The sequence below is a fragment of the Pinus tabuliformis genome, chromosome 6 (genome assembly GCF_031772625.1).
Source record: "Pinus tabuliformis cultivar Carrire ecotype Pingquan chromosome 6, CPIR1, whole genome shotgun sequence".
In the NCBI taxonomy this organism is placed as follows: Eukaryota; Viridiplantae; Streptophyta; class Pinopsida; order Pinales; family Pinaceae; genus Pinus; species Pinus tabuliformis.
This window is the reverse complement of record NC_142292.1, coordinates 1,642,246,746-1,642,535,103: the sequence shown is the minus strand read 5'-3', so window position 1 is coordinate 1,642,535,103 and position 288,358 is coordinate 1,642,246,746. Positions and strand designations below refer to the sequence as shown.

Here is a 288,358-nt window from a genome sequence, read left to right as displayed (position 1 = left end):
CTTCTGAATACATGGGGCAACCATCAGTATGCCTAATGTAGTACTCCTGTATCACAAAAGAGAAGAATGGAAATAAATACCCCAACTCTTCTTTAACCTAATTTAGATTCAATATTAATCCCATTAGGGATGTGATCTGAAACCACCTATACCTGGTTTAACAAAATCAAATTAGGAAATAAACATTTGAAAAAAAACAAAGATCCTATGAAAAATCAAGTCCCTTGTAGTTGCTGGAGCTACACCTGAAAAGTTTGTGGGCCTTGAGAGTCTATAGTGGCATGAAAGACAACATACTCCATATCTGTCAAGCTGCAAACAATATCAAAGAGAAGCTTAGGTCTGTCTTTACACTGAACAATCACCACAGAATACCCCCTCTCCAAACAGTTGTCAACAGTCACAAGAGGCTTGGCGTTGTCGTTGTCCTTGAGAGAAAGAGATGCCCTGTCTCCAGTTCCATCGAGTTTATCATAGTCACGGTCAGCAAACATCAATTGATAAAGCCGCCTTTCTGTGTGAGTGAATCCCATTGACACCACCGTTTTAGCTTCTCTGTGTTAATTCAATTGTCGTATGTTCAGCGGCTGCATCTAGACCTACTGGTTTTCCAAACAAAGGCACTACGCAATGGTTTGTTGCCAACCTCTGCAATACAATGCATGGATGATTCAGAGGGATCCAGAGCGGCGTGGAGGGATCCAGGGGTGGCACGTCTTGAGGGATCCAAGGGAGGCAAGTCCTGGCGCCCGCATGGAGAACACCACTGGAGAAACCCTACCTCTGGAATGGCGATTGACACCCCGCGCTCTTCATTACCTGGACCGCCTTAGTGACTGTTTTGATCGACGGTTCCAGTGTTTGTAATCGTCTAACATCTAATCGTACGGCATCAAAGGAGGACACGTAGGCAAAAATGGGGATGGATTTCAGAGGGAAACGCCTTACGGCGTAATAAATAATATTGTTAGAGTTATTTTTAGTAAATGTTTTACTAGTGATGAAAGAATAAGGATTGAGCGGGAGAATATTAGAATCAACAAGTGAGGACGAAGGGGATTTTAGGCGGGATGGCAATGCAAAAAATTTCATAGTCCAATGGTGGAGGAAGACTGGTTAGAGAGGAAATTGTTCGGGGAGGTATCAACAACAGTAGGAGGATTGACTAGCTGAGGGGTTGAGGATTGAGAACAACTAGAAATATTGACTGAAAGGATGGCCTGCGCAGAGGCCTTCTTCGATCAGTTTTACTCTCATTGCTTTTCTTAGGTTAGGTTTTTGATCAGTTTTCGATCAATATGGTGAAGGTCATGGCATGAAACAATCACAATTTGGTTTTGCCAATTAGAATATGAGAAGCTTAGATTGTAATTGGTTGGGAATCACTTATATTGACCTATTGCAAAAGCTTGATTGAGGCGTACACATGAAATATTTGGGGCGAGGTTACCAAATGGCGAGTGACATGGTCTGCAGTTTCCTTTTCTCCCTTTGATTATTATCTATGGGAGTCAAAGTAGGTGGTGTTGAGTCGATCTCTATATATCTAGGTTTGCATTATATTTTTTCTAGGAAATCATATCAATTTTTGAACATTCCTGCAATAGCTAAAATAACATTTTCACTGTAAAATTATTTACCCTATGTTATACAGTCAACCACTTACAATAGATGAAACAACCAAAATACAGATTTCATTGCTCAAAATATTAGGCATGCATGGAAACTTTGACATGTTCAGAGAAAGTCCCAAACAACAGCTTCACCGGAAAACCTTACAACCATGAATTTGACATATTTTCTTGCATCCCCAAATAATAGTTTGATGGTGAAAGCTTACAACCGCGAATAGATCTACCTTTCTTCCTATATCCTTCCTTCAAACATAAGATGTAAATACACTTTGTGAAATTTTCATCAATCTTTGGTATTTTCATTTGTAGCTTTGGCTCCAACATTCCCTGAATCAATCTTATCATAATCTGCTTAGGTATCTTCAGTGGTTGCAGCCATTGCAACAACTTTGGCTACGGCTTCTCTAGGAGGGGGATGATCACACTTGCAAGTTGCATCATACTTGCAAGTTATAGATTTCATATAGAACAGGCATGTAGCTCACCCTTGCATCTTGGGAAGCCTGCAAGAGTCAAATTCACAGGTTGCTGAGAACGAGCCATGTCAAGTTCTCCTGGGGGAGGATGGTCAAATTTACAATTTACACCATACTTTCAAATTTTCAATTTGATTTCTTCTACCCACGTCCTTCCTCAATGAGTACTGCCTAAGTTCGCATGCACATATTGAACTCGAACCAACTCAATCATCAGGTTTAGCTCGACTCGGTTTGGGATATGCGTAGTGAGCAATATGTTGTATCAAATCAAAACTTTACAGAATATAATTTGATTTGGGTTACCACTACTTTGTTTCTATCTTGTGTGATTATTATGGTTTTTTTCTCTGATGGATCTGTTGTAATAGTTAATACTTCCAAATATGTCTTACAATTAAGTTTCTGCAGTTTCTGGATGAGCTCCTAATATAAAAATGATAGCCTAAAAAATACATCTCTATGGCCCTAAACCATGGTCCATGCCCTACATATGGATTTTGGAACTTACGCATAGATTAAGGACTCAACTTTCTGGATTAGGAATGCTAGGAACAGTGTTTGTGGACTAATCCATGGAATTGACTGTCAACTATATTTTAGAGGTACAATAAATTCAATGTGTATATATATAAAATAAACTATAAACCTGAAAGATGGAAGGCTAATCTGCTAGGGTTTTCACATCAGCTTCTGTGTTTTTTTCATGCCCAGTGCTGGGGATTTTACATATACTATAACATATATTGACCCGTTGGTGTTTGTAAACTATAAAAACTCCACAATTCAATAATTGCATCACTTTCAAATAATCATCCAAGGTGATGATAACACTCTTATCAAATGCACATTTCACAAAGCACAGGTATCACCATATCAGTCAGTGGTTGCAACCATTGCAACAGCTTTGGCTACAGCTTCTCAAGGAGGGGGATGATCATACTTGCAATTTCTAGATTTCATATAGAATGGGCATGTAGCCTCACCCTCGTGTCTTGGGAAGCCTACAAGAGTCAACTTCACAGGTTGATAAGCACGAGCCATGTCAAGTTCTCCTGGGGGAGGATGGTCAAATTTACAATTTACACCATACTTGCAAATTTGCAATTTGATTTCTTCCACCCACGTCCTTCCTCAATGAGTACTACCTAAGTTCGCATGCGCATATTGAACTTGAACCAAATCAATCATCAGGTTTAGCCCGACTTGGTCTGGGATATGCGTAGTGAGAAATCTATTGTATCAAATCAAAAATTTATAGAATATAATCTGATTTGGGTTACCGCTACTTTGTTTCTATCTTGTGTGATTATTATGGTTTTTCTCTGATGAATAATTTGGTGGAGACTCTATGTGTCCAATTTCACAGGAATGAATGAGAGACACCAGATGGATGTGTGGCAGTGAATAAAAACAATTGTGTTGATGTTGTAAGTGATCAATAATAATATGTTCCGCAGTTTCTTTTGCGTGTGAAAGTCTAGAGAATGACCAAGAAGTCTTTCTCCATTCATCATCCAGTGTGTAATAATAAGGAGAACCTTTTCAATCAAATCTATTATCATAATTACTTTGCGTTCATTCTCATCAATTGATTATTGAAATGAAATGAAACATGAAAAATTTAAACCAATGCACTGGAATGATCTGTTGTAATAGTTAATACTTCCAAATATGTTTTACAACTAAGTTTCTATAGTTTCCTTTGATTTTGCTAATATTCTAGTTTAGTTTCTGGATGAGCTCCTAATATAAAAAAGATAGCCTAAAAAATACATCTCTATGGCCCTAAACCATGGTCCGTGCCCTACATATGGATTTTGGAACTTACGCACAGATTAAGGACTCAACTTTCTGGATTAGGAATGTTAGGAACGGTGTTTGTGGACTAATCCATGGAATTGACTGTCAACTATATTTTAGAGGTACAATAAATGCAGTGTGTGTATATCTATATATATATATATCTAAAATAAACTAGAAACCTGAAAGATGGAAGGCTAATTTGCTATGGTTTTCACATTAGATTCTGTGTTTTTGTCATGCCCATTGCTGGGGATTTTAGATATACTATAACATATATTTACCAATTGGTGTTTGTAATTGTTCGTAAACTATAAAAACTCCACAATTCAATAATTGCATCACTTTCAAATAATCATCCAAGGTGATGATAACACACTTATCAAATGCACATTTCATAAAGCACAAGTATCACTGTATCAATCATAGTGATAACAACTTTTATCTAAAACGGGGTAACTCCCATGGAGGGCTGCAAACATTCCTAGTTTGAAGACTATCTTGTCAAATTTCGGTAATTGGTTGCACAACTAAAAGGACGAGGAGACACCAAATCAGTGAGTGCATTTTCCTGATTCTATCCAAGCTGAAGGGTCCATATCAGGTATTTGATTCTAATTTTTATTCTACAATCGATGCACTTAGTGATAATTTTAAAATTCTTTATTTTGAGTTATTTTGGGTCATGTTAAACTCCTTTGGTGAGATGTTCAACTCACAAACCCAAATCACAAACCTCTCTATCCAAGTGACAAAATTTGGAAGGGACAACTTGTAAACATTGAGTCAAGGCCTCTTCATTAGACTTCTCATTGAAGTGCTGGATGTGATATCAGTTTGAGGTAGGCTACAAGCTTTTGAAAAATATCTTTATTCTTAATGAACCTACATTTCTTAGTCTGAATAGCTTTGATGTCTTCAAACTCCTGTTGTTGTTGAAGATCCCGAAAAAAGAGTTTGGTTCATTTATCGTTGTCCGTGAGTCCTATGGAGTTTGGCCCTAATTTGTACACCTTTGGCTTTTGTACCCTTGGCATTTGTCATGACATGCCTTGATCATGGTTCTTGTTTTGCATTTCATGATAAAATGGGTTTGCTTTTAAAGCCAACTTAACTAAGGGTAGGTATTATTATTATTGTTATTAAAAATACATTTATTATTATTGTAAAGAGTGATATTATTCAAATTATTACACATGTTAAGAGAATTATTAGTTTTCTTATTATTATTATTATTGTTAGGGGTATTAATAGAGAAATTATTATTAAAGAGGGGTTTATTATTAATTAAATTATAATTAGTAAGAGAGTTATAATTGGAGAGGATATTATTAAAGTTAGATAAATGAAGGGGGTGGAAAATAGTTGGGCACTTAGGGGAACACTTTTAGGATTAGAAAGCGAGGAGATATTATTATAATCAATAATATTGTTAGGGTTAATTTTAGTAAATTTTTTGTTAGTGATGGAAGAATAGGGGTCCAGTGGGGGGAATATTAGAATCTCCACATGAGGACAAGGGGGATTTTAGGCGGGGTGAGGAATGAGAAAAATTTGATAGTCCAATGGTGTAGGAATACAGGTTAGAGGGGAAATCATTTGCCGAGGTATCAACAACAGTAGGAGTAGGGTTGATCGGGAGAGGGGTTGAGGATTGAGAACAACAAGAAGGATTGACTGAAAGGATGATGTGCACAAAGGGTTTCTTCAATCAGTGTTACGTACACTGCATTTCTTCTATCAACACCACGGTTGGACAATGCAGTAACTATAAAAGGATATATAAATAATGTGACTAAAAAATTGATTTATTTATGGATGGAAAAATCTAACCTCGCTGTGAAAACTGTATTTATTCTGAAATCTAGACGGGGTCCTTGTTTTACCCTTTAATCATCGACAAGGTCAGTATTGTTCATTGTTTTCGTTGAAGTTGTGTTACCAAGACAGTTGCCTATTTTATATTCGACTATACCCTCGGGTTGCCTATAGTTCTTGAGAAAGGCCAAATCATGTCATTGTCGCTTGGAAGGTACAGCGAACAAATTTCACGTTTATGTTGTCAATTGTTTTAGGATTTTAGAGTTAATTTTGCAGTTTTTTGGGCTGGTTTCGGTGTTGTGCCTGCCAAGAAAAGGATTCTTTTATGGAAAGTTGTGTTTTTCTATGAATTAAACTTTGCAACTCACTAGATTTACTTGCAGCCCAAAGGAATTGAACCTTCTTGTTTGACCGATATCTTGGAAAGGAAAATCGTGGGTGTTCTTGATTTGCTCGCAAACATCTCTTTGAATAAATAGAAATTACATTAAATGTTGTTATATATAAACCTCGTGACCTTGTTTTGCTCACACCTGCTTGAGATATAGACCCCCAAAATTGATTTGGTATGCTTTTATGGGTCGTACTTTATTTCTCTATATGCATTTTGAAAATTTATTTACATAATTTGAATTTTAGCTGCCCCCAAATACTACCTAAACTAGCTTTCTTTACTCAATAGTCCTTTTTGTGATTAGGAATAATTGGAAATCCCATTCTTTTCCCTCAATCGTTTATATATATATATATATATATATATATATATATGGAATTGAGAATTATAGTCAAACATGTATTGTCATTGATGTCATCGGAAGATCAATATGGTGAAGGTTGTAGCATGAAGTAGTCACCATTTGGTTTTGTCAATTAGAATATGAGAAGTTGATATTGTAATTGGCTAGGAATCATTTATATCAACTTGTTGCACACCACCCTCAATAAAGTGACAACAAGTTTGGAGAGCCCTCGATTCAGGGGTATACATGAAAGATTTGGGATGAGCTTAACAAATGGTGAGTGACACAGTCTGTAGTTTCCTTTTCTCCCTTTTCAAATTATCTATCAGAGTCGAAGTAGGTGGTGTTGAGTCAATCTCTATATCTCTAGGTTTTCATTATATTTTTGCTACAAAATCATGGTCAATTTCAGAACATTCCTGTGATAGCTACAATAACATTTTCACTGTAAAATTATTTACCTTGTGTCATACAGTCAACCACTTACAACAGATGAAACAACCAAAATATGCATTGACTACATGAATATGTTGTTCACAAACACCTATCTAGGTTCAAGTGTGATATTGACATAGGGGTTCCTAAGGTTGAGGATCCATCAAATGCACACAATTGACTAAGTTCTGAAATATAGAAATAGGAGATATGAAACTTCTAGCTTCAAAAATTGGGAAGTGCATCTCAGACACGGGTCTTTATAGATTTGTGCTCGATGTAGAGGCAATAGAGCATGACACACCTCCAACTTATTAACCCTATTGACCACTACGTGTCAACGACCCATAGCAGTACACCCCCTTTTTTGCGACACAGGGATAGTGCTTGATCAACGTGTCCATGTCGTTCGACTATCATCATCAGCCTGATCATGTTATATTGTAAACCCTTTCTGCATGTGCAAATTGTAAATAATCTCAGCAGATTCGTGTCGTGTATGTAATTGCCTAGGTAAACCTAATTTTTTGATGAAGATCTACATTTCGGAAGGTTTTTGTCTCACCGATCCATGGTTGGCAGAGATTTCCTTCAGCTTACCCCAAAGACAGAATGGATTTTGTCACCAGAATGTTAGGGGAGTCCTAGTGTGCTAGATCGAGTCTATGTAAAAGTGATTTGGGAATAATCCTAACTATTTGGTTAGGTTATCTTATTACAAATTGCTTGATCTGCTAGATTATATTTGTGTCGCAGAACTGGGTAGTCTGTGAGGGTCTTGTTCAAATGGGTTTTCCCCCTTGAGATGTAAAAATGTAAAAATCATGATGTAAAATGTCTTGAGGGTTAGAAAAATAATTTATTCCCTCATTGGTCCTAGGTCCTAGGTAAATTTAAATTTTCCAAAAGTAAAATTCGTGGTTCCTTTAAAAAATTAAATCTTAACTGGTCCAGGGACTAAGGTTAGTTGATTATTTTGATAAATTTTATATCTTAGGTCACTGGGGTTAAAGTCAAAGTTTTGAGGAAATAAATGAAAAATTTTAATTTTTGAATATATATATATTTTTTTCTGAGTAAAGACTAATTCTATTAAAGTAAGAGGAGTATCGTACAATCAGGCTTGCATGCAAGCGAAGCAGAAAAGCAAGGGAGCCCAAGAAGATAGGCTCCACCTTGCTCCATGGCTAAGAACGAGGAGAGGGCTAAAGAGAACATGGAATAACAAAGAACTGGAATTGAGCAAAGAGAACTACCCTGAGGGGGCTGTTACTATTACCCGACTTTTTTTCCCTTTTTTCTTGCGAACTTTGACCCATTCAGAGGAGTTTGGCTGAGCTGAAACAAGTTGGAGACTATTCTGCCCAGGCAGTGGAATATCCTTCTCAGAGTCTGAGGACGAAGTGAGATGAGAACGTTTTTGGGATATCTGAGAAACGGAAGGGTTTACTGGATCGTCCAAGGGAGCTTCTAGCAGAGTCTCAACATTCTTCCCATTTGCAGCAATTTCCTCCTCATCTGAACTGGATGACTCTGAATCGTCCACTGGGGGAGGAGGCGCACAGTGGTTCCAACTTTTAGACTTGGGCTTGCGCTTCAGATTCTTCTTTTTGTCGAGATACTGGGGAAAGGAACTTTGGAGGTGTCCTGTCTGTGACAATGGCGACAACAGAAGGCTGTATTCTCACAATCCAAGGTTTGAGTCCAATGGAAATCTCCATACTTGAGATTAATCTGATTCGGCAATTCTCTGCGGATATATATTTCTGCACAGATTCTACCATAGGTATAGATCCCATTTTCCTTCCGAGAAGAATCTACAGCCAGGTAGCGTCCTAAAGTTTCTGCAATGGCTATGAAGACCGAGATGTGCCATAGATGTGCTAGAAGACTCGGGAGCCTGACCCAAATGGGGATCTTGGTGATAACAGTTGTAGAAGGGTCGAAGTCTGGAAACCAAGGAGTAAGAAAAAGCCCAGCCGAGCCCCAGAACCAAGGGCCTCCCGTTAAGGCCTTCTGGTAATCTTCATTTAGGTCAAAAACCACAATGAAGAATCCTTTTGAACATAAGTATATCTGGCTTTTTTTAGTCCAGTTGGTATGAATCCATTGGTATAGATTTGATGTGCGAGGCCATAGCCCATTAAATCTACATACAAGTGCGGATTCTGCAAAAAGTTGATATCGATTATCAATTCCCAGATGGGAGAGATTGATGGAAGGAATGTCCTTTGATTTGTCTACCAGAAAAGGCTTTGGAGCCTCAAATGGATGGCCTGCTATTGAAGAGGGCTGTGTATGTGTAGCATCTTTGCGGACAGCCTCTTTATAAGAGAAAGAAGGGGCGGAGGAGGTCTGCCTGAAGGAACCCCCTCTCAAACGAAAAGTAGCTACAATAGAGGCATCCCTCTGAATGTTGTAATAAGAGAGAGGAAGGGTATTCAGAAGTTGCTTACCCTGGTATATTAGTCTGAGGCAAGATGAGGGGATCCCTAGCCGACCTTCAAGATTTTGCAAGAGGTCCCGCACAAGATCCGTTGCGCGTGCCCATTGCATTGTTGTCTTGCCCGAGAGGTTGACCTGGATCTGGAAAACATGTAACTCTTCATGCAGATCTGGTTCAGATCTGGCCCCTGCTACTCGGCTCCAACGGGTCCAGGAAATCTTAGACCCATGGCGAGGATAGGGAGGGTTATTCACCAGCGATTTAGGTTCTGGTTCTCCTGCGGACTCCTTTCTGTTGTCCACAAAACTCTGAGGGTAAATGTCAATGCTGCAATCATTGGTGGTGAAATTGCCAAAAAACCTGACAATAGAACCCCGGACGCAGACCAAGGCTCCCTCCGGAATAGGTCTCAAATGCATCCCAAAATCCGCATTCATATTAGTTTTCTTTTCACAATAAAAGGACGGATCCGAGTTTATCTCTTCAGCCACTACGAGGATCTTCTCCTGTTGCAGGCATGCAGGGAGACGCGTTAGATCCTGGTTCACATATATTTTCCGAGGTGATTCCCCTGTTCTGGCCTCTGAGTCGGTGCCAGATTTCGCTCCTGCTTCCTCAGTTTTATTCAATACCTGCTTCCATATTGCAGCCTCTACGGCCTTAACCTGTACAAAATCGGCATTTGACAATGGCGGCCGCGCCTGTGCGTCTTCAGGGATTTTCGTCAACGAGGTAGGGTTTGCTGCAGTGGCGGCCATTCTTCTCAACTCCCTCTAGTCCAGGTTAATCTAATTTTTGAATATATTAAAATGCATTTAATTGAAAATTTTGAAATTTCCTCAATGTTTAAAATTTTGATGGATGAGATTAAAAGAAATTTTGATCCTCATCAACGGTCGAGATCACTTTGACAATGATCACTCGAACTAGCCATTAGAAGATTTATCTTTAAATAGGAGGTCATTTTATCAGTCAGATTCATCCGATATTTTGATTGTGTACTAAGCGAAAAGCTCTCTCTTGTAATCTTTTATGAGCAATAAAGAAAGACTTTGGGGTTAAATTTCTGCTAGTGTTACTCTTCATGGAAATGTTGTAAGATGTATTATTTTCGTGTGTAATTTATTTTTTGCCATTAATAGCTTCTGAAGAGCGACTTGAGTACAGGTACCTTGCTCAATCGCTGGGGTTTGAATGATAATTTAAGTTTTGAATATAATAGTAGGTATCTCTATTAGATCTGAATTTTATTATTGTTTTCTTGCTCTATGTTGACGGCTGAATTGAGTTTTGCAAGAAAATCCTTGATTATTAGATCATCGGGTGTTCGGGGAAGTTCTCGGCTGAACCAACCATCTCCCGATCCGTGTTTCCTGAAGAGCCCAGTTTGAATTTGATCCCGGGCTCATCATAAGATATTTTTATGGGTGATGCATGAAGGATTTTGAGCTTAGTACCTCCTCTAAAATTCAAAAAAATTTATTTTTTTTGTGCTAAATCGCTAGATCTAGCTATTGAGAGCCTCAAATTATCAGATCTGGGAGTGGAGTTGGACTCACACTCCCTAGATCTGATAGATCTGCCATTTATGTACACAGATCTGTAATTAATTTTGGTTTTCTGACTTTGGTTTTTAGGGTTTTAGTGTTTTTTGGGTCATTGTGTTGTGTTGCAGCTGCAGATCTGACACTGAAAGTTGTGCAGAGTCCAGATCTAGGCCCTAGAGGGTAAGATCTGGATCTCTGAGAGGTCCGTCAGCATCATTTTTTGCAAAGGTTTAAATTTAGTTTTCAGATTTGGAAATTTCGTGAGGGTTTCAGGATCAAATCTGAAGCAAGATGATTTTTGGAAAATTCTTAAAGGAGTTCTGGTAAATTTTAAAGGGTTTTTCGACCATCAGTTTGCTGATTGGTTTCTGGGATTTATTGCTTGGTTTTTTTTTGGGATTCATTGTGCATTTCATTTTTTTTTTAAGGCCCCAACCCTGCTACTTGATTTCTCTTCAAATCCACGTTGCTGGCCGCCATTCCAAACCCTCATCGCTGCTCCCCTCTACCATCGCTTCATTTGCAGCTCCATCCTTCCATCATCCCTATCCAGATCCCTACAGCAAACCCCTCTCATAGCCCTCATCCACCTGCAAGTGCTCACACCAAGCCCCTGCGTTTCCTCTCATTGCTGCATCAAACTGTCATAGCCCATCTGAAGCTTGCAACTTGCACGTTACTCCTCTCCACTCCACACAAACCTGCAGGCAAATCCTTACACAACTCCCTCACGTTTTGCTCCATTCCATACTCTACCGCTGCCATAGTTAACCCTGCAAAATAAAAATATATATAAAAAAAGAGATACGCTGCCAGCACGCATCTGCATTTCTCCTCATCCGTCCAGCTGCTCCCTTTCACTGTGTTTTTGGCAACCTCCACACTACTCCTAAAACTTGCAATCCCTGCAGCTTTCCTCCCTCACCCCTCGTCCTGCTCATTGAAGCGTGCTCTGATTTGCGTTGCCTTCTCCATTTTTTCACTGCCAAGAAACCCTCAACGTCGCCATCCTCGTTGCTCATATGCGTACCTGCACAACACTAAAAAATTCGATTTTATTTTTATTTTGTATGTATATACATTACGTTAGATTTTTTTCATTTCTTTTTGTATATCCGTGGTTTAGGTTTAGTTGTTTTGGATTTTATGTAATCAGAACTTTAGTTAAATTTCATTAAGATTTTAATAAAAAGATTGGATTTGGTTTTATTTTATTTTTTTTGGATTCAATTTTGTTTTTTTTTTTTTTTTTTTTTTTTTATTTGAGTTTATTTCACTTCTTTTTTTTCTTTCTTTTTTTTAATGATTTTGAAATTAAAAAATCCTAGAAAATAAAAATAAAAAATCCAAAATTTTGAAAATTTTGATATTTTGACATTTGATTTTTTTTTTTAGATTTAAAATTCTCAAAGTTAAAAATAAAAAAGGAAGAAGTTAAAAATCTAAAAAAAACATAAAAATAAAAAATAAAAATTCTAAACATTAAAAAATAAAAAATAAAAATCCTAAAAAATTTTAAATTTTCAAAATATAAAAATGAAAAAACTTATAAAATTCTAAACATTTAAAAAATTATAAAAATTATAAAAATTTAAATTTGTGATTAAGGATTTAAAATAAATTAGGGGGGTTTTTCACTTAAACGTTAAAAATTTTTGTTGTGGCTTATGGCCCATTAAAAATTTTGATTTTTTACCCGTTGATTTGTTTTACTTCATTAATGTTTATTGCCTAGTTTTAAATTCCTTGGTGTTTCTGATGTTAAATGCTAAATCTTAAATTCTCACGATTCTTCTATAGTCTAGTGCGATAAATCATATTGGCTTTTGGAAAATATTGATTAATTCTTGGTCATTAACGATAATCATTTTAGATTTGGAATTATTTGCATGCCGCAGTGTTATTGTCACTTTTTGCCACATATTGAAAATCGTTCTGGATAGCTTGTTTTATTGATGGTTAATTCAAATATCGAAAGAACTAGTCTATAATTGTTTCTATCTCGTGGTCGTGTCTTGTTTACGTTGTCGTTTCATCTGTCAATCTGATTTAATCATTTAGATTCATCAAGTTGTCCATCTTTAAAATCTCCTAGAGGCCGTGATCCACAGGCTTTCTCATCCATTCACCTTAGGGACTACCCCCCTTGACTTGCCTAGGAGAGAGTCTAAATGGAGTGAGAAAGGATTAAGAGTGACAACCCTTACTCTAAGCATTGTTGTGTTGCCTAGACACTTTGCGTGACAACATTTTGGCGCCGGCTCTGGGGATAGAGTTTTTCTGTCCTTGGTCCTCACGACATTCATCTTTCATCATTTCAATCATCTCATATTTTCCACCATTCATTAGCCTATCAAGCGGCACAACATTTCCTGGCGTCATTTGATCTTTTCCTCGCCCTATCTTTCGTCATATCGTTAATCGTTCCATCTGCACTTTTAGCACCAACACATTTCGGTTTGTTTCTTGTTTGGGTGCCAACTCCACTTCTTCCATTTCTTATTTCTCAGAAAAGAAGCCTTCCCTTATTTCTAGCTCTTTGTTGCCTTTTGGATCCTAGAGTTAGATTCATGTTCAAGTGGCGACTCCACTTCTTTCATTTCTTACAAGAATTTCTACTAGAAGCTCGCTTCTTGAGGATTTCTTGATTTTTCTTGAACAGGGGTCTCCCTCTCTACCATCCATTTGGTCCCTCATTATTCCTTCAGGCAATTCATCATGGATGATTTGTTTACCCCATGTCATTTTACTGATCTTCTCCATGATATTCCAGAAGTGGCCATTCATAAATTGTCTTTGTTCTCGGGTGGTGATTCAGACACCGTTAGAAAGAATTTATGCAGGTTTACTCGTATAATGCTCATATATTGTAATTCTCCCTAGTATGATCATGAAGATGTCAAAATGCGTCTATTTTCCTTTTCTTTAGAGGGTGATGCTTTGAATTTGTTTAATAATTTTCCTGAAGATTCTTTCGCTTCTTTACGCGATATCGTCAATGCTTTTAAAGATAGATATGGTTATCAAGATAGCTCGCCTTGTGCCCCTAAAATTATGCAACAGAATGAAAGTGTTCTGGTGAAGGATCCAATTGTCGATGAAAGATTTCAAGACAATTCTCCATATCAGAATGTGCCATCCACCTATACCGTTGCAGATCAAATCCATGCTAGTGGAAAAGCAGGAACAAGTTATCAAATTAGTGTCGACAATGAAAGGGAAAATGAGAAGCAAATTATAGAAGAACTAATGCAGCTGGTAATAAATATGGAGATTAATCAAGAAAAAATTGTAACTGACTACATCAAGGATATGAGAACTTTATACACCCACCTGAAAAAGCGAGATAAGGAGATGGAAACCATGAAAGCTAATCATGACAAGGAAATTAATTATATGCAAAACAAGTTATTAACTATGGATGAAGAAATGATAATCATGACATTCAATTATAATAATCAGTTGGCTACCATGCAAGCAAATGATAAGAAAGAGATAAAATCTATGCAACATTGCTTGATGACCATAAAGGCAAAGAATGACAAAGTAATAAAAGATATGGAAGCTAGTCAGATATGTCTTCAGAATAAGTTATTGAGCATGGAAGAAGACCATGCCAAGGAAGTTAGTGCTATGAAGGTTGAACACTCTAGCTAGATGGATGCCATAAGAATACAGGTACAAAAATTTCGGCATCAGTCAGAGGATGAAAGAAAAAAAGAGACGTTGATAGATCAGAAGCCTCCTTATCTACTGCAACAAGCTCCATCTTATTATGAGGAGGTCATTTGCTCCATTGAAAAGTGGCTAATTGAAGGTGACCCGGATAAAATTGAAAACAATAAAAACGAGATGCAAAATGAAGAAAGACATGTCACACATATCTTACATACTTCATCTGAGAGTTTTGCAGCAGAATGTTCCACGTCATCAGTGATACAGCCTGCCACAAAGAAAAAACGCAAGAGAAAGAGAATGAGAAAGCAATTTTATGCATCAGATGGTCGTAAGCAACTTGATTTTCAGATAGGAAAAAGTCCTACTATATGCAGAATTGGACATGGCACATCCAAGAAACAATCGACAGATTTGCCTGAAAGCAAGCAAATGCTCAGTATGCACTATATTGAATGCATCTGATGCCATGGGCATATTTGTATTGTATTTATAACCTTATGCCCTATTATTTCAGTGTTTCATTTTGTAGTTAGATTTGGTTTTTCATGTTGTTAGACTAGTTAATAAATGAAGAGATTATATCTTTCCTGTGCTTAACATTATATGATGATTTTTAGATGGACGCTACTTATGTTTTTTTGTGTGTTGCTTGGATGCAGATTTTGGATTCTCACATTCCTCTAGTGTAGCAACGTGTCCCCAAGTAGAGCCAGACGTTGACCACTACGTGTCAACAACCCATAGCAGTACACCCCGTTTTTTGCGACACAGGGATAGTGCTTCATCAACGTGTCTATGCCGTTCGACTATAATCATCAGCCTGATCATGTTATATTGTAAACCTTTTCTGCATGTGTAAATTGTAAATAATCTTAGCAGATCCGTGTGGTGTATGTAATTGCCTAGGTAAACCTAATTTTTTGATGACGATCTACATTTTGGAAGGTTTTTTGTCTCATCGATCCATGGTCGGCAGAGTTTTCCTACAGCCTTGCCCCAAAGCCGGAATGGATTTTGTCACCAGAATGTTAGGGGAGTCCTAGTGTGCTAGATCGAGTCTATGTAAAGTGATTTTGGAATAATCCTAACTATTTGGCTAAGTTATTTTATTACAAATTGCTTGATCTGCTAGATTATATTTGTGTCACAGAACTAGGTAGTTTGTGAGGGTCTTGTTCAAATGGGTTTTCCCCCTTGAGATGTAAAAATGTAAAAATCATGATGTAAAATGTCTTGAGGGTTAGAAAAATAATTTATCCCCTCATAGGTCCTAGGTCCTAGGTAAATTTAAATTTTCCAGAGGTAAAACTCGTGGGTCCTTTAAAAAATTAAATCTTAACTGGTCCAGGGACTAAGGTTAGTTGATTATTTTGCTAAATTTTATATCTTAGGTCCCTGGGGTTAAGTCAAAGTCAAAGTTTTGAGGAAATAAATGCAAAACTTTAATCTTTGAATATATTAAAATGCATTTAATTGAAAATTTTGAAATTTCCTCAATATTTAAAATTTCGACGAATAAGATTAAAAGAAATTTTGATCCTCATCAATGGTCGAGATCACTTTGACAATGATCACTTGAACTATCCATTGGAAGATTTATCTTTAAATAGGAGGCCATTTTGTCAGTGAGATTCATCCGATCTTTTGATCATGTACTAAGCGAAAAGCTCTCTCTTGTAATCTTTTATGAGCAATAAAGAAAGACTTTGGGGTTAAATTTCTGCTAGTGTTACTCTTCATGGAAATGCTATAAGATGTATTATTTTTGTGCGTAATTTCTTTTTTTCCATTAATAATAGCTTTTGAAAGGCGACTTGAGTACAGGTATCTTGCTTAGTCGCTGGGGTTTGAACGATTATTTAAGTTTTGAATATAATAGCAGGTATCTCTATTAGATCTGAATTTTATTATTGTTTTCTCGCTCTATGTTGATGTCTGAATTGAGTTTTGCAGGAAAATCCTTGTTTATTAGATCACCGGGCATTCGGGGAAGTTCTTGACTGAACCAACCAACTCCCAATCTGTGTTTTCTGAAGAGCCTAGTTTGAATTTGATCCTGAGCTCATCATAAGATATTTTTATGGGTGATGCATGAAGGGTTTTGAGCTTAGTACCTCCTCTAAAATTAAAAAAAAAATAATTTTTCTATGCTAAATTGTTAGATCTGGCTATTGAGAGCCTTAGATCATCAGATCTGGGAGCGGAGTTGGACTCACACTCCCTAGATTTGATAGATCTTCCATTTATGTACATAGATCTGTAATTAATTTTGGTTTTCTGACTTTGGTTTTCATGGTTTTAGTGTTTTTTGGGTCATTGTGTTGTGTTGCAGCTACAGATCTGAAGCTGAAAGCTGTGCAGAGTCCAGATCTAGGCCTTGGAGGGTAAGATCTGGATCTCTAAGAGGTCCATCAACATCATTTTTTGCAAAGGTTTAAATTTAGTTTTCAGATCTGGAAATTTCGTGAGGGTTTCAGGATCAAATCTGAAGCAAGGTGATTTCTAGAAAATTCTTAAAGGAGTTCTGGTAAATTTTAAAGGGTTTTTCGGCCACCAATTTGCCGATTGGTTTTTGGGATTTGTTGCTTGTTTTTTTTTGGTTTCACTGTGCATTTCGAAAAAAATAATTAAGGCCCTAGCCCTGCTACCTGCTTTCCCTTCAAATCCGCGCAGCTGGCCGCCATTCCAAACCCTCATCGCTTCTCCCCTCTACCATCGCTTCATTTGCAGCTCCATCCTTCATAATCCCTGTAGCAAACCCCTCTCATAGCCCTCATCCACCTGCAAGTGCTCACACCAAGCCCCTGCATTTTCTCTCATTGCTGCATCAAACTATCATAGCCCATTCGAAGCTTGCAACTTGCACGAACTACTCCTCTCCATTCCACGCAAACCTGCAAGCAAATCCTTACACAGCTCCCTCACATTCTGCTCCCTTTCGTCCTTTGCCGCTGCCATAGCTAACCCTGCAAAATAAAAATATTTAAAAAAGAGGGATACGCTACTAGCCCGCATCTGCATTTCTCCTCATCCGTCGAGTTGCGCCCTTTCACTGCATTTTTGGCAACCTCCATGCTACCCCTAAAACCTGCAATCCCTATGACTTTCCTCCCTCACCCCTCATCCTGCTCATCGAAGCCTGCTCTGATCTGTGTTGCCTTCTCCATCGTTTCGCTGCCAAGAAACCCTCGACGTCGCCATCCTCCTTGCTCATCCGCGTCCCTGCACAACAACAAAACATTCGATTTTATTTTATTTTATTTTGTATGTATATACATTATGTTAGATTTTTTTTTTCATTTCTTTTTGTATATCTGTGGTTTAGGTTTAGTTGTTTTGGATTTTATGTAATCAGAACTTTAGTTAAATTTCATTAAGATTTTAATAAAAATATTGGATTTGGTTTTATTTTATTTTTTTTGGATTCAATTTTTTTTTTTTTTTTTTTTTTTTTATTTATTTCACCTTCTTTTATTTCTTTATTTATGATTTTGAAATTAAAAAATCCTAGAAAATAAAAATAAAAAGTCCAAAATTTTGAAAAAGTTGATATTTTGACATTTGATTTTTTTTTTTTTGTTAATTTAAAATTCTCAAAGTTAAAAATAAAAAAGGAAGAAGTTAAAAATCTAAAAAAACATAAAAATAAAAAATAAAAATTCTAAACATTAAAAAATAAAAAATAAAAATCCTAAAAAAATTTAAAATTTTCAAAATATAAAAACGAAAAACTTTTAAAATTCTAAAGATTTTAAAAATTCTAAAAATTCTAAAAATTTAAATTTGTTATCAAGGATTTAAAATAAATTAGGGGGTTTTTCACTTAAACGTTAAAAATTTTAATGTGGCCTATGGCCCATTAAAAATTTTGATTTTTGACCCATTGATTTGTTTTACTTCATTAATGTTTATTGCCTAGTTTTAAATTCCTTGGTGTTTCTGATGTTAAATGCTAAATCTTAAATTCTCACGATTCTTCTATAGTCTAGTGCAATAATTCATATTGGCTTTTGAAAAATATTGATTAATTCTTGGTCATTAACGATAATCGTTTTAGATCTGGAATTCTTTGCATGCCGTAGTGTTATTGTCACTTTTTGTCACATATTGAAAATCGTTCTGGATAGCTTGTTTTATTGATGGTTAATTCAAATATCGAAGGCACTGGTCTATAATTGTCTCTATCTCATGGTCGTGTCTTGTTTATGTTGGCGATTTATATGTCAATCTGATTTAATCATTTAGATTCATCAAGTTGTCCATCTTTAAAATATCCTAGAGTCGGTGATCCACAGGCTTTCTCATCCATTCAACTTAGAGACTACCCCCCTTGACTTGCCTAGGAGAGAGTCTAAATGGAGTGAATAAGGATTAAGAGTGACAACCCTCACTCTGAGCGTTGTCATGCTGCCTAGACACTTTGCGCGACAACAGACCCATTTATGGGTTTGTTGGGTTTGTTAATCATGAAGAGCTAGGGATGGATTTTGGAGCCAAATCGCAAGAATAGAAATTACAGTAAGACCATGAAGCAAGATTCATATGCACTATGTAGTGGGTATCTAACACCCAAAAAAAGTGGCAACATTGGTATTTGGGGGTTTAGATGTATTTCTTTCAAGAAATTTAGGATATAATGATTGTAATCTCTATGTATAAGGGGACAAGCCTGCCTCTATGTAACAAAGACAGAGATATAATGTGCTCAAAGGAGCCTTAGTATGCATGTGGCATTAATCATTGGCTGGAAACCATGGTTTGGACCCATGTGCTGCATTAAAGGTTAGAGGAGGAGCTCATAAATAAAGAGATTGTGTTTATGATGCCACAGGTCGTGTATTCAGGTTCATTTATATCCTAAAATTAGGTGTTAAATCTCTCTTGATTCCTCCAATTATTATGTTGTGTGGTAGAATGTATGTCTTAGTTGTATTGATACATAGGGTGCAAATTGACATGGTCCTAGCTCAAGCATTTCTTCAAGCAATTGGTTGGTCTCTACATCTCCTAGGAAGAAGCCAGGAAAGCTGACGCATAGGGCAGAAGCAGGAACTGTTGGGAACAGCTGGAATTGTCGGGAATTGCCAGAACTACCAGGAAAGCTGATGCAGAGAGCAGAAGCCGAAACTTCCGGGAAAGTTGACGCAAAGGACAGAAGCCGGAACTGCCAGGAACAACTGGAACTGACGAAATTACTGGGAAAGCTGACGTAGAGGGTAGAAGAGGCTAACATAGTCCCTAGAGGCTGACGCTGGGGTTTTTCATGGGGCAGATTGGAGCTGAGGAGCTACCGGAGTGTTTATCCGGGGTTTCAACCAGAGCATCTATCTTCGAAGGAGAGGTACTACTACCGAGATTTTTCTCTGTTGGGTGAGCCAAATTTGGCACCTAGATTGTATTCTGAAACTACTTAATAAATCAAACCCTCAAATAGTTGCACCGGTTTCCCCGCATTGGGTTTTTTCGGGGACATTAGTCCAACAATAACAACGTCATTTGTGTGCTTGTTTCTGTTTCCTTCAGTTGATGATCTGTAATGTGTTGAGCATGTACTTGTGTTTATTTTCAGTATTTACATGGTAAATAACTTGTTAATTAATCAGAACAAGTAGGAAGGAATAAATCAGAAAGTACATGGAGGGTTTCTAATTGTTAGACTTAGAAACTTCAACACTTTCTTCCCTCTTATCTCCAAACTTCTCCTCGAAGGCATTAGTAAGAGCTTGTAATGAATTGGAGGAATGATCAAGTCTTTCAGTGAACTAATCTAAAGCATCCTCTTCTAAAGAGAGCACAAAAAGCTTCATCCTCACATCCTCATGAGCAGCATTAGCACCACCCCATTTGTTATGAAATGCCTAAAGCGATTAAGATGATCTTTAAATATTACCGCATTATTGCCTTGGAAAGAAGGCAATTTATCCATACTTGTATTAGGAAGGTCATGTGGGTAACCCTGAATGTTAGTGAAATTGGAAGGAAGATACAAGTCATCCATGATGTCTTGTTGAATGGGATCTAAAAAAAGAGAATGGATATCAAAGAGAGATTCTTGTCCAAGATTATCAATATGTTCACGGGAAGAGAGTCTTGTTTAATCAAACTCTAAAAACCTTTTTCAGGATCTGGAGTGGGATTAATCAGGGTATTTGAATTTCTTCTAGTGCAAACCATTGTAGGAAATGAATAAAGTGGATTCACCACTTGGACAAAAATCTAACTCAGACACCTGAGATGAAAGATTAAGGATAGAAGATAAAAGATGATAATTGTCATAAAGCCAAGGTCCAATAAATTGGTCCTCGACAACTGCACCAAAAAATGTTGTCGCACAGAATGTCCAAGCACTGCAACAACAACTCGGATCAGGGATTGTCACACTAATCCCCAATCACTCTATTTGAGTTGTCTCCCAATAGCAAACTAAGCGAGGTAGACCCTATGGAAATGGAAAGATGAAATATTAGTTGGGAACCGACCAATTTGGGAGACACTGTTATGCTCTTGACTTGCGAGAAGATGCCAGAATACCAAATATGCAAAGAAATACAACCCAGAACACAAAACAAAATGAGAAATAACAACATGTATTTTATTATTCATAGATGAAAGCAATGTTCACTTGCCTCTTCGAGGAAGCAACCTCCAATAAAGCAGGGCTCGATTACAAAATGAGACACGACGCTCCTCAATGGGGAGTCTCTATCCTTTATATAGGATTCATACATGCAATACCATGGATCAGTACCATGGTTCTATTAATACCATCTATCTAATACCATGGCCCATTTGCAACTAACTGTGGTCCGTTTCTTTAAATGCGGGTCAACCACTTACAATTATTAATATGGGCTTTATTGACTCTTTAACTAACTATAACTATGACTCAACCCTATTACATAAATAAGGGGTTAGGTTTGGACCCTAACATGCCCTCCCCCATAAAAACAACCTTGTCCTTAAGGCTGACGCTACAGAAACTGCTGAAGAATAGTGGTTGGTTCCCAGGTTGCATCTTCTGGAGAGGTGTCTTTCCACTTGACGAGGACTTCCTTGATCGTGCGGCCGCGTAGGTACAGTTCTCGCGTGTCAAGAACCTATTCAGGTTGGAGCTAGATTGAACCTTCTTCATCCAATTCCGGTAGACTGGTTTGAATTCTGCAATTGTTCCCTACCACTTTCTTGAGGCATGAGACATGGAAGACGAGATGGATTTTTGCAGTGGGTGGCAAGGCTAGCTTGTAGGCTACTTCTCCAATGCGCTGAAGTATTTGATACGGTCCGTAGAATTTTGGAGATAATTTCTTACGACCCTTGTCTTTGAGTGATGTTTTCTTGTATGGTTGCAGCGTCAAGTATATCTAATGCCCTTCTTGAAATGTGCACTATGAACAATGTCGGTTTGCCTGTTGCTTCATGTGATTCTGAGCTTGATGGAGATTATCTTTGAGGTGGGCGAGCATGGTTTCACAGTTCTGTAGGAGTTGATCCAGTGCTTGTACCTTAGAACATCTAGGGATATAAGAAGTAGGTGAAGGGGGGAGTTGACAATAAATTGCTTCATATGGAGTCATCTTGGTGGCAACATGATAGTTAGTATTATACCACCATTCGGCTAGAGGTAACCACTGTACCCATAGATGTTGCTTTTCTTAAGTGAAACACTTGAGGTAGGTATCTAGACATTTGTTGACTGCTTCAGTTTTTCCATCAGTTTGGGGATGATAGGAAGTATTGAGTTGGAGTTGGGTGCCTTGTAGCTTGAAAATTTCCTGCCAAAAGTTACTGGTAAAGATCGAGTCACGATCAAACCCAATGGAAGTGGGCATGCCATGCAATTTGAAGATCTGGTCCATGAAAGATTGAGCCACAAAAGTGGGTGTAAAAGGGTGGGCTAGGGCACAAAAATGAGAATACTTAGAAAGTCTATCCACAACCACCATGATGGCTGACTTGTTGCCTGACTTCGGAAGACTAGTAATGAAATCCATAGAAACATCTATCCAGTTTGAGGCAGGTATGGGAAATGGTTGTAAAGTGCTTGGGGACTTGACTGTTTCTCCTCTGTGGTGCTAACACACATCACATTCAGCTACAAAAGTAAGAATGTCCTTTTTCATTCCTGTCCAAAAGAAGGAATGACGAGTGCGAGCATAAGTCTTCTGAAAGCCTGAATGGCCTGCAGTGGGAGATGAGTGAAACTATGCCAAAATGCGCCTTTTGAGGGTGGATTTCGGTGATATCACTACTTTGTCCTTGTGGCGAAGAATCTCATCCTTCCAAGAGTAGCCGAATTTGGATCTACTTGCAATTTATGAATGAGTTGGGAGAGAGAAGGATGTGAAAACCATTACTTGCGAGCTTCTTCAATCCACTCTGGAATGGGAAGAGAGATTGCTAGCAGGGTGTTTTCCTCCTCAAACTGGCGTTATAAAGCATCCACTACAACATTTTCGCACCCTTTCTTGTAAATTATCTCATAATCATATCCCAACATTTTGGCTATCCATTTATTTTGCTGTGTTGAGGATAGGCGTTGCTCCAAAAAATATTTAAGGCTTTGATGGTCTATGCGGATTTGGAAATGCCGCCCCAATAAGTATGGTCGCCAGGTATCCACTACATGTAAGATGGCCATCATCTCCTTCTCATAGGTAGATTGTCCCAGATGTTTCCCACTTATTTGTTGGCTAGTGAAGGCCAAGGGTCGAACTTCCTACATTAAGATAGCCATAATACTTGTACCTGAAGCATCACATTCAATCACAAAAGATTTGGTGAAGTCAGGTAGTGCCAATACAGGAGTGGAACACATGGCATGTTTGAGAACTATAGATGCTTGTTTTGCTTCATCATTCCAAAGGAATGAATTTTTGTTGAGAAGGTGAGTGAGGGATCTAGAAATGCAACCATAATTGCGGAAAAATTTGCGATAGTAGCCAGTCAGACCCAAGAATCCTCTCAAACTCTTCAAGGTCTTTGGTTGGGGTCAATCCTGCATTGCCTGGATCTTTTTGGGATCCACCCTGACACCTTCACGTCCCACAATGTGGCCCAAATACTTGACTTCTTTCATGCCAAAAGAACACTTGGAAAATTTGAAAAATAATTTATGCTTCCTGAGCAATTGCAAGAGCAGATCTACATGTTGAAGATGTTTCTCCCACGTGAGGCTGTAGATGAGAATGTCATCAAAGAAAACAAGGAAAAATTTTCTGAGATATTGTTTGAGTAGGTGATTCATGAGGCTCTAAAAAGTGGATGGGGCATTACAGAGACCAAATGGCATGACCAGGAATTCATAATGGCCTTCATGAGTTCGGAAAGCAGTCTTCGAAATGTCTACTTCTTTCATGCGAATTTGGTGATAGCCCAAGCAGAGGTCTAGCTTAGTAAAGAATTGAGCTCCATTCAGTTCATCCAACAAATCATCAACAACCGGGATGGGGAATTTATCTTTGATTTTCAGCTTGTTGAGGGCCCTAAAGTGTGGACACATACACCATTCCCCATCTTTCTTGAGCATCATGACCACAGTCAATGAATAAGGACTAATTCTAGGACGAATGACACTGGCTTCCATGAGTTCCTTGATGATTTTTTCAATTTCATTCTTTTGGGCAAAAGGGTATCTATATGTGTGCACATTTGGTGGTTGTGCCCCTGGGACCAAAGTAATGCTATGATCATGTTCCACTCTCGATCAGGTGGAAGCTCATGAGGTTTGTCAAAGACCTGCAGATGGCTATTTAAGACCTATTGCATCTCAGGATGAATATGAAGAGTAGGGGGCTCGAAGGCCTGAATGGCATTAAGTTGGGTGATAACTCCATGGTGGACCTTTTTTAACAACTTTTCTATTCGATGCGAGCTGAGATAGAAGGAGTACCTGCTTGGAGTCCGCGAAGGGTATGCGTGTGGTCATTCTGCTTAAAGCTCATATATAACTCCTAGAAATCCATTGTGATTGAGCCGAGTGTGTGGAGCCATTCAGCACCCAAGACAATGTCACACCCACCCATGTTGATGGCAAACATGTGGGTCTTTAGGTCGTAATCTCCCATCTAAAGTTTGAAATTTTCACAGCAGCCGTCACATTTCATTGTCTCCCATCAACAATCTGTACCTGGAAATTAGAGACTACTCTGACAAAACAATGCACATCTTTTGCGACTCTCTAATGGATAAAGTTATGCGTGTTGCCACTATCAATCAAGACTACTATAGGGCGATGTTTAATAAAACCTCTGATTTTGAGAGTTTGGGGAGAAGAAATGCTTGCCAAAGCATGGAGCAAGATAACTGGCTCTTCTGGTGTAGTTGGGAGCTCATTGTCTTGTTGGTTGTGCTCATCTTCCTCCTTTGGTCCCTCAAAGGATGGGGCTTCCTCAGATGAACTGTGATCAGTAGCATCAATTTGAAAGAATTTGGGTTCCTTGCATTTATGCCCCAGGGAGTATTTGTCATCACAGTAATAACACAATCCTTGCTTTCTTCTTTTTGCCATTTCTGCTGGTGACACCTTTTGAACCTTAAGAGTTTAGGTAGTGCCCGAAGCTTGGGTGGGGCATCCCTTGGCTATGAAATTTGGACAAGGCAACTGGGTTGCTAACGCACGTTCCACTTCGCGAGCCGTTGTGCAAGCTTCCGGCCATGTGGGTGGGTGGTGCATCCAAACATGAGCTTGGATGGTGTCTTTGAGACCACTGATAAAACATTCCAAGTATAATTCATCTTCCAGACCTCCTGTGCGGAAGGCTAATGCCTCAAAAGCTATAATATAGTTGTGTAATGTGCTTGTCTTTCTGAGCTTAGTAAGACGACCCAAAAAATTGGATTCACGTTCAAAGCGGTCACAAAGGGATTTTGAGAACGCCTGCCAAGTAATTGGCCTTGCATAGAATTTTTGATGCCACTGCCACCATTGCCATCTTTCTTGGTCCAAGTAAAGGCCTCCCACACGTAGCTTAGTCTCATCATCTCTGATGTGATTCAGCGTGAAATATTGGTCCATTTGTGATAGCCATATTGCTGGATTAGAGCCATCAAATTTGTACATGTCCAGCTTGGGTGGTCGAGGGTGGGAATGTTGGTGGTTTCCATGGAAGTGAAGAGAATGGCTAGATTCTCCTTCATGGTCTTCATTAAAAGCATATGCCTCCGATTGTACCACCAACTTGCCCTTTTTGAATGTGTCGTTCAATGTCTAGATCTACCTTGATAATTCCTCCAACCTTTTTTCAAGGGATTCCATCTTCTCATTGGCCATAGCTTGAGCTTTGGTTTCTACCATACACAAATGCGGTTCACTTGTCATCACTGTGAAAAAATTTGGGACCGCCCGAAAATTGAAGCTGACAAGTGAATGGTACCACCTCGCTCAGCTCGTCGTCCTGATTCTTATGGGCTAAGTCTCTTATAAGCATCCCGGGAGGGCCTCAGACTCTTTTTTACTCCGAAAGGAGTTTTACTCCCCGCTTATCAATACTGCAGTAACCAATTCCCAGAAAATTTAATCCTGCCCAATGTCCTATGAGAATCACCCCAAGGTATAGGAGCCACAAGCTTCCCTGCACAAATGGTCAGATCTGTCTGTGAAACCCTCAACTACAGAGTATGAGTAGGAATGTGACAGCGACTGAATCCCCGCTACTAGATCTGAATGGTATTCTAGTGGATCTGATTGTTGCGATGGCGCAGAACCCAACCTGCTAGATCTGATCTGGCAAAGAAGATGATGGATGATCTTCAGAGATACAAGGGAACTATGGTCTCAAGGAGTGTCAGATGCTACAGATCACAATATACATAAGGGTCCAACAGTAGTACTCGGCCCAATCTTTCAGGGCACTAACTAAGGAGGATCAACCATACCCTTAGTTGTACTACCTGAATACCCTATCACACGCAAGAGTAGTCTCCCCGAGTGTTGTTCTCAGTGTACTGTAGCAGCAAGACGACTGACAGTTTATCTACGACGAGGTTTCAAGTGAGCTTAGGGGGCTTCTAATATTCCCAGAGGGTACGTGGAAGACAGTGTGTGGGTGGTTCTGTCTAATGCGCTACTACTCGAAGGGGTACCCACAGGGGTTACAAGGGATTCCAACAAGCGTGACCACCTCTTGTATTTTCTGCGTGCATGCCTCCCCAAATCCACAGGTTTATGCGCTCAATGACAGATCCCATGGTTTAAAGACGCCGAAACACATCTCTAGCCAAAACAAAAAATCTGCTACAAATGGAGATACCACTGGCCCTAGAAAGTGCTTTGATACCACTTGTTATGCTCTTGACCTGCAAGAAGATGCCAAAATACCAAAAATGCAAAGAAATACAACCCAGAACAGAGAACAAAATGAGAAATAAAAACATGTATTTTATTATTCAGAGATGAAAGCAATGTTCACTTGCCTCTTCGAGGGTGCAACCTCCAATAGAACAGGGCTTGATTACAAAATAAGACACGATGCTCCTCAATGGGGAGTCTCTATCTTTTATATAGGATTCATACATGCAATACCATGGGTCAATACCATGGTTCTATTGATACCATCTATCTAATACCATGGCCCATTTGCAACTAACTATGGTCCCTTTCTTTAAATGCAGGTCAACCACTTACAATTATTAATATGGGCTTTATTGACTCTTTAACTAACTATAACTATGACTCGACCCTATTACATAAATAAGGGGGTTAAGGTTGGACCCTAACAGACACAACTAAGCAACCAATACTTGTTTTAAATTGCACAAGGTTTTAAGGATTCAAATTGATTTGAGGGAAATGATACCAGTGCCTTGTGGAGTCAACTATCTTGCGAAGGAAATAAAGTCCAAGTAAAGGATGGGAAACTGTTGCTGAATGATTCGATTGTCTTATATGCAGATGCAAAACTTAAAGCTATGTGAAATGCAGGGACTTGGTTAATTTTAGTTAAATGAGGGCCTAAAATATGAATTATTCTGAGTTATGTTGTGAGTGTTGTTTAACTTAAGGCTCAGAAAAATGATGATCATAATGTGAAAACAAGTACTTATACCAACAATGTAAAATGTAAAATCTACACAAGTAATTACTGAAATGTACAATAAGACTGAAATATAAAATACTGGAAATAAAACATTTTTAATCCATTTGTATGAGGTACACAATCAAAGATCATTAGATGCATAAGTAAAACTAGATTAGTCCTACTTGCATGAGCATGTAAAAACAAATGTATTTCAGAAATTAAAGTAAGTATTTAAACTCAGATTAGATCAATGAAATAACAGTAGAATAATCTACTCCTAAATAAAATGTTAATGTCAACAATATATTCTAGATCAACAACCCTATAACCATGCAAAATTCAGATTTCTTCTATATATAACAGCAAAAACTTCACATGACAAACTAATAACTAACAATTCAGAAAATTTCTGAGTTTAACTATTCCTGATCTACTGATGCATTTGATCTAAAAACTCAGAAATAAATTACTGAACAACAGTGAAACAATGTTCATAAATTAGCATGCAAAAAGTTACTGAAGATAACTTCTATTTCTGCAATGTACAACAGTAAAAGATGTAAATTAAATTTGCTGCTAAACTCCAGCTAATTTCAAATCTATGCCAGTATTAGCCTTGCTTTCAATCAGATAAATGAAATGAGGAAAGGTTAGAGGGTGTGCACCAGTCAGCCCTTAGGGGCTTGAAGCTACTTGGAGATATGTTGCTTGAATCACTGAAAATCCTCCAATTCCAAATGCGAAATTCAAATATATATATATATATATATATATATAGATAGATAGATAGATAGAATTTTTTTTGTTAAAAAATTGTTAAATTTTTTAGGAAAATTTAAGAAACTAGATAAAAATTTGGGTGAAGAAAGGGAAGCTTGAGCGGAGGCCGAGAATGAAGAGAGAGAGGCTGAGAGGAGGGGAGAGGGGAAGTCGTAAGGATGAAAGGGAAGGCCGAGAAGGAGGGGCTACGAGGAGGAGGTGAGGGCCGAGAGTGAAAGGGAGGAGGGACAAGGGTGAGGAAGAGTGGAGGCCGTGAAGGGATGGAGGAGGTTGTAAAGCAAGTCGAGGAGGCAGGCCCTAAGGAGGTGAAGGAGGCCAAGAAAGGAGAGGGGAGGTTGAAAATGAAGGGAGGCTGAGAAAGATGAAGGAGATCGCCAGCACAGGGCCTCCAGACTCTAAAAAAAATTTGCCCACAATCCTCTTGAAATTTCTCTTTAACCTGCAAACAAAATGGGGATGCCCTCCGGCACCTAGATACGTCTCCAGAATCCACAAAAATTGCCTGCAATCTTCAAGTCTATTCCTACACAAACAAAATATAGAAAACCCCAAAACATGTATATAGATCATAATGAATTAGAAATTTGATATTTACAAATCTACCACAATATTCTACAGATTTCACAGATCTGCAAATCAAAGCCCTCTATTAGGCATATTTAAATAAATTTTGCACAAATTTAGAAATAAATTTGAAATTTTAGAGAAGCACAAGCCCAAGAAAAACCATGCAAATAAAATATGACTTCAAAAATTAAATATAATAGGCTTTTTAGATTCTGTATTGAGAGTCAATTGGTCCAACTGAGGACTTTCCCAAACTCCCAAATCTTGAATGATAACTTATGCACACTTAGATCTGCTTGTTAGATTAATAGAGATTCAAAATTGATCATAAAATCATCAAGAAATAGAGATACCTACTACTTCTATCAAATCAAAATGATATTTTAAAAACCCATAAATCTGTGGAAGATACCTGTACACAGATCAATATTCAAAAGGATATTATCCAACAAATACAAATAAAAGCAGTAGAGTATTAAGAACAGTATTACCACATAAATCTGACAACGGAAAATCATGGTCTGAAACCCCAAAGTCTTTGTGTTTTATTAACTAGAAAAAAATTACAAGAGCTTTTTTAGGGCAAGTACACGATTGAAAAATCAGATCCAAATAATGGAGAGAGACCTCTCATTTATAGAAAAATTCTCCAATGGCTAGTTGGTTTGATCCCCCTCAAAGAAATAAAAACCAAATATCAACCGTTTATGAAGATCAAATGACCTTTTAATCATCACCGTTGAAATAAAGTTACATTTTGAGGAAATTCGAATTTCACTTTTAACTAACTCAAAAATGATTATTTTTAGTTAATTGCTGCAAATAGTTAACTTTGACTTAACTACAATGGCCCAAGGGTCCAAAATATCTTAAAATTTCCAAAGATATTTTAAAACCCACGAATTTGAAATGTTGAAGAATTTAATTTTTCCTAATACCTAAATTAATTAAATTTCTGGTTTTAGCATTTTAATTTATTTTAGCCAGAAAATTTAATTAATTGAGTCATGAGGGGATTATTAAATTTCCCAACCCTCTAATATTTTACCATTAAAGCTAAAATATTATTTACATGAAATATTACATTTCTAACCCATGAAGGGGGAACACTCGTTCATTATAGACCCTCAATAATTACCCATTTCTGCGACACAAAATATGATTTAGTAGACTAAGTGACTTGTAATAAAATAATCTAACCAAATAGTTAGAACTATTCCCAAACCACTTTTACAAAGACAAGATAAATAACACTAGGACTCATTTAAAATCTTGAAGACAAAATCCACCCTAGCTTTGGGGTAAGGCTGGAGGGAAAAACTTTGTCGATCATCTGTGTTTAAAAAAACACATGAATTGATGAGACTAAAAACCTCCTAGGATAGAAATCATCATCAGAAAAATAAATTTACCTAGGTTGTTACATACATTTGTTTTACTAGGATCATTTACATTACAAAATGCAGAATGGGTTTACAAAACTCCAATGTACATATAGTTTCTGTGGATCATCTGAGTGCTCGAACATGATGGAAATCCATGCGCGAAAAAATGTATAGCTATGGGGTAGTTGACATGGAGTGGTCAACACGAGTATTTTATTTTCCACAATTTTTTTGTGGTGAAAATTACACTTGTGATTTTATTCATTGTTTGTCGTAGAAAATAAACTACTTAATTAAATTTACAACTAGGAGAACAATTTATAGTTGCTGCAATAGGATTCCAGTTTTAGGATTAATATTTGGTAGGTGGTCCCAAGGCCTGAACACAGGTCAATTGTAGGTTCTAGATGGATCTACAAGATCAAGTATGCTGCAGATGGAAGTGTGGAAAAGTACAAGGCTAGGTTTGTGGAAAAGGGTCATGCACATAAAGAAGGGATAGATTATGAGGAGAGCTTTGCTTAAGTTTCCATATACACTTCTATTTAGTCAGTTATATCCCTAGCAGTTCAGATGGGATGGCATATTCACCAGATGGACGTGAAGGCAACATTCTTGAATAGAGTGATAGAGGAAGAAGTGTACATAGAACAGCCAAATGGGTTCAAGTCTCATCAAAGACGCATTCATGTGTGTAGACTGAAGAAAGCTCTATACGGACTCAAGCAGGCTCTGAGGGCATGGTATGGTTGGATTGACAGTTACTTGCAACAAATGGGATTCGTCGAGAGTCACGCAGATCCTAACCTTTACTATTTGGTGGTAGAGGGTGAGACACTCATCCTAGTATTGTATGTGGATGATCTCTTCTTGACAGGATCATCAGCGCTCATAGAGGGCTACAAGAGAAACTTGGCAACAGAGTTTGATATGAAGGATTTTGGGTTGATGCACTATTTCCTAGGTTTGGAAGTGTGGCAGAATGACAGGGAGATCTTCTTTGGGCAGGGAATATATGCTACAGATATTCTGAAGAGGTTCAAAATGCAGGATTGTAGACCCATGTCTATGCCCATGATCACCAACTGGAAGAAGGTAGATGCATCAGATGACAAGGATGTCAACCCCTCCTTGTATAGACAACTTATCGGTTTTCTCATGTATTTGGTCAACACTAGGCCAAATATTTGTTTCGCAATCAATACCCTCAGTTAGTTTATGGTTGAATAGAATAGTGTACATTGGGCAGCAGCGAAGCATATTTTGAGGTATATATGTGGTATAGTCGAGTATGGGTTGATATATACTCGAGGGGATGATGTTAGAATATATGTGGCTTCACAGGTGCAGATTGGGAAGGTAGTTCAGTGGACAGGAAAAGTATCTCTGGGTAGTGCTCCAGTGTTGGATCAGAGATGGTTTCTTGGTGTAGTAGGAAGCAGAACTCAGTAGCATTGAGCTTTGTAGAAGTAGAGTATATGGTAGCAAGCACTGCCACGTGTGAAGCTATATGGCTATGGAAGTTGTTAGTAAGCTTGTTCAAGCAGAGGATGGAGGTGACCAATGTCTACTATGATAATCAGAGTTGCATTAAGCTCTCTGAGAATCCAGTGTTTCATGACTGGTTAAAACACATAAATATTCAATGTCATTTCATCAGAGTTTGTGTACAGTGTGGGATGGTCCAGCTACAATATGTTCCCACAAAAGAGTAGGTTGTAGATATACTCACAAAAGCTCTAGGGAGAGCTAAGTTTGTCTATTTTAGAGAACATATGGGTATAGTGGAGAACACATTTCAGTGGCAGAGATAGATTATTTTAGATGCTTCTTATCATATGGCAGTAAGCACTGCCACGTGTGAAGCTATATGGCTTTGGAAGTTGCTAGTAAGCTTGTTCAGGCAAAGGATGGAGGTGACCAATGTCTACTATGATAATCAAAGTTGCATTAAGCTCTCTGAGAATCCAGTGTTTCATGATAGGTTGAAACACATAAATATTCGTGTTGTTGGGAAAAGTATCCAATACGGAATGACCCTATCCCACTCTAAGGGTGATAGTACCTCAGCAACAATCAAAGCAAAGCTATTCGAGATTACTTCTTTATGAGATGTAAGAGAGAGGAGAAAGAGATCCACTAACCGTTGTCTTCCGCTAATGATTGATCCAATCTTCCCTCTTTGCTGCTTGCTCCCAGCTCCTTGCTCTTTCACTGGCCCAGCTACACCAAGATCCTGCAAAATGGCAAGAAAGGGAAACTACAAGAAGCATACATTCATAATTGATTCAAGGATTAGAATAAATCAAGTATACAAGCATAACAATACACCATTGAGATACATGCATATAGAAGAACCTCAAATGATTTATTAATGGAAGAAGTAAAGTTCTGAGAGTGTTACAACCATAAGAGGCCCAATCCAGCAACACCTCCCAGCAGAAAGAAATCTCCTCTTCACCTCCTTCAAGCAAATCACCCAATAGTTCTATACTCAAACCAACAACACTTCCTTACAATCACAAGATTCCAGCCTCCCTAGACCTCATGAGAGAGCTCTATATATAGGAGTTTTGGAGAAAGGATGAGTCAGCTTGAGACTGGCATGAAGCTGACTAGTGTCCTCTCCCACTTCAGTTATTCTTCAGTTCTTGAGTCCACTTGGAGGTTCTTGCTTCCACTTGGAGATCTAGACCCTCTTACTCATCAATAGGCGAATTCCCTGATCCAAGTGTCATTTTGGAAGCTTCCTGGGCATTGACACCTTGAAGAATGACTGTGCCACTTGGCCAATCTCGCCCAGCGTAGGTAGCCTTCATTGGAGTTGACATTCAACGCAGGTACCAAGTGGAGCAGTTGACATTCAGCGCAGATGCTCAGTGGAGCAGTTGACATGATCCAGAAATAGCTTGTTTTTGAGTGTTTTCAGGTGGAGAACTGATTTCAAGTGCTGTGGTTTGCTGACCTTGTTCCTCTAGGGTAGGAATAACATGTTTAGGGACTTTGGATCCCTTATATTATCGACATTTCATGCTTCATGCCGTAAGGCACAAAAATGTCTATAACAGTTGCCCCCTAAAGTATGAGGTCGTTTATCGGGTGAAATGCTTTATCAGGAGGATCCGAAGTTCATTCAATCGCTGAGAGGTGACCTGTAATAAAATACAATACAATACATTATTTTTCATTCTGCTTTCATGACCTAGCTGAGGCGGGCATTCCCATGCTCAGCTTTATAAATTCATTTTGGTACATAGAACAGACGATCATCTGATGATAGACTGATAATTCTCTGCTGAAATTATCATCCTTTGAGTAGGATGATCATCTGCTGCAATGATGTACATGTCAAATGTCTTTATGTTTCCTGAATATATATATCGCAGCCCGGATGGATGAAACTAGATCCGGGGTCTTCAAACTCGTTCGATCTTCACTCTAGGTACAAGTCGATCCATGTGAGAATTGCGCTGAAGTCGAACATGGAAAGACATCACTTGATTACCAGTCAATGATGTAAACCGTTAACAAGCGCGAGAGGAATCACCGATAATGATAATGACCCTGAAGGTACTGCAGTACAATTCACGTGGTGTGAATATAGGACTTGGCGTCGAACACCACGCAAAATCTTCTGGTCGAAGGTCATTGATGTATACCTGTCGCCGGAAGTGAGAAACTTACCATTGAGGCATGCAAGCTTCAAAGTACTGAGGGGGTGTTCCTAGATCAACTTCTTGGATAATGAGCTGAAGTCGACAAGAAGCGATCCGTCAAAGGAGGGCCTTAATGAATCCCACATCAATGACACGGAACAGAGCTAATGATTTTAGTGGAGGTGAAAACAATCTGTGAAATATGATTCAGGGTGGCGATCATGGGTGGATGAAGGATAATGTATGGCAGTGGATGGGACACGGTTGACTCTTTCTGAATGACATCTCTTGAACATATAACGACACTGATGCGATGGATCGGTAGCATTACCCCAAATGTGGATGGTTTGGCGAGGACCATGGTGATGAGACCGGTGAATGAAACAACCCAACCCGATGTGATACGGAGGAAAAGTGTCATGTTCAAGAGCGACTTGCTACCATTAAAGCTTTGAGGTTCTCCCAATTTTTCCCCAGTCATTTCTGACCAGTACCTCTTTATTTTTGTCAAGCTTGAGGAGGATAACATATGCTTGTTCTATAACCTGCCCTTCGGGCAAGCCCATTGCTATGTTTTAGCGAGCCTAGCAATAGGGAAACTCGTTCTCGTCTAAAGACAAGTTTGTCGCTATTTAATCATTTTAACGAGTCTAACGACAAGGAAAACTCGGTCCTTTTCATTTTTAGAGAGTCTGAAAAGGTATAGAAAGTTAACTCCAAAATTCCTTTTTCGTCATCTAATCCCTTAAGTCCGAAAAAGTATAAAACAATACAGAAGGGATAAGTTTTCGATAACTTTAACGAGCCGAATAAAACAAGCGCTCGACCTTTTTGTGTAATAATCCCTCAGGTCCAAAAAGATTAAAATCTAGAGGAGGGATAGCTCTTCTGGTCCTTTTAACGAGCTGGAAGGCCAAAGCTCGGCAAACTTTTCATATTTTACGAGTCAGTTGAAAAGAGCTCAAAGAAGACTCGTCTTTTGAGGAACGAGTGATAAACAGGGATAGCAGCAGATTCCAGGTACAGGTTGGAATTTTCCAATCACGGCAGTGTCACAAGGATGGCTAGGTGAAATCACTCTTCGCAGCTGTTCCTCAAAATGGGTAAACAATCATATGGGGGTGAACGATCGGCCAAATGGAATGGAGGTGGCAGGTGCAAACATGACCAAGGCTTTTTATGGCTAATAAATTTACGATCACAATGGTTATTTACCGAAATAGGTTCATTTTTTAATGAGCTTAAACTCTGGAGGAAACTCTTGCTCACGCTTTTCTATTTTTTAACGAGCATAAATTCCACGGTAAAACTGCTCGATCTTATGTTTATTTTTTAACGAGCATGAACTATGTATAAAACTGCTCGGATCTCGCTTTTCTATTTTTTAACGAGCATAAATTCCGCGTTAAAATTGCTCGATATACCAGTCATAAGATAAGAATGTCTCCTGTGAGATCTCTATTTTTTATAGAGCTTCATCTTCACTAAGCTTTGCTCCCTCTCATCCTTTCTTTATGCAAGTTCGGACACGGCTAATCCAAAAAACAGATAAATAACCGCTCTTTGCCTGCACTCCAAAAGGTTTGCATGCCCCCAGGTATAAAGTACAATTTCAAGGCTGCCCCTACTTATCCGATAAAACATTTGTTTTAAAGGGTGAGGCTTGCCTCTTCCTGGTTACCCAAAGATTGTTTTGTTAACACCATCAAACGAAAACATTTCCTCGGCACTGTCTACCGAAGTAGACAATGGTGAATGACTGTTGTCAAACAACTAACCTTGACAAAAGAATCCTATTCTAGAACAACCCCTCTTCCATCCACGGACGGGGTACGGACTAGCCATATTCTTTCGCGGAAATTCTACCTTATACCCAGGGTTTCTTCTGCCCGAAGCAGACCAGGATGCATGCCCCCTGGGTTCCAGTCCCATCTTTCCGAATCACTCGCACTCATCGGGAAGGAGGACTCGGGGTGGAGACATTTCTTGAGTGAATAGACCATTGAGGGTTGGCATTTGACTATTTGCGATGCGTGATCCCGGAAATGAAAGTTGGTCTACGAGCTTGACCATCCTTCCTTCGTGTGGAAAACACATTACTCTAAAGAGTGAGGAGACTATAGCTCCCATGCAATATATATAGTCTCATCCAAGGAGTAGGTTATAATCCAAGGGTCCTTGAACGACCATCACGTTCATTTGAACGGTCTTCCCTTTCAATGTAGCAGGCACATTGGGGAGGATCCCTAATGGTCGACTGGTTCCTTTATCAAAACCCGAGAGATTTCTTATCTCAGGCAAAAGCGTCGAGGAACCCAGTGCTTTCCAAGCAATAGAGGAAAGGATACTCACAGATGCCCCTTCATCAATGATAGTTCCGGCCATCACCATTCTATAAATTTGGACTATGATTCTGAATGGCATACTGGTTGGAAACCGGGGTCTGCCTAGTTGGTTCCAATCAAAGGACACAACCAGGTCGCTTGGTGGTGGGACCGAATACACGGCCGGATATGACCCTGACGATGTTCCTTCCTGCGATAAAGGAATGGGCGCATTGCCCTGATGCTCATCAGAATCTGTGTTGATGAAAAGAATCTGGATGGTGTCATCCTTATTCTCTTCAGTGAGGGTGTCATTTGAAGATGAATCTTCAGTGACGGTGTCATTTGAGGATGAAACCTCTGAAGGAAGAACCGGTTCAACTGCCGTATCGACCTTTAGACTTTCGTCTGGTCTGGATTCAGTAGGTTCATTTTCAATGACTGACGCTTCAGCCGACCACTTGAGCGGGCCAGCTGTATTTTCAACCAACGAAGGACTTGGCACAAGTTTTTTGTATCCAGGAGGAAGTCTCAACGGTGAAACCGGGCGATCTTCCAAAACTCTCTTCGCTTCGTCTAAGAAGGGACAACGGTGGATGGCGTGATCGCCTTCACACAGTCTGCAGGGGGATCTTGCTCCCCCTCTTTGTCTTGAACCTTCACTTTCGCTGGTTGACGGTAAGCATTCAACATGGCTATCAGAGGTTGATGCTCCCGAATTGTGCAACCGAGGGGACCAGTCCCTTAGTATCCGGGGAATACAGGGACAATCTCTATGGAAGTGGTCTCCTCTACATATGACACATGGCGATTTAGGCCCGGTTTGTGCTGTGTGTGGATTTTTGTCAGATGTCTTTTGCTTGCCCCCAATCGCCTTAGGCTCCTTCTTCTTCTTCTCTCTCTTCTTCTTCTCCTTCTTCTCCATGGGAGCTTGGCTTTTGTCGGCTCTACCTTGCGAAGACGAAGGATTGGAGGAAGAGTTATAGGAAGTTGAAGGCTGGTGGGTAGCTCTAGACTGATCTAACTGTTGACTCGACTGTTCAGGAACCATGGTGTTCTGAACTACATTGGTTGAGAATAGCCAAATAGGCAGGCCAATTGTCAGTCCTGGAAGCGACAATGTGGCCATGTGGGGCGCACCAACTTCTCCCCAAGAGGAGAAAGGACTAGGATTTCCATCATGTGGAATTCCTTGGTTGGGGCGTTCCATGTTCTCAACCTACAGATCAACGCAGGAATAGTAGGTGATTATGTTCCGTTTAAAATAAATTTTATAACGACGCTTTAGACACAACTTGCTTTTTCACTTTTTAAGAGTCGAGAAAAAGCTAAAGATGACTCTAGTCTCCTTCGATGTTTTAACGAGCCCGAAGTGACAAATGCTCGGATGGACTTTTTCAGTTATAGAGTTTGGAAAAGGCCAAAAGAAACTGCTCTGGAGTTCTAGGCAGAGGGTGTGCCAAGCTTTTCGCAAAACCACAGAATACGTTTTACGGTACGAGTGGTCGATCTTCGTGAATGTTGTGTTCACTGAATTGCGATCAGTAGGGCGGCCGACACGGTTTCCTATGGATAAAGGCTTTGATCCTATAGGGGTCTCCCAATATATACGCGACGGTACGTGGGAGCACAAGTCCGTATTGATACTTATCGTTTCACCGTGGAGGAATCACCCAACCACTCAACGCTAAGATATCACGTTTAACGATGCCGGAACACGTCTCTAGCTTAGACCTCTATGTGTTTGCGTTATGTTTCAATGTGTTGTTATGTAAATTCAATTTATTTTAAGGTTGATCTTGTTTAGCAGTTTGCCTTTATGGATCACCACGAGATGTATAGTAACACTCCTAAATGCAGTCTAAGATGATAAGCAAGCTTTTCAATCTTTCAACTTTGAAAATCTTAACTACTGAGGGAAAAGAAAGACATCATCTTTTCACACAGATCATAGAGCACACACTAATGCACTTTTCCCTAAATCAACATGCAAACTGTCATAATGCACATGCACAATGCAAGTATTTCTTTTCTCTTTCTTAATGTTGGTGCGATACAAAAAGAAAGCTGTTGTATAACTTTGAATTCAATTTCAAGTGAAAGCAAACAAGCTTGTCCAAAATCAAAAGACACCTTAAGATTTACTTGTTTCGACACTAGAAATATATAAATTCAAACCATATGACGAAAGCAAAAGCTCAATCAGCTATGAACAGTAAACAAACTAACTCTTAAGATCAAAACGACACTTTATCACAGGTCTAGATCTAAGAGGCCACAGCTAGACTAGTTCACTTTCGTTATGGGAAACTGCAAATGATACAAGAAATACGCAAAGAAAAAACACAGTTTCTTTATACAACCGAGGTGGAATAGTGGCAAGGAAAGTTGGTTTCAGATAGGTACAATGACTGGTAACAGGCTGCAAAAACAAGAGTGAAAACAGGGCAATAAATAGGAGGGAACCCCAGTAGCACTAGGCAAAACTGGTTCAACGCAGGTAGTACACTGGCAGTTTGACCTTCAGCACAGGTAGCCTCTTCGGGAACTGCGCTGAAATGCAGACTGCCTTCACAGTGCCTGCACTGAAGATTCAAACTTTCGTTTTTCTCAGTTTCCGGGTCACAGATTGCTCAAAAATTCACAGTTTTTGGCCAAATCAGAAGCTATCAGTCAAGTACACACTAAGGGATGAAAAGAAGGATGAAAAGCTATCACTAAGAGCTATTTAGAGTCCTTGTGAATCAGCTCTTCAAATCATAAACATGCCCAGAAACTGAGCTAGAGTAGCTGCCCTCTACTTTGCATTTGAAAGACCCAAATGCAGTTCGATTCGGTACTCCCTGTGTTTATGAAATGAATAGAAAAAACACAAACAACCAACAAGATACGATCCCCAGCGGAGTCGCCAATTTGTTGTTGGGAAAAGTATCCAATACGGAATGACCCTATCCCACTCTAAGGGTGATAGTACCTCAGCAACAATCAAAGCAAAGCTATTCGAGATTACTTCTTTATGAGATGTAAGAGAGAGGACAAAGAGATCCACTAACCGTTGTCTTCCGCTAATGATTGATCCAATCTTCCCTCTTTGCTGCTTGCTCCCAGCTCCTTGCTCTTTCACTGGCCCAGCTACACCAAGATCCTGCAAAATGGCAAGAAAGGGAAACTACAAGAAGCATACATTCATAATTGATTCAAGGATTAGAATAAATCAAGTATACAAGCATAACAATACACCATTGAGATACATGCATATAGAAGAACCTCAAATGCTTTATTAATGGAAGAAGTAAAGTTCTGAGATTGTTACAACCATAAGAGGCCCAATCCAGCAACACCTCCCAGCAGAAAGAAATCTCCTCTTCACCTCCTTCAAGCAAATCACCCAATAGTTCTATACTCAAACCAACAACACTTCCTTACATTCACAAGATTCCAGCCTCCCTAGACCTCATGAGAGAGCTCTATATATAGGAGTTTTGGAGAAAGGATGAGTCAGCTTGAGACTGGCATGAAGCTGACTAGTGTCCTCTCCCACTTCAGTTATTCTTCAGTTCTTGAGTCCACTTGGAGGTTCTTGCTTCCACTTGGAGATCTAGACCCTCTTACTCATCAATAGGCGAATTCCCTGATCCAAGTGTCATTTTGGAAGCTTCCTGGGCATTGACACCTTGAAGAATGACTGTGCCACTTGGCCAATCTCGCCCAGCGCAGGTAGCCTTCATTGGAGTTGACATTCAGCATAGGTACCGAGTGGAGAAGTTGACATTCAGCGCAGATGCTCAGTGGAGCAGTTGACATGATCCAGAAATAGCTTGTTTTTGAGTGTTTTCAGGTGGAGAACTGATTTCAAGTGCTGTGGTTTGCTGACCTTGTTCCTCTAGGGGTAGGAACAACATGTTTAGGGACTTTGGATCCCTTAGATTATCGACATTTCATGCTTCATGCTGTAAGGCACAAAAATGTCTATAACAATTCGGTGTCATTTCATCAGAGTTTTTGTACAATGTGGGACGATCCAGCTATAATATGTTCCCACAGAAGAGCAGGTTACAGATATACTCACAAAAGCTTTAAGGAGAGCTAAGTTCGTCTATTTTAGAGAACATATAGGTCTAGTGGAGAACACATTTCAGTGGTAGAGATAGATTATTTCAGATGCTTCTCAGTTACAGTTGTTGCAATTGTAGTAACAACAGATGAGAGGGAGTTCAGTGCAAATGCAGTGTTAGCAGCAGTTCAGCAAGGTCAACAGCAGAAAAAATGTAGCATATATCAGAGTTGCGCGGTAGTTGGTGGGAAACAATGGGCAGATGTCAACAAAATGACAGGAGATGATACAGAGATAGGGTGTTGTGACAAGGTGTGCAACACTAAAACACATTCCTCACTAAGAAGGAGTGTTAGTTTTTGTAGCATCGGATGTGTTCTAGTCACGAAATTTGGTGGAGAGGCTAGAATACATGATACGTCTAAAACCAAAAAATCATTTTTGGAAATTCCACTTAGAAGTGTCTCAATTAGATTATTAATTGAGTTTTAAATATTTCCAAAGTCTAAACTTAGGGAATATGGTTAATTAATCAGTATTAGTTGAGATAAGGTGATAATCATCTAGAAACTCACATGGATCTACAACAAGATGATCCTAGCCATTGATTAATTTTTAATCTTGGTCGTTGGTGCTCCAACAGTGGATTATAAGAGAAAGTCGATGGGCACTTGGAGAACATACACCAGTGCAGATATTCAGTTTCCCAGGCAATTAGATTTTCTCAGTAGCAGAGTCTCAACAGAGAAGCTAGAGCCAATGGGTGAGTAGCAGGTGACAGAGGAGGTCAGTAACGTTTCGGGAGGAAGCATTCCAATTTTTGGGAGAAGCAGTTAGAGGAAGTTTGAAATTCCCAAAGGGATTGTGCAAACACTACGCAGAGGTTGACACGGAAGGATTTGCGTGAAGCTAGGAAGGCAATTTTGGTGGCAAAAATTAGTTGTGGGTTGAGAAAAAATTCTCACGATAATTTTGTCAGTATTTTCCTCAGGTTAGATTCCCATTTGAGCATCTAAATTATTGTACTCAAAATTGTTGTTGAAGAATAATAATAAAACCCTCATCTGCTGCACCGATTTTCCCAAGTTGGGTTTTTCAGGGGATAATTGTCCAAAAATAACTGCGTCAAAATTATTGTGTGTGCTAGAATTTATCGGTTTCCAGTATTTTATTTTCCGCAATATTTTTATGGTGAAAATTACAATTTTGATTTTATTCATTGTTTGTCGTAGCAAATTAACTGCATAATTAAATTTACAGCTAGGAGAATAATTTCAAGTTGCTGCAATAGGATTCTAGTTTTACGAATTCTCACATCTCAGACTCATTCGTTGCAAACTTGTCCTTCATCTTCAAATTTCCATAGGGACTACCCCTCATAGCTTGTTGTTGTGAGGCAGTTAGAATGGAGAGGTTAGGGATCAAAGTGACAACCCTCGACCTGAGTAGTTGTCACAGTGCCTGTACAATCTGAGCGACAACAATACCATCTAGAAATAGGTTGTTAGTATGTACTTGTAAGATCATATTATGTACATATGAAGAGTTCTTTGCTGTCAAAACTTTGTGTACTTGCATATCTGAGTTCAGATTATGTTCCCATAATGATTTAATAGTTTCTAGTGCTTGTTAGTAGTGAAGATATTTTGTTTAGTGATATGGAAAACATATAGAAGTTAAGTGAGAAGATTTATGGCTATAATACAATTATTGAAATTAAGAAATTTTCAGATCTATTATATGTTGGGAAGCATGCCCTAAAGGATGGAAAGATTGTTTTTTTGAAGTACAATTGTTCAGTGTTTATTTTCTTGGGTTGCCTTGTGTATTTGGTTGGACAAAAGTGAAATATATACCACTGTAATTTACATTTCAGATTCAGCCCTAAGGTTGAGGTGCAATTTCTGAATTTGTATAGAGATGCATTTTTCCAAATTTCCACACTGACAAGGATCTTTATTTGTAACCTGAAAGTTTAGAAACATCTTTTAATGCTCGTGAGAACAATAATCATAGTGTGTGCTTTTGCTTCCTATGTTTCACCCCTAAAATCCCTATCCAAGAAGCTAATTAATGTAATACAGATTCAGGATTTTGAACCAAAGAAAGATTCAAGAAGCTTCTAAAAAAACTGACATACATACCACAAGGGCTAGATTTACAACAGCTGACATTGCCCAATTCCAGAAAAATGGTGTAGTCCCAAAACGTGCACTCACAGTTGGCACCCCTAGCACCTTGTGAGTGCTTCCAACCTCTGGTAAGTTCTTTCCATAACAAGAGGATCCATCATAAATGAAATATGGAGTTTAGAGTAGCACTTTGGGAATTACAGGGCGGTATTGATCTCTACCCCTACTTGTGAGTTGAAACTGAGTTTTCATTTTTACCTCAATACAGAAACAGATGATACAATTACTGTAGTAAGGGACTACATTAATATTTCCATCTATTATGAAAACAAATATGGATTACCATAACTGCTAAAAGATACCATAAGGAAAATATCTGATAGCAAAATAAGTACCACTAATTAACAACCATGATTACAGAGTACAAAGTGGAACAAAAATACTAATTATACAGAGTATAATGATTCAAAAAACTAATCATCAATTATGTCTCATACTTCCTTCTCATAGATAAAATATGCATATTGGTTACTGTAATTATCCCCCCCCCACACTTCATCCACCTCATCAAAGTCTAATTATATTTACATTAGCAGTCAGTTATGAATGTCTAAGCTATTGGAAAATGTCACTAGTTTCGGTTTTCATAATTGTGATTGTACTCATGTCATTATGTATATCGTATGTTACAAGAAAAAGAAGAAATAAAAATATTATTTTTCAAGCATGGGTTTCATGCTCTATTTGATTGGTCAACTAGGTCAAGCATGCATTTCATGCTTCTAGGGTTTGTCAAGTCAAGAGAATATTTGTAAAGAGTCAAAAGAGTCCTTATCATTTGTAGAAGACCCTTATGGGAAACTTGTAACATGTAAAATATATTATTTTGAGTCTAGAAAGTCATTTGTAGCCTCCAAGACCAAGTTGGCCTTGCCAGTGAAAAGTCGGCCTAGAAGAGGCTATTCGACCTCATGAGAAACATATATATAGAAGGAACTTCGACCTCATTAGCACACACTTTTGCAGTTCGATCTCAAGCAAGAAGGAGAGAAGAAGAGAAAAATTCAAAGAAGGAAGTCAAAAACAAGGAAGAAACAAGAAATTGAGTTTTGCGACCTATTTCTCTGTCACACATGTGAAATTAGTGTTTCTAGAGAGCTTTGTGCTTTAACATCATACTGCTCAGAGAAAGGCTAACAAATTGCATCTCCCAAAGTACGAAGAATGACAAAATTTGTTTGCTTGTGTCCATGATGACAATGCAAAGTTTATTGATAAGGAGATCCATAATCTCAAAGTGTAAAAAATAAGAATCCCTAATTCTAATCTCTTAAAACCCAAAAAATAATGGTCTCTGGCTACCCACTGCCTACATCTCTAGATATTGTCTTTGAAGTTCCTAAAGTGGAACCTGAGAGATCTGTTTTGACAGTTATAAAGGGGTAACATTTAACACCATTCAAAGGAAGCATTGAATAGCCATTAAAGAATGCATTGAAGAAAATTCAGAAGTTGTGTGAACTATTACAAATACATTGAGGGAGAAAATGCATAAGTTTCATTAAGAAGTCATACATCAAATGCGCTAGAGGTATAGTGCAGTGTGTTGGAGAAATACATCATGCGTGCAAAGGAAAAATATTACAAGTTGTGTTGAAAAGGCTATTACAAAGAGACAATAATACAAACAAATGCGTTGAAAGGATGCAATGATTAAAATGCGTTCAAGGGATATATACAATGCAACGTGATGAAAATATAATATAACCATATGTGTTGCAGATATACACAAACAAATGTGTTGGAACTATACAAGCCATGTGTTGAGATGGATATGCAAACAAATGCTACATTATATTACAACTGTGTTGAAAGGAATGATGTAAACAAACCTACATTTAAAAAATGTTACAAGAAGTGCCTTGTAGGGATACAATGTTACAGGAAGTGCCTTGTATGGATACAATGTTAAAAAATGTTACAAGAAGTGCATTGGGAGGAGAAATGTTATTGAAATGGTTGAAGAGTGATAGAAACATTGCATTGAATTGATAATACAATTGTTGCATTGGATTGACAATACAATTGCTTGGTTGAGTTGAGAATAATACAATTAATGCAAGCATTGTGTTGGAGAATTTAATACACATGTTGCAATGCAATAAGGTTTTATATCAAAGCATGCAAATAAAATTTACATTTTAATGTTGTTGTGTGTAGGCCTATAAGGAGAGTTGTTGGGCTTTCACCAATGGAAAAACATTGGACAACTTCGCCCCTAATATGGATAAGTTGCTTCAAGAGTGGTTGGTAAAACTGGTTATGTTGTCTCCTAGGTATTGCCTTCTCTTACCCTTTAGTGAGTATCTCCCCAATTTATGGATTAATTTTGTAGGTTCTTACACTTGCTAAAATGGAATGGGGTGAAACATTTGATCCATCATTCCTTGGATATGCAGGTGAGGTATAAGAGGTGCGCAATGTTGATTGATGTCATTTTGATCAATAGAGCACACAGTTCCAGAGTGGTGAAACTGGTTAATGTTGTAATTTTGTTATGGAAAGAACAGTTATATTCTTGGGTTGTGCATCATTACGGGTGTTGTGCTAAGAAAATATTTTAAAAGTAGTTATGACTACATTTAATCAGGTAGTTTGTAATTTCTTAAGATCACTGGTGACATGTGTGATAAATTAGGTTTCCATAATATTATGAGGTATGCTAATGATTACATGCTGGATGAGATGGAATGCTCTATGCACGACGCCTATATCCACTGTGATAAGGACATTGAAATCTGACGTAGGAATCTGAGCTTTTATATAATTTTTCTTTATTGTCTTGATTAAATTATTATATTTTTAAATATTAATTTCTTCCTTTGTCTACAATTCCATTATTTAGCCGATATGTTTGCTTTCTTGATAGATAATTGCTAGTGGTGATGTTGTTGAAGCAAATTAACAATGCATAGAGAACTTGATATCGATATAGGTTCTACGGGAATCTCTTTTGATCAAACCAAGTTGAGTTCGTAGTCCTTGACTTTGAATGGTACTTTTGTAATTTTTTAGTTTTTTGATTCACAATATCAATTTTGTTCAGTATTTGTCTGCCTCTATTTTGTTAGTGGAATACATATTTTGTTGGGAATGATGTTTTGTTGACAAGTTACCGGTGGTGGTTCTGTTAAAGTAACGTTATCGCTATCCTTGGGGAACTTGGAAACCACTTTAGATTCTAGGGAATCACTTGCTGTTATAAAGTTTGAAGAATATTTTTTGATCATTTCAAAGGTGTGTGCATAACTACTTATTCTGCAAAGTATTGGAATGTAGGTTCTTGCTGTGAGTGTTGCAAAAGATGCTAGAGAGCTTTGTGCTTTAACATCATACTACTCAGAGAAAGGCTGACAAAATGCATCTCCCAAAGTACGAAGAATGACAAAATTTGTTTTCTTATGTCCAAGATGTGTTAGGTAAACTTAACTCAGGATAGAGTCAAAATTGACTAGGTTAAACAGTGTTGGTTTTGGAGCACATGGTATTGTGCACCCTTAGTATTTTGCCCATGTTATTATATGTAATGGAGCTTATAAAAAGCTGGAAGGACTTCATTGTAATGTAAGACCTGGAGGTGAGCGGTGAAGGCTCATTTGGTCAGATTGTCCAGGGTTTTGGCCAATGCTAATGAGATCTTATTAGGTTGGGTTTTTCCCCAGATTTGGGGTTTTCCCAAATAAACATTTGTGTTTATGTGTTTATGGTTGCTGCTGGTTATTTCATATATTTATTCCTCTCAGTAGTTATTTATGTTATGTAGTAAATTTCTTAACAACTGGTATCAGAGCTGACTAAAGACCAAGGTTAAAGTAAGGTAGGTGCCAAAGTTGTCGGCCATGTCTTCTCTTAGCAGAGAACTCGTGTTTCTCATTCTGCTGTTTCAAGATGAGGAAAAATTCAAGGAAACAGTCAAGAGAATCAAAATGGTAAGGACAAGAGTGAAGATTATGCAGAGATGCTGACAAAATGGAGAGAGGCGGTGATGCCCTGATGAAAGATGCTTCCATCAAGCCATTTGATAGAAGTTTTTGAGGAAATCAAATTGAGAGAGGATGGGTCAGAATAGCAGCAACAAAAAAAAAAAAAAAAACTAATGAAGTCAAAATTATTGCATGTAAATGGGCATATTACTGTAAGACCTAGTAAGGCATATGTACCCCTCAGTGATCACTGGTAAAGTCTGGGTTAGACCTAGGTGATAGGGGGGATGTTGGGTTAACAATACCCTGGGTAAAAACTTTGAGAGAGGTAAGGGCTAGAGTGAGCGGGATTGTCTCACTTAGCAGGTTTGGCTAGAGTTAGTCAAGGAACCCCAAGTCAAGTTGAAGGGGGGAATTGTTAGGTAAACTTGACTCAGGATAGAGTCAAAGTTGACCAGGTTAAACAGTGATGGTTTTGGAGCACATGGTATTGTGCACCCATAGTATTTTGCCCATGGTATTATATGTAATGGAGATTATAAAAAGCTAGAAGGACTTCATTGTAATGCAAGACCTGGAGGTGAGCAGTGAAGGCTCATTTGGTCGGATTGGCCAGGGTTTGGCCAATGCTAATGAGATCTTATTAGGTTGGGTTTTTCCCCAGATTTGGGGTTTTCCCAGATAAACATTTGTGTTTATGTGTTTATGGTTGTTGTTGGTTATTTCTTATATTTATTCCTCTCAGTAATTATTTATGTTATGCAGTAAATTTCTTAACAAGATGACAATGCAAAGTTTATTGATAAGGAGAGCCATAACCTAAAAGTGTAAGAAACCAAAATCCCTAATTCTAATTACTCTTGAAACCCAGAAAATAATGGTCTCTGGCTACCCACTACCTACATCTCCAGATATTGCCTTTAAATTTCCTAAAGGGGAACCTGAGAGAGCTGTTTTGATAGTTATTAAGGGCTAACATTTAACACCATTCAAAGGAAGCATTGAATAGTCATTAAAGGATGCATTGAAGAAAATTCAGAAGCTGTTTGAACTATTACAAATACGTTGAGGGAGAAAATGATTAATTTGAATTAAGAAGTCATACATCAAATGCGCTAGAGGTATAGTGCAGTGTGTTAGAGAAATACATCATGCGTCAAAGGAAAAATGTTACAAGCTGTGTTGAAAAGGCTATTACAAAGAGACAATAATAAAAACAAATGTGTTGAAAGGATGAAGTGATTAAAATGATTTCAAGGGATATATACAATGCACTGCGATGAAAATATAATATAACCATGTGTTGCAAATATACACAAACAAATGTGTTGGAACTATACAAGCCATGCATTGAGATGGATATGCAAACAAATGCTACATTATATTACAATTGTGTTGAAAGGAATGATGTAAACAAACCTGCGTTTAAAAAATGTTATAAGAAGTTCATCTAGGGATACAATGTTACAAGAAGTTCCTTTAGGGATACAATGTTACAAGAAGTGCCTTGTAGGGATACAATGTTACAAGAAGTGCCTTGTATGGATACAATGTTAAAAAATGTTACAAGAAGTGCATTGGGAGGAGAAATGTTATTGCAATGGTTGAAGAGTGATAGAAACATTGCATTGAATTGATAATACAATTGTTGCATTGGATTGACAATACAATTGCTTGGTTGAGTTGAGAATAATACAATTAATGCAAGAATTGCATTGGAGAATTTAATACACATGTTGCAATGCTATAAGGTTTTATATCAAAGCATATAAATAAAACTTACATTTTAATGTTGTTGTGTAGGCCTGTAAGGAGAGTTGTTTGGCTTTCGCCAATGGCAAAACATTGGACAACTTTGCCCCTAATTTGATATGGAGAAGTTGCTACAAGAGTGGTTAGTAAAATTGGTTATGTTGTCTCCTAGGTATTTCATTCTCTTACCCTTCAATGAGCATCTCTCCAATTTCTGGATTGATTTTGTAGGTCCTTACAGTTGCTAATATGGAATGGGGTGAAACATTTGATCCATCATTACTTGGATATGCAGGTGAGGTTGAAGAGGAGCGCAATGTTGATTGATGTAATTTTGATCAGTAGAGCACACTGTTCTAGAGCAGTAAAACTGGTTAATGTTGTAATTTTGTTATGGAAAGAACAATTATATTCTTGGGTTGCGCATCATTACGGGTGTTGTTCTAAAAAGAGATTTTAAAAATAGTGATGACTATGTTCAATAAGGTAGTTTGGAATTGTGTAAGATCATTGGTCACATGTATGAAAAATTAAGTTTCCATAATATTATGGGGTGTGCTAATGATTACATGCTCGATGAGTTGGAATGCTCTATGCACGACACCTTTATCCACTATGATAAGGAAAATGGAATCTAACGTAGGAATCTGAGCTTTTATAGAATTTTTCTTTATTTGCTTGATTAAATTACTATCTTCTTAAATATAGATTTATTCCTTTACCTACAATTCCATTATTTAGCCAATATGATTTCTTTCTTGATAGATAATTGTTGGTGGTAGTGTTGTTGAAGAAAATTAACAATGCATAGAGAACATGGTAACTGTATAGGTTCTACGAGAATCTCTTTTGATCACACCAAGTTGAGTGCGTAGTCCTTGAATCTGAATGGTACTTTTGCAATTTTTTAGTTTTTTGATTCTCAATCTCAATTTTGTTCAATATCTGTTTGTCTCTATTTTGTTTGTGGAATACAAATTTTTGTTGGGAATGATGCTTTCTTGATAGTTTACTCGTGGTGGTTCATTTTAAGTAACTTTATCGCTATCCTTGGGGAATTTGGCAACCACTTTAGATAATACAGAATCACTTGCTATTATAGCGTTTGAACAATATTTTTTTATCATTTCAAAGGTGTGTGCATAACTACTTATTCTACAGAGTATTGGAATGTAGGTTCTTGCTGTGAATGTTGCAAAAGATGCTAGAGAGCTCTGTGATTTAACATCATACTTCTTAGACAAAGGCTAACAAAATGCATCTCCCAAAGTACAAAGAATGACAAAATTTGTTTGCTTGTGTCTAAGATGACAATGAAAAGTTTATTGATAGGGGGAGCCATAACGTCTGTTATGAAACCAACTCACAAAAAGATAGAAAAGATAGCTGAATGCCTTAGAATTCAGCCTCTTCGAGGTGGCAACCTCCTTTACATTACACAAATGAACAATTCTTGGATGATACAAATGACAAGACCTCCTTTCTATATATAGGAGTCTAAGGGGTCATAATATAATGAGAGCCGACATAACAATAATGATGTAAGGGCACAATAATAACAATAGTGGGCTTCTATGGGGCATAATAATAAAAATATGGGGACTACATGGGTACAACAATATTATAAGGGGGTTGTACTAATAACAATAAGGGGTTACACTAGTACTATAGGGGCCTAACATGCTCCTCTCCTTCAAAAAGTGTTGTCCTCAACGCTTGAGTAGTTCTTGATGCTTCTGTATAAAATTCTTGTCCTCCCATGTGGAATATTTAGTGGGTAAGTTCTTCCACTTGACGAGATACTCTAAAATTGATCTATTTCCTAGCTGTCGGGTTCTTATTTCTGTGACTGCTCCAGGTTCCAATATGATTTTCCTTCCTCTTCAAGTTCTGGCAATATTGTTTGAATTGGCATATTCTGCAACTTTTGAATGAGTAGCCACACTTCTTTTTCCTTCTTCCATTCATCCCTTGCTTCGTTTATCCAATCTGGTTGGATAATAGAAGTAGCACAAAAAAATGCTTCCACATCCTCATTCTTTCTTGAGAGTGTATCTGCAACAAAAATTTTCTTCCCTTTTCTGTATATGATGTCAAAGTCATAACCCAACATATTTGTGACCCATTTTTTATGTTCTTCTAAAGATAATATTTGTTCTTAAAAGTGTTTAAGACTATCATGATCCTTTTTTACCTTGAAGTGTCTTCCCATTGGGTAAGGTCGTCATTTCTTAAGTGCATGTAGTATTGCCAACATTTCCTTCTCATAAATAGCTTGCTTGAGATGTAGCTATAAAAATAACCAAACACCTACATCAAAACTTTTTTCACTGCGATGTTGATCTACCTGTTGTTTCATTCGATTCTGCACCAAAGTGGCATTATCCTTTAAAAGTTGGAGAACTTCTTGTTGATGCTCGATTTGATCTTTCACTGCTTGAACCTTTTTCTTCTTGATATGTCCTTCTATCTTGAGAGTTTGAGGAGTGATAATTTCTTTCAATGCTTTACAAGATATGGTTGGATTCATTTCTTGATGCTTGATGTGATCTTTCACTTCTTGAACATTTTTCTTCTGGATATGTCCTTCTATATTGATAATTTGAGGAGTGGTAATTCCAGCCAATGCATTACAAGATATGGTTGGATTCATTTCTGCTTTTTCAATATGATCTTTCACTTCTTGAATCTTTTTCTTCTTGATATGTCCTTCTATCTTGAGAGTTTGAGGAGTGGTAATTCTTGTCAATGCTTTACAAGATATGGTCGGATTCATTTATTCTTTCTCTGGGGTTTGTTCCTAGTGTATATCCTCTTCTTTTGATGTTTCTTGATCCTTTTCTTCCTCCTCTTCATACTCTATGTTAAATAATTTCTTCTTAGCACACTTATGACCTTTAGTGGATTTGCTCTCACAATTGTAACAAAGCCCCTTTTCTCTTTTCTCTTCCAATTGTTGTGGTGTAAACCTTGTAGGTTGTGGAAGGCTAAGAGAAGAAACACTTTCATAATTATAGTCATGAATGGTGGGATTCCTTGTTTCCATAATTTCGCTTTCAATTTTTCTTGCCAACTCGAATGCCTCCTCCAATGAATCAGGTTTCCAAAAACGAAGCTCATGTTGAATGTTATCCTTTAAAGTCCCTATGAAGACATCAATCATTTCCTTCTCTAGAATATAATTTACCCTTTTATTCAATTTTTGAAAGTCCTCATTGTTCTCTTCCATTGAACCCTTCTGTTTGAGATTTATCAATTGGCTAAAGAAGGAGTTTCTCTTTGTATCCTCATAATGTGCTATCATTTCCTCCGTGAAAATTGACCACGTAACAAGTGGTTTACGAGAACAAATCCCTTTATACAATAAAAATTGATCTGGTTCTAAATATGAAGATGAAATACGTACCTTTTGTAATAGTTGCACCTCATGTAGATCGAAACATTTCTCCATCTGTAGTATCCAATTTACCAGATCCTTGCCATCAAACTTCCTCATCTCTCTTTTTCTTGATTTTAGGAGCTCGATCGGGAAATGACTGTAAATCTGTACTTTCGGATCTTTAAGTTCTGAAATTGTGACCTGAAGCAGCCCTCTGTGTCCTCTTTCCAATTCCACCAATCTAATCGAATTTAGATTCTCCAAGAAAGAGTTATGCACAATCTCCCAACATGACCTGATTATATACCTTTTCAGAAGAGCGAACTTGTATGAAGTGCCACGTGTCACTATTTTTACCTTAGGATTTGAAAATTATACACAGGAAACTACAATCCATCCTCTTTCTGCAAGTTCTTATGAAATTTCAATTTGATGCCCAGAGAGATAGTTATGATGATTTTCCCAAGGTCACCTGTTTGGAATGAAATTCAGGAGTCTGCAAAAAGACCAACTTCCTTAGATCATATCTCCACAAATGTTGCGCGAAAAGCTCTGAAATTCAGACCTAAGGTTCAATGTGATTTCGCCTCAAATGGGTTTTTTTCTCTTCTGAAACGTCGCAGAAAAAAAATTATAGAGAAAATTTCACGATGACCTATTTGGAGCAGAGAAACCCTAGAATCCAAAGCTCTGATACCAAATGTTATGAAACCAACTCACAAAAATATAGAAAAGATAGTTGAATGCCTTAGAATTCAGCCTCTTTGAGGGGGCAACCTCCTTTACATTACACAAATGAACAATTCTTGGATGATACAAATGACAAGACCTCCTTTCTATATATAAGAGTCTAAGGGGTCATAATATAATCAGAGCCGACATAACAATAATAATGTAAGGGCACAATAATAACAATAGTGGGCTTCTATGGGGCACAATAATAACAATATGGGGACTACATGGGTACAACAATATAATAAGGGGGTTGTACTAATAACAATAAGGGGTTACACTAGTACTATAGGGGCCTAACAACGTCAAAGTGTAAAAAACCAAAATCCTTAATCCTAATTACTCTTAAAACCCAGAAAAATGTTTAGTTTTAGAAGAAAGAAAGGCAAATGAAACCTTTTAGGCTGCAATAAAAGTTTTCCCTGTGAAGCTGTCAAATTGGAGAATGAGAATTTGAGCAATGGAAATAATCCAGGTCTCTTTGTAAAAATGCGAAGGGACTTAAAATTAATTATGTTAAGCCACCTTTGGTTTGTTGAAGGGTGAATGCCTACGCCAAATGTCAAACTTAATATAATGGTTGAAGGAGGTAAGAGTTCAAGAGTGGTTGGTAAAACTGGTTATGTTGTCTCATAGGTATTGCATCCTCTTACCCTTCAGTGAGTATCCCTCCAGAATTTCTTACACTTGCTAATATGGAATGGGGTGAAACATTTGATCCATCATTCCTTGGATACGCAGGTGAGGTTGAAGAGGAGCGCATTGTTGATTGATGTCATTTTGATCAATAGAGCACATAGTTCCAGAGCAGTAAAACTGGTTAATGTTGTAATTTTCTTATGGAAAGAACAATTATCTTCTTGGGTTGTGCATCATTACTGGTGTTGTGCAAAAAAGAGATTTTAAAAATAGTGATGACTATATTCAATCAGGTAGTTTGGAATTGCTTAAGATCGCTAGTCACATGTGTGGTAAATTAGGTTTCCATAATATTATGAGGTGTGCTAATGATTACATGCTGGACGAGATGGAATGCTCTATGCACGGTGCCTTTATCCACTGTGATAAGGACAATGGAATTTAACATAGGAATCTAAGCTTTTATAGAGTTTTTCTTTATTGGCTTGATTAAATTATTATCTTCTTAAATATTGATTTCTTCCTTTATCTACAATTCCATTATTTAGCCGATATGCTTGCTTTCTTGATAGATAATTTCTAGTGGTGGTGTTGTTGAAGAAACTTATTAGTGCATAGAGAACTTGGTAACCACATAGGTTCTAGGGGAATCTCTTTTGATCACACCGAGTCGAGTGCGTAGTCCTTGACTCTGAATGATACTTTTGCAATTATTTAGTTTTTTGATTCACAATCTCAATTTTGTTCAATATCTGTTTGCCTCTATTTTGTTTATGGAATGCATATTTTTGTTGGGAATGATGTTTTCTTGATAGGTTGCCGGTGGCAGTTCTTTTAAAGTAACTTTATCGCTATACTTGGGGAACATGGAAACCACTTTAGATTCTAGGGAATCACTTGCTATTATAGAGTTTAAAGAATCTTTTTTTTGATCATTTCAAAGGTGTGTGCATAACTACTTATTCTGCAAAGTAATGGAATGTAGGTTCTCGCTGAGAATGTTGCAAAAGATGCCATAGAGCTTTGTGCTTTAACATCATACTGCTCAGAGAATCATATAATATTGGTGTTGGATTTGACTTAATCCAAATAAAGAAGTATTTTTAATGATTATATTTTCCAAAAACCACATAGTAAATAAATATATATAATAGAGGAATATATGTTTTTCTTACTAGTATTATGTATTTTGAGTATTGATTGGTCTATATTGGTCAATTTTAGTGGACTACTTTTCCTAGAACTCACTCAGAGTTAACTCATAGGATATAGATGCAAGTGTCCAATCTATAAAGCATCATTTATAAAGTTGTAATGCAATTTCAAATGTGGAAATACAACCATCATATTTGTCATGATGTTATTTTTCTTTATTTACCAAATCCATTATAATCTATTTTTTGTAATTTTTTATTGAGACTTAAAAAACATTTTAAAAGATCAAAAACCAATCTTTGTTACCAGCATTATACTATCTATAATTGTAAATCATATATAATTTTTTTTATTAATTCTTATTTTAAATAATCATTTACTTTTATTCCTTAAGGGGTTTACTTTCCAACATCAAATACTAGTTTATGCCGATAGGCATCTCTGTTGAATGGGTTCACTACGCAGTTTCGTCTAAACTTTTCTTACATTGTCCGCATCTGTTGAGTGAATTAGAGCGACATCTGTTACGTTCTTTTGCTCCTAAATTTACATGTCTCTTTAGTTACAACAGAAGGCATTTCACTTATGAGTGGAATGGTGGCCATGAGCATGATGACGGCAGAATTCGTCGGTTTGTTATTTTTGTGTTTCAATGTGAGATACTATATGTTATTTTTGTGTTTCAATGTGAGACACTATATGTGCAGCCTCAATGTTGCAGCAAGACTACAGTTCGGCCTACTCAAAATTAGTGAAGGCTAAAAATCGCTATTGGAAATATCTCGTACAAGTACAAATTCCCCACTTGCATCTCGTACTTGCACGTGCAAGGGACTGGTTTTCTGAAGCAACAGGTTCTTTTTCTTCAAAACAATAGCGACAAAAGAGTGTGCCCATTTCGCATGCATTGCACTTACACTGCAATGGTTCTGAAATAGAAGAGTCCCATAGCCGCAATAAAGAATAATAGACTTTTGAGGTCTGGGGAGGAAGAAGATGACAAAAATAGATGAGTAATTTGTGAAATGATGTAGATAACTGTTAGCTTTTTGTGAAATGATGTTGATAACTGTTGGCTTTTGGAGTTGAAGGCAGTTCATCAAGATCATCAAGAGGTATGTTGGTACAACAACCATCAAAATCAACGGTGCAACAATTCCCCTTAACATCAGGCTTAAATGTTGGTTGTATTTTCTTGGCTTCCAGTAATTGATTTGTGCCTTTTGATGTCATCACTCCCACTTACTCCACTGCCTGGCTGCTTGCTTGGATCCTTTTCTGCAGTAGCTGCACATCACATGAAGGAAATAAACTCAGACACTATGTCAACTGATCTATTCCATACACAACAATAACTTTAATGCATGATTTGAAGAAGTGAAGCTGAGAAATGTATGCCTTTCAACAATGAATGGGCAATTTAACTTTATCCTTGATAATTTGATTTTGTACCTTCATGCGGTCGTTACTAACTTACCAGTGAAGGGAGGCTGCAAAATACACTTGATGCTCAGATGTGAATTAACCAATGCATTGACACCTAAAATTTTGCATACGTACAATTGCTTACCCAATGCATTGACACCTAAAATTTTGCATACGTACAATTGCTTACTTGTCCGGTGATCGTTTCATACAAAAGAATTCCAACACTCCAATCAACAACTTTCTCATAGCCTTTGGCTTGAATAATTTCAGGTACCATATATTCTGTAGTCCCACACATAGGCTTGAATAATATCAGGTACCATATATTCTGTAGTCCCACACTTACTATTGGATTGTTCCGACTCATCTACTTCCTTTTCTGAAGCAAAGTCAATCACCTTAACCTATAATGTTGCCGAGTGGGGATTAACAATTGTGGTATTCTGAAATTGGAATAAGAATATCCAGTAAGAAGATTGCATGACTTTGAATAACAATGATTTAACAAAGGCATTTCAAAAAATTACTTCAGGTATCTTTTACGTTGTATAACGGTTATAGATCACTTGTGCCATTGACATAGTTTCTTTTCTTTTTTCCTGGTTTATTCCACTAATATTCATCAGAACTTGCAGCGACACTCATCCTGAATGCAATTGGATAACTTTCTCTCACGTTCATAAAACGTTGTTTTTCAAAAGTATTTGACAATAAATAAAATAAATTCCCAAATGTGAAGGGAAAAACATAGAATCAATAATTTTGATGTACAATAATTTAAATTCTGGTAATAATTTTCAATAGTTGGTTTGCAGGGAGGCCCATTGCGAAAGGTATGTTCAAAGTTATTTGCACAATTGATAGTGAGGCTATTTGTACAATTGATAGTGAGGTTATATATATATTTTTAACCATGTTGTGAATTTGTGAGTGTCAGTCTTAATCTATGGGAGACTCAGGAGTACATCGAGGGAATCTTAACATGAGTACATCGGGGGAATCTGTTCTCAAGCCATCACCACAGCAGGTCATGTACTCAATGAGATTTGAACCATGGTCTCTTAAGCTTCGCTCAAATAAACTTATCGTTAAACCATACATCACTTACAATGAAGTTATATACAAATATATGGATATTGTCTTAAACATTTAAGGATTGGGAAGGTCAGATTTTGTTTCCTTATTATAGATATTTTTCTTCTTGACAGGAGATGAATATGCAGATAAAAAAAGTAGTTGTTTATTTTAGTTTCACTAATAAATCTATTTTTTTTTTAGGACCATGAAGTATAATCATGGATTTTCCAAAAAAAAATTATGCGAGAAATCTTTATTTCATTATTTATATTTTAATATAAAATTAAATTTATATCAAATATATCATTCAGAAATTCTTTTAATATTTCTACTCATAAATTGTCTGTTCACAATGGCATAAATGGCATATTATATCGTAGATCTGGGAGAAATAATAAAGGCAATCTCGAGAAATATGTTCTTCGTAACGTAATACTTTTTAATAATTTAATTCAGTTTTTATTGTTAAATGTTTCGTGCACAATGTGACTTTCATAATTAGGCAATATTTTTAATCTATTAAGGTTTATTTAATTATATATAAAAAATAGAAATTTTTAAAAGATATGTTGTGTTTGAAAATATGATTTTACTAAAGGAAAAAGAAAAATTACTGATTTTATTTATACATATTTATTTTTAATTTCATTTCATGATGATGATGGTGGTTAACATTAAGTGAGACCAAATTTTGGTAAGAAACGAATTATTTAATTTGATTTAAGATTTTATCCTTATACTCAAAAAGGGTGTAGAGAAGCCTTCCGAGCTCACTATAATTTTGACATCTTAAAAGGCTAAGAAGGTGAGTGTTGCAACATAGATTTTGAAACTGAGATCTAATGTGGTTGTACGCAGTGCACTCTAAGAGGAAGTGATTTTCATCCTCGATGTTCGTATTCTCACAGAGATGGCAGAACCTTTCCATCTATGGTGTTTTAGGAACTGCCCAACAACCCGTTTCAATATGGAGCTCATGAGAGTTCGTTCTAATCTTGGCTATATTAATTTTCTTCTTTGAGCTAGTTAAAACAGAGAGATACTTTTGACCTTCTAGGGTGGGGTTGATGACCTCCTTATAAAATCTTAATTTTCTTTTAGCTGCAATCTTTCTCACACGAATTTTTTTCTTTGAACTAGAAGTAACAATATTTTAATGTTATTAATGTTTTGCAATGCAACATTCTCATCGATCTCCCAATGGTTTAACTAGGCCCTGGTGTCTTTATACTAGCCTCGCTTGAGCCTTAGGTGGTTTTTGCTGGAATTTAAAGCTAGTTTAGGAAGTCTATGGTCTCCTATGTTATTGAGTTTGTGCTTGTACAATTGAAGCCTAGTCATAGCTAGGCTCTCGATAGGGGAAAGACCCACTTCTATAAGGAGAATATGATAAGGTGCGATGCTTTTAATTTTGAGGTTATACGTTATAAAACGCTTCTGGATTTGCTCAATCTTTCACCAAGATTCTCTAGAGATGCTACAACCCCAAACCTCACATCCATATAAGATAACCAGAGTGACTAAAGTTTCAAAGAGGAACTTCTTTCTATCCCACATTATGAGGTTTGCCATTTTACAATTATTTTCAAGGCCAAAATAAGCTTTCCACCCCCCATTAATCCTTTTCTCAATGCTATAGTTCAAGTTGAGCTTGTGATAAATATCAATTCCTAGGTACTTGTAGGAAGACACTTCCGCCAAGTTACTATTTTCATACATAAAATTAGCGTAAGTGTCCTTCTTGGATTTGATAATCATAACTTTTGTTTTGTCAGTATTAACAATCATACCCATGGTAGAGCAGAAATCCTTAAGAAGTCTAAGTTTCTTATCAAGATCAGATGGGCACCTTGTGAGAAGAACGATATCGTCAGCGTAGGGAAGAAGGATAATGACTCTCCCAGCTAAGATCGTGCCAACACATCCTTCTTCCTCTAAACAACCTTATAGCTTGTCGACGTAAATGCCAAATATGGTAGGGGAGAGGGGGCAACCTTGTTTAACTCCGATATTGCACTTAATATCTTTCGACCACCGCTCATTGCTCTTTAACTTGGCAATTACATTCTTGTATAACCTTATAGCGGCAACTCTCAACTCAAAAGGAACCTTTAGCTCTTCTAATCTATTCCATAGGTTGTTTCTAGGAACCGTATCGAAAGCCTTTCTAAAGTCCACAAAGCAACATAAGAGATTAGATTTATCATTGGGGCATTCCTCCACAATGCTCCTAAGCGTAATGAGGTGGTCTGTTGTTGAATGGTACCTTCTAAAACCCGCTTGGTCTTTAGCATGCTTACCTTCACTTTCAAGCCATATGCTCAACTTCTTTTCCAAAATAATACCATATAGCTTGGCTAGGAGAGGGCTGATCATAATTGTCCAATAATTAGAGGGGTTATTTGTATCCCCACTTTTAAAAATAGGGATAATGAGGCTTTGAGTCCATGGTTTAAGGAACCCTTGCTTGACCGCTTGATTGAAAAGTTTGTGGATGTGGGGGATGAGGACACGAACTCCAATGTGGGGGATGAACATGTTTGTAGAAATTTTTTATTTATATATAAATATTTATTTTTAAGTTTTGAATTTATTTAAAAAGTAGCAATATCAAATCTATCCAGGCTTGTCCCAAGTAAAATCATCAACATGACAATTTTAATATTTCATTCAATTTATTATTCATAATTTTTTTTTACGTTTCTACTTATTAAATGTTTGTTCACAATGACATAAAATCATTTTTCCAGTTTTTGGAGATTATAATATTTCATATCATAATTAATGTTTCAAGAACATGATTATGGAACCCAAACTATAACTTTCTCAATTTGACAATCTTTACAAAATTACAGAAAAACTAAATTTAAATGATGTGGCAAAACTTATTTCCTCAATAATTATAATTAAAGCACAATTTTTCAATTTAACTATCCTATGACATTTCTTTGCACCTTTTGGGATAATTGGTAATCTACATTTACAAAACATAATGTAGTAAATGATAACATGTAATCAAAATAGTTATACAAAATTCTTTTAAAACTCCAAAAATTATATACATTCCTATATACTGGCTACAATAGAAATGGATAAAATCCCAAATTTCTACATTTGCAAAACATAACACAGTAAATGATCACAAGAAACCAAAATTATTGTACAAAATTCATTTGAAATTTCAAAAATTATATACATTCCTATATACTAACTACGGTAGAAATAGATAAAATCTCAATTTTCTACATTTGCAAAACATAGCGCATGAAATTTTCACACACAATCAAAATTGTTGTGCAAAATTCATTTGAAACTCTAAAAAATTATATACATTTAAAAAATGATCATACCTAAATCACATACTTAAAACAATTAAATCCCAAAATGATATCTAAAATTATATACATTCCTATATACTGACTACCGTAAAAACTGATAAAATAAAACAATGGATTACACCATCTCTAAGAACGCATTCACTAAAATTAGATATCACCCAGCGGAAACCAGCTTGAGTTGGCAATGCGGCTTTATCATTCACACTTGTCCATGTACAAGTGGATCAAGGGATTTAGGAATCGAGGGAAAACATTAGATTTAAAGGATTGAGCGAAAACACAAAAGAAGGGAGATGTTTTATTTGATTTCCGAGTGGTATTCATTTTCATTTAATCACTCCCCGAATCTATATACAATGTTTTTGCCAAATGATAAAAATTATCATCTTAAGAATCACTAGCGACTCCACTAAATCCACCGCTGACTCCACCACTAGAGCCTCCACCCACTGCTGGCTCCAGCACGTTCCCACGCCTCAAATCCACGACCTTCCCTTGGTCTCGCCCCACCTGCAACTCTACCTCCAAATTCTCCGCCCCCACATGTACAATCGCCAAATTCTCCAATCGCTCCACCCCTACCAAAATTTCCTTCAATGACTAGATCAACACGTCCACCACCTTCAATGTCACCACCTAGATTACCCCACCTCCCAAGCCTCTTGGGGATCCCCCACCTAACCCTCTATCACAAGTGAATCCTCCTCCTCCTCAGCCTCCCCAGCTTAGGTTACATGGATTATCGACCGCAGGCGTGGAAGCATCCACCAGATATAATTATATTACTGCCCACAAATCCTTCGCTCCCTTGGCTCAGAGGGGAGGGACTTGATGCGAGTTGGTCGTATTATTCATAATGTCAGAGACTATCTGAGGATTTCCCTTTGACATAGAAGTACAGACCTGAACGGTTACAAAAGCGGCAACAGGAATATCAATAGAAACAGGAAAATGAAAAAAAAAATCATCTATTTATTGTCTGGAATATCACCACAAAAGCCGGTGGAAACAGAATCCTCTTATCATCACACTAACAGACATCAGTGACCTTGCTCAAATTCTTGTCTTCACTCTAGTGCCCATGCCTAGAAAAAACATCTAGTCATTTTGTCACCGTTTGGAATTACTACTTACAAGTTAGCTCAAAAATGAAAAAACTAAGTGGCAGAAGTATAGGTTATTCATGAACAATGCAAAGTATTTTTGTTAAAAATTCAAATTTGAAATTGAAATGGGAGGGACTGTGTATTTGTTTAAAATTCAAATTTGAAATTGAAATGGGAGAGACTGCGTGTTGAGAGGTGATCCACTCAGAAGATCTTCTGAGTCTTTTACAGTGACGGCGATATCCTCTATGTATGTCTATGTCATGGTCATCTGCAGAAGCATGGCAGCGAGATTCTCCATGGATGCTTATATTAATGGTCATTCGGCACAACGGATGCCTCATGGATGTATACCATCATGTTTATGTGATGGCAATTTTTCATAAGCATGGCAACAGGATGCTCCATGGATGTTTATATTGATGGTTATTTGGCAGAACCATGGATGTTTATATTGATGGTCATTTCGCAGAACCGTGGTTATTGAATGCCCCTTGAATCTTAATGACTCTGCAGCCAGGTGGATAATGTTCGTCATTGATGGTGCTCGCCATCTTCCCAGTACCCACTGCATATGGATACAGACTATGTAAAGTGAAAAGACACGGCCAGGGGAGGTTATCGATTGCGATTTTTCTTACTTTTGTGGGGACGACCGTTTATGCTTCTATAAACGGAGATGGAGAGGGCCCGTTAGCCACATTGAAAACACCAAAGAACTTGCAATCGATATAAGGTCAACGCTCCAACACATCATATATAGTTATTATATTTCCCAAAATGTTGAACCATTCATGGAAATTTAATTAAAAATTGAAAATCCATATTTATAGTAGTAAAAATATCACTAATCGCATTCTCACATAGTGATCCAACACTAATGAATTCTCATTTCACGTGTTCTCTTTAGATACTAATCACTATGATACATCATATTCGTCTCTGGTTGTATCATTCCTCAATTAGGATGGAATCAAGGATGCTTTTAGCCTAAATTCGAGGAGTTGAAGTAGAACACTAGGGTAACATCATAGGCAGGGATGTTCCTCTTATCCATATAGTTCCTATACATTAAAAAGAATCTCCTGCTTTTCCTTTTATGGATTATTATGTGTCTTTTTGTGTATGCATGATTAGTTAGCTGGTGTAAATTAGCATTTAATTATTTTCTTTTATTCATGGACTCATATGGATTATAAATGTTATTGGCAAAGTTTTATAAGCTTGAGTATTTCTACAGTTCTCATGTCTCTTTATTTCTAGGATACTCCTTAGTTCATTTTACTTTTTCAACACAATTTTCTTATTAACTTTTTGTTTTTAGGTTATTTTAAGATTCCTTTTACCATAGTGGATTTTAATGCAAGGCTTTTTTATGTAGGAGCATTTTTAGACTTGATCAATCCTAGTCAACTAAAAACAAGCTTTTATTTGAGTTTGTAATGTAGTAAAATAAGTGCGGCTACTCCCAAGTATTTTGAGTTGTTGACATTCCTATTATGTTAGTTGCTATACATCTAGCTCATAGTTGTTGCTATTTCTATATTTATTTTTTATCCAAGCGACAATTACTTTTTAGTTGTTGACACTCCCATGATCACATGTTAATACACTTGTTGCATGGAGTTGGTGACACACCTAAACTGACAGTTGGTACTATAGTTTTTGCTACTAGATGAGCTACAGGAATGGGATGTAAGTTACCAACTATCGGGTGTCCATGTAACTGCAGAAAATTGAATCTATTTAGTTCTAGAATGTGAAGAGGTCGACAACATGGGAAATGACTTGTTTCAGTTTGCATGTGAGGAGGCCCGTAATGGGAGGAATAAATTACGAGAACAAGGACATAAACGAATCTTGGATTTGGTTTTGGTTACAACACATTTTGGAGAGAGTGAAAATAATTATTTTAGAAGTTAAAGAGGATGTTTTGGTTGATGTGTGGTATCACTGTGTGACAACATCAGAATTGTGAGTACTTTGAGGACTCCACTCTAAGATGTGAATATATTTTTATGTAATAGTACATTTTGAAAGAATAAAAAAGATTTGAACTTTGTTTTGAGTTCTCATGAGCAGGTTTAAATTACTCTCTGTTTATATTCTATGATTTTTCTATTTGAATTAATTTAATACAATAGCCAAAACCAAATGGTTGGGGTTGTGTGCTCTACATTAGCAATTCTGGTTATTTAGTTCATGTATGGATGCTACATATCCCTAGATTGCGTTAAGTGGTATCAAAGAAGGTTTTGTTATGGGATTTTCACTATGATTTGTTTTGAGTAATAGGGTACCTAAAAACCTTGTTCGGTGGTTGCTCGATAAGAGTGCCAAAGTTATGATTTAGGGCACATAACCTAGGTTGAGGCATGTGGATATTTGTGAGACACTTACAACTTGTAATGATGTTGTAGTAGTGTTTTTGTAGAAATGGTGTACAAAAATACACCTCCTTAGAAATTCCTTGCAAAGGAATATATATAGAGTTAGTGATGTTAGTGAACAGACTGAGATTAAAACAAAGCATTGCAAATAGTGAAAACAATGCACATACAAACACAAACTCTAAAAAAGAGATAAATACAAAAATAATGCTTAATGAAGCAAACAATTCAACAAAATAATGGAAAAAGGCTCCCTTTATTGACTCCTAGTGGTAGAAGATGAATACAATAGATGAATACTAGACACTTGAAGAAAATTATTTAAGCTATGGTGCTCAAAAATCCTCAGCAAGGACCTTCCTTTCATCAATTTCTTTGCAAGCTTCCCCTCTCTCTCAAAGAAGTATGACGAATCTCTCAATGGTGGACTCTTCCTTCACTAGGATGATGGATTGCTTATAAGCAATTTGGCCAACATACTAATTCTCTTACTTCTTATGATTCAATAATGAATTGTAGGGTTTCTTTAATAGCAATTTGGCCAACATAACATTGTCTCATGTTTTGGTTCTCCCATGGCTAGTTTATATAGAATTTTTGAATCCATCTTCCCTCTCTCGGTTCATGAATGATAATGAATTATGAGTAGGACAACATGATTCCATTGAGGTTTGCATATCTTCAGGGTATCTCAAATTCGACTGTCCTTGATTGATATCTTGTCAGAGAATTGTCTTCCAAGTGTGCGAACTGATCTCGAATTTGTTGAGTCAACCATTTTCTCGGTCGTGTGACTTTCAAACGAAATACCGCATGGTGCATGACTATAGAAGAAATAGTTGTGCAAACTTCAATTTTTTAATTCCATATAATTTGGACCTTAGGAGAAATTTAATTTTTTAAACTCCATAATGTCTTCGACTGGAAAATATTCACTTGTGCATTCTGTTGGATGACTTTAGATGCGTTCTGGATTATAAAAACATGTGTATGATTTTCTGGTGTTAACTTTTACCCCCTGATGTATGAGGTTAGGAGAAAGTGTATAGTTGAAATACATCACATTTTTATGTTTTGACTAAGAATCTGATCAACTTATTGAGAGAGAGAATAACTTGTTACGAAGATGAGTAGGGAAACCCCTTGATTGAGCATAAAGGATAACCATGCTCTGAAGAAAATCTAAAAAGTAAAAAGTTTTTATACGAGGCAAGAATGTCCTATGATCATTATGACGACTAGTGGCAAATTATTACAATCAGACAGGAATAGTTCTTTCTAGTCAACACAATGGTTGTTGACATGCTGATTGATGATGATGATAATTGTTGATGCCCTCAAGGGAATTTCTTGAAAAATAGACTGAATCTAGTGCCCCCATGCATAAGAAAGGTGAAGCACTTCTTGAGTGAGGTGTTGAGGTATGCATGGGTCTTTAACTTTGGTTACCTACCCCGCATTACGATGTAAGCATTGTTGAATGGGGTGCTTAGTGATACGTGGGTCTTTGACTAAATGAAATAACTGTAACAGTCATTAAGTACAATACCACCTTCACATGAAAACTTGTATTGGTGTCGAATGTTAGGGGGACTGATGACATCAATAGGAAATAGTGATTCCCCTTGTTCCACCTGAGTATATCCTGTAAAGGGGGGAGTATCCAAGGTACTGCCTCAATCCTGGAATATGAGTGTTGAAGTCGACAAGAAAGAAGATTCAACCGCCCAAAATATTGATTTAGGGAATCAATATAAGGTGAAAACATATTAATGTGGGTCAGACAAGGCATGATAATGAAAGCTGATGATATGAATGGATATGGACAACTAGCCCGAGGTCAGAGCTATAATGCAAGTGATGGAAGTAAATTTTTTTTTTTTTTTTGACATGGATGGCCCTGAAGTCAGTAGGACTTCTAGGGTAGGTGTAAGTATGTTCTGACTGTGTGAAGAGGGTAAATGAATGCGGATGATGTGTGAGATCTGACCAAGGGTGACTAGAAACCATCGTCGGGTAAAAAGACATGAAAATATGGGTGGGAACCTTTTTCCTAAAAAATATTTTTACACTTGCCAAAAGAATATGAAGATGGTTTGGACGTACAGACACAGAGACAAATGCCCCATAAAAATTATGACCTACATAACGATGGGGGTATAGTTCTTTTACTAAGGGTAGGGACCCCATTGGTTGGTCTCCGTGTTGGGTTGATGAGGCGGATGAAGTGACACAAATGGTTTACTATAATATGGGTGAATGGTAGGCCAAATGTAGAATGTGGTGGTGCACTCGTCTTGATCTGTCGCAACATATAAGGGATGGCCCGAAAATTAGGTTGGTAAGCAATGAGTGAAGAAGAATGAGGATGATATTCAAGGCATGCAATCTGGGGTGGTTCCCGTGCCTGGGTAGATGGTCATGGATGCCAATAGTATGTGGGGGTCTATGACATGAGGTGATCCATGAGTGGGAAGGCTCTATCGACTGACATGGATGTTTACCATATGCAAGGGAAGGTGATGGGAAACGTGGTCAAGATGGACACTATGGTGAATTTTAGAGAAATGATGTCATGATATGCAAAGCTTTATGAGAATCATATCACGATGAGTGATGAATGATACCTTCTCTATTACTAGCCGTTGGGGTGTTGAGCATGGTAGGAAGTCATTGATGTACCTACAATTGTAGTAACCAATACCCCAAGTGAAAACATATTTTTTGATCATATAAATAATAATAATGCAACTAAATAATATGAATTGAAAAAACAAGATAAGGGGCATGTGAAGTGGTACTCTGAGCATGTGGCAGGTCCAAAAATGAGTTTTGGGTTGAAATGGAATAGAGGGTACCATGATGAAGATGATGTGTTTCTAATCCTTGTCTCTAACGGTTTTGAAAATGGAGATCCTGAGCTCCCGTACTGGGCTCCAAAAGATGTCAAAGAAGGCGATATATAGGGAAAGTGGGCCATATGGCACTTCGTTTTCAATTACTATTTTAGGATGCCAGAGCTGATCCAAGAGTTTTTTTCTTATTGTTTTGGTCAGCCTGTGAAACTAGGTAGTGCACGGGGATAAACAAGTTGGAACACTAAACCCAAACTTCATCAATTTGGTAGACTAGGTTAGGTAGGTCGTATAGGGGTGCCCTGTAGGACCTTTTTAGGGTGAAAATTATAGACCACATGGGCAACTGAGTTTTAGTCACATGGTCCCCACTTGTTTCCTAGGGATTCACATAGAGATGTTGCATAAAAAGGATTGACAACAACATTATTGGTGCGATTGATCGACCAGAAGCCGCGAAACCATTGTTTTGGGGATGTCATGGCTCGGCTACATTGTTCATGCGTCTATATCAATAATATATACGCGAAAAATGTGTCTGCTCAGCGAGCAAATCAGAGGGCCCAGTTATGGCGTGGAAGATGCACTTACTACGTGTTTATTCAAGAAACAGATGCGTGGTGTGCGCACCTGTTATGTCCATAAATGTGTGGTGCATAAAAAATAGTTTTTTTCTAATAGCCCAGGAGGTTGAATTTGATATCCTTGATGGAAAGATGGGTATGCTTTGGCGAGAGTGGGGTTGGGAGCCCTTGCAAATAGAAATCGCAGGGGACAATGTGGCTAGCAGGACACTAGCTGGGTGGGGGTTACTGAAGTTCCCTCAAAACCCCCTTTTGAGGTCGCATGATGGGTTATTGAGGTTTTTTATCTGATTGTGGGATGTAGATCTACAGATCTTCGTCATTAGAGGGATAGATCTACTGATCAGTGCGAAAGTAGACATATATTTTGTGATAGGATTGATACCTCATGGAGAGGTTTTGTCGTATCCCCTACCATCTGGGCAGGTAGGTATTCGAAGATGGCCAGAGGCCTAGTAGGGGCCCAACTCTATTGACGATGGGTGTATCAGAGTGAATTCTATCCTATATCTCACCGAGCGAGAAGTGCTCACGATGATCATGTGTTTGGCAGGTTCGGCAGCCCCACATCGGGTATCAGGGCCCCAGATCACATAAGTTATTGCACAAGATACAATTGGGGAATTTTTTTGACTAGGCCGATTTTATGTACAGGGGGATGGCCTCCCAGTTGACAGAAGTACGGAAGGGAGGGGATAAGAGATTTTTTTATGCCAATATTTTATGTATCATCTTGAATGAGATGGTTATGATGCTACAACCTTTTATAGTATTGCCCCCAAGACATGTTAGGGACCCCAAGATGAGACGATGGGCGCCCACGATGCCATGGGCAAAATAAGGTGCAACGGGGCATTACTGTAACACCGAGGTGGACGGTTGGTTTTGGTGCAACCCTCAGATGATTCTTGAGTACCCATATCGTGGAGTAAACTTTACGAGTGATCCAAACTTGGGGCTCTCTCCTGGTGACTTTTGGAGGCCAACAAGTATGTGATTTATGCATTTCAATTTTTTGACATGTATGTTTTATGATGCTGATATCATGTCTTTTGTACTTGCATATGTGGGGTCGCATGGATGAATGTCGGCCTACTTAGTATGCAATAATCCACGATGAATGGGAGTGGCTGGTGATCCTACTGTACCGCAGCAATGACAGGATGTTTGGGAGGAGAAGGGACCTGATAGGTTGGGGCAATGTTGAAGACTTGATATCGGTGGCCCCTATGGGGAGTGGTCCATTTCTTCTACAATCAGGGAGATAGAGATTGCAAGAGAATACCGAGGCAACATAGGCTTAATCAGCAGCTTTGGCGGTGCATCTCATATATTATGAGGATGCATGGGGAAAAGTTAAGGCCATGACCAAGGGGATGCTCGAGGATGGATGTGAAGGGCTAGGAGAGGTGGTGGTGGAGACAAATATTGCGCATGATCGGGCATTTCGACTGGTTCATCGGCACGTTGTAATGGAGGTGGCCACCACCGGTGCTATTTTGGCACCTTGTAACACCCCCATTGTAAGTAAATAACTAGTCGTGTAATGGTTACCATTATAGTTACTATATTAGGATGAAAAAACTTATTATAGTTGAATGCTTAAGTTTTATTAATAAAGTTGTTGATTTTATTCTGGGAATTACATTGGCTGACACCAGAGTAGAGGATGAAACTTGCCAAAATCTAAGAGGAATCAGATTCATCCTAATTTTTCCTAAAATAAAATAGGATATATATATGGATATATATGATATCTCGGTGGGAGATAAAGACTGGGAATAAAAACGATACAAGGAGAAAGGAAGGATTTTGCTTTTAGGAAAAAGAGTGAAAAATCCTAGGCTAAGGGGAAACAGAATCCCTGAAGGTAGGATGCTACCAAGGAAAAATATGTGAACATGATAATGTTAAATAAACATTATCAAGGATTAGTAGTGGTTATTGAGGCTTGACAAGTTATCATAGCTCAGGGGGAATCAGAGGTTATTCAAGGCTAGGAGGTCTGGTGTGGTCAGCCATTGTTTTCCCTGTCTAAGAGTACTAGTCAAAAATTCTGACCCCTATTAAGAAATTCGATGGTTTTATATTAATGAAGTATAATGGAATTATGGCATAGATTATAATAAGTGTAAATTCAATTATGTTCTCATCCTTAAGTGCGTAACTTGTATTTACAACTATGTTAAAGAATAGTACTAAAGTCAATAAGCTGCTTGTATTAGATGATTGTTATTATAAATTAAGAAAATGTGATGTATCTCATTGAGTTATTAATTATTTACAACATTATATAGTATATGTAGCGATTCTAGCATACTGTTGCAGGAGGGAAAGTAGTCAAAAGAATTAAACAGGAAATTGATGCATGTAAGATTAAGTAGTTTGCTACAAGCATGTAGCCGACGATTATCTCACACTTTATGTTCCTTTTAAAAAAATAATAAGACTTGGTTACCATGCAACAAAGTGAGCGTGCATAGTAGCACTAATAAATAAAAAATTAACACCATGCCGAGCAATACAGTTAGAATACATGCATGACAATAAATAGAGTATATGCATAGTAGCACGGATGGGTTAAACAAGAAAAACCACCTGTCGAATAAGCACAAGTAGGACACATGCACAACTGTAAGGATCTAATGAAAAAATAGAAAATCAACTGTCACAAGGGCAATCAAATATATATATATATATATATATATATATATATATATATATATAGACGTGACCTTGTTAATAAATAAATGACAAACATTGTGCTAAATCATAGGATTGAGTATGAAAAATCATTTATTTCTAGGTGAGGCAGAACATATATTAACAATACAAACAAATGAGTAAGCAATATTATCATTCTATAATAACTATGGAGTAGCGGTATCGAATTCCTGGAAGTAGCAACGATTCTAAGTGCATGCAAGGTCAAGCCTAAATAGGAAGCCATGTTAACCATTTTGGATGCATGTATCGACACTAATTATGATAAGCTTCTATGTTGTAATGATAGAATATAATCACCCGAAAACATAATAATCCAAAACAGTGGATAAGTGCACTCATTCTCATAGGAAGTCTCATAAAATATTAAGGACCCATGCTTGTGGGGAACCAGAAAGGATTAGGGTGGTACATTTCAACAACCAGAACTGAGCATGCCAACACTGCAATGGCCTTGAGGAAGTATTGACTAGAACGACACTAAGGAGAGGGGAAGCCTAGCGCACCCAGTATGCATAGAGGGTGAACTAGTAGCAGAGAGTAATACTGATATGAGATGCAGAGTTGAAATAAAGGAGGCAACTCTGTCATACAAAATACTTAACTGGAAAATCAAATAAAAGTAAATCCAAGATATGTACTGAAAAACACATGCCTAAAAATATGAATGTAAATGTAAATCTTGTTGTCATTGTTCTCCATAATAAAGTACATATATAAAAATGAGGAAAGCATGTCAATCTTGGAGAAAATAAGTAACCATACGAAACTGCATTTTAACTAAAAAAACTTGCTACCATTTAATGAATATTAAAAAGTTAAATCCATAGTACATCAGTAGGATTTCACTGTTTTGTTCCTGACAAACTTAAAAACAGAGAGCATGGCCAACCCTCCCAGGGAAACTTCTAAATCAACATTCATATAAACCGAGTTTCTGATCAATAAATTAGTCTTATATTAAAACTACAGGCTATTTAAAGCCTTAACATAAGAAATAACTAATACATTGAAATAGTTATGTAAATCTATGCCCAACAAGGGTCAGTAGAAGCCAAAATGCCACAGGTCAGTGACCTAGAATTCTCAAGCAAGCCAAATGTATATCTCAATGTTGCCAGGAATCCGAAACAAACAATCATCCATACTCAATGAATTGAGAGTGAGTGGGGAGGAGCTGCAAGCGAAAAACCCCAAGGAAAATAATGGGAGAGCCCAAGAAGCCACCAACCTGTAAGAAGATGACAACGATAAATAAGGCGTGTCTAGTTCCACTGTAAAGGTGCAAAAAAACCTAGTAGCCAGTGAGCTTACCTGAGCCATCATTGAAAAATAACCATTCAGCAAAGTAAAATGCATGTAACTTGGCGAAACCCTGACGAAAGGGAGAGGGAACTAAAGGTTTACCTATTGATCCATCAAAACCCAGAGAAACATTCCATTTCCTGCAAAGAAGACCAATAACATGAGATGGGGAATAGGTCAGGAAAACAAAAACCCAATTCAGAACTGTATAAACACACATAGAATCCAGTGAGGAAACTTACCTAAGACCCAGGGAGCACTCTCGTGCCAAGGAAAAATGGCAGCCATGGAACTCTAGAGTTTTCTCTGCATCGAAACCACCCAAATTTGTTATTGACAAGTAAATAAAATAGTTCATAAAAACAAAATCAAAGACAGAGGGTTGTCGAATGGAGGGGAGATAGGTACTAGAGTTCATAGGGAACTGGAGCCAAGTTGAAACTAATACCACCAGAGTTGGAAACCTTTCATCAAAGGGCTGACTGGTGGGCACAAATCGATGAAAATTCCGACTTTGCTCATAAGAAGTAGTTGTAACACTACGAAAGTGAAGAGATAACCTTACACCTTCCTCTGTTCCACTCACCAAAAATACCAAATGGTAAACATAGCAGAGGAGGGAAATCAAAATGTGGCTAGGGTTAGGCTAGAGAATTCTAAACCATCGATTATCCAGGAAGGGATCTCCACCCTTAATCCCATCTCAAAACTCTAACTCTCAAGACGTGTAACCATCCAATGAATACATGAATCCAGTTGCGGCGTATTAAAAGGCTTCACACCTATCGAGATAGAAGGTACCCGCTGATCCAAAATTGAAAAAGGTATTACAGACTATGTGTGAAGTTGCCTATGTTACTTAGTGCAATGGATCGAAAAGATTGTGAATAACACAAACACTTAAACAATTATAAAACACAATAAAAACACATCAACACAACCAAAATTGATAAAGGAGTTCACCAGACTTCCTGGCTACGTCTCCTGGTCCTAGCTTCCAGTGCTGACCTCTTTATTATGTCTTCAAATGATTGTTATAGGTGTGAGCTCAAAAACAGAGTCTCAAACACAAAAATGGATCTCACCACTATGTTCCGCTCGAATCTTCGAGTCGAAAATGAGCATACACTCGACCAGACTAGTCACTCTAACCTCCAGACCCCCTGGAACGGTTCACAATACCTTCCCTTTGTCAACTTTTCTGTGTTATGGTGTTTATATAACACGTACAGTTACAAATTATGCTAATCAAAGAATAATATGTTACATTAAAAATAGCGTATTAACCAAAGGATGGGCGGGCACGGGGTGGACCCCAACTGTCCAGCCTTTCCCCGACGTTGATCTCGAGAACAAACCATCTGACGGCTGACACATCCCACTCATCAACTTATCCGAACAACCTGCATCGTTGATTTGTCCTGTGGGATCTGACGGTTGTCGCGCAATTTTGCGCTCCAACTAGCATGTTTGCTAATTCTCCGAAGGCACGCGAAAAAGTGGTTTTCGAGAGGCTACATGTCGAGCACTGAGTGGAATCGTGTGCTCCCAGTTTAAAACCGCTTCTTTCCTTGAGGGAATGTGATAAACCATTTATCATTGTTCTATCGGAACTCAAAGAGTTTAGCTCCTTTTTCATAATTTTATCGCGTCCGTTTTCCAAGATAACATGCTTGCATGTTTCGATGCGATATGTGTCGATCTCCTTTGATCGGACAATCTCCGCACTTGTTCGCTGATCCCCATCACCTGTGGTTTGAACCAATCACCGACTACCACATCATCTTCTGCACTTACATCATCAAGAACCTGTGACTCTTTCCCGGGTTGCCACCTGTCCTGCTGACGTAGGCATTGACTTTTGACCTGAATCTTTAATTGGCTCTATTTTCCTTATCTGAACTTGGATTTGCATGTTGTTTGCACCATTGGCTTTGTATTCATGAGCACTTCAACATTATTCCATTTTCACCTATATTTGAAGACTTTTGATCTAGAGGCTATGCTAAATCCATTTTGGATCACCCCTCCCCACTAGAAGCTTTTGGTCCACCAAAAGCTGGTTTTAGCTATCGAGTAAGTGAGGATAAATTTCCTTCACTTTTCCAATCTCTATCCATCGTGGTTTGCTTGGATTTGTACCTTTGAGTCCAACTCACAGGTACTCAACATTCCCTCATCGTGAAGTTCTTATCCTCCGGTCAAGAATTGTGTCCTTCTGTAACTCATTGAGATACTCGGGCAACAGATCCTCAATGGAAGGTAGCTAACCTTGCTCTTCGGGATCTTCAATCAATGAAGGTTCATACAACCCCAAGTTTTCAACATTAACGTCTTCATAGATTTGCATATAAGCTAGTAGATCTAGGTGGAAAGTATTTTCACCAATTTTAAGAAGTATTTTGAAAGGACCATATGTAATTGGTTTTAACATTTTACCTTCCCCTTGCAGTCTTTCTTTGCTAATGTACAACTAGACTTGATCACCAACTTGAAAACTATGCTCAACTCGATGCTTGTCATGTCGCGCCTTATACTTTTCTTGGCTTCTTTCTAGATGTTCCTATACTGCCTGGTGAATTTCCTGGATTTGTTTAATGAACTTGGTTGCTTTGTTCACATCAATGTGTCCATCAACTGCTATGTCTTTACCAAAGACCAAATCCAAGGGATCCTTTGGAATAAAACCAAAACAAGTCTCAAAAGGAGATCTCTGAGTAGAAGAATGTTTTGCATGGTTGTAAGCATGATGCACATAACACAAATGTTGATCCCAAATTTTCGGATGATTGCTGCAATATCCTCAAAGCAACTGTATCATTGTCCTATTGACCACCTCTGTTTGACCATCTGTTTCTGGATGAAATGTTGTGCTCTTATTTAACCTTGTGTCCATTAACTCCCATAGACTTGACCAAAATTTCCCAACAAATCAACAATCTCGATCAGATACAATAGAAGTGGGTAACCCAAAATGAACCCATACATTTTGAAAGAACAACTTTGCAGTTTGTTTAGCTGTGACCTGTTTATTACATGGTATCAAAATTCACATCTTACTGAACCTATCCACAACTACATACAAATAATCATGACCCTTTCTAGACTTTGGCAATCCCCCAACAAAATCCATGGAAACACTTTCCCAAGGAAGAGAAGGAATTGGGAGTGGAGTATACAAGCCTAATTTTCTATTACTTGGCTTGCTTGTAGCACACATCGCACATCCTTTGATATATCTAGAAATTGTCTCATGCATTCATGGCCAATAACAGAACCTTTGTAATTGTGCAACCGTTTTACTTACACCAAAATGACCTGATATGAGAGAAGTATGTGCTTCTCGAATTATGTTAACTCTTTCAGTTTTTGGAATGCATAACTTTCCCAAATGATATAAGAGTTTTCCTTTATATAATAATCCAATTCTTCTACCTTCTTGCCATGACTTAAAGTTGCGTATACATCCTTAAAATCTGTGTCTTGAGCATATTGTTCAATGTAACTTTCATGAATTACTTATTTATGCTTAAGTGTAGTGGATGCATTTATAATTGGTCTTGATAACATGTCTGCAACCTTATTATGTATGCCCTTCTTATATCTGATAACAAGATGAAATTGTTGTAGAAAACCCATCCACCTGTAATGTCTTGATTGTTGCAATTTAGTTTGTGAGTGTAAATATTGAAGTGGTTGATGATCTGTGTGTATGATTGTTTCTTTACCCATTATGTAATGTTTCCACTTTTTAACACTCTAAACTAATGCATACAATTCTTTATCATATGTAGGATAGTTAACTACTGCTGATGTAAATGTCTCAAAATGAAAGCATATAGGATTTATGTGCTGCATCAACATTGCCCCCATGGAATATTCACTTGCATCTGTCTCAATCTCAAATGGATGCTGAAGATATGGCAATTCTAGTACTGGCGTTGTACTAATCCTTTCTTTCAATGTGTCGAAGGCTTTCTATTGTTTGCCTCCCCACTAAAACACCTATTTCACAATTGTTGAAGCATGTAAAGGAGCTGCAATCAATGAAAAGTTAGCAATGAACTTTCTCCAATATTGTGTTGCCCCTAAGAAACTTCTAACTTCTGTAGCAGATTTGGGTTTAAGCCAGTTTACAATGACTTCAACCTTAGAGGGATCTATCTTCAATTCACCACCCCCTACAATATTACCCAAGTAATTTAAAGATGTTCTGCCAAATTCACATTTTGACAGTTTCACATAGAGATTTCCCCTTTTTAAAACATCTAAAATCTTCTTTACATGCTTTACATGTTCATCCCATGTCTTACTAAAAACAAGAATATCATCTAAATAGACTATTACAAAATCATCAATAAATGGTCTAAATACATCATTCATGACACACATAAACATAGCAGGAGCGTTAGTTAAGCCAAAAGGCATAACCAACCATTCATAAAGTCCTTGCTTTGTCTTGAAAGCAATTTTCCATACATTTTGTTCTGCAACTCTGATCTGATGGTAGCCGCTTCGCAATTCTAATTTAGAAAAGTAAATTGCATCTTTTAATTGGTCTAATAAATCATCAATACGAGGAAGAGGATAATAATTCTTTATTGTGATTTTATTTAGTGCTCTAAAATCAATGCACATTCTCCATGAACCATCTTTCTTTCACACCAACACAATAGGTGATCTGCACAGTGATGTGCTTGGTCTAATAAACCCTTTATCGAGCAACTCCTGTACCTTCTTCTTTATCTCTGCATTCTCTAGAGCTGATAACCTGTACATTCCAATGTTAGGTAGTGGAGCATCTTGCTGCAAATAAATATCATGTGCTATTTTTCACTTGGGTGGAAGCCCTTTAGGCTCTTGAAACAGAATATCATAATTGGAAACAACTTTAACTAGATCTGCTTTATGTTTAGGATTAGAGCCTTGGAATGCATCGGATTTATCAAGATCCTTTGCTTTTACAATCATTAGTAAAAATTTCTTACTTGAATTTACAATTCTTTTCATCTGTCCTAAATTTATGAGAGCAAATTTATATTTGAGTTTATGAGCCCTTACAATATATTCAATTCCATCCTTAGTGAGTTGATACTTATTTTCAACTCGATAGAAGATAGCTTTTCGATCGTACAAGTATGGACTTCCTAATACAATGCCACATATGTCCAATGGGACTATATCTAACTCAACCTCATCTACAAATGTTGACCAAATAGCAAACCAAAGATTACATTGTCTCGTAACTTGTAGCTTTGTTTTATCACACACCCAATCTAATGGATATGGCTTTTTATGAGGTTTTGTTTCTAGACCCAACTTCTTTACAATTGCTTCAGAAATTAAATTAACTTGTCACCCACTATCAAATAAAGTATCAATTTTGGTGTGCTTGGAAATGACTCTAATATGAAATAGCTCATTTATTTTCCTCTCATAACTTTCATTATCAACAGAATGCGAAGAATTACTTGTAGATGCTTCAGAATCTTTACCTTTTATACCTGTAGCTGTAACCATTGTTTCGTCACCTAAGTCTGATCCCAAGTCCTTTTGAATAGTAGCAACATTCTTTCTCTCTTTACCCCCGAACTTCTTAGGCTTCAATTTTGGATGCAAATACTAGCAGTGTGCCTCATCGTGTCCTTCCTTCTTACAATGAGTGCATGAAGGTTTATTCTTCTTCACAGTGTTTGCTTTCCTCTCCTTCCATTTCAGTTTCTTCTTTCCTTTATTCTTGTTCTCAATAGATTTGGATGATTTCCCAACATCTGGGTTTACATTTTTACCTCTAGCCTCTAAATGAGTTCCTTGAACTAATACATCATCTAAGCTAGTGGGCTTAAACATAAGTATAGTATGATTTAAATAACTATGAAGACCACCTATATGTTTTAACAATGTCTCTGGTGAGTCCAATGATATGCCTAATGTTAAAGCTCTCTTATGAAATTCCTGTGCATAACTCTCAACACTTTGACCCTTCAATTGACGTAGTGTTTGCCAACTCATCATTACTTGCTGCATATAAGCCAAAGGATAAAATTGCTTTTTAATGGCAGAAAGAAATTCATTTCGAGTTGAAATCATTTTACCATGCTTTTGAAGATCTACTTGTGTCTTGGCTTCCCACCACACAAGTGTGGTTCCTCCAAGTCAAAGGCTAGCCAACTAGATCTTCTTCCTTTCTGAATCAACTTTCTGCACCCTACAATATACATCAATTTTCCTTATCCAATTATCAAGCTTTCCAGCATTAAGTTCTCCATCATAAATTGGCAAATCAAATTTTACATCTAATTTGATCAAAGAGGTTTTATTTTTCTTCTTCTTAGAAGAACTAGATTTATGAGAAGAAGACGCTGATGATGACGGTGATGGTGATGGAGGAGATGGAGGAGGCTTTTCTCCTTTTCCTTTATCTTCTTTCTCTAGAGGGCCAAAAAGAAAAGGTTCCTCTGCTCCAGGGAAAATTTTAAGAACCCCCCCAAATTTACATGTATAATAAATGGACGAATCTCCATGGTATATAGGAAAAATGGAAGGTGATTTTATCAATAATATATATATATATATATATATATATATATATATATATATATATATATATATATTTTTTTGGCGAATATCTCACCAGGCATGGCGAATATTTTACTCAATTATAAAATCTTGTGTTTATTGAATACACAAACAAAATCATTGCATTTCTTTAAAATATCTTTCGAAATCAAAATTACCGAAATTACATATCAATAACCTAGTGGGTGTAGGATAAAATTCACCCGTGCCATTCACAGAAAGCATGAGAAAAAACCTAATACTATATATAAAACCAAGAAAAATTCAAATTCATCACTTTTAGGGACCTCGTAACCACCCTACCAATACACAAGTATGTTCCTATTTGCAATTAGAAAAATTACCCAAATTACAATCTATTTACTCCAGCATATGTTGGAAAGTTATAGAAGGATGACTAGTGCAATCAATCCATTCCTTTTAGCCCTAGATTTGTTTCAGTTTAAAACAGAAGTATACAAATATACTTGTCCAATGTCTATGATTTAACCATTCACCTTAAGATGTTTTTACAATATAATTTCCTAAGTCTATTTAATATCTTCATTATCATAAAAACCAACCTATGTCCATCTTAACTCCACATCTACCACTCTTATGGGGATGAAATCTATTTATCCCTCTGAGCACTTGGTAGACCCAGAATTAGGATGGATCTAAGATGATAGAATTTCCCCTTTAAATAGTCTATGCTCACATGAATACCATGGTATTACCATGGGTCAATACCATGGGTTATCATAAACCTGGAGCTTAAAAATTACTATTAGTAATTTATAAAAATTAATAAAATTAATAGTTGATTTTTATTTTAACTAAGCTAAAATGTTTAACATACATTAAATTACAACATCCATTTTTACTCTTGATCGGATCAAATATTTTTTCACTCTATGCTAGTTTTCATATCACGATATTTGATACCTCTCGGGGGTTAGTAGATCCAGAGTAAATATGGATCTATGTTGGTTTAATTCCCCCATTTAAATAGGCTACATTCTAGGTGAATACCATGGGTCAATACCATGTGCCATTTTTATATTTATTAATACTAATATTAGGGTTAATAATGTTTTTTTGCATGGTGTTAATAACAATCTAGTCCACGGTATTTGTCCCATAGTATTTTGCCCATAAGTTTCACCTAAATATAAGGCATTTTTTGAGTGTTCATAAATATAAGGTGACTTATGGAGTAAATATAAAAAAATGTTTTATTTGTTTACCATACCTCTCATTTATTTATATTTTTATTAATTTACCATACCTCTTTTACAAATATGGTATTTGGCCCATAGGATTCACTTAAATAAAACCTCTTTCTTGAGCCTTCATAAATAGAACGGGGTTAATATGGACTAGATATAAAAAGAGGTTTTATTTATTTACCATGTGTCTAGTTTATTTATATTTTTATTTATTTACCATACCTTTTAAGTATAAAAAGACGTTTTATTTATTTACCATACCTCCACTTTACTTATATTTTTATTTGTTTACACCCTTGCATGTATATAAGGTGACTTATGGAGTAAATATAAAAAATGTTTTATTTATTTACCATACCTCTCATTTATTTATATTTTTATTAATTTACCATACCTCTTTTATAAATATGGTATTTGGGCCTTTGGCCCATAGAATTCGCTTAAATAAAACCTATTCTTGAAAATGGGCGAATGGAAGGTTGTTACTCCTAATTTCAAGGGCTAAATTTACCTTTTTTACCCTCTCCCTTAAAATAAGGTGGCCTATTTGAGGTGATTTGTAAAAATGTACTATGATACAAAATATTCGCCGACTAAAAATTTAAAACCCCTTAATTTCGCCAAAAGGCGAACATTCGCCCCTAAAATTTTCTATGCTCTGCTCCTTTGTCTGGTTTAGGTGATGAAGTACCTTCACCTTTACCCTTTTTAAATTCATTATACATTTCTTCCACCATGGCACGTATCATCATGAAATTATCCAAGAACTGGGATTCTGACCCAAGTGGAGCTTCATCTGTCATCCTTCTTCATGAAAGGACCCTTCCAATCTCTAGATTCGCCTCAACAAGTTCACCTTCACCTCATCCGAGCTTCAACCTAGTCAGCATTCAAATCTCCACAAAAACTTGTCAAATCTTAAAAACCATCAACTCTGATACCACTTGATCCAAAATTGAAAAAGTTATTACATATTATGTGTGAAGTTGTCTATGTTACTTAGTGCATGGATCGAAAAGATTACGAATAACACAGACACTTAAACAATTATAAAACACAATAAAAACACATAAACACAACCAAAATTGATAAAGGAGTTCACCAGACTTCCTGGCTATGTCTCTTGGTCCTAGCTTCCAGTGTTGACATCTTTATTATGTCTTCGAATGGTTGTTATAGGTGTGAGCTCAAAACCAGAGTCTCAAACACAAAAATGGATCTCACCATTATGTTCTGCTTGAATCTTTGAGTCTAAAATGAGCATACACTCGACTGAACTGGTCACTCTGACCTCCAGACCCCCTGGAATGGTTCACAATACCTTCCCTTTGTAAAATTTTCTATGTTATGGTGTTTATATAACACGTACAGTTACAAATTATGCTAATCAAAGAATAATACGTTACATTAAAAATAGCATACTAACCAAAGGACGGCGGACGCGGGTTGGACCCTGACCGTCGGGTCTTTCCCCAGCATTGATCTTGAGAACAAACCATCTGACGGCTGTCGCATCTCGCTCATCAACTGATTCGGACAACCTGCACCATTGATATGTCCTGTGGGATCCAACCACTGTCGCATGGTTTTGCGCTCCAACTAGCACGTTTGCTAATTCTCCGAAGGCACACGAAAAAGAGTTTTTCAGGAGGCCACGTGTCGAGCGCTGAGTGGAATCGCGTGCTCCTGGTCTAAAACCACTTCTTGCCTTGAGGGAACGTGATAAACCATTTACTGCCCTTTTGTCGGAACTCAAAGAGTTTAGCACCCTTTTCATAATTTTATCGCGTCAGTTTTCCAAGATAGCATACTTATATGTTTCGACGTGATATGCATCGATCTCCTTTGATCGGAAAATCTCCGCACTTGTTCGCTGATCCCCATCGCCTATGGTCTGAACCAGTCACCGACTACCACATCATCTTCTGCGCTTACATCATCAAGAACATGTGACTCTTTCTCGGGTTGCCACCTGTCCCGCTGACGTAGGCATTGACTTTTGACTTGAATATTTAATTGGCTCTATTTTCCTTATCCGAACTTGGATTTGTATGTTGTTTGCACCACTGGCTTCGTATTCACAAGCACTTCAAAATTATTCCATTTTCACTTGTATTTGAAGACTTTTGATCTGGAGGCTATCCTGAATCCATTTTCTATCACCAACGTACTGTCTGGGCCAGCATTTGGAGACGATGGGAGGGAGAAAAAATTCCCTAAGAAAAATTAATAACCGCGTTCCATTATAATTGGTAAGGGCGAATAGGTGGAAGGGTGAAAACAAAGGGTATGAGTTAGAATAAAGATCCATGACTTTACCCATGCTGCATATATACATATATAAAAAAAGAGACTCCCTACAACCAAATCAAGGGCTCTAACCTTGCGCATCACATATAACATGTCAACATGGTTATTACACATTGCCATTAACCAAGGAAAACTCTAGTGTATGCTATCAAGACTTGAAAAATAGTGATAAAACACATATGTGAATGGGAAGAAACAATTTTTTTTTTTGGTATGATTTAGGTTCGTTACACACCTGATGCAGAGATTTGACCTCAGGAGAGGGCGGGAGGGCCCAGTCCCTAGATGTAGATTGTTTGATGTATGTACCAAGGCAAACACCTATTATGAGGATGATCTTTTGTTTTTTAGGACTTATATTACCTAGCCATGAGCCAGTGGATGTACATTATTTTTTGTACTCATATATATTTTTTGATATGTATAAATGAGATGAGATTTTTTGGAAGCTCTCATGATGTGTCCTATGCTTCTATATAGTTTATGTATCTATGCATTTTTCTAGATGGATATTATACTTATGGTTTATGTATCTTGATGGTTATATATATGTGATGCATGCCAGTCTAGGACTTGATTAGCTATGTGATTAGCTGTGTGATTTTGATCCCTTGGTATATGTGTGAATGTGATATGATCAAAACTTCGATCTAACCTTTGTGCATGTAGGTGTTGCTAAAAAAGGCGTGGATCACAAACTTGAAAGGTTTTGTTTAACTATGATACAATGAGTTGGGAATCAAGGAATACATGCATATGACGTATACCTAAGTGGGAGGCATCAACCAAGAGACCTATGACGATGTCGTATTCAGCGTGATTGTTGGTGGCTAACCTAATAAAAAGTCCATTGAAGAGACAGGGTGTCTGATTAGGAGAGTATATGGTCGAGGCTGCTGCAACAATGTTTTCCAACCATCGAGAAGAACCATCAGTGAACTCATGATGATAGACTGATAGATGATCCATCTGTGACACCTGATGAGAAAGTGATTTTAGAGTGGGTCCATGATAAGGTGATAATCATAAAAATAAGCCATGGTGTATACATGTACATTCTAGGGCTACTTGAGCATTCTTATGGTGAAATTTTTTGTGGTAAAGTCCATTGATGAGATGTTTTAGGCGAGTCCTGTCGGGCTTTGATAAGATGTATGTCCCCTTTAAGAGGCAATGTTTGACAATGTATGGACCCTTCCATAACGTATCTAACTTCCCGGGCCCTACAACCTCTTGGGTGACATCATAGAATAGAAATAACTTGCCTTCGATGAATGTCTGAGGGGTGATCTTGCGATCAAATGAGGCTTTCACCCTCTTTTTGTGTGCTTCATTATGCTGGAGAGATTCTCATCGACAAGATCTAGTTGCACCAACCTTTGCTCCAAATATTTGGCGTCGGTGAGAAGTTTGATGGCTGAGTGCAAGGTTGGGATCTCACACTAAATGGGGAGTACAACTTCAACCCCATATAATAATTGAAAGGCATTTGAGCCCTGTAGATGCTTTGACTGCTTTGTGGTACACCAACAAGGCTAAAAACACCATGTAGTGCCAATTTATTTTGTGATTGTTTACCATATGCTGCAACATTGTTTTGAGACCTTTGTTCACATATTCTACCTAACCATTGGATTAAGGGTAGTATGGGGTAGTGAACTTGTGAGAAAAACCAAGGTGTTGGGATAACTCCTAAAATATTTCATTCTCGAAATGTTTACCATGGTCAGAAACCAACTCCTTGGGAACACCAAACCGTGTTATGACATGTTTAAATAAAAATCGTACAATGGTTTCCATGGTGTTATTTTATGTGGGCATTTCTTTTTCCCATTTGGTGAAATAACCGATGGAAACTACAATGTACGTATGGTTATCGGATGATGGGGGTTATAGGTCATGAATTCTATGCCCCATTTGCAGAAGGGGTTGACCACGATGACGAGATGTATGGAAGAAGTTGGCACCGCTCACATATTTTGACTTCCTGTATGCAATCATGGAAAAGGGTGGGCCATAAATAATCGACACAGAGGATTTTATGAGCGATGGCCATGCTTGAGAGGTGGTCACCGCAAGCCCCACTGTGGAAATCATTTAAGTCCTTCTCGAATTTTTCGTGAGTGAGGCACTGATGAAGGATAGTATTGATGCCCCGTCGATAGAGGAAATCCTCCAGAAGAAGGTAACGAGGGGCCTAGTAGCGTATGCACCTCTGATCGTCATGAGTAAGCTAGGGTTTGAACTTTTGTGTTCGTAAAAAGAGGAAAATATCACCGTACCAGGGGTCATCCATTAATAATAAAAATATATTTTCATTGGGAAGAGAATCATTAATGGGATATCCTTGGGTCTCTGTTGGGAGATCAGTGATGAACTCGGCAAGGATGAGCACCTTTTTTCTTTTAGGAGAATTAAACTATAGATCAAATTCTTGTATTATAACAATCCATCAAGCATATTTGTGGTTCATCATATGGCGAGTGAGAAAATATCGCATGGGGTTGATAGTTTCTATTACGGTAGTGGCCTAAAGGATGATATAATGCTGAAGCTTCTATATTGAATGTACTAAGGCTAAGGCAATTTTTTCTTCTAGTTCATACTTCAATGCAGGCCTAGATAGGTTCTTGTTGACGTAATAAATTATGTGTTCCTTATTATCTGGTCCGTCTTGGACTAATACCCTAGTGATGGATACATCGAATGCTAATAGATATAGGGTATAGTCCTTATTGTGGTCGGGCGGGCTAGCAAAGGATCTTGAGATAATGCATATTTTAAAGCTTCAAATGATTTTTGAGTTTGATCATCCCATTGGAAGGGAAATCTTGACAAAGGAGGCATACAATGCCTTGCACAAAAGTAGCATAATTGAGGACAAAGTGTCATACGAAATTGGCCTTACTCTGCATGTTTTGTAATTGTTTTAGCATTCTTGGAGGTGGTACTTCCTTAATGGACTGGACTTTGAGAGGGTCAACTCTAATACCTTGCTGGGAAACTATAAATCCCAATAGTCTTCAAGCATTGACACATAACACACACTTGAAAGGGTTCAAGCATAGGTTATATTGTTGACATCTCTAAAAAACCATGCGGAGATCCTCCAAATGGTTAGCATGCTTCTTGGATCGTACTGTAAGGTCATCCAAATAAGCGAGGATAAGATGAGCCAAATCGTGGAAGATGTAATTCATGGCTCACTGGAAGGTGGTGCCAACATTTTAAGGACCACAAGGCATAACTTGGTATGTGAATATACCTCAAGAGGTTGTGAACACTATTTTGTATTGATCTGTATGGTGAATATATATCTGGTTATACCTAAGAACCCATCCGTGAAGGATAGGGCCTCATGATTGGCGCAAGCATCAATGACTTGGTCGATGAGTTGTGTAGGGTATTTGTCCATGGGAAAATCTTTGTTTAGATTTAAGAAATCAGTACAAATGTGGAATGTACCCTATTTTTTCATGATGGGTACAGGGTTAGAAACCCAAAACGTGTAAGTGATAAGATATATGAATCTAGCTTTGTGGAGTTTATAAATTTCCTGTTTGATATATTTTGCCTTAGAGGGATGTAAATGATGTTGTTTCTGTCTAATAAGATGGGTGCCAGGCCATGTGTTAATATGGTGTTTGAAAATGGTGGGAATGATGCCTAGCATTTCAAAGTAATCCTAGGCAAAAATATCCCTATACTCTTGCAACAAGGATGTGTATGCAGTTACTTCTGCGGGAGAGCATGCTGCCCCCAAGGATATCTCTTCAACTTTGCTAGGTTTGCTTGAAATATTTACCTTGATGGTAGGAGAAATATTTGACATGTTCCCTTCCTCAAATGCATCAGGTGTCAGGATTAGATTTTTGAAGCCATCTACCTTTCTTGGTGGTAGGAAATCTTTTGTCTCTATGGCACAGATATCGTGGATTGGTGCGTTAGTAGGCATGAATGCTTTTCTGCATAGAAAAAACTAACAATGGTGCATGGCGTCCCATGGACATTCAGGTTCCATCATGGCCTCTAGGATATCTTCATCTGAGTGAAAAATATTATATAGCATTGATTTAGGTTGTGTCAGGCCTTGAGGTTGGGGTTCAGACCTAGTTGTGCTGGTCGATGAGAAAGAACTTGATTCGGTGGTTGATGTCATAGAACCAAACAAGGTTGACAATGTGTAGATGGTATTGGTTTGCATCGTCGATGGTATTACCACTAGTGTGGTAGGTTTTGCGGTCTCGACACTGAAAAATGATGAGCAGACAACACGAATAAGGGTTCCTATGAATGAGGAAATGAATTGTATGTGGTGTTGTATGTCATCAACATTAGGTGGTGGTAGAATTTCTGTAATGGTGGGTTGATAACGAGTGGAAGGAATTTCTTACAACCTTTTTGGTGTACAAGGAGAAAAAGTATCTTCCACAATAGGAGGTTGATGTTGAATCCTAAGATGTCAAAATGTTTGTAACATATGACACGTCTCAGCACTATGAGAGGTACCGGTGCAAATACTACACATAGGACTAGTACTAACTGAATAGATAGTGTGGGTGTCGGCATTGCTCATAGTATGAGATGATAATTCATGGTTGATGTCATTAGATGGAGCATCATGACATCTTAGTATTGGCATGATGTGACTTCCTAGTGTGGGTTTTTCTCAATGATACTCTCACTGCACAAAAACATGGAAGGTACTGACAGTTCCTCGTATGATGTGATTGAGAGAAGATGCGACAATAAAAACATGTGATTTTATCTTGGTTGGAGATATGAATTTGAGGAATTTATTCCACTAAGAAAAATGTGTCATTAAACTTACCCAATTCCCGACATTGATTTACCAAGTGGTTGGGTCTATCACACAGGGCACATGCGAGGGGAGATATTTTTGTCGAGGTGGTCTTTGTTCATTTGGTATTTTTTCCTGATCTAGACTGATGATGGTGGGAGGAGATGTGTTGATGGGGGTCTAGTTGAACTTTTGGCGGCATTTTTTCTTCAAACACACATAAAATGGACTTGGATGTTTCATTCCCTTGTGTTGTGGTGTGATATGATGGTTCAGTATCTAATCCGACTAAATTGGAATTCTCAAAAATGAATCACTGCATGAATCCTATCATAGATTGGAATCGAGAAATATGGGTGCAGTGTTGCACGTGATGATTTCCTGCACAAATTTAGCAAGTGTCACATATGTTCCTAGGATTGGTGCTTTGGGCAATGCGGGTAAAAAATTACAGTCAGTTGAATTCCCTTAATTCAAGACATTAGTTGATCAAATGATCTGGTTCATCGAATAAAGTGCATGTGGAGGTATGTTGGGGTGTCACTGATTTGGTTTACCTCTGATTATGGAGAGAGTTTGAGGGACCAGAAGAGGGATAAGAGAAAGAATCTTCTTCCCTCACGACATAAAAAATGGTCTTAGACCCATCCTCCATTGGTAGTAATGCGGTATTGGTTTAGGTGAGTGCGGCTAACGCATCTCGATATCAGGGGATTTTGGGGCAATGATGAGTGTAATGCCCGTATTATGTGAATATGGCACATGCATGGTTGTTGCATAATTCCTTATAACGTGCAGGTGTTCTATTTTCTCTAGCAAGGAGAGGAGGGTTCACTGGCATTTTTGGGGCATGCAGAAGAGATTTGAGCTCGTCTAACTCATGGCGCATGTTGGCAAGGTGCCCAACTATTTCACACAAAGCACAGGGTGGAGGAACCCTAGAGGAGGGAGTGTTTGAAGCTTCCACATTCTTTCCTTTTTTCTTATCCCTTTTTATGGCACCATCTAGTGTTGGTGTAGGCGCTGCTTGTTGTGGTTTGTTATCCTAAGGAGGAATAGGACTGATGCATGTTGCAGTGATACCTAAGCTTGCTAACATGGCCTGAGGGGATAGATACCAAACCAGTATTTCTAGAGCCATATTGGGCAACAAGAGTGTTACAATGACTTGGTGCGAGACAAAACTAGGTGGGGGGAATAAGAAGGGTGTTTGGGTGATGACATATGGTAAGAAAGTAGGATTGGTAACAACATTGTTGTTGGTATCCGAAATTGGTTCTTGATCTTGAGGGGTGTTTGATGAACTCATCATGCACACTGGTGCTCCTGTGTCTGGGAAAATAACCTCTATCGGAGATGGGTCTCCTGGAAATGTCTCTAGGAGTGCGGATGGCTTAAATTGGCCTGGGATGAATTTAGTGTAAGTGGTGATCCATTCAGGAGAAGATGCGATGAAAGGTAGCACACCATCTGGTGCAGGTAATGTCTTCTTCTCATAATATGTGAGTTAATCTATTGTAATGATTCTTACATCATGGGGGAACATCATTACCGTGAATATAAAAGAGGCTACTGCTAACATTTCATACATGTAACTTCGGCCCAATAGGATATTATAATCCAACTTTGCATGCAATACTTTGATATCTATTAGCATTATTTTTCTGACCAGTTGTACTGGAATGTCTTGGTATAGGCCTATGGGAACCGAAGTGCACCCATCGCACACTCTAAGAGTGATGTCAGAAGGTTTGAGTTTGAGGGACCCAGTTTCTACCAAAATTATTTGGAAATTATACATGTGGATGCCCCTTCGTCGAGTATGCAACGATGGATGGTGATATTCTAGACTTAGACTGGAATTTGAACAGTGATGGCTAATGGTAGTCATGGGGTAGCTTTATCAAAATCAAATACCATTAATTGAGAATCGACTGGGTCGAATGTGCTTAAAGCGGAAAGTAGGGCTTTTTCTTGGGTTGGGCATGTTTGTAGGACTTCTAATGATGACATAGTTGAGGGAGATTGTGCTAAGTCATTGACTATGTTGTAGCTATGAGCAACTTTTGAGTTATGTCTTGCTCACCATAAAGGTACTTTAACATATTCGACATGGGTTCTATATGGAGTCAAGGAATGGTCAACGGTTCTATAGGTGTTGCTATGGTTGAGGTGTATGGGTTTGTTTCTATGGGAGCTTCATAATTTATATTTCATGTTTGCAGGAGAAATTGTCTTCTCCTGCCATGAAAATGTCGCAATTAGAATTATTATGGGGGTTCCCTCTAGAGGGATTTGGTTGGGATGGTTGTTGTTGAGTGTTAACCACTCCCTGATGGGGGAAAGATCCTGCATTACTGTAGTCTGTTTCCCTTCCTACCCGTTATTGTCTTGTATCATTTTCAACATAGGGAGTTGAGGACAATGATGGGTATAATGACCATACTCCTCAGAGATGGCACAAGAAGGATTATTCCGTAGACTTGTGCTCATGTTTTTCCTCGAGTGGTTGCTATTGGCTGGTTTTGAGTTCGATAGGGGTTTCCACCTACCAATTCCTACGGGGGTTGCTGTTGATTTATACCCCCCTTTCCAAGCTCTCCCTTTGGATTTCTCTTTTTTTTTTCTTAGCAGCGTCAGTTGGGTTAGCTAAGTTCAAGTGTTCCTCCGATTGTTGCTATTGAGTGAGAGAAGGTTGTACTAGATTAACCCTTGTGTTATTTTGCACTGGTGGGTTATTCTGTTGTTGTGTGGGGAAAGGAGAATATTGATTTCCTTGTCTGTGAATGATATATGGATACTGGGAAGACGACATTGTGTCTGTATTCCTAGAGGAGTATTGGTTCCCCTATGGGGGAATGTATGGGCCTCCATGTAGGGGCTGATATTGGTTAACCTTACTAACTGTATTCTGTATTGGCGTGGGTTGACTAGGGTAGTATCATGTATGTTGTAATGGTCATGTGTTCTGCAGAGCATCAAATGCTTGGCCACTGAAAAAGTATCTAGGGTACTAGTAGGTGTTTCTGGGTTTGTTTTGGGTTATGGACCCTATCAATCCATCAACAACATTGGATGTGCCTAGGGTCTCTTTATAAGTCTACAAGCATGGGGTGTCTATAAGAACATGGTAGATATATCCATACTAGGTGTATATAAGCTCTGTTGAGCTTTACTGATGGCCTCTTCATCGCTATGTAGGTATTAATTTGCCACGTCTTCTGAAATTTCTGATGTGAGGGATCTCAAAAATAAGGTGAGGAGGACTTTGTCTTCAAATTATGCTTTACACAAGCTAAAATGTTTCCTCCATTCATGGATATGGTATGATATGTGTGTAGTAGGTGTTTGTTTGAAGTGGGTGAGGAGTTCCAGGCCCGAGTCATGACGAATCGATAGCTGGAAGAATGTGAGGAATGTTGTAGCTAGGGAGCTAAAGTTTCCATGTGACGCAAAAGGTTGGTCAATATACCATTTTGTTGCTGGCCCAATAAGGGTGCATTGAAACAATCATAATCGAATAATGTTGTCTGTGATACTATTAGATGAACACCACAGGTGAAAAATCATGACATGGTTTCCTGGGTCTTCTCCTTGGTTCCTTTTAAATTTCGGAATGTCAAAAGGGAGCTTTGTTGGTACCACTGAAAAATTCTAGTCATGTGTAATATATTCATTAGTTATCTTACTCAAATCCGGAAGGTTTAAAGAAGCTAAGAACGATATTTGCAAGTTGTCCATCATCTCGAAACAATTTTGGACAGTTATATGTAAAGGGGTCCTATGAGGGGAAGTGTGAGGAGAACTACCTTGATGGGCGTCTTGTGGACTTTCAAGAGGAGTGGTATGTGGGCTCCCCAAAGGGATAGTGTGTAGGGACCCTTGTGGGGTCATGAAAGGTGTGCTTTGATAGGGAAGGGTCCAAAGAAAAATTTCACCGATAAGGGAAGATCCTATAATGGTGGCTGCGTGACGTCCTCTATGCCTAAATGTGGGGAGGCCTGGAACACCTCTCGGTAATGGGGGGGGTTTAAAAAATTTCTATATCGACGGGGAGCCGTGGCGTTCCCTATGGTGTCGATTAGAGTGTGTGCTACTTTACGTGATTGAGGGAAGGAGATGATTCTTAAAGAAAATAAATCACATACATAAAACAAAACAAAAATAAAATGATTAGTTTCTCTTTAAATTTACCCTATGTGATCAATCAAACAAAAAATGGATTTTGTTTGTTTTTGCGTATGAGAAAAGATTCTATGAAGACCTATTCACCCTTGCCACTCTCAAAGTTACTAGGCGTTGTGAAGATACCTTTTGATGGGTATTGGGGAAACGCCCTGAAAGAACTGGTGACGCCTTCTAGCAACTGAAGAATCTACCAAGGTAATGGATGAGGCTTTGGTGCTGCACACACCTCCACTTATAGGGATGGATGCCCTAGTTTTTGGCCACTAAAGTACCTTCGTCCCATGTGAGAATTCTAGTATTTAACTTCTTGGTAGTTAGTTACCAATACTGAGCACTATATGAGTTGGGTAGCCCCAAAGAGTATCGCACGCACTGGACCTAAGTTGAACCCCATCTGAATTGGGTCTCTACCATACTTGGGTATTCTTTTCCGTTGGATGACTGAAGGATTTTAAGCTCCCTAAAAATTCAACTACTATGTCTGAAAGATGTCACATGACCACGATGGATTATGGGATGCCTACCACCAATGGTACTAACCTAAACTATAAATTCTTTGGCGGACCCTGTGGGGAATTTAATTGGTTCAACTTATGGTTTCTTTTAAGGGTCTTACTTTTATTTAGGGTGTGAGATGTAAGCTAAAGTACACTAAGTATCAAAAGCTCCGGAAATTGGATGCCTTCTTATACAAAATTTATAGAAGCTTAGTTTGTGATGTGTAACTGTGTGCAAGTGATTAAGTGAGCATGTAAAGTGTGAGAAGATGTATATATTCGGTGATCCATTTCAATATCCTCCTAATTACACTAGATTTAAATTTTTCCTTACATGAAAAAGAAATGATATGTGGATGATGGGCCGCTTACTCTTTCTCCTATTACACTATGTGAATTTCAAAATAGGGAGATGGAAATTCAATTGCTTTAACAAATTTTTCATATGAAAACCAAGGTTCGTCTGAGAGACACAAGGGAAGAAAATATTACTCACTTTTTGTAATAACACTTACTCCTAGTCCCAAAAAATGAAAGAAATGAATTCTTGGTTAGTAACAATATTTGTGGATGATGGGCCACTTACTCCTTTACTAATTAAGCTATGTGATTTTCAAAAACTAGCAAAATAGATTGAAAAATATGTGTGGACTAGAGAACTTAAGTGATCTAAACTGACTGGAAAAAAATTGCACAGGTGAAGGAAATTCACTAAAGGTTTCCAATCACCTGAAAATGAGAAATTACAAGATATTTTTCGTTGTCTAGAAACCAAGTGGGTTTCACTATGCACAGATGCAGTGAAACGTCTTTCAAAGGAAAATCTGTGGAGTGTGGGTCGATCTGAGAAGACTCTTCACAATCGACAAGAAACCATAAATTAGTAGGTTTCTCAGCCAACTGAAGGTCCACAAGGACCTGCAAAAATTCCAGAGAGGTGTTGAACACCTTGTCAGTTGATTATGTAGAGAGAGAGTCTTGCAAACACAACCTTTAGATTTAAGAAAAATCAACAATATGGTCGCCATTTCTGTAGTAGATTTTTTGTAGAAATGGTGTACCAAAAGACACCTCCTTAGCTGGTCAAAGTGGATATTGGTGGCCACCCTCCTATTCCACCTAGACCTCCAGTTGGTTTCATCAGTTTCCTTTTGTATAGAAGCATTTACTATTTTTAGCAGTTTTTTCAGTCCTAAACATTTGGAGCAGTTTTGACCCCCTAAACGACATTTTTTTGAGGTCAGCAACAATTTTTTTATGGAAAATCCTATAGTACTCAAAGATGTCTTTCCAATGAGTTATCGTACACACCAAAAAGAGATAATATGACCAAGTTACGACCATGGGATGTTGGCTACCCAACTAACCCCAACGGGGCCCACAAACTCTTGGCATTCCATCTTCTGGGGTTAGGGTTTTGGTTGTTTAGGGTTTTCCCTTGTTGTTCAATAATAAAAAGGCCCTTGAGCCTCATTGTAGCATAGTTTAGATGCATGTAGCTGCCACATCACTTCTAAGAGATAAGATACCATCACCCAAACTAGTTTGTTTCCATTTATGTATGTAATCATATTTCAATTCTTTGATATTAATAAAATGAATTTCATTTATGCTATATCTTTGACAGTTTATGTGTATATCTGTATTTTGTTGCATTCCTGCACAAATCCATATCAGTGGCATCAGAGAAGTCTACTCTTTCTCTGTTTTTCTTTGCATGTCCCTAATGAGGTCAGGTATAAGAAATTAGGGTTCGAACTAATTGAATATTTGCAAGTCCAGACTCGCACCACACCTCAAACTATCAAGATAGAAGGACATATCAAGAAGAAAAATGTTCAAGAAATGAAAGATCACATCGATCAACAAGAAATGAATCTGACCATATCTTGTAAAGCATTGGAAGAAATTACCGCTCCTCAAACTCTCAATATAGAACGACATATCAAGAAGAAAAAGGTTCAAGCAATGAAAGATCACATCAACCTTCAACAACAAGTTCTCCAACTTTTAAAGGATAATGCCACTTTGGTGCAGAATCGAATGAAACAACAGGTAGGTCAACATCGCAGTGAAAAAAGTTTTGTTGTAGGTGATTGGGTATTTTTACAGCTACATCTCAAGCAAGCTATTTATGAGAAGGAAATATTGGCAATACTACATGCACTTAAGAAATGGTGACCCTACCCAATGGGGAGACACTTCAAGGTAAAATTGGATCATGATAGTCTTAAATACTTTTTAGAACAAATATTATCTTTAGAAGAACAAAAAAAATGGGTCACAAATATGTTGGGTTATGACTTTGACATCATCTACAGAAAAGGGAAGAAATTTTTTGTTGCGGTTCCACCCTCAAGAAAGGATGAGGATGTGGAAGAATTGTTTTGTGCTATTTCTATTATCCAAACAAATTGGATAAACGAAGCAAGGGATGAAGGGAAGAAGGAAAAAGAAGTGTGGCCACTCATTCAAAAGCTGCAGAATATCCTAATTCAATCAATATTTCCAAAACTTGAAGAGGAAGGAAAAAGCATAAAGTTGCAGAATATCCCAATTCAAACAATATTGCCAAAACTTGAAGAGGAAGGAAAAATCATATTGGAACCTGGAGCAGTCACAACAACAAGAACCTGATAGCTGTGAAATCGATCAATTTCAGAGTATCTCATCAAGTGGAAGAACTTACCCACTGAAGATTCCACATATACAGAAGCATCAAGAACTACTCAAGTGTTGAGGATTGTTGGACACCTAATCCTCTATGGGTTAGTGTGGAAGCCGAATAGACAAAAAGAAGTCCAAGAGACCTTGGGATGTGAAACCCAACGGTCAAACCATGTACTATAAATGTATATCTCTTGTTAATAAAAATTGATTCTCATTTTTTATCTTTCATATTTTTTGTTGCCATGTGTGTGTTTAACATGGTATCAGTGCAGGCGATTGCTAGTCCTGCTCCAATTTGAGCCACTAATTTTTGTGGTCATTTTCTCTGAGTTTGTTTCTAAACCTCAACGTTATCTAGACTCTCTGAAATCTGTAACTGTTAGAACGCAAGTCCTAAATTGGGCTCTCTGCCCCACTAAATCTTGGTATATACGTTATTTCTCTGTGAATTAATTGAAGTTCAAGCTTTATATGCGAAGTTGTAGCGTTACTCCTGCATTAAATTCCGTTTTTATATGAGGGTCATATTTATATATGTGTTGAGATTATTGTGAGCACTAGTTCAACGTAAAGTTTGAGAAAGCCAGCGAGAAATGAATGGTCATGGATGTTACTGTCAGTGACTCTATCTAATCGTGACAGCTATTAATCATTCACCTATCGCTGCACCTTATTATAGCTTGCCTTCTATAGTGTCCTTCATGCAAAAAAACAACGTTACATTTACCTGAGATTTGTTTCAGAAAAAAATGCACCGATTGGAATAAAATGATGAGTAATTTCCTCTCTATGTGCCAACCTTTAAGCTACTCCTTCATATTCCTGATTTCTATTGAATGATATCCTGATTTCGCTATGAGATTCGAGCGCTGGAGCGACTAACTCTCTGGTCGTGTAAGGATATTGTCTGTATTAGAAGTTTTCTGATTCGGCCTCTGTCAGAAATGCATTTTCTCATTTTTGGGCATTCTCTACAATTGTCAGCGCTCTTTGTTTGCAACATCCACTGTTCGTCTATCCATTTCATTAATTATAACCTCTATCCCTATTTTCTGTGCATTTGATAACAAGCCACTCTTGATATGTACGCTGGTTATATCTCAAATTATTCCTTCTCCGTGTTGATTCCTATAGACTGTTGACTACTCCAACTGCACGTTACCCACCTGTAATGTTCCTTCTCTACATTGAATGGTGCAAGCAATCCCTTCTCTGTGTTTGTTAAAACATTTCCATGCAAGCTAGTTCGTATGTGTTGGAATGTATGTACACTGGTCAAATATTTGTAAGACATAACTGTGGTTTCAATGATGCGTGTGCTCTTGCAAGAGAATATGTATATCATATGTATAGTGCGTCGATGAATTACCTGTGAACTAGTGATGAGTCTTTGTGTTCAAGACTCCTCCTAGCATATATATTATATTCGGTGTCGAATATCATGAACTATGCACTCGGTCAAAACTCCTGTAATGAGAGTTCTATTACATACAGCTGCTGGTAATGGTATGTATATGTGGTATATGCATTGAACTTATATACATTCCACGTTAACTTACTCTTGAAGGCCGATATATGCATTAAGGTGGGCGTGCATGCACTGAAGTTTTTTCAAAGGTCATATCATATATGATGGTAGAGATTATGGTTGGTGTGTTTTAGTGTTCCAAGCAATATCCTTGTAGAGTTTGGATTTTCCCTCATGATTCGACTCGAGCAGTGATGTAATGGATAGAAGATGACTTTATTGGACGGAGGGAGGGAGCAACATAGGGAGGCAGAGGGAAAAAGAGAAGACGACTTCCATTTTGGTAACCCTCTGATTTCCTTATTTGCTTACTCTAGACCTGGTCTCTCCATCTTCTATGAGAAAATTACAAATAAATGACATACATATTGATGCAAAATGGGTCGTTGATAAGTTTTGTGTGTCTCACAGAGATCTTGTATTTACTATTGGACTTGCTCACTTTTTTTACGCTAGAATTACAAGTCTCTACCTTGCAAAGCTAATGTTATCTTTGTTTGCTGAAACATTACAGAAATCCAAGCATCTATTCATCGTTATTACGGGTGGAGCCAACGTTATGTAGAAAAGACATCTGTTGATAAAGGCAAATGAATTGGTTAGTCCATGTTGTATCTGACTACAACCAGAGTCTCTATTGAAAATTGAAAACTCAGATGGTAGACATATAAAATTGAAAGTGCCCATTTGTATGGGACATATTTACGTTAGATTGCAGTCTCAACAAAGCAAGTGTCTTGAATAAAACCTAGTTTCTCAAAGATCTGAATGCAAAGGCGCTTCCTACTGCCAAGAAGAACCTGGACATCAATCTTTACCGCCTGATTCCATTTATCTAAATTCCTCACAGGCTAGAGGAACAGTCTAATCGAGGTGACTGATTTGTTGGTTCTTTTACTGGTCAAAATTATGTTTCTATGGTCAATGAAACCGTGACTTAATTAATTGCTGCATTGATACACTATTTAACTAACATGGTATCTGAGTTTGAACAAAATTATGCCATTCAAAGAGTGAAGTCAGCATATAAAAGGATTTTCCAGTAGGAACACATACTGGTACTTTGGCATTTTTGTTTGCAGCAGGTGTTGAGATATAAAAGTTTTCAATAAATTTGCATTGTCTAGTTTGTTGGCTCCTTGCAAATTTTTGGAAAGAAAGAATTATAGTGTTGAATGAATACTTAAGCTGCTTCTTGGTATGCTTCAAGACATTGCAGAAGGCTCAAAGTTTGTATACTTGCAGTATTTCCAATTAACATAATTTTGTGGCGCTTGTGTGTCATGCAAAATACAAGCAACCTGTAGATTTGGAGGTCGAAGAGATACAAACACAATATATCTATATATATATATATATGCATTGATTCCTTGTTACTTCAGCTGCTGCATAAGACTTTGGTGGGCTGTATAAAGGCAATGATTGTTTTGACAAATAAAAGTAGTCTTTTGTGGAGAAAAGTTTAGTCGGTTGTATTGTTAGAACATAGTGCTGGTCATTTTTATGTAATGGATTGTAATTGGTGCTTGTTGGTTGCACACTGATCATTTGCTGCACATTTATAAAGGATATTGTTGTGTACTATGAGTGATATTACTTTTCTGCATTGAGTAGTAGTTGTGTTTAGTTTTTTAAGGTGTAATTCTGACATTGAAGAAAAAAAATGTCCAGAATCAATAAAGTATTAGAGTTCCTCAAAACTCTGATATTTTCTACCACTCATGATACACTAAAAATCAGCAAAGTTTCTCTCACAGACATTCATGTCTCTCTACAAAATGCACAAGAGAAAATTGATTTTTTGCAGCTCGAATCTCAGCTACAACAAGAAGAATTAAAACAGAGGACTCATTTTGAACATGTTTCTGTTCAGAACATTGAGACCGCAACCCATCAGAAGCAAGTCAATAATGTTGCACTTGGTTTAGATCCAGTGCCCTATAAAGCAGCAGTTGTACATGCAGAGACTCAGTCTGCACTTCCCAAGCTCATCATAAGACCTTGGGAACAGCTTGTCCACAACAAGCATAGAATTGGTCTCGAATATGAGAAGGACTTGTCCTTTCATATTCCAGACTACTCAAAGCCCATTCAGTTTTAGACTGCTGGATTCATTCATGACAGTTCACCTATTCCTCATGACAGTTCACCTTTAGCTGTTCCAGATTCTACTCCTCTTCCACAGCAACAACAACAAATTGTGAAATGCCAACACTGTGACCGAGTTGGCCATTTGAAAGATCACTGTTTTGATCTTCATCCATGTAAGCACTGTCATAAAACCACCCATTCTTCACACAAATGCTTTAGAAACAAACATCCTGCAAGAACAAAGATTCATCTTGGATGGATCGCTTCTTGGCAATGGGCATCAACAAGCAAGAAGATATTCCAATCACATGTCAGAACTTATTCCAGAGTACTGAACAATCTTGCAGTTGAGTTTTCTCCATCATCTCACCTTGTATCTGACAGGGGGGGAAATGATGGTCATCTACAAGCTTCAAATTCACATCAAGCGAGCCTGAGCCACAACCTGCCACACTAGTTTCAAAGTTGTAGCCAGAGACAAAGATGCCCCTGAGAATGCCTTCAGTTGGTAATCTGAGACACTTACTTTAACATAAGACCTCAGCTTCTTGCCAGTTTCGGAAGTATTCCAGGAACGAAATTGAGGACACTTCCTCTAGCAGAAGACTTCAACTTCTCGCCAGTTTTGGAAGAGTTCCAGGAATTGCGTTAAGCATTCTAGAGTTGTTGGTCATCCTTAAACCATCACAGGTTGAGACTTCCCTTTTCAGGTTGAAGTTCTCCCTTTTATGCGGGGTGAGACCTCCCTTTCATGGTTGAAGGTTTCCCTATTCAAAACAATAGGAGCACCTCCTCTAGCAGAAGACCTCAGCTTCTTGCCAGTTTTGGAAGAGTTCCGGGAACTGCACTAAGTGTTCCAGTGTTGGTGGTCATCCTTAAACCACCACCCTTTATACCAACATTTCAGAGGGCACATTCAGCCTAGTGCTGCCATGCATTTTTGCACATTTTGTATTACAGCTCTCTTCTTGGACTCATACATAACCCTTTGGATTAAGGGGGGAGAATGTTGGACACCTAATCCTCTATGGGTTAGTGTGGAAGCCGAATAGACAAAAAGAAGTCCAAGAGACCTTGGGATGTAAAACCCAATGGTCAAACCATGTACTATAAATGTATATATCTTGTTAATAAAAATTGATTCTCATGTTTTATCTTTCATATTTGTTGCTGCCATGTGTGTGTTTAACAAGGACAACTCTTTTTGAAGGAGAGGGGCATGTTAGGCCCTTATACTAATAGTGTAACCCCTTACTGTTATTAGTACAACCCCCTTATTATATTTTTGTACCCATGTAGTCCCCATATTGTTATTATTGTGCCCCATAGAAGCACACTATTGTTATTATTGTGCCCTTACATTATTATTGTTATGTCGGCTCTGATTATATTATGACCCCTTAGACTCCTATATATAGAAAGGAGGTCTTGTCATTTGTATCATCCAAGAATTGTTCATTTTTGTAATGTAAAGGAGGTTTCCCCCTCGAAGAGGCTTATTTCTAAGGCGTTCATCTATCTTTTCTATCTTTTTGTGAGCTGATTTCATAACAGACAGGTGGGAAACCTACAATGAATAAAGGGATGAGAGGGAATCCTCACTATTTTTAGCCGCACCAACTTGGAATTCTTTTCAAGACACCATCAAGGAAAAATATTACCCTATGGAGAGCTATGAAGATAAATACATAAAGTGGACGACACTACGACAAGGAAGGGACCAATATGTGTTAGAGTTCACAAATGTCTTCCAAACCCTTCACATGAAGTCGGGTATCAAGGATTCTGAGGGGAATTTGGTACTCAAGTATACAAGTACATCTAGGACAAGATGGAGTTCCTAGACATCTCCTCACTTGGCACCGCCTATCATTACATTGTCAATATTGAGCATAAATTTAAACAAAAGAAGCAAGAATTTTGATCTGTGAATCCGAAGCAAGGGAAAGGCAACCCCAAACCACAGAACAAAGGAAAAATCTAAGGTGGGGTGAACCAAAACAACCTTTCGAAGCTGCAAGAAAAGAACAACACCACAAAGATAAAGAAGGACACATGGAAATGGTGTGAGTTCCATAAGAGCCCCACACAATAGACAAGTGAGCACCGAGCCAAGTAGCCTCTGGTGGTTGAGATGAAGGCTTCCGAATCAGATGCATGTTGCGACTCTAAGTCAGAGACTAACAAGGGTAATGGAAAAGGGAAGTAGATTATCAATCATAAGCCTAGTTCCACCATTTCCACCACCAAGATCCAGATGGATGAGGTCGAACATGAAGAGGAGGGGGAGAAACTCTTCCAGTGACAAATGTGGGTGAAAGGTTCTCCGCTAAAGTTCATTGTCAACAGTGGGAGCCAAAAGAACCTCATTTCAATAGAGTTCGTGAAGCAGTTGGGCCTACCGACCACAACACACCCACAATCATACACCATCAGGTGGCTTCACCAAGGGTGAGATATCTCTATTAGCCAACAATATGCCCTTCCCTATAACATTAAACCCTTCACAAATGAGGTATTGTGTGATTTTACTCCTCTTGAAGTTTGTGATGTATTATTAGGCCAACCGTACTTGTGGAAGCAATGTGTTGTTTATGAGTCTAGGCCTCTCACTGTTATTATTACTTTGGGTAATAAGTGGTACATGATACCGGAGGTAGCACCACCTATCGTGATTTCTTTAATCACTGCGAAGCAATGCACTAAGACCATTTCCCAAACCGAGAAATTTGTTTTCCTTATGATTCGACATTAGGGCAAGAAAAAGATTGTGGACACGACCTCTAGACAGGGCTCCTCCGCATGGAAGCATGAGATGGACAAGGTTGTGGAGGAGTATAGGGTCATCTTCACCTCACCCACAAGGGTACCTCTACAGTGTCAGGTCAAGCACTCCATCGATCTGACCCCGGGCACATCACTACCCAATGGACCAATCTATCGACACTCTATTTTTGAGAACGATGAAATCAAGAGGTAGATTCAGGAGTTGTTGTAGAAACAACACATCATACCAAGTTCATCACCCTGTGGGAGCCCGATCGTGTTGGTAAAAAATAATGACAAGACCTAGAGACTCTGTATTGACTATTGAATGTTGAACAAGATCACTATCTGGAATAAGTATCCAATCCGGTGGAATTATTACCTTCTATACCAAATCAAGGGGGCTAAATATTTCATCAATATTGACTTGAATTCTGGTTATCACCATGTGTCGATCGAACCCTCTGATGTGTGGAAGGTTGCCTTCAAATCCAAGGAGGCCTTTGCGAATGGTTGATCATGCCTTTTAGGTTGACGAATGTCCCCACAATCTTCATGATGTTGATGGATGACATCTTGGGACCCTTAACCAACTCATTCATGGTGGTGTATTTTAATGACATTCTCATCTTTAGCCAGAGCTGGGAAGAGCACCTCCACCATATTTGAAAGGTCCTCCAAACCCTATGACAACATAAGCTATGTGCCAATTCACTTTTGGTATGGCCTATGTTCAATATCTAGAGTACTGTATCATTCATGAGTAGGGTGTGCATGTGGACCCAACCAAGATACATGTCATTCAGGATTGGCAATCCCCAACCACTCTAATAGAGCTCCAAAACTTTCTAGGTCTTGCAAACTTCTACCGTAGGCTCGTGTTGGGGTTCTTTCATATCACTTGGCCTTTAAGTCAAGTCACCAAGGGAGGAACAAAAGAAAATTTCCTTTGGTTTGAATCCCAATAGAAGGCGTTTACCGAGTAGAAGCACCGCCTCTACTTTGCACCAATGTTAACATTACCAGACCTACAACAACCATTTGAGATTGAGACAAATGCCTCTGACTATGCTATTGGTGCAATTTTTATTCAATAGGGGAATCCAATGACATATCATAGTGAGACACTTTCAGACACAGTCCGAAATTATCCCACCTATGACAAATAGATGTACTCCATTACGCATTCTTATCAATAATGGAAGAATTACATTATGGGGAAGGAAACGATCATCCACATAGATCAACGATCCCTGTAGTTCATACAAACATAGGGGAAGTTGTAGAATGATCGCCATCAGAAATGGTTTACATACTTGCAATAGTTCCATTTTAACTTTAAGTATAAGAAGGGTAACACCAACCATGTTGCCTAATGCCTCAGCCGACCGCCAGTCATGGTGCTAACCACTGTTCTCGACTCTTGTGGGAACAAGACTGCGGGGTGGCCAAATATTTACAAGAGTGATCCATAATTCGACAACATATACCAGACACTCCTGGAAGGCAAGGAAGTTCCAAATTTTCACTTCCAGGATGCACTGTTATACCACCCAGGACACCTTCGTGTTCTGTCAAGCAAGTGTGCCAAGATGATATTGGAGGCACACTACAATCGGTTCGCTAGAAATTTTGGGTAGAGAAAATAGTGGCATTATTGCAAAAGTATTTTTATTGACCAAACCTTCGACAGGATGTTGGGAGGTATATCAGGTCCTTCATTGCCTGTTGTTAGGTTGTGTTATATTCTTTCCACGACTAGCCCACATAGTTAATCGGGGGGTTAGATGAGGGGCGGAGCCCCCCCTTCGTTGCGCCGATTGCGTAGAGGGGGCATCACAGGGGGTTTGAGGGGTGCATGTAACCCCTCTCTATGGGGTCCGAGGAAATGCCCCATAAAATTTTGTTTTTTGGACCCTGTATTAGGTTGGGTGGACCTACCTATTGTTTTGTGCATGATTTTTGCACATGGTTTTGGACGCGATGGTTTTCGGTCCATGGTATTGGTTGCTTCGACATGTATAAATATGTATTGTAACATTGAAAGGAACATAATGAAAAATCAAGCTGGTAGTCCCGGTTTTGGGATCCAGGGGAAAATATCTGTGTATATGTGTTTTATGTGTTATGCTCTCGCATTATTTATTTTTTGTGTTTTAGAATTCGTATGCAGGTAATTTCTATACAGGGTTAAAACCTACATTTGGTATCAGAGTTGTTTTGGCTTCAAGGGGACGCCTTTATTACTGAGGGGTTTCGCTCAGGCCTGTGGTAGACCTTGTTCAGTGGGAGATCTGCAAGATCGCTTCTGGTGGTAAAAGAAGATGGCGAGTAGTGGAAAGATAGAGATCGAGAAATTTAATGGTCAGAGTTTCGAGTTGTGGAAACTTAAGATGGAGGACCTATTGGTGGATAAAGATCAGTGGATCGCGGTAGATCCAGGTACTAAACCAACGATTGTGTCCGATAAAGAATGGAAGAAGTTGGATTGGAAGGCAAAGAGCACAATACGATTGTGTGTCTCAAATTCAGTATTGTTGAATATATCAGGGGAAGCTACAGTGAAGGTTTTGTGGGAAAAGTTAGGGACTTTGTACCAATCTAAGTCTCTGGTGAATAAACTGTTCCTACGGAAAAAGCTGTATAACTTGAGGATGAAAGATGGAGACTCGGTGACAAAGCATCTGAACACATTTAATACTGTGGTAAGTCAGTTATTATCTATTGATATTAAAATTTCAGATAAAGATAAGTGCATCAGTTTGTTGTGTTCTCTACCAGATTCATGGGATAGTCTTGTTATTGCAATAGGTAGCAATGAAACTGCCTTGCAATTTGATGAAATAGTCTCATCCTTGCTGATGGAGGAGATGAGATGGAAAAATATGGAGAGCCAGAATGGAGATGCCTTGTCTATACGAGGATAGTCTGTTATGAAACCAGCTCACAAAAAAGATAGAAAAGATAGATGAACACCTTAGCATTCAGCCTCTTCAAGGGGGCAACCTCCTTTACATTACACAAATGAGAAATTCTTGGATGATACAAATGATAAGACCTCCTTTCTATATATAGGAGTCTAAGGGGTCATAATATAATTAGAGCCGACATAACAATAATAATGTAAGGGCACAATAATAACAATAGTGGTCTTCTATGGGGCACAATAATAACAATATGGGGACTACATGGGTACAACAATATAATAATGGGGTTGTACTAATAACAATAAGGGGTTAGACTAGTAGTATAGGGGCCTAACATGCCTTTCTCCTTCAAAAAGTGTTGTCCTCAACGCTTGAGTAGTTCTTGATGCTTCTATATAAAATTCGTGTCCTCCCATGTGGAACCTTTAGCGGGTAAGTTCTTCCACTTGATGAGATACTATGAAATTGATCAATTTCGTAGCTATCGGGTTCTTGTTTCTATGACTGCTTTAGGTTCCAATATGATTTTTCCTTCCTCTTTAAGTTTTGGCAATATTGTTTGAATTGGGATATTCTGCAACTTTTGAATGAATGGCCACACTTCTTTTTCCTTCTTCCATTTATCCCTTTCTTTGTTTATCCAATCTGGTTGGATAATAGAAATAGCACAAAACAATGCTTCCACATCCTCATCCTTTCTTGAGAGTGCATATGCAACAACATTTTTCTTCCCTTTTTTGTAGATGATTTCAAAGTCATAACCCAACATATTTGTGACCCATTTTTTCTATTCTTCTAAAGATAATCTTTGTTCTAAAAAGTATTTAAGACTCTCATGATCCATTTTTACCTTGAAGTGTCTTCCCATTAGGTAAGGTCGCCATTTCTTAAGTGCATGTAGTATTTCCAACATTTCCTCATAAATACCTTTCTTGAGATGTAGCCGTAAAAATACCCAATCACCTACATCAAAACTTCTTTCACTACGATGTTGATTTTCCTACTGTTTCATTCGATTCTACACCAAAGTGGCATTATCCTTTAAAAGTTGGAGAACTTGTTGTTGATGCTCGATGTGATATTTCACTTCTTGAATATTTTTCTTCTTGATATTTCCTTCTATCTTGAGAGTTTGAGGAGTGGTAATTTCTTCCAATGCATACAAGATATTGTCGGATTCATTTCTTGATGCTCGATGTGATCTTTCACTTCTTGAACATTTTTCTTCTTGATATGTCCTTCTATCTTGACAATTTGAGGAGTGGTAATTCCGGCCAATGAATTACAAGATATGGTTGGATTCATTTCTTATTTCTCGATGTGATCTTTCACTTCTTGAACCTTTTTCTTTTTTATATGTCCTTCGATCTTGAGAGTTTGAGGAGTGGCAATTCTTGCCAATGCTTTACAAGATATGGTCGGATTCATTTCTTCTTTCTCTGGGGTTGGTTCCTGGTGTATATCCTCTTCTTTTGATGTTTCTTGATCCTTTTCTTCCTCCTCTTCACAATCAATGTAAAATAATTTCTTCTCAACACACTTATGACCTTTAATGTATTTGTTATCACAATTGTAACAAAGTCCTTTTGCTCCTTTTTCTTCCAATTGTTGTGGTGTCACCCTTGTAGGTTGTGGAAGACTAGGAGAAACAACACTTCCATGTTTATAGCTATGAGGGGTAGAATTCCTTGTTTCCATAATTTTTCTTTCCACTTTTCTTGCCAACCTGAATGCCTTCTCCAATGAATTAGGTTCCCAAAGACGAACCTCATGTTGAATGTTATCCTTTAAAGTCCCTATGGAGACATCAATCCTCTGCTTCTTTGGAATATCATTTTCCCTTATATTCAATTTTTGAAAGTCCTCAATGTGCTCTTCCATTGACCACTTTTGTTTGAGATTTATCAATTGGCTAAAGAAGGTGTTTCTCTTTGTATCCTCATAATGTGCTATCATTTCCTCCGTGAAAATTGACCACGTGACAAGTGGTTTACGAGAACAAAGCCCTTTATACCATAAAAATTGATTCGATTCTAAATAATTAGATGCAATACATACCTTTGGTAACAATGGTACACCATGTAGATCAAAATATTTCTCCATCTGTAGTATCCAATTTACCGGATCCTTGCCATCAAACTTCCTCATCTCGCTTTTTCTTGATTTTAGGAGCTCGATCTTGAAATGACTGTAACTCTGTAATTTTGGATCTTCCTATTCTGAAATTGTGACCTGCAATAGACCTCTATGTGCTCTTTCCAATGCCACCAGTCTGATCGAAATTGGATTCTCCAAAAAAGAGTTATGCACAATCTCCCAAGATGACCTGATTATATACCTTTTCAGAACATTGAAATTGTATGAAGTGCCACGTGTTGCTGTTTTGATCTTCGGATCTAAAAAATACACACAAAAAACTACAGTCAGTGCTCTTTCTGTAACGTCTTATGAAATTTTAATATGATGCTACGAGAGAAAGTTATGACGATTTTCCCAAGGTCACCTGTTTAAGATGTAATTCAAGAGTCTGCAAAAACCCTAACTTCCTCATATCATATATCCCAAAATATAGCGAGAAAAGCTCTAAAATTCAAACCCAAGGTTCGGACCAATTTCCTCTCAAATGGATTTTGTTTTAGATTCTGAAACTTCGTAGTGAAAACATTATAGCAAAAATTCCATGATGACCTGTTTTAGATGAAATTCTAGATCTTGCAAAAACTATAACTTCCTCAGATCACATCTCCGAAAATATAACTCGACAAGCTCTGAAATTCGGACCCGAGGTTCAGTGAGATTTATAGCCAAAATTCCATGATGACCTATTTGGAGCAGCGAAACCTTAGAATCCAAAGCTCTGATACCAAATGTTATGAAACCAGCTCACAAAAAGATAGAAAATATAGATCAATGCCTTAGAAATAAGCCTCTTCGAGGGGGCAACCTCCTTTACATTACACAAATGAACAATTCTTGGATGATACAAATGACAAGACCTCCTTTCTATATATAGGAGTCTAAGGGGTCATAAATAACAATAGTGTGCTTCTATCGGGCACAATAATAACAATATGGGGACTACATGGGCACACCAATATAATAAGGGGGTTGTACTAATAACAATAAGGGGTTACACTAGTAGTATAGGGGCCTAACATGGTCCCAGAACATAAACAAAAATAACTCATCGAGTGGGAGATCTAAATCTCCAGGAAAAGTTGTAAAGGTGATTTGCTGGAAATACGAAAAGGAAGGGAACTACAAAAGGGACTGTAAATCTAAAGTTCCTGATAAAGGAAAGGGATCTGATGATGCTCCTTATGCAGAGGAAAATACCACCTCAGATGAAGGTGGGGATGTGTACTTGGCTTCTTCAAGTACACATGTAGATCATGAGGCATGGTTGATTGACTCAAGTGCATCCTTTCACTTCACTCCCCCTAGAGAGTGGTTGTATGAGTATGAGAAATATGATGGTGGTGATGTCTTCTTAGGGGATGATGGGTCGCGGAAAAGTAAAGTTGAAGTTGCAAGGTGGAAGGGTTAGAACACTTCCGAGTGTTCTACATATTCCTGCGTTGGCCAGAAATCGGATTTCTGTAAGCAAGCTGGATGATGCAGTTGTAAAACCAGTGTTCGAGAAGGATACCTACAAGATGGTTCAGGGAGCACTGGTATTAATGTGGGAAGTTCGGATTGGAACTCTGTACAAGCTGCAAGGTAGCACTATTGTTGATGGTTGCAACAGCTCTGTGGTTCTTGAAAGTGGAGCAGAAAATCTAATGGTCTCTAGAGAGAAGACCATGCTGTGGCATCAAAGGCTTGGACATATTGGATAGAAGGGCCTTTGAATACTTCATGGTAAAGGTATGGTAGAAGGTATGAGTAATAGCTCTCTAGATTTTGATTTCTGTGAAAATTGTGTATATGGGAAGCAGAATCGGGTGAGTTTCCCTTCTGGTGGTAAGAGGGTGAAACAAATATTAAAACTTGTGCACTGTGATGTGTTTGGACCTGTGAAGGTTCCATCATTGGGTAAGTTTGTGTACTATGTATCATTTATAGATGACTTCTCAAGGAATACATGGATATATTTCCTTAAGAATAAATCTGAAGTCTTTGACAGGTTTAAAGAATTTAAGGCTCTAGTGGAAAACCAGACAGAGAAGAAGATAAAGGTGTTGAGGACAAATAACGATGGAGAGTTTTGAAGTAAGGAATTTGAATAATTTTGTAAGAAGTGTGGTATAACATGATAGAAGACTACTCCATACACACCTAAGCAAAATGGAGTTGCAGAAAGAATGAACAAGGCATCGATGGAAAGGGTAAGAAGCATGCTCAGTGGTGCTAGGTTAGAACAGTAATTTTGGGCAGAGGCGGTGGAGATAGCATGTTACCTCGTCAACAGATCACCTTCATCAACGTTGGAGGATAAGACTCCACAAGAGGTATGGGCTGGTAAGAAACCCTCTCCTTCACATCTGAGGGTATTTGGATGTGATGCATATGTACATATTCCAAAGGAGAAATGAACCAAATCGGATAGTAAATCTTAAAAGTGCATCTTTATTGGGTATAAGGATGGTTTAAAGGGTTATAATATTTGGAACCCAGTAACAAGGAAGGTTGTGTACAATCGAGATGTGGTGTTCAGAGAGGTAAAAGATGTTATTAAAAATGAAGTCCAACCAAAGGAACCTGAGAAGATAGAGTTTGAGCTCAAGGAGGGAGAATCAAAATCTACAACAGAGGAGGAATCAAAAGATGAAGGGCCACAAACTCCGGGTGTGAGAAGATTAGTTCGAGAAAGAAGGTAGCAAGAAAGGTATAGTCCATCTGCTTTTTGTTCAAATTTTGCTTTATCTATTGCTCATGATGATCCCAAAACTATGAAGGAAGTAGTAGATTCAGAGGATGGAAAACTATAGAAAGAGGCCATGGTTGATGAAATGGCATTTTTGCACAAAAATGAGGCTTCGGATCTAGTGGAGCTTCCATATGGAAGGAAACCCATTGGGATAAAATGGGTGTTTAAGAAGAAGACAAATGCAGAAGGAAAGGTGGAGAAATATGAAGCTCGGTTGGTAGCAAAAGGTTATTCCCAGGTGCCGGGAATTGATTTTGGTGATATTTTTTCTCCTGTTGCCAAGGTAACTTCTATTAGATTACTTTTATATGTTGTTGTTGCTTTTGATTTTAAGGTAGAAGAGATGGATGTGAAGACAACATTTCTTCACGGGGATCTGGAAGAGGAAATCTACATGAAGCTACCTGAAGGCTTTGTAGTGAATGGTAAGAAAGAACTGGTTGCAAGTTAAAGAAGTCTCTGTATGGGTTAAAACAGTCACCAAGGATGTGGTATCAAAAATTTGATACATTTATATGGGGACTTGGCTTCACCAAAAGCAAAGCAGATCACTATGTGCATTTTAAATTAATTGGTGACCATGTTATTTAACTGGTCTTGTATGTGGATGATATGTTGCTGGTTGGAAATGACAAAGAAATTATCCAGGATTTGAAGACCCAATTGTCCTCGAAATTCAACATGAAAGATCTTGGTGCAGCAAACTATATTTTGGGCATGGAAATTAAAAGAGATCGAGCAAAGAGAAAGCTCTAGTTAAACTAGAGGAAGAACGTCGAGACAATACTGAAGAGGTTTATTATGCAGGATAGTAAATCGGTGAAGGTTCCTATTCCTGTAGGTGTGAAGTTATCTGCTAAATAGTGTCCCAAGACACAAGAAGAGGAAGAGGACATGCCCCGTGTTCCTTATGCAAGTGCAGTCGGTAGCCTGATGTATGCAATGGTATGTACTAAACCAGACATTGCACATGCAGTGGGAGTATTGAGCAGGCTTATGTCAAAACCAGGGAAGGGGCACTAAACAGCAGTGAAGCGAGTTTTCAGGTATTTCCGTGGCACTAGTGATTATGGTTTGTACTACCAAGGAAGACCAAGATTGGACAGAGTGTTGTATATTTTTGGCTTTGTTGATGCAGACTGGGCTGGAGATCTAGATCAAAGAAGATCTACAAGTGGGTATGTGTTTAACCTATTTGGAGGTGCAGTCAGTTGGATGAGTAAGAAACAATCTGTAGTGGCACTATCAACTACAAAGGCAGAATACATGGCAGCCACTCATGCAAGCAAGGAAGCAGTTTGGTTGCAGAGATTGTGTTCAAGTATGGGATTAGTACAGGGAGCTATAAGGATAGATTGTGACAGCCAAAGTGCAATTTTCTTGGCAAAGGACCCTGCATATCATTCAAAGACAAAGCACATTGATGTTCAGTATCACTTTGTGAGGGATATGATAGAAGAAAAAAAGGTGTTGTTGGTAAAGGTGGACACTTTGAAGAATATTGCAGATGCATTGAAAAAATCTATGAGCTCTGAGAAGTTCTCTTGGTGTGGAGAAACAATGGGCGTTGCAGGGCTGGATAAATGACTAAGCTCTCTTGTGGCCCCTGTGAAAAGAAAACAACAAGTGGGAGAATGTTGGGTTGTGTTATATTCTTTCCACGACTAGCCCACGTAGTTAATTGAGGGGTTAGAGGGGGGACGGAGCCCCCTCTTCGTTGCAGCAATTGTGTAGCGGGGGGGTCACAGGGGGTTTGAGGGGTGTAGGTAACCGCCCTCTATGCGGTCTGGGGCAGCGCCCCAGAAAATTTTGTTTTTTGGACCCTATATTAGGTTGGGAGGACCTACCTATAGTTTTGTGCATGATTTTCGCACATGGTTTTGGACGCGATGGTTTTCGGTCAATGGTTTTGGATGCGATGGTTTTTGGTCCATGGTATTGGATGCTTCGGCATGTATAAATATGTATTGTATCATTGAAAGGAACAAAATGAAAAATCAAGCTGGTAGTCCCGATTTTGGGATCCAGGGGAAAATATCTATGTATATGTGTTTTATGTGTTATGGTCTTGCAGTGTTTATTTTCTGTGTTTTAGAATTAGTATGCAGGTAATTTCTGTACAGGGTTAAAACCTACACCTATGCCATTTCCAAACCAACCATCAAGAAGCAAGGCCTATATACTCCTTTGCCTACTCCTAGTTTGCCTTGGGAATCCATCTCCAAAGGTTACATGTCAGGCCTTCCTTCCTAAGCATGGAAATGACTATGTTTTCATGTTCATTGAAAGATTAACTAAGATGGCCATTCTAGCAACCTGCAAGAAGAGTATCATAGTAGAAGGCACTCCTAAGCTCTTATTCAAATGAGTTCGGGTACACTTTGGGATTCCACGGTCCACTATCTCAGATCGGGAAAGAAGATTCCTAAGTAAATTTGGTCAAGTTTGTGATCGATGTTTGATACCAAGCTCACTAAGTCCACATCTTTCCACCCCCAAACTGATGGTCAAACAGAGGTTGTCAACATGAAGATTGTATAGATTTTGTTCATGTACAACTCAAAGAATCCATGCACATGAGATGAAAACCTCCCTTATGTACAAAATAGATACAATAGAGCACTCCATAGCTCAACTAGCCATGACCCCTTTCAGGTGGGATTGGGATTCTAACCACTATGTCCCATTGATGTGGCCATACCATTTACAGCTACTCAAGAATATTTGGCTCATGTCTAGTGTAAAGCTAACATGGCTAACAACTTCATTGAGCACATTCAACACATTCGCTAGCAGGTCCATGACATGTTGAATAGAGCCAATGCTAAGTACGAGCAACGACATGATAGACATGGGGTTCCAGACAAGTTCTAAGTGGGAATCAAAGTTTAGCTACATCTTTTCTCACTCAGATATGGGCCATACTGCATCACCAAGGTTGTAGGGGAAAATTCCTTTGATATTAGCATTCCATCGTTCCTTTCCCTACAACCAATATTTAATGTGGACCGCCTTTGGCCATAGTTTCCACCATTGTTGGACACATTCGACATTGCAGAACAACTCACACCAATAGAGTTAAATTTAGACGAAATGGAACAAGACATAAAGGATCGAATCATGGACACATAGATCAAGAAAAATCACCAACAAAGGATCCAACTATATCAAGTTTCCAAATCGGACCAACTCCTTCATTAGGGCAAGTGGTTCACCAAGGACAAGGTTCAACAAAAATTCCTGACCTCATGAAGGCTTTACACACAATGGGGATAATTTATTGCTAAGGAGGGAGGACTTATCTAGGTGGATATTGGTGGCCACCTACCTATTCCACCTAGACCTCCAGTCATTTTCATGAGTTTCCTTGTTTAGAGAAGCATTTACTATTTTTAGCAATTTTTTGGGTCCTGAACTTCCGAAGTAGTTTTGACCCCCTAAATGACATTTTTTTGAGGTTCGAAACAGGCTTGTAGCCATGGGCAGGGGCAAGTGGAAAATCCTATATTACTTGGAGAGATATTTCTAACTAGGTAACGTAGGCACCAAAAAGAGATAATATAACCAAGATATGACCCCAAGAAGTTGGCTACCCAACTAAACCCAACGGGGCCCACAAACTCTTGGTGTTCCATCTTGAGGTTAGGGTTTTGGTTGTTTAGGGTTTTCCCTTATTTTTCAATAATAAAAAGGCCCTTCAGCCTCATACTAACATAGTTCAGAGGCATGTAGTCACCACATCTCTTCTCATAGATAATCTACCATCGCCCAAGATAGTTTATCTCCATTTCTTATGTAAGCATATTTCAGTTCTTTGATATTGATGAAATGAAGTTTTATTTCTATTGCATCTCTATGCTTATGTGTATATCTATATTTTGTTGCATTCCTACATAAATCTGGATCATTAGGAGTTGGTTGTTCTCTACAAAACAATGCATATTGATTCGGTGTTGTTAGTGAAGAAACTGAGATAAACAAAGCATTGCAAATAGTGAAAACAATGCACATACAAACATAAACTAAAACAAAGAGATAAATACACAAATAATGCTTAATGAAGAAAAAAAGTCAACAAAATAATGGAAAAAGGCTCCCTTTATTGACTACTAGTGGTAGAATATGAATACAATAGATGAATACTAAACACTTGAAGATAATTCTTTGAGCTATGGTGCTAAAAAATCCTCAGCAAGGAGGTTCCTTTCCTCAATCTCTTTGCAAGCTTCTCCTCTCTCTCAAAGAAGTATGAAGACTCTCTCAATGGTGGACTCTTCCTTCACTAGGATGATGGATTGCTTAGAAGAAATATGGCCAACATACTAATGCTCTTACTTCTTCTACTTCAACAATGAAATGTAGGGTTTCTCTGATAGCAATTTGGCTAGCACATTGTCTCATGTAATGGTTCTCCCATGGCCTGTTTATATAGAATTTTTGATCCATCTTCCCTCTCTTGTTTCATGAATGATAATGACTTATGAGTAGGACAAGATGATTCCATTGAGGGTTGCATATCTTCAGGTTGACTCAAGTTTGATTGTCCTTGAATGAGATCCTGTCAGGGAATCATCTTCCAAGTGTGGGAAGTGGTCCCAAATTTTCTAAGTCGGCCATTTTCTTGACTTCACAAATTTCGAACAAAATACCACGCAGTGTGCAACTATCAAAGAAACAACCACATAAAATTTAATATTTTAATTCCATATATTTTGGACCCTTTGAGAATTTAATTTTTTTGAACACGGTAATGTCTTCAACTGGAAAATATTCACTTGTGCATTCTACTGGATGATTTTAGGCATCTTATAGATTGTACAAACATGTGTACACTTTTTTGATGTTAACAAGTTCCATCGAGGAGAAGAGGAGTAGGTAGAGCAGGTGAAGGGAATTGAGAACTGGAAGAGTTAAGATGAATAATAGAAGATTTGGACCATAGAATAAATGGAAATGTAGAAGTAGATTAGGAGCCCAAAGAAGAAATACATGAAGAACAAGTTAGTAAGGAGAGAGACCCAACAACAAGGTTGATTTCATACTTGATCAATAAAGGTTATGTAAGAGTTGAAGTTTCCTATTATGATGGATGTTGGGTTGTGTTATATTCTTTCCACAACTAGATCCCCTAGTTAAAGTGGGGGGTTAGAAGGGGGACGGTTAGCCCCCCTCTACGAGGTCCGCGGTAGTGGCTCAGGGAATTTGTTTTTGGACCCTATATTAGGTGGGGCGAACTTACCTATGGTTTTGTGCATGGTTTTCGAACATGGTTTTGGGTGCAATGGTTTTCGGTCCATGGTATTGGATGCTTTGGCATGCATGTATATGTATTGCAACATTGAAAAGAACATAATGAAAAATCAATCTGGTAGTCCTGGTTTTTGGATCCAGGGGAAAATCTCTGTGTATATTTGTTTTATGTGTTATGCTCTTGCTATTTTTTATTTTCTATGTTTTAGAATTCGTATGCAGGTAATTTCTGTACGGGGTTAAAACCTACATTTGGTATTAGAGTTGTTTTGGCTTCAATAGGATGCCTTTGTTGCTGAGGGGTTTCACTCGGGCCTATGGTAGACCCTGTTCAGTGGGAGATCTACGGGATTGATTCTTGTGGTGAAAGAAGATGGCGAGCAGTGGAAACATAGAGATCAAGAAATTTAATGGTCAGAGTTTTGAGTTATGGAAACTCATGATGGAGGATCTGTTGGTGGATAAAGATCAGTGAATCGTGGTAGATATTGGTACTAAACCAACGGGAGTGTCTGATCAAGAATGGAAGAAATTGGATCAGAAGGTAAAGAGCACAATACGATTATGTGTCTCAGATTCAGTATTGCTAAATGTATTAGGGGAAGCTACGACGAAGGCTTTGTGGGACAAGTTAGTGACTTTGTACCAATCTAAGTCTCTGTTGAATAAACTGTTCCTGTAGAAAAAGGGCATATAACCTGAGGATGGAAGATGGAGACTCGGTGACAGAGCATCTGAACACATTTAATAATGTGGTAAGCCAATTATTATCTATGGACATTAAAATTTTAGATGAAGATAAATGCATTAGTTTGTTTTGTTCTCTACCAGATTCGTGGGATAATCTAGTTATTGCAATAGGTAGCAATGCAACTGCCTTGCAGTTTGATGAAATAGTCTCATCCTTGCTGACGGAGTAGATGAGACAGAAAAATATGGAGAGCAGAATGGTGATTCCATGTCTATACGAGGACGGTCCCAGAACAAAACAAAAAATAAGTCATCTAGTGGGAGATTTAAATCTAGAGGGAATCTATATCTCCAGGAAAACCTGTAAAGGTGTGTTGGAAATTCGGAAAGGAAGGGCACTACAAAAGGGACTGTAAATATAAAGCTCTTGAAAAAGGAAAGGGATCTGATGATGCTCCTTCTGCAGAAGCAAAAACCACCTTAGATGAAGGTGGGGATGTGTACTTGGCTTCTTCAAGTACACATGTAGATCATGAGGCACGGTTGATTGACTCAGGTGCATTCTTTCACTTCACTCCCCATAGAGAGTGGTTTTGCGAGTATGAGAAATACAATGGTGGTGATGTCTTCTTAGGGGATGATAAGAAGGATAGAATCATTGGTCGTGGAAAATTAAAGTTACAGTTGCAAGGTGGAAGGATTAGAACACTTCCGGGTGTTCTGCGGATTCTTGCACTAGAAAAAAATCTGATTTCTGTAAGCAAGATGGATGATGCAAGTGTAAAAACAGTGTTCGAGAAATATAACTGTAAGATGGTTCAGGAAGCACTGGTATTGATGCAAGGATTTTGGATTCGAACTCTGTACAAGATGCAAGGTAGCACTGTTATTAATGGGTGCAACACTTCTGTGGTTCCTGAAAGTGGAGCTGAAAATCTAGTGGTATCTGGAGAAAAGACCATGGTATGGCATCAAAGGCTTGGAAGTATTGGAGAGACGGGCCTTCAAATACTTCATGGTAAAGGTATGGTAGAAGGTATGACTAATATCTCCCTGGATTTTGATTTCTATCAAAATTGTGTATATGGGAAGCAGAATCGGGTGAGTTTCCCCTCTGGTGGTAAGAGGGCAAAACAAATATTAGAGCTTGTGCAGAGTGATGTGTTTGGACCTGTGAAGGTTCCATCACTGGGTAAGTCTGTGTACTATGTATCATTTATATATGACTTCTCAAGGAACACATGGATATATTTCCTCAAGAAGAAATATGAAGTCTTTGGCAAGTTTAAAGAATTTAAGGCTCTGGTGGAAAACCAGACAAAGAAGAAGATAAAGGTGTTGAGGACAGATAACGGTGGAGAGTTTTGCAAGAATGAATTTGAAGAATTCTGTAAGAAGTGTGGTATAGCATGGCAAAAGACTACTCCATACACACCTGAGATAAATAGAGTTGCAGAAAGAATGAACAAGACGTTGATGGAAAGGGCAAGAAGCATGCTCAGTGATTCCGGGTTAGGAAAGGAATTCTGGGCAGAGGCAATGGAGACAACGTATTACCTTGTCAACTGATCACCTTCATCGACATTGGAGGATAAGACTCCACAAGAGGTATCGACTGGTAAGAAACCCTCTCTTTCACATCTAAGGGTATTTGGATGTGATGCATAAGTACATGTTCCAAAGGAGAAAAGAACCAAGCTGGATAGTAAATCTAAAAAGTGCATCTTTATTGGGTATAAGGATGGTTTAAAGGGTTATAAGCTTTGGAACCCAGTAACAAGGAATGTTGTGTACAGCCAAGATGTGGTGTTCAAAGAGGTGAAAGATATTATTAAACATGAAGTCCAACCAAAGGAACTTGAGAAGGTAGAGTTTGAGCTAAAGGAGGAAGAATCAGACTCTACAGCAGAAGAGGAATCAGAAGATGAAGAGCCACAAACTTCGGGTGTGAGAAGAACAGTTCAAGAAATAAGGAAACCAGAAAGGTATAGTCCATCTACTTTATCTTCAAATTTTTCTTTATTTATTACTGATGATGATCCCAGAACTGTGAAAGAAGCAGTAGATTCAGAGGATGGAAAACTTTGGAAAGATGCCATGGTTGATGAAATGGAATCTTTGCAGAAAAATGAGGCTTGGGATCTGGTGGAGTTGTCGGCTGGAAGGAAAACCATTGGAAGCAAATGGGTGTTCAATAAGAAGACAAATGCAGAAGGAAAGTTGGAGAAATACAAATATCGGTTGGTAGCAAAAGGTTATTCCCAGGTACCGGGAATTGATTTTGGTGATATTTGTTTTCCTGTTGCCAAGGTAGCTTCTGTTAGATTACTGTTATTTGTTGTTTCTACTTTTGATTTTGAGGTAGAACAGATGGATGTGAAGACAACATTTCTTCACGGGGATCTAGAAGAGGAGATCTACATGAAGCAACCTGAAGGATTTGTGGTGAAGGGTAAGAAAGAACTGGTATGCAAGTTAAAAAAGTATCTGTATGGGATAAAACAGTCACCAAGGATGTGCTATCAGAAATTTGATACATTTATACAAGGACTTGGCTTCACCAGAAGCAAAGCAGATCACTGTGTATATTTTAAATTAATTGGTGACCATGTTATTTATCTGGTCTTGTATGTGGATGATATGTTGCTGGTTGGAAATGACAAAGCAATTATCTAGGATTTGAAGACCAATTGTCTTCTAGATTCGACATGAAAGACCTTGGTGCTGCAAACTATATTTTGGGCATGGAAATTAAAAGAGATCACACAAAGATGAAGCTCCAGTTAAACCAGAGGAAGTATGTCGAGACAATATTGCAGAGGTTTAATATGCAGTATAGTAAACCGTTGAAGGTTCCTATTCTTGTAGGTGTAAAGTTATCTGCTGAACAGTGTCCCAAGATACAAGAAAAGGAAGAGGACATGTCTCATGTTCCATATGCAAGTGTAGTCGGTAGCCTGATAAATGCGATGGTCTGTACTAGACCAGACATTGCACATGCAGTGGGAGTATTGAGTAGGTTTATGTCAAAACCAGGGAAGGAGCATTGGACAACAGTGAAGCGAGTTTTCAGGTATATGTGTGGCACTAGTGATTATGGTTTGTGCTACCAAGGAATACCAGGATTGGACAAAGTTTTGGATATTCGTGACTTTGTTAATGCATACTGGGATGGAGATCTGGATCAGAGAAGATCTACAAGTGGGTATGTGTTTAACCTATTTGGAGGTGCAGTCAATTGGATGAGTAAGAAACAATCTATAGTGGCACTATCAACTACAGAGGAAAAATACATGGCAACCACTCATGTAAGCAAGGAAGTAGTTTGGTTGCAGAGATTGTGTTCAAGTATGGGGTTAGTACAAGGAGTTATAAGGATAGACTGTGACAGCCAAAGTGAATTTTTCTTGGCAAAGAACCCTGCTTACCATTCAAAGACAAATCACATTGATGTTCAATATCACTCTGTGAGGGATATAATAGAAGACAAAAGGGTGTTGCTAGTAAAGGTGGACACTTTGAAGAATACTACAGATGCATTGAAAAAATTTGTGAGCTCTGAGAAGTTATCTTGGTGTAGAGAAACAATGGGCGTTGCAGGGATGGATAATTGACTATGCTCCCCCCTGTGGAAAGAAAACAACAAGTGGGAGAATGTTGGGTTGTGTTATATTCTTTCCATGACTAGCTCCCCTAGTTAAACTGAGGGGATGGGGGGGGTGGCAGAGCACCCCCTTCGTTGCGCAGCGGGGGAGTGAAAAGCCCCCCTATACAGGGGGTTTGAAGGGGGTGGTTAACCCCCCTCTATGCGGTCTGGAGTAGCGTCCCGGGGAAATTTTTTTGGACCCCATATTAGGTGGGGCGAACCTACCTATGGTTTTGTGCATGGTTTTCGCACATGGTTTTGGGCGTGATGGTTTTTGGTCAATGGTATTCGATGCTTCGACATGCATATTTATGTATTGTAACATTGAAAGGAACATAATGAAAAATCAATCTGATAGTCCCGACTTTATGCTCTCGCTATTGTTTATTTTCTGTGTTTTAGAATTCGTATGCAAGTAATTTTTGTATGGGGTTAAAACCTATTTTTGGTGTTAACAAATTCCATCGAGGAGAAGAGGAGTAGGTAGAGTAGGAGTTGGACCATAGAAGAAATGGAAATGTAGAAGTAGATTAGGAGCCCAAAGAAGAAATAGATGAAGAACAAGTTAGTAAGGAGAGATACCCAACAACAAGGTTGATTTCATACTTGATCAATAAAGGTTGTATAAGAGTTGAAGTTTCTTATTATGATGGAAACCTTAGAGTCGATCTTCTTATCTATTGGATTGGAGAACTTGAAAGATACTTTGAGTATGAAAATGTTCAAGATCCAAATCGGGTGAGATTTTCCATGACCAAGTTAAAGGGCCATGCTGCACTATGGTGGGATATGCTATAGAAGGAAAAAGTAAATAATCAACTAGAAAAGATCAAGATGTGGAAGAAGATGGTCCTGAAGATCAATGAGAAATTTCTACATGTTGATTACAAGCCGAAGTTGTATAGACAAGTCTTGAATCTAAGACAAGAGGAAACCTATGTCTCTGAGTACACTAAATATTTTTTCAGAGCATCACTGTGATCTGGTATAAAATAACCATAATTCCAAAGAGTCATAAGGTATGTGAATTGACTGAAATACTTGATTCAATATGAAATGAGTATGCATTATTTTCAAACTATTGATGAATCCTCTTACATTTCCTTGAAGGTAGAGGAAAAATTGAATAGGAAAAACATAAAAAGGTAGAGGTAATATAGGGATTGCTAGAGACACTGAAAGGGAAGAAGAGTATACTAGTGGTCAAGGTGGTAGAGGTGGAAATAGTGCTGGGAGAGGTAGAATATTTCTCGGAAGATAAAGAGGAAAGTATAGAATTACTATTTATCATTGTGGAGTTGAAGGACATAAGAAATTAGAGTACCCAGAAGGAGAAAATTTAGGGAGAAGAGGTGAACCTAGAACAAAAGTTACACAAGTCAATGAAGCTTTTGTTGTTGGAAAAAATGTGTCTATACTTCACCAAGAATAGGGAGAAAATTTGATGTTTTACAAAGTGTTGTTCAAGCCTAAGAAAAAGATAGTGGAAGAACCAAACAAAGAAGAAAAGTTTTCAAAACTAAATGTAAGGTCCAAGGGAAGTGTTGTAAATTGGTTATTGATGGTGGAAGTACTAAAAAATTAGTATCCACTGAAGTCATGGTAAAGCTGAAAATCAAACGTTTATTCCATCTGAATCCTTACAAAGTCTCATGGTTACAAAAAGGACAACAGGTGGCTGTGACTAAATAATTCTTGTTAATAATTCAAATTGGATGCCTTCAAGTGCACGTATTGCGTGAAGTGGTTGAGACCGACATGCCACATACTTCTTGGAAGACCATGGTTGTTTGACATAAAGTTTTACCATGATGATCGGGAAACACATATGATTTCAAGAAGGATGGAAAATTATACAACCTCACACCAATGATAAAAGAAATATTAGAAAGTTGTTGATGTACAAGCATGAGTAACAACAAGATAATATTGTGTTCAACCAAGGATTTTGTACATGAACAAAGGAGGGGAATTTTTTTCAGTAGTGATTCCAAAGGATGTACAGGAGGAAGTGGAATTAGAAACCATACCTGCAAAAATCAAATCCTTGTTAGGTGAATTCAAGGAGATAGTTCATGATGAATTTTTAAAAAGACTACCTCCCATGAGAAGTACTTCTCATCATATTGACTTGATTCCTGGATCAAGCTTACCAAACAAGGCACCTTATAGGATGACTCCAATTGAGAGTGGGGAAGTAAATAAGAAGGTACATGAGCTGCTTGATAGAGGAATGATAAGAGAAAGTTTTACTCCATGTGCGGTACCAACAATATTGACTCCAAAGAAGACAGGTGAGTGGAGAATGTTCCATTAATATGATAACCATAAAGTAATAATTTCCCTGCATATTTCACAAATATTGCAGGTGAGTGGAGAATATTATAGACTGTTTGAATGGGGCTGCATATTTCACAAAGATAGACTTTAAGAGCGGTTATCACAAAATCTAGATAAGGGAAGGTGATGAGTGGATGGATTGTTTGAATAGTTGGTTATGCCATTTGGGATAACTAATTCCCCTATCACATTCATGAGGCTCATGAATGAGGTATTGAAACAGTTCATGGGAAAAAAAATTGTAGTATACTTGGATGACATTTTAATTTTCAACAAAAACAAAGAGGATCACTTTCAACATGTAAGGAAAGTGTTGTAGTGGTTGAAGGAAGAGAAGTTGTTGATCAAATTGAAGAAATGTACATTCATGTAGGATAAGTTAGTATACTTGGAATTTTTTATTCCCAAGGAAGGTTTAAAGATGGATTCTGACAAGGTGAAGGTTATCTTGGATTGGCCAATGCGTCATTCTACTTTTGAGGTGAGGAGCTTCCAAGGATTGGAAAAATTGTACTAGAAATTCATTGGGAATTTCAGCCAAATTCGTGTGCCTCTTACTGAATGCATGAAAAAGGGGAATTTTTAATGGACATTAATAGAAAGGAAATAATTTGAAAATCTAAAAATGAAGGTGATAGAGAAACTTGTTTTGGCACTTCCAACCTTTGATAAAATATTCCTCGTTGATTGTGATGCCAGTGGGACAACAATTGGGTAGTTTTAAGTCAATAAGGAAGACCAATAACATTGTTAAGTGAGAAGTTTAATGATGGTAAGAAGAAGTATTTTGTATATGATTAGGAATTTTACCCTATTGTGTAGGTTTTGAAGAAGTGGAAACACTATTTTCTTCCCAAGGATTTTTTTTTTGTTTACTGATCAAAATGCACTACAATATATCAATAGTTAAGTTAAATCAAAGGCATTCTAAATGGGTTGCATTCTTGAAAAGTTACACATTTATTCTAAAGCATAGATATGGAAAGTCAAAGTTGTAGGTGCTTTGAGTAAGAGTGTTCTGCAACTCAACACTTTATCAGTAGAAGTGGTGGGCTTGGAAAGAATGAAGGATTTTTATGTAGAAGAGGTTAATTTTGGAGAAGATTAGACATCTTGTAAAGCACCTAGGAGTGTGGAAAAATCATGTTTCTAGATTACCACATACAAGAAGGATTTTTATTTAAAAATCAACAACTATCCATTCTTCAATGGTCAACGAGGCTAAATATTATTAAGGAGAAATACAATGGTGGATTAGGTGGACATTTTTTCATGTATAAGACTACCACATTGGTAAAGGAGAGTTATTTTTAGCCTAGCATCAACAAGGATGTAAGTAAGTTTTCTGAGTGTTGTAGAGTTTGCTAACTAGCAAAGGGTATAAGTTAGACTAAGGGGTTGTATGCTCCATTTCCAGTGTCAAAAAGGCATTGAGAAGATGTGAGCATGTAATTTGTCTTGGGGTTTCCAAGGACACAAAGGAAGCATGATTAAGTGAAGGTTGCTATAGATCGGTTTTAAAAGTGGCACATTTCATAGCATGCAAAAGAAAAAGTGATGCTAATAAAGTGGTTGTTATATTCTTCAAAGAAGTAGTGAGACTTCATGGTTTACCATGAACTATTACTTCAGATAAAGATACAAGGTTCATGGGTCACTTTTAGAGGACACTATGGATGATAATGGGATCTAAACTATTATATAGTTTAGCCTATCATCTATAGATAGTTGGACAGGCTGAAGTAGTGAACCAGAGTCTTGGAAATCTGTTGAGAAGCTTCATTGAAGAAAATCCCAACCAGTGGGATATAGTCTTGGCATGGGAAGAGTTTGCATATAATGAATTAGTGAATAGAGCCACTGGCAGGATTCCATTTCAGATCGCTTATGGCTAGTCACTTAAAGGTGTTGTGGACTTGATACAATTTCCAGATTTGGAGGAAAGGAAGAGTGTTGATGCAGATGACATTGCACACAACATGCACAAAATGCATGAACAAGTGAAGAAAAGATTGCAACAAAGTAATGACTGGTATACAGAGAAAGAAAATTTGAAAAGAAGAGAAAAAACTTTTACTGAAGGAGAATTGATAATGGCACATCTATGGAAAAAAATATTTCCCAAGGGTTCCTATAACAAGTTGAAATATAAGAAAATAGAAAATGGGCCCATGCAAAATTCTTCGAAAATTTTCTAAAAATGCCTACAAGTTGGAGAGATGGATATATTTATGATATTCAATGTGATTGATCTATATGAGTTACATGAACGAGAAAATAGTGAAGAGATAAGTACACCTGAAGAGTGGAAGGAACAATTATTAGTTGAACATATTGAATCAGAAGAAATTTTGGTCGCAAGGGTTGGAAAGAAGAATCGTCGAAGGGAGTATCATTTGGGAAAATGGAAAAATGGGGGATCTAAAGATGCATCGTGCGTGATTAAACAAGATCTAGTATGCCTAGGAGGGAATTCAATCTCTAAAGGAAGTATCACATGAGCTGGCAGCTCATATTTTCTTACCAATAATGTCTAATATAGGAGCATCCTCGGCATATTCTTGATCTGATCCGCACCGAACTATGCCTCTTGATCTGATCCGCACAATATTCTTGAAAGGTATCCGAGAGGAATACATGGATGATCTTAACTTGATGGGCAAAGGTGACATTTCTGCCTTACCCTTTGAAGAAATCGCTGAGTTGTGCGAAAAGTATTCAAGGAGTAAAGCTAAAATGGGAAAAAGAACCCTGTCATCCAAAGTCACAAAATCTGCCTCTCCAAGTGTCACAAGGGCTGAAATAGGGAATCTGTTAGAAGAGTTTAAAACAGATCTGTTAAGCACCCTAGCGAACCAAATTGACACTTTAAAAGCTAAGAAGAAACAAGAAGATGAAGATCAGATAATGGCTATCTTCTGCCCAAAATGCCGGAAGAAACATGCATTAAAAGATTGCCCACTAGAAAACATCCAAGTTTGTGCTTTCTGTACTGAACATCATGATATGTTTAACTGTCCTAAAGTTAAGGTTTTGCAGAACTGTAATATGGCAGCCAATGCAGAGATGGAAAACGTGTATTACATGGGCACAAAGAGACCATGGCAGCCAAGGCCAGCACCTCAAGGTATGTTTCCAAATTAAAATTTACAGTTTCCTATAAATGATCAAATGTATGCACAAAACTCATGGAATGTACCCATGCCATGGCAGCACCAAAACCAACCACAACAACAATGGAGACCATCTCAACAATACTCTCAATCTTATCATACATATCCTCAATCATACCCACCATATTCACAACCATATCAACAATACCAACAGCCGTATTCATCACATTCTCAACCATATCAGCAGTATCCTCAGCAAGTTGTTTATCAGCCTCAACCTACTCAACAAGCACTGCCTGCTCCTCCACCAATAAATCCACCACAACTGCAATTTCCAGCTAACTCACAACCTCCCAGACCCACTCAAATTCCTGCTCAAACTGTCCCAAATCCAAATAATAGAGCAGAGAGGCCAGCCTACAATGTAGAAGAGGGAACCTCATATTCCACACTACCCTTGCAAAATATCAACTTGAGGTCTGGTAGGGTACTCCACAAAGATTCTCCAATAACAAATAAGCAAGAAGGAAACACACAAAATGAAAATGAAATGACAAATCAAAGAAAACCAAACGATGATACCAAAGACAAGCAGATGCAACCACTGCATCCACCTTTTCCAGACCGATTGGTCCAAATAAAACCTCCACTGTCTATACCACAGTTTGATGTCTTAGATGAACTCAAGAATGTCTACATAAAAATTCCACTGCTGCAAGCTATAAAATACATTCCCATCTATACTAAAGCCATCAAAGACATATGCCTCAAGAAGCCTACTAGAAAAAGGATTGATCCTCAAACCATTCATGTTATAGGACATTTAGCAGGCCTTATGACCAATACCATCTCCATGGAAAAGTATGTTGATCCTGGCATTCCCAAAGTGACCACCATCATTAACAACATACAAATTCCAAACACTTTGATAGATCTTGGGGCCGCAATCAATGTCATGACTCTTGAAACCATGAGAACACTCCAACTCATAAATTTGAAACATACAACGATTGTTCTAGAACTAGCTGATAAGTCTAAAGTGATTCCTGAAGGGATTTTGGAGGACATAATTGTCTCACTGGACTCTTGGGAGTATCCAGTGGATTTCTTGGTTCTTCAACCCAAATCCAATTTAGGAGGGCACCCTATCATCCTTGGTAGACCATGGTTAGCGTCTGCTGATGCATTTATAGGATGTCGATCAGGCAACATGATCATTTCAAGAGGGACCGAAAGAAAACAACTCACTCTTTATCCATCGGCACAATCACCAGCAGTAACACACAATTTGTGGCTTGATGATAAATTCAATGATAAAGAAGAAGTACAATCTGTTTTTAGCATTGACCAAATCTATGATTTCCAAGAACAAGACAATAATGATTTGGTAGAATTATTCCTTTCTCAACCTGATATGTCCGAAAATTTGAGAAATGACCAATATCATGCTGCAGATGTACTTTTGGCCCAAAACTTTCAGGAAACATGCACCATTCAATCTTGCAAACTACATTTCACGACATTTTTCTAGTTCAATCCATCACCAACACATAAAGTCAGATCATAGAGATTAGTCCAGGGAAAACTCTGAACATAGGCAATCACCTAGACTCATCTCAGCAAGAGAAATTGATTCGACTCTTGAGAAAATACCAGAAAGCCTTTGCTTGGGACTACACCGATATGCATGGGATTCACCCCGACACATGCACTCACCATATTTATACAGATAGCACCATTAAACCAGTGAGGCAACCACAGAGAAGAATGAACCCCATGCTCCAAGATATTGTCAGAGAAGAATTGCAAAAACTTTTGAAAGTTAATTTCATATATCCTATTTCTGACAGTCAGTGGGTATCCCCATTGGTTATAGTGCCCAAGAAAAATGGTAAGTGGCGCATTTGTGTTGATTACAGACAGCTGAACAAAGCAACGCTCAAAGATTATTTCCCACTACCATTTATTGACCAAGTGTTAGACACCCTAGCTGGGAAATCATCATTTTCTTTTCTTGATGGTTTCAGTGGCTACAACCAGATCAGGATAGCCTCAGAAGACCAGGACAAAACCACATTCGCCTGTCCTTGGGGCACTTATGCTTACAATGTTTTTCCATTTGGACTTTGCAACGCTCCAGCTACATTTCAAAGAGTTGTGTTAGCTATTTTCGCTGATTTAGTTCATGATTGTGTTGAATTTTACATGGATGATTTTTCAGTGTATGGCAATTCATTTGAACATGCATTGAAAAACCTTGAGAGAGTTTTGAAAAGATGTATTGAAGCTAATCTGTCCCTCAGAAATGAAAAGTGCTTTATGATGTTAAATGAAGGGATAGTATTAGGCCACTATATTTCTTTTCAAGGCATCAAAGTTGACCCAGCAAAGATCTAGATCATTGTTGATTTGCCAATTCCACAGAATCAAAGAGAGGTAAGAAGTTTCCTTGGGTATGAAAGCTATTACAGAAGGTTTATTGAACATTTTAGTAAAATAGCTTTACCTTTGTTTAAACTTCTAACCAAAGATGTACTTTTCAAATGGAATGAGAACTGCCAACAAGCATTCGAACTACTCAAAAAGAAGTTATCAACCGCACCAGTCTTGAGAGGGCCTAATTGGAGCCTACCATTTCATATCTTTACAGATGCATCTGACACTGCAGTGGGTGCCTCATTAGGCAAAAAAGAGGAATCTTTTAATTATGCCATTTATTTCATTAGCAAAAATCTAACACCTGCAGAGTTAAACTACACAGTCACAGAAAAGGAAACACTTGCCATCATATATGCTGTCAATAAATTCCGACATTATATAACTGGTTATGAGGTATTTGTACATACTGATCATTCTGCCATTAAATATTTAATGAATAAACCAATAACTAGTGGCAGAGTTACCATATGGTTATTATTGTTACAGGAATTTAACATCACAGTGTTAGATAGACCAGGCAAAGAGAACCAGGTGGCAGACTTTCTTTCTAGACTACAAAATCCAGGTGAGGTTGTTCCGGTTGAAGATTCTTTTCGAGATGAAAATTTATTTGCAATGTCCATAGTAAATCCTAGGTATGCTGATTTGGCCAATTATTTGTCTACAGGAAGGACACCTCCACACTTTATTGCAAAGGAAAAGAAGAGACTAGTCAAACAAAGTGCTAGATATTCATGGCTTAATGGCGATTTATTTTACACTGGTTATGATATGATCATTAGAAGATGTGTAAGAAATGATGAGGTAATTGATATTTTAAAATCTTGCCATGATGAACCGTGTGGTGGGCATTTTGCAGCTAAGCAGACAACATTCAAAGTTCTTACTCTTGGATACTACTCGCCATCCATTTTCAAGGATGCCAAGAAGTATGTGAAGAGTTGTGACAGCTGCCAAAGAATGGGCAGGCCAACAGCTACAGATGAGATGCCCCTTCAGCCCCAAGTTCACCTAGAGCCATTTCACAAATGGGCTCTAGACTTTATAGGACCCATTAACCCAACCTCCAATGGTAAGAAGTACATCTTAGTATGTACTGATTATGTCACAAAGTGGGCTGAAGCAAAAGCACTGGTTAGAGCCACCGAAAACACAGTGGTAAATTTCCTTTTTGAAGAGATTTTTGTAAGGTATGGAGTACCAAGGGAAATAGTGACTGATCAAGGTACTCAATTTACCTCAAAGCTAGTGAAGGACATCACAGACAAATACCAAATCAAGCATAGGAAAAGTACCCCTTACCATCCACAAGCCAATGGGCAGGTGGAATCCACAAACAAAACCTTGGAAGGGATCATTACTAAAACTGTGGCAATGAACAGGAAGAATTGGGAAGAGAAGCTCAAAGATGCACTCTGGGCTTACAGAATTACGTGGAAGGATACTACAGGATTTACACCATATCAGTTGGTGTACGACAAAGAGGTAATGCTTCCTATTGAGTTTCAAATACATACTTTTAAACTGGCTGCAGATTTGCAAATTGACTTGGACCAAGCACAACAAGAAAGAATTCAGCAGTTAAACCAGCTAGATGAAATGAGGCAGCAAGCAGAGGAAACCACAATCCTCATGCAAAAACAAAGGAAGCAGTGGCATGATGCACATATCAAGAAGAAGCAGTTCAAGGAAGGTGACTGGGATTTACTTTTTGACTCTAAATTCAGAGATCATAAAGCCAAGTTTACCACCCATTGGATGGGCCCATACCAAATTATTCAAGCTTACGACAATGGTTCAGTCAAGCTCAAAACTATTGATGGAGAAGGTCATTCCTTTACTGTCAATGGTCATCGCCTGAAACTATACACTAAGCCCATCAGCAAGCAAGATTTTCTCCAAACAATATCTCAGCAAAGAGAGGTTGAGATACTGCAGCCCTCAGTTGCAGTATCCCTGCCTTAGTTCATTTCCTTTCAATTTAGAAATTCAAAAAGAAAATTAAAAAAAAAAAAAAACACACACACAAAACAAAAACTAAAAAAAAATATAAAAATAAAAAAATTAATAACAATGGGTTAGATGTGAAAACCAGCCTCTGGCACACTCTAACCCCGAATTCCTACTTGAAAACCAATTCGTTGGCGGGTAAGAATTCTCTTTCTTTTGTTCACTGTTTGATTTATCAACTGAATCATGACTTGAGGACAAGTCAAAACTTTAGTCGGGGAGAGAAGCATCAGCATTTTGTTCTCTTATCTCTCCATTGTAAATTCTTAAAGATTTCTTATCTCATCTCCTCACTGTACATCTTCAAAGCAATTTGTTCCAGCATTCCAGATTTCAATAAATAAGTTGTTTTGTCATTGTTTTATCTCAGAGGGACCTGGTTATAAATATTATGTAGGGGGACCTGTTCTGTCCAGAAGACCATGCTACCAACACCAGCAGTAATGGGACCTGTTTAAGACACATAGAAGGGACCTGTTAAGAGATTGATACTTCAGGGCTACTTCAACAAAGTTTCATCAAGTTTCTACAAGGATTCACAGGTTGCTGGGCACCAAGACTCCATCAAAAACCCAAGCTCAAGGAACCTGTATACATATAAGGAGCTGCATGAACATCTTCAAGATTTCAGAGGGACCTGTTGCATTCGAATCTATTCAGGGGACCTGTGATGAACAGCAAAGAATAGTCAGCAATGCCAATGCCAATGCCAATCCTACTCAGCATGCCAATGCAACAATAACCAACAAAAGTGTAATATGTTCCTTATTCCTAACATTTAATTTCTTAGATTAATTTTTAATGTTAATTTTAATGACTGTGACTGTTATGATCGATTTCAAGGGCACTACATTTTCCATCATCCCTTATCTCACTGTTAATTCTTATCATCTGTCATACCCCAACCTATTTCATACTTCTAAATCCATTACCCCTTTTCATATCAACCTTGTTATGCCAACCGCACCCTACAGTCATACCAACATCTTCCATTTGGCCGAGTACCAATAGAAACAGGACACGTGGTGGATTGTGTTTTAAAAAAAAAGGGAAGGAAACAAATGTTAAAGCGGGCCTATTCATTGTATTCCACACGGCCGAATTATGATTCCACCACCCGACGTGGTCAAATGATTCAGAGGACTCCCTGAAATCATACCCCAGTATTGCATATACGCTTCCAGCGCTCCTATGATGACATCTATACAAGCGGTACAACCATTCCTCTGTTCCAAAGGATGAATACACTATGAAATAAGTATAGTGGTTATTTCACCATCATTCTCAGTTATTTCACGCTAGCATTTAACTCCCGTGACTTCCACAGTAAGGATTGAAAGCAGTGAGCGCCACAACGAGGGAAATATAACCATTTGGTTTCGACAAGGATTGAAGGCAGTGAGCGCCACAAGAGGGAGATATAACCATTCGGTTTCGACTCCCACCAAAGTCACAAGACAGTCCACCGACCGAGCATCATACTGGATATTAAGGGAGCAACACACCAGGTAACAAATTGAAATTTCTTTGTTGAAATTGCTAGAGCACGACCCTCTGCCAAAATGACCAATAGAGTCGAGCCGAGCATGTTTGACAGTTCTCAATATCATGAAGATTGCATTTCGATTCTTAGAGAGATACAGTGGTTGCCCTTTTTAGAGAAGTTTCATGGAAGTAATGAAGAGGTTACCAAACAATTCGCCTTCACATTCAATGGAGAGAAAGCCCTGATAGGTAACTTCTCATTCAGGGTTTCAGAGGACACCATAGCCCAGTCAATAGGGATTAGCCCAGAAGGGGAGAAGTACTTTAAAACAAAGCAATTTAAAGAGAAATCGTGGACTCAATTTATGTATAGATCCAGAGTCTCATCAGTTAACTGGAAGAAAGGTGTTCCAAGGAGTTGGTTGATGCATCCCTGGGATGAGATGGTCTATATTCTCCAAAAATTCATAACCTACGAAGGCCATTATAGTATTGTCTATCTATACCATATTAAGTTACTACTACACTTGAAAAGACAATGTGTTATCAGCCTACCATATTTTCTATTACAAAGCTTAACCAAGATGTCGAAGACCATACAAAAGCAGAAGGGAAATGAGGACAAGAGCCTATATCATTTTGGCTTAATTAAAATTCTTATTGAGCATGAATTGCAGAGAAGAGGGAAACCGTGGAAGGAGTTCTTAGCTGCTAATCAAATTAAAGATGAGGAAGACAAAGAAGAACTGCAGGAGAACTCAAGTTTCATGAAGGATATCGATGAAGAGATCCCAGTATCCAAAGCCAGCAAGGTACCTCCACCTATGAGCAGCATAAGGACTAGGAAAATGAGAAAAGAAGATGCTCAGAAGGCAGAGCAAGATAAAATTTTCACCACTTATTCAAGAAGAACAAGGAGAGCACCGAAAGCCCAGTTGCAAGAAGACCAGCTTGAATCCAATGCACCTATACCAATGGATATTGAAAGTAGTGACCACTCACCACCAGGACCAGGAGCGGATATAGAGGTTGAAAGCCATAACAGGCAAGAAAAAGGTTCACCACCTCCCATTAAGAAACAGAAGAAACTGGAGAAACAAATTGAGAAATTGAAGGAAGAACTCATGGAGGCTAATATGTTAGAAAAGGTTATCAAGAAAGAAAATGAGATGCTCCGAGTGCAGAGTAAAGAGACTCAGCAGAAGAATGAAAAGTTAAGGGAGCGAATCAGTGAACTGGAGACTGAGCAAACGGATATTTGTAAATGGGCCACCAAGTGGTACAACCAGAAGAAGACCCTCAAAGAAAAATACAAAATATTAAAGCAGGAGCTCCATGGTCAGAAAGATGCCCAGGTGAAAAAGAATGTGGATACATTGCTAAAGGCAACAGAGATCCAGGCAGGGACAGAGTTCAAGGGAAGCACTTCGGGGTTAGCATGAGGACATGCTAATTCATTAAGTCGGGGAGAGATGTTGGTACCATCCTATGACCTCTTGTTTCCTCCTAAAACATATCATTTGCCTACTTCTTTCCATCATATATCTCTTAGATCCCTTGGAAATTGATTAGTTAATAGTCCTATAGTTATTAAAATGCATTGAAATTGATTTAGGAGTTTTATGTTAAAGAATTAGGGATTTTTGGTAAAATGGCTACAGGAAGTTCCAACATCCTGTAATTGGTTCATTGTTTGACATGTGGCATGACAGCTGGGCTAGAACGAAGGGTAGGGATGAAAAGTAGAATGTCCAAGAATGGACGAATACCTATCCTACAACAGAATCGACCTTCCTACATGCGCGGTCAACAGTGGTCAAAATATAGCATGTTGGTGACAAAGGCAGCAACAGCAAAGCATTCTAAATTGATTTAGTTTTGTTCCTTTTTGAAATCAGTTTAGGATAGAAACATTTTAAAAATCTCGACATGATAAAAGCGGCAACAACCATATCATGAATGTACATTCGTTTTCGAAATGTAAGGGTTGTAAACACATATGTAAATACAATCCTATGTAATCAATGTATTGGTAATCGTTGTATCGTTTGAAACAGAGTTTGAACTTAATATCACAGAACACAGTTGCAGTTACGATCTTTGTCTTGTTGCGTTGATTTTGTAATCGGTTGAACATAGTCCAGTATACCTCTGGAACGCAGACGGGCCCTGCGTTAAACTGGTATACTGTTATTTCCTTTTCATTTGCAACGTAGGGTATTACATGACATGCACAGTAATTAGAATTGGTTGTTGATTTCAATCGAATGCGTATGGTTTATGTTTATGAGATCGCTTGAACAGTTCATCACTGGGATCGTGAATCGTATCCTGTAAGGGATTCGATCCTCTGTTGTCCTCTAAAGCAATGTTATGAACTCTGCTTTCATTTCAAAGTATGTTTATAATTTCCAGATGTCTTTAGCTTGCATGAATATTAGTGAATGCTGAGTATTTGTTAAACAGGGGTTTTGTGTATGGTGTCTCTGTAAGGAGATTGAAATCTGGGTTTGAAGTGATACACAGTGTTTTAATTTGATAAATGAATTGAGTGACAGCGTGGTAATTAGGTAGATTAACTGAGTGACCTAGGTGTTTGGGTGATAGGTAACATACCTCAGTCTTCCTTAAAGAAGTCCTGTGACCTACCATCATAACCACTTAGCTAATAATCCTTTATGTCTATATACTTTAGACGCATGCCTCTAAGTCTACGCATCCTGGTCGATAATAAATATAGCCTAGTCTAGCACCCTAGATAGGATACTACAATATATTTATGATCTTTCACTAAAAGAGCTACATAACTATAAAATAAGAGCAAAGTGATAATATATAGAATGTTTAATCAATGTATGAATCAACATTTAAAGATGGATAACTGTAAGGACTATAAGTCTTTATGTTGTATGGTAGAATGTGAAGACACTATGAGGATGTATGGTAGAATTTGAAGACACTATGAGGATATGAAGAGTGAGGTTGTTATATTAACATCTATTTAATTGTATGAGAAAATGAAAGATACATGACCATGGCCCATAAACCCTAGTAAGTATAAAGAAAAGGTAAAATAGCTTTGGTATTTATTTATTATTTCAAAAGCGGCTCTTCAATGTCTACATTACCTTGTCTCAAGGTTGGTAACAACAATGGGAGGAAAAGTGATTTGAAGAGGCATAGACAAAGGTGTGTGGGAGAGCATGAGATGCTAAAGAGATGTTGCTAAGGGTCACAAATAAAACATTAATTGAAAAAGGAAGTAGCACATTAGGCTTTTTTTAAGTGAAGATGAAGAATTATAGAGAGTTTGTTGCAAACTAGGTGTGGAGATATTGAGAAGAGGAAAGCTATTCAAGGTGAAATTATTTTAAAGTGAATATAATTATAGATTTGTCAATTGAGTTGTTTTATGTCCGGTTGTGAATCACTGATTTGCAAGAGAATAATTGATTTGTGAGAAGTGTAACATGTTGAGAAGGTAACTCAATGTTGTGTCGTTTTGAACAAGAGTGGCTAACTACATTGAGGGCACTTCGTTGAGTACATGAAAAGGTAGTGGAATGTATTCTTTGTAATAAGAAATGGAAATAATGAAAATGGAAGGTGAAAAGTGGTAACAATTTCAAGAATAAATAGAAGAGCATGGAAGTAGATAAATGACTATTGATTAGTGTGAGACAAATGGTTATACGAAACCAAGATTCACTAGACAAGCGAGAATAGATTTATGGTTTTTTTTATGAGTTTTATAATTATATGCATCTATCTATCATATTCATCAAATGAACTTCATGGATGTTGTAGTATCTCTAAGTATTAATAAATATAAATATATGCTCTTATGTAATTCATAAAATGAACTTAGTTTATATAGTAGTGTATTTTAATGTTGATAGATATATGGTTATATATTAGGAAATTATATTATGTATATGATTTTATATATTTATGTGTCAAATAAACTAACACAATCATACAATTTAAATGATGGATAAATATCAATAAATTCTATAAAAAATAAAAACAAAAATACTATTATTTTATTATTAATAATTAATTATTTTATTTATATAAATATATAAAATAATATACCATTTTTATTTATAATATATATGATGTAACTGACTATGGATAGCCAGAATCATCGTCTTGGGAGCTTGTAAGTATGTTTTAGACTATAACGCATAAGTGTGAAGATTTGTAAGTCAAGAATGTACAAAATTTAGATACATATATTGTAAAACCACGTTTCCATTCTAATCAATGTGAAAGAAGCTTCAAAATTAGGGAACATGAATTAGAATAAAGAATAGTGCAATGGAGCATTGAGCACATGATCTGGTATGGAGGAGATAGCCCATGTTGGAAATTTATAGATTTGGGTCATGGAGGAGATAGCCCATGTTAGAGATTTATAGATTTTGATGAAAGCATTACACACGCAAGAATGAAATTAATAGGATCTATCAATTGGAAGATGACTCAATAACTTCGGTAACGACTCGTTTTGAACTTTGCCTGAAGCTTCAAATGTGTTTGGATTCACATGTTTAAGTAAACTAATGTGTTGTATTAATCTTTAAGTGAATTTAAGGTTAGATGGTGGGGATTAAAATGGAAGATGTGACTTGAACATATCCCCACAATTCAATATGGAGGCTCCAATCCAATTCCAATAAATACCAACATATCTATGTAATCATGAGTGGATCACAACTTGAGCTATGTATGCATATGGTTATAACGTGAATAAGCGAAGAATGTGTAGTCATGATTAATAAGATATCTATGTAATCATGAGTGGATCACAACTTGAGCTATGTATGCATATGGTTATAAGGTGAATAAGCGAAGAATATATAGTCATGATTAATAAGAAGTGAATGGAAAAATGGGGATTATTTCTAATAAAGTTTTTTTACTTTCATTTTTATGAAAATAATTATTTCTTATTAAAAAAATAATTTCACTAATTAATCATATTCAAATTATTTATTATAAGATTATATTTTGAAGAAAAATACTTGCATCGATATGTTGATTCTATAAAATAGCATAAGAGTTATGTATAAATTTTTTTGTGTGCAATTCTAATTGACACATACTTTTTTCTGATGTGAAATAACATAATTTATATTATTTAAAAAAAATAAAGTAATTGAATTATATATATATATATATAACATTTTAAGTAGTCTCGCTATTCTATATTTTAGCCATTTTTTAGGTATATTTTTTTGTTCATTTGAAATTTAGCAAAGATTTGTTGGAATTGTATGTTTAAATTGTGTATTATACACATTCAAGTGCTGAAGGAGATTTTTAAGAAGTTGAATTTATTTATACATTTAAAAATGCATAGTGTGTGTGTTTTGTGTGTGTGTGTATATATATATATATATATATATATAATGTTGAGAGAGATCAAAGCTCTCCAATTTCAATTTCTGCACTCTAAAAGAGATTTTCACTTGAAGATATATAATCCCTCCAGTGCTTTCTAAATCCGTAGTTAAGATCGATCTATACTAGTATAGAGAACAATTCTATACATTTTAATGAAATATTTACAATACATAATGTTTATTTTCCTTTTATATTAGTTTTTCATTAATAAGATATTACCTTAGTAGGGGTGTGTATTTTGGAATAACGTTTTCACAATTTTACTTTAATTAACAATAATTATCAAGTGGATGCTAGAGATTTAATCTCTAAGGAATATTCTAAAATATTCATGGTAGTAAGTAGTTATGCCCCTTTTGCCCTTTTAATTAAATTGATTAATTAAAAGAAATGTCATATGAACAAGTGGTAGCACATAGGATTATAAGAAAGCCTATTTACACAATAAGAATCCCCATGGTAAAGTGGGGTAAATCTTCATGGTTAAAATTATGTTCCATGTTTTTTGGAATATGGCTTTGTTGTAGCGGCTACAACCACCCTCCAAAATTTTGCCTTAGCCCATTTTGGAGTCTCCCTATGATGCTTTCACAACACCTTGTCTTGCTTCGTCAAGTACACAAGCTTCAGTTTTTTTTCATGCACAAAGGCAACCTGTCGAGCACAGCTCGATGCATTCCCCTCATAGGTTGATCACCCAGACTTGGTCCAGCTGTAGGTTGGGTAGCTCCCCCAAGAAATTGCGCAATTCTGGAAGGTAACCAACCTTCCCTCTAGAAATTGCGCAATCTTGACTGGCAGCTTGCTGCGCTTAAGAATTGCGCAATTCTGCTAGTCAACACTCCAGGGAGGAATTGTGCAATTCTCCCCAGCGGGGATGCTCAACCCAGAATTTGAGCAAATCTAGGCAGCAGTCAGTTGCTCTACCCAGAAATTACGCAAATCTCCTGGGAAGTCCGCCCAACTCCCAACCAGAAATGCGCATTTCCTTCAAGCAGTCGAACAACCTCTTCCATATGCAGCTGAGTTGATTGGTTCCCTCTAGGACCAAGCAAAACAGACTTGCATGCATGGGCTGCTTCTCCTAAGGTGGCATGCAAAGGCATCCCTTGTTTCAAGGATCTATGTTTAGCAAGTGGAGGTTACATGCAAGGATCATTTCAGAAACCTCCCACCAAGTGTCACTTTCCCTAGATTTGTGGCATGCATTTCACAACCTCGATGTTATCGAAACTCATCAACCGGACGCTACAGAGCTCATTCCTCATATCAACCTTACAGCTTTGACACCCCACACCACATCTAGGACCAGTCAACACATTCATCTCAACTGTTTTGGGGTAGTCCCACTTCCCATGCCTTGTGTTGCATTTATGTCTCTTTTTGTGTTTTTGCTTGTATGAGTACTATTTAATTGATTTCTTTAAATGCTTGATGTCATTTACATGTCTACTAGCTTGTCCTAACATTGTTTTAGCTTTTGTTGACATCTCACTGCTGTCGCATGCATGAGACTGTATTAAACGAACGGTCGTCGATTCAGTGACTCGCCTCACCCACATGCATATTGTTCAGTTTACTGAATCTTTCATTCATTTTTTCATGCACTGTCAATCACTTCTACTTTCACTAAGTGTCGCCATGCATCCACTGTCATATTTGCTTTCAATTGCCCGTCAGCGAGGCAGACCAACCTTGGTCCAGACTCTGCCTTCACTGAGACAACATTGAGCAATCTGGGGAAGGAAGGCTCTGTCTTCCTCTCCAGAAGTGTGCATTTCTACCTAGTAGTTGTTCCCCAGGCTTGCTTTGCACAATCTTGAGGGACAGTGACTGTTGACCAAGAAAATTGTGCAATGCAGTCACTGAGGCTGCAGCCATTGCCAGCTGAGATTTCACATTGCACAATTCCAACAGTCAAAAACCAGAATAAATTGTGCATTATGCAGTTCTAGCTTCCAGTCAGTCTCCCAACAGCCCAGACTGTGCCTCGTGCAGTCTTGGTAGTCAGTCTTCTGACCTCCTGGCTGAAATTGTGCAAACTTCATGATTAGCTACACATGTATGTTGCAAGTCAGTTCTTAAGATCAGTTTGGTTTTCAACTGACATATTTATTGCCATGAGTGTTTCCATGTCTCCAAGTATTGCAGGTGCTCATTTGCCTCTTAGTAGTGCAGGTACAATGGTTTCGAAGAGGGCAAAGTCGAAGACACCATTCTGAGCATGCATGGAGATGTAGTCGATCAAATGTCTATGAGCTTGCCTACTCATGAAGATATCAAGTTGTTCGTAGACATGAAAATCAAGATATCACAACAAGAAATATCATGAACAATAGCTGAAGGCAACATACTGAATGCATCGAATGCAGTGTATGCAACAAATGCAATGAATGCAACAAATGTAACGAATGCAATGAATGCAAGAGGAAGGTTGTTGACAACATAGAGGCAGAACAAAGTTGCAGGATCAAAAAGATCCACTGTTAATGAAAGAAATTTTGGAGACTCAGGCTATGAGGTGACAGCGTGACATGAAGATCACACGAAGACAGAGAATGGAACAAAGAACTAGTTGCATGTGTCAAAGCAGCAACTCAGGAAGAACATGAAGTTGCACAAATAGACGAATTAGTTGCAACAGGAACATGAACAGCAGTGGGTGAAACATGCACTCACGGATGAAACTGCACCCGTACAAGTTAAAGATCCATCCCGGCAGCTGACACAGAGCAGGCATGGTGAGCAGTGTCGTTGATCGCATGCAAGAGATTCAGCAACATGCAGGTCATTGTGTGCACACATGCAATTCAACCCATTCAACACACTCACCAAGGCGAAGACAAGAAGTAAGTCCAACTGGAGCTGAACATGTACATCGGCAAGTTGATGCGCATGACCACCAGCACGCAATTGAAGATTAACACAGACATTATGCATCAGTGTGTTGTCGGTTCAGCCGTACCCAAGAATACCATGCACATGTTAGCAGACGATATGAATGAAGGAGCCGAACCAATGCACTGGTTACAACGGAGGTAAGAGTTCGCTTTAGCAATATGTCACCATGAGGTGCATGCACACCATCACGGACGACCAAGCTTGGCATCATCTCACCACCTGCACCATCACAAGCATGTCAAAGAGTTGGTCTCATCACAGTGGACTGAGTGTCAATGGTGTCTTGCATGGATTTCTCAAGCCATGATGTCTCACATGAGTACATGTGCATTGTAATCTTGAGTAATGTTAAGTGTAAGTCAAGTGTCAATAGTTGGATGTAACAATGATAGAGTAGGTGAAGAGTCATGAGGGTAGTTGAACTGTCACAAAGGGGAATGTCAAGGGTCACCCCACCCTTTGCTATAAATAGTCCCTCATAACTCATTATATAGGCTTTTAGTCAACCAAGCTTCTGATAAGACTATGTTGGAGAAAGATTGGACAGTATTGTAATGTGCCTTGACTTCTCCACTGCAGGGAGCTAGTTCATCTATTTGGAGGAATAGGCGGATGTGGTTGTAACATTCCATTGTTGCGGCTAGCAAGTTTACATGGATGTATTTTATGATTGGGACTTACACTTCTTTATATAATAAGATCCAACACATTTTCATGCATATGTTGTTATTGTAATTTGACTTTTCTGATTGCTTAGAAATGTATGTTGTTTAACTTATGTAGTTGTGTATGAACTGCTTTATATGCAATTATATGAATCTTGTTGCAGATGTGTTGTTGGTTTAATCATCACTTTGGATTGTCGGCTTACCTGCTTTCCAACTTGTGATACATCTTCACTCGTGTGTTCCCTTCCTAGCTGAGTACTGTTACAGGTTGCCAAGGGGCACACTCATCTCAACCCCCCATGTGTTAGAACATCCCATACACCTTCCTTGACTCACTGCAGTAGTCACACCCTTGCTACCAACAGAGTTATCTTACTTGCCTCTATGTGACATCGCAGTCAAGGCATTGCTTTACGACCCACTACTAGGACTCCTACACCAAACGTTCTGAGGTCTAATTGGGACTTCTTACTGAGAAGATCCCCTTGACATGTTGGCGGGTCCAACACCATCAACATTTATGGCACTAGAAGGAGGGCCAGATGACAAGTTGTGTCCTCTCATCCAGTTTTGTATCTCTTCACACCTTTCATGGATTCTTGCACTCTTCTCCCTCCGTGATGTTTTTCGAATCGTGAAGATGTCTCCATCATAGGGAGTTTTTGATCTCTTGTCTGCTTACACATATGATGGTGAAGGCAAAGTGTCCTGGCTTGAGTACTCACATGACTTTCTTTCCATTCTTCAAGAGGAAGATGGGTGTTCTGATGAACAGGCCAGCTTGTTGCCTGCATACACACTTCGCGAACTCCACGTCGTTGGCTACTCAGCCTACTGGCTGACAACGTGCACTCACTTGAGAACTTCTGTGATCTTAATGAAGACACTTTCTATTATTTTGATTCAAACTATCTTGACCGAAGAATGTTACAGCAACAAAAGGCTTCGCATGAATTGGTTATTGATTTTTGGCAATGCTTCCATGACTTGCAATTTCAAGCTCCGAGGAGCCAAATGAAATTTTCTTATCTTTGGGACCAGTTCGAGTATTGCCTTAAGAAATCTGCTTGTCCCAAGAAGAAGCGTGAGATCAAGCCTTGCTCAACATTCTTCATTGATGGAGCTGTGAAATCTCATGTGGATGTGGTCACTGTCTCGACTGATTATCTGCCTTCCTCTCATTAAACAGCTCCACCACTGCCGAGTGATGTTAAGGATCATTCTCACACACTTGTTCAACTTTCACATCCTCCCAACATTACTTCACTTGATTTTTGCACAGATTTGGTTGTGAGTCCTTCAAGTTCTCATATGCATTATGTTCTACGACCTCCGTCTTTGCACTCGGGTGTTCCTCTAGATGATATTGTCTTGTGCTCATCTGTTCCGGACTCTTCACTTGTTATGAACGAGGAACAACCCATTGACGGAGTTGGTGTTGCACAACCAACATGCGTTGTCATTCATGAAGAGTATGAGTGGGAGCTTCAGCATCAAGACTCGGTGAAGGATGACACCCTTCTGTTTGAGCCCCCTCTGTTCTTTCCTAGCTTCTTTGGTGAACCTGCCATCCATGATTTCACATGTGTGTCTTCATCCATGGATGCACCCATTGCTGATCACTAGCAGGACTCACCGAATGTTGGTCCATCATTCTCCAATGGAGAGGATAAGATATTCCTTGAAAATCCACTTGATCTTTCATTTGTCTTTTATGGAAACACAGAGGATGAGTTCGTTTGCTTTTCATCTACCCCTTTGTTTGATTCATCTGATCATGAGGATGTCGACGAAATCATTGATCTTTCTGATCATGGAGGTCATGATCTATTTGTTTCCATATTGATCACTATCATGACACTACCACAGTTGATCTTTCGAAGCCACCGTTTATGATGATCTATCTAATGATTAAGTTGAAACACCCAAGACTGTCGAGGCACTTCAGCCCAAGCTGATGGTTATGCCAGGCCCTCGCTCTCTTGGGGTTAGTCTCACTTCCAATCATGAAATTATTCAATCACCTAAGGCTCCTCATCACTCATCTCTATGCATTGAAGATCCATCTCACACATAGATCATATTTCCTCCACTCGAACTGCACGATCCCATCGCTTATGCATTGGAGGAATCTTACATTGCAAGCACACATGTACGACGCAAGCTATCTTTGTTTCTTTTATTTGCTTGCATGTCACAGTCAAGAGTGTGCTTCTACTTCAAAGTTGCATGGAGTGTCACACAACACCATGATAAGTCCATGAAATGCTTGTCATGCACTTGCACTCATTTATGTCCTATGGGCACTGTCAAACACGAAGTGTGGTTGTCTTCATTTTTATATCTTTCTTGCTTGCTGGTTATCACAACTGGGTTGCTCGCGGACCAAGCCTTCACCAACATGGTTCAACCAATGCACCGGTGGCTACATTGCAAATATCACTTCACATGATCATGCCCATGCACCGTTAGTGTAGGAGCAGGAGTAGTGTTTGATTTCAGTCGATTCTCTTGCATGATTGTTTGCTTATTCGCTTTGTTTTCTTGTTTTTCCGCTTTCTTTTTTGCTTACTTGGTATGATTTCACTTTTGCTTCTGATTTTGCTTTGCTTTGATGTTTTTTAGTTCACTTGTTTCGTTCGTAGGTTAGTTTTTCATGAAACCATGTATGACTCTTGAAACGAGATGGGTGAAGTATAGGAGGGCTTGTACAACTATCGCTACTTGGTTATCTGTCATCATTCCTCTATATGAAGAGCTTGTTACTTTTAGTCTGTGATACGTTGAAGGAAAATACATACTATTCGAAGTGAACCTTGGTGAAAACACAACACTTGCGTGCTAATTAGTGTCACCTTCTCTAGTCAGTTGTTTTTGGGTTAACCCTCGTCAGCTCAGTCAAGTAGAGTAAGGTGAGGGGAAAAACATTAATAGACACGTCAGAGATACAATAAACTACTTCTTTGCTGGAACAACCTCTTTTGTTCTCAATAAGTCAAGATCCCTCTTCCACCTCTGAAATGAATAAGTGCTATGCACGGTTGAAAAAATGAAAAATGAAAAAAAGAAAAGTCAAAAAAAATTTAAAATGAAAAATGAATAAGGTGAAAGAAGAGAAAGGCTTCTTGTGCAGGGAGGAGATGCAAGTAACTCCACTGGATACTGATTAGGCTCACTGGCAGCGGAGCCATGCTTGTGTTCTTATGTGACTCCACTGGGGTACTATCCAGGTCTGCTGGCAGTGGAGCAGCACCAAAGATGAATCTAAGACTCTGACGACTATACTGCTTGTGCACCTATATACCCATCAACCCTAATCAAAACAATTGTGTTGCCTTGGCTTGGAATATGTATCAATCGACCAAGGGCTTGGCAGATGCTACATCTTACAACCAAGCTAGTGTGAAACCAAGATGAGCTGAGAACTGAACAATACTTTCAGTGGTGTTAGACTTTCTTTTCATGAACAAGGTCCATTCATGGAGCTGGAGTTCTACCAGTGTGTCACCAAGGGTTGTAGCGACTACAACCACCCTCCAAAATTCTGCCTTAGCCTGTTTTGGAGCCTCCCTACCAACCTTTCGCAGCACCTTGTCTTGCTTCGTCAAGTACACTAGCTTGAGTGTTTTTCATGCATAAAGGTAGTGTGTTCAGCATAATTTGATGCATTCCCCTCACAAGCTGATCACCTATACTTGGTCCAATTTCAGGCTGGGAAGCTCCCCCAAGAAATTGCGCAATTCTGGAGGGAAACCATCCTTCCCTCCAGAAATTGCGCAATCCTGATTGGCAACCTACTGGGCTCTAGAATTGCGCAATTCTTCCAGTCAACACTGCCAACAGGAATTGTGCAATTTTCCTAAGCAGGGCTTCTCACCCCATAATTTGCACAAATCTCCTGGTAGTCAGCCCAGATCCCAGTTAGAAATGTGAATTTCCTTCAAGCACTTGAACAACCTCTTGCATGTGCAACTGAGTTGATTGGTTCCCTCTAATACCAAGCAAAAAAAACTTGCATGCATGGACTACTTCACCCACGGAAGCATGCAAAGGAATCCCTTCTTTAAGGGATCTATGTTTAGCAAGTGGAGGTTATATGCAAATATCATTTCAGAAACCTCCCACCAAGTGTCGCTTTCCCTAGATTTGTGGCATATAAGTCACAACCTCAATGTTATCGAAACTCATCAATTGGACACTACAGAGCTCATTCCTCACATCAACCTTACAACTTTGACATACCACATCACATCTAGGAGCAGTCAGCAGATTCAACTCAGCTGTTTTGGCGTAAGCCTGCTTCCCATGCCTTGTGTTGAATTTCTTTCGCTTTTTTTGTTTTCTCTTATATGAGTGCTATTTGTTTGATTTATTTGAATGCTTGTTGTAGTTTACATATATACTAGCTTGTCCTAGCATTGTTACAGTTTTTGTTGACATCTCATTGTTGTCACACGAATGAAACTATATTGCACGAACGGTCGCTGATTCGGCGACTCACCTCAGCCACATACATTTTGTTCCATTTACTGAATCTTTCATTCATGTTTGCATGCATTGTCAATCACTTCTACTTTCACTAAGTGTCGCCATGCATCCACAATCATATTTTCTTTCACTTGCCCGTCGACGAGTCAGACCAACCTTGGTCTAGACACTGCCTTCACTGAGACAATGTTGTGCAATATAGGGAAGGAAGGATCTTCCTTCCTCTCCAGAAATGTGCATTTCTTCCTAGAATCTATTCCCCAGTCCTGATTTGCGCAATCCTCAGGGACAGTGACTGCTGGCCAAGAAAATTGTGCAATCCAGTCACTGAGCCTGCAGCCATTACCAGCTGAGATTGCGCATTGTGCAATTCTAGTAGTCAACATCCAGAATGGACTGTGCATTGCACAATTCTAGTAGTCATCTAGTCTCCCAATAGCCTAGAATATGCCTCGTGCGGTCTTGGCAGTCAATCTCTCAACCTCCTGGCCGAAATTGCGCAACCTTCATGATCAGTCACACAGGTATGTTGCAAGTCAATTCTCAAGATCAGTTTGGTTTTCGACTGAAAAATTTCTTGCCATGAGTGTTTCCATGTCTCCAAGTATTGCAAGTGTTTATCTGCCTCTTAGCAGTGCAGGTACAATGGTTCGCAAGAGGGCAGAGTTGAAGACACCATTCAGAGCACGCCTGGAAATGTAGTTGATCAAATTTCTATGAGCTTGCATACTCACACAGATATCAAGTTGTTCGTAGACAAGAACATCAAGATATCACAACAAGCAGCATCATGAACATTAGCTGAAGGCAACATACCGAATGAAACGAATGTAGCAAACACAATGAATGCAACAAATGAAATGAATGCAAGAGGAAGGTTGTTGAGAACACAGAGGCTTAACAATGTTTCAATATCAAGAAGATCCACCGATAATGAAAGAAGCTTTGGAGACTCAGGCTATGAGGTGACGGTGCAACATGAAGCTCATGCAAAGACAGAGAATGGAACAAAGAAGGAGTTGCATGTGTTGAAGTAGCAACTCATGAAGAACATGAAGTTACACAGACAGATGAATGAGTTCCAGTAGGAGCAAGAACAACAATGGGCGTAACATGCACTCACGGATGAAACAACGCCCGTACATGTTAAAGATCCATCCTAGCAAATGTGATGTTGGTTTAATCATCACTTTGGATTTTTGGCTGACCTGATTTCCAGCTTGTGATGCATCTTTGCTCGTGCGGTCCCTTCCCAGCTGAGTACTGTTACAAGTTTCCAAGGGGCACACTCATCTCAACCCCCATGTGTTAGAACCTCCCATACACCTTCCTTGACTCACTGCAGCAGTCACACCCTTGCTACCAACAGAGTTATCTTACTTGCCTTTGTGTGACATCGCTGTCAAGGCATTGCTTTACGATCCACTCCTGGGACTCCTACACCAAACAGTCTGAGGTCTAATTGTAACTTCTTACCGGGGAGATCCCCTTGACATGTTGGCGGGTCCAACACCGTCAACATGCTTCTAGAATTTTAATTTAATTATCAATAATTATTAGGTGGATGTAAGGATTTGACCTCCATTAAATATTTTAGAATATTCAAAGTAGCATACATGAATTAATGGTTGACATTTATCTCCATGTTAGTTATGTCTCGTTTTTCATTTTAATTAAATTAATTAATTAATTAAAAAAATGTAATATGAACAAGTGTCATATGATGTGAGCTATGGTTTTTTGGGCTTGTTGTATCGATAAGCCATGGTATTGTAAAAAATCCTATTTATAGATTAGAATATCCATGGTAAAGTGGAGGCAAATTTCCATTGTTAAGAACCTTATTCTCTGTCTTTTTAAAATGTATATATGTTTAAATTATTTTTGTTATTTAATAATAATAATAATTTAAAATAAAGTTATAGTTTGGTTAGGATTTTTTTTTTAATTATATCAACATGAGATGTATCGTGTATTAAATGATTTGGTGTTGATTATGGATTGATGCCTATATGGACCATCTAATTTATATGCTTGGGCTAGTTTAAAATAAAGTTATAATTTAATTAGTTTTTATGATTTTTTTAATTTAAAAAATGTGAGATGTAGCATGAAGTAAAAGTTTTGATGCTAATTAGCCCCTCCCATAATCAATTGGATTTTGACTACCCATTAGATGACCTTTGACCAATATTCTATCTCTCTATATAAACATTATTAAAAAAATTAATTTGTCATGGTGTTATTGGTTCACATTTCGAAGGTCTTATTTTCATATTCTTGACATGTGCATTGGAGCATAATGAAAGATTCTATGTCATTCCCGAGATTTGTGCAACTACCATCACTATAATTATTCTCAATAGTTCTTTCCACCCAATTTGCTAAACCGTCAACAACTCTAGAGGTCTAGTTCTACTAGGTAACAAATTAACAAACTCATGTGACCATAAGAAAATACCATCACATATAATACTTCGTTTATTATTGTACATACAAGAATTTACAAGTGAGACTCCATATTTAATTTCACTTCATTATCTTCATCCTTTTTCAAAATTTAACATAATTTGTAGTTTCTATGTTTCTTTTTTTTGTAATTGCAGTTGGTTTTCCTTGTTAGAAGTTGTCGAACTGAAAATGTTGATTCTCAAATCATATTAATATCTCCATGAGATAATGAGATTATCTTTACTTCACTTATTTGTTATTCAAATAGTGAAATTTAAATATTTTGGTTGTTATGAATGAGTACTATTTAAATTTAAATATGAATTCTTTTGTTATTGAAACAATGAAATATAAATAAGTTGGTGCTTTCAATATTAATATGTCTATATCAAGAGGGTAAGAAAAAGTATTAGCATTTTATAGACTCAATTTGTTGGGCTCATAATATCTCTTATCTACGACACCAAAGCCATTCATTTTATGAGATTAAAGCACCAGATATCTCGATCAATGACTTTCTCCTCATACTTCTCTACATGTATCATACCTCTCAATATGTACAAGTTAGGATTTCAACTATGGATCAAAAATAAAAAGTTGATACCCATAGAACTGATTCGAACTATTGGAAATGTTTTGGAACGAATGAAATTTATCTCCATCTTTGCAAGTTGAGTGAGTTATTCCAAATATGAATTATACCTCAAACATGGTTTTTTGAGGTAAATGTTGTAAGTTTTTTTTGGTATATATATATAAAGGATCGAGTATCTATATATTTATATTAAAAAAACAAAATATGACAACATCTATATATAAATGATCGAGTATATATATATATATATATATATAAAAACAAAATCTGAAGAGGGATAACATCCTTACATTCAAGCACTAATCTGGAATTTATTCAGGATAAAGAATGAAAGGTATTACAGACTCATGTGCATGGATGTGCCTATGTTACTTATGCAACGGATTGATAATATTGCTAGAATACATAAACACTGAGGCAATTAGAGAAAACATAATAGTCAAACATGTAAACAAAACAAGTTTAATAAGGAGTTCACCCAATGCTCCTGGGCTACGTCTCTTGGTCCAGCCTTTCAGTGGTCGCCTCTCTATTATGTTTCAAGAAGAGTTTTTACAACAGTGAGCTCGATTCGATTCCCACTAACAGAATGAAGTCAGTAGGAATGGAGTGCACAGACTCTCCTTACTGAACTCGACCTCTGAGGGTCACAATAGTATGACAGGCCTATGCCGAGGAGTTTTCTTGAACCTCTCAAGCCTTCAATGGAGTACACAAACTCTCTGACACTCTCTGGCTCTGTCTGGCTTGATGCTGCCTTCAGGTCAGCTCGGCTTCTAGTCTTCATTCTCTGCTATTGGCTTTCTACATCTCTTCGTTATCTGGCTCTCTTTTCTGCTTTTGTCAGTTCATGGCTTTAAAGCCAGTCTGCTCTTTGACTGCTCGTTTCTGCTTCCTGGCATTCTGGTTTCCTTTCCTCTATCTGTTTGAATTCCTCTACTCTACGTCATCATCACTGGGTAACGCCTTGTAGGGAGGTGGCCACCTATTTTCTAACAAACTGGGTGACAGATTCCCTGAATCATACTAGAATGGCTGTTAAATTTGTTTGCTTCAAGATCGCCTACGAACACGAATAGTTTGCCAACTCATCATCCACGTCGGACGTCAAATCCCTGTCATCTTGCTTTTTGACCCGTCAAATCCGATCATTCATCAGGACGTATCTTCGTTGTCGATATGGACCCCCCAGATCCTACGGTCGTCCTTCATATAGGGCGAACAAGTCGCACAACATTTACTCGTCCGATGCAGGTGGTTTTCTCTCTCTTTGGCCAGACGCGTGTCGCTCGATGTGTGGCATTTAGTGGGACTCAGTCAAAACTGTTTACCACCTCGAAGACTTTCGATATCCTGCTGGTTTTGGGGAATCTGTGCTACAGAACCGAAACAGTTACTTTTCTGAGTTTTATAGCATTTTCAGGTCCGCGCATTTCGGGGCTTTCTTTCACTGAGGAGGATGCCCTACGATACGCGATTAGCACTAATCGCGTATCAGAATCCACCTCCGTTTCTCAATCTGGCCTCCGGTTTTGCTAGTTTCGTGCCATGGCGCTTTACCATGGGCCAACGGTCTATGTGCTTGACTGAGGATCCTCATTGCTCTGCTCTGGCCACAACTGAAATTGTTATGAGGATTCCTTCTGATAGCTTTGATCTTTTCTAGGACTTGAATCTTTTAGCAAAATTGAAATAGTCATGAAAACTTAGAGAGTTTTAGGATCCAATTCGGATCAAGCACATATCAAACATCTGTAGAATTTCCCAAGTAAACTAAGAGTTTACTTCTAGGAAGAGTAAGAATACTCTAGTTTACATAGTATATTTTTTAGCTATAAATCTTACAAAAAGTTCCCAACAATCTAATGCATTTACAAAAATTCATATTAAACTAAGGAAGGAGATAAATTTGAGCTTGTTGCAAAAAAATAAGCGGGAATTTCCATAGTCAGCCAACACTAGGACTGCCTTCATCAGGGCCAATTTCCATAGTTAGCTAACACTAGGACCGCCTTCATCAGGGTCATGAGGATGACAAAATCTTTTCACTCTGAGGGAAGAATACCCACAATGTGCTCATCACTCGAGATGCCTCCAATGCAGACACAAAGAGCTCTAAAGCTGCCACCCTCTCTGAGAGAAGAAGAAATTATTCCCTAATGTCACCTAGAGAGTCCTTTATTCACATGATGAGTGAGAATTTTTCGTTTCTAGGGAAAATTGAAACAAGTTTTGATATCACTTCACTCTAACATGTTAATCAAGGCTAACAAATCTTAAGTTGCATTTACCATTCTTTCTGTGACCTATGCAATTTCCAAGAAGTCTTGGGAGTTCACCATCTAGCAGAAAGCAATGGAATTGATGTAGAAAAATTCTGAGAGTGATCCATTGCTGTCACTAAGATCTCTCATATGATTCTCTCTACAAAAACTAAAGACACAAGTTGATAAAACCATCTATTGTTGGGCCTTGCACAAGTCAACCTGCAATGAATGGCTTCCTTCTTCATTTCGAAGTTACTCTCTCTATCTTTGAACATTTAAGACAGGTTGGAGTGAGGGAAATAAATAATTTGTCAGGCCAGGGTAACTCCAGGATGAGCGGGAGAAAAGAACTGATGATCTTATTCATTAGCTAACTCAAGTTTATATACAAAAATAAAACAGATCAGTTCATCTTCTAGATGACTGTCCAGTTCACCCATCCGTTTCGGATTAGGTGTCAACATTCCCCCCCTTAATCTGAAGGGATGTTGGTGAGTCCAAGCATCGTTCTGAATCTTTCAAGCTTTTCTCTTCCAAGCGCCTTGGTGAAGATGTCTGCAATTTGCTCGTTTGTGGAACAATGACGGAGATGGATTGTTTTGGCCTCAACATGATGTCGGATCAGATGATATTTAGTATTGATGTGCTTAGTACGATCATGGAACTTTGGGTTCTTGGCCAACTTTATTTCAGATGTGTTATCAATCATGAGTGGAGTTGTTTGTATTTGTTTTACTTGCAAATATTCAAGAATTTTCCTGAGCCACACAATTTCTTTCGTTGCTTCAGCTACTGCCACATATTCTGCTTCTGTTGTGGAATCTGCTGGTACTGATTGTTTGCGTGATCTCCAGGAGACAGCTCCTGATCCAAGACTCATAGCATATCCTGAAGTAGATACCCCAGTTTCTTTGTCTCCATCGAAGTCTGAATCAGAGTATCCAATCAAGTTGAAGTCGTCCACCTGTGTATACTTGATTCCAAGGTCTTGAGTTCCCTTCAAGTACCTTAGAACAATTTTTGCAGCAGACCAATGTCCCTCACAAGGCTTTTGCATGAACCTGGAGAGGATTCCAACAGCAAATGAAATGTCTGGTCTGGTAGTAGTGAGGTGGATGAGACTTCCTACAAGCTGTCTATACTTTGTTGCATCCTCAAATTCCTTTCCTTCAATAGATGTGAGCTTCAAGTTTTGTTCCATTGGAGTACAAACGGGATTGCACTCTGTCATGCCAAATCTGTTTAAAAAATCTCCAATGTATTTCTTTTGAGAAAGAAATATTGACTTTGGATGTTGGGTTACTTCAATGCCAAGATAGTAATGAACATCGCACAAATCAGTCATTTCAAAAACATTTCCTAATTCTTTCTTTATGGATGCAATATAGCTTTCATTGTTCCCTGTCATTAAAAGATCATCTACATATACCACAAGATATACAACTGTTTTGCCAACATTCTTGACAAATAAAGTTGCATCATCAAGATCAAAATGTTTGAAGTTGAGTTTCAGAAGATGCTCAGTTAGTTTTTCATACCAGGCTCGTGGTGCTTGTTTGAGGCCATACAAGGACTTCACAAGTTTGCATACTTTGTGTTCATGTCCTTTCACAGCAAATCCTTCAGGCTGGGACATAAAAACATTCTCTTTTAGATCTCCATTCAAGAATGCAGTTTTTACATCCATTTGATGGACTTTCCAACCGTTCTGAGCAGCTAGTGCAAAGAGTGTCCGGATGGTGGCCCATTTTGCTGTGGGAGCAAAAGTTTCCTCATAATCGACCCCTTCCTTCTGTGCAAAACCTTTTGCCACAAGCCTAGCTTTGTGCTTGTCAAGTGAGCCATCAACTTTGTACTTGTTCTTGTAGACCCACTTGCAGCCAATTGGTTTGGTTCCAAATGGAGGATCAACCAGCTTCCAAGTGCCATTCTTTATGAGGGCATCATACTCCTTCTGCATCGCTTCTTTCCATTCATCATGAGAAGCAGCTTCTTTGAAGGAAGTTGGTTCAAAATCTGTAGACAAGTTCAATTCAAAATCATAAGTAACATCCATATCAACAGGTGAATTAGAGTTATCTACATCACCTCCATCTTGTCGGTTTGTATTTCTGGTTCCTGTTTTTCCAATTTCATCAGGATGAACACTTTCAAGTGTCTTTGTCAGCCACTTTGGGGGACCTTTCTGAGATGGTCCAGGCTGCTCTGTTGATTGAGTTGGGTCTGAATCAAGATTAAGTCTCCCAATTCTATCAATTACATCACTTAAAGCATCATCCGTTGTTGGAGTGTCATGCATGGGAGATTGTTCTTCAGAAGGAGATTCCACATGTTGATCTAATATAGGAATCCCCCCTTCAAGATGTGGAATCTGATTATCAAACTCTTGGAATGATTTTGGTTTTGTGAATCTATCCAAGCGATCAAGTTGCCGCTCAACAACACTGTCAGATTTGGATGATTCAAGAAAAATGACATCTCTAGATAAAACAAACTTTTTATTTACTTCATCATAGAGGCGGTATGCTTTAGATGTGTTTGAATACCCCAGGAAGATACACTTACGACTTCTAGCACCAAGTTTGTTTCTATGTACCTTTGGTATTAAAGCATAACAGGTGGAACCAAATATCCTGAGATGTTTTACCGAAGGAACATGTCCATACCACAATTCATAAGGAGTCTTGTTTCTTATAGCATTAGATGGACATCTATTCTTTATATATGCAGCACATAGAACAGCATCAGCCCAAAACATTGACTTTACATTTTTGAAGAAAAGCATGGATCGTACCATATTCAAAATTGTTCTGTTCATTCTTTCAGCTACACCATTCTATTAAGGATTATAAGGCACAGTTGTTTGATGTTTAATCCCATGTTGGCGAAGATAGTGTTCAAATTCATTTGATGTATATTCTTTTCCATTATCAGTGCGAATAGACCCAATATGAGATTGTGCATCATTTTCAATCCACTTATGAAAATTCTTGAATGTTTGAAAAGCATCAGATTTGTTCTTCAATAAATAAACCCAACACATTCTGGTGTAATCATCAATAAATGTCATAATATATTTATTTCCATTTGCAGAAGGAACAGGCATTGGACCACATAAATCTGAATGAATAAGTTCAAGCTTCCTATGTGCTCTTGAATGTGAATCATGAAAAGACTGTTTGCTATGCTTTCCTAGAATGCAAGCATCACATTGTTTATGTTTTCTAGGAATTGTAGGCAAACCAGCAACACCATTTTTCTTCAACAAGCGGAGACTATCATAGTTTAAATGTCCAAATCTAGCATGCCATAATAAACTTGACGGAAGTGCACCTTCTTCATGATGAGAAATATATGAGAAATGTTGTGCATGAGCAGAAGTTCCTTGCAGTTTAAGAAGTCTTTCTTCTTCTATACCCCTCATGACAAGTGAATGGTCATATGCCTTTCTTACCTCAAGCTTTCCATCAAACATATGAATGGAGTGACCTTGCTGGTGGATGTGGACCAGTGACAGCAAGTTTCTCTTGAGCTATGGGAGATATAGAACATGATCCAGAAGAAAGTCTGGAAGACCAGGCAGTTTAAGCCTGATTGTGCCAAGCCCTGATGGCTTGATTTTTGACTGATCTGCAAAGTATACTGCTCCATCAACATTGTCAGTGAAATCTTCAAAAAATTCTTTCCTATGAGTCATATGACAGGTTGCTCCTGAATCAAGCAACCAGTCATTTTTCGAAGAAGCAAGTGAAGAATTAAACAAGTCTTCATTTACTCCAATGTTACATTGTGCCTCAATATAGTGAGCGGATTCAGGTGCTTTACCTTTGTCTGTGTCATCAGTTTTACCTTTCGGCTGATTTCTTCTCTGCTCAATCTTGTCCCATGGTAACTTGCATGTAGAAGCATCATGTGATCCATTTCGTTTGCAGCGAATGCAATGCAGATATTCCTTTTCTGCTTGAGAATGTCTGCCCCCCCTACCTCTGAAGTATCTTCCTCTTCCTCTTTGTCCACCTCTTCCTCTTGTAGAATCTTGAGCAGGATGCTTTTCTTTATGAGCAAGGCAAACAGTCTCTTCAGAAGATTCAGGGACTGTTTTCTTTCCAAAGGCTTTCTCTCTTTCAGCAAACTTTTTCACAAGAGACTCAAAGGTTATGTCTTTAAGATTTCCATTTGCTTGTAAAGACTCAAGATAATTAGAGTAGGTAGGATAGAGTGCTTTGAGAAAGGCAATAAGAGAGATATCCAGCTCAACCTTAGTGGATTTAATATCATGCATTATAGACTTTATTTCAGATGCAAGAGCAAGGGGATCATTATTTTTCAGTTCAAGAGTGAAGAGTTTAATCATGAGCTTAACAACTTCAAGTGCAGAATGTGAATCATAAAGTTCTTTCAGCTTTTGTAAAGCTTCAAAGGCAGTGGAATAGGATGAAATATGACGACTTACTTCTTAATTTACAGATGCTGCGATCAATGCATAGGCTTTGCTGTTCTTGTTTTCCCAAATGACAAGTTCTTCATCTGATGTAGGCTGCACAGGGTCTTTGTCTTCTTCTCCGACACACACTCCCTTCCACAACTCATTGTAGATGAGGGTGTGTTTTACCATCCGGGACCATTCAGAATAGTTCTCCTTGCCAGTGAGAACTATTCCTACCATAGAAATGATTGAATGCATTCTGTAAAAATATTTCTTCTTGAAAAAAGAAAACTTCCTTACAGCCTTATGCACTATATTTTTTACAAATCCCTCTAATGTGTGACAGAAGGTATCAGAATTTCATTGAAATATTATATCACTTTATGCTTCAATACAGCATTATAAAAAACTGTGCAACTGCCTACACTTTATGCTTCAATACAGCATTATAAAAAACTGTGCAACTGCTTACAGCATTATAAAAAAACTGTGCAACTGCCTATTTAAATGCGCTGCCTATTTAAATCCTCTGATACTATGTCCTTCCTGTTTGTCAATGGCAGATCAAAGGTCGGCTGACTACAACATCAACATTGCAATGAACAGACCAGAGAACTGTGCAACAGAATCTACTGAAAAATTGAATGTCTTTAGAAGACTGAACAAAATCCCGACATTGAAGCTAATTTTAAGAAAATTCGCCAAGGAAATTTTGCAGTTGGGCAAAGATGATCCGCGGAAAATTATGCATGCAATCAAAGTAGGGCTTGCATTATCAGTTTCATGCGTATTCGTGAAACTTCACATTCCATCTCCGAGCAATCGTTGCATAAGTCAATAGTCTTTACACTTCCCTCACCAAATCGACAAACAATCAATAATATTCAAAAGCTCTTTGAGATAACCGCTTGCCCAAGAGTAATACAGTGGAATTTAATAGAATTGAAAGAGAGCGTGAATGAATGGAGCGTAAATGAATGAATGGAGCGTGAATGAGCTTGATACACACCATATATTCAAACGCTCAGGCAGCATAAAACTGCGTAATACACACCGTATATTCAAACGCTCAGGCAGCATAAAACCAGCGTTAAAGTGTTTGTTTCTAACTCGTCGATTACGCCCATTCGTAGTTCCTTTGCCAACTCCATACAATGCTTCCGCCACAGATACAGAATAAGGGAGCACGAAAGAAGGAAAACGAGTTCTCTCTGATAGTCGGAGATACAAACGATGATACCAATGAAGTCTCAGCATTCATGCAAAGGACAGAGAACGTCAGGACAGAAGGAGAACGCTCAGGGAAATCAAAACTGATGCGCAGATAATGTCAGGGCAGAGAATGTCAGGACAGAGGCGCTCAGGACAGAGGGCGCAGTCTTCAGCAGTGGCAGCGCTATATGCGCAGAGAGACTAACGTTTATGCAGACAAAGGTGTTATAGCCAGGCAGACGTTTCAGGCAGAGGAGTTACAAGGAATCCCATCTGGGACCTGCGCTCTGATACCATGTCAGGCCAGGGTAACTCCAGGATGAGCGGGAGAAAAGAACTGATGATCTTATTCATTAGCTAACTCAAGTTTATATACAAAAATAAAACGGATCAGTTCATCTTCTAGATGGCTGTCCAGTTCACCCATCCGTTTGGAAAAATTCTGAGAGTGATCCATTGCTGTCACTAAGAGCTCTCATATGATTCTCTCTACAAAAAATAAAGACACAAGTCGATAAAACCATCTATTGTTGGGCCTTGCACGAGTCAACCTGCAATGAATGGCTTCCTTCTTCATTTCGAAGTTACTCTCTCTATCTTTGAACATTTAAGACGGGTTGGAGTGAGGGAAATAAATAATTATCCAGCGAAATCACTTCAACCTCCCAACTACGCCATTGAAGATTAATTATTGTTTAACAGTGCATTATTAAGACATGACTAAGTTGGTAATACTAGTGTTCACATAGAAACCATCTATCCCTGATCATTAAACATTTTCTTTGTTGGTAATAGGGGAATTGAATCCTATAAGGTTGATCCCGATGATCCATTCTCTCAGTCAGAAATAATTCTCGCATCATATCAACTTCAGAAAAATAAATACTTCGTCTTTTCATGCTAATGGATTAGGGTATAATAATTCCTTTGATTCATATTTATCACTCTTTGAGCTAGATCAAGGAGCCCTTTTCCCTTTTCGTAGTCTAACAATTATGTTTTTTGCCTTGAAAGTTATGGAAATTTTGGTCATATTTCAAAAAAATCAGGGATTTTGTAAATCCAAGTAAAAGATGTCAAACTTCATAATTTTAGGTGCCCTAGAGGTTTTTGGTGGTGCTGAAATCCATTTCCACCATCAAAACCATGATCCAAACACTGCATTTACAAGTTTTTTTGAATTTTTTTCCCAAATTCCAGCCACTTTTAGTCATCCGACAATTCCTCAGCCTCTATAGACAACTCCTTTTCCCTTTCCATAATGCCAAAAACTATGATTGATTGTCAGTGGTTCTCCCTTGTTCCTGTGCCAACTATGACACCATTTTTCCACTGGGATAAAAATGATCCATCCTGCTCCAACCTCCCCTAAATTTATATTTAATATTAAAGATTTATATATTAAAAATAAAAAATATTATCTAATATATTTAAAGTTCAAATTTATTCATATTAATTTTTATTTTATTAATAACTATTTAATGTCAAGTATTTAATTTAATTGATAATCTATAATATATATTTTTTTCAAATTCATGGGTAATATATGCATATAGATTCATGAAAACCATTCCAAGAAAATTAATCTAATTAACTTTTCTCTTTTCCAAGAATCTTATAATATATCCAAAGACATTTCACTTCAAAATCTAATACAATGATGCATGCAACATAATTTTTTTCAAGAATTAACATAGAAATTTATTTCAAGAACTCCAATATAATGGATCTTATTATTGTGCACATATTCGTATTATTAGTCTATAGGAATCATGCTAATATCTCCAAAGAAATTAATAATTTAATTTTCTCTCATAATTTCCTAGCAATCTTTTCTTTAATGAAATAATTTATTTTCTTTCTCTTTTCATAATAAAATTTTATGTACATTAATTTCATGAAAAATATCATGATTTCTTTAATCTTTTTGTTTGCAGGTTTCACATGTGTTTTTTTCCAAGAAAACAACATCCCTAACTGATCTTTTACCATGTAATTTTTCTTTCAGTAACGTAATATGATTTCATTATCTTTTACCATGAAATTTTATTTCAAGAAAGTAATATGATTCCTTTATTGTTTACCACAGAGAGTTCACATGCTTTCTTTATGAAAAGTAGTATCTTCTTAAATCTTTTTGCATGCAGGATTCATGTGCATTCTCTTTTCAAAAGAAACAACATCTTTGCAATATATTTTTTTAATAAAACAACTTGGTTTCTTTATTTTTAATATGTAAAGTTCTAATGCATGTTTTTAGAAAAATATTTCACAGAAACCATGCAGAACCTTCCATTGAATAATTAATTCCTCTACACAAAAATCCTTGCAACTTTCAAAAGTCTAGAGCAATATTTCCAATTAACGAAATAACCTATCATTCCTTGCACAAAACACATGCAATTTCTTTCCAAAGAAATTAATGGTTACTTATATTTTATGCATAATAACCATGAAGTCCCATGTGCATACCTCATGTTCAAGAATACCTTTCGTTGGAGCCACAACATTCCTCACCAAAACTATGTTGATCAATGCCTCCAACCTTCACATGATGAAAAATCCAGTGGATGAATATGAAAGTCATTTTTTCTAGTTTATGAATGAATTTAAAGAACCTGTAAACTTTCTTTATCTCTAAGAGTTATTATTTTCTTTATTTGATTCAAATTAGTTACCAACTAAAACATAATGGTTTGTGCTTTTCAACCATTTCGTTAAACATAGAAAAAATAATCTTTTCCATTGTGAATGCCAATGTAAATGTATTTTATAGCGATATTACATACTCCCCCGTTGAAGTAAACATCATCCTCGGTGTTTATCATTAACTTTTACCCATGAGATAATTATCTAAAAAATTAAGAGAGAAACCTTTCCCTTCAAAATGAAGGATGTTATTTCTAGGCAATATCAATAAGCCAAAAAAAAATAATAATGTTTATCAATAGCCATAAGAATTTAAAACTGAAAAAATAAACAATTTCTACTTTCCATAACTTAGCCATTATTAAACTATTTTAGAGATAAAAACAAAATCTCTATACCAACTTACCATTACTTACCAATTAATCTTGAACATCACGGTTACCTTACGCAATATTTTCAATTGCAGGTGGTTTCACAGTCTCCATGGAAAGGACCATGTAATTTTTTTATCAACCATTTCAACATAGTCACATTAGTCACACATTTTAAATGAAATAAAATATTCTTAACTATCAATCATTCCTGCAATGTGTTAGGTCCCTATAATACTAGTGATTCCACCATTAATATTGTCGTTGTATCCCTTATTATTATTTTTGTGCCCCTATTGTCCCCATATTGTTATTATTGTGCCTCATAGAATCCCTTTATTTTTATTTTTGTGCCTTTATATTATTATTGTTAGATCGGCTTGGTTATATTATGACCCCTTAGAATCCTATATATAGAAAAGAGGTTTTGTCATTTGAATCATCCAATAATTGTTCATTTGTGTAATGTAAAGGAGGTTTCCCCTTCAAAGAGGCTGAATTCTAAGGTGTTGATCTATCTTTTCTATCTTTCTGTGAGCTCATTTCATAACATTTGGTATCAGATATTTGGATTCTAGGGTTTTGCTGCTCCAAATAGGTCATTGTGGAATTTTCGCTATAACTTTTTTTCGGCGACGTTTCAGAAGCTAAAAAAACCCATTTGAGACTAAATCACACTGAACCTCGGGTCTGAATTTCAGATTTTTTTCTCGCTATATTTTTGGAGATATGATTTTGTCTTGCTATATTTTTGGAGATATGATCTGAGGAAGTTAGGGTTTTTGCAAGCTCCAGAATTTCATCTAAAACTGGTCATCATGGAATTTTCGCTATAACTCTTTCGCTACAAAGTTTCAGAAGCTAAAAAAAAAAAAAAAACCCATTTGAGAAGAAATTGGTCTGAACCTTGGCTCCAAATTTCAGATCCTGTCTCGCTATATGTTCAGAGATATAATCTAAGGAAGTTAGGGTTTTTGCAAACCCTCGAATTACATTCCAAACAAGTCACCTTGGGAAAATCATCATAAATCTCGCTCAGAGCATTAGATTGAATTTTCGTAAGAAGTACAGAAATAGGACCGAATGTGGTTTGTTTGGGTATCATTTTTAGAATCTAAGGTTGAAACAGTGACCCACGACACATTATACGAGTTCGCTCTACTGAACTAGTATATACTCAGGTCATCGTGGGAGATTTAGTATAACTCTTCATTGGAAAATCCAATATTGATCAGACTTATAGGGTTAGAAAGATTACTTAGAGGGTTACTGCCAGAAGAAATTTCAGACCTGTGAGATCCAAAATTATAGAGATACATCAGATTCAATATCGAGCTCCTACAAAGTGAAAAAAGGTGTGTAGTTTTTTTTAAATTTTTGCATAAGCTTGGTTTGAAAAATTAGTTTGAAGGAATTCAAAGGGCATAGTGAAGCATTATTATTGGTAATTGATGCCTCGAAGAAAGAAAATGGAAACACATAGTAAGAAACCTGAAATCTCTAGCATGACTCATGAAGAACAGGAAGAAATGCAACATGGTATATCAAAATTACGAGACCAAGTGCGAAAAATTTCACTCGCATAAAAAAGTAACAGAAAATAAGATGGTTGGTTTAAAAACAGACGTAAAAGCTAAGATGGACGATTTAAAGAAAGGTGTGGAAGCTAAGATGGATGGTTTAAAGAAAGGCGTAGAAGCTAAGATGAATGACATGGAAGCTAAGATGTATGGCATGGAAACTAAGATGGATGGTGTGGAAGCTAAGATGGATGATTTAAAGAAAGGCGTGGAAGGTTTGAGGACAAATTTGAAGACAGTTCTACAAGAAATACTTACTAGTGGCGAAAGGGTAGTAAAGGAAACTCATGATGAGAACAAAATGAATATTGGATCAAAGAACCACCATGTTCCAAAGATCGATATGAGGAATTTTGATGGCAAGGATCCCGGAACATGGATACTACAAATGGAGCAATTTTTCAATCTCCATAATGTGTAAAACACACAAAAGGTAAGCATTGCAACTTTATATTTGGAACAAAATAATTTTGTATGGTATCAATGGCTTTGCTCTCGTAAGAAAATTTCCCCTTGGGCTATTTTTACAGATGAAATAATAGCACAATATGAGGATACAAAAAGCAACACTTTTTTTAGCCAATTGATAAATCTCAAACAAAAGGGTTCAATGATGGAGCACATTGAGGACTTCCAAAAATTGAATATAAGGGTAAAAGATATTCCAGAGGAGCATAGGGTTGATGTTTTCATAGGGACTTTAAAAGATAACATCCAACATGAGGTTCGCCTTTGGGAACCAAATTCATTGGAGAAATCATTTAGGTTGGCAAGAAAAATGGAAAGAAAAATTATGGCAGCAAGGAAGCCTATCACCCACAATTATAAAGATGGAAGTGTTGTTGCCCCTAGCCATCCACAACCTACAAGGTTGACACCACAAAAATTGGAAGAAAAAAGAGAAAAAGGGCTTTGTTACAGTTGTGATAGCAAATACACTAAAGGTCATATATGTGTCAAGAATAAATTATTTTACATAGATTGTGAAGAGAAGGAAGAAAAGGAACAAGAAACATCTAAAGAAGAGGATACACACCATGAGAAAACCCTAGAAAAAGAAGAAATGAATCCAACCATAACTTGTAATGCATTGGCTAGAATTACCACTCCTCAAACTATCAAGATAGAAGGGCATATCAAGAAGAAAAAGGTAATAGTGTCGATTGATTCGGGAAGTACCCATAATTTTATTCATTGTAAGATGGCGAAGGAATTGAATTGCCTCCTATATATAGCACAAGAGTGTCAAGTGATGGTTGCAGGTGGAGGAACCATAAATTGCTCAAGAAAGTACCATAATATCAAGCTATCCATGGGAGAATATGTATTGAATAGCCCAATGCTTTTCATTCCAATGGGTGGTGTTGATGTTGTACTAGGTCCAATGGCTACAATCCTTGGGTACAATAGCTTTCAGTTTTCAAGAACGTTTCATGAAATTCTCTTCAGAAGGAAAGGAAGTTGAAATAAGGGGTATCGTAGGGAAACTGGAAAAGATAATAAGCTCTAACAGAATAACAAAGCTTCTAAAGAAAGAACAATGAGTCATAATTGCACAATTATGTTCACTAGAGGTTCCCACATCAAAATCATCCATTTCTCTAGATATCCAAAAAGCCTTGTACAATCATTTCAAGGTATTTGAGACTCCCAAAATCCTCCCACCTATTCGTGATCATAATCATGCTATTAATTTGATTCTAAGAAGTGTTCCTCCAAACATCAGGCCTTATATATATCCCTATGTCCAAAAGATTGAAATTAAATGTATGGTTGCAGAAATGCTAGAGGCTAGTATAATTCAACCTAGTCAAAGTTCTTTCTTTGCTCCAGTAGTATTGGTTCACAATAAGGATGGATCATGGCACATGTGTCCAGATTATAGGGAGCTCAACAAGCTCACTATTAAAGATAAATTTCTCATTCCTATCATTGATGAATTATTGAATGAATTGCATGGATCAATTTACTTCACCAAGTTGGATCTTCGTTCAGGGTATCATCAAATCAGAATGAAGATTGAAGACATTCCAAAAACAACATTTAGAACTCATGAGGGTCATTATGAATTTTTGTTCATGCCTTTTGGCCTTACTAATGCACCTTCTACATTTCAAGGTTTGATAAATTCCATTTTCAAACCCTTCCTTAGAAAATTTGTGTTAGTATTTTTTGATGATATACTAATCTACAACAAGTCTTGGAAGGATCATGTCCAACATGTTGACATGGTGCCCAAACTATTGGAGGAGAAACAATTATATGAAAAATATCCAAATTTTTCTTTGGAGTACAAGAGGTGGAATATCTGGATCATATTGTATCTCATGAAGATGTTAAGGTAGACCCTAGAAAAATTAAAACCATTAAGGAATGGAAAATCCCCACATCCATAAAACATCTACGAGGATTTCTCGGGTTGACAGGGTATTGTCGCAAGTTTGTTAAGAATTATGGGAGAATAGCAGCACCTCTAACAACATTATTAAAGAAAGATGCATTTTCATGGACTCCAAAAGAAACAAAGGCCTTTGAACATCTTAAAGAGGCAATGTGCCAAGCACCAGTCTTAGCTACATCGAACTTCACAATAAGATTTATTGTGGAATGTGATGCCTTAGGAAATGGAATTGGTGTTGTTTTAATGCAAGAAGAAATACCCATTGCTTTTGAAAGTCGTCCAATCAAAGGAAAGTATTTACACAAAGTTATTTATGAAAAGGAAATGTTGGAAATACTACATGCACTTAAGAAATGGCGACCCTACTTAATGGGAAGACACTTCAAGGTAAAAACAGATCATGACAATCTTAATACTTTTTAGAACAAAGATTATCTTATGAAGAGCAGCAAAAACGGGTCACAAAGATGTTGGGTTATGACTTTGAAATCATCTACAAAAAAAGGAAGCAAAATGTTGTGGCACATGCACTCTCAAGAAAGGATGAGGATGTGGAAGCATTTCTTTGCACCATTTCTATTATCCAACCAGATTGGATAAATGAAGCAAGGGATGAATGGAAGAATGATGAGGAATTGTGGGCACTCATTCAAAAGATACAACAAGATCCTAGTACATCTGATACATTTAGCCGGAAAAATGACTCGTTATGGTACAAGGATCGGTTATACCTATATAAGAATTCCCAACTCAAACAAAAGGTTCTTAGGGAATTGCACACCTCTCCCTTAGGAGGGCACTCAGGATTTCTAAAAATCTACCACATGGTTAAGAAGGATTTTTTTTTGGGATGGCCTTAAATCGGATATTCAAAAGTTGGTGGCAGAATGTTTTGTTTTCCAACAAAATAAATTTGAAACAATTAAGACCCCAGTACTATTACAACCTTTATCCATTCCAAGCCAACATTGGGAGGAGGTTTCAATGGATTTTATCATAGGTTTACCCAAGTCCTAAGGAAAGAGTATTATCATGGTTGTAGTTGATAGACTTACCAAGTATGTACACTTTTGTGCATTATCTCATCCATTTAAAGTGAGTACAGTTTCTACTACATTTATGGAAATAATTCAAAAGCTACATGGAAACCCAAAGATTATTGTAAGTGACAGAGATCCCATTTTCACTGGAAATTTTTGGACAGAATTATTTTCTTATATTGGTACTCAGTTATCTCATAGCTCATCTTATCATCCTCAATCTGGTGGGCAAACTGAGATAGTAAACAAATGTTTGGAAGGATATCTTCGTTGCTTTGTATCTGATAAATAGACGCAATGGGTCAAATGGTTGCCTTTGGCTGAATGGTGGTGTAACACTTCCTTCCATACTGCAACAAAAATGACTCCATTTATGGCACTTTATAGATACCATCCACCATCCATCACATCATATTTAAGAGAAAATTCTAAGGTTCAAGCAGTGGAAGATCACATCAAGCATTGGCAACAAGTTCTCTAACTCTTAAAGGATAACCTCACCTTGGTGCAGAATAGAATGAAACAACAGGCAGATCAACATCGCAGCAAAAGAAGTTTTGGTGTAGGTGATTGGGTATTTCGATGGCTAAAACCATATAAACAAATGTCCCTCAAGCAAGCTAAGAAGGATAATAAATTATCACCAAAGTATTATGGTCCATACAAGGGGTTGAAAAAGATAGGTACTATGGCATACAAATTGGAGCTTCCTACAGCTTCCCGAGTGCACCTAGTTTTCCATGTTTCATGCTTAAAGAAGGTTATAGGTGACAAGGTTCCAGTTCAAACAATATTACCAAAACTTGATGAGGAAGGAAAAATAATATTGGAACCTGAAGCAGTCAAATAAACAAGAACTCGATAGCTACAAAATCGATCAATTTCAGAGTATCTCATCAAGTGGAAGAACTTACCCATTGAATATTCCACATGGGAGGATGAGAATTTTATACAGAAGCATCCAAAACTACTCAATCGTTGAGGACACCACTTTTTTTAAGGAGAGGGGCATGTTAGGTCCCTATAATACTAGTGATTCCCCCATTACTATTGTCGTTGTATCCCTTATTATTATTGTTGTGCCCCTATTGTCCCCATATTGTTATTATTGTGCCCCATAGAATCCCTCTATTGTTATTTTTGTGCCTTTATATTATTATTGTTAGGTCGGCTTGGTTATATTGTGACCCCTTAGAATCCTATATATAGAAAGGATATTTTTTCATTTGAATTAATCAAGAATTGTTCATTTGTGTAATGTAAAGGAGATTGCCCCTTCAAAGAGGCTGAATTCTAAGGCATTGATCTATGTTTTCTATCTTTTTGTGAGCTTAATTCATAATACAATGTCAAGTGATATTTTAACCATAGTACTTCAACAAGTACTCAAAGATCACCAACCCTCTAATCATCAAAATGATAAATCACTGCACCATGTGCACACTGTCTTAGCTCTTGCTAATGACATCCACACAATACTTCTAAAAGTACTCAGGGAGTACCTAGATCTCTGATAATCAAAATGATCAATAGCTACATTGAGTGCTTACTATCTTCGCCCTTGATAAGACATTCAAAATATTGGAAATACAATAAAGGAACTACACTTTCAGTAATTCCTTATTGAGCACTAGGCTCCTTTCCTATTAATATGTACATAAGTTTTTTACGCAATCATATAGAAAATTTTTTTTTTAACATGTCACTTGTCTAATTAGTTAATTTGTTCTGCTATGAGAACAAAAGTTGCAAAATAATGCTCCTTCCAACCAAGGGAACTGGTTTCCACAACGAGATCGAGCCATTTTCACATCTAGATAGTTCTATAATAGAGACCATACCGGGTCTAGTCTAGATTTCTGTGGCCAACCATCTCAAGAATTCCAATGACCACACAGTGTCTAATACAAGATTCCTCAAGGCAATGTCCTACCTATTCCTTCGATAACGTCCCGTCTATAAGGAATTTCGGAACTCCTCTAATATGCTCCAAATCAAAAGAGTTTCATTAGTATTTTTCCCCTCTCACCATCTTGGCCAACTCTTTTCCCTTAATGAGACCATCGATCTCTAGGGAGAGGAAATACAGGCAAGCAAGTGCCATCAACCCCTCTGGGAAGGAAACCATGATCAACCCAAGGCCTCATGGCCTTTCACAACTATCCATAGTTGTCTGGCATGTGAAATTCTCTTTTAGCACTCTTTCCCATAGTAATTGAAATAATAAATCATATGCACATTATCACTAAAACATTTATGTATGTCACACATTCACACTTGACCCTTAGCATGAAAATGGAACATAAGTGTCAAATGATTTTTTTTTTATTGAAGAACATACACATATGGTGGGGAGTAAACAATGTCATTAGAGATAGAAGCCTACATTTGAGTTTCATCATAATAGGTGTCACAACTTTTGGAAATAGATCCAAACATTAAAAAGAATACATCACATGCATTATTATCAAATTCCCACCATGGTCACAGTCATCATTCACCTCTTTGAATATTGTAGATGCAACACTGCCCTTTAGGTCCAAAACACCACTTAAATCACATAACTGAATGGCATGAAACGAGAAATAAAAGTAATGAGGTATGAAATACACATGGAGAAGAATGAAATAGATGTTCCAATAGTAGAAACAAACAAGTTTAGGGTTTAAGATCTTAAACTTTCATCTTAACAACTCTATTAAATAAAATTTAATGAAATTAGATTAAAACCCATCAATCTAATGTCTTTTAAAATATATTTTTATGTTGATTGTAAATTTGATATACTTAACAAATTTACTAACAAACATAAAATCCACTAACATAGAATAAACTTTACAATTAATGTCACAATTTGCTCCATACTCAATCAAATGACAAGATCTACAATTTAAATAAATTCATAAATATATGCCGCCTGATTCTCGTGAAAGAAATGATCATAATTGTTATATTTTCAGTTTATTTAAGCTTGATCAAGGTCACCCCAATCATTTGATCTGCATAAAATCTTAGTATTGGAGCATATTCTGTGTTGAAATCTCTTTTAGCTTTTCATTCTATATAAAAAAAGGAGACTAAACTTATCGAATCACCAAGTTTACTAGGTATTAGTATGTTTAGTTTGTAAGCTGAAATAAAAGACATATGCTACAACTGTCACCCCTCAACCTTAATGACATTGATTCCACAAACCCAATGTTCGTTACTGCTTCATCAGAAAGTGGTATTGTAGACAAACAATCAAAGCTCATTCAAAAGCCTATATGGCATTAATATATCTCACTTACTTTTGTGCCAAAATTCATCACATTTTAATGCTTACATTTAATACAAGGATATTACCATCATGCAATAGAGTTAATGCCCATAAGCGTCCATAGTCAAATGAAATTAACATACACTCTAGACATCCTGTACAGTTTGGTGAATAAAATATTCAATTTATTTTTTCCAGCTTTTGTTATTCGTTTGAACAAAATTCAGCATCGTCCACTACCAATTTTTTTTATATTCAAAGGAACTCGTGGATAAGATATCTAGCTAGAGAATTACATGTAATATCTGGTCATATACAAGCATATAGTTGAGTTAATTTACGTGCAGAGGGGTTAGAAGGAATAATGGCGAGATGAGATTTGGGAGTATCTATATTATCCTCTTTGGTGACAATCCTCTTGCAAGAAGGGAGCATAGTTAGAATGATAGCAAGAAGTTGCATATAAAATGAGGACTCGACCTTTAACGGTCTAAGTGTTACACTAAAAAATGTCACCTTGACTACTTACAGTTAGTATGGCTCAAATTAACAGTCATGCTACCCTCTTAGGCAAGTCTCATGCCTCTGTTATCCATATCAAACTCAAAGAAGAGAGAAAGTCTTGTAAAAACTATGTTTATCTCTGGGGTCGCAGGTTCTCTCTAGCCTTACTTGCGGGGACGCTGACCTTGTTCACAAAATATGCGTCCATGGACGCTCTGTATGTTAAGGGACAGGTGCGTCCCTCTGTAAAAGGCAAAATGCGCGAGTTTTATCTTGAAAAAGTTACTTGTGGTTACTTCTAGAACATTCTAGAGGTCGGTTTGATGAAATGGATGCGCCTCCAGTTGGTTCATGTATCTCTATTAAGGGGGAACTAATCCCATCAATAAGGGAGCTATCCCACCCAAAGAGGGGGATGATCCCATTGATAGTGGACCTGAATAACCTCTTTACAGCACTATAAATAAAGGCATTGAGCCAGAAGGAGAAGAGGTTGGAGCTATACATTTTCTTTGGGTAAATGCTGCAGGATTTAGGTCTTCCATTAGAGCCTTTGTGAGGAGAGATTGTCTTCACTTGATTCTACTTGGGAGAGGGTGAGCTTTGTCAAAGTAGAGGAAAACCCTTGATGGACCCTGGGAGGAACTTGCACAACACCAAGGCCAGGTTGTAAGAGTTTCTTTGTTCGTTATTAATACAAACTGGTTTATTTTTCTCAATAGCTTGTGTTAATGAGTTATTTCATGTGTTCCTTGGTCTGCATGTTGAATATATGTTTTATTATATGAAATGCAAGTGCTTGGTAATTGTTTGATTGTTTGTGGTTGCAGGAATTGACTTGAAGGAGGAGCTCATCCGGATCGTCAAGAACGGACTTCAACAACAGCGTTTTGGAATAAGGTAAGCCTAAACACTTGTAGTTTTCATGTTGTAAAAGGTGTATTTAGAGAAAGATCACTCCATTTTGTCTTGTTTGTCATTAGAATGTCTTAGACTTCTAGGAAGGTCAGTCGTGTCCGCACCCTTGACAGATTCCGTGTGACAAATTGGCGACTCCGCTGGGGAATCCATTAATGAGAGAGTTTTTTCCTTTATATGAACTTTGCTTTGAGAAAATCATTTTTATTTTCTGGTTTTTGACTGTGAGAATTAGTATTTGGGTGGCTTAGCTTTAGATTTAGTTAGATTTGGTTTTTCTTCATTTTTCCAGAAGGACGCACCCTCTTAGTACTGCACAGTGCGTCTTTGGACGCGCTGTTTCCGTCTGCACAGAGCGGGGCCGCACCTGTGACAACGGGTTGCCTGCGTCTTCCTGTAAAACTTAAGAAAATTCCATTTTTGCTTTAAATTGCTTTTAGATTTTGTTTTTCCTTAGTGTTTTCTGCCCAGATCCTTTAGTACCCTGTCAAGAATTTTCACCTGAACTAGTTTTGTGAGCTTTGAGTGTTTTAGTGGTTTTCAACGAAGTTTAGACCTAGGGTTTGATTTTTGGAAAGGCTTTGTAGTGACTTTGATAGTAGAAAGTTGTCCAGCCTTAGATCTCTCTGGTTAGTCAACCTTCTTAGAAGTCGGGCCTGTCGTAAAGTCTCCTTTTGTGAGCAACTTGCCATTTGAGTTGTTTTGGGTCAAATTTCGAATTACTTGTTTATAAAGTATTGATTTCCATTTTACAAAAAGAACAAAAAGATTAGAGTTTTGTTTTGGCTAGTTTTTGATTCTGCAATAAGCTAGTCCTTGATTTGATTGTGATCAAGTAAAACACCTTAGAAATAATCATTGTTAGTTTTGGCCTCGTTAAGATTGCTTAGAGTAAATTTGCCTTTAGTTTGCTTATGAGTGCATTTTCATAGATTTTAAGAGTTGTTAAGATTGATTTTTGGTTATATTAGATTTACTTGCTTTATTAAAAGAAAAATACAAAAACATCTTCTTAAAAAGTCTTGTTTCAAGTAGCTTTTTGTTTTCGAAAGAAGAAAAGAGTTTTTTCGTGCATGTAAAGAGAGGTTATGTTTTTATGCTTGGAAAAGAAAAACGAATTGTTTCTTTGATTGTCTTCAATTAAGAAGTTGCTTTTATAAAGATTGCATTCTCTCAACTTTTTAGTTAAGCAATTCATCGAAAAAGTAAAGTAGTGGATAAATCATTCTAGGTGCATTTTGTAGTGGTTTCGAGTCGAGTCAACACACCACTGGTTTCACTTCCATCACCTTTTGACTTAAGAAACAACCTTAAAAGTAACGCTTAAATTAAAATCAATCTAGTAATCTTTATTTTTCTAGGGCTCTGAAGCACCAACATAGCTTAGGCTAGGGTCTTGGAGTAGGTGAGTACTTAACTCTCCAAGACTACAAAACCAAACAGATAGTCTATCTTGAGTAGAACAAATCCAATTGTTTCAGTTACATTCTGGGAAAGCTCCTCTTAAAGGAGAAGCACGAGCTCGTGTCCGAACCAGTGAGGGGATCATTCCTCCCTCGTTGGGAACGACGCCAGGCAGTACGTATTACAAACGGTAAACCTCGGATTAACCATTGTCGAGGAGCCAGGGGTCACTTATCGGTAAACCTTGGATTGTTGTCAAGGAGCCGGTAAGGGGATTGGAGCTTGCTACTCTGCCCTTGCGTGCTGTCGGAGTTTAGACTGTTCCCCCAGGTGTAATTGTTGTGATTGGTAACCTTAGTGGCCATAATATCTAGGATTCTACCCAAGGTGACGGTGGAGGGAAGGTCCCACTGTACCTGGAGCAGACGTCGGTTATACTCACTTGGATTTTCTGGGGGGTTCGCTTCACTTCGAGACGGTTAAAGTGGAGGAACTTGGTCCAGTCTATTCATTAAGCAGGTTGCCGGGGTAACTGTTCCACCCACCATTTCTGTACTGAATCCTGCGAGGTTGGGCCTAATCACCAACTAGCGCTTTTGGTCCGGAAGACTACTGTTTGTGTGTGGTTTGACGCTCTAGATTATTTAGGCGTGTGCTTCAAATTTGTTTGCTTCTTTAGAAGACTTTAGGTGGTTTGATTTGAAATTTTTTACTTTGTTTTCGTGTGTTGTAGTTAAAATCTTTAATTGTGGCGGAATTACCGAGACAGTCCCGTAGACTTCGGGGCAAGTCTCCTGAGATTGTTACCGGAATAGATTTGTTAAGAAAACTCCGTAAATCGCGGGGTGAATCTCCTGAAGACATTCCGGGTCATTTAGAAGGGTTAAAGGTCCTTGTAACTCCTCCTAGTGGCAGTAGAGTAGGATCACCTGAAGAAGGAGAATCTTCCTTGGTAGTCCATCCAGATTACCAAAGTTTAGAAACAGGTTACAATCCCGAAGCTGTTACAGTTTCCGAGCTTGCTGGTAGTTTTTCATCTGCCAGTGAAACAGGCGAAGAACCTGAAATTTCAGAACCTGTTACTCCAACTCCTAGTGTTCCTGATTCACCAAGAATAGAAAGAATTATCACCGAAAATCTTCCTGTTGGATTAATTGCTATAGAAGAACTTGTTCCAGAGGAAGAAATAGGCGTTTCTGATTCTGAAGATCTAATTACCCTTGATCTAAGGGAGCGTGAATCCATCTTTTACAGTCCTCCTAGAAGTGAATCTTGGTACCTTGCATTAACCAATTTTTTAGACAACTCAGTAGGTTTTTCTACACCTCGTACTCCGGTTCCACCTAGAGGAATTCATTCTCCTGTAAATATGTCTGGTCAGTCATCTGTGTTTTCACAAAGTCCTGAATCATTTTTACATGGCGGTCCTTCTGTTCCTACTGGGTATCAATCACTTTCTGGTACCTTTGCGGGAGCATCTCCTCAACCCATTGATCATGGGTTATTAGTTGGAAACAGTGGTAATGTACCATTGAGTATAGGTGACGTTTATATGATGTCAGGTTCAACTCCCATTAACCAACCTCAAGGTGGCCAATTACCGCCTGGGGGGCAACCTTCGTTAATGCCTGGGGGGCAACCTCAAGGTACTTCATTCGTGACTGGGGGGCAACCTCAAGGGTATCAACCCCAGCCTCAATATGTACCCCAAAGTCAACCTCAGTATCAATATCAACCTCAAGGATGGCAACCTCAAGGATGGCAACCCCAAGGGTATCAACCCCAAGGGTATCAACCTCAAGGATACCAACCTCAAGGTCAAGGTCAACCCCAGTATTCGTATTTACCTCAAGGTTATCAACCTACGGGTCAATACCCTGGTCAAGGTTATCAACCACCTCAAGGGCAATCATATGGGACTGCACCTTACAGTTATCAACCCTATCCTCAATACGGCTATGGATCTCAGTATCCTCAACCTGTTACGAGTCAATACCCTGGAATGTTAACATGGGATCCGTCACAGGGTCAACAGATGTCGCAACCAAGTATACAGTCGGTACCTCAAGCAGGACAACCTGCAGTTCCTGGTCCACCCCAGCAACCGCAACCTGTCCAGTCAAGTGTTCAGACCCCTGTAACTTCTGTAGTTACTCAGCCGCCAATTGCACCTGGTACTCCACCTCACACGGCTGCAGCAACTACCGCTTCATCTACCATGCTTACTTCTGGAGTATCGGCAGCTCCGGTTTCTACTGTCCCTGTAACCACTCCTCAGACATCTGTACCGTTGTCTGGACCCACGGTTCAAACCACAGTCCAGATGCCTGCAGGCCAACCTGGTACAAGTACGGTTGTTACTACTCAACCTCAATTTGTTCAACCTCCGTACCAGGGACAGTATCAACCTGGGCAAGCTGCCCAACAACCGGTTTACCAGTATCAACCGTATCCTGGGTACACTTATCAACCACCTCAGCAACCCCAGTACGGTCCGGTTAATCCTGGTTTTCCAGGAGGATATAATATCCCAAATGCGACTCCTGTTCCTAGTTATCCTGGATATCCTCCTCCTGGGGCTGGTATTGTGACTCAGAGTTTTAGAGATCCTAACCGGCAGTTACCGTTTATTGCGACTTTAGATTTACCCGACTTGACGCGCCTAACGAACGATCCAATTCAATATCTTCAGTTCTGGCCGCCAATGCCAAATAAGTTGCCCAGCGATATACCCAAGTTCGAAGGTAAGTCTGGAGAGGATCCGTCTAATCACGTGATGACTTACCACCTCTGGTGTGCATCAAATTCCATCTCAGATGATTCCATCCGCTTACGTCTTTTCCAGCGTACACTCATTGGTCTCGCAGCCAAGTGGTACATTGAGTTACCACGGGCCTCTTTTTACAACTTTAGCCAGTTAGCTACCTCATTCTTAACTCATTTTCAGTTACCAGTCAGATACGATAATGGTACAGAATTATTAACTTCGCTAAAACAATCGACATCCACGTACATTTCTGATCACATCCATGAGTGGAGACGTCGAAGGAGATTAGTGAAAGTTTTTATCCCGGACCAAATCTTAGCTGAATGGTTTGTCAAATCATTATTACCAAGAATTACTGAAGATGTAGCTAAGGCCGGAGTAGTTACTGAGGAGCAAGTCATTGCTCAGGCACAATACCTTGACTTAGTTTACACTCAGTCGGGTACGTTACACGAGAAAATTCCGGATCTTCCAAAGTCAAACCAAATCGCTGCTGCTCCTTCGGGATCTCATGCCGCTGATGGTATGATCGGTATCGTGACTACGAAGAGTAAGAAGAAGTCTTCCAAGACCTCCAATACTCCAATTATCACTTTGCCTGATTCTCCGACAGGAGAGTCTTCTCCTCCTGAACTTACCGCCGACATTCACGCTGTAGAGTCATCTACGGCCAAATCAAAAAACGGTGGAAAGAAGAAAGGAAAGAAGAAGGCTAAAGCAGACAAGGCTCCAAAGGAGAAAACGGAAAAGTCGGAAACCAATGACGAAAAGCGCAAACCTCGATATCCTTGTCTTATTTGTGAAGAAGATCATTTTACGAGAGACTGCCCTCATCGGGCCGAGGTAGTGAAAATAGTCAAAGGTTCTCCCACTCCTGCTGTGTTAAAAAATCCATTTCCAGAGCAGGAGAATAAGATGATAGGTTCTTCTTCGAATGCCAGTGAAGAACCCATTTTGATGATGTCTCATGTCAGGATTGCGACTCGATCGCAAGATTATGGTAGTAAGGCTCCTGTTGATGGTAAGGAAGCAGAATCTTCTCACTCTAACCCATCAACCTCAGCTCCTGGTTCCGATCCACTACAGATCGAAAAACCTAACCCAGACTTAGTGATTAAGCCGCCCGCCAAGGGTGTACTTCGAAGGTCTGCTTTCAATCCACATGCGAGAGCAGCCCAGAATTACAACATTGTTGAAGACTTAGCTGTTTCACCTTCAGCAATGTCGGCACTCGAAGTGCTGCAATCATGTCCAGCGCAACGAAAATTGCTTTTGTCGGCTATTGGAGCTGTCGATGTTCAGGACCCGAACCTAATGATCTTTGATCTAGAAAGTAGTACACCGCGTCTCCCCCATCAAATGGCTTTCCAAATTCCAGTGATAGTCAAAAACAGGCCTATTCATCGGACTGTGATTGATGAGGGAGCTTCTACGTGTATTATGTCGATTCAATGTTGGAGATCGCTTGGTTCTCCTTCGTTGAACCAATCCCCCACCATCCTTAAGGCCTTTGATGGCCGTGGGTTCCGTCCGTTTGGTATTCTACAAGAATTGCCTATAGGGGTCGAAGGTAAAACCGTTAGTCTGGATGTGGAAGTGGTTGATGCCCCTCTAGACTACAACCTTCTTTTGGGTCGAAGTTGGTCATATGCTATGACAGCGGTCGTTTCATCGGTCTTCAGAGTCATTAAGTTTCCACATAACGGTAAGATCGTGACTATTGATCAGCTGACATACTTTTCATCCGACCCAACCTCTTTAGAAACTATCCAGCATGTTGGTAAAACGACAATCCCTTATAGGGACATTGGTGTAGGTTTAGTTAAGGATTCCGGTTTACTGGGAACTTTTCCTCTCCCTCCACTCAATGCAGACCCTTCGTTTGCAACAATTCATATGATCACGTCAGAAAACATTATTTATGATGATCCTTGGTATGTTCCCTCTGACTCTGAGCTAGACTCACTCGGTGATGTTATGCCGTTGAGTCCGTATGAGATTGCTTATGAAGCTCTTATGTCTTTTACCGACTTTCATTCAACCGAAACCGACCAAATGAATGTGGTCAGTGAAGAGTCACTTTTCACCTCACCCTTAGAACGGATAACGTTTCCCGAAGAAGTGTCATCTGACGAACAACTTCGCGAAATCCTAAGTGTAGATGATCTACCATGGGAAGATCTCCATCACAGATCTTCGTTTTTACCTAAGGATGATGCATTTGAAAATGATTTTTCATCTATCTTTACCGCTGAATATGTCAAAGACGCTCAGGATCCAACGAAACATTCTGATTCAGAGCTGAATTTAGGGAATATTTCTCGTACTATTCCCATTGATATTTCAGTGAAGCCCGGAATCGAGGAGAACATTCATATAGGTGCCGCATGTACTGAAGAAGAAATCCAAACTTACAAGGCCCTATTCCAAGAATTCCGCGACGTGTTTGCCTGGTCTTACGAGGAAATGCCGGGAATTGATCCTGCCATTGTTGTTCATGAAATCAAAACCTACCCGGATGCTAAACCCATTCGGCAACGGTTGCGTCAGATTCACCCTCGAAAAGCGGCTGCGATTAAAGCAGAAGTCGAAAAGCTGTTGAAAGCAGGTTTCATTTATCCGATCCCGTTAACGGATTGGGTATCGAATATTGTTCCCGTCAATAAAAAACAAGGAACAATAAGAATCTGTATCGACTATAGGGATATCAATCGAGCTTGTCCAAAAGACAACTATCCTACGCCTTATATCGATCAAATTATTGATGATTGTGCCGGAAGTGAGATGTTTTCCTTCATGGATGGTTTCTCAGGCTATAATCAAATCAATATTCTACCTGCCGATCAACCAAAAACGGCATTCATTTGTCCATGGGGGACATTTGCTTATTGCAAATTACCTTTTGGGCTTAAGAATGCCGGCGCTACTTTTCAACGGGCAATGTCTTATGCATTTCATGACATCAAGCACATTGTGCAACCCTATCTCGATGATTTGCCTGCTCATTCTTTACAACGAGCTGATCACCTTGTCCACCTACGAGCAATCTTTATGAGGTGTAGGCATTATCGAATTCGGTTGAATCCCCACAAGTGTGTTTTCTGTATAGAAACAGGTCGATTGCTGGGATTTGTTGTTTCAAAAGCCGGCATTCGCGTCGATCCCTCGAAAGTCGAGGCTATCATCAAATTGCCTCCTCCTTCGAGTTTGCGCCAACTCCAAAGTTTGCAAGGGAAAGCGAACTTTTTACGCCGATTCATCCCAAACTACGCCGAGGTCACTAAAGGTTTTACACGGTTGTTGAAACAGAACGCACAATTCTTTTGGGACGAGATTGCCCAACAATCTTTTGATGCACTAAAACACGCGTTGACCCATGCACCGTTATTGCATCCTCCCAACTACAACCAGGACTACTTCTTATACCTCGCAGCTTCGCATTCCACCATTGGAATGGTGTTAGTTCAAGAAGATGAATTCAAAGCAGAGCATGTGATATATTATCTTAGTAGAACCTTAAATCCCACTGAGTTAAAATATTCGCATGTGGAGAAATTGGCCCTGGCAGCCGTTCAAGCTGTCCAGCGTTTTCGTCACTACATTCTTCTCCGCAAGACTACAGTTATTTCGGATTGCAACCCTATGATTTATATTTTGACAAAACAACTGCTAGGGGGCAAGTACTCTAAATGGATTGTTATCCTGCAAGAGTTCGACTTGGAGTTCGAGAAGTCCAAGTCTAAGAAATCTTTAGTTTTTGCGGAATTGATGTGTGATTTCCCGAGTGCTGACACAGAGACTGTGGCAGAGGAGTCCATTGCGGACGAATCTTTGTTTCTTATTAGCACTTTAGATCCGTGGTATGGGGATATAATCATCTATCTCCAAACCCAAACCTTTCGGCCTGAAGCTTCCAAGGAAGACCGTCGAAAAATTCGGTTTCGATCCCAGCAATACAGAATTATTGGAGATACACTTTATCGCCGGGGGCAGACTTAGTTTTTCGACGTTGTTTAACTCACGAAGAGGCTGAGAGAGTTTTGAATGATTGTCACTCTGGAGCATGTGGCGGTCATATGTCTGGGTATGCCACAGCTCAGAAGGTGTTGCGCGCTGGCTATTTCTGGCCGTCTATGTTTAAAGATTGTATCCTTGCTGTCAGAACATGCCACAACTGTCAAGTGTTTGATCGAAAGATGCGCGCTCCACCTGCTCCTCTCCACCCTATAATTGCCGCTGGTCCATTCGCCAAATGGGGCATTGACTTTATTACTTGTAACCCTCACTCGGCCGGGGGGCATGCGTATATCATCCTCGCGGTTGATTATTTTACAAAATGGGCCGAGGCGATGCCTACATTCGACGCAAGCGGCAAGACAGCTGCAGTTTTCGTATTCAATCATATCATAACTAGGTTTGGTGTCCCACAAGCAATCATTACTGACCATGGGAGCCATTTTCGAAACGTCATGATGACTGAGCTTACAAGCCAGCTTGGTTTGCGCCACGATAGCTCTACTCCTTATTATCCGCAAGCCAACGGTTTGGTTGAGTCAATCAACAAAGTTCTAGTCATCATGATTCGACGGATCATTGGTATCCATCGAACGAATTGGCATAACATGTTATTTTCGGCGCTATGGGCATATCGAACTTCAGTGAAAAATTCAACAGGTTTCACCCCTTTCCAGCTAGTTTATGGCTTAGAAGCTGTGTTACCTATTGAATGCGAAATCCCATCACTTCAAATGGCTGTCGAATTACTTCCAGCTACTTCCGAAGAGGAGAAACGGTTATTATACTTGGCTAAATTAGATGAGACTCGACGTGACGCTACTTTAGCTATCGAGACTCACGCGAAACGAATGAAAGCTCAGTACGATAAAAATGTAACCCCTCGAAGTTTTTCGGAAGGAGACCTAGTACTATTATATGATCAAGCTAACGATAAGCTAGGTGCCGGAAAATTCGTTCCCATGTGGCATGGGCCCTACATTGTAAAGCGAAAGCTAGCAAAAGGGGCTTATGAGTTAGTTGATTTTGATGGGGACTCTTTGGGTAAACCCAGAAATGGACTTTACCTAAAGAGGTATTATGCTTAAAATGATGGGTATGGAGAAATTTTTAGATAGGTTAGATTTTCTTTCTAGCTAGCAAGTGTGTTAGTTTAGTCAGTGTGCTTAGCTTAGCAAGTGTGGTTTTTCGTCATTATTCTGGCTTATCTTGGTTTTACTCTTGATATTGTAGATGTCGACGCCTCTCCAAACATACATTGGATTTGCTGATGGTGCTTGTCGTAATACACGGAATATCTCTTCCGCAGCTTGGGTTATCTATTCGCCCTCTGACGAGTTAGTTTCTATGCATGGGGTAAGCCTCGGTCAAACAACGAATAACATTGCAGAATACAGTGCAGTGGTTGAATTATTATCCGAATCTATTTCATTTGGAATTCGACGTTTGATAGTGAGGTTAGATTCTGAACTTGTTGTATTACAGCTTAATAGAGTTTATGCCATTAGAAATCCTGTGTTATTAAGGTTGTTTTTGAGAGTGCGTCTCTTGGAACGTGAATTTGATTACATTGAATATCAACATATTCCAAGGTCTTTGAATACATTAGCAGATGCAATTGCTTCTCGAATGTTGGACAGACATTTACGATAATCATGCAAGTAAATTTAAAAACATTTCATCACATATGTTAAACAAGATAAGCCGGTAATAGTGATATATATAGATAGAAGTGTGTCAAAAAATATATACATCGTCTTCGATCATAGGTTTAAAACACCTTATGATCGGCAAAATGATAGTACAAAAGTCAAAAATGTCACATGTGACTACAAAAGTGACTAGTCAATCACTGGTGGTGCTCTCTGTACGACACCACTGCGCGGGCTACCTTACGCAAAAATCTCCTAAACGGTCCAGGGACCGCGACTACGAAGCGCTGAAGCCTGATAGGAATGTCGTCCATAGTAGTCTCAGGTATATCTGCCGTGAGACGCTCTAGATCATGCTCCAACTCAGCTAGTACTTCTGCTGTCGCATCCTGTGGGGCCGGTACCGGTGCAGCTGGATGTAGTCTATCATAAGGCCGGAGGTTGGCTGGACGCTGTGGACCAACATCTGCATTTTGAAAAAGTTTACTATTAGTTTTGAGACGATATATATAAAAAATACAAAAAATACATAACTAGAAAACTTGTGAAAATAAAAAGTACCTCTGTCGTCCCATTGTTCTCCCTGTGGAAGAACCATGTCCGGATCACCTCTGAAATCCATTCCGGCATACGGAAAGTCCTGTATCACAAAAAGCTGGCCCTCTAACCAGTCAAAATAACTATCTGAGAATCGAACTACTGTCGCGCCCTCGTCAGGATGCCGGGCCATCACCGCAACCCATCGTATCAGCTTTGGCTGCTGGGGACCCAAGATATCAACAGTGAGTTGCTGAGGGATCAGCATTGGAATTCTCTCCAAGGCAAAGCTCACGACTATAGGCCCATATCCAAAAGTCTTTAGTCGTCCGTTCTTTGCCTTGGTCAGTTGGCTCTTCATATGAGCCGACACAGCTTCACACCAGTTGAAAATGGTGCCTTGGTAACAGTCAATTGCCATCCGCATTTGGGATCCGGAAGCAATGTGTAAAGCGGCCGCGCCGCAAATTCTGGTAACCGTGAACGCTATGACTTTGAGTTCCGGCAGAGTGATGTGTTTTATCTCTATGCCTTTTGAATGGTGAGCCCCAGGTGTGCACCAATTCTCGCGGAGACTATCAAGGGATTGGCCACCCGGCCTAGTCCCCGCAAGACTGAGTTGCTCACCTCTGTTTGGCAAGCCAGTGAGAAAGTATACATCCGAGGGCTCTATCTCGAGCTGGTGCCCTCCTATGTAAAAGCATTGTTCTTGTACGTTCCATCGCTCAACCAGCCATTCCAAGAATCTTACCTGGCCCCTCATGCCCGGTATGGTCCAATATTTGTATAATCCGCATGCTCTTAGGGCATCCAGGGAAGGTTGATGATTTATTGCAGCTTCATCTTCCTCTACATGCTCTCTTTCTCTCCAATCTAACATGATTAATGCCCTGCATATCAAAAATAGCAATTAGAAATTGATTTGGGAATTTTTGTGGTTTTTTGAGAGAGTTGGGGTTTTGAAATGCGCGTTTCTCGGAGGACGCACCCCGGCTTTGTAGCACAGGGCGCCCGGACGCAGCTGGCCTGAAGGCGGGCTGCGTCTTCCGACCGTTTTCCCGTATGAGAAAAAGTCGGGGGACGCAGGTCACCCGAAGGGCACCTGCGTCCGCCGAGAGGCGCATTCCAAAACCAAAACCCCCCCAAAAAATGAAACTAAAACCTAAAAATTGATTCTAAACGGATAGAAATGCAGAGTAGGATGTGTAAAATACCTGGATGAGACGGCGTTCGATTCCGACGGTCAGATTTTCCGCAGCAACCACGGGAAGTTTCTTGTCAAAAGCTCCTTTTTCAACCTCAACAGTGAAACGGTAAAAATGACATGGTAAAAGGTCTTTTTATAGGTTTTTTGGATGAATTAGTTCATTTTTTACCATGAAAAGATGTTTTTGAATGTATTTTTGCCTATTTTAAACAGGTATGAGTAATGTGTTACTTTTGTGCAGGACAAAGGGATTTCGAGGGAAATTGTAATTTTTCACAAACAAAAATATCAGAGTCATCTTTTAAGCCCTTTTCTGACTCCTAAAACATGAAAAGATCGCCGAGTGTTTCTTTTTCACTCGTTAAAACAGAATTAAAAGACGGTCCCCTTTTAGCTCTTTTCTGACCGCAAAATCAGGAAAAGATTGCCGGGTTTTTGTCGTTTCGAACTCGATAAGGAAATAAAACGACGTGTCCTTGATCGCTTTTTACTTTTCAGGTTAACGACACTATTATGAAAGTACTCCTTGGTCGCAAGATCAAGCGGTTCCCCCAGGTATTATTTTATACTTTTTCGGGCTTGAGGGACACAAATATACGAAAAAGTTCAACGTGGAGTCTCCTTTAGTTTTTTCAGACTCTCTAAAATTGAAAAACGCCGAGTTTCTCCTATACTGGGCTCGTTAAACTTTTACAGTAGAGGACCTGTTCAATTACAAATAGGAACGAACCACTCCTTCCTAGGGTTCGAATTTAAACTAGGTTGGACTCGTCCGAAGGATGAGCTTATAATCAAGCATATGTTATCCTCCTCAAGCTTGTTAAAAATAAAGAGGTACTTGCCAGAAATGGTGGGGGAAAAAAGAGAAGAATGAACCTATTTGTCACCTTTTGTCTCAGAAGAAACTTTATTACCGCTCTTGAACACGACACTTTTCATTCACCTGGGTTGGGAAATCTTTTACCTCACAGTTGACCAAATCACTTTGAAAGTCTTTAACCGGGTTCCAGGGGTTAACTTTGAGTTATACGTCACCAAGCCATCTGTTGTGTCGTTATGTGTTCAAGAGGTCTGCAAGCAAAAACTTTCATCTGCAAAATACTTGTCATCCATTTGACCATCCCTGAGTCAGTCCTTACAGCAACATTTCTTCAACTTGAACAATGATTTCGTGTTGCGGGCTTGCCTGCAACGGGTCGCTTTCTATCGACATCGACACATTATCTAGAAAGATGACTTAGGAATCGACAGTACCTTGAAGTCTGCATGCATCAATGGCAGGTTTCTCGCCTTTGACGTCAGTTTACATCATTGACTTTCGATCAGAGGATTCCGTGAAGTGTTCGACATCAAAACATCTATTCACATTTCACGGGTTGTGCTTGGTACTTTGAGAACCATTGACATTACTGGTGGTTTCTCTCACGCTTGTTAACAGTTTACATCATTGACTGGTAATCAAGTGGTTTCTACCATGTTCGACATCGAATCATTTAATCACATGGCTAGAATCGTACCAATTCGGGAAGTAGAAGTGAAGACCCTGGATCTAGTTTCTACCATCCAGGCTGCGAGGAGTTTTGTATTCATTATCTATGTAGACTAATCATAAACAGATGGCTGCGTCCATACTGTGTCTACAAAAGTCTATAAAAATGATGTACTGCAAGATCATTCCTGTATCAGAATAGTTAGTCCATTAGTTAAAGTTTTGAATCTGAGTATGGGAATGCCTACCTCAGTAATGATATAATCTTATCCATGTATTTTGTGTTGAAAATTGCAGGTTCCAACCAGGCCATCCACAAGGCAATCCTTGAAATGATAAAGCGCTTCACCCTTCCTAGAATTACAAAACCCTATTCTATTCCAGGCTTCGCACTTTAGGGGGCAATCTGTTACACTAAAAAATGTCACCTTGACTACTTACAGTTAGTATGGCTCAAATCAACAGTCATGCTACCCTCTTAGGCAAGTCTCATGCCTCTGTTATCCATCTCAAACTCAAAGAAGAGAGAAAGTCTTGTAAAAACTATGTTTATCTCTGGGGTCGCAGGTTCTCTCTAGCCTTACCTGCGGGGACGCTGACCTTGTTCACAAAATATGCGTCCATGAACGCTCTGTATGTTAAGGGACAGGTGCGTCCCTCTGTAAAAGGCAAAATGCGCGAGTTTTATCTTGAAAAAGTTACTTGTGGTTACTTCTAGAACATTCTAGAGGTCGGTTTGATGAAATGGATGCGCCTCCAGTTGGTTCATGTATCTCTATTAAGGGGGAACTAATCCCATCAATAAGGGAGCTATCCCACCCAAAGAGGGGGATGATCCCATTGATAGTGGACCTGAATAACCTCTTTATAGCACTATAAATAAAGGCATTGAGCCAGAAGGAGAAGAGGTTGGAGCTATACATTTTCTTTGGGTAAATGCTGTAGGATTTAGGTCTTCCATTAGAGCCCTTTTGAGGAGAGATTGTCTTCACTTGATTCTACTTGGGAGAGGGTGAGCTTTGTCAAAGTAGAGGAAAACCCTTGATGGACCCTGGGAGGAACTTGCACAACACCAAGGCCAGGTTGTAAGAGTTTCTTTGTTTCGTTATTAATACAAACTGGTTTATTTTTCTCAATAGCTTGTGTTAATGAGTTATTTCATGTGTTCCTTGGTCTGCATGTTGAATATATGTTTTATTATATGAAATGCAAGTGCTTGGTAATTGTTTGATTGTTTGTGGTTGCAGGAATTGACTTGAAGGAGGAGCTCATCCGGATCGTCAAGAACGGACTTCAACAACAGCGTTTTGGAATAAGGTAAGCCTAAACACTTGTAGTTTTCATGTTGTAAAAGGTGTATTTAGAGAAAGATCACTCCATTTTGTCTTGTTTGTCATTAGAATGTCTTAGACTTCTAGGAAGGTCAGTCGTGTCCGCACCCTTGACAGATTCCGTGTGACACTAAGCTCATATAGCTCTTTCTTCAACTTCGTGTTCACCTCTGTGAGGGTATCGCAACATCAATAGATCAACTCAAACAAATCAGATAAAAAAAATGATCACTATTGATTGCAAATGCAACATAAAGTGTTTAACTTAACCTAACCTCTCCCTTCTATTCTAGAACCATACTTTTGCTTGGAGAAGGCTCATGTTCAATCTCGGGCCAAGTCTAGCTTTTGTTTAGGAATTCCTTGTTGGAATCATTATGAATGACCTCTTGATCAATGTTCTCCTACATCCACACCTAATGCTCAAACAACAACACCTCGCAGGCAACTAAGAAACTGTCTCTCAAACTCTCCATGACCATTACCCTCAATAATGGATCGATGATCAGCATAATGGGAACTTATTAAATATCGTTTCATGGACAAGACAAAATTGAAATAGTAGGAGATAGTGAGGTGAGCGGATGGAGTAGTCCAGTTTGAATACATGCAAAATTGAAATGGTAAGCGTTGGCGAGGAAAATTTTTGGAAGAGATCACTTTGAATCTATTTGAATTAAATGGAAGTGACCAATCTTCCAATTCTATTTCGAATCTTTGTGGATTGATACCACTCAAACACCCGTAACAAGTTTATTAATTAAAAAATTACTAAACGACACAGTAACATAAAAGAGAACAATGCATGTGAGATCTCATCCATCCCTCTTGCTATCCAGAAAAGAATAATTTATGGCGTGAAATATTAACCACAAATTTTATTAAAAAAAATCCTCAACCTTTGTTTCAAAATAGACAAGATTATCAACAAAATTATAATGCGTAGTCTAAAAGTCCACAAATTAGCCCAAAAAACGAAGGAAATTTCGACAAAATTATGACAAAATCTGGCAGATTTTTTTGAAAACTTGGGTTACATTTGTCAAAATTTAGGATTTTGGGTACCCCAAGGGTTCTTGATGGTGTTGAATCCATTTTCAACATAAAAAATTGATTCAAATACTCTAGCATTGTGATTTTTTGAATTTTTTTTTACCGGTTTCTGGCAAGAAAACTGTCGTCTAAGAAAATTTGTGGCATCAATAGATAACATTATTACAAGTTAATAAGTCCACAATTATATGCATCTCACTAAAAATTTAACAATCTGCCAAATATTTGAAACCTATTCATCATATTATAACTAGCATAGATCCATATTATCTCCAAATCTATCAAGCACCAAGAGAGATCAAATCTCTCGACGTGCAAACCACTTTTTCGAGTGCAAAACTTGAGGAAAGATTTGCACCTCGAGATATTTTATGCCTCTCGACGCTTGATAGATCTAGAGTTAAGATGGATCTAGGCTGGTTTCAATTGTGTGTGGCCAAGGAAAATCTATCAAAGATATGATTATTTTTATCAATAATATGTAAATACATATAATATTAATTTAATCATTTTAAATATTCTAAACATGTCTAATATTAATCTGGTCATTTTAATTTTAAATTTTCTTAGTTACCTAAGTTTGTTGAGATGATAAATATTGTTAATAACTTTAATGGTGAAATACAAATTCTAAATGCAAAGTAACGATGTAATAGTGTTTAATGATAGAAAATGTGAATAATACAAATTTAGCCAATTACAAATAGTCTTCATTGTGATCAATCTCAAACTATTTTCTTCTACTATTCTTATTGTCACCGTTGTTAGTTTTATCATTTCTTCATATTGATTATATGAAAAGGACAGTTGAAATCGTAAACCATTTAAATCTTTAGCTTGAACTATTGTAGTAAACATCATACCTTATCTCTCTCTCTCCAATATTAATAAGTTGAATTACTATAACACAAAAATCAATATACATTACCAATAATTTTGTGTGCTTACACTAAAATCAATACACGTTGTTAACCCAATAACTTTAAAATTAATGTACTATCATACCTCCAATTACATGAAATCAGAAATCAACATTTACACTGAAATCAATGCATCTAATGCAAGCAATCAAATAAGATTAGAAAACAACTTCTACACTGAAATCAAGGCATCTAATGCAAGAAATCAAATAGAATTAGAAATCAACATCTATACTCAAATCAATGAATCTAATGCAAGTAATAAAATAGGATTAGAAACAAAACATATACACGGTAATCAATTCATTTAGTGCAAGCAATCAAATAGGATTAGAAATCACCATCTACACTGAAATCAATGCATTTAGCGTAAGAAATCAAATAGGATTAGAAATCACGATCTAATTATCATTATCGGTAATTGATGCCCCGAAAAAAGAAAATGGAAACACCTAGCATGCAACCTGAAATCTCTAGCATGACTCCTGAAGAAGAGGAAGAAATGCAACATGATATATCAAAATTACGAGACCATGTACAACAAATTTCACTCGCATAAAGAGTAACTAAAAATAAGATGGATGGTTTAAAGAAAGACGTAGAAACTAAGATGGATGGTTTAAAGAAAGGCGTGGAAGCTAAGATGGATGGTTTAAAGAAAGACGTAGAAGCTAAGATGGACGGTGTGGGAGCTAAGATGGATTATTTAAAGAAAGAAATGGAAGATTTGAAAATAGATTTGACAAAGTTTCTACAAGAAATGCTTACTAATGGCAAAAGGGTAGTAAACGAAACTCATGATGAGAAGAAAATAAATGTTAATCATGATTTCATAGACTCTAATGTTGGATCAAAGAACCACCATGTTCCAAAGATCGATATGAGGAAGTTTGATGGCAAGGATCTCGAAACATGGATACTACAGATGGAGCAATTTTTCAATCTCCATAATGTGCAAAACACACAAAAGGTATGCATTGCAACTTTATATTTGGAACCAAATCAGTTTGTATGGTATCGATGGCTTTCATATCATAAACAAATTATCACTTGGGCTATTTTTACGGATGAAATGATTGCACATTATGAGGATATAAAAAGAAACACTTTTTTTAGCCAATTGATAAATCTCAAACAAAAGGGTTCAATGATGGAGCACATTGAGGACTTCCAAAAATTGAATATAAGGGTAAAAGATATTCCAGAGGAGCATAGGATTGATGTTTTCATAGGAACTTTAAAAGATAACATCCAACATGAGGTTTGACTTTGGGAACCAGATTCATTGGAGAAGGTATTCAGGTTGGCAAGAAAAATGGAAAGAAAAATTATGGCAACAAGAAAGCCTACCACTCACAATCATAAAGACCCCCTAGCCATCCAAAACCTACAAGGTTGACACCACAATAATTGGAAGAAAAAAGAGCAAAAGGGCTGTGTTACAGTTGTGATAGCAAATACACTAAAGGTCATAAGTGTGCCAAGAAGAAATTATTTTACATAGATTACGAAGAGGAGGAAGAAAAGGAACAAGAAACATCAAAATAAGAGGATATACACCAGGAACAAACCCTAGAAAAAAGAAGAAATGAATCTGACCATATCTTGTAATGCATTGGTTGGAAGTACCACTCCTCAAACTATCAAGATAGAAGGGCATATCAAGAAGAAAAAGGTAATAGTGTTGATTGATTCAGGAAGTACCCATAATTTTATTCATTGTAAGATAGCCAAGGAATTGAATTGCTTCCTATATCCAGCACCAAAGTGTCAAGTGATGGTTGCAAGTGGAGGAACCATAAATTGCTCAAGAAAGTGCCATAATATGAAGCTATCCATGGGAGGATATGCATTGAATAGCCCAATGCTTCCTATTCCAATGGGTGGTGCTGATGTTGTACTAGGAGTCCAATGGCTACAATCCTTGGGTACAATAGAATTTAATTTTCAAGAACTTTTCATGAAATTCTCTTCAGAAGCAAAGGAAGTTGAATTAAGGGGTATTATAGGGAAACCGGGAAAGATAATCAGCTCTAGCGGAATGAGAAATCTTCTAAAGAAAGAATAATGAGTCATAATTACACAATTATGTTCACTAGAGGTTCCCACATCGAAATCATCCATTTCTCCAGATCTCCAAAAAGTCTTGGACAATCATTCCAAGGTATTTGAGACACCCAAAGGCCTTCCACCTATTCATGATCATGATCATGATATTAATTTGATTACAAGAAGTGTTCCTCAAACATCAGGCCTTACAGATATCCATATGTCCAAAAGAGTGAAAATGAATGTATGGTTGCAGAAATTCTAGAGGCTAGTCTAATTCAACCTAGTCAAAGTTCTTTCTCTGCTCCAGTAGTATTGGTTCACAAGAAGGATGGATCATGGCGCATGTGTCTAGATTATAGGGAGCTCAACAAGCTCACTATTAAAGATAAATTTATTATTCCTGTCATTGATGAATTATTGGATAAATTTTAGGGATCAATTTACTTCACCAAATTGGATCTTCGTTCAGGATATCATCAAATCAAAATGAAGATTGAAGACATTCCAAAAACAACATTTAGAACAAATGAGGGTCATTATGATTTTTTGGTCATGCCTTTTGGCCTTACTAATGCACCTTCTACATTTCAAGGTTTGATGAATTCCATTTTCAAACCCTTCCTTAAAAAATTTATGTTAGTATTTTTTGATTATATACTAATATACAACAAGTCTTGGAAGGATCATGTCCAACGTGTTGACATGATGCTCAAACTATTGGAGGAGAAACAATTATATGAAAAAATATCCAAATGTTTCTTTGGAGTACAAGAGGTGCAATATCTGGGTCATATTGTATCTCATAAAGGTGTTAAGGTAGACCCTAGCAAAATTAAAACCATTAAGGAATGGAAAATCCCCACATCCATAAAACATCTATGAGGATTTCTCGGGTTGACAGGGTATTATCACAAGTTTGTTAAGAATTATGGGAGAATAGCAACACCTCTAACAACATTATTGAAGAAAGATGTATTTTCATGGACTCTAAAAGCAACAAATGCCTTTGAACATCTTAAAGAGGTAATGTGCCAAGCATCAGTCTTAGCTACACTGGGCTTCACAAAAACCTTTATTGTGGAATGTGATGCCTCAGGAAATGGAATTGGTGTTGTTTTAATGCAAGAAGAAAGACCCATTGCTTTCAAAAGTCTTCCAATTAAAGGAAAGTATTTACACAAAGTTATTTATGAGAAGGAAATGTTGGCAATACTACATACACTTAAGAAATGGCGACCCTACCTAATGGGAAGACACTTCAAGGTAAAAACAGAGCATGATAGTCTTAAATAATTTTTAGAAAAAAGATTATTTTTAGAAGAGTAGTAAAAATGGGTCTCAAAGATGTTGTGTTATGAATTTGAAATCATCTACAAAAAAGGGAAACAAAATGTTGTGGCAGATGCACTCTCAAGAAAGGACGAGGATGTAGAAGCATTTCTTTGCGCCATTTTTATTATCCAACCAGATTGGATAAACGAAGCAAGGGATGAATGAAAGAATGAAAAGGAAGTGTGGGCACTCATTCAAAAGATACAACAAGATCCCAGTGCATCTGATACATTTAGCTAGAAAAATGATTCGTTATAGTACAAGGATCGGTTATACCTATGTAAGAATTTCCAACTCAAACAAAATATTCTTAGGGAATTGCACACCTCTCCCTTAGGAGGGCACTGATGATTTCTAAAAACCTACCACAGGGTTAAGAATGATTTATTTTTGGATGGCCTTAAATTGGATATTCAAAAGTTTGTGGCGGAATGTTTGGTTTTCCAACAAAATAAAGTTGAAACAATTAAGACCTCAGGACTATTACTACCTTTATCCATTCCAAGCCAACATTGGGGGGAGGTTTCAATGGATTTTATCACAAGTTTACCCAAGTCCAAAGGAAAGACTGTTATCATGGTGGTAGTTGATAGACTTACCAAGTATGCACACTTTTGTGTATTATCTCATCAATTTAAAGCGAGTACAGTTTCTACTGCATTTATGGAAACAATTCAAAAGCTACACGGAAACCCAAAGATTATTGTAAATGACAGAGATCCCATTTTCACTGGAAATTTTTGGACAAAAGTATTTTCATGTCTTAGTACTCAGTTAGCTCATAGCTCATCTTATCATCCTCAATCTGATGGGAAAACTGAGATAATAAACAAATGTTTGGAAGGATATCTTCATTACTTTGTATTTGATAAACAGACACAATGGGTCAAATGGTTGCCTCTAGTTGAACGGTGGTATAACACTTCCTTCCATACTACAACAAAAATGACTCCATTTATGGCACTTTATGGATATCATCCACCATCCATCACATCATATTTAAGAGAAAATTCTAAGGTTCAAGCAACAGAAAATCACATTGAGCATCAGCAACAAGTTCTCCAACTCTTAAAGGATAACCTCACCTTGGCGCAGAATAGAATGAAACAGGAGGCATATCAACATCGCAGCAAAAGAAGTTTTGATGTAGGTGATTGGGTATTCCTACGGCTATAACCATATAAACAAATGTCCCTCAAGCAAGCTAAGAAAGATAATAAATTATCACCAAAGTATTATGGTCCATACAAGTTGTTGCAAAACATAGGTACTATGGCATACAAATTGGAGCTTCTTGTAGCTTCCCGAGTGCACCCAATTTTCCATGTTTCATGCTTAAAGAAGGTTATGGGTGACAAGCTTCCAGTTCAAACAATATTGCCAGAACTTGATGAGGAAGGAAAAATCATATTGGAACTTGAAGCAGTCAAAGAAACAAGAACTCGACAGCTACGAAATCGATCAATTTTAGAGTATCTCATCAAGTGGAAGAACTTACCCATTGAATATTCCACATGGGAGGATGAGAATTTTATACAGAAGCATCCAGAACTACTCAATCGTTGAGGACAACACTTTTTTGAAGGAGAGGGTCATGTTAGGAACCTATAATACTAGTGATTCCCCCATTACTATTGTCATTGTATCCCTTATTATTATTGTTGTTGTGCCCCTATTGTCCCCATATTGTTATTATTGTGCCCCATAGAATCCCTCTATTATTATTTTTGTGCCTTTATATTATTATTGTTAGGTCGGCTTGGTTATATTTTGACCCCTTAGAATCCCATATATAGAAAGGAGGTTTTGTCATTTGAATAATCCCAGAATTGTTCATTTGTGTAATTCAAAGGAGGTTGCCCCCTCGAAGAGGCGGAATTCTAAGGCATTGATCTATCTTTTCTATCTTTTTGTGAGCTGGTTTCATAACACAATGTCAAGTGATATTTTAACCATAGTACTTCAACAAGTACTCAAAGATCACCAACCCTCTAATCATCAAAATTATAAATCACTGCACCATGTGCACACTGTCTTAGCTCTCGCTAATGACATCCACACGGTACTTCTAAAAGTACTCAGAAATCACCTGGCTCTCTGGTCATCAAAATGATCAATAGCTACATCGATTGGATACTATCTTCACCCTTGATAATACATTCAAAGATTGGTAATACAATAAAGGAACTACACTTCCATTAATTCCTTACTGGGCACTAGGCTCCTTTCCTGTTAATATGTACATAATTTTTTTACGCAATGAAATAGAAAATTACTTTTTTTAACATCTCACTTGTCTAATTAGTTAACTTGTTCTGCTATAAGAACCAAAGTTTCAAAATAATGCTCCTTCCAACCAAGGGAACTAGTTTCCACAATGAGATCGAGCCATTTTCACATCTAGATAGTTCTATAACAAAGACCATACTAGGTATAGTTTGGATTTCTATGGCCAACCATCTCAGGAATTCCAATGACCACACAATGTCTAATACAATATTCCTCAAGGCAACGTCCTACCTATTCCTTCGATAATGTCCCATCTATGAGGAATTTTGGGACTCCTCTAACAGGCTCCAAATCAAAAGAGTTTCATTAGGATTTTTTCCCTCTCACCATATTTATCAATCTCTTTGTCCCTCCCTCCCTCTCTCAATCTCTCTCTTCTTCCCTCTCTTAACCTTCCATCAATATATCTATCTCCCTTTGTCTCTCTATATCACCGCCAAATCATACACCCTCTTTCCCTAATCTATTTATATATCCCTCCCTCTTCCTCTCCCTCTCCCTTGCTTCTCTCTCTTTCCTCCTGTTGTTCTCTCTCCCTCTCTCTCCATATTCCTTATCACTCCCCCTTTGTCTCTCCACCTTTCTCTCTTTATTTCTTTCTTCTTACCTCCTTCTCTCTCCCCCTCCAACTTCATCTCTCTTTCCCTCCCTCTCTCCACTCTCTCACATCCTCTCTCTTCCTTCCTCTCTCTCATTTTCTCTCCCAGCTCTCTCTATCTCTCTCTTTACCCTCCAAATATGTTACTGTATCCTTCCCTCTCTCCTTCTCTCACCACTTCTCTCCATCTCTCCTTCTTTGTCTATTTATCTCACCCCAAAACATACACACTCTCTCTCCATATCTCCCTTGTCACTCCATCTCTCTCTCCACTTCTCACTCTATGTCTTTCTTCTTCCATCTTTATCTCCCCTTAAAACTCCATCTCTCTGTCGCCCCCTCTCCCCTCCTCTATCACTCTATCTCTCCTCCTCTCTATCAAATCCTCTCTCTCTTCCTCCCTCTCTCTCCCTTTTCAAATTCCCTGTCTTGCCACATCTCTCTCTCTCTCTCTCTCTATGTTATTATAACCCTCCTCCTATCCTTTTCTCTCCTTCTCTCCCCCCTTATCTCCATCTCTCCTCCTTTGTTTCTTTATCTCACCTCTTAACATACACACTCTCTCTCCATATATCCCTTGTCACTCCTTCTCTCTCTCCACTTCTTTCTCTCTATGTCTTTCTTCTCCCCTCCCTCTCTCTCTCTCTATCTTCCCCTTCTCTCCCTCTCGCCTGCTTCACTCTCTTTCCTCCTGTTGTACTCTCTCCCTCTCTCTCCATCTTCCTTATCACTCCCTCTCTCTCTCTCCACCATTCTCTCTCTATGTCTTTCTTATTACCTCCCTCTCTCCACTCTCTCACATCCTCTCTCTTCCTTCCTCTCTCTCTCTCTCTCTCTTTTCACCCTCCAACTCTGTTACTATATCCCTCCCTCACTCCTTCTCTCCCCCCCTCACTCCATCTCTCCTTCGTTGTCTCTTTATCTCATCCCCAAACATACAAACACTCTCTCCATCTATCCCTTGTCACTCCCCCCCTCTCTCTCCACTTCTCACTCCCTATGTCTTTCTTCTTCCCTCTCTCCCCCCTACAACTCCATCTCTCTATCCCCTCCTCTCCCCTCCTCTCTCACTCCTTCTCTCCTCCTCTCTATCAAGTCCTCTCTCATCCTTACTCTCTCTCCCTTTCTATCCTACATCCCTCTCTCTTCCCCTATCACTCTCCTCCTCTCTCTCATGTCCTCTCTCACATCCCTATTCTCTCTCTCCCTCTCTCTCTCTCTCTCTACAACTATCTTACTATATCCCTCCCTCTCTTCTTTTATCTCCTTTTCTCCCCCCTTCTCTCCATCTCTCCTTTTTCTCTTTATCTCACCCCTAAACATACACACTCTCTCTCAATATCACCCTTGTTACCCCCTTTCTCTCTCCACTTCTTACTCTTTATGTCTTTCTTCTTCCTCCCTCTCTCCTCCTCTCTCTCTCTACCCTCCAATCCTCTCACTATCTCCCTCCCTCTCTGCTTCTCTCTCCCCTCTCCATCTTTGTCTCCCTCTCCCTCTCTTATCCTTCTCTATCTCTCTCACTCCTCTCCATCTCTCTTTCTTCATTCCTCCTCTCCCCTCTCCTTCCGTTTATCTCTATCTTTCCCTTGTCACTCCCCTATCTCTCCACCTTTATCACTCTATATCTTTGTTCTTCCCTCCTATATATATCTAGATTTAATATATATCATGATATATTAATATATATTATAATATAACAAATTTAATATTGTATTAATCCAAAAGTATTAAATTTAATAATATTAATCTTTTAATACAAATATTATGGTTAATAATGTTTTTGCATGGCATTAATAATAATTTGGCCCATGGCATATAATTAGATGTTGATTTCTAATCATATTTAAAATATTTTTATTTATTTACCATACCTCTTTACACATCTTCAATAAATACGGTATTTGACCCATGATATTAAAATGGTATTTCGCCCATAAACTTCACTTAAATAAGACTTATTTTTTGAGTTTATACAAAGACATACATACTCTACCCCCCTCTCGTTTTGAACCTATGACCTCTTAGAACCTATGACCTCTTAGAAGGAATCACATGCTCTTAACCATTAGGCCCACTCAAGTTGTATAATGTAACTATATTATAATAATTGTATTATAATATATTTAATAAAAATTATATTTATCACCATCATCAAATTTTTAGTAATAAATTTGTGTTCTTCTCTGTAAAAAAATTTAATAATAATACAATTTTATTATATATCTTTACTAATAATTATATTATGACATTTTTAACATTATATATTTGTAATTTTATTGTGGCAAGAGGTTTTCTCCAACTAGTACGAGAGAGATGTTGTAAGGTTTAACATTTTTACTGGGTCAAAATAAAAATATTAAAATGATCAAATTCTATAACCCATAGTTTTTTCACATAGTATTTTTAGCCAATGGTCTTTTCCCATTGTATTCTTCTCTAATGTGGCCTATTTAAAAACTAATAATTAAACTAGCGTAATTCTATCTTAACTCTAGATCCACCAAAGGCCAAGAGACTAAAAAGACATGTAATATCGATATAATAATATATTTATAAATATATTAAATTCAAATTTTAAATATATTTTACTATACTAACCCTTTTTAGTAATTAGAGGACCATTATATAATATCTAAACTTTATAAATTTTGCACTAAAGTAATGTACTCTACATTAAATGTATGAATGTTGCATTGAATGTATGAGGTTTACCGTACAATTATCTTTATTTCAAATTTCTATTAATAACCATTTTTTCCTTTTAAATTAAACAAATATCTTTATTTCAAATTTATATTAGTAACAATTTTTCCCCTTCCGAATTAAACAATATTTCATTTAATGTTCAACCGTTATCAAATTTAAATTATAATAATTCAATTTTACATTAAAATTTTGAATGTTTAATCTAAACCAAATAGAATTAGGATTAACTCCAAACTCATCCGAATCCTCACATTTTCAAGAACATAATTCAAGTTTTTTTATTTAATTACTAAATATAATCAATTTCAAATTAAAATAATCTAATCTACATCAGAATTATAAACTTATTTCACTGATATATTTCTCTTAGGCAACATAAAATTAACAAACAAGGTAAAGTTAACGTTATAAATATGGCATCGATATCGAATAAAAATAAAATAAAATATAAACTTATTTCACCCATATATTTTCTTTCAAGCAAAGGTAACATGGAAAAGATGAACACTACTACAATGATACATTTCAATTTTTGATATTACAAGATTAAATTAATCTTTGAAAATATAAATAGAAGAGAAAATATTGGTCATGTTACATATTATTTTCACAATATTATATGTGGGGCTGGAAGTTAGCGTGGGGAAATGGCTGAATAATAAGTAACTTGCCCAATATTTATTTATCCTCAACATTCACCTTTAACCTCATGTAACATCCAAAAGGCTTCAACTATATTAACCTCATGTAACATCCAAAAGGCTTCAACTATATTAGAAACCTTTAACATTCATAACAAGATTATTTGGAAACAAAGAAATCATATATAATATATTATAAAAAATTCGTTTGTATCAGTCTTGGAAATGTCTATATTTATAACACTTTTAAACTTGTTTTCTTTAATAATTTGAAACAAACTAAAATGCAACTAAACTATGGTAAATCATTGATATCTTATTTGGGTTTGATTCTAAAATGAAATAATGAAAATATAATCGTAGTATCACTTGATTTTGGATTGTTTTTGGATCTAAAAATATATTGGTTCTTTAAAATAATTTTCACCTACTGTCAACATTATGTCATTTTCGAGAGTAAGTTTTGGTTTTCTTCAAGTTTATAAAAAAGAAGAGAGCCACTGTCGCAGCGAGAGTCCCTTCGTGTAGGCTTCAAAAGTTGAGACAAATAAATGTTCAAAGTGCCTCCGACCCCAGCAAGCGCATAAGATATCTCATAAGTAATTGGGTATGGGTATATATTGTTCCACCTTGTGCGATTATAAGGCTATCGGGCAGGTACCCTCAGAACAAGCTTGGTATTTTGAGGGAGAGCCACTGTCGCAGCGATAGTCCCCGCTGGGGTTGAGAATCTGGGGCCGCTTGTTTTGGGAACTTGGGCCGCTTGTTTTGCGTTGTTTACCCAATGACTTTGGCAGCAATGCTTGGGCTCTGCGGCTTGGTATTTTGAGGGAGAGCCACTGTCGCAGCGATAGTCCCCGCCGGGGTTGAGAATCTGGGGCCGCTTGTTTTGGGAATTGGGGCCGCTTGTTTTGGGTTGTTTACCCAATGACTTTGGCAGCAATGCTTGGGCTCTGCGTTGTTAATTTAAAGTAACATTTGGGAAAGAATTGGGACGGGTGGTTTAGAGAGTAGCTCCAAATCCCTAGGACCGCCATGCGCGAGATCATAAACGGATAAACCACGCCTATAGAAAATTTGTAAGCAGCTTGGTGAAAAGCTACCAAACCACAGTGAGAACGCGGCTGCGCATTAAGCATTTGAGCCCTGAGTTTTGCCAGCTCAAATCCAAAATCTAAGAGAACTTGCAACATATTCTAAATAAGCACAAACACACAAAAGAATCCTAACAGGTTATACATTGAAGTATTTACTCTCTAAAAAAAACTAAATTCTGAATCAAAATTATAATGAATTGAACTTATTCAAAACTCAGCCTTTAGAAAATCTATTGTAAGTTGGATACCAGTCTGCAAATCATCCAAGCTTATTTGATAGAGAAGGAGAAATCTGGCCAAAATTCTGACTTGTGTTGTGTGTGCGCCCATCTCTTCTAACAAAGATTTTTTTAAGATTCAGGATTTTTTTTGCAAGGGACCTTTTGGGTTTCCTAGTATGGAAATTCAAATATTTCAGGAAGCTCTTCCCGGATTTTAACATAAAGAATCACTTGGCACCCATCGCGACCATTCCAACATGCAGATTCCATGGACCCACGTGCACCTAGCTACCATGGACCCACCTGCATGTATTACAAGCGTTGATATAACAATCAGAATCAAGAAGCCGGGCAAGTTGAGGAAGGGGCGGGCATTCGAATCATTACGCTCACGGGGCAGAACAACAGAGCCACCATGAATTTGTCTAACAATGGAGCCATCATGAATTTGCCGGGATCGCGTCAGAATACTGTTGATCGATTTTAACATAAAGAATCCCACTGGACCTTCAAGAGAAAATTTGCAGAACAAAACATAAAATTTTCTAGCAATTGAACGATAGCAGGATAGACATTCTTTCCTAACGCCTGTTTTATTTTTATTAGTTTTCCTGCAGTCATACCTCAAAAGGTTTCTTAATATTGCAATATTGAGAACGTTTTATTCATGTAGTTGGTCTGGGACTTTGTCCAGAAATTAATGTTCAATATGTTTGTGCAGATATGAGCCAACATTGGCACAGGAAATGCTAGCCCTGATTATTCGCATAGTGGCAAAGCGTGGATTTTGTGGATTATCTCCAAGAGAAAAATTAAAGAAGGAACTGATTCGCAAGTTATCGATTGGGGATGCTACTCGCAGTCAGTTAATTAGAGCTTTACCTCCTTGCCCCTCAGACCATAAACACCTTCAAAACACATTGGATACTATAGCGATATATTCTCATCCATCTGGCATGCAACAGGTTTGTATAAATTATCAACGAATATTAAGTCGAAGAATGTGATATTGCGTGATGATGTCGTGGGTTGCATATTTCTCATTGCTTTGACAAAACTTGTCCTGAAGATGAACCACACTGGTTGGTTCGAAACGCGTCGACAAAAGATTGATTATGTGATTTTGCCGAAGATTACTAAACATTGACAAAATCTGTTACCATATATTTTCTCACTTTTAATTATGTGTATTAATGCATTTTGGCAGAGGCTTATGAAGTGTGGTGTACCTAATGAGAAATTGGAGCAATTGATTGGTGACCTATATTAAACATAATAGGTCAAAGCTACAATCAGTTGTATCTGCCCTTTTACCTGGCGTTGACGAAGTAAATGGAGTAACATCTTCATCTAGAATTAAAATTCAATTTCGTGAAAGCATTAAATGGGTACAATTGTTAATGTTTGAGGAGCCTCAGGCAGTTCTTGATGAACTCAGGAAGCAGGCAGCTGGTACTCAAGGTGTCTGTGGGGCAGTTTGGGGAAACAATGACATTGCATATAGGTGCCGGACATGTGAGCAAGATCCTACCTGTGCTATTTGTGTTCCTTGTTTCAGAGCTGGCAACCATGTCAATCACGATTACTCCATGATTCACACAGGTGGTGGTTGTTGTGATTGTGGAGACGAAACAGCATGGAAATCAGAAGGTTTTTGCTCTAGACATAGAGGTCCAGGGCAGGTGCAGCCCCTACCACCAAAATATGCAAAGTTTGCAGAGCCTGTATTGGGGGCCCTTCTAATTGAATGGAAAGAGCGTCTACTAGCTGCAGAAAAAGTGGCCGAAGGCAAGCCAAAGAAATTGGATGAACAAAACGCAGAGGAAAAGGTTGCTTACAAGAGAACTTCTGTAATCGTGGAAATGCTGCTTAGATTTTGTGAATGCAGTGAGAGTTTACTGAATTTTATTGCAACATTGATGTGTTCTTAGATTTTGTGAATGCAGTGAGAGTTTACTGAATTTTATTGCAACATTGATGTATTCTTCCCAGTATGGTTCGCTGGATACTCTTCTAAGGACTGAAAAGTTTCTGTATAAGAAAGTAGTGTCAGAGCTCCATGAGTTGCATAAGGAAGTAGTGTCAGAGCTCCATGAGTTGCTTTTCAAGTTATTGGGAGATCCAAATTTTAAGTATGAATTTGCAAAGGCTTTTATTAGGCATTATCCGATTCTTATGTCTGCAGTCACACGAGAGGGTGCTGATGGGGATAATGCCAATACAAGGTCTAGTGATTATCCCATATTAAGCAACTTTTCTGTGCATATTTTCACAGTGCCAACTCTAACACGAAGACTTGTAATTGAAGTAAATCTTTTGGACATGTTACTTGGAAATCTGAAACAGCTTTTTGTCTCTTGTGCTGGAGAAGATGGCCGGCTTCTGGTAATGTGTTGTCTACTTATTTCATGTTATTTTCACTTGCTTCATAGTTTAGTGTAACTTTTTGCTGCGATGTTAATGATATATCCTCAGGCATAAAATTGTGAGAACAATACCTTCCTGCCATTTTAAAATGTAATCATGGTAGGAGCTATGTGATGTTTGAGAGCATGGGATGTACTTTTATTTTAAATATCAGGGTTAGATCTTTTAAATTCTTACAATTTTTATTTGAGAAGCAGAGGTAAAGAATTTAGTGCTGATATTTTTGCAATTCTCCTTGTTTTCAGCAAGGCCAGCCCAATAATTTTCTTCTATTTTCATTAGCCATAGGTTAGGAGATTGGAACCTACTGTGTTCAATCAAAATCATTTCGAGTAGCTACAATGCATTACATAATGCTTGATGGTAGTGCATTCATTTTTAAACAAAACATCAGTGAATAATACACGTTTTCTTTAAATTGACACTTTCAATGCATGTGCCATGCTCGATCCACATGTAATACATGCGTGGTGCTCCATGTTCGGTGTTAAAAAATAATTAATCGAACAACTTTATATTATTTAATTTATTTAAACATTAAATAAATTTTTGGCCCATCCCGTGACCACTTGTCTAGCCTACTATAACATCTGTCATGCATGTTCTACAAGGATGGTTTCAAATTATTTTAAGATCATCCACCAATTATGATATTAAGTTGCAGAAGCATAAGAAGCGATTGACCCGGTTCCAACAAAATATTAAAGCTAAATAAGAAGTAGTTCTTTAAAGCTAAATAAGAAGTAGTTCTTTAAGCACCAACCTCGCGAAGTATAGGTTTGTTGAGTAAAGCTTCCTGAATATTTATAGGAAAATTCAAAGCCTATGGGTTATAACTATACATCTGTACAGGTTGGTCCGGCTAAAAACATAGAGAAACAAGAGAAGAGAAGCTCTGGGTCTGGTCAATTCCTATCCCGGTACTTGACCATCCCGGTACTGGACCCAGGGCCGACAATGTAAATTCTAAAATTGCCCTCCCTGGTTCCTCTGCCATTTCTGATAAACCGATGGAAAAAGATGATGAAAATGTACAGCTGAGAGATAACAGCCAGGAACCTGATCATGCACAACAGCAAAAGTCGTCAGATACAGGACAAGGCCAGGACGAGGATTTCATGGCTCAACCAGCCAGCGATGCAGAGTATTTTTCGTCTCTAATCCCCTAAATTTTGCCTGCAAAATTGAATTCTGAAGCATTTAGTAAAGGTATACTTGCATTTCATTTCATAATTCAACTGTATGAATGAAAGCATAATTATTATTGCTTTTTTTTGGAACAAGCCTATGACATTGTGGTTCCAGAGGCAGGGCAGACCATAGCCATTCCCTCCCAACATTGTGGTTCCAAGAATCTCATGCCAATTCATATGGAGAATCTCACTTTCATTAGAAGCTATGTGCAGCGTTTTTAACGGAGGTATGAGCATAAATTTTTTGAGATAGTTATGAGCAGAACTAAGACTGCAATCGAAGGAGATGCAATACCTTGCTAATGACTTATTAGCAGTGTTGAAAACATTATCGATAACTCCAAAGGCAGACCAGGGAACACGAGCCAGGTGAAGTGTCATTGTCCCTATGATTTTGGCAATTAGCTGTAACCATACCAGGTATGTATGTTAGTTCCTTGCTTAACCTACAAATTTAAAAAACCCTCCTGCTTCTATGCTATCTTCCCCACTTGAACATCTCAAAAAAACTAAAATATCGAATTTGATTTAATAATGGAAAGCTGTAGGTGCAAATGAAAGGAGTCTCCATTTCTGCCACTCCTACCATTGCCATTGCTGCCACTCCTGCCATTGCATGAATTTATCCAATCCGCTGAAGATTACAAGTACATCTTCAAAACCTCGATGCAGGTTAGTTCATGCCTCCGGAGTCTAGTTAACGAAGGCAGCTCGAGATGAAGGGAACAGGCACCATTATAGGACCTCAAACACTACAAAGAATGCAGAAATGAAATGTTTTCATTGTAGCCTACCCAAATAAGATAATAATCACAGCAAGCCGTGGACACTTACCACATTTGTAAGTGACACTTGTGGTCCATGTAAATATGTTGGCATGTCCCAATAACTGCCATAAATAAAACGTGTTGACGTCTTGCAATACCAGGAAAACATTGGTTAAATGGATCAGTATGGCTTATTAGTATGAAATCAATCGATATCTCGGCAATAAGACGTACGTCTTGCAATACCAGGAAAACATTGGTTAAATGGATCAGTGTGGCTTATTAGTATGAAATCAATCGATATCTCGGCAATAAGACGTCCAAAACAAAATTTTAGATAAAACAAAAAAAAACACGAAATGTTTTTTTTAAACATTGGTTAAATGTAACGGTACGCCTGAATTAATATGAAATATATCGATGATCGATCGCTATAGTCCCTGCTATGCCAGAGGCAGGGACTAATAAAAGGGTGAAGGAGCTGAGCGTTAGAATCTTCCAAAAAAAATATTAATAAAATATATTAGAATGAACATTTTAAAAAATGAATTTATAATTTTGGAAGGATTGCATTATTGGAAATAAAATTCAAATTTATAATCAAAATTATAAAATAATTAAAAACTACATAAACTCTTAAATTTAAAGAGCGAAATATGAAAATTGCATAAAAAGTTTATATTATATTTGAAATGATATGGAATTTAGAAAACCAAAGGCATTACCAAATCTCAACCTAATACCAAATCTCAAGCAATTGAAAAAAAAAAATATTCTAAATATCTTCCACCATTTCACGATTATTTAGTTAATATAAACAAAAGAATAATAATCACACTTGTACGATACTCTTAACCTTCAAAATTTGACTAAAAAAGTAGTACTACACACAATGAGTCGTGGACCAATTTAGTAAATAGTAGTTTAGATATATCTTTACATGGAGTGAAAATAGGTGTATAAAGAAGCTACATTTTTGGCTCAATATTATGGAGGGTATAAGAGATTTAATGAAACTTATAACAAAGATGATAAGGAGTTGAAAAATAAAATCATGAAAATGTGCATTTAAAAACTAAGTTGCAACCCTTGTGGTTGACAAATTACCTTGCCCAAAAAAAATTATTTGCAAGTGATTGTTTTCATGTATGATTTATACTTCTTTGAAGCTATCCCTAAGCTTATTGGTATGTTTCATTCTTGATAAATTGTGTTAGATTATGATAAAAATCATTAAAACAAAATGTAAATGTAAAACAAATTAATTGATGTAAATAATTTTGTAGTTATTATTATATTGGATGTAGTTTACAAACCAAAAAATGGTTACGAAAAGCATTGTAATAGTACCTATTTGATATGTCTTTTTGAAGATATGACGGGCCTAAGTAACAAAGCTAGATTGTAATATTTCTCCCATGATAAAAATCAATTCTCTTTTCCCGTGGATGATTTTATGATAAATGTTCAAGTTTTTGTTTTCCATTTTTCTAGCGAATGATTTCATATAGATATTTTGAATAACAAGTGGTATTAGAGGTATGTAGTTTAAAGGGATGTGAGATCACTTTGGATAGAGGGGAACCATTCTAGATGTTTTTATGTAGAAAAATATGGTGCAAGCTTGACAGTTGGAAATGAGGAGAGAGTTGGTGGTACAATTAAAAGGAGTCAAGTGAATCTCGTCCATGATTGAAGGAAAAATACAGAGCTTTCATGCATTCATAGTGAGGAGTGCTAGATCATAATCACATAGAAAATTATAGCCTCCATTATTTTCAGGAAGTAAATGAAGAAAAATTTGCGTGTGCAACGCACAATGCAGTGAATGAAGTTGCGCACAATCATGCAAACAACACCATCCATTGAAGTTGTGAACAATCATGCAAACAACCCCATCCATCGTTCAATTTTTGGGGGAAGTAATAAAATAGGGGAATCTACATGTGTAGTGTTGATGTTCCAAATCCAACACATAGAGGTTGAGCCATCCAATTTTGTGGGGCCATCGCATGAAGGTGGCTACAACAACAAGAAATTGTAGTTGTGAGTAGAGGAGGAATGTTGTGCGCTAGAATCCAAGTCCGATTAGGGAGTCTCACGTGGAAAACCCTAGCCACCAGTTTTAGGCCAAGTGGAGAGAAAATATTGCTACCAAAGTACACTATTATTTTATAAATAAAAAATCTTCAATGTTCATTCTAAAAAATGTTGACTTCAAAAAAATAGCTTTGTGGATATTTATGAACATATCTTTTTTGGTATTATATCAAGTAAAAATAGTTTTTTTTGGTGGGGGGTTGAAGAATGAAATTTTGGAAGAACAAAGGTTTTCTGTAAAATGGAGTGGGATTTCCAATGTAGATTTTGAAATTGGTTTTGAAATCAGAGTTTTGAAGAAAAGGGTTGTATACACATTGAGAATTACTTTTTGAAAGAAGATTCCATGCAAAGAATAATGGAAAATACAAATTTTGAAGTGAAAAATGTAGAGGGAAGAAGAATTTGAAACTTTGAAAAATAAAAACATAGGATGTACTAGTACAACATAGTTTGAATAAGGCATTAGATGGAAGGAATAAGAAGTCTATGATAATGAACGATGTTGAATAAAACATCACCGGTGAGACACAATTGAATTGCACTAAGGGACTGCGTTGGAAGATCTATACATGAAAAAATCTTTGATGAACTATATTTTCTTAAATAGGTAGTTATATAGCTTGAAGATGAAAGAAGGTACAAAAATTGCATATCACTAGAATGTATTTAACATTTTTATTTTACAATTAGATAGTATAGATGTCAATCTTGATAGTGAAGATAATTTAGTCACACTATTGAGTTCGATGCCTAGATCAAGGGACAATTTTGTAACATCCATTAACTTAAGCACAATAGAAACTCTTAAATTTGATGTTGTGGTTGGAGCTCTATTGTCTGAAGAAATAAGGAGGAAATAAAGCATTGAAACCTCGACAATAGAATAAATGGTGGTAAGAGGTTGCTGCAAGGAGAAATGTGATAAATCAAGAGGAACATATAAGTAAAAATCAAAAGGAAGAAAGAGTAAATTGAGATGTTGGTTCTACAACAAATGAGGGAATCTCAGAAAAGACTACTCAAAAATATGAAAGTCCAAAGAAAATTCAAAACAGGGGGAAAATCAAATTGAATTAGGCTTAGGTATGGTCAATGAATTATTTTCAATTTTTAATGTTCCTAAATATTATAAATATTGGCTATGAGGTTATGGTGAAACTCATCATATGTATCCACATAAAAGTAGGTTTTCAACATATGAAGTTATTAATGGTGATTTGTCCTTATGGGTATTATAATACCTTGTAACCTTGTTGGGATTGGGAGATTTAAAATCAAGATGTTTGATAATATTATGAGAAAACTAAGAGATGTGGACATGTACCTAAATTAAATAAAAAATTAATTTATTTGGGAGTGTTGGATTCTGGTCGTAACAAGTAGACAAGTCAAGGTGGATCATTAAAAGTGTGCAAGGGCACTTTAATGGCCATGATGACGACTAATATGGGTAACCTTTACAAGCTAGATGGAAGTACTCAGATTAGTGAATAAACTGTGGCATCTAAGGCAACAACAAAATCCACTCATTTATAGTATTAGAAACTGGGTCATATGAGTGAGAAGGGACTACATGTATCAATAAACCTAAAGTTGGTTCCAAACTTGAAATCTCTAAATTTAAGTTTCTGCAAACATTGTATATTTGGAAAATAGTGAAGAATTTTATTTAAAGAAAACAACCATAGTAATCAACTTGCTCTTGATTACGTTCATTCATATGTTTGGGATCCATCTTCTACTACTTATTTTGGAGGACCTTCATGTTTTGTTTCATTTATAAATTATTTCTCTAGAAAGGCTTGGGTATATATATTAAAAGAAAAAATATGATGTATTTAAAACCTTTAAACAATTTAGAACTATGGATGAATAGATAACTTATGGGACAATAAATTGCTTAAGAATAGATGATGAAGGTGAGTTCACTTCTTTAGAGTTTGAAAAACATTGCAAGTAGGCTAGGATTGTGAAACACAAAACCATGGTTAATACTACTAATCAAAATGGTGTGACATAACACATGAACATGAATCTTCTAAAAAGAGAAAGGAGCATGCTACGGAATATAGTTTTGTAGCAAGAGTTGTGGGAAGAAGCAGTTAATACTACTCATTATCCAATGAATCAATCACTATATGTTGTAATAAACTAAAAGATCCATGACAAGATATGGATAGGTCATCCCTATGTTTATTCTATTTTTTTTTTTTGGATGTGATGTGTCCATTATGCCTCCTAAGAATCAATGTTATAGAGTACATGCTAAATCAAATAAATACATCTTTGTTGGTTATGGTGATGTTTCTAAAGGATATAGGATATGGGATTCTACTTTCCAGAAAATTGTCATCAATAAAGATGTGAATTTTAATGAATCTTTTTTTTATTAAATTAGATCATGCAAAAGATGTTGTGAAGCAAAAACGGGTACATGAACAAACACCAAATCAATCAATTTATTTTGAGAATGGACCATTTACAGATACATGGAATTAAAAATAATATTTTGAAGATAAAGAAGTCATAGATGTTGAAGACTATTAGGAAAGTCTTGAAATTCCAAAACCTATACTAAGGAGATCTACACATGAGAGAAAATCTCTAAAAGGGTATATGGACTTCACTTCATACATTTAATTTTTTATTGATGTTGGAGAACATTATTGTTATTAGGAAGAATTAAATGATATCATGATGAAAGAGGAAATGGTTTCCTTGAAGAAAAACAATACATGACACATGGTAAAACTTCTGAAATATAGGAAGGTTTTTGGATGTAGATGGGTCTTCAAATTGAAAGAGCAATTAATTGTAATATTCAAAGATATAATACCAGACTGGTCACAAAAGGTTATTTTCAAATGGAGGGTAAATATTTCCATTAATGTTTTTCTACAAGATGTTAAACTTGTATTTTTTTGCATTGTGTTGGAACTAGTTGCTTTGCTTGACTTGGAGTAAGAGAAATTATATGCTAAAACAACATTTTTACATGGATATTTGGATGAATATATTTATATAAAACATGCAAAATGGTTTGTGCAACATAAAAATGGAATATTAGTTTGCAAGCTTAAGATATCATTGTATGGTCTGAAATAGTCACTTAGGCAGTGCTACAAGACGTTCAATTCCCTCATGATGAGCCAAAATAATACTAGAAATGAGTATGATAATTGTATCTACACATGGAAAATTTTAGGGGCTAATACTCGCGGGTGGGCTAATTTTCCATGTTTTTTCCAAAAAAAATTCGCCAATTTCCATTATCTCTAAAAATGACTCGCCCTCATTTTATCATATAAAATTATTTTACCTTAAAAATTGACAAAATTTTATATAGACTAATATAAAGTGATTAGAAATATAAAAAAACATTATAAAAATATTGCCAAAAATTTTACAATTTGAATATTAGGGACTAGAAAGATTCGCCAAGGTTTCTAAGCTTTAAGATAAACTTCCAACCTTAAAATTTCCTTGTGTGTACATCAAGCTTGAATTTTATATTCATTATCTTAGTATTGTATGTTGACGATATGCTCATTACAAGTAAAAGCATGGAATACTTCAATGGGTTGAAGGCTTTGATTTCTAGGATGGTTGATATGAAGGATATAAGAGCTGTAAAATAAATACTAGGCATTGAAATACCAAAATATAGGAAAAATGATCAGATTATTTTTTCAAAGTAGAAAAAAATACTTGAGAAGTTTAGGATGAACAATTTGAAACCAGTTAATATCCATTTCACTTCCCATTTTAATCCTTTTTAGGTTTATTTCCTAGTAATGAATAAGAAAAGTGTTATATGTCTCATGTACCATATGTAAATGAAAGAAGTATGATGAATGTGATGATTTATATTAAACCAGATATTTCACATGTAGTGGGAGATGTCAACATGTTTACATAAAATCAAGGAAAGAAGCAATGGGACGTAGTTGAATGGATGCTTTAGTACCTTCGATGCACCAATGGCTATTGTATCACTTTTATTGGTTATAATGATTATGCTTATGGCTATGTTTTTTTCATATTTTTGTAGGTGATTTAGACAAGAGAAGGTATGCTTTAGGATATGTCTTTACTTTTGTAGGGTGATCCATTAGATGGATGTTGAAGATTTAGGAAATAATTTATTTATCCAACATAGAGGTATAGTACATTGTTGTCTCACATTCTTGCAAAGAATAAATTTGTTTGCAAGTTATTCTAAGTGAACTTGCGAGAATGCACAACAATGTAAATGTATTTTGTGAGAATCAAAGTGCTCTGCATTTGGCTAAAAATATTTTTTATCATAGCAAGACCAAACATATTAATATAAAGTACCATTTCTATAAGAAAGTTTATCATTAGAGATGAAGTAGATCTTATAAAGGCCCACACTCGAGAAAATTGTGCAGACACTTTTATAAAACTATATTTGATAGAGAAGATGCAATAGTGTTTGGCTTCTCTATGCTCGTAGAAAAGATGATAAGACATTGGCAAGGTATTAGGAAAGTTGTTGTCAAGTTGGATATTATTAGGTTATGACAACAATCATTAAAATAAAATGAAGTATAAAATGAATAAAACATGCAAATATTGTTGTGTTTATTTTAATGAAGATAGTTTATGAACCAAAAGATGGTTACCAAAACTATTGTGATTGTACCTACTTCATATGTGGATTTTTAGAGGGTCATGGATGTTTCCTTCACAAATCGACAGGGTTTTACCATGTAAATTCTATGAACTAGTGTATAATATTTGTGTGCCATTTTTGTTGTGAATGATTTCATAAAAAAATATGAATAACAAATTGAAATAAAGTGGAATTTCATCATTGGATTCCAATAAGGGTGGTTAGGGTATGTATATTTTGAAAACACAGACAACATGGAACATAAATGATGAAAGAGGTGTGCTATGAAAATATTTATAAACAATGGTTTCTTTAGGAATAAATTTACTTCAAAAAGTAAGATATGGTGTAAAAAATATTGGCATAGTGAGGAAAAATAGTCATTCACAAACCACATAAATGAGCAAACACATAAATACATGAGCAAACACATGTTCATTTGCCATAAAAAAACAAGTGTGAATATCATCGATTTGCATACAGAGGGGTATCTTATAGTCATTCAAAATCTCAAAGGATATAATTTAGCTAAGTAAGATAAGAACCAATGTTTTATTCCTTGTTCATTCAGTTGGAGAGACATTATTGGCATAGCTTTTTCAAATGTATTTTGATAAGATGTTAAATTTCATGTATGAAGATTACATAATTTGAATTATCAATATGTACAATTGAAAGCATAATTTCCATCAATTTTTAAATTTATGAGATTATATATGAATAGTAAAATTCACTAAAATTCTTATCTAATTACTAAAGCTTATAATTTATTTAAACATGAATAGTTAAATTTTACTAATTTATTATAAAATATATGCACCCCTTAAATATCTTATATTATTATAAATACCTAAATGATAGATTACTTATTTGAAACAAAAATTTACAAATATGAGAGACTTTTGCTACTATGTTCCGAACAAGTTTGACAACTAAAACCTTTTAGATGTTAGAAATACTGAGAGGGGAGGTGAATTAATATTTCATGCCTAATCAAATTTTACTTTATTTATGCTTTCATTTTTAAAATTTATTTGATCCATTATTTCATTAGAAGCACAATGTGTTGTACGTCTAGGCATATTTAGTAAACCATGAGTAGCATTAAACACAAAGCATATAAACCATGAGAATGCACATCATCAACACATGAACACATAGGGACATTGGAATTTTAGGTGGGAAACCCAATTCGGAAAAACCACAGTTGTTGTCATCTCTCTCATCTTCTTACTATAAAGAAAATATTTCTTTACATCTTGCATCAGCGCAAACGCTTACTAGTTCATAGGCTCCTACTTGCTAGAGGGTACCACCTCCTATTGTTTCTCTAGCTATGACTAGATGGAAGTTACTAGTCCCTCATCAAGTTTACGACCACCACTAGAGGGAAACTATTGCTCCCCCACTAAAGGCTCCAACCCTCAGTGCCTTTTTGGACCGTATTTCAAAATATTTCACATTTGATCCATCTGACTCAACCACACATCCTACAAGCCACATTTCATCCTATTTTTAAACTAGACCCACAACCAAAAATATCATCATTTTGAATACCAAAACTTCTGTACAATAAATCATTAATAAAACAACAAATATGCTCAATAAGTTATCAAACCCTGGCTCATCAACAATTTCAAATAGCAAGTCAAACTCTTTGATCATACTAATCTATCATGAGCATTCAAGACATCCTTGACAATGAGTAGCAAAATGGTATTGTTCTTAATATGCATATTATGAAAGATCGGTTACCCGATTCCTACTGCAACAAACTGATAATATTTCTCCTACTTGTTAAATTATTTGAACAAGTTATTTATAGTTTTCTATGCAAATACTGAAACACGTACACTGCATCCTACACAAATAAAAAATGTGGAAACTAAATACAACACAAGAGAGAAATAATAATCATAGACATCTACAAAGTTATTTTTGGACAAATGTCCCCAGAAAAACCAAGTTTGGGAAAATTGGTGGAACAACTGAGGGTTTTATTATTAAGTAGTAGTAATTCTGAGTACAATTCGTTAGATGCCCAATTAGATATCCCATATAGAGAGAAACTAGAAAAAATGAATCGTGAGACGATCTCACCCTGTCAATGGAAGAATCGACACTGGTTTTCACTAGAGATGCCCCTCTCACCTACCTCTGTGCAGTTATGTGTCAATCTCACGTATTTCTTGCATTATTGCAACTAGGGACTGTGCTACACCTCCTTCTAACCTTCTACTGGCTCGAAACTTCATCTCTCATCCTCCCAATCACACACCTCAACTCCCGGCTTCTAAAAATCGATTTCCTTAACAAGAATTTGATCTCCCTCTAGGCTCTGCACTGCCACTACATCAGATCTTCATGGGTCAGCGTCAACTTCTCTCTTGACTTCATTCTACACTCTTTGCCTTGTACTCTCCGACCCAGAAAAATTCCCTTCGGATACTAGCCCTTCCCCTTGCTGTAAAATATCACTTTGAAGTCTCTCTGGAAACTGTTGCGCTACTCTCTCTCTCTCTCTCTCTCTCTCTCTCTCTCTCTCTCTCTCTCTCTCTATTGTTGTGCCCATGAAGCCTCCTCTTATAATCCTCTCGTTGATCAATAAACGACCCATATTAGATTCTAATTAATGGTGAGGATCATATTGACTTGATCTCTGCCTTCTTCTAGAATTTTCACCCATAGTTTAGATTAATACTCATTAATTATTTTAATTTCATAAGTTTATACTTAGGGACCCATAAAAAATAATTAATTATTTTAATAAAATTGTCTCCGGGTGGAATTTCCCAAAACAATTTCTGGGTATTGGAGAATGCATGTGTTTAAGCTCCATGAGAAATTTGAGACTTGGAGCACATTCAATGCTACAAGAAATCAACACTCCCTCTTAGCAAGGAATGTGCTCTAGTAATGCAACCTTTGAAAGCATCACCCTGTTCTATAACATCTCCCTCTACGCTACTGATGTCTGACATCATTTCCCATCAACTACTGCATAAATGTTACATCTGTACTATTACTAACCCTACCACTGTCAACACTTCATATGTACTCTAACTCCCTCTAAAATTCTACATCTGTATTATTGGTGTCACTTCCACTGCCAATACTGCATCTGCACTGCAACCTTCTCCAACTATTGTTGCTACTGCCTCAGCAAAGGAAAAGCATCCAAAATTATTGAACATGTGTTCAGTATGACGCATATCATTGTTGGATTTCTGACTAATTCTAGTCTCTACACTCACCCTGTGAAGCCTTTGTGTTGTTGCTCATCTCTGCTTTGTGTCATCAACACTACTTCCAACTTTGCTTTGTGCTACTTAGTCTCTAGAGCTTCTAGCTACTGCAATTGTCACTCTGGCACTAGTCCATCCTTCTACTACTGATTTGGGCTCTTGTAGCATGGTATTGATCCGAGAGGTGGACTCCTCAAGGATCATGCTCATCTACAAATCTTTAGAACTACAACTCTAGACCACACTAGCTCCCTCCTGGAGACTCCTCGGCTGTCATGGTGAACTCCTCCTCCTTGATCTTCATGGTTGCAGCCTTTAGATCATGCTTCTCCTCCGTGTCCTTCTTATTGAGAGGACACTCTATAGTGTAGTGACTGAATTCACCACACCTAAAGCATTTAATATTTGATACATCCTTCTTCCACCTTCATTTCTCCTACTGCCCCTTGGATGCAAGGGTTGCATTCTCATCCTCCTCCTTGGGCATCAACCCACTGCTACTACTCCCATCAATTTTACACTTGACCAAGTCTCTCCTCAGCTCTTCCTTCATAAGAGCTGCCCACATTCCATCTGAGTTTGATAAAGTCACCCTGCCCAAGATTCTCTAGGAAAAACTTTCCACTCCTCTAAAACTAAATTGAAGGCCAGTCATACCATCTCTGAAGCTTGAGGTGTAGACCCCACAGCTGTCAACTCATCTCAAGTCTCCTGAAACTTAGCAAGGAACGTATCAATGCGATCTCCCTTCTGCATCCTCATAGATCTCATCTTCTGCTCTGAGTGCATATTTTGTTGCTTGGAAGATACCTGATATCACATTTGTTATAGACATTTTTGTGCCTCACAGCATGGAGCATGAAATGTCAATAATTACAGGGATCCTCAGTCCCTAAACATGTTGTTCTTACCCCTAGAAGAACAAGGTCAGCAAACCACAGCACTTCCCATCAGTTCCCCACCTGAAAACACTCAAAAACAGGCTATTTTTGGATCATGTCAACTGCTCCACTGAGCAACTGCGCTGAATGTCAACTGCTCCTCCTTGTACCTGCGCTGAAAGTCAACTCCAATGAAGGCTACCTGCGCTGGGCAAGATTGGCCAAGTGGCACAGTCATTCTGCAAGGTGTCAATTGCCCAGGAAGCTTCCAAACTGACACTTGGTTCAAGGGATTCGCCCTGTGATGAGTAAGAGGTACTTGATCTCCATGGGTAAGCAAGGATCTCCAAGTGGACTCAAGAACTGAAGTTTAACTAAAGTGGGAGAGGACACTAGTCAGCTTTATGCCAGCCTCAAGCTGACTCATCCTTTCTCCAAATCTCCTATATATAGAGCTCTTCTATGAGGTCTAAGGAGGCTGGAATTTTGTGCAAAGCAAGGAAGTGCTGTTGGTTTACAGTTAGAGCTATTGGGTGATTGCTTTTATAGAGGAGAAGAGGAGATTTCTTGCTGCTGGGGAGGTGCTGCTGGATTGGAGCCATTTATGGTTGTAACCTTCTCAGAACCTTTTTCTTTTATCAATAAAGCTTTGATGTTCTCCTATATACTTGTATTGCAATGATGTATTGTTTTTATCTGTATATTTGATCCATTCTAATCCATGCATCAGTTATGAGTACATGTTTCTTGTAGTTTCCCTCTCTTGTTTTTGCAGGATCTTTGTGTAGCTGGGCCGACAAAGGGAGCAAGGAGCTGGGAACAAGAGGCAAAGAGAGAAGACAGGATCGACAAAAGCGAAAGCCATCGGTTGGTCAATCTTTTCTTCCTTCTCTGTACTTTCATAAAGGAAAACTATCAAAGCTTTACTTTCAGTTGTTGCTAAGGAACTATCAGCCTTAGAGTCGGGATAGGGTCATTCCGAGTCGGATACTTTTCCCCACAACAAACTGGCGACTCCGCTGGGGAGCCTAGTATCTTGTTGGTGTTTGTAGTATCTTTGCTATTCATTTCCTGAAGAAAAGAGTACCAAATCGAAAAGCTTTTGACTATATCAAAAGCGAAGTAGAGGGGCTGCTACTCTTGCTCATTTTCTGAGCAGATTCATGATTTGAAGAGCTGATCTACAAAAGACTCTTGTGCTCTTTGTGATAGCTTTTCATCCTCTTGATCATCCCTTAGCTTGTACTTGACCTATAGCTTTTTATTTCAGCAAAAACAGTGAATTTTTGAGCTTTTTATGACCAGGAAATCCTTGTAAACGCAACTCTCGTGTCTCAGTGCAGGCTGTCCAAAGGCAGTCTGCATTTCAGCGCAGGTACTCCCTTCGGGAACTGCGCTGAGAGTCAGTTTGACATACCAGAGCCTGCGCTGAACCAGTTAGGCTATGTCTTCCTGAGGTTTCCCACTGAGTCTTGGCCCTGTTTTCACTGTTATTTTGCTGCTGATTGCTTGTCATTTGTACTTGCTGTAAACCAACTTTCCTTGACATTATTCCGCCTCAGTTGTGTGATGAAACTGTGATTGTTCTTTCAGTATTTCTTGTTTCAGTTACAGTTTCCCATTGTGAAAAGCAAACCAGTATAGCTGTGGCCTCTTAGATCCTGAACTGTAAAAGTGTCTTTGTGATCTTAAGAGCTAGTTTTATTACTGTTCATGGCTGTTTGAGTTTGTTTGTTTTTCATTTTGTGGTTTGAATCTATACATTTCCAGTGTCTAAACAAGACGATCTTAAGGTGTCTTTTGATTTTGGACAAGCTTGTTTACTTTCGCTTGAAATTAGATTCAAAGTTATACAACAGTTTCCTTTTTGTCTTACATCAACATTAAGGAAAAAGAAAAGAAATATTTGCATTGTGCATGTGCATTATTGACAGTTTGCATGAAGATTTAGGAAAGAGTGCATTTAGTGTGTGTTCTGTGATCTGTGAGAAAAGTTGATGTCTTTCTTTTCCCTCAGTAGATTAAGGTTTTCAAAGTTGAAAGATTGAAAAGTTTTGCTTCTCATCTTAGATTGCATTTAGGAAGTTGTATATATACATCTTGTGGTGATCCTTAAAGGCAAACTGCTAAGCAAGATCAACATTAAAATAAATCCAATTTACATAACAACGCTTTGTAACATAACGCAAACATCTAGAGGTCTAGGTAGAGACGTGTTCCGGCGTCGTTAAACATAGTGACTGTCGATCTCTACGAAGGTGGGTGATTCCTCCTGAGAGTCGGTGGCACTAATACGGACTTGTGCTCCCACGTACCGTCGCGTATATATTGGGAGACCCCTATAGGCAATCATCCTTTATCCATAGGAAGCCGTGTCGACCGCCCTACTGATCGCGATGCAGTGAACACAGCATTCACGAAGATCGACCACCCGTACCGTAAAACGTATTCTGTGGTTTCGCGAAAAGTTTGGCACACCCTCTGCCTAGAACTCCAGAGTAGTTTCTTTTGGCCTTTTTCAAACTCTATAACTGAAAAAGTCCAACCGAGCATTTGTCACTTCGGGCTCGTTAATACATCGAAGGCGACTAGAGTCATCTTTAGCTTTTTCTCGACTCTTAAAACATGAAAAAGCAAGTTTGTGTCTAAAAGCGTCGTTAATAAAATTTATTTTAAGCGGAACAAAATCACCTGTTATTCCCACGTTGATCTTTCAGTTGAAAAGTATGGAGCCCACCAACCAAGGAGGCAACCTTGGCGGAAGTCCAAATCCCTTCTCCTCTTGGGGAGATGTTGGTGCGCCTCATATGGAGACATTGTCACTTCCAGGATTGACAATTGGCCTACCTGTATGGCTCTTTTCAACTAATGTAATCCAGATCGCCACTAATCCTGAGCAGTCGAATCAACAGTCAGAACAGTCTAGAACTACCCACCAGCCTTCCACTTCTTACAATACTTCCTCTGATCCTTCATCTTCGTGAGGTAGAGCTGGCAAAAGTCAGCCTCCCAAGGAGAAGAAGGAAAAGAAGAAGAAAGAAAAGAAGCAGAAGGAGCCTATGGCGAAGGCGACTGGGGGCAAGCAGGAGACAGCTGACAAAAACCCACACACTGCACCGACCGGGCCTAAATCGCCATGTGTCATTTGCAAAGGGACCCACTTCCATCGTGATTTTCCTTGTATTCCCCGGATACTAAGGGACTGGTCCCCAAGGTTGCACAATCCGGTAGCATCAACCTCTGATAGTCATGTTGATTGCAGTCCGTTAACTAGCGAGAGTGAAGGACGAAGAGGGAGACCAAGATCACCCTGTGTATTGTGTGAAGGCAAGCATGCCATCCACAAATGTCCATTCTTAGATGAGGCAAAGAGAGTTTTGGAAGATCGTCCGGTTTCACCGTTACGACTTCCTCCTGGATACCAAAAACTCGCGCCTAATCCCTTGATAGTTGAAAATCCAGCTGACCCGCCCAAGTGGTCAGCTGAAGTGTCGGTCATTGAGAATGAACCTACTGAATCCAGACCAGATGAGAGTCTAAAGGTCGATACGGCAGTTGACCCGGTTCTACCTTCAGAAGTTTCATCTTCAAATGACACCGTCGCCGAAGAGTCATCTTCATGCGACACTCTCACTGAAGAGAATAAGGATGACACCATCCAGGTTCTTTTCATTAGCACCGACTCTGATGAGCGTCAGGGCAATGTGCCCATTCCTTTATCGTAGGAAGGAACATCATCAGAGTCATACCCGGCCATATATTCGGTCCCACCACCAAGCAACCTGGTTGTATCCTTTGATTGGAATCAACTAGGCAGACCCCGGTTACCAGCCAGTATACCATTCAGAATCATTGTCCAGATCTATAGAATGATTATGGCTGGTACTATCATTGATGAGGGGGCGTCTGTGAGTATCCTTTCCTCTGTTGCTTGGAAAGCACTGGGTTCCCCGGTGCTTTTACCTGAGTTAAGAAATCTCTCAGGTTTTGATAAAGGAACCAGTCGACCATTAGGAATCCTCCCCAATGTGCCTGTTACATTGAAAGGGAAGACCGTCAATTTGAACGTGATGGTCGTCCAGGGACCCTTGGATTATAACCTACTCCTTGGACGTGACTATATTTATTGCATGGGAGCGATAGTCTCCTCACTCTTTAGAGTAATGTGTTTTCCACACGAAGGAAGGGTGGTCAAGCTCGTAGACCAACTTTCGTTTCCAGGATCTCGCATCGCAAATAGTCAAATACCATTCCTAAATGGTCTGTTCACTCAGGATTCGCCTCCACCCCCAGTCCTCCTTCCCAATGAGTGCGAGTGATTCGGAAAGAAAGACTGGAACCCAGGGGGCATGCACCCTGGTCTGCTTCGGGCAGAAGAAACCCTGGGTATAAAGTAGAATTTCCGCAGAAGAATAGACTAGTCCGTACCCCGTCCGGCGGTGGAAGAGGGGTTGTTCTAGAATAATATTCTTTTGTCAAAGTTATGCGAGTGAGATAATCAGCTTCTCGCTCCCCTTGTCTAGATAATTAGGATATCGAGGAAGGGGACCATTTGCGGTAGCAAGTAGTAACCATCTTTGAAGACAAGCCTCACATATTAAAACATATGTTTTGAAGGATAAGTAGGGGCAGCCTCCAAAGAAAAAGATTCTATTGCTGCAACAGGTGGTCGCCATCTTTAGTAACCTGATGATAGACATCGCCGAAGAAAGAGATTGATTTGCGGCAGCAAATAGAACCCTCTTCGGATAATAAGAAAGAGGCAAGCCTCCCTCAATAATACCAATGTTTTGTCTTTGAGTAGTGTTCTTCTCTTGTCACAAATAGCTGTTCGTTAAAAGTTGGGCCGACGGGAAGCCTGAGTACCGCGTAAGACCCCTTAAAATAACGAGAAGACTAGTATCGTTAACATTAGATTGGCAAGATGACAAGTAGCTGTGAACACCCAAAGAAAAGCAGAGGTAGGGGAGAGGAGGGGTAGCCTCGAAATTCTATCCTATGTCTGGGGGCATGCGAACTTTTGGAATGTGAGCGAGGGACGACTATTTATTTTTTAAATTTTTAGGTCCTCCCTTTAAACCTGTAGGTCTAACCCTTTAAACTCATAGGATTAGCCGATTCCGACCTTGCATGAAGAAAGCCTGTGGGGCAAAGGTAAAAACTTGCCAAAATTGGAGCATAGCTTCGTGAGATAAAGCTCCTTAAAAAATAGCTATCTCACAGGAGGCGTTCTTATTATGACTGGTATATCGAGCAGTTTTAGCACATAGTTCATGCTCGTTAAAAAATAAACGCAAGATCCGAGCAGTTTTAGCGCATAGTTCATGCTCGTTAAAAAATAAACATAAGTTTATGAGCAGGATTCCCTTCAGAGTTCAAGCTCATTCAGAAAAAATGAACCGGTAAATAACCTTTTGAGATCGTAAATTCATCAGCCATAAAAGCCTTGGTCGTGTTTGTGCACCGTCACCTCCACTGTTCATTTGGCCGATCATTCACCTCCATTTGTGTGTTTACCTCTTTTGAGAAACAGCTGCGAAGAGTGATTTCACCTAGCCATCCTTGTGACACTGCCGTGATTGGAAAATTCCAACCTGTACCTGGAATCAGTTGCTATCCTTGTTTATCACTCGTTCCTCAAAAGATGAGTCATCTTTGAGCTCTTTTCTGACTCGTAAAATATGAAAAGTTTGCCGAGTTCTGGCCTTCCAGCTCGTTAAAGGGACCGGAAGAGCTATCCCTCCTCTAAATTTTAATCTTTTTGGACCTGAGAGATTATTGCACAAAAAGATCGAGCGCTTGTCTTGTTCGGCTCGTTAAAAGTACCGAACACCCATCCCTTCTGTATTGTTTTATACTTTTTCGGACTTAAGGGATTAGATGACGAAAAAGGAATTATGGAGTTAACTTTCTGTACCTTTTCAGACTCTCTAAAAATGAAAAGGATCGAGTTTTCCTTGTCGTTAGACTCGTTAAAATGATTAAATAGCGACAAACTTGTCTTTAGACGAGAACAAGTTTCCCTATCGCTAAGCTCGTTAAATCATAGCGATGGGCTTGCCCGAAGGGCAGGTTATAGAACAAGCATATGTTATCCTCCTCAAGCTTGACAAAAATAAAGAGGTACTGGTCAGAAATGACTGGGGAAAAATTGGGAGAACATCAAAGCTTAATGGTAGCAAGTCGCTCTTGAACATGACACTTTTCTTCCGTACCACATCGGGTTGGGTTGTTTCATTCACCGGTCTCATCACCATGGTCTTCGCCAAACCATCCACATTTTGGGGTAATGCTACCGATCCATCGCATCAGTGTCGTTATATGTTCAAGAGAGGTCATTCTGAAAGTGTCAACCGTATCCCATCCACTGCCATACGTTATCCTTCATCTATTCATGATCGCCACCCTGAATCATATGTCACAGTTTGTTTTCACCTCCACTAAAATCATTAGCTCCGTTACGTGTCATTGATGTGGGATTCATTAAGGCCCTCCTTTGACGGATCGCTTCTTGTCGACTTCAGCTCATTATCCAAGAAGTTGATCTAGGAACAACCCCATCAGTACTTTGAAGCTTGCATGCCTCAATGGCAAGTTTCTCACTTCCGACGACAGGTATACATCAATGACCTTCGACCAGAAGATTTTGCGTGGCGTTCGACGCCAAGTCCTTTATTCACGCCACGTGAATTGTACTGCAGTACCTTGAGGGTCATTATCATTATCGATGATTCCTCTCGCGCTTGTTAACGGTTTTCATCATTGACCGGTAATCAAGCGATGTCTTTCCATGTTCGACTTCAGCGAAATTCTCACATGGATCGACTTGTACTTAGAGTGAAGATCGAACGAGTTTGAAGACCCCGGATCTAGTTTCATCCATCCGGGCTGCGATACATATTCAGGAAATATAAAAGCATTTGTCATGTACATCATTGCAGCAGATGATCATCCTACTCAAAGGATGATAATTTCAGCAGAGAATTATCAGTCTACCATCAGACGATCGTCTGGTCTATGTACCAAAATGTATTTATAAAGCTGAGCATGGGAATGCCCGCCTCAGCTAGATCATGAAAGCAGAACGAAAAATAATGTATTTTATTGTATTGTATTACAGGGCGCCTCCTCAGCACTGGAATGAACTTCGGACCCTCTAGATAAAGCATTTCACCCGATAAACGGCCTCATACTTTAGGGGGCAACTGTTATAGACATTTTTGTGCCTCACAGCATGGAGCATGAAATGTCAATAATTACAGGGATCCTCAGTCCCTAAACATGTTGTTCTTACCCCTAGAAGAACAAGGTCAGCAAACCACAGCACTTCCCATCAGTTCCCCACCTGAAAACACTCAAAAACAGGCTATTTTTGGATCATGTCAACTGCTCCACTGAGCAACTGCGCTGAATGTCAACTGCTCCTCCTTGTACCTGCACTGAAAGTCAACTCCAATGAAGGCTACCTGCGCTGGGCGAGATTGGCCAAGTGGCACAGTCATTCTGCAAGGTGTCAATTGCCCAGGAAGCTTCCAAACTGACACTTGGTTCAAGGGATTCGCCCTGTGATGAGTAAGAGGTACTTGATCTCCATGGGTAAGCAAGGATCTCCAAGTGGACTCAAGAACTGAAGTTTAACTAAAGTGGGAGAGGACACTAGTCAGCTTTATGCCAGCCTCAAGCTGACTCATCCTTTCTCCAAATCTCCTATATATAGAGCTTTTCTATGAGGTCTAAGGAGGCTGGAATTTTGTGCAAAGCAAGGAAGTGCTGTTGGTTTACAGTTAGAGCTATTGGGTGATTGCTTTTATAGAGGAGAAGAGGAGATTTCTTGCTGCTGGGGAGGTGCTGCTGGATTGGAGCCATTTATGGTTGTAACCTTCTCAGAACCTTTTTCTTCTATCAATAAAGCTTTGATGTTCTCCTATATACTTGTATTGCAATGATGTATTGTTTTTATCTGTATATTTGATCCATTCTAATCCATGCATCAGTTATGAGTACATGTTTCTTGTAGTTTCCCTCTCTTGTTTTTGCAGGATCTTTGTGTAGCTGGGCCGGCAAAGGGAGCAAGGAGCTGGGAACAAGAGGCAAAGAGAGAAGACAGGATCGACAAAAGCGAAAGCCATCGGTTGGTCAATCTTTTGTTCCTTCTCTGTACTTTCATAAAGGAAAACTATCAAAGCTTTACTTTCAGTTGTTGCTAAGGAACTATCAGCCTTAGAGTCGGGATAGGGTCATTCCGAGTCGGATACTTTTCCCCACAACAACATTGACAAAGCATCCCACATCTCCTTGGAAGTGTCTCTGCCAACGATGTCAAAAACTACATGATCCTTCAACTTTTCGAGGATCATTCTCTTGGTCTTGGTCATTACTCCCTTGTACTTCTTGAGCGGATCTGGATCTGTGGGCTTAGCTACCAAGATGTCAACTTAGAACTTGAGAAAATTCTCATACAGAAGGCACAACATCCTTGCCTTCCAGATCACATAATTGGATGCCCCATCCAACCTATCGTTATCTCTTAATCCACTGGCTACCATCTCTTCAAGTTGAACTATCGAATGAACTCCTATTTCCCACTGCTGCTTAGAAAATTAGAATTTGAATTCCCTGGCTAGGAATTCTCTTAGGAATAAATTCCCTCAAGTGCGTCTCCTTCTCTCCCACTAACATTATTCTTTTAGCAACTACTACAAAATATATGTGTCCCAACTAAAGTTCTGCTCTAAAAATAAAAATATGTTGCTCCCTTTTGCCTGTAGAAATTTTCAAACTGGAGATCGAATTTCTCTATCGACTCACTCAAAGAAATCGATTTCTCCTCAAAACTTCACACTTCAAGCCTTCGAACTATGGTGCCTCTGGGATTTCAAATTTCCACCTCTATAGTAATTTTTAAATCCTCTTCCTTTCTACTTCTAAGCTGTTTTTCTCATGATCTGTGCTCTGATACCATGTGAAAAATTAGTTAGTTGATTCCTATTGTACCAAATTGATAATATTTCTCCTACTTGTTAAATTATTTGAACAAGTTATTTACAGTTTTCTACGGAAAATATTGAAACACATACACTGCAGCCTACACAAATAAAAAATATAGAAACTAAGTACAACACATGAGGGAAATAATAATCACACACATCTACATAGTTATTCTTGGAGAAATGTCCCCGAAAAAACCTAGTGTGGGAAAACCAGTGCAACGATTGAGGGTTTTATTATTAAGTAGTAGTAATTCTAAGTACAATTCGTTGGATGCCCAACTGGCTATCCGATATAGAGAGAAACGGGACAAAATGAGTAGTGAGTTGATCTCACCCTATCACTGGAAGAACCAACACTAGTCGGCATTAGAGATTCCCCTCTACCTTGCCTCTACGCAAGCTCTCTACAGTTCTGCATCACTCTCATGCAGTTTCTACATCACTACAACTAGGGTTTGTGTTGCACCTCCTTCTAACCCTTTGCTAACTGGAAACTTCATCTCTTGGCTTCCCAGTCTCACACCCCTGCACCCAACTTCTGAAAATCGATTTCTTCAACAGGTCTTTGATCTCCCTTTAGGCTCTATGCTTCCACTGCTTCAACTTTGTGTGGGCTAGTGTAAACCTCTCTTTGGACTTCATTTTGCCCTATTTTCCTTGTACTCTCCAACCAGGAAAAATTTCAGATATTATCCCTACCCCTCACTGCAAAATATCACTTCGAATTCTCTTTGGCAACTATTGCGTTGCTCTCTCTGAGAAATTTGATCTTCTAATCTCTCTTTGATGTGTCCTCCAAGTGCCCATCAAACCTCCTCTTATAATACTCTCACTGATCAACTGACGACCCATATTAGATTCTAATCAATGGATAGGATCATATTGACTAGATATCCACCTTCTTTTAGAACTTTCACCCACATTTTAGATTAATACTGATTAATTATTTTAATTTTATAAGTTTAGACTTAAGGACCCATTAAAAATAATTAATTATTTCAATAAAAATTTCTCTAGGTGGAATTTCCCAAAACAATTTGTGGGTATTGGAGAATTCATGTGTCTAAGACTTCCTGCAAAATTTGAGTCTTAGATCACATCCGATGCTACTAGAAATCAACACATACATCACATTCATGCTATTAATTTTTACTTGAATTCAACATGTGCATCCAACTGTCTAGAAAAACTCTCTCTGTAGTAACCAAGTCAACTATTGGAAAGTTGTAGCCATAGATATTGCTAATCAATCAAGGTCTCTGCTCATGCTCATGAACCATCAACAATAAATAACCATAAGAATCCTTATTCCTTAATCAATGCCAAACAATAGTAACATGACTCAACCTTTAAAGGGCACATTCACTCATCTTACATCAATCTTATAGGCACAATACATCATAATCATCACCATTACTTCAACCAAGACAGTTTAGGACAAATACAAAAATAAATGTCTTGATTTCTGCCAAATCCTAATGATTCTCAATGAGTGAAGGCCTTCCCGCAATCACCATATCTCTACAAAACACATCTCTGCATAATACTATCATCAACAAACTAAAGGTAGATTCATCATAAAATATCAACAATTTTGAACTTCAATACAATCTCAAAGAATAATAAAAGATAATTAAAAACATTATTCACATGAGATTCATAAGCCTCTGTCCTTTTTCTATGTACTGATTTCTACTTCAAGTATTCTTTCAACTCTTGCATACAACATTTGTCATACAAAATTCTACATACATCATTTAATTCATTGCTAGAATACTACTAAAAAAGACATCTTAGAAAAACTGTAGCCACAAGGTAGGTCAGAACCTTTTGTCACATACACCAAGGACTGATCTTTGCAATGAAATCGTGCACTCATGTTCTGCTCTAAAATAATGTTCCCTCATATACACAAACACTAAACCATACTCTCCATACCACCTTCAACCATAGACACAACAATATACATATAGCCAAAACCTTCATAACTGGTAGCATACAAAACCATGACATTAATTAATTATCATCCAATTATAAATACGTACATACATGCATGCATACATACATACATACATAAATAAATACATACATATACATACACACATACATACACACATACATACACACACACACACACACACACACACACACACACACACACACACACACACACACACACATATATGTCCATGATCAAAATAGAGAGAACTAAGTTTTTCATATTAAAAAATATTTTTTTTATGCAAAATTATAATTTTTTTAATTATTTTTCAAAGTTGTTGATGTATTATTTCATTGCATTTTGGAGACACATGTGTTCACATAATATTGTTTTCAACTCTTTAAATAAATTGAAAAACTAAGAGTACCCTTTTGAAGAGGACTTGTAAACAAAGATAGTGGTATTTTTAGAAAAAATTTCATTGTGTATTTTATGTTGTTGATTTTTTACTCAGCCCCTTTGAAAGTGTCCAAAAAAACTTCAAGCATTATGTTTAGAAGAAATTAGATGAAAATTATCATAAGAATTAGAAAGTGTCAAATTAATATGCCATTGGATAGAGGATTCTTTTTTAATCCAACATGATCAACCCTGCCACTTAAGGACAAATTCTTCCCTAAATCTACTAGGGTACAAAATGGGGTTGTAGAGAAATCTGCAGAAGGGGTGTTGAAACTATAAGTTTTAGGACAACAGGAACTCGATCGAGCACTTAAATTCAGAATTAAAATTGCTCGATTGAGTGTTAAGGTAACCCTCAATCGAGACATATACGTGGTTAACCAATAGCTTTTATTAATGTTATTAATGTAAATTATATGGATTAAGGGCTCAATCAATCTTATAGATTGATCAAGCCTCTATTGCCAACAACTAAATTACTGTCTAAACTCGATTGTAGATAAAAAAAAAAATACACATTCATTCATACAAAAATATCTGAGCATGAAAATTATACAAGGATTCACAACAAACATGAGAAATTAGAGACTTGGATCTAGAAAAGGAAAGAAAATGATATCCATAGAGGAAATACAAGATAAATCTAGAGAAAGGATGAGAAGAGGATGTCATATTTTGTGAGAACAAGAAGATCACGTAATTCAAGAAATTCATGCAGATACAGATAATTCAAATTGTCTCACTTCTCAAATTACTTTCTCCATATTGTATTTATTAGGAAATATGATAGAAAATGAGAAACAAATGGAGAATGAAATAATAAAATTAAGATAAAATAATCATCGAAAGTAATACCATGTAGTTAAAAAATGAGATGGAACAACAACTAAAGAAAACCACTTGAAACCATGCAAATTATTGAAAACCACTCAAAACCATGCAAATTACTTAAAACTACTTGAAACCATGGCTTTTCAGAAATTTTTGAAACCACTTGAATTCATGCAAATCATGAACCACGTTTGAATTGTAATGGTTTAAGACACTTTAAGATAACCCACAAAGGCTAAGGATATGATTTAACCAAAGAAAACCATTGGAACATAATTTCCATATATTATTTACATGAATTACAATTCATGGGAATTTATTTACAAGAGAGATTAGCAAAAATGGTTGTCATGTAGATGCTCCAAAACCAATAAACATAGATTGATTAACGTTTTATATCCTAAGTAGGAGTTAAAAGAGTTAAAATGCGTCAAGATCTAGAAGGAGCAAGAATATCCCTACTTCCAATGTGCATGAACTGAGAAGACATTCTTTGTTAAACATATATAACAACATTAAACTTTTGTAATATTCATCATCATATATAACATTTAATCATTCTTTGAATCCTAAATGATGATCCATACCTTTGAAAACCTCACAAGTTTCTTCTTTCAATTCTCACATGAAGGTTGTGAGATTTTTTTAAAAAGTAAAAGTTTTTTAAAGATATACAAAGTGTAGTGTATATCCATGCTTGCACAAAAAGGAGTGTATTATTGCATATAACTATAATGCTCCATGGAAGAATCATGTGATTAATCAATATTAGATTCATAAATAACAAATGCAAAAGAAATAAATTATCATGCATGTATTGATGATATTCTAGAAATGTTTGCAATGTTAATCTTCTTAGACCATGGCAATCTATTTTCAATTAAATTCATCTAGTTGTTTCTCAACATGTAATCATTAAATATATTGAAAAATATGGCTCAAAAGTAAAAAATAGGAGTTCTTTATTTTAAAATTTGTCAAGATTTGATGAGAATAATTTAGAATGTAAAAGACATTGGATATCAATCTTTGCATGTGCATAAAAAGTCTTCCTTGTAGAAACATAAATTTTTTAAAATCCTCTTACCCCTCCTTGTGCCCTACTTGATTGTTGTGCTAAAATTTCCATGTGCATTCTCCCAAAAAAACACTCAAATCATTTGTGCCCCTCTTCACCACAAATGATAGCAATGTATGTTCATTTTTGATAAGACCTTGAAGCATATTCATTGTTCTCTAAATCCACTAAAACCTCTATCTCTTGCATTTTTTTTGTTTCCTTATCATCAGTTTCATTGTCCTTCCCATCCCACATTTCTTCCACATTTTATTTGGAATTTTGAAATTGTCTATAGTTATGATAAGTTTGGTCCTTTAAGAAGTTCTTACTATTGTTTATGGTAATTTTAGTTACATGATTTAAAACGTTAAATGATATGGCGCTTCTAATGAAGAAATTGTTTTCCAACTAATTTGATTTTTTATAGTATGTGAATATTAACATACTTTCAAATTTGTTGAATAGGTTCCTAATTGTATCATGGAGTGTGTATTTATGTATTGTATGGTTTATTAGTCACAATTTATCTTATATTTTATTGAATTTGTATAAATCTATAGATATAGATTTTGTTTTATCTCATGAAATAAATTTGACCCTTCAATTTGGTAATCACTAGTTTGATTATTCAAGAATCTCCCATTCTCTCAAATTCAAAAGATTCACCATATCATTGGGTTCTTTAAGTAATAATTCCCTCTAAAATATGCATTTAGAAGTTTCTTATATAAGAATTTAAACCTAATTTCTATTAGACTTTAGTTCAACAACCTTGCAAATTATTAGACAAATGAGTATAATTAAATAACTTACATTGGATTTAAATTATTGAAATGTTTGGTGTGTATATATATATATATATATATATATATATATATATATATATATATATATAAAATATATATAATACTTTCCTTGTTACAGTAGAGATCACTTTTAGTTCGGGATTTATATAGTCTTTTGAAGAAATAAAAATGGTTGCTAAAAGTAAGTAAATTTGAAAAATGTCTTGAAATGCTTCACTTTGTTGTAGAACTCACTTTTAGTTTAGGATTTATATTTTCTCTTGAATAAATGAAAATATGTTGCTAAGAAGAACTAATTTTGAAAAAGGTCAAATGCTTCACTTAGTAAAGGGAGGAAATACTCCTATGACCTATCAAATTATTTTTAAAAAAATGATAATATTGTATTTTATTAATAATTTATAGAAATATATACATTATAACTATATAATACATATTTCTCACATACTTTCAATTCAAACACTATGTATGTGCACTAGATTCACCTTGCACACACCATCACTACTAACCAATTTGTTTTACTAACCATTACAAGTAGAGTCATTGCTTATAGTTTACTTCGAAAATTTTCACACAAACGTAAGCTCACAGAGTATAATTAGGAAAGAAGTAAGTGGTCCATCATCCACACATCATTTATTTTCTTACAAGGAACAAACATCACATAGTTTAATTAAGGTAACAAACATCACATAGTTTAATTAAGGTAATTGTAAAGGATCACTACATATCCACATTAATTCACAGTTTGTATGCTCACAATTTCAATTGCATACACATTATACTGACACACTAAGCTCACTTAAACTTTGTATAGAGGGTATTCTCTTTCCATAACCTTTGTACATAATTTATTTGAGCTTATATTTTGTTACACACCCTAAGTGAAGCAAATCCTTCCTAAAAATAATCTTAACTTGAACATACTGAATTCCCCCCAAGGGCCACAAGATAATTTATAGTTCAGGATAGGACCATGGTGATAGGCGACACATAAGCCGTCATGGTTGTTTTTCATATTGAAACATAAAAATTGTCTTTTAGGGAGCTTAAAAACATGCATCATCCAGTGACAAATATGGTACATGGAGAGAGACCCGTGAAGGGGGTAAGACCTAGGTGGTAGATTATCACGACCCTTCATGTTGTCTACTAACACGTGGTAGGGGTTTTGGGTCAAAAAATCATAACCAGAAGTCGATATTCATTTGTTCCCATTGGATCCAAGTAACTTAGTGGCCAAATCTTAGGGCATATTTCCCTATAGGTTGAGGTGTGGGATAACTTAGACCTGACGTGATCTTGGTCAGGCTATTAGAAGAGCCACCAGCTCTTTCGGGACGTAGCCCTAGTACGTTTGGCCATTATAACCCTCTCCATACCTTCGTTTGTTTTTTGGATGTTGGAAGCATCACCAATGAAATTTATGACGTGGTCCCAGTACCCTATTCTAAAATATTCACAAGACCCAATTAGTACTTGAGCGGAAGGACGTTAGGTATTTTTAGGAAATTTTCTCATATGCAAAACCCCAGATAGACGTTTTTTGTTAATTCTTTCACACATTATAATTAAAGGTAAAATTAACCATTTATTTTTCTCTTTGTCTTATGTATGTGATTCATTTGATTTTCCAAAATAAAATGTATGTGTTCAGGTGTGCCTGCAAATGCAACAATCTCAGGTGTTAATGATTTCTTTCCTTTCTTTCCAACTTATTTCTTTCTCATAATAGAAATATTTTGATTAGTTACATGTTTCATATGGATTATATCATCTTTAGGTGCCTCCTCCATAAAATTCACATTATCATGAAAATTATTTTACCTTTCATACATGCTTAATTCTGTCACATTTCATCATATTCTGAATCGCCCTTTTTGTTGACACAGGGGCCAATACTTTTATTGACCTTCTCTCTTATTTGACCCATATTTCTCTCAGCTCAAAACTCTTTTATTTTCATGTTTCAACTTAGAAATTTTTTTCCATGTGATGAGAACCATATGGTTTCAAAATGATTTTTATTGATTGAGGATGAATGCTTTTACATTACATCATATTATGGATCACCCTTTTTGTTGACATAAGGACTGATACCTTTATTGGTGCGCTCTTCTTTGACCCATTTTTCCTTCAACTCAAAACCCTTTATTTTCATGTTTAAGGTTAGAACCCTTAGTCCATGTCAAATTCTATTACCTAGCTCGTAAATCTCAACCTTTTTTTCATTTAACTTTTCCCTAGGATTTGTGACTAGAACACTAGGTTTCTAAAGTGATTTTTTTTAGTTGAGGAGGAATGATTTTACCTTTCATCATATTATGAATCACCCTTTTTGTTGACTCATGGAATGATACCTTTACTAGTGTTCTCTTATTTGACCCATCTTTCACTGATCTTGAAACCCTTTTTTTCATGTTTATAGTTATAACCCTTAGTCCATGTTCACTTTTGATACCTAGTTGCCAAATGTCAGCTTGTTTTTAATTTAACTTTTCCCTATGGATTGTGACTAGAATCCTAGGGTTTCCAAATTTATTTTTGTTGAGAGAGGAGGAATTATTTTACCTTTCAACATATTCTAAACCACCCTTTTTGTTGACACATGGATTGATACCTTTACTGATGCGCTCTTCTTCGGCCCATCTTTTCGTGAGCTCGAAACCCTTTTCTTTTCATGTTTCAAATTAGAATGCTTGGACTATGTATAATTTTGATACCTAGCTACCAAGTCTCAAATTTCTTTTCATTTAAATTTTCCCTAGGGTTTGTGACTATAACGCTAGGGTTTCCTAATTCTTTTTTTAGTGAGGAGGAATGCTTTTACCTTTCTTCTAATTTTGAATCACCCTTTTTGTTGACACGAGAACCAATACCTTTACTAGTGCACTCTTCTTCGACCCATCTTTCCCTGAGCTTGAAACCTTTTTATTTTCATGTTTCAACTTATAACCTTTGGTCCATGTCCATCTTTACTACCTAGTTTCCAAATGTCAACTTGTTTCTCATTTAACATTTCCCTAGGGTTTGTGAGGAGGAATGCTTTTATCTTTCACAATATTATAAGTCATGGTTTTTTTTGACACAAGGACCAATACCTTTACTAGGGGGATCTTCTTTGACCCATATTTCCCTAAGCTCAAAAGCAATTTTTTTCATGTTTCAACTTATAACCCTTGTTCCATGTCAACTTCTACTACGTAGTTGCCAAATGTCAACTTATTAACATTTCCCTATATTTTTTTAATAGAACCTTAGAGTTTCCAAATTGACTTTTATTGATTGCGGATGAATGCTTTGACCTTTCATCATATTTGGAACCACCCTTTTTGTTGACACAGGGACCAAAATTTTTACTGAACTACGCTCTTCTTCGACCCATCTTTCCCTGAGCTTGAAACCATTTTCTTTTCATGTTTCAAGTTATAACCATGGGTCCATGTCAATTTTTCTACCTAGTTGTGAAATGTCAAGTTGTTTTTCATTTAACATTTCCCTATGGTTTTTACTAGAACCCTAGGGATTCCAAAATTATTTTTATTGATTGAGGAGGAATGCTTTTACCTTTCATCATATTATGAATGATCGTTTTTGTCGACATAGGGACCAATTCTTTTACTGACCTGCACTCTTCTTCAACCCATCTTTCCCTCAACTAAAAACCTTTTTCTATCCATCTTCAACTTAGAACCCTTGATCCATGTCAGTTTTTGCTACTTGGCTACCAAGTCTCAACTTATTTTTTATTTAACTTTTCCCTAGGGTTTGTGACTAGAACCTAGTGTCGCCAAATTAATTTTTATTGACTAAGGAGGAATGTTTTTACCTTTCATCATATTTTGAATCACCCTTTTTATTAACTTATGTGTCGATACTTTTATTGGTGCGTTCTTCTTTGAACCATCTCCCCCTAAGATTGAAACCATTTTATTTTCATGTTTCAACTTAGAACCCTTGGTCCATGCCAACTTCTGCTACCTAGCTTCCTACTATCAAATCATATCATGACCTTCCACCTATGGTTATTTCTTAAACAAACATGTGTATGTTTACTATTGATTTATCTTATGATTATGATTCACTTGATTTACAACTATATTTTGCATTCCACTATGCAGGGATGGAATTTGAATAGCCACATGAGTGAGAAGATGTGTCCCACCAAGCTGGTCAACTAGATGATGATTAAGATGTGCCCTATGGACCTGATCAACCACTATAGGAACATGTTCCCTATTAAGTTGATAAAATGTCACTAGGGGAACAACATGTCCCATGCCAATCTAGTCAACCACTGGAGGAAGAATATTTTCACTATCAAGCTTATCAACCACTGGAAGAATGCATTGTTTCCTCTCAATTTGAAAGGATAACATGGAGTTGTAATGGTTTAGAAAAGGGGTGAACCATTTGTTAAAAAATTGGATGCGAGAACAATTGAGGACCTTGGGGAGCCTGTCCCTTTTCACACTATTAGAGATAGTGTCAATAATATCATTCAACAACATTTTGAGAAATATTCAGTTGTTGTACAAGCTCAGACACTACATGGGTTGATCAAACATAATAAACTACAACATACCACAAATATTTTGGGTTTCTAAGATGCTAAAATCAATAAAACACATATGTATGTCACTGAAAATATATCAATGTTTGGAAAATCATTAAAAATCGATGTTTAAGTTATGCACGATGCAATTACAACTTCTATTGTTGCACCAAGTAAATCAAGACAACAAAATTTGGCAATAGTGTCAAAATTTCTCCATGTCTTGAGAAAAATATTGCACAAGTATACCAAATTCAAGGTTTGAGTGAATGAAAATGATGAATTCGCTTATTGGGCTCTTATCACTAGGAAACCCTACCAAGACAGGATTACAATAGAAATCAGAGAATCTGTGGTAGAGTTTTGGGAGATCCATTACCATGTTATTCCAGATAGTAAACATGTCATGAAACAGAGCATAGCTAAAGGTGAGTATGTGCAACATTTTAAGCACATTATAGAGATTAAAAAGGTTTCATTATTCAAGGAATTTCAAGAAAGAAATCACCATGTGAAGATATCCATAAGGATGTTTCAGAAATTGAAGCCATGGTTTATTAGGCATAATACGATCTGTGACACATGTTGCTTCCAATATGATGTTGAATTTCAACTTCATTATGGCACTTTTTGATAATTTTACAAGAATAAATATCATGGCAACCATCCTCCTACTATAATGCATGATTTTGTTTCATCAATATTGTGTAGAAGGGAGTCAAAAGAGTTATATTACTAGAAAATATGTATAGGTGGGAGAAGATGCGCTGGATGTGGTGATTTGGAATTATTCCATAGGAACTTTCGTATTGATCCAAACCAGTCTTGGATGTCAGATGTCACTATCACATGGAAGCAGTATGAGTATGACGTGGAAAATAAACCATCTTCTTCAACTCTGGTGCCTAAGAGGATCAACTATGTTTAGGATGAGATTCCTATTTCACAATTCATGAAGGTGTTTCAAAACTAGATCTATAAATATATTAAACACTTGCATAGGTCCAAGTGGTAAGTATATGAATTTAAGCATTCTCGCGAATTATTTGAGCCAGGCAATATCTTATCAATGGTGGAATTTGCTGAGAATTAAACATGTGTTCCTCAAATAAAGATATAGAGTGAGTATTATTACTCAAACAAGGTTTCCATATTTTTATATTTTTTGTACAAACATGCACAATTTAACCTTGATGGTAGGGATAACACTGATGAGTATCACTTTTACATCAATGATGATCGTGAGCATGACACATTCTTCTTGAAACATTGCTTTGACCTAATTTATGAATCATCCAAAAAAATGAAATATCATTTAGGAAGCATTGGGTGTCGTCAGATGGTTGTGTAGGGAATTTCAAGTCAGCACAAGCTTTTTATTCATTGATTTGACTACACAAGAAGACAAAAATTCATCATACTTGGAGCTACTTTGAAACATGACATGGAAAGGGTGAGTATGATGGTGCAGGTGCGAGTGTGAAGCGAGTACTTAGGAGGTACCAAACGAGTCATGATGCATATCGACTCAAACCAACACTAGTGGTGGTCAATTGGTGAAAATATCATTTATGACATGAAGGTTATATATCTATAAGGCCAGTGCATAGGTTCTTCTAGAATATTGAACTTGGTGATGTGAATAGATCCATTCCTTGGTATTGTAATACTATAGAAGGGAGAAGGGAATTACACAATGGGGAGTGAAAAAATTAGGGAAATGTCTTCCATCGAGACAAGAAAACTCACATGTGTTTGTAAGTTTTGCATTGGTGTGGATAGATATAGACTTGATCACTATGAAAAACATGAGTACATCAAAGGATGGAAATATGTCCCTCTTAATCCAAAGGAAACACGTCCAACTCCAACGTGGCAATAGATGCATTTTGAAGAGACCATCATTTCACTTGACCTTGATCGAGTCTTTGATCTTGTAAGGGTAGGTATGTGGCACATCTATCATAAACAACTTCATCTATAAATTGAAATATTTAACTAATACATTATTTGTATTTTGGTTGAAGGAAATGTTTTTATTGTTATTGCCCACACAGGAAACTAAGAGAATGTGGCCTACTATTTTATGTGATGCATAGAGGTGAAAAGTAGGTTGGTGAGACCATATGAAGATGGACAATTCACATACAAAATTGCTGACATGGTTTTGATGGGCCATTTTTTTGAAAACGTTAAAAATAGGCTGATCACATGATTTATATATATTTTATTCCTGAATATATATCTTGTCAATACAAACATCTAGTCTTAGCATCTTGGATCAATCTCATAGAAATCAAAACAAATAAAGGTGAGCCAAAGAGATGAAAGATGACATAATCATACAATGAACATATTATGGGGGCTTGCATTCCTATGATCAATTTCTAGATGAATAGATTATGCAAATGGAAAGCCCTAGGGATGAGTCTATAACAGTCAAGTGTAATCTAATATAGTATAAGAGATCTCAAATGTATGATTTTTGTAATCTATAAATGTGACAATTGAATACTCTTGTAATTTTGTAATTTTGAATAGAAATTTTTTTTCTCTTATCTCGAATGGATTCATAATGGCGTACACATATGTTATATAAGCTTTGATTTCCTTGAGGTGCTTAAGTTTCTAAAGTACACTAAATTTCAAGGAGGTTTTATTTTTAGGGATAAGATCCTTATGTGAACCAAATAGATCCAAAATTTAATTAAAATTCTGAATCAATAGGGATTTAGATTTATATCTAATTAAAATAATTCATCTTAAATTTTTTAAATTTCATGTGTATAATATTCATGTTGAGCATGTAAGAAATTTTATAGATCTATATACATGTCATACATTTTTTGTTTCTAGAAAAACCGTTTCAGTATGTAACAACCAAGTTGATATTTTATTTTACTTAAAATGGAAATTCAACAATCTAGGTTATGAACAGCATTGAAATATTTTTATGTTATTAATAAATATGCCATGTACCAATTTGATATAAAACATGGAAATGGTTACACACATGATTCATATTGGACTGTAAAAAGTATATCTATATATATATATATATATATATATAACCTCGAAAGAAATAAAATTGAATAAAACTTATTTGTAGTTTACATCTTGACATCTAAATTAAAATCAATGTAATTTAACATACATGGATTTGTTGACACCTAATCCGAAACGGATGAGGTGAAGTCGGACAGTCATCTAGAAGATGAACTGATCCGTTCTGTATTTGTATAAATAAAGTGCTAGCTAATGAATAATAGATCAATCAGTGTTTTCTCTCGTTCAATTGCTGGAGTTACCCTGGCCTGACATGGTATCAGAGCTCAGGTCCCAGTCCCTAAAATTAGTTGTAACTCCTGCTGGCTGCCTCTGCCTCTGCGCTCTCTGGCTTGAGCGTTTATCTGACACACCTCTGCTCCCTGACCTGCGCCCTCTGCCATTACGTACGTTGCTGCCAGTACGTTGAATCCAGCTGCAAGGCGCTTGACACTTCCTGGAAGGACGCTGCTAGACTCTTCTCATTACTGCGTGTTGGTGAAACTGAGGTATGCTAAGTGCTGTGGACTGCGTTGTTGTATTGAGGCTGTGACTGTATTTTAATGAAAGACTGCGTTTTTAAAGAACTGTGGTTTGAAGTATGGTGACTGCGTCATTGCCCTTCTGAAATCTGGAGCTGCGTTTTTTTTTGTAAGACTGAGCTGAAGACTGCGCTGGCTGCGTATTTTAATGACCACTGCATGACTGCGTTTTGATGCCTCCATGTGCCTTCATGATCTGCGTCTGTTTGTAATGGTGTGACTACATTGATATATATTGAATGTTCACTCTGCGTATATATTAAATGTTGGTGCGTATATATTGTGATATATATATTGATTAATGCTGGCTGCGTATATATTGTGATATATAAAAAAAAAAAGGCAGTGAGCGCCCTCATTCTTTGATTAAGCAGTGAGATCAATAAGGCATACATTGAAGTTGCTACGTAGAGTAATGAGGAGTTACCATTGCTGTAACCATTGAAGTTGCTACGTAGAGTAATGAGGAGTTACCATTGCTGTAACCATTGAAGTTGCTGCGTAGAGTAATGAGGAGTTATGCGTTGAATAGTTTTTTAACATCAAAAACTGTGATATATATGTGCGCCCTTTTTTCAAAACAATGGTATATGTTGAGCGCCCTCTTCTTTTGAGCAGTGATATATATATATGAGCGCCATTTTTTGTTTGATATATGTAAGCAGTGAGCGCCCTCATTTTTTGTTAAACAGTGATATAGTGATATATGTGAGCAGTATTTGAGCAGTGAACACTATGTGAGCGCCCTTTGATTTTTAAACAGTGATATATGTGAGCAGTGAACAGTGTATTGAGCGCCCTTTGATTTTTGAACAATGATATATATATGTGAGCAGTAATATATATATGCTATGGAATGTTAGAAGAAAAATAAATGCATAAGGCTATTACATAAGATTTTTTTTCCAGCAGAAGTCTTGTTGTGACATAAGAATTTTTTTTCCCAGCAGAAGTTTTCTATCAACAGAAGTTTTTGGCAGAGATAATTTTTTTTTACAGAATGCATTCAATCATTTCAATGGTCGGAATAGTTCTCATTGGCAAGGAGAACTATCCTGAATGGTCTCGGATGGTGAAACACACCCTCATCTACAATGAGCTGTGGAAAGGTGTGTGTGTCGGAGAAGAAGACAGAGACCCTGTGCAGCCCACATCAGACAAAGAACTCGCCATTTGGGAAAACAAGAACAGCAAAGCCTTTGCATTGATCGCAACATCTGTAAATGAGGAAGTAAGTCGACATATTTCATCCTATTCCACTGCCTTTGAAGCTTTACAAAAGCTCAAAGAACTCTATGATACACATTCTGCACTTGAAGTTGTTCAGCTCATGATTAAACTCTTCACTCTTGAACTGAAAAATAATGATCCTCTTACTCTTTCTTCTGAAATAAAGTCTATAGTGCATGACATTAAATCCACTAAGGTTGAGCTGGATATCTCTCTTATTGCCTTTCTCAAAGCACTCTATCCTACCTACTCTAACTATCTTGAGTCTTTACAAGCAAATGGAAATCTTAAAGATATAACCTTTGACACTCTTGTGAAAAAGTTTGCTGAAAGAGAGAAAGCCTTTGGAAAGAAAACAGTCCCTGAATCTTCTGAAGAGACTGTTTGCCTTGCTCATAAAGAAAAGCAGCCTGCTCAAGATTCTACAAGAGGAAGAGGTGGACGAAGAGGAAGAGGAAGATACTTCAGAGGCAGGGGGGCAGACATCCTCAAGTAGAAAAGGCAGATCTGCATTGCATTCGCTGCAAACGAAATGGATCACATGATGCTTCTACATGCAAGCTACCATGGGACAAAGTTGAGCAGAGAAGAAATCAGCAGAAAGGTAAAACTGATGACACAGACAAAGGTAAAGCATCTGAATCCGCTCACTATATTGAGGCACAATGTAACATTGGAGTAAATGAAGATTTGTTTAATGCTTCACTTGCTTCTTCGAAAAATGACTGGTTGCTTGATTCAGGAGCAACCTGTCATATGACTCATAGGAGAGATTTCTTTGAAGATTTCACTAACAATGTTGATGGAGCAGTATACTTTGCAGATCAATCAAAAATCAAGCCATCAGGGCTTGGCACAATCAGGCTTAAACTGCCTGGTCTTCCAGACTTTCTTCTGGATCATGTTCTATATCTCCCACAGCTGAAGAGAAACTTGTTGTCCCTGGTCCACATCCGCCAGCAAGGTCACTCCATTCACATGTTTGATGGCAAGCTTGAGGTAAGAAAGGCATCTGACCACTCACTTGTCATGAGGGGTATAGAAGAAGAAAGACTCCTTAAACTGCAAGGAACCTCTGCTCATGCACAACATTTCTCATATATTTCTCATCATGAAGAAGGTGCACTTTCATCAAGTTTATTATGGCATGCTAGATTTGGACATTTAAACTATGATAGTCTCCGCTTGTTGAAGAAAAATGGTGTTGCTGGTTTGCCTACAATTCCTAGAAAACATAAACAATGTGATGCTTGCATTCTAGGAAAGCACAGCAAACAGTCTTTTCATGATTCACATTCAAGAGCACATAGGAAGCTTGAACTTATTCATTCAGATTTATGTGGTCCAATGCCTGTTTCTTCTGCAAATGGAAATAAATATATCATGACATTTATTGATGATTACACCAGAATGTGTTGGGTTTACTTATTGAAGAACAAATCTGATGCTTTTCAAACATTCAAGAATTTTCATAAGTGGATTGAAAATGATGCACAATCTCATATTGGGTCTATTCGCACTGATAATGGAAAAGAATATACATCAAATGAATTTGAACACTATCTTCGCCAACATGGGATTAAACATCAAACAACTGTGCCTTATAATCCTCAACAGAATGGTGTAGCTGAAAGAATGAACAGAACAATTTTGAATATGGTACGATCCATGCTTTTCTTCAAAAATGTAAAGACAATGTTTTGGGCTGATGCTGTTCTATGTGCTGCATATATAAAGAATAGATGTCCATCTAGTGCTATAAGAAACAAGACTCCTTATGAATTGTGGTATGGACATGTTCCTTCGGTAAAACATCTCAGGATATTTGGTTCCACCTGTTATGCTTTAATACCAAAGGTACATAGAAACAAACTTGGTGCTAGAAGTCGTAAGTGTATCTTCCTGGGGTATTCAAACACATCTAAAGCATATCGCCTTTATGATGAAGTAAATAAAAAGTTTGTTTTATCTAGAGATGTCATTTTTCTTGAATCATCCAAATTTGACAGTGTTGTTGAGCGGCAACTTGATCGCTTGGATAGATTCACAAAACCGAAATCATTTCAAGAGTTTGATAATCAGATTCCACATCTTGAAGGGGGGATTCCTATACTAGATCAACATGTGGAATCTTCTTCTGAAGAACAACCTCCCCTGCATGACACTCCAACAACGGATGATGCTTTAAGTGATGTAATTGATAGAATTGGGAGACTCAATCTTGATTCAGACCCAACTCAATCAACAGAACAACCTGGACCATCTCAGAAAGGTCCTCCAAAGTGGCTAACAAAGACACTTGAAAGTGTTCATCCTGATGAAATTGGAAAAACAGGAACCAGAAATTCAAACCGACAAGATGGAGGTGATGTAGATAACTCTAATTCACCTGTTGATATGGATGTTACTTATGATTGTGAATTGAACTTGTCTACAGATTTTGAACCAACTTCCTTCAAAGAAGCAGCTTCTCATGATGAATGGAAAGAAGCGATGCAGAAGGAGTATGATGCCCTCATAAAGAATGGCACTTGGAAGCTGGTTGATCCTCCATTTGGAACCAAACCAATTGGCTGCAAGTGGGTCTACAAGAACAAGTACAAAGCTGATGGCTCACTTGACAAGCACAAAGCTAGGCTTGTGGCAAAAGGTTTTGCACAGAAGGAAGGGGTCGATTATGAGGAAACTTTTGCTCCCACAGCAAAATGGGCCACCATCCGGACACTCTTTGCACTAGCTGCTCAGAACGGTTGGAAAGTCCATCAAATGGATGTAAAAACTGCATTCTTGAATGGAGATCTAAAAGAGAATATTTTTATGTCCCAGCCTGAAGGATTTGCTGTGAAAGGACATGAACACAAAGTATGCAAACTTGTGAAGTCCTTGTATGGCCTCAAACAAGCACCTCGAGCCTGGTATGAAAAACTAACTGAGCATCTTCTGAAACTCAACTTCAATCATTTTGATCTTGATGATGCAACTTTATTTGTCAAGAAAGTTGGCAAAACAATTGTATATCTTGTGGTATATGTAGATGATCTTTTAATGACAGGGAACAATGAAAGCTATATTGCATCCATAAAGAAAGAATTAGGAAAAATTTTTGAAATGACTGATTTGGGCTATGTTCATTACTATCTTGGCATTGAAGTAACCCAACATCCAAAGTCCATATTTCTTTCTCAAAAGAAATACATTGGAGATTTGTTATACAGATTTGGCATGACATAGTGCAATCCCCTTTCTACTCCAATGGAACAAAACTTGAAGCTCACATCTACTGAAGGAAAGGAATTTGAGGATGCAACAAAGTATAGACAGCTTGTAGGAAGTCTCATCTACCTCACTACTACCAGACCAAACATTTCATTTGCTGTTGGAATCCTCTCCAGGTTTATGCAAAGGCCTTGTGAGGGACATTGGTCTGCTGCAAAAAGAGTTCTAAGGTACTTGAAGGGAACTCAAGACCTTGGAATCAAGTATACACAGGTGGACGACTTCAACTTGATTGGATACTCTGATTCAGACTTCGATGGAGACAAAGAAACTGGGGTATCTACTTCAGGATATGCTATGAGTCTTGGATCAGGAGCTGTCTCCTGGAGATCACGCAAACAATCAGTACCAGCAGATTCCACAACAGAAGCAGAATACGTGGCAGCAGCTGAAGCAATGAAAGAAATTGTGTGGCTCAGGAAAATTCTTGAAGATTTGCAGGTAAAACAAATACAATCAACTCCACTCATGATTGATAACACATCTGCAATAAAGTTGGCCAAGAACCCAAAGTTCCATGATCGTACTAAGCACATCAATACTAAATATCATCTGATCCGGCATCATGTTGAGGCCAAAACAATCCATCTCCGTCATTGTTCCACAAACGAGCAAATTGCAGACATCTTCACCAAAGCGCTTGGAAGAGAAAAGCTTGAAAGATTCAGAATGATGCTTGGACTCACCAACATCCCTTCAGATTAAGGGGGGGAATGTTGACACCTAATCCGAAATGGATGAGGTGAAGTCGGACAGTCATCTAGAAGATGAACTGATCCGTTCTGTATTTGTATAAATAAAGTGCTAGCTAATGAATAATAGATCAATCAGTGTTTTCTCTCGTTCAATTGCTGGAGTTACCCTGGCCTGACAGGATTGTGCACTAAAAGACACTTTCTACAAACCAATATGACAACTAAAATTGTTATTTTGTAAAATTTTACTTCTTGAATACTCTTAATTAAAGGTCTTAAGATAAGAAATTGATTGAAATACTTGGATAGACAAGTAAATTTAGGAAATTGCATTAAACTATAGAAACATATAATTAGTTGTTTAAATTAACATACATTAACTGCACTAAAAGAAACTTTCTACAAATTCAATATTAAATTGGTGTACATGATATATTTTAGCTCATTTTAAGTATCAAAGTGGCTTTCACCATAGTAAGATTGTACTTATTTCCTTACTCTATGAAACTAGAATTCACAAATGTTATGTTGTAAAATTTTACTTCTTGAATGTTTTTAATTGAATCTCTTAAGTTAATGAATTGATTGAAATATTTGATAGGCAACTAAATTTAGGAAAGTTCATAAAATTATATAAAAACATAAAATTAATTATCTTTTGGTATATTAAATTCCAATACATATTACTTATATCATTTGTTATGACTAAGCTCCTATAGATGACCTCAAAAGAAATAAAATTTAATAAAACAAGTTATTAGTTGTACATTACTAGTTGAAGACATATATTAAAATTGAATTTAAAATGAACAATCCTATTTGTCTTTTTTAATTGAACCATGAACACATATTTTAGTTCATTTTAAGTAGTAAAATGACTTGCATCATAGTCTAAGATTGTACTTGTTTTCTTTGTTTATTATTGAGAAGTCAAAATTGTTATCTTGTTAGCTACGTATGATAATAAACTATCCATATGAAAATATATGCAAATTACATTATACATGAGCATCCACAAAATGAAATAACAAGCATCCATAAATTGAAATAATGTTCATGCATCCATAAAATGTCCATGTATGAAAGTATACAAAGTTTGTAAATCACATGTGAATGTGCCCTATGAAATGGGCCTGAAAATACACAAATTATGTATGATCCACTCTAGAAAGTATCGCTTCTAGAACTCTTATGTGTGCTCCAATGTGCAGAGTGAGCATCCATAATCGGTACTACAATATAACACATTCAAATTCGAAATAATTAGAACATTATTTGTACAAAATAAACAATATGGAAATAAATGATTTTGAATTATGCATTTAAATAGTCCCGTACTTGTGACTCAGTCGAGTGCAAATGAATTCAAGTGGGATGGGGTCTGATCAATCTGAGTTTGGTGCTCCCTTGCTTCTGGCTCAACTCCTCCTACCTAGCATCCCATTCATGTGTCCACATAACTTCAACATCGACACCCCTCTACATCTAGGCTTATGTACACAATGGAAAAGACAATTTATAATTAGTCTACAACTTAATTAGCATGCATACATGTAACTTAAAAAATGAAAATGTTGAAATTTTGGGAATAAAAAAAATTAGCTCAATGTTAGTCCATGTGTTATGAAGTGGAGGAGACTGAGCAATAGAAACATGCACTAGAGGAAGTTGCTTTGGTTGGTAAATTGCCCCCTCAGATGGCCTCAAAAGCTCATCTATGTAGTTTGGTTGTTCATGCAAGTTATCATGAAATTATTAATATAAATGCAATATGATACAAACTTATTAATATAAATAATGTATATCTTGACGATAAGAATGAAAAATTATGAATATATGTACCTGGTATGTGTCACATGGGTCATGCACCCTCCAAGTGTCATGGATGGTATCATGACATGTATGTGCATATGAAAAAAGTTGGTCATGCCTTAGAGCCTTGAGATATGAATCATCATGTCATGTAACCAATGTGCCACGAGGAAACAAAATTGGTATGAAAATCTCTCCATGCAATGTGACATGTTCAAAGGCCAATGTCCTTTGCATGTTATCTGCAATGGTATGCCTAGTCTCAGCCGCAAGTTGTGACAACTACTCTAGCTCCGTCTGCAATACCACACTTCGATATGGTCATGGCAATAATCCAGGAGGTGGTGCTACATGCGCAGGGTCCCTATGAGCCCTGAAACGTGCATAACTACATCCCAATCCAGGTCCATAAAACTTATACCTGGTGTTGGTCTAATCCAATCTCATATGTAGCACAAACTCCACATATATATGCTTTGCAAATAAAATGGGGAGTTGGTCATGGTGGGGGAACTGGAACCAAACTCCAATGAATCAATCATAAACAAAATGGGTCGTACCAACATTCTTAAAATATTTTAACGGAATCAGACCAACATATCTAGCACGACAATACGGATGGATGTCAAACAACTCCCCAAATATCAATATTCTTGGTGGCGTCTTTCACCATCTTCCAAGTATGTGGGCCTCTAACCTCTAGCCTCCTACCTATGTATGGAATATAGGAGGTGGATTTGTGGGTCTCCTCTCTAGTATGCCTCGACCAACCTATTGATTTTGTCCAACATCAGAGACAAACTACACCTAGTAGGCATACTAGCAGAGATTTTATCTAGCTCTTGTGTGATCAATGTCTGTTGGGCCCTAACATCCTTAATTAGATACTAGATATAGCATCATTCTACATAGGGATCGACACTTCACTTTGATCCTCGTCTTCACCCTTGTTGACAGTTTGCAAATCATAAACATAATTTAATATATATAGTAAACTACATGCATAATAACATATACATTTAATGCAAACGCAACAATTGACGACGATTTAAAAATTAAAGACAATTTCAATACATAAACACATCAATTTTAAAGAGGATTTAGAATGCAAGATGTATACCTACAATAGGTGAAAAAGGTACCCTATTTGTAGCAAGATCGTCAACAGAGACATAAACAATGCCTCTGACACTCTGACTGGTGTTGGAGGGAGGATCTATGAGTGGAAAAAACACTTTAGAATGGCTACGTGATCTATCATGTCCGTGTATAACATACCCCACAACACTTTGACAGGTTGCGGTTGGGTGGTGTATGGGAGATGGATATGGAAATTACATATAATACATATAAACTAATCCAAGAAAAAGATGTTGGCATAAAAAGAATCTTGACAAGAAAACCATTTACAAACTCAAGTAGAATAACATAGGCTAAAGCCCTAAACTAAATAGAGTGTATTTTTTGCTAAATTATCAACGAAAGTATTGAGTTCCTTGTAAACCCTTGAAAAACTGTATTGAAAATCCAACTTACACTTTTCCCCATTTATAAATAATGCATCTTATTCATAGAGCAGAAATATGTAAATGTATGTAAAAGATTGATATAAACCTATTTGCAAAACTAATAAAACTTCATGCCAGCCAAATACTCCATAAGACAAGTTCTTATAATGTTTTATTTTGACACATGACATGTATCAAGTGCAAGCACATGAATACAAAGTTTTTAGTACGACACACTAGATAATGAAACAATATGGTACACATTAGAAAAGAGTCAAAATGTTTATATATTCACTTTAAATGCATTTTAATCATGGATTTAATGTATGTATCAATGATGCATTGTTGAATAACACACCCACACACACACACACACACACATATAGTTTGGCCATGTTGTGTTATATAGTTAAATAAAAATATAGGAAGTGTATGTTACAAAATCATTACTCAACTAATAAATTTAATAAGGGTGGGAACTAAGAGATATATCGTAGTCATATCATTATATTAAATACTTCTATAAATATAAGTAACAGAAAGTTTAAGGAAAATAAGAGTTTATAGATCAACTCGAGTCTTAAAAAGTTGTTGAGCATCACCCGTCTTATGTTATTATGCAAAGCATATTATGTTAAATAGTTATAAGACTATGTTAAATGTTATATGTGTGTGTGTGTGTGTGTGTGTGTGTGAGAGAGAGAGAGAGAGAGAGCTATAACTATTTTGATAAATTCTTTCGAATTAATCACATCGTGAGTTTTTGGTTGACGTTTTGAACCATCTAATGTGGTTCATCAACAAGACAAAGGTGAAAAAATCAGTCAGTCAAAATGTTTAAATAGCAAGGATGCATCTGTTCTAGAGTTAGCCGTTAGGAAATAGTTGTTATGAATTAGCCGTTAAAAATTAGTTGAATAAACTTATTATTATTTTGTTATGTTTTATTTTAATTTATTAATATTTTTAATTAAAATAATATTGAATTCAAAATAATATAATAAGAATTGAATATTTGTAAATATATAATTAAAAATAATTTTAATATGGTTATTATTAAAAATGAATAATGTTCAACACTTATATTTAAATATTATTATATTAAGAGATTGGATAATATTTTAATAGGAAGGTCAAAGAGGATATAAATTTCAATATATATATATAGGTATCAATTATTAATTATTATATTTATTAAAAAAAATTATGAAATGAGGGCGGGGATCCAACTTCTACTTAACTTCCAACCATCGTCATTGTCAAGATTAATAGCACATTTTTCAATTTCAATGGCTTTTTGAAGCTTCCTATGATGGAAGTGATCAATCTTGGCGATGACCTGGGAATCCTCGATGCAGACATGGTGATTGGATTTCACTGCATGTTCAGCTAAGGCTGAGGAACGAGAGCGGTTGTGCTTAATATCTGCGGCATGTTCTTGGATTCTTTGGTTAATGCAGCGGCCAATTTCACCAATGTAGGGAATCCCATAAGAACATGGGATGGAGTAAACCCCTTTCATGTCTTTAGGGTTTATAGGGTCTTTAACGGATCTAAGAGAATTTCTAATGGTATTAAGGGGTTTGAAGGTAGCAGAAACTTCATTCTTTTTGAGGATATGAGAAATCTTATCGGTGGTCCCTTGAGTAAGAGGAAGTTGAACAATGGAGATTGTATCAACATGAGAAGGTTTAATCCTTGATTCTTTACTAATCCTTGTGGGGTTGCAATGGGTTCTCCTCTTTCCCCTATAGTTACCAACTTGTTCATGGAAGATTTTGAGAGCAAAGCTTTAGCCTCTGCTCCACTCTGCACCAAGCGATGGAAGAGGTTTGTTGACGATACTAATATCATGTGGCCCCATGGTCGTGAAAAATTAAATCTATTTCTCAACCATCTTAATTCCCAGTCTGAATCCATCAAATTCAAATTAAAAATTGAGGTAGATGGATGTCTCCCTTTTCTTGATATTCTCCTCTCTAGAATGGATGATGATACTATCTCTCACCGGGTTTTTTGCAAGAAAACGCACACTGAACAGTATCTTCATGCCAGTTCTCATCATTTGCCAACACAAAAACTTGGGGTTCTCAACACCCTTATGACCTGTGCTCTAAGAATTTCTGATGAGAATCACTTAGAAGAGGAAAAATCTCATCTTCTGAAAGTTTTTAAAAATAACAACTATAGCATGCAGCAAGGCCTCAAAGCTTTTCTAAAGGCTAGTAGAGAATCAATGATTAAACCTTCTCATGATTATACAATCTCCAGTTTCAACTTCCTTTTATTCAAGGGACCACTGATAAGATTTCTCATATCCTCAAAAAGAACAAAGTTTATGCTAGCTTCAAACCCCTTAATACCATTAGAAATTCTCTTAGATCCGTTAAAGACCCTGTAAACCCTAAAGACATGAAAGGGGTCTTCTCCATCCCATGTTCCTGTGGGATTCCCTACATTGGGGAAACTAGTCGCTCCATTGACTAGAGAATTCAAGAACATGTAGCAGATATTAAGCATAACTGCTCTCGTTCCTCGACTTTAGTTGAACATGCAGTGAAATCCAATCGTCATGTCTGCATCGAAGATTCCTGGATCATCGCCAAGATTGATCACTTCTATCATAAGAAGCTTCGAGAAGCTATTGAAATTGAAAAATGTGCTATTAATTTTAACACGGATGATGGTTGGAAGTTAAGTGGACGGATCCCGACCCTGTTTATATATATATATATATATATATATATTTTTTATAATAATTAATAATTGATTATTTTTATTTTTATATTGCAATTTATATCCTCTTTGACCTCCCTATTAAAATATTATCCAATCTTTTAATATAATAACATTTAAATATAATTGTTGAATATTATTCATTTTTAATAATAACCATATTAAACTTATTTTTAATTATATATTTACAAATATTCAATTCTTATTATATTATTAAATTAATCCAACTAATTTTGAATTCAATATTATTTAATTAAAAATAATAATAAATTAAAATAAAACATAACAAAATAATAATAAATTTATTCAACTAATTTTTTAACGGCTAATTCATAACAGTTATTTCCTAACAGTTAACTCTGGAACATATGCATCCTTGCTATTTAAACATTTTGACTGCTTGAAAATCGTTTTGAACTTTTAATTTAGTTAATGTTTTATTTAAGTACAATTAATTTTATAAAACAAATTCTTATATTTATTATTAAAAAAAAATTAAAATATAAATTTAAAATAAAAAATGAAAAATTTCGCATTTGATTTAATAGAGGTTCATCATGAGCAACTATATTCATTATGTTAATATAAAGCTCCCAATTTATTTGTTTATTGGTTATAAATTAATTGTTTTTGTTTTGAAATTTGTTGGGCATATTTCTCATCAAATTTGTTCGAAATTTAAAATGTATTTTTAATAACAAAAATTCTTTTTTTTTTGAGAAATTATTTCACTAAATTCCTAGAAAATAAATAAAATGTAAAATAATTAAAAAATAAAGTTTTTACCATAGAAAATATTTATAATAAGCATGTTACCATTGCAAATAATGTATACAATGAAATTAGAAAACAAAAAAATTAAAACCTAAATTATGGTCTTTTTTGTGTGTTTTCAAGGGTTTTCTTCGTGGCATTCTAAGTTGGTTTTGGTCTTCAACGATTTTCTTGGTGGTTTTTTAGGTTGGTTTTTGCAGTTTTCAAGGGTTTTCTAGGTGTTTTTTTTGTCGTTTTCAAGGTGGTTTTCATTATTGTTTTTTGTAATTTTTGTATGCTATTTTTTTAAATTAATTTTTTTTTTCCAAAAAATAATCAAATAAAAGAGACAAAAATGATAGGAAACCCACCTTGGCTTGAGCCTCTAGGTCGTTGCTAAGGTGGGTGGGTAGCTAGATTGAGTTTGTTAGTTCCCTATAATACTAGTGTATTCCCCTTATTCTTATTGTTAGTATAGCTCCCTATTGTTGGTGTTGTGCCCATGTATCCCCCATGTTGTTATTGTTCTACCCCATAGAAGCCCACTATTGTTGTTATTGTGCCCTTACATTATTATTGTTATGTAGGCTTTGATTATATTGTGACCCCTTAAACTCCTATATATACTAAAGAGGTCTGATCATTTGTATCATCCAGAAATTGTTCATTTATGTAATGTAAAGGAGGTTTCCCCCTTGAAGAGGATAATTTTTAAGTCATTGATCTATCTTTTTGTGAGCTGATAGCATAACATTTGGTGTCAAAGCTTTTGATTATAGGGTTTCGCCTCTTCAAACATGCCATCCTGGCATTTTCATTAGAAATTTTTTTCTACAAGGCTTCAAAAGCTTAAATTGCAACCACATGGAGATGAAAGATTAGTGAATGTTTTGTATGAATTTCAAATCTTAGTTTGCTATATTTTTAGAGATATGATCCAGGGAAGTTAGGGTTTTTGCATGCTCCATAATTCCATCTCAAACAAGTGACTTAGGGAAAATCACCACCACTTTCTCTCTCAATATTAGATTTGAATTTCATAAAAAGTGATTGAATGTGAATGAACTTGAGTTTCTCATGTATCATCTTTAGGGCCGAAGGTCGAAACAGTATTACGTTGCACTCCATAAAGGTTCACTCTGCTAAACTAGTCTATAATCAAGTCATCATAGCAGATTGGACATAACTCTTTCTAGAAGAATCCAATCTTAGTCTACTTTGTGGGGTTAGAAACATGACTCCGAGTTCTACCACAAGACAAAATTTCAGACCTTGCATATTTAGGATTACATAGATAAAATAGTTTCAACATCGAACTCCTAAAAAGTAAAAAAAAGGTGTGTATTTTTCTAGATTTAAGACTTCTGTGGTTTATATCTTATAACTTAGTAACTTGAGAACCCACAGTAAAAACCATTTTTCGTCAACGTTTCAAATCCTAACAGGGATCCATCATTAGGACTTCTTGAATGTTGAAAGTGAGTAGATTTAAATCGATGTCGGCTTGTTTTAATCACTTTTTAAATAATAATAAATAATTTTGAAGTTTTTTTAAGTTTTTTTAAAACTATTATTTAATACAATTATTAATGTAATAATGCATAAATACCTTGATTATTTAATCTTTATCATCAATATTTACTATTAAATGTTTAATCTATTATTACTGGTTTATTTCAGTTAATTCAGTTAATAAATTTATTAATAGATTCATTAATAGATTGGATCTCAAATAATAATTAATAAAACTTACAATTCATAAAAATAATAGTAATAGTTATTATCAAAATTACTATAATAAATATTTATATTAAATATTCGAATTAATATTCAATATATATTAGTATGTGAATATATAAAAATATTTAATATGTGAATATGTGAATATGTGAATATTTAATACTAAATATTAAATACTAAATACTAAATATTAAATACTAAATACTAAAAATATAATAATAATAATAATAATATTAATGTTAATGTATTAAAGTAAATAATAATAATTAATAACTAATTAATATTTAATATTAATAGTTCATAATTAATATCAAATCCTAATAATCACTATTAAATGATTAATTTTTATTAATAGTTGATTTAATTAATAGAATTATTCATAGGTCTTAATAAATAATTAATATTAACATTTCATAATAATAATTAATGATAATAGTAATGACTAATATCATAATTATTATTGTAAATGTTAGAATTCATACCTAATAGTATTGAAAATTATTATTGTTGTTGAAAATTATTATGGAGAGAAACGATGAAAGTAATGCTACTAACTACTAAATGCTAGAATAGGAGAGGGAGATATCTGCCCACTAAGCACTATACCTGAGATGTACTGGGGATCTTAATTTCTCTGATTAAGGGGAGTCAACTTCCACTAATCTCAATACCGTTGTCCCTGTTGAGATTATGTGGATGTTTGATAATCTCAAGAGCTTCTCTGATCTTTCTCCTATGATGTTTTTCTTCCCGAGCGATAATTGAAGCATTTTCCAAGCAGACCTAGTGCTTGGTTTTTGAGGAATGCTCTACAAGGGCCGAAGTTCGAGACCTTTCATTCCTAATATTAGCTCCACGTTCCTTGAGTCTTGTCTGCAGGGATCGACCCATTTCACCAATGTAACTTTTTCCACATGAACAATCTATACTATAGACTCCCTTAAGTTGATGTTTATTAATATTATCTTTGACAGACCTCATACCTTGCCTAATAGTTCCAGGGGCTGAGAATTGCATGATTATGTTTTTCTTTCTAAGGAATTTAGAAATCTTGTCTGTCACTCCTTGAATATAAGGTAGAAAAACCCTTCCACACTGAGGTTGGTCTTGAGCCTTAGCCTTATGAGATAACACCTTTCTTTTAGCTCTCTCTATAGTTATTTTAATTTCTTTTTCGTTGTAGCCTATACCTTTAAAAGCTGAAACTAAATTCTTCTTTTCTTCATCCAAATGCTCAGAGTTAGAAATTCAAAGGGCTCTAATGGCTAGAGTGTTTAAAACACCATACTTCTGGGCTGGGCGATGGTGTGAATCGGCGTGGAGGTACCTTTCTGTGTGGGTTGACTTCCTGAAAACCTTATGTCCCAAAGAGCCATCCTCCTTCCTGATGATGAGTACGTCTAAAGATGGGATGCTCATGTTTTCTTCTAGCTCAATAGTAAATTTTATTTTTGAGGAGATAGAGTTGAGGTGAATAAAAAACTTGTCAAGTTTTGTTTTACCATGAGTCCATTTTATGTTGGTATCGTCGACGAATCGCTTCCACAAGGTTGGCTTCAAGGGGTATGATTCGAGGGCTTTCTTTTCAAAGTATTCCATGTACAAGTTGGCCACAATTGGTAATAGGGGTGATCCCATTGCCACCCGAGATGTCTGCTCATAATATTCTCCTTGGAAGGTGAAAATAGTTGATCGTAAACATATTTCAGCCAGTCTAGCAATTCCTAGATCAGTAACATCTTTTATAACCTGAATGGCTTCATCAAGAGGAATCTTGGTGAATAAGGATACTACATCAAAGCTAAAAAGGATGTCATCACGGTCTACCCTCTCATTTTTAATAAGATTTACAAAATCATGGGAGTCCTTAATGAAAGAATGAGTATTCCCAACAAGGGGCTTAAGGATTTTAGCAACATACTTAGCGAGCTCATAGGTTGGGGAACCAATGGTATTAACTAATGGTCTAAGAGGAACACCCTCTTTATGGATCTTGGGTAAACCATAAATTCTTGGGATGTTTTCACAAGAAGGGATTAATTTTTTCTTTAATTTATCCTCAAGGTTGGAATCTGCAATTGTCTTTTTTACCTCCTTCATAATATTTGGAATGGGATTATTGCTCAGCTCCTTGTAACTACCACATTTGAGGTGTTCATTCATTTTACATACATAGTCTTCTTTATCCAAAATCACCACTGCCCCTCCCTTATCTACCTTAAGAACCACAATTTTATCATTGTTCCATAGGGATTTAAAGGCAATTTGTTCTTCTTTTCTTAGATTACTTTTGGGAGCTTTGGCTTTTCTCAAAATGAGGGAAAACTCCTATCTTAGTGCTTCCTTATCCTCCAATGAAAGGTTATTAATCCCATCTTCTATGCTACATATCATATTCTCAATAGGTAGGTTTTTAGGAGCAATTGCAAACCCTAAACCTTTGTTGAGGACACTCATGATTTCCGGATCTAATTCTTGGGAAGACAGATTAACCACTTTTCTTCTCGGCTCTTTTTTTGAAGAATTTTTGGCTTTTAGGTTGGCGTTGTCGATGTCACTACCTCTTGTTTTCATATTGTTCTTATCTTGTTCACTAATCTCCTGGTTTTTAACGTCTTTTTTGTTAACTTCTTTCCTAACAGTCATACACAGTTCTCTGATTATCAAAGCGTTCTCATTATTGTTGATGCCTGAAGGCCGTAGATGTGAAATGTTGATGTTGTTGCATGAAGGCCATAAGTTGTTGTCTGAACCCTGATGAACACTCCTTCTGATGTCGTCCTTGGCGACTAAACACTGTATGCTATCCGAACACCTAGTTCTATTATGCGTAGCCTTAATTAACGTATTTGTTTCATTTCTGTTGTCTGAGCACAAAGTGTTGCCTTCGTTATGTGTAGCCTTATTATCCAACGCATTTTCTTCATTGTCTGAGCACTTAGTGTTGTCTCCATTATGCGTAGTCAACGAATTTACCTTCAACACACTTGTTTTCTCATATGTTCAGACATCGGTTCTGCCTTTTTTTGAGCATTCGTTTGACATAAAGTCGTGGCTCAATTTGTTTTCTTTTTCAATCGTTGTTACCAAGTATTTTAATATTCTTGCCATCATCTTTATGGATCCATCAGACCTCGCAGAGCTTGATTCTGAACCTGCCGAATTTTCGATGGTATTGTCAGGTCTTCCGTTTGGATTATCTTCTTTACCTTCTCTATCGCTGTAAAACGCCCTGTTCAATAACTTGGACAGCTTCTTACATTGTCTGGTTTGAGCAATGTGTCCTTCATTACTGGCTTTTAGAGCAGCCCTGACATCAATTACAGACCAAAGATCTTTGTTGATGTTGCTGGCTAGTTTTAGGTGTGCTGAGAGCATTGAGTGTCCAAGATTATCTAGATAAGCCCTAACCCTCTTGATTTCTACCCATATTAGAGTAATGTTTAATTGAAAAAATGCCTTGCTATTAAATTTGTTATGTAATCTATGGTTAATTTGCGCAAATGAGGGAATGAGATTATTGTCACGACAGTTTTTAAGAAAATGAAGGTGTGCAGCTCTTCTAGCTATCTTCACCCGAAATTTTTCGAGTAAAATGATTTCACTGCAAGTATCCCCTCCGCATAGGGAAATGATTTTGGATTTAAGACTTCTATGGTTATATCTTCTAACTTAGTAACCGGAGAACCCACACTAAAAACCATTTTTCGTCAATGTTTCAAATCCCAACGGGGATCCATCATCAGGAATTCTTGAATGTTGATAGTAGAAGAGCTTGAATGAGGGTTTTAAATAGTTTTGAGGTGAGTAGATTTAAATGGATGTCAGCTTGTTTTAATCACTTTTTAAATAATAATAAATCATTTTGAAGTATTTTGAAGTATTTTTAAAAAATATTATTTAATACAATTATTAATGTAATAATGAATAAATACCTTGATTATTTAATCTTTATCATCAATATTTACTATTAAATGTTTAATATAGTATTACTAGTTTATTTCAGTTAATAGATTTATTAATAGATTCATGAATAGATTGGATCTCAAATAATAATTAATAAAACTAACAATTCATAAAAATAATAGTAATAGTTATTATCAAAATTACTATAATAAATATTTATATTAAATATTCGAATTAATATTCAATATATATTAGTATGTGAATGTATAAAAATATTTAATATATGAATATGTGAATATTTAATATTAATATTAAATACCAAAAATATATTATAATTAATAATAATATTAATGTATTAAAGTAAATAATAATAATTAGTAATAATTAATATTTAATATTAATAGTTCATAATTAATATCAAATCCTAATAATCACTCCTAAATGATTAATTTTTATTATTTTTTATTAATAGTTTATTTAATTAATATAATTATTCATAGTTCTTAATAAATAATTAATATTAACATTTCATAATAATAATTAATGATAATAGTATTGGCTAATATCATAATTATTATTGTAAATGTTATAATTCATACCTAATAGTATTGAAAATTATTATTGTTGTTGAAAATTATTATGGATAGTAACGATGAAAGTAATGCTACTAACTACTAAATGCTAGAATAGGAGAGGGAGATATCTACCCACTGAGTGCTATACCTGAGATGTACTAGGGATCTTAATTTCTCTGATTAAGGGGAGCTAGCTTCCACTAATCTCAATACCATTGTCCCTATTAAGATTATGTGGATGTTTGATAATCTCAAGAGCTTCTCTGATCTTTCGCCTATGATGTTTTTCTTCTTGAGCGATAATAGAAGTGTTTTCCAAGCATACCTAGTGCTTGGTTTTTGAGGAATGCTCTGCAAGGGCCGAAGTTCGATACCTTTCATTCCTAATATCAGCTCCATGTTCCTTGAGTCTTGTCTGCAAGGATTGACCTGTTTCACCAATGTAACTTTTTCCACATGAACAATCCATTTTATAGACTCCCTTAAGTTGATGTTTATTAATATTATCTTTGACAGACCTCATACCTTGCCTAATAGTTCTAGGGGCTGAGAATTGCGTGATTATGTTTTTCTTTCTAAGGATTTTAGCAATCTTGTCTGTCACTCCTTGAATATAAGGTAGAAAAACCCTTCCACATTGATGTTGGTCTTGAGCCTTAGGCTTATGAGATAACACCTTTCTTTTAGCTCTCTCTATAGCTGTTTTAATTTCTTTTTCTTTGTAGCCTATACCTTTAAAGGCTGAAACTAAATTCTTCTTTTCTTCATCCAAATGCTCAATGTCAGAAATTCGAAGGGCTCTGATGGCCAGAGTGTCTAGAACACCAAACTTCTAGCCTGGGTGATGGTGGGAATCAACGTGGAGGTAGCTTTCTATGTGGGTTGACTTCCTGAAAATTTTATGTCCCAAAGAACCATCCTCCTTCCTGATGATGAGTATGTCTAAAAATGGGATGCTCATGTTTTCTTCTAACTCCATAGTAAAAATTATTTCTGGGGAGATAGAGTTGAGGTGAATAAAAAACTTGTCAAGTTCTGTTTTACCATGAGTCCATTTTATATTGGTATCATCGATGAATCACTTCCACTAGGCTGGCTTCAAGGGGTATGATTCGAGGGATTTCTTTTTCAAAGTATTCCATGTACAAGTTGGCCACAATTGGTGAAAGGGGTGATCCCATTGCCAACCCAGATGTCTGCTCATAATATTCTCCTTGGAAGGTGAAAACAGTTGATCGTAAACATATTTCAGCCAGTCTAGCAATTCCTAGATCAGTAACATCTTTTATAACCCAAATGGCTTCATCAAGAGGAATCTTGGTGAATAAGGATACTACGTCAAAGCTAACAAGGATGTTATCATGGTCTACCCTCTCATTTTTAATAAGATTTACAAAATCATGGGAGTCCTTATCGATATTCCCAACAAGGGGCTTAAGGATTTTAGCAACATACTTAGCGAGCTCATAGGTTGGGGAGCCAATGGTATTAACTATTGGTCTAAGAGGAACACCCTCTTTATGAATCTTGGGTAAAACAATAAATTCTTGGAATGGTTTCACAAGAAGGGATTAATTTTTTGTTTAATTTATCCTCAAGGTTGGAATCTGCAATTGTCTTTTTTACCTCCTTCATAATCTTTGGAATGGGATTATTGTTCAGCTTCTTATAACTGCCACATCTGAGGTGTTCATTAATTTCACATACATAGTCTTCTTTATCCAAAATCAGCCTACCCCTGCCTTATCTGCCTTAAGAACCATAATTTTATCATTGTTCCGTAGGGATTTAAAGGCAACTTGTTCTTCTTCTCTTAGATTACTTTTGGGAGCTTTGGCTTTTCTCAAAATGAGGGAAAACTCGTCTTAGTGCTTCCTTATCCTCCAACGAAAGTTTATTAATCCCATATTCTATGCTACATATCATATTCTCAATAGGTAGCTTTTTAGGAGCAATTGCAAACCCTAAACATTTGCTGAGGACACTCATGATTTCCGGATTTTATTCTTGGGAAGACAGATTAACCACTTTTCTTCTCGGCTCTTTTACTGAAGAATTGTTGGCTTTTATGTTGGCGTTGTCGATGTCACTACCTCTTGTTTTCATATTGTTCTTATCTTGTTCACTAATCTCCTAGTTTTTAACGTCTTTTTTGTTAACTTCTTTCCTAACAGTGATACACAGTTCTCTGATTACGTTCTCATTATTGTTGATGCCTGAAGGCCGTAGGTGTGAAATGTTGTTGTTGTTGCCTGAAGGCCATAAGTTGTTGTCTGAACCCTGATGAACACTCCTTCTGATGTCGTCCTTGGTGACTAAACACTGTACGCTATCCGAACACCTAGTTCTGCTATGCATAGCCTTAATTAATGTATTTGTTTCATTTCTATTGTCTGAGCACAAAGTGTTGCCTTCGTTATGTGTAGCCCTATCCAATGCATTTTCTTCATTGTCTGTGCACTTAGTGTTGTCTCCATTATGCGTAGTCAACGAATTTACCTTCAATGCACTTGGATTTTTCTAAAATTTTACAAACTTTTGTTTTAAAAATCAGTACGAAGTGATTCAAAGGGCATAGTAAAGCATAGATATCATTGTTTGATTCCAAAATTCCTCAAAACAAAAAAATGGACACGCCTAATAAGCAACCAAAAACCTCTTCCAAGATGCATGAAGAAGAGGAAGAAATGCAACACGATATATCAAAATTATGACACCAAGTGCAAGAAATTTCGCTCTCGCAAAAAGTAACAAAAAATGAATTGGAAGCTGTGATGAATGTTAATATAGATGGTATAAAAGTTTCAGGGGAATTTTGAATGATGGTTAAAATATACATGGAAGCAATGATGAATGTCAAGATAGAAGGGTTGAAGGAAGGTTTGAAAAAGTTGATATAAGAAATTATTCCCAGTGTTGACAAGGTAATCCATGAAAAATATGATGAGGACAAAAGGAATATGAATTATAATTTTAGAGACTCCAATGTTGGATTTAAGAACCACCAAATTCCAAATATCGATATGAGGAAGTTTGATGGAAAGGATCCAGTAATATGGATACTACAGATGGAGTAATATTTTGATCTTCATGATGTGAAACACACACAAAAGGTACACATTGCATCTTTATATTTAGAACCTAATAAGTTTGTATGGCATCGATGGATTTTTTTTGGTAAACCACATGTCACTTGGTCAATTTCTATGCAGGAAATGATAGCACATTATGAAGATACAAAGCAAAACAACTTCTTTCGTTAATTGATAAATCTTAAACAAAAGGGTTCAATGGTAGAGCACATTGAGGACTTCCAAAAATTGAATATCAGGGTAACTGATATTCCAGAGGAGCATATGATTGATGTCTTCGTAGGGACTTTAAACATGAGCTTCATCTTTGGGAACCTAGTTCATTGGAGAAGGAATTCAGGGTGGCAAGAAAAGTTAAAAGAAAAATTATGGCAACAAGGAAGTCTACCACTCACAACTATAAAGATGGAAGTGTTGCTTCTCCTAGCCTTCCATAACTATAAAATGTGAGAAAACTACCTCGTCTTGAGCCTCTGGATCATTAGTGAGGTTGATGGGTAGCTAGATTGAATTCCTCCATCTCGGTCGAGCTTAGAAATCTTTCGTCGAACACTTTTTCCTCTCACGGTCTCAGCAAAAGGATTTGCATATGTTGTGGGTTGGGTTTTTTAATGAGAAATAATGCTCGATAGAGCCAAAGCACTTGATCAAGCTAAAGCACTCGATTGAGCCATAGGCTCGATCAAGCCATTAACTTGCTTCAAAAAATGTCTTGATCAAGGGTTTGTTTAAACACTCGATCGAGCAATTTTTAAGCGCCTCAACAACTTGATCGAGAACTTAAAAATTTTCTCGATTGAGCACTTAATATTGCTTAATCAAAGGATCTTTTTTCATAAAAATGCACCTCATTCTGCCAAAAAGTGTAACCGAGATCCATGCTATCGCCCTTATCAATAACATTAAATGCATAGGCAAACTAATCCTTGCATTTTGTCATATAGTCTTGATCTCTTTCATAACCTCTTCATATATCTTCCCTGTAAGACAAACAAAGACTTCACACAGAGCCAAACAAGTTGTATAGAATTCTACCTTGCAGTAATGATAAACCTATGTCGAAGCCATAATCTCTATGTATCATACTTCTAAAAGACAAAATATTTGTCCCACACTTAAATGATTGATTTTTGTAATGAATCCTATAACATCTAAGCATATTAAAACATATTCAATCATTAGACAGTGGATATAACAGGAATCTGATGAGTGTAAATGAACCTTCAGTGAACAAATATTGACTTTTGTTGATATAGGCTAAAAAGTGGAGATAGAGTACAATCTTCAGACTTTTAGTGTGCTCACTCAGTAGATAGATTTGTGTGTGGATCCTTGCAAGCATACAATTCTCCAAAAAACACATTAAGAAAATTCTTCTCTAGTAGACTCAGATGGACTATGTACTTCCCTTCATAATTTCTACCATCACCTCCTCGATACATATGTCATAATAAAAAAATAAAATAAAATAAGAAAATTCCATATTGATCTACACTTACTTTCTTTTTCACACACGAATGATCAATATTTCTCCCCTTTTATAGTCTCTTTGCCTTGTGAATACCACGGGAAAATCCAAGGTATTTACATGACGGTTTTTTTGACCAATTGAATTACATGTTGGGTCAAACTCGCGCAGCTATTCCATGGGAAAATTGGTGGTTGAACCCATGGTTTTTAATTTTCATTACCTACAGGCATCTTTACTTGCACAACATAGGCCTCCTAGAGACAATCGTCGCTTGGATGTTATGTCTTTCTTATAGACAATGTTGCTATCTTCGCTTGGAGCATAATTGCTGCCCATAGAAGATAGTCTAACTCATGCAGATCACTTCCACTCATCTTAGAGCTTTGCCATTAGTATTTAATGCTTCTCCAACACCTATAGAAGCATATGTATCCTTTGCAATATGTATCCTTTGCAACACTTCCTCAAACCTTATTAGGCACCATCCTCATATCTAACCAAACCTTTGTCTCTTTCTGCAACTCCTACCTCTTCTTGCACACAATTGTCACGCACAAATGATCTAGGTAAACATAGTGTAATAAAATTATAGTGAAAATTAACATTAAGACCAACACATTAAGCCATAATGACAACACTAATAAACAAAACTTAAAGAATACCCAAAGAAAAAAACTTTAAACGTGAACCGTTCTCTCCCACCCATGTTTCAATTAAGTTGGACAACTAAAAACCTTTATAAAATGCTTTTGAATGTTGCCTCATCTAATAGGGGGACATTGGAGAAATATTGCTTCACAGGCTCATAATTGTCACCAAATCAAATGAAGGGTGATTTGTTAGACTACGGACAACCTCAAAACCTCACATCTAGTATCAGACATATTAATACACGTGTTCAATCGTAATCTTTTGAATGTTTTGTGGAACAAACCTCACACACAAAACACATTTATCATAAATAAATAACATGACACCTTATATGATATATTTTTTTAACTTGAAAACATTTAAAATATTAAAACACCATCAATAATTATCCCAATGTGAGTACATAACCTGTTATGTTTGATACCCAATACACACTCTCTTTGAATATGTGGAACGTTACTTGTGCAGTGATCACGGAACGTCCGTTAGCAATATAATTTGGGGAAGCAACACGATCATGACATCTCAAATGAACTGTGGACTGTGGGCAAGCCTTCGCAACATATTTTGGGGGACCTGCGCCGTTCGATCAGAGCCATCATCTTTAATTGAACCGTACAAATTCCAGCATACTATAACTAGCTTGGATACTGCATGATCGGTACTTTCCCCTCCAAAATGCAAATACATTCGGCGTTATATTTTGTCGCCTGAATGATATCATTGTTCCGAACTTCCGGTGTACACCATCTACCAGTCAGTCTCAACACTATTCATGATGCACACTCGTTATGATTGCTTCTTGAAACTCGGTGGAAAGTCCAGAGTTTGTAGCCGCCCTTAGTTCATTGAAGCAAGATTTAACTGACCCTGCCCTGTTCCCTGTAGTTAATTAGATGTTTAAGATCGGCAATCCTTAATCACGATCGAAGCTCTCAATCATTGATGCCCAGAAATAGGAAAAAGATGCAGAAAATGAGTTATTTTTCAACGGGCCCACATATGACTCCGACAAATTCTGAGCAGTGGTTAAATATAGTCTCATATTCCTTAAATTTAAACCATAGAAAATCTGCCACAATGTTCACGAGGTCACGTACCTTTCATCACCAGTTAACTATTTTGAGCAGGGAGAAGCTAATATTTTCTATATATACTCAAATGTTTGCAGAAGAAACCAACGAGATCTTTTCCCAGCAAAAGAGATCCGAAGTCCTGAATTTGCAAGATGGGTAGATCTCCTTGCTGCTCGAAAGAAGGGCTCAACCGCGGGGCCTGGACCTCCAAGGAGGATACGATTTTGTCCGAGTACATTCGAATTCATGGAGATGGTGGATGGAGAAATCTACCCAAAAAAGCAGGTGAATCTCAGCAAATCTCTAAGAGTACTCATTTATCAATACAGATGCAAAATATATATTGAGAGACTAAATAAATTAGTGGAGAGAATTTGTTTTGCAGGACTTATGCGGTGTGGAAAGAGTTGTAGACTACGTTGGTTGAACTATCTTCGTCCCGACATTAAACGCGGAAACATTTCCCCAGACGAGGAGGACCTCATTATTCGCCTGCATCGTCTTCTTGGCAACCGGTATGTGGAGATTGACTTCATATTTATTCACCTTGCAGAATTCATCCATTCCCCATGTTGTTGTTACGAAATATTAATGTCATGGTAAGAAGTTCATGCGATATATGTGAGATGTATGTTATTTTTGTGTGCATGCAGGTGGTCGCTGATAGCAGGACGACTGCCTGGGCGAACCGACAACGAAATCAAGAACTACTGGAACACTCGTCTGACGAAGAAGATGCTGTCAGTGACGCAATCTCAACATGAAAGTACGAAAAATCTGAAGACAGTGTCAAAATCTCCTCCCATGAAATATCCTGTGCTCAAAACCATCCCCGTGAGAATAAAAATGGCAGTGAGACAGCCTGAAATGGAAAGACCAAAGGGCTACAATGGTTATGGCTGCAATTGGCATCAGGATTATAATCTGCTCTCGCATCCACCAGATTATGTGTCGGAAGAGTTCTGCAGGGAACCGGCGACAAATGAATTTGAAGTTGTGTGTTTTGATCAAAGCAATGTGCAGGGCGGTAATAGTTTTACCAACGCTGACGATCAAGGAAGGGAAGCTTGGTTCCATAACACACAAGAGGTAGACTGGATTCATGAACTTGATTTAGAAAAAGGGAGCCCACCGTCGCTCGGCTTGTTGCTGTCAGAATCCGACGAGTAATGGAAGGGATGAAATACAAAGAAAAATTGTGTTTGAGTTGGTCATGAGATTTATTTTTATTGTTGGTATATTTTATTTATAGATGAAGTTTTCTAGAGTCCAGATTTATTTTTATTGTTGGTATATTTTATTTATAGACGAAGTTTTGTAGAGTTGAATATGTGCTCTATGTAGTTTTTGATTTGTAAATCGATTCTAAATACTATAATTTCAATCTTTTACTTCTAATTCTGAACACCAAAACTCCAAAGACGAGACTTGGCTTATACATCTTTGGAGACTTGGCTTATACATCTTATCTAAGAAACAATATCAATGGATACTATTTCTTAAAAAATGTAATTCTCTAATTGGCACATTGTTCATATATGGTTGAACAATTTCAATTATAGTCTATCATTTGATCATCAGTTTGGAAATTTAATCCTTGAAAAATTTACGCGATGCTTAATCTTATTTCTACTTGATATGGGATTATGGAAGATTACTCAGATAAAACAGAACCAGTAGATTGAATTTTGGAACTCTATTTACGAAAAAAAAGCCCATATAGTCAATGATGTATAGTACCATGTACCAATGGTTAGGAGAATTTAATGATAATTTTTTCATCTGGGTTCCATTACCATAATATAATATAATATGAATATGTTAATAAACTTGAAAAAATTCTATATACGGCTGAGGAAAAAAAAAATTAGGTTTGATGGCCGTACACAGATCCCATAAGAAACATAATTGAATGACAACATTTATTAATAAACGTGATGTGTGAATTTGCACATCGTAATTACATTGTTGAAGGATTTCAATAGTATTCTCTCTTTTTTAATCATCAAATTGGAAATTCAACCTGCGCACAATTTAAGCGACGTTTAATCGCATTTGTATGTAATTACTTGTACCTTAATACAGAAACTAATGTCCTTCGTCTCATGACTGGATGATGGTCATAAGGAGGGATCCGAATCAGAAGGGTTCAGGGGAGAATATTATCATCGAGAGAATTGTGTTAAAATGGATGATCCAATTGAATTGGTATTTGGAAGGGAACCACCGTATATCAGTCAGAAAACGCTTTGGAAGTCGTCCTGTCATTGCTGTATTATGACAAGTTTGTGGCCAATTGAATTGGAATTTGGAAGGGAACCACCGTATATCAGTCAGAAAACGCTTTGGAAGTCGTCCTGTCATTGCTGTATTATGACAAGTTTGTGGCCAATGAAGTGACATGACATGAATGATTTGGTGTTAGTCAATTGTGCATTTTCAATTAGGAGTAGTCTTTAACGCGACTTTTTGAAAGCCTTTCCGGCGATTTTTTCCGGTGAAAATCCGGCAGTAATTTATTGGAATCCAAGTTTGATAGCTAATTTCTGCACAATGAAACCGTCCCAGGGTTTTTCAGGGTGCTGAATCCGAATATGCAGTTAAAAAACCATTTTAACTGCAACAAATCATGATTTCATCTCAATTTCTTCCGCCGGATTCCGTCACCGGAATCTCAAAAAGTCGCATTATAGACAACTCCTTTCAATTATACATCGGAATCTTACCACATGGATGCTTGAGGATTTCAAAATCTTATTTCAAACTATATTTAGGTTAATGGGCGTTCTTTTAAAAATTAGGGTTTCCCTTCCTGTTTTTTGAAATTATTAGATGGATGTTCAGAATATTCATTTATATTCCCCTTAATATTATTATGGAAGCAGTTCAATCGATATGCTTTTATGCTTTTCAACCACAAAACCAAATTACTACATACTATAGCCACTTTGTCTTTATCTTGTTTTTCCTCTGCTCTCTCTTTCATCTACCTAGAGCCACTTTGTCTTTATCTTATTTTTCCTCTGCTCTCTCTTTCATCTACCTATAGCCACTCTGTCTTTATCTTATTTTTCCTCTGCTCTCTCTTTCATCTACCCAATAGATAGAGGCGTGGAGATTCCACTCGCTTGTGTATGCGTTTCAAATTTACTAGATTACGTGTTTCAATATAACTTGAGTAGGAAGATTCAGAGTATTTAAAAACCTTTATCTAGGGTTAAGACCTTTTTAATCAACTATTTCGCCAAATGTCCTTGCTATATGATTCTGGGTTTATTTGTTCTGCTCCCGCAAGTTGGTACCAGTCTTTTTGGATCTCTGTTTCAAGGCAGAGCGATCTGCTTCACTTTTTTCTTATGTGTTATCTGTTATGTAATCGTTGAAGGGCTGTTTCTTTCTAGTTTTTTATAATCTGTGGTTTTTTTTAAGGACAAGTGGGCTTTGTTGATATGTTGTATAGATTTATCTTGTTTCAAATATGGATGGTTTGGATTATCCGTATCATTTTCTATAATCTGGTGGGACTTTTTTTCAGCTCAATATACAACCATATGTATTTGAAGACTTTTATATTTTCTTAATATAAATCTATGTCGGTAAGGTCCGATAGGAGGTTAGTTGATCATCCCAATCTGTTCTAGAAAATTATGGCCTAGTAATTGAATTATGATTCTTTTGGTGTTGGGTAGGCCTGACATTACTTTCAAGTAATTTCATATGAAGAATGGGTAATGGATATTGTAATTAGAAATTGTGGAGGGTGGTGAAGGTCGTATTTCTGCTGTGATGAATATATTAATACGAATTTATAATGCCACATACATGATATAAAAGGCGTTCTTTCTATAGGGTCAGAGTTTCCAATCAGGAATAATGGATAATAGTACAGTCAGCCTTCATACGGGAAAGGTCTCTTTTCCCTTTACAAATTTTTTTAAGGCATTTAAGAATTTTACCAATCAATCGAATTTTAATTTAGGTTAAGATGAAAATAGCAGAAACAAAATATTGGCTTCAAATCCAGAAATCAATGAACAAGTGTCAAAATTTTCCCAACTCCTATTTCATTACATTTTGGTTAAAATTTGCATTTCACTTAGCAGGTTTGACTTTCCAAGCCAGTGGATAGTTTGAAGACATAGAAAGCGATACATTTAAATATGAAACTCGAGGTGGAATCATCTGGCTCAAATTTGATGCCTAGAGTTTTAAGTAATAATAATGACCTTCCATATAATAAAATGAGAGGAAATATAAACCTATGAATTCAGCATTGGTGGGATATGATTATAAGATGCAAAGAAATATATTAAATGATAAACAATTAAGATAGGTTTGTGAAAGCTTCTCGGAGCAGAATTTCATAGTAAAAATCTCATCTCTCAAAAATTCTTTTAATATACTCATGCACTTAATTATTTATTAATAATATAGACACACATTTAATATTCTGTTACATTAATTATTCATGTTTAATATACTCGTGTTTAACTTAAAAATATTACAATAATATATAATATTATTACACTATCACAACGACATTTTCTAATACTTATTATTATAATAATATCTTTCTTATTATTATCCAGTTAATAAGTTCGAAAGCCTATGCATCTTCCTCAAAAAATTTGCAATCTATCACAGCTTTGAAGCTTTTTCGTGTGTTATATATATATATATATTAATTTGATTTTAATAATATAATAATTTTTTATTTTAAAAGTAGTTGTGTTATAATTTTAATAATTTTGTGTATGTAGGGTTAGTTTGTTTGACTAAAACTGAATTGGATAAATTCTATTTAATGTATTTATTTTCTATTTTTGAGTTGGAGTTTACAAGAAAATTGGGATAAATTATGATGATTTAGTAGAATAGAGTCACTTATTGTTTGCGAGGATGAAGAAGAAGTATATCTTGAATTTTTATGGCTCATATCTAATGTAATTCTTGGCTAATTTTGATAGCTTAAATGTTCACTACTCAAGCCACATGCTAGACTTGCTAGATATTTCCTTTCAAAACATAAAAATATGATGATATAATCTTTATCTCATGCACTATTTAGTTTTATAAATATTTTATAAATAATATAATATCATATTTTATATTGGAGAAAGAAGCAACATAAATCAAATTGATGCTAAGTAAATAACACATTTTTATAATTGTATGATTCATTTTTATAATGGTATGATTTCAAACTCATTTATACTAAATTCTTCCATTGAATCACTATTTATTTGACACACGATTTATTTAATCACTTATATCTAATAATATAAATATAAGTTGTTGCAATTTAAGTTAACATAATTTTAAAAAATGTCATCTAAAGATTATAAGTCTTTACTTATGTGTTAAACTTAAATCAATGGATTCACAGGTCACAAGCTTAGTAAAAATGACAAAAAGGAAGAAAAACCTCCATAATTAATTAATGGAAGAAATGTTAAAGAATAGATAACAATGAAAAAATTAAGTGAACAATTTTTTTAATAGCAAATAGAATGACCGATTATTAAAATTTTGAAGGTAATTTTATATAATAATTATAATAATCTCATGGTCCAACTAAATTAACTTATAAAACCACTTATTTGTGGAACAAGAGACAATTATGATAAATATTTTATTATTTAATTAAATGTATTTAATTATGTTATATATTGAGTAACTTAATAAGTGGATTAAGTGTTCCAAAATGGATCCTAAAACCCTCTAAGTGTTCATATATTTAAAAACTATTGCAAGGGGAAAACATTAACAAATGGCAGAAAACACTATCGCAAAGGAAAAAAACATGGAAAAATGGCCAAAACAGAGTCTATCGGGGACTTGAACAACTTTGCACAGGAGCCGTCGGATGTGGCCAATCAACAATCCAGATCTGATCGGCATATCACAATCAACAGAGGTTATCGGAGGCAGCCATACGACAGTTGTGATAGCGATCAACGCGAGTCAACGAGGACAGTCGATCAAGCGTGCAGATCAATGGCCCAAGTTAACTCGCGATATCGCATCAGCAGAATACAAAGGAGCGCTTACCAACGGCCTGAGGATTATGCGATATATCGCATCGCATTATCGCATTGGAGCAATACAAAGGAGTGGGGCCGATATACTTGCGACTTGCCATAGCCGGACCTGACAGGGATTATGAATGAAATATAATATATTTTGAGTTCTGGATAAAGGAGTTTTTCTATGTAAAGTCACATTTTTGTTAAATAAACGGAAAAACAAAGGAATGTGAATGCAGCGATAAAACAGACCCGAGAGGGTTTATATATGCAATGATATACATTTTGAGTTTCGTATAGAACGGGCTTTCGGGCATGCCTCCAGCGGTAAGTGGTATTGGATGGGCTCCGCCTGAGCCCATACACTGGCTGCCACATGGCTTAGCGCCGGAGAGATAAAACCGCATTTTCGGGTGGGTAACCTCCGTGCACATAAGCCACCCGAAATCAATAGCAACCATTGGATCAACGATCATTTGCGATAGCACACAAAGACGGATCTGAAAGGATTATAGGGTGGGATTGATAATATTGCAAGTCCGATAAGAAGCATTTTTCAGTGTTCTCTATGTATTTCTTTGTGTAAACAAAGAAAATGATAGTTCGGGATTTCAATGCGCCGATGGTCCCTTTCTTTGCAGAACAGGTGGCCACCTTCCCTGAAAGCATTAAAAAATGATTACTTAATGCTCAGAGGGGATTTGAGCAGACAGAGACCAGGAGCTAGAGAGCCCGAAAGAGAAATCGAACAGACAAGCGTCGATTGGCTTAAAAGCCAGTGAATGGCAGAGACAGAGGCAGTCAGTGCCGAGACAGAGAGAAGACAGAGACAGAGAGTGAGAGAGAGAGTCTGTGTACTCAGTAATACTTGAGGGATTCAAGCAAAACCCTATTATTTGTTCTTGTTGTGTTGAGACTCAATTTGAGCTCACATTTGTAAAAACTATGCTCTTAAAGACATAATAGAGAGGTCACCACTAAAAGCTGGACCAGGAGACGTGGCCCAAGAGTATTGGGTGAACTCCTTGATTATTTGTTGTGTTATGTGTGTAACTGTTATGTTTCTATAACTACTTCATTGTCTGTATTATTCGTAATCTTTTCGATCCATTGCACTAAGTAATATAGGCAAATCCTGCACATGGGTCTGTAATACCTTAATATTAGTCTAAGATCTCATTTTTAGATCATTAAAAATATGCAACACAACCAAATAATAAGATAAAGAATAATAGGATCTTAGTGGCAAGTTGAAAATTGAGGCTAATGTTCGTGAAAAGCTCCTAAAACCCCAAAATTCATGATCCCTAATAACTATTTGGAGAAAACTAGACAGTTCCATAAGGATCACACCCTCATCTGCAAATTTATGGGTATCTTGCTGAAGGAAAAAGAGATAGTACATTGAATCTATGAAAAATGGAACCCAAAGGGGCTAATAGATGTAAGGTTGAGAAAAAAGGGGTTATTCATAGTCAAATTTGTATATCTAAAACATAGAAAATGGGTATTAATAATAAGTCGTACTTCGTGAACAATGAAAGATTATTCATGTGTTTCTAGGAAGAATGATACAATCTTGAAAAGGATAAGTTTTTGGTAGCCCTAGTGTGGGTTGATTTATTCTCCCTGCTAGAGGATTTGTAGGAACCCATTATCCTCAAAGGTATCAAAAATACTATTGGTGAGTTTGTAAAAATCTCAAAAGTCACAAAAAGTTGGAGACATCGAACATATGTTAGGATTTGTGTTCATATAAGCATATCACAGCCACTATCGGATCCGAGTGATCTCGAATACCATGATTCAACATAGACACAACCACTAAATGACAAGCATGTGCCCTTTAAATGTGGTAGGTTCTATGAAAAGAGTCATCTCTTAAGAGATTTCTCACTCATGTTGGCGAAGGAACAAAAGGTAAAGAAAGATAAAAATGAAGAAACCTTCCATACTATTGGACCAGGAAAGGGAAAATCTACATAGAATCAACAGGGTCAACAGGGGGCCCAATATTCCTCAACCCCAACAACAACATCCAGTTAGTAGGTGTAATAGCCTCAAAAATAGAAAGCCCAAGATAATAGTTCTTTTAATGTGTTAGGGCTCCTAGAGCAGCAAGAAGAAATGGAAAATAATCTGGAACCAATGGTCCTACAAATCATGGATGTAGATCAGGAGAAAAACAAAGAAAAGGAAAACAAAAATTGAATGCATAAAACATGAGAAAATATGGAGGAATATAGGCATTTGAAGGAGGTATTATTCATACAAGAAAAATCCCCGAGATGGAGGAGAAATATAACAGATTAAATGCTAATGAAAAGGCGATGTTGGAGTTTTTCCAGATATGGATCAAATATGGCGTTAAGGGCATCCACTCCATTCAATTAGTTCACTTTTATAACCTATTTAGGCAGTGGTGCATGTGATTGAAAAATCCAGAGGGTGATTTGAAGAAATTCTTAGTTTATATGTTAGGTCCCTATAATACTAGTGTATTCCCTCATTGTTATTGTTAGTGTAGCCCCGTTATTGTTATTTTTGTGCCCATGTAGTCCCCATATTGTTATTATTGTGCCTCGAAGAAGGCCACTATTGTTAGTGTTGTGCCCTTATATTATTATTGTTATGTCGACTCTGATTATATTGTGACCCCTTAGAATCCTATATATAGAAAGGAGGTTTTGTCATTTGAATCATCCAATAATTATTCATTTGTGTAATGTAAAGGAGGTTTCCCCCTCAAAGAGGCTAATTTTGAAGTGATTGATCTATCCCTTCTTCTATTTTGTGAGCTAGTTGGATAACATTTGGTATTGGAGCTTGAGATCCTATGGTTTCACTTCTTCAAATAGGTCATCTTGAAATTGTTGCTATAAAGTTTTTTCTACAAGGCTTTAGAAGCTAAAATTTTATCACATGGAGCAGAAATCATGGAGAACATCATTAAAAATTTAAGAACTTAGTTCTCTATATTTTCAGAGATATGATTCGGGGAAGTTAGGGTTTCTGCAAGCTCGAAATTTTTGTCTCAAACTGGTGACCTAGGGAAAATTGTCATAACTTTTGTTTCAGGCATCAGATTTGAATGTTGTAAATAGTGTTTTCAAGTGCATGGATTGTAGTTTGTCATGCAACATTTTCAGATCCGAAGGTCAAAATAATGACACGTGGCACTCCGTACATATTCGCTCTACTAAAAAAGTCTATAATCAGGGCATCATGGGAGATCAAGCATAACTCTTTCTTGAAGATTCCAATCTTGGTCTAACTTGTGGGGTTGGAAATAAGACTTATAGTGTTACCAAAAGATGAAATTTCGGACCTTGGAGATCCAAAATTACTCAGATATAACAGATTCAATATCGAGCTCCTAGAAAGTGAAACAAAGGAGTGTAGTTTTTAAAATTTGCATAAGTTTTGTTTGAGAAATTAGTTTGAAGTGATTCAAGGGACATAGTGAAAGGAAAATTATCATTAATTTATGCCCTGAAGAAAGAAAATGAAAACACCTAGTAAGAAACCTGAAATTTCTACTATGACACATGAAGAAGAGAAAGAAATGCAACATGCTATATCAAAATTATGAGACCAAGTGCAAAAAATTTCGCTCTAAAAAACAAAAACATAAACTAAGATGGATGGTTTGAAGAATGCCATGGAAGCTAATATCAATGGTATAGAAGCAAAACTAAAATGAAACATGGAATGTTTGTAGAAAGAATTGACAAAGTTGCTACGCAAAATGCTTCCTAATGGAGAAAAGGTACTAGAGGAAACTCATGATGAGAACAAAATAAATGTTAATGATGATTTAATAGACTCTAATGTTGGATCGAAGACCCATCATATTCCAAAGATCAATATGAGGAATTTTAATGGCAAGGATCTCATAACATCGATACTACAAATGGAGCAATATTTTGATCTCCATAATGTGCAAAACACACAAAAGGTACACATTGCAACTTTATATTTAGAACCCAATTAGTTTGTATGGTATCGATGGATTTTCTCTCGTAAAAAAAATTGTCACTTGGTCAATTTTTATGGAGGAAATGAAAGCACATTATGAGGATACAAAGATGAACAATTTCTTTAGCGAATTGATAAATCTCAAACAAAAGGTTCAATGGTGGAGCACATTGAGGACTTCCAAATATTGAATATAAGGGTAAATGATATTCTAGAGGAGAATAATATTGATGTCTTCATAGGGACTTTAAAGGATAACATCCAACATGAGGTTCACCTTTTGGAACCTGATTCATTAGAGAAGGCATTTAGATTAGAAAGAAAAATTATGGCAACAAGGAAGCCTGCCAATCACAACTATAAAGATGGAAGTGTTGTTGCTCCTAACATTCCACAACCTACAAGGTTAACACCACAACAATTGGAAGAAAAAAGAGAAAAAGGGATTTTTTATAGTTGTGATATAAAATATAGTAAAGGTCATAAGTGTGTTAAGAAAAAATTATTTTTCATAGATTGTGAAGAGGAGGAAGAAAATTAACAAGAAACATCAAAACAAGATGATATCCACTAGGAACCAAACCCAGAGAAAGAAGAAATGAACCTGACCATATCTTGTAATATATTGGCATGAATTATGAATCCTCAAACTCTCAAGATAGAAGTACATATAAAGAAGAAAAAGGTAATAATGTTGATTGATTCAGATAGGACTCATAATTTTATTCATTGTAAGATAGCGAAGGAATTGAATTGCTTCATATATCCAACACCGGAGTGTCAAGTGATGGTTACAAATGGAGGAACCATAAATTTATCTGGAAAGTGCCATAATATCAAGCTATCCATGGGAGAATATGTATTGAATAGTCCAATTCTTTCCATTCAAATGGGTGGTGTTGATGTTGTACTAGGAGTCTAATGGTTACAATATTTGGGCACGATAACTTTTAATTTTCAATACCATTTCTTGAATTTTTTTTGGGAAGGAAAGGAATTTGAATTAACAGGTATCGCAGGGAAAACAAGAAAGATAATCAACTCTAATGGCATGGAAAATCTTATAAATAAAGAACAACGGGGAATAATTGCAAAATTATGTTCACTAGAGGTTCAAACATCGAAATAATCTATTTCTCCATATCTCCAAAAAGTCTTAGACACTCATTCCAAGGTATTTGATACTCCCAAAGACCTCCCACCTATTCGTGATCATGATCATGCTATTCATTTGATTCAAGGAAGTGTTGCTCTAAACATCAGGCCTTACAAATATCCCTATGCCCAAAAGAGTGAAATTGAATGTATCGCTGCAGAAATGCTAGAGGCTTGTATAATTCAACTTAGTCAAAGTTATTTCTCTGTTCTAGTAGTATTAGTGCAAAAGAAGGATGTATTATGGCATGTGTGCCCAAATTATAGGGAGCTCAACAAGATCACTATTAAAGATAAATTTATTTTTCATGTAATTGATGAATAATTGGATGAATTACGTGGAGCAATTTACTTCACCAAGTTGGATCTTAGTTCAATATATCATCAAATAAGAATGAAGACTGAAGACATTTTGAAAACAAGATTTAGAACTCATGAGGTTCGTTATGAATTTTTGGTCATGCCTTTTTGCCTTATCAATGCATCTTCTACATTTCAATGTTTGATGAATTCCATTTTCAAACCCTTCCTTACAAAACTTATGTTAGTATTTTTTGATGATATAGTAATTTACAACAAGTCTTAGAAGGATCATGTTCAACATGTTGACATGGTGTTAAAACTATTGAAGGTTAAACAATTATATGGAAAAACTCCAAATGTGTCTTTGGAGTAAAGGATGTGGAATATCTAGGTCATATTGTATTTCATGAGGGTGTTAAGGTAGACCCTAACAAATTTAAAACCATTAAGAAATGGAAAATCCCCACATCCATAGAGCATGTACGAGGATTTCTTAGGTTGACATGGTATTATCACAAGTTTGTTAAGAATTATGGGAGAATTGTAGCACCTCTAACAACATTACTGAAAAAAGGTGCATTTTCTTGGACTCCTTAAACAACTAAGGCCTTTGAACATCTTAAAGAGTAAATGTGCCAAGAACTTGTCTTAGCTATGCTAGACTTCACAAAAACCTTTAGTGTGGAATGTGATGCCTTAGGAAATGGAATTGGTGTTTTTTTAATGCAAGAGGGAAGACCCATTTCTTTTGAAAGTCGTCCAATCAAAGGAAAGTATTTACAGAAAGATATTTATGAGAAGGATATGTTGGCAATACTACATGCACTTAATAAATGCTGACCTTACCTAATGGTAAGACACTTCAAGGTTAAAACGGATCATTATAGTCTTAAATACTTTTTAGAACAAATATTATCTTCATAAGAGAAGCAAAAATGGGTCCCAAAGATGTTGGGTTATGACTTTGAAATCATCTACCAAAAAGGGAAGTAAAATGTTGTTGCAAATGCACTCTCAAGAAACGATGAGGATGTGGAATCATTTACTTGTTCCATTTCTATTATCCAACCAAATTGGATAATCGAAGCAAGGGTTGAATGAAATAATTATGAAGAAGTGTGGGCACTCATTCAAAAGTTGTAGTAAGATCCTAGTACATCTGATATATTTATCTGGAAAAATGATTCATTATGGTATAAAGATTTCTTATACCTTTGTAATAATTCCCAACTCAAACAAAAGACTCTTCTAGAATTGCACACCTCTCCTTTAGGAGGGCACTCACAATTTTTAAAAACTTACCACAGGGTTAAGAAGGAATTTTTTTGGGATGGCCTTAAATCTGATATTCAAAATTTTGTGGTAGAATGTTTGGTTTGGCAGCAAAATAAAGTTGAGATAATTAAGACCACGCATCTGTTACAACATTTATCCATTCCAAGTTAACGTTGGGAGGAGGTTTCTATGGATTTTATCACAAGTTTACCCAAGTCCGAAGGAAAGAGTGTCATCATGGTGGTACTTGATAGAATTACCAAGTATGCACACCTTTTTGCATTATCTCATTCATTTAAATCCAATAGAGTTGCTACTACATTTATGGAAACAATTCAAAAGCTACATAGAAACCCAAAGATTATTGTAAGCAACAAAGATCCCATTTTCACTAGAAATTTTTGGATGGAAATATTTTCTTGTCTAGGTACTCAATTAGATCATATATTATCTTATCATCCTCAATCATATGGGAAAAATGACATAGTGAACAAATGTTTGTAAGGATGCCTTCGTTGCTTTGTATCTAATAAATAAACACAACGGGTCAAGTGGTTACCTCTGGCTGAATGGTGGTATAACACTTCCTTCCATACCACAGCAAAAAGGACCCCATTTATGGCACTTTATGGATATCATCAGTCGTCGATCACATCATCTTTAAGAGAAAATTCTAATGTTCAAGCAGTGGAAGATCACATCGAGCATCAAAAACAAGTTATCCAACTCTTAAAGGATAACCTCACTCTGGCGTAGATTAGAATGAAACAATAGGAAAATCAACATCACAACAAAAGAAGGTGTTTCAAAAGATTGGTGTTATGGCATGCAAATTGGAGCTTCCTGCATCTTCCCAAGTGCACCTAGTTTTCCATGTTTCATTCTTAAAGAAGATCATAGGTGACAAGCTCCCAGTTCAAAAAATATTTCTAGAACTTGATGAGGAAGGAAGAATTATATTGGAACCTGAAGCAATCATGGAAACAAGAACTCAACAACTATGAAATCGATCAATTTCATAGTATCTCATCAAGTGGAAGAACTTACCCGCTAAATATTCCACATGGGAGGATGAGAATTTTATACAAAAGCATCCAAAGCTACTCAAGCATTGAGGAAAACATTTTTTTGAAGGAGAATGGCATGTTAGGTCCCTATAATACTAGTGTATTCCCTTATTGTTGTTATCAGTGTAGCCCCTTATTGTTATTGTTGTGCCCATGTAGTCCCCACATTTTTATTATTGTGCCCCATAGAAGCCCACTATTGTTAATCCATTTTAGGCTACCACATCCAATGTCAGGGTCTGAGAAATAAGCTCTATAACCAAATTCTTTGGCATTTAAATGAAGATTTTTTTACGTACCTCCAAAGGCGATGCATCAAAAAAGATTTCAATATATTCCCAATTGAATAGCCTCCTAGGCCGCATGGAAGAGGACCCTGAGGAACCTCTTCTATGACTAGAATCTCGCAACCTTGGAGCCATAAAGTGAATGAACCTTCAAAACAAATTGGTTGGACCTATAGTTGAATGACTCCCTAAAGAGAGTCTACTAACGAGACTAGACCAAGATAAACAAAGGTGGTATATGAAGCATGGAGACAACATGGATTTGAATTGGAAATTTAAATAATTGACTAAAACCCTTCTAGAACCGTATGGAGAAGGTGTCAGAGTACCAAACTCCAAAAACCAATACTAGACAAGTAAAGGAAATCCCTGTAGGATTGAAGTTTTCAGGAGCCGTTGAGGGAAGGATTGCAACGAGCTTAGAGGGTTCGGACCTAGAATTGTGTAAATAGAGGAAAAAACATGATCTAATGGAGATATAGCCACCGTAGTATGTGACAGGAAATGACTTGAAGAGTTACCAACTAATAGTAATTGAGACCTTGTGAACCCCACTTTTAAAAAATGACCCACAACTAGAATGAGAAACCCTAGTAGACCAGTTTGCAGCAATGGTAAAATTAACCTGAACAAGATTGACCCGTGATGTGAGATATAAAAATCTTCGACCAAAAGATGTCATTGACAGGACTATACAACCACCATGAAGAAAAGTTGGGCTTGAAAATTGCTTTATGATCCAACAAGCTCCTGACAATAATGTGGTACAATAGAAAGCATATTTTTTTTTTTTTTTTTGGGGGGGGGGGGGGTGGGGAGGGTGTGGAATAGGGAAATAAGTGATACCTCCACCTCGGTGCTCATGAAATTGAAGACGGAGGTAATTGAGACCAATACACTTGAAACTATCATTGCAATGATATATTGGGATTTTCTAGAGAGTGAGTTCATAAACCGACTTCTTCACCACCCATAGGCCCTGTCCATGCAGATAAAAGGCACCATAAATGTGAGGGAAGTAGCATACGAGTCCATTTGTTTCCAAATGATGATAATGCAACCGAAAAAACTTGTTGGGACGTTGTGATCCATAATTTTTTAATTAATGAGAATTCCTTGGTTGTCATACTTAGAGGCAGAGGTATTCAATCCACCTTGAGCAAGACAAGTCATCTCCAAGCCGACAAAGAGGAAGGAACAAACAGGGATTATGCCACATGCAACAGTTGATGCATTGTGTTGTGAACATTTAATACACATGATATAACTCATGTGTATACCTCCAAGTGATAGGAACACCTACCACACACATGACTTACTCTGCCAGGTGTAGTGTTCGTCTCCCTTCTCAAGGGTCGCCATCTTGTTGGCCACCTAGGTTTTACACATGTTCATGATTGCAATATTTCCCTGAAAAACGTGGCATCAACGCATGTGACCAAAGCTAATAAACCATTTTGCTATGAATCACCCCATCAAAAATTTGTCTTAAAAAAATTAATACAAGAAAAAACTAAACTTTAATTTAATAATAATATACAGATATAAAAAAATTAATATTCCTATAAATTTTGACATAAGCCAATACTAAAAATGTTATCTTCTTTCTCAATTATGTTTTAAAAATATCACTCCCAACTTTAAAACAAGCCAAATGGAAATACATGAAACCTATTACTTTGAATTACACTTAATGAGCTTTTAGTTTCAAGTTATTTCCATACTGTAAGTTTTTGGTAATGTGAAGAGAAATTTAAATATATTTTAAATTGAAATTTTAAATTGTAATTTTATTTTTATTAATAAAATTAGATGGTATTAAAATATATAATTTATAATTAGTAGTTATAAATTAACATTTATTTTATTATATAAATTATAATAATAATTTTGTAATTATATTTAAATTTAATTAATAAGTATATAAACAAATAATATTACAATATAATAAGATTCGTAATCATGAATATTTTTCTCTATTTTATCATAGATATTATTGATTTCTTAATATGATTTATTACAATACCATGGACCAATAGCATGGCTTTTCAATACCACATACCCGTAAACTATAATTCATTTCAAAATTAAAATAAAAAAATTATAAATATTTTAATTTAATTTAATTTTATAGCATTTTTATATATTAGAACTTACTACTTACAATAAATATACAATATGACAATATTCCTAACCATGAATATTCAACTTTATTTTATTATGGATATTCTTAACCAGTAAATAGGCTTTGTTACAATACCATGGGTCAATAACATGGTTTATCAATACCACTTTCCCAAAAACCATAACTCATTTCAAAATCAAAACATTTTATAAATATTTGATTTATAAAAATTTAAATTAAATATGGCAAGATTCCTAACCAGGGATATTCTTAATTTGTTAATATACTTTGTTACAATACCATGGGCCAATAACATGGTTTATCAATACCACTAGCCCAAAAACCATAACTCATTTCAAAATCAAAATATTTTATTTTATAACATTTTTTAAATTAACTAAAGGCAAAAATTTATGGGAGAGATGTTGTAGTGGTCTAAATATTTGTAAACATTTACATGTGGAGTCAATTAAAATAAATAGAAGGTTACAAGTAATTGCCTAGAGAGGCCCTTTGTAGAGATGTCGTGTAAACATTTCCAGCTGGTTAAGATAAAATGAAAACTAAAAACAAAATAAAATATAAAATTAATAATTATAATTCATTATAATGAATAATAAAACAGCCTACATCCATCTTAACTCTAGATCTACCAAGCACCAAGAGGGGTCAAATAGTTTGAGATGAAAACTTTTTTTAGAGTGAAATGAGATTTGATCCCTCGTAGCCCTCAGTAGATCAGGAGTTAAGATGATATTTGATCCCTCTCATCACTTGGTAGATCAAGAGTTAAATATGGAAGGCTAGTGCTAAAGTCTAAATATAAAGAGTCTTAATCATACACGTGTGAGCTAAGATTAGATTAACACACCTAATTTTAGCCATTTTGAATCGATTAATTAGAATATTTTAATCACTTAACTTCAGGGAATTGAATTAATTCATATCACTAAACAAACCATATGATATTGTGTTATTGTGTTGCTACCTCATAGCATGGTCCAAAGGTATTTACCATTATTTTCCTTATTTAACCATAAAATACTAACCATTTTAAAACCTACATTTCATTGACTATAATTACCTAACTTTTCAAGCCATCAATTCCATCTGCATTTCATTGACTACATTTCATTGACTACAGTTACTTAATTTTTCAAGCCATGAAATATATATATATATAGTATACTCAAATTGAAATAAATTTATCGGAAAACAAAATTTCAATTTATAGAAAAACAAACAAAATTAGTGATTATATTGGTTGAGACTCCAAGCTAAGTATAGAAACTTCAAGATAAGCATAAACTAGTCTTTAGTGGGTCTTTGAACTTATTAAAAAAAGTAGTTTCAGTCTTAGGCGCATGTTATGTGATCCTACATAGTACACACTTACGCATAAGCAAGAATATTAAATCTAAAGCTTATAGGTTGAGACTCACACGACACTTCCACACACATGGACCATTGGTACTCTATATAAAACAATTTCTCACTTTTCTTATTTATGTAGATGAGGTAGTTGTTTTTCATTTGATTTTGAGTTGTTTATATAGTATCTTTACTATTAGCACACTGGTCATAGATAGAAGCTTTTATAAAATAGGACTATTTATTAGTGTGATAAGAAAAAATATATTTTGTGGTTAGATATGAAAATCTCAAATGTGTGGTTACCAAGACTATGGTGCTTTCCATACATTAAACTTGGACATAAAAACTACTAGGTTTGTGTCTTTTAGTTGTTACCATAGCCATAAAAACTACTAGGTTTGTGCCTTTCAGTTGTTACCATGCTACCATAAAACTCTATTCTTCTTCCTTGTCAAAAGATTATGAATTTCTTCAAAATCCATGTATGTGAATTATCATTGCTTGAAATGTTAGAATCCTCTCCAATTCTTATTTAAAAATGGCATCAAACTTGCATTATTATTTATAAGGTTATCTTTAATTAAAAGCTAAAATTAATTGTTTCTCTTCAACATTATAATTAATGTGTTTGACCTTGCTAAATAAAAATATTTCAAAATTAATTTAACATAATTTGTAAAATCTTTGAAATTATATAATAATAGCTATACATAATTGCACTAAATCATTAACTAATTTAATATTAAAAAAATTAACATTATTAAATACATTTGATTTTTTAAAATAATATTAATTATATATATATATATATATATTTATATTTATGATATTACTAGGACAAAAATTATTCATGATTAAACCTGTATTAAATAATATTGTAATGATGAGTAAGAATAAAATCAAACTTTCATGGGAAAAAAACAATTGAAAAAACATCAAAATCCTGATAAAAGTCACCATTACATGTATACCCCCTGTGTATGTCAGATCTACATTTAACTCGTCCATAATCATCCATGTGATAATGTTTCGAACCATTTAGTATATTTTGAATATCAACAATTGGCTAACACCACATCATCCAAGTCAGGTGAATTCATTAGCCCGAAAGTCATAATACCTCAATGACACTACGACTTCGAACGCGTTTTCTAACGATATACGGTGATTCCCTTCCAAATTTCAATTCAATTGTTACCTCCATTCTCGTAAGAGTAATTTGATACAAAATGTAAAGAAGATCATGTTCGTTTAAATTCTGCCACGATTGAAATTCTAATTGGATGATAAGAGAAGAAACTATAATTGAAATCCTTTTGTGATTGTGTGCACAGTTCACGCGGCACGCGGTTGGGGCAGACGACTTTGTTGCTCCCCATCGTGATCGATTCCCATGTGTGGCGCTGCGCAGTTATAATGTTTTATTGAGAATGTCGATTTTCATATCCCTAACAAAATTTGAGAATGTGGATTTTCATATCCCTAACCAAATTAGTTAGGGTTATAAATATTTGGTTCCTGATGTTACAAATATTTGGTTATTGATGCCCACTCAGGAACTGTCGGGATCATTGTGTGGGCCGGTTGAAAATTAACGCATTTTATGCCTAAGATTTACGCATTTCTGTGCATCAATAATTGACAGCCAGCGCCGATGGTGATTAAGGGTGGGTTCGTGATGTTACAAATATTTGGTTATTGATGCCCACTCAGGAACTGTCGGGATCATTGTGTGGGCCGGTTGAAAATTAACGCATTTTATGCCTAAGATTTACGCATTTCTGTGCATCAATAATTGACAGCCAGCTCCGATGGTGATTAAGGGTGGTCGAACTTATTATTTACAGCGAAGAGTCAAATTGAAGAGTTTTTCAGTTACATCAAAATCCGCAGCGGTTGATTAACCTTCCAAATCAGTAATTAAGATCCTCAGTGGAAATTATAGATTTTATAGAAGTGCGGTGATTCTTCCAACACTTCTTTCAAAGGTAACTCGGAGAATCGAACCTGGGTCCAAGCTTTGATACCATGAAGAAATTTTCTGTTACACCAAAACCCACATATATTGATAAAAGTTCCAAACCAATAATTAGAATCCCTAGAATAAAAATTATAAATTCCATAAAACTACGATAATTCTTCAACATAAATAATTCTGATTTCAATAAACAATGCCCAAACGCAAACTCTGCAATTTCCCCGAGTTTCAAGTAACGAATGTGCATGGTTAATAGTGTTGAGACTGACTGGTGGATGGTGTTTGTTCGGCGACCAGATGTACATGAAGCCTGCAGCCATTGGGCACAAAGATGCAATAATTGGAGATTGGAAATAAAAGACATTATCGTTGGCTACCATTGGTTTTCACTTCAACAACTGGCGATAAAGGAACAGTGATATCATCTCGCGAAAAAAAGTACTTGGAATTTCAAAATAGATCCATGGTCAGGTTTTCAAATTACTTGTTTTTACTATAATAATGCTTCCTGGAATTTCAAAATAAATTCGTTGTTAAATTTAATGGTTTTCACATCTAGTTACTTATATTTACAGTTTCAACCATTTTTTATGATGTTGTGATTTTGCTATTTATGATGTTGTGATTTTGCAATTTATTTTTTTTAGCTATATTAAATAGTAAATCACTTCCTAACATGTCAGATTCTACCCCTGATCCGCATATATTTATAATATAGACAGAAAACTACAACAAGTCACCCAGTACTGAACAATTTTCCCGTCCAATTCCATTTTGTAATATAGGCCGGAAAGTACGGATCATGCAGTATCCTTTTTTTATAATGTGCTGAAATTTATACCGTTCAATTAAAGATGATGCCTTCTGATCAGCTGGAGATTAGAAATAAAGACCGTGTTGTCGGCCATTATTGGTTTTCACGTTAAGAAATGGATACTAGAATATTTTACGAAGGCACCCGCACAGTTCATTTAGTTATGTTACTTCCCAAAACAGTCCTGCTCAAGGACGTTCACGTGATCATTGCAAACAAAGGTTCCAGAGATTGAGAGCATGTATTAAGTTTCGAATATGAGTCCCGGTGGGGTGACTTTGGAGGCGAGTGAACACTCAAGACTCTATCAAAGAGTTTATTAAAGCGTTTATCTATTGCATTACCAAATATATTTATATAAAATCCAACGGGTAGATGAGTTTATCTATTGCATTATCAAACACATAAATTTATAGGGATTTTACGGATGGTTATTAACTTTTTATCTAATCGCACCTATTACTGCCACTCCCCCGTTATACAATACAATCAGGACAGATCTAATTGTGCTCGCTTTTCGTCGTTATACAATCAAGACAGATCTAATTGCAGATCTGATTGCGTGGACTATCTTCGCTCCCTGCCATCATACAATCAGGACAGACGGTTCATGGTTATTATTCTAACACCTCCCTTTAATCACGACATATATTTTAACTTACTTGTTGGTCTAAGTCTCAGCTAGGCTTACACCAATACATTTCATGTTTGTCTTCTTGCTAAAGTGTCTATACTTGTTGATTCGCTGGTGTAGTTTCATCTTCATCTTTCTTGCCATAAGATAGTGATGGAGCTTCTCCTTTCTTGATTGCAAGCTAACATTCCTTGTATTCAACAATGGTGCAGGTTCTTGAAACTTATACTTGTCCTTAATGCTTGCAATTTCTTCAAGTTTTGTTGCTTCTTCTTGATTTTCAATATTTGCACACTCAAAAACAATGTTAGATTCATAAAAATAACCATAGTTATTCTTGTCATCGTGCTCTTTGAAGAGATCTTTGCTTCCTTCATCTTTATTTGCTGATATATTTGGTTGATTCATGTCTTCAACCTCTTTAATCAACTTTGTTGCTGCAAACATAAATTTGTGTATGGAGGTGGCATCTATTCTCACCAAACAACAATTCATCAATAAGATGCTTTTCTTGCATCAAAATGAACTATTCTTCATGAGATACATAATTCTCATCAAATTTGTCTTCATACATCTCTGCATCGGAGATACTTTCTTCATAAAAATATTTTGATTCTACATCAATGGTTGTTTCTTAATCCACACATGTTTTAATGTCAATTACAGGCACACATTCATCATCCATCATTGCAACCTCAATGTTGCCATCTTCAGTTTCACAACCAATTATGAGATTGAAATCACAATCATCATTTTCAATAACACTACTTTCATCATCTTCAGCTTTCTCACTCCCCTCCATACTGTACTTCATTTCAATAATATCCCAAAACATTTTTGCATCACATATTTCACCAAATTCATACAAAATACTAAACAAAATATTTTCATCTAGAGCTGATATAATAAGAAGTAATGCTACTGCACCTCTACTCTTATCTTGGGGATTTATAGAAGTTTCTTAGACAAATTCCCATAAATCTACTAAACCAAGCAATCCCTCCATTTTAATATCCCAAAGCTCGAAATTTTTACCTGAGAAAATTGGCAAAACTAGCATTAATCATTTTAGTATTACATCAGTGTCTTCAAATTCTTCCTGCTGAGCCAGATTTTTATTTGACATTTCATATTATGCCTCTTATTTTTTATTCTCTCCCTTAGATATTTTTTATTTCTCTTCGAAACTCCCCGATTCTCTTTTTCCGGCCCATAGCTACAATGCAAGCCCTTCTTTCAGCTCCAAAAAACTCGCACTTCCATTGCATTTGCTATTATTCGAGGTGGAGACAACCACAAATCACAGCCACACTTGCACAACGTCAAATTGAACTCCAGCAATGAGAATCACTGCATGCCAGCGTAGAGCCACCGCTTCTCTCTGCAAATATTGTCTACACCACGGAATCAAGCACTCCTCTGAATAGTGCAGCGGGCTCTCCTTTGCGTTGTGGGCTCGTGCCCCTCAATGGCCGACATAGCCTTCTCCACACAGATCTTAAAGAATGCATTGTTCGTTTGACCTTTGACACAACCAACAATCTCAATTTTCTACTTTTGCCACACGTTCTTTCTTGCAATCACTCTATTCGCCCCTCACCTGCATTCTAAACCTCAAAATTCAACTTTCTTTCCAAGCCACAGCTAGTGTGTCACCATTACATGCACAACAGCTCTTCAAGCCACATTGGCTCCTCACACAGTGGTTGCCACAATGCTCCACCACTTCAAGTACGCCTCCATGACTACCACAGGGTCGAAACTCCAAGCTGCTAAAGCCATTCTAGCTCCAGCGTCCAAGCTCCATGCAGTGATACACCGCAACTGCAACAACTTGCAAACAAAATACACCAGCCCTTCTTTTCACAATAGCGCTCCGACCTACTCTCCTCAGTAGTCTTCACATCACACACCACTGAGCCCTCCAATGAGGTGTTTGATCCTCGCATCTGTTGCGATAATCTTCCACATTATCGCTGCCTCGACCTCCTCTGTAGCAAGTCTTCAAACGGACACAACGGTTACTCTCCAAAGTCTTCAAATGAGACTTCGGAATTTCTTCAGCCCCAAACACACACTTACAGAAACTTATGGCATCCGCAGCATGCAGAGCCTCCACAATCAAATGGGGTTTTAGGATAGAGAAAGTTGGCGGCTTGGCCACAACACTGTTCACTAGATCACTTCTCGACTCTGAAATGATACCAGCGTCCTCCAGATTTTGCACACTCAGCAGCCACCACCACGCTTGTCCATGTTGCGTTCCACCACACGAAATAGGTTCAACAGAACCTCTACACAATGCTCTATGGCACGCTCAACACAACTTTATGATCATGTCGCTCAACAGTCTCGACAAGTCAGACAGACATTATAATACTGGTTCACCACAAAACACAACACTTACCAAACTGTAGCTTCAAACAACACTCCACCAAAGCTTATTCGAATATGGCCAAACACAGCTCTCTCTCTTCCTCAAACAACAGCCACAGCCGAAACCCTTGGATTTGATACCATGACAAAAACACTTAAGACTCTATCAAAGAGCTTCTCTATTGCATTACCAAACACATAAATTTATACAAAACCCAATGAGTAAATCTACAAGGGTTTTACAGACGATCATTAACTTCTTATCTAATTGCGTCGAATATCGTCGCTCCCCGTCGTCATACAATCAAGACAGATCTAATTGTGCAGACTATTGCCGCTCCCCGCTGTCATACAATCAGGACAGACTGCTCATGATTATTATTCTAACAATCAGCATGTGGAAAGAGGCTAGCAATCTCGAAAACGATGTAATTTTCTATCGAATTTCCTATCATTGCTTTGAATTAATTTCAAATGCAATATAATCTATTCTATGGAGGCTCAAGCCCATTCAGCTTAAATGTGTAATGAATATGTTGGATGGTTTGGAGGCCCACCATTGATGGGGTTGTGAGCTCCAAGTTCAATTTCGAAAGTGATGTAATTTTCTATCGAATTTCCTATCTTTGCATCGAATTAATTTCAAGTGCAGTATAATCTATTCTATGGAGGCTCAAGTCCATTCAGCTTAAATGTATAATAAATATGCTAGCTGGTTTGGAGGCCCCCATTGACAGGGTTGTGAGTTCCAAGTTTCTCACTAAGGTAATATGATCAAAAGTGCATGGTCTCAATTTTATTCATTACTTTGTGCTTTTGTGAATAGCAAGTTACACAGTGAGCTTGGGGACTATCAATGCATGTGAATCATTTCACCTTCTTGCTTGCTCTTGGCCGAAGAAATAACTGGGCCATCCTACCTTGGTTCCTTTTTCTTATTCTCAATGATTTTTTATTTGGAGCTTCATTCACATTTCAATTATTAGGTTGTTGCAAAGGGAGTCTATAAGTTTTTTTCTCTCACTAATCACAATGGGATTTCCTTGGCTCAAGTGTACAGTTTCTCCTAGGTCTTATTATTTTTTCATTTTATTTAGTCTCTATCTCATTATCTTTCGCTCAGGCTAGCTATCATTTTATATTTTTTTCGTCTCATCTATCTCCAATCTCAATTCTCAATTTATCCTCATTCTCTGAGCTTCACCTAGCCTTTCATCATTTTCTACCATTGTGGTGTTTCCAGTGTTTTAAAAATCAGTTGCCTCGAACTGGAAATTGGTCAAACTGACTGGTTCATAGGCCGACCGGGTCAAACTGGTACAAAAATCAGGTTTATGCCTCCTCTTCACCTGAAATTCATGAAAACCGGTCCTAACCAGCCTATTTAGGACAGAACCGACTGATTTAACTAGTTGGTTTCATCATAAACTGGTCAGTTCACTTCCAAGGCCGCGACGGACCCACACAATGTCATTTAGGAATTTTCCTGGGTGTTTTGGAGGGAAAGTAACTGTTGTTTGCCTCCAAAAACGCCCTCTTCACCTCACACATCTCATTTGGAGTTTTTGTGAGTTTTATTGGGAGCTTGGAGAGTGTTGAATTTTTGTTGGAGTAGTGGAACAACAGAGAGTTTGAGCTAGGTAGTAGTCATCATGCCTCCAAAAGCCAAGGATATTGCATGGGATCATTGTGATATTATTGATGGAAAAATGATCTACAAATATTTCCAAAAATCTATTCAAGGACGAGGTATTAACAGGTTCAAGCAACACTTGCCTAGGATAGGAGGCCATGTAAAGCCATGTGGAGCACCAAATGAAGTAATAGGGCATATTAGGGTAGAATACCTTCAAAAGTTTGAGATTCAAGTCATTGAACCAATAGAGAAGTTTGTTACTCAAGCAGTTGCAAAGTTTGGGAGTCGAGACTCAACCAACTAAGTTTGATCATGATGAGAAGTTTCAAGTGATAATGTTGATCACTAATATCATATATGTAGACTTGTAGTAGTACAGTGACCCCATAGTTTGTAGGATTTTTTTTTAACCCTAGAAGCCATTTAGAGCCTCATTGATTATTACGCCGTAAGGCGTTCCCTCTGAGAAAGACATCCCTAAAATGTGACGTGTGCGATCCTGAGCCATTGATTCTGTGTTAGACGATTGGGGTGTTTTCCGCCGTTGGTTTAATATGTTTTTTTTTCATGGAAAAATGTCTTTTTTTCCCACCGGCTGGAAGACAGAGAGGGAGGATCTGGCTATGGGCTATGAAAGGCTAGGCCTCCTGGCGATGAGACTCTTGGCAATGACTGAACCGACGAGGGCCGCACGAAACGTGTCTTTCTTCCCTGCATGAGGTCCGAATGGTTACATCATTTTAAGAAAGAGTTCGTGGTGAGGTCTTAGTTATGACTGAGTGCCCTTGGATTATCAATGGGAAGAAGAAATTACACAAATCTTTTCTATATGCACGGGAAGTACGGAGATTTCACAAATTTTTCCCCCAAAAATATATACAGTTAAAAAGTAATAGATCAGATCTCTGAAATTGCAGGTAAAGGTAGCAATCCCGAGTGGAATGAGCAATTTGTTTTCACTGTAGCCGATGGGGTTGCTAAACTCACCTTAAAAATAATGGACAGCGATAGTGGAAATGCGGATGACTTCATTGGGGAAGCAAGGTGCAAATGAGTCTCCAGCATTATGATCTCAGTCATTTTTTCAGATCCTGCAGTCTTTCATCGTTTTTCAATATTTCTGTTTTCTGATCATATATCTTTATATTTCTGATTGTGGTGCACAACATTCCCCTGGAGGGAGTATTCATGGAAGGAAGCCTACCCTCGACTTCCTACAATGTTGTCCTTCCAGACCAGACCTACTGTGGGGAGATAAAAGTTGGCCTCACATTCACTATTAAGGTAGATTCTATATATGCAGAGGCTCTTTATATCAGAAACGTTTTTTTGAATGGTAATAGGATGGATTCATATTAGCTCTGGATATTGACCAATCACTGTAAATTTCATTTTCAAATTTTGTTTTACAGATGTAAGAAGATAATTTCAATAAAAAGTTTAAACTTATTCCTTATAGATCTTTTAAAGTTAAATATCTTTTTAGAATTTAATGGATTTAAGGATATAAAGGATCTATGGATATAAAGGATGTATTGTAGATTTTGAGAATATTCAAGATATATGAATATTATAGAATTTGAGAATCTTAGGCAGCGATACAAAGTTTAAACTTTAAAGTTAAATACTTTTCTAGAATTTCATGGATCCATGAATATGGTAGGTTTTGAGTATATTCAAGATCCATGAATATTGTAGAATATGAGAATCTTAGAGAGATTACAAATAAGATTAAGGTGAAACAGGTAAAACAAATTGACCAGGAAGATTCTATCATATTCTCAAATTCTAAAATATTCCTACAATTCATTATCAAATTAATTTCGATTCCATAGCCCTAACATGTAATTGTGTTTTTTCATATAAATTCCCATCGAATTACTTCAATTCTATGAACTTAAATATCTTTTTAGAATTTAATGGATTTAAGGATATAAAGGATCTATGGATATAAAGGATGTATTGTAGATTTTGAGAATATTCAAGATATATGAATATTATAGAATTTGAGAATCTTAGGGAGCAATACAAAGTTTAAACTTTAAAGTTAAATACTTTTCTAGAATTTCATGGATCCATGAATATGGTAGGTTTTGAAATCAACTTTCATCTTGGGTTACGTGTACATTTATGAGCCTTTCATTTAAGTGTTAGACGATGAAAATATTCTTACCCATCCAATTGATTAGACCGGTATATGATGCGACCCAGCAGATCGACGCTTGCCCTCGCTCGACGCTACGCTACTCCCAGGTGCTTCTCCGTGTGGAGACCTTGCACTTGCCCTCGCTCGGCTATACTATATTCCAAGACCCTGGATCTGTGGAAATCGACTTCAGGAAACCCTTCATATCAATCATAAGGTAGAAAATGATATTCTGACCCTCAGAACATACCCAGTTTGCTATAGGACCCATGAGATGATTCCAGGAGGTCTTGCTCAGCCTTAAAAGGGCCTGGATTATCACCACTAGATGCCTTGGATTGTCACAGGTCCACTTCTGGACTTCGGTGTCGCGGGATGGCTACAGGAATTGCGATCTGTCACAGAATGGTTGCTCGGCATTAGGGTATGTATTTCCATTTTAGTTTGTCCGCATATATATTGGGTGCCAGTGGTTATACTATATTGTATAAGGCAGTTCTGGAAGATGGGATGACTTTTGCAGTAAGGCAACTTGGTGATGGTGGTTTGGAAAGGTACAAGGATTTTGAAGCAGAAGCTAAAGCAATCGGTAGGGTTAAACATCCCAACATTGTTCGCCTCCGAGCTTTCCATTGGGGTGTAGAGGAAAAACTGCTGGTTTATGACTACATTCCACATGGAAGCTTGGAAAATGCCTATTATGGTGGGTTCTCTTGTTCTCTTTTTTCCATTTCATGTATATCTGCAGGAAATATCATTGAATGCATTTCTGCATGGTTGTTTTTTATTTTTTTTACAAAAATAGCCCTTCAATCGCTTGCATATTATGAGTTTCTGATGGATTCCACAATCTCCCCTGTTTAGCTACAGTACCTTCAAGTAATACATAGTCATTTGAAAAATATGTACCTTCAGCTCCCGTATCTATCTTTTTACCATCTTTATTACTGCAATCAGATTAGATAAACATTGAATAGCTCTAATTTTCAATTTTAGTCACCCTGTCTTGGGCCAAAATTTTGAACATTATGGCACCTCTTTCATTACAAGCATCAGGGGAATTGACATTATTACAAAGATTTTGGTTGAAGTTGTATGTATCAGGTTCTGTCCCCATATATTGGTTGATGTAACAAAGGTGGATCTGAGTACCACTATGTTGGGATTCAAGATATCAATGCCTATTATGATTTCTCCAACTGCCATGCAAAAGATGGCTCATGTCGAAGGTATGCATTAGATTATTGTATTACATTTAACATCCTATTTTGATGCATATATTTTCTGAAAGTGAATCCTATTTTGATGCATGTATTTTCTGAAAGTGAATCCATCATATTTTACAAGAGAGTATGCTACTGCAAGAGCTGCTGGAACTATAATGGTTTGGGCATCAGTCTTCTCTTTGTGGGATCGATCTTCTGAATGTTTTAATTTCCTTCTAGCTATTAAGGATTTAAGAAATTATAATTATTTTGGATTTTGAAATAGTTTGTTTTGTTGATAAAAATTGAGGCTTGGACATATTTGTTGTAGACGCTTTCTTCATGGGCTACATCAAGTGTTGAAGAAGTTGCTTCAACTGGACCAGGCATTCACTTTTTTCAACTTTATGTAAGTTTATCATTTCCACCCATATGATTGTCTTCCCATGTTTTCTGAGATGCAATTGAGTTCATATCCATCCAATTGTATTATAGGGTCCTAAACCAATGGTAAGATCAGTAATATTGCGTTGGGTTTACTAAATGTGGATGTATGAGTGGTGTTAAAATTTAGATGTCATTGCTGGCAGGTTTACAAGATTAGGAATGTTGTTGCACAACTTGTTAGAAGAGCGGAGAGGGCTGGTTTTAAGGAAATTGCACTGACTGTGGACACACCTCGACTTGGGCATAGGGAGTCTGACATTAGAAATAGGTAGAATTAATTCTATTTTAGATTTGCTAAGAAACTCAAAGAATCCCAAATAATTTGACACCTCACAGAAAGTTGATTCCTATTCCTAAACTTCTCGTTTTCACTTTCAAAGTTATATTTCTTGAAGTTGGAACCAAACTCTATATTCTAGCTCTCCTTGCTTATGTAGAGATGGGGATCTTGTATAATCGCTCTTTAGTTCTTTGATGTAACAACCTTCGTTCACATCTATGATGCTTCTGCCAAAAAAAACCTGCAACTTTCACTTTCCTTCATTTTCTTATTCCTAGTGTTTGTATCCTTGAGAAAATATAGAAAAGACTTTCAAGGTCTACAGTTTCATACACGGTCATTCTAAAAGGCATGGAGAAATCAGCCTCACTGGTGATGGCTTCAATTTCAGGGACTTGAGCAATTACCAAGCCAGTGGGATACTTTTGAATAAGCCTCCAGACTATTTGGAATAATAGCAAATGAAAATTCACTATAATATGAAATGCCACCAAGGTTAGTTGATAACAATCTAGCTCTCAATAAAAATTAGAACATTGTGGAATTCTTTTAGGATCAGAAGCGATGCTAGGGTTAGAAAAAGCATTTAGCACCTATAATGTATCAAACTTAAAATAAGTCAGAAGTCTCCATTTTATCTGGGATTCCTCTTTGTTCATCCCATGTCTGACAACGAGGTATCTAATGTTCTGAAAAGTCTCATTTTGATATCCACTCATACATGCTAGACAGTAAGGCACACCTCTGTGTTGAGATTCAATTCTGGATCCATAATTGTTTTTGACTTCTATTGATTTTTCTTTGTCAAAAATGTAGATTCACATTGCCTCCATATCTTACCTTAAAGAATTTTGAAGGTTTGGATCTTGGGAAAATGGAGAAGGTATGTGTTCCATTTTATGAGTTCTTTAAACAGAAGGATGTTGTTTTTAGTTCTTCCTATATTCAAAGTCCGGACTTCTTCATTAAGTTGGGATTTTCTTGCAAACTGCGGATTCTGGACTGGCATCATATGTTGCAGGTCAAATTGACATATCATTGAGTTGGAAGGTTTGTAATAGTCCTGGTAGAGGGATATTTCAAATAATTCTTTAGTATTGTGTTTGAATAGAATGAAAATGGATAGAGAAGCACCTAGAGAAATCTTGGGGTTGAGTTCCTGCCTTTTCTTGTAACCTTCTGAATCTCAGAAAAATTATTTGTGATGAGTCATATTATGATTTACATCTTCAAGAAATACTTCGTATCCTTTTACAAGAAATACTCTGTATCCTTTTTCCAATTATTTTGGCCGTGGCATCGCATGGGTTGTGTTGTGGTTACTCTTTGATGCTCTATCATTGTGTTTCGGTGGTTGTTCTCTCTGATCTCGATGTGATTAATTGGTTGAAAAGGCAAAGACTAGCTGTGGGTAGCTTCTTGGCTATTCACAAGTTCATCTGATCTTAGTACTTTTATATCAATACAAATATGAGGTCTCTGTTTTCTCTTAAAAATAAGAAATTGTTATGGTGGCAACCAATGACTATATGGTATCGTTTGTTGCTTGCAGTCCTGCCTACTATGCTAAACGTATTGAGAACAAATATTATTGAGAACATGGCTGACTAGTCCCTGATAAATAGATCCCCAATCTCTGATAAAATTCTTCCGTTCGCATAATTTTTAAGTTTGTTTATAGATATCCAGGGTTTAAATTCTTTTCAAACAATGGAGAAAATGGTTACATCGTTCTAAGAAAGAGTTCGTGGTGAGGTCTTAGTTATGACTGAGTGCCCCTGGATTATCAGTGGGAAGAAGAAATTACACAAATCTTTTCTATATGTAGGGAAAGTAGGGAGATTTCTCAAATTTTTCCCCCAAAAATATATATGGAGTTAAAAAATAATAGATTGGATCTCTGAAATTGCGGGTAAAGGTAGCAATCCCGAGTGGAATGAGCAATTTGTTTTCACTGAACTCACCTTAAAAATAATGGACAGCGATAGTGGAAACGTGGATGACTTCGTTGGGGAAGCAAGGTGTAGATGAGTCTCCAGCATTATGATCTCAGTCTTTATATTTCTGATTGTGGTGCACAGCATTCCCCTGGAAGGAGTATTCATGGAAGGAAGCCTACCCCTGACTTCCTACAATGTTGTCCTTGTTACACAGTAATTTTTCACCATTGGTCACCGTCCCTATTACCCCTGTTTCCGTACTTTGGAGGACTCATTCCGGGACCTGTGAGCAGTGACATAACCTAAAAACACTTGCATTATGTTCCCCTAAGTATGTACTTCATGTTCCCTGAAGACACCTCCTGCAAAATATCCCTGAAAAGTGCCCTTTTTCCATTAGCGCGGGTCCACAATGTACTACCCGCGCCAATCAATGAGATCCTCAAAAGAGGGTGCGACCATTGGCGCTCTGTCTTAGAACAACACCCGCGCCAACCAAGTTTGGTAAAGATTTTTGACAAACGCGCACCTAGATGTTTTTTCCCTTCAAGTCATGAAGTCTTTTGAGGATAAAGCTCATCTTCTAGATGTCGAGAGTCATCATCTATCCTTGACATCTATCCATAGCGGCTTTTTGGAGATAATGCCAATCCATAATGGGTGTCCTGATGCATTGTATCTTCTTCCCCTTCTCCATCTATAAAAGTCTGTCCTCATGCATTTGACAAGCTAGTTTTTGAGTAATGCTAGTTGTGATAACGCTTGTCTTGAGTGATAGTAAGAGTCTTGAAGCATAGGGAGGTTATTCTGTCAGAAGTCTGAGAGAGAGAAGGTCTATTGCAAGACATACATAGCTGCTCGCCCAGCCAGAGGAGAGGTTCAACGTCAGAACCTTGGTTGTATCTTTCTTTGTTGATTATTCATTAATAAACGACTATCATTATGGTTCCGATCTTACTGTTCATTATGATAATGTTTGATATATTTCCTTTCTCACTGATATATAGTTGTATTTTAGTGGATTTTATGCTTGTATTCGCTTCGTTCTTTGCATGTGCAGGTATCCATTCGCGGGGATCGTGAGGATCGTGACCTGCCGAAGCAAGGGAACGGGAGTATCAACTCTTCTTCGACATTAGCGTTGGACTCCAGGTTGGTTCTCATAATCCACTTTCGATTTGCAACTAGGAACTTGCATGGTAGCGTGAATTGATTGTTGCTAGACCCATTTTGGGCTAGTGGGATCGCCTCTGTCCGCAGAGGGGATTTACCTCTCCAACAATTTGGCGACTCCACTGGGGAGGAGCTATTTGTTGTTTGATTCATAAACCTTGGACGGAGTCTGAAGCACGACCAGGCAGCCTTCGAAACGCTATTGCTTTGCATTAGCAAAGTAGATCAACGCCACTTCAGTCGATCTCCGGTTTGGTTTATGAACCGAACAGCTTGGAGTTTGTCTCGCGTGTTGGTTTTCTCTTGCTTGCTTGTGTAAATGAGCTTTCTGGGTCAGTTTTAAAGTTGTTATTTGCTGTTTGATATGTCTGAGTACTGTCGGCCAGACCCTGGATTGCTTGATTTATTTTTTAGGCCAGTAAACTTTGTTGGCGCGTTTTTCTGCCTGACAGTCACGCCAGTTGGCGCATGTTGCACAAAAGAAACTCGCGCTAATTCCTTAATAGCGCTAGTTATAGGCTGACAGTCGCGCCAGTCCTGTGAAATTTGACAGTGTGTGTGTTGAAAGCTCTTTAAACTCAGATTTTTGTCTTTTTACATCCTTTGCAGCTTCTGGAAGTGTGTCAGAACTCTGTTTGACTGGTTTTTACCGTTATCCTTCGGGTGTTTTCCTATTTCTATCGATTTTATATCCCAGCCCTAGAGCATCTAGTGGCTTTGTATATCGAGCCTTCCGTGGGAGCTTTCGGTTCTTTGATTGTCTAGTCAACTTTTTGATTGTTTTCTACACTTGTCTAGTGGTTGTCAAAACTTATTATTCTGTGCTTCGAGCAATCCACCTCTAGCTCATTTGGATTTTTCTTGACTTCATTTGAGCTTAGATCACATGGTTCATTGAGGTCTTTGCGATTTTCCTTGTTTTGACAGTTCATCTTGGTGTTTCAGACTTGGTTCTATTTGCATTGAGTGAAATTTGTCTGTTTATGCTTGTTAATATCTCTCGAGATTTGTTTAAGTGCATTATGCCATTTTACAAAAGAAAAAACAAATGATCCTTTTGCATTATATTAGTTAGCATTTATTGTTATTGGCAATTAGTCACTTTTAAAAGAAAAAGAAAAAGTTTCATTTCTTTCTATTAGCTGCATTAGGATCTTTGTTGATTGTTTAATGTTCATTTTGTTTGTTTGAAAATATCAACTCTCTTGTAGTTAGCATTCATTGAACGAAATGATATAATTTTGGCATATAGTTTGCATTTAGGAAGTTTTGAGAGATCACATACGGTAGGACCTAAAAACTGAAACCTAATTGAAGATCAACTGTAAAATA

General features: G+C 37.0%; 2 protein-coding genes across 2 annotated transcripts in view; one reads left to right on the top strand and one right to left on the bottom strand.

The window, feature by feature from the left end:
* LOC149265248 (ACT domain-containing protein ACR3-like) overlaps positions 1–624 on the bottom strand; it is a 973-nt gene extending 349 nt beyond the window's left edge. The window contains exons 1-2 of the mRNA XM_089392496.1: positions 246–624; positions 1–3 (exon numbers count right to left, since the gene is read on the bottom strand). The exon at positions 1–3 is cut by the window's left edge and continues 59 nt beyond it. Of these exons, the coding sequence (XP_089248622.1) occupies positions 1–3; positions 246–533 (291 nt within the window). The 5' untranslated portion in view covers positions 534–624. The remainder of the gene's footprint in view (positions 4–245) is intronic.
* A 254,303-nt stretch (positions 625–254,927) lies between these two features.
* Positions 254,928–256,035, top strand: LOC149265247 (transcription factor MYB1-like). Its single transcript, XM_089392483.1, has 3 exons — positions 254,928–255,092; positions 255,193–255,322; positions 255,461–256,035. The coding sequence occupies exons 1-3, from the start codon at positions 254,960–254,962 to the stop codon at positions 255,975–255,977; spliced, it is 780 nt and encodes a 259-aa protein (XP_089248609.1). The 5' UTR covers positions 254,928–254,959; the 3' UTR covers positions 255,978–256,035.
* Positions 256,036–288,358: the final 32,323 nt, after the last annotated feature.

Excerpts from the sequence above, each read along its gene's own strand:
- LOC149265247 (XM_089392483.1), top strand. The coding sequence starts at position 254,960 with ATGGGTAGATCTCCTTGCTGCTCGAAAGAAGGGCTCAACCGCGGGGCC. Across the intron at positions 255,093-255,192 it reads AAATCTACCCAAAAAAGCAG|GACTTATGCGGTGTGGAAAG; the intron begins GTGAATCTCAGC and ends TTTGTTTTGCAG. Across the intron at positions 255,323-255,460 it reads CATCGTCTTCTTGGCAACCG|GTGGTCGCTGATAGCAGGAC; the intron begins GTATGTGGAGAT and ends GTGTGCATGCAG.